Consider the following 288,358-nt stretch of genomic DNA (forward strand, 5'->3'; position numbering starts at 1 on the left):
TTCTTCCTAAATAAGTGTTTCTGCCAAGGCTGCATGACTTCTCCCTATAGAATCACATACTTTGCCTTCATCATGAAGGATACTAGCACATCAAAATGATATATGTAAGACAAGTTGGAGCTATGCCATAACAACCCATCAGTTCATAATGGCAATAAAGGAGTGAATCTCAACACATTATGCATTGACCAGGCCCCCATGTATGAGCAGCCCCTATTCAGAGGCAATAGCACCATTTCTTAATTTGTTAAGTTGGTGATAAAAGGGTCAGCTCAGGTACAATCTCAGGTACAACAGTTACTGAAGGACAGCTGCGATCTGTAATTCCAAATGAATCTTCAACATTCTTCCCATAGCAGAAGTAGAAGATAGTGATAGTGTTTTTAATTTTAAATTTGCTTTGGGAAGGACAGATACTACAGACTGAAACAAAGGACCCAGTGCCAAGCAATGCTCCCAGTAACTCCAGCCATATCAGGGACTAAGGTCAATTCCAAGTAGCCTTTCACAAACAGGAGGTGCTAATGTGAAGAAGCAGTGGCAGTCACAGCATGTGACTTCCATGCATGTTGGAAGCTGCACATTTTATCTTTGAGTCTACAGTTGCTGTTCCACCACAAGGATCTTTGCCTAGAAGAATGGGTTCATAGGGCTAGAGAAAGGTCAGTAAGGAAAATAACTGGAAAGAAAACATCCTTCTTTGTTTTGGCAACCGCTCATAAGCAGAGCTTGAAAGATGACATTCAAGGCAAAGGTTTGAAGCTCCTGAAGCTTCACCTCATGCGTCCCTGTCTTTACTGAAATTTCCAGCTGTCAGGACCAGGCTGGTATGAGACAAATGGACTAAATTTGCCAGCTCACCTAGTTGTCCTTGAGGCTAGAGTCTGGACAGAGGTCACTCAAGCCTGCTGACCATGTGTTCCCTTGTAATCCTGTGGTGAAGGCAGGTAATGGGGCCAGTGGCACAGCTTGCAAAATCCATCACCATCTGTGTTCATTCATCAACAAATGTTTGATGCCCATGATGTACCTGGCACTGGGCTGGGCGGGATCTGAGGCTCCAGAGATGAAAGTCTTGGTTCTTTCTCTCAGAGTTATGGTCAGGTGAGGACACAGACAAGTGGACTTTATAATACGGTGTGACGAAGACTAGGCAGCACCCTGGGGAATAGCAGGGGAAAGGGCTTCTGGCCCAGCTCAGCCAGGAGGCAGTACTTAAGCTGTGGCCTTGAGGATCGTTATAAATTGAATAGTGTCCCCACCAAATAAGATATATGGGAGTACTAACTAACCCGTAGTACCTCAGAACGTGACCTTTTTTAAGTTACATCTTCAGAGAAGTAATCAAGTTAAAATGAGGTCATGAGGGTGGGGCCCTTACCCTAAATGTATCTTTATTAAAAGGGGAAGATTTAGATACAAAGACAGACACACACAGCAGTAACACAAGAATACTGAAATTATATTGCCACAAGCCAAAGAACTACCATCTGGAACAGGTCCTTCCTGGAGCCTCCAGAGAGCACAGCCCTGACAACACCTCGGTTTCACATTTCTGGACACACAGTTGTGGGTAAGTTTCTGCTCAGAACTAGCCAGTTTGTGGTAAATTATTATGATAGACACTATGACACTAATACAAGGACTCAGGAGTTATTCAGGTGGAGAAAGGGAAGGAAGACCCCAAGTCAGGCATGAAGACAGGGCCACAGTGCTCTGTGTTTATTGGTACAATCTGGCCATGGGAATAGCCCAGGTGGGGCTGTGGCAGGAGTTGAGGTGGGAAGGGGGGTGGGCACACTTCCCCTCTTTTTCTTTTTTTTAAAGATTTATTTATTTATTTATACGAGAACTGGGGTACAGTTCAGACGCACAGGAGGGTGAGAGGATTCACCAGAGACAGAGCAGGGAACAGCACAGGCAGACTGATGAAATACACTGCTGAGGGGAGCAGCGGGCACGACAGGAGAGGTCTGCCGTGCCATGTGGGACCCTTGCTGGCCAGCTGGGATCGATCGAACCTGCGCTGCAGAGACTGTGGACAGCTTCACAGCGCAGCGCTCAACCGCCTGCGCCACCAGGGGAGGCCCATACTTCCCCTCTTTTTCCAGCTGATTCATTTCCATGTCCTTATTTAGTCTCCTAGTTTCTGCCATAAAATGACTGGAGAAGAGAGAATTGCTTAAATCATGAAGATACATAAAGAAACGAGGAATTTGGGTTTTATCCTCTAAGCAATGAGGAGCTACAGAGAAACTCCATCACAGCCAACTTGCCTCTTTGGCAGCGTTGCAGAAATTAAGCTGCAAGGAGTAGAGCTCAGAGAGAAAGGCATTGACCTTCTTTAGAGATTACTGCAATGACCCTGACAGGGAGACCCAGAATTGAGGAAATGGCTAAGGAAAGATGGACCAGAAAGGGGCTCTGTGGAGGATATGGTGACCATCTGCCCATGGGGAACAAATAGGGGTGGAAGAGCTGAATGGCCTGGGAAACTATGTAGATGCTGGTGATCTTCATGAAAACAAGGAAGGTGGAAGAGGAGCAGGATAGGATCAGTGTCCAAGTTTCATATGTAGGCCAGGAGGAAGGAGTGAGGAGGAAAGAGCCAATAGCTAACTTGGAAGCCCCTTCCTGGTTATCGTGGTGTTTCTGCAGGGTCATCTCAGTCACTGGTGAAAAGTGTGGAATGGAAGAAAGGGCTAAGGGTGGCCTAGTAGTCCCACCAGCATGGTACTTACCCTCTACTGGGTTCAGAGGGGCTTGAACCTACAACCTGAAGAGGCCCCACTCTTGCCTTCCTCCTCTATCAGGGCCCTGATGGTAATACCGGGATTGCACAGCTGGACCACAGATGGCTGCTCAATTCTGCTGTCCTGGGGTTGGATGTGTTTGGTTATGGACAGCCTCTGGGAAACCCACTTTAGAGATCTGAGCTATTCTGTTTTTCTGAAACTAACAACTCCCAGTTCAAATGCTCTGTTTTTCTGATCTTGCCAATTTATGCTATGTGTCATCACTGCAATTATGTGGTGTCAGTCAGTGTCAGTGGAAATAACCCTGAGTTTTGAATCCAGAATTTTTATGTGGAGTGTGATTCTGTCACAGAAGGATCTTGCAGTGGCTTCATTTTACTTAGTTTCTTGTGCCTCGGTTTCCTTACTTTAGTCCTAGCTATGGTCACCATTAGCTCAGATTGCAGAGGGTTCAAGTGAGATAATATCGGAAAATACGTTGATCGCTTAGAAGGAAAAGTATCTGATAACTGCACATTTTATTATTGGTGTTATTAGTATGTTCCCTGCTGGGAAGACTGTATTTTTTTAGACTCACTGATGGGAGGTCACGCTCAGCATTTGATTTCTCTTCATTCATACCTCATCTTTTCCCAAACTGGCTCTCTTTTAAGGTTCACGTTCAGGTCCAGAGTACCTTAAAATTGGTTTTCCATTAGTGTTTTTCTGTCACCTTCTTTTCAAGTGACTCTTGATATACTTCTATGAAAGAACATACTCAGCCCAAACTGAGGGCTGCACTTCTCTCCCAACAATGCCAGCTACATTCATTTTCTAACAACTGGGTAAATTATACTCTCTTTGCTCAAGACCTGTAAGTCATCCACTCACAGTAAAAAGGCAGAACTGGATTCCTCATTAGAAGATTCTCATAAGGATAAAAGGAAAGGCTTTATGACTATTAACATGACACCATCATTATCCAGAAATTTTAGGCCATTAACTAAATAAGGGGGACTCATGCATTTCAATTATCATCAAACCTTTAATATTGGATACCATGATTTCCTGGCTCTGCATCAGTTCCCTGACCTGGAAGTATGCAGAGCAAGGTCCAGAATCCGCATTTTAAAGAAGTGCCTCAAGAGATTCAAGTACATATTCAAATTTGAGGACTGCTATAATATTCCAAGAGCACTATCATGGTCTGTGACATTAGGGATGGAAGAAATTTGATCTCCTTCACATAGCTTCCTGCATGCTTATGCTTATTCATTCATCCAACAAGTGTTTTATTGAAGGCTTACTCCAGGACAGATGCTGTGCCATGTGCTTGATAAATCCTTGCTGACACAATAATGAGCAAAGGAGACAGTTGAAGTTCCCAGGGACCTAGTATTCTCTGCTGTGACCTCACTGAGGGTTGGCTGAATGAGAGAAGGCAGGTCAGAGACCAGGAACAAAGGAGATTCTTGAAACGGGGGGCGGGGGGACCTGTATAACTCCTCCCTTCTGCCTTTCTTGATTTTTGCCTTTCTGCCACAAATATTTATGGAAGCCATCACTTTAGGATGTGGAACCAGATTGCTTTGGTTCCAAGTGCCAGACACAGAGACTGTTATGCCAGGTCAGTTCCTTCTTTGACATGGAGCCTCCTAGCACTGGGAGGGTGGTATGAAAGTGTGGATATTCAGTGTGAAGTCAGGGCCTGGAAACAGTAGGAACTTGAGGAGGTGACAAGACAAGGCCGCCCCCTCTCCTAGAGCTCATGTTCTGGTGGAAAGAGGCAATACAAACAAGTAAACAATGAAGCAAAGCAAATTCAAATGGTAACATTGCCATGAAAATATGAAACCAGGTGATGAAATCAACAATGATTTTTTTAGGGGTTTGAGATGTTAGGGGGATGCCACTGAGGAAATGCTGGTTTAGCTAAAACCTGACATCTGCCTTGCAGAGATCTTGTGTGATCTTTGTGTGAGGGGGGGCATTCAGATTGAGAAACAGCAGTTTGAGCTCAGCCCTTTTGGTCAGTGAGGGCATGCTGATGGCCTGAGTGTGGTGATGAGCAAGGGGAGAAGGTGGGAGGTCCACTCAGAGAGGAAGACAGGAGCCCAACCCTTGTAGGGTCTGGTGAGAACATGGGGTTTTATTTTAAGTGAAATTGAAAATCATTAGATGGGAGGTATGTGTTTTAATTTTTGTGTAAAAAATACCTCGCTCCCTTTGCACTATTAAAATATTCCCAGTGGGGCCTCCCCGGTGGTGCAGCGGGTTGAGCACAGCACTGTGAAGCTGCCTGCAGCTTCTGCAGCACAGGTTCAATTCCTGGCCCACCAGGGAGATACCCACATGGCACGGCAGACCTCTCCAGTCTCACCCACTGCTCTCCTCAGCAGTGCCTTGGGTCCGTCTGCCTGTTCTGCTCCCTGCTCTGTCTCTGGTGAATCCTCTCACCCTCCTGTGCCTCTGGCCTGTACCCCAGCTCTTGTGTAAACAAATAAATCTTTTTAAAAAATAAACAAAATATTCCCAGTATTCACCCAAATCTGAAGCTGGATTGGTTTCAGACAAAACTCCAGGTTTCGCCATGCATTGGTGACGCTTGGCCTTGAAAAGTCAACAAGATTTAGGGTAGACTCTTCCTTCTCAATCACTCTGAAAATATCGCCTGTTCCCTGTTGTTCACTAGTACAGGGCACCGGGCACACGACTTCTCTATTCTGCCTTGAGGGTTGCCAGTGGCTCTCAGGCAGGCAATGGCTTTATTCACAATCACCCAGGACCTTTTTTCAAGTCTCTACTCACTCCCAGTCATTTGATTCTGTCCTCCTTGTGTGAGTTGTGTTTTTTCATAAGGTTAGGCTTATAAGTTCGTTTCTTCACTGTCTCTGGTTTGTCTGGAGACTTGGGTCCCTGACAGCTGCCAGCTCATTCACAAATTCTTAGGACTCAGATGGGCAGTTTGGTGCATGGCTTTCCTGTGTGACTCACCTGACCCTCAGCAGGGTCTGGCTGGGATGCAGCTCTTCTTTCTGATGCTATGCTTCAGTCTGATGACAGTGCTTCTGTTTGGAAAGGAAGGGCTGCTTTCTCCTTGGCATATTTTCCTCATTTTCCTGGGGTCATTCAAAGTGAACCCCTGTGGAGTATGTTTACTGGTTATTTATGATACTCCAACCTTATTCCAAATAGCCTTAAGATATCCAACAAACTACATAAAGTACAGAAAAACTTGAAAAAGAAAAAAGAAAAACAAGATTGGAGACAAAGTGGTATAGAAATAAGATCAAAATGCAGGCTAATCTATATACTTGCAATTGTTAGCATTTGTTATCAAGGTGGGCATGTTGGTTGACAACTGGCTAAAATTTATTGAAAGACAATTATATGAATATATATGTTGTCTCATTTATCCCCACAACAACCCTGGAAAGAAGGCATTATTATTGTTACTCTTAAGGTATAGAACTGTAGACTTAGAGAAGTTAAGTAATTTGACTAGATTACTAGTTTCCATTTATCTTGCCTTTAAGAGGATAAAAAAAGTGCTCTGAGAAGGAACTTAAATACTATTCCAGGAGTACTAATAGAAATATTAATTGTAAAAGTAAATAACTTTTATTGGATACCTTTTTGTGTTGGACATTGCAGTTAAGCATATTACATGAATTATCTTACTTTAAAACAACGATCTGGCATAGGTATTGTCATAATGCTTGTTTTTCATTTTTGTTTTTTGGGTGATGACAAAGAAGCTTAGATATGTTTGTTGTCTTAGCAAGTTGAGTGTCCAGAATTCCTGAGACAAGGAGGAGACGTGGCTCATTTGTGTGTTCAACAACTAGTCACTACTAACTGACACCTCCCAGTCACTGTGCAAGGCCCTGGGGGTCCATGATATGCAAAGAATTGTTGCCTTCATAGAGCCTGGGAATCTTGAGGTATAGACAGGCAGGATTTGGATGTAAGTCTTTTGCCCCTAATACTGAGATTCCTTCTCCTAAACTACACTGATGGGAGCTACGGGCTACCTCCCAGCCTTCTGGGCTGTAGTCTTAATACAGTCTTATTTTTTTAAATGCTAGGTGGAATTTCATCAGCACTAAAGATCTTATTATCTGGATTGGTGTTTTGTTTTTGCTATAGACCTTTCTTCATACCAAATCTTCCTTGGAACCTAACATTGAAAGAGAACACAGCTGGAACTTTCTGGTTTAAGGTGGGGATGTAAGTGACCCCTCTCATACTCAATGCCGCTGGGAGGCATCTCCCCAAATTCAGGAATATCCACTTTGAAACTGCTCTTCTAGATCATTATACTTGAGGTACAGGAAGGACAAAGAGATGTTTAGGCATTTTCATTCATAGAAATGGTCCACTCGTAGAAAATCTTGTTCTTTTGATTCTCATTATCCCTTTGGTTTCACTCTTTTTTACATTATTATGACTTATTAGCATCTTCACATGAAGGTTGACAGGAAAGGTCAAGGTTGTTTGTTAACAGCTAGAAAAAGACTTATTGGGAAGACTGGAAATGGAAATAATGTTACAGGACAGGGAGAGGGATACCCCAGAAACCCCAAACCTGCCTGCTCTAAATAGGTTCTGCCATCCACCACTTCAAGACAAAACATATAAGACCTTTAGTGGCAAGGAACTCTAATACAATTAGTGTGCAGTACAGAAAAGACAAATATAGTTTCCAAATCAAGCACCTGAAGTTACCCATCCCCTCGTTGGTAAATGTCCAGCCAAACAGAGTTGGCCCAAAGCAGGGCTACAGAGGCCCAAAGGCCTGCCCAAGTCTAAAGCACCTGTGGTAGGGACCCATAAAAACAGGGCAGGCAAAAGCAAAAGCAAAATCAGGATAAAAGCTACCATTGTTAACCTCCCCATGGGTCTCTCATCCACAATGATTTCAACCAGTCTAGGACCAAAATCAAGTGAGCTTCTTCACATCTCTCTTTTCCATGTGCCTCCTCTGGGTCTCCTTGCTCTCCATCCTGCTTCTTTCCTTCTCCAGTCTCCTTTCCAGCTACTTCTTCTCCTTGCTCAGCTCCACCCTCCCTTGGGTGGGGCAGGGAACCTGGAACCTCCCCCTTTCCTGGGGACCACCCTGTTACAATAAGACGAGGATTTTCCATTGGGTCAGCTGATCTGAGCTCTGCCAGTCCAAAAACCAGAGAATCAGGCTGTTCAAAGTTAAGGACATTTTTCTCATTTAGTCATTTGTTGTTGTTGCTTAATTTCTTTATTTCTCTGAGGGAACATGTACAAAGGTATATGTACTCCTTGCGTGTTTGGAAATTGCTAGTGATGCCATAATCAAGGCAATAGGTATGTTGCTGGGGTTAGATGTAAAAGGAATGCAGATGATGACTCTAGAGGGTTCTTTTTTGGCAGGGTAAGGAGGGCTATACAGTACCCCAGGAAGAGTGCAGAGATGGGTTGAAGGAGAGGACACTGTAACAAGGGGCTCATGAGTGAAGTCAAAATGAGTGTGGAATAATATTAATCATGTGGACAGGCTACATTTGGATAGAGGAACATTCACCATCCACCTTGCTGGGCCAAGTGGAAGACAAAGTTAAATGGCCTCTTATAAATAAGTGGGAAAAATAGAGTATGTTCTGAATATCTTCTTTGGCTTCTAACTTTGATTATTATTACATCATATGCATAAACAGGAAGAAATTATACATATGTATTTCCCAGAGGCTACTGCTAAACCTCTGGGAAAAGAACATTTGCATTTCTTAAAGAATTGATTGAGATTCTAAAGCCACACTGGAAAGTTAATGGTAAAAATGCACAGCTTGAAAGACTGCTTTTTGGCATGAAAGAGGAGACCAGATTGACTCTAACTGTGACACAGGTTTTAATTAAGTGTTTATAATGAGACATTTATAGCCACTCAAGAGGCCTTTTTGGTCCTTTGGGGAGGAGACATGAAGGAGGAGATGTCTGTGGATTCTAGCAGAAATTAATATATAAATGAACTTCAACATGCAGTTAGAAAAAATGAAGTAGGAAGATGCACTTTGTGAGGTGAAACTTGTCACACAAATTAAAACTGAATACAATGGGGAAAAACTTGGGAAATATATGTTATCTGTTGTTTCTTACTCCAAAACACGTGTTACTGGAAACCAGTGTTAATACAGATTAGGAAATTATATAACACTTTTAAGTTAATTGATTCACATTTGATTTTGATTTAATAAGCATAATGTTAAGTAAATACCAAATGTTCCCTTAAATCAATAGAACTGGAAATTAACTGCCACAAAATAGATGAATCTCTATTTCTTATGTAGCTACTGAACTCAGTCAGTGGTTTGCTATGAATTCACAATGACAGGCCAGGCCAGCTAGTCAGACAGGGTCTTGGCTAAAACTGTATGTTATTAATAGCAGGGCTGAACTATAAAATAGTAGCTAAATTTCCTCCCAACTTCATACCTTCAAGCACATGGTTTCAAACTTCTCTAACGCTGCAAATTCTAGTTGTATCTCCCCGAAAACAGACTATGTCTTTGAAATAAAAGATTGGCATCTAATATTTGTGCTTTCTTTTTTGTTTGGCATTTACATTTATTTATTTATTTTTAAAGATTTATTTTTATTTCTACAAGTGCTGGGGTACAGGCCAGATGCGTGGGAGGGTGAGAGGATTCACCAGAGACAGAGTGGGGAACAGAACAGTTACACTGACGAAACACACTGCTGAGGGGAGCAGCGGGTGAGACAGGAGAGGTCTGCCGCACCATGTGGGATTCTCGCAGGCCGGCCCGGATCGAACCCGTGTTGCAGAGGCCATGAACAGCTTCACAGTGTGGCACTCAACCACCGGCGCCACCAGGGAGGTCCAGCATTTACATTTAACTGGGAATGTGTGGGATACTTCATATTGTTGGTCAACTCTTTCTAACTAGTATTTGGCTGCCTATATGAAGACCCAGAGTTAAAAACACAAAGGTATTAAGAGAAACTGCTTGAAGTGGGCAGACCAATTGTTGTTTGTACCCGTTTCTCTGGTGACAGAACAAGATAAATACAGTCTTCAAGAACATGCCCTGAACAACAATGCCAGAATGAATCCCCATTTTGTGTGGCAACCCAGCTGTAATGTACTGGGAAACTGGAAAATATCTGTTCTCTTCAAATAGTACAGAATCTGGCTATGGTTCCTTCCTACACTTTTCTTTCCAGAAGCAACCTTGCTACCTTTGGAGGGCTCTCAAAGGCTCAGAGCACTCCTATATGGCCTAATTGCATTTTCTCTGACCCTGGTGCAGGCATAGATTCAGACCTGAGAGTCATTGGGAAATGAACGCTATTTTATTTTGGTTTTAGTTGTTACTTCTCAGAAACAAAAATCAGGTAAACTAAGGATATGCCAGTGTTCTTCCATGCCCAGTGGCTGACTAGAGTTCAACAGTGAAGGAATTCACCTCCTGCCTTGTGCACACAACATTGAAGGGGCAGGTTGGAAGCATGCACATTAAGAAGTGTGAAGAAGTTGCAGTTCTCTCTCCTTTCCATTCTCCTCTGGGTTAACAGATGCCAGTAGACAGCAGGCACCATGCTAAGCTCAGGTGGAGCAGCTTAGGAAAGTGCCCTTAGATCCTTAGAGAAAAGTTGCGTTTAATCACTTCTGCACTAAGAAATTTTTCTGCGGGTATGCTGATCTCTCTGCAGTTCTTAGGTCTGAGTGGGAGCATGTCTTCATGTCTTTGCTTTACTATTATCTTAATGAGGTCTCCTCATCACTCAGTGTAAAATTGCACTTTCCCAGTACTCTTATGCTCCTTTGGCCTATTGGACTTTTCCTTTTCCCATAGTACTGTCACTCTCTAACATATCATATAATTTTTTATTATTTCTTTTCTTAATTATCTGTCTCTCTCCCTAATCCCTGCTGTGTGTATGTATATGAGAGAAATGTCTCCTTTTTCTTCTTCCTTTTCTTCACCTTCTTTGTCTTCTTATCCCCTCACATTCCTTCCCTTTTCTCTTCTTTTGTGTCTGATGTATCTCAAGCACCTAGAACAGACAGGTACTTAATAAGTAGCATATTTATTTTGACAAACTAGACACATTTACTTTCCCCCAGAAAGTTCCCTTATGTGCCTTTCCAGTCAGTTCAGAGGCAATGAATACCACACCAATACCACACCATCTTGATTATAGTATTTTTATAAGTCCAGAAATCGAGTAGTGTAAATTCCCCAATACTGTTCTTTCCCAATATTCTATCAGCTATTCTTCATAATTTTTATTCTCATAGGATCAATTTATTGATTTAAAAAATCCTGTTTTTACTTTAAGCCATGCTCTATTGATTACTGTAACTTTTTAGTTTAGTTTGAAACCAGGGAGTATGACACCTCCATTTTGGTTCTTTTTTCTCATGTTTATCTTGGTTTTTCAAAGTCTTTTGTGATTCCATATAAATTTTAAGATACTTTTGGTTCTCTTTCTGAGAAGAATGTCATTGGGATCTTAATAGGGATTGCATTGAAACTCTATATTGCTGTCGGTAGAATGGTCATTTGGACAATATTGATTTTTCCAGCCCATGGGAGGTTATATGATTTAAGGAATTTATCAGTTTTCTCTAGGTTCTCCAATTTGTTGGAATACAGATCTTCATAGTAGTATCTTATGATCTTATATAGTTCTGTGTTATGTATTACAATGTTTCTTCTTTCATATGTGATTTTATTTATTTGAGTCATGATTTTATTTATTTGAGTCTTTCCTTTTGTTTTTCTCAATGAGTCTGACCCAAGTTTTTCAATTTTATTGATTTAAAAGGAATGTCTTTTCATTCCATTAATCTTGTGCATATTTCATTTATTTCCACTCTGATTTATATTATTTCCCTCCTTCCACTGATTTTTGGCTTCAATTGTTGTTCTTTTTCTAGTTATTTTAGGTGAAAGGTTAGATTGTTTATTCGAGTTTTTCCATAGTTTTTGAGATTAGCCTATATTCCTATACACTTCCCTCTCAGTACTGCTTTTGCTGCATCCGAAGGAGTCTGGCATGTGGCATTTTTATTCTCATTCATCTCTAGACACATTTTGATTTCTCCTATGATATCTTCAGTGACTCAATTCTTTGTAGCATGTTGTTTTTTTCTCTGTAGAGTGGTTATTCTTGCTTCATTGCTGAACTTTCTAACATTTTCCATTCCCCCAACTGCATGTACCGCCACATGACATTTCTTACTTTCTATTTCTACCTTTGGTATGGTGCTTGTAGTTATTTCTTTTAATGACTAATAGTCCTCCTTGAGACAAAATGAAAATTCTACTGCATAATTCTGGAATTTATACTTACTATAAAACAGAGCCTGGGCCTCCCCAGTGGCGCAGCGGTTGAGTGCTGGGTGCAAAGCTGCCCGCAGCCTCTGCAGCACTGGTTCAATCCCCGGGTGAGGGTCCCACATTGTGTGCAGACCTTTCCTGCTGCCCGCTGCTCCCCTCAGCAGTGTACTTCGTCAGTCTGCCTGTTCTGCTCCCTGCTCTTGTTCTGGTGAATTCTCTCACCCTCCCGCGCTTCTGACTGTACTCAGTGCTTGTATAAATAAATAAATAAATCTTTACAAAATAAAAATAAAACAGACCCCAATTATTTATAGAGCCTTCTATAATTTCCCAAAACATAGTTAGAAGCCCTATTTCCTATGTTCACTCACAGTTCTTCACATATTCTTGCTTTATAGCAGCAATCATATTGCATTGTAATTATTTGTTTCTCTGTCTCACCCACTAATAATATCTTTTAATTATTTACCATATTCATCTTTGCATTCCCAAACTGTGCTTAGTGTCCTCTAAATAACCACTGATGAACATATGAAGCATATGGAAATGAAAGTTAAATAGCTGAGCATATTTTCACCTTTATTTTTACACTGGACATTTGTCTCTTCTCCAATAGATGATCTGTGTGTGTGTGTGTGTGTGTATACATCTCTACACCTGGAGATATTTCTTTAAATGTTTTCTTCTTTTATCTTCACATTGGTACCTATGTGAAAATTCCTGAATTATTTGGAAAAAGGGTTCTGTGTAGAAGAGAGTAAAGATTTCTGGCAAGTGATGGCCCTGTAATAGACCCAACTTTGCTATCTGAAATAAAAGAAAAAGTACTTATTCAATTCATTTTGTTTGCTTTGTTTTATTGTTATTGTCATGTCATACATATGTTTACTTTAAAATGAAATGCACTGGAGTATATCCTCCAGAACTAGAATACAAATCATACTTGGATTCGAAGTGACTGGTTAGCTTTTGAAGTTAGAACACTTTTCTTATGAATGTACATATTCTTTTTTCCTTTCCTCTAGTATTCATATCCAAGGTAGTATTAATTTGGAAAAAGTTCTAAGTGAAATATTCAGGCAATTTTGCATAAAAACACTTTTTCTTCCCAAGTAGTATCCTTTACTTTTGTCTTTACCTTGAAGTATTGAGAACATAATTTCTTAAAGATTTCAAATAAAGTGACTTCCTTTTCTAATTTAGACTCTTTATTTCTTCTGGAGAAGGCCTTATCTTTTCTTATGGAAAATTTTCATTATGCCATTTTCTTTTCTCAGATATTAAGAATAGAATTGAGAAAAAAGAACTCAGGAAAGTCAAATACGCCATATTTCTTCCCAACTAGAACAATTATGTGATTTGCATCCTGGTTTTCTTGTAAGATTCATTAAAATGTGAAAGATTTATATGATCTGAAGAGAACACAGATGTTCCTAATAACATCTGTTAACTATATAGTAATTCTGATAATATAAAGAACTAGGGCCTCCCTAGTGGCACAAGGGATTAAGATGCAACCTATGAAGATATCCGTAGCTACTGCAGCACGAGTTTGATCCTCAGTCAGGGAGCTACCCACATGGCACAGCAGACCTCTCCTGAGTCACCCACTGCTCCCCTCAGCAATGTATATCAGTCAATCTGCCTGTTCTGTTCCCCACTCTGTCTCTGGTGAATCCTCACACCCCCCCACACCTCTGGCCTGTACCCCAGTTCTTGTATGCATAAATAAATAAATCTTAAAAAAAAGAACTAAACTAAACTTAATCATATTAAATATAAAAGTTGGTAACCATGTTCATGGCAGACAAGATTTAATTACTTAGGCAAACAATGTAATTATAATTATTTTCTACATTGGTGACATACATTTAATGTTGATGTATGTATAGTTAAATGTAAATCAAAACTAAAATACAAAAATAACCAAGAAAAAGTATTTAAATTATAATTTATTTTTTGGCAAGTTTTTTTTATTTAATAAACTTTAAATTTCAATAAGCCTTTAAAATATAATTTACATTATAAAATGAACAATGATATAAATTGAATTTTAAAAACTCATTGAAATGTAAAGTTTATTAGGGAAATTTTATAATCTAATCCAAGTTCTTGTATCATTTTTATATAAGGAAATGATGATCCAGAGAATTTAATAAGCAGAACTGATATGTTCTAGGATTTTTTATGTTATTGTGTTCCCCCCAAAAGGAAATAAATTTTGATTGTTTGAAATTGTTGTTTATGAAATTATATATTTTTTAAATGAGTACATGTCTACATTCTTTAAAAGATTCAGATAATAAGTAAGGATGTAGAGTGAACTATGTGATTCCCTCCTTTATGATCTCACAATTACCTGTACATGCATAATCATACACAATACCACATTAAATTTTAGTAACATAATTTTTGGCCATTTCACTGTTGAAAGGAACCCTCATATGTAATTTAAGGAGAGAAAATATCCAAATACTTGGACAAGGAAATAGAACCAGAAAATGAAGACAAAATGGTAGTAGCAGATCCTCATATATCAATAATCACCCTAAATGTATATAGACTGTATGCACCAATCAAAAGTCACAGAGTGGCTGATTGGATCAGAAAACAAACTTTCTGTTGTTTCCAGCAGCTCCATTGAGCACCAAAAATAAATATAGGCTCAAAGCAAATAGTTGAAAAACAATTCTACAAGTAAATGTGACCCGAAAAGGGCAGGACAGTCAGATAAAATGACCTCCAGCTAAAAAATGTAACAAGAGACAGGAATGGTCATTAAATAATGATTAAAGGAAGAATATATCAGGAAGACATAACACTTATCAATACATGTGCACTAAAGTGAAGCAGCATAAAAATATATAAAACAACTATTAACAAATCTGAAAACAGACACTGGCACCAAAACAATCATTGTAGGGGACTTCAACATCCAATTCTCAATGGACAGATCAACCAAGCAGAAAATCAATCAGGAAACAATAATTATAAGTGAAGAATTAAACCAAATGATATTAATGATAAATATTTATAGGGCACTACATTCCCCAAAAGTGAGTACACATTCTTCTCAAGGACATGCGGAATATTCTCTGGAAGAGCCCTCATGTTGGGTCATGAAACAAGTATCAATAAATTCATGAAGATTGAAATCATATCAAGTATCTTCCTTGATCACAGTGGTATCAAACTAGAAACCATCACAAAAACAAAGCAGAGAACTTCCTCTAATAAATGGGTATTTAACAACATACTACTGAATGACCATTGGATTAATGAGGCAATCAAAGAAGAATTAAAAAAAAAACCCTGGAGACAAATGAAATTATCAGAGCCTATGTGATGCAGCAAAAGCAGTTCTAAGAGGGAAGTACATGTATAGAAATGCAGGCCACAATAAGAAACAAAAAGAAGTCAAATAAATAATCTAATTATACCCTAAAGAGCCATAAAAAGAAAGAACAAACAAAACCAAAAACAGTAGAAGAAATTACAAAAGTTACGTCAGAAACAAACGGAAATAAAAATGACATTCCAAAAGATCAATGAAACCAAAAGCTGATCTTTGAAAAAAACAAATTAGAAAAACCCTCAGTTCTCAAAGAAAAAGAGGGAGAAAACTCATATAAAATCAGATATGAAAGAGGCAAAGTAACAACAGACATCTCAGAAATATAGAGGAATATAAGAGGCTACTGCAAACAGTTATGCCACTAAATTGAACAAGCTGGAAGAAATGGACAATTTCATAGATGTATGCAAACATCTTGTGCTGAATGAGGATGAGACAGAAAACCTGAACAGATCAATTAGAAGGCAAGAAATTGAAACGGCAATCAAAAGTCTACTAAAATAACTAGCAGGCAAGACAGGAGAGTAGCAGACACCGGGAAGAGGGAACCTAAGGCCGAGCTTTACAGCATCTACCCACCTGCCAGAGTCACCCCTGCCTCTGGTCTGCGAGGTGGCCGATGAACACGCTCAGCTCATTGGCAAAAATGGAGGAAAACCATGGCCCAGAGAGTTTTCAATGTTAGGATGCGAAGGACTGTGCTGAGTCTCAGGCTCCCAACTTTATGTTGTTTATTATGTCAGTTGATAGTGTCGTGTCATTTTGAGATGCATCAGAGTTTAAGGCAGCCACAGTATGGAAAGACCTTTAAAGGCAAAACCTAGGACAGGTTTTCTCACTACAAATGAAATGGGATAAATTTCAATCTCTAGTAATTCCTGTAAACATACCTCTTGGCAGTAGCTTTTTCATTAAGGCTGAAAAACCACTGGGGTTTCCCTCCACCAATGCCTGTGAACTCTGGCTCTGACGCCACAGAGCCACTGTGATGGCACCAGCAGAGCCTACATAAGCCCTGTCCCTAGAAGCCAGGAAGCTTTTGGATATTGACCTGTGGACTCAAATAAAGGTAGCGTGTTTTCGTTTATTTGGTTTTCTTCTGGTTTATTTATTTTTTTACTTATTTAGTTATTTGTTTTAGCTATTTATTTTAGGTATTTTATTTTTATTTGTTTTTTTTCCCTTATTTTCCTTTATTGTTTTTTTATTTTCTTATATTTTTTCTATTTTTCTTTTTTCTTTATTATTTTAATTTTTTATTTCAGTTTTCAGTTTTTTAATTTGTGTGTGTGTGTGTGTGTGTGTGTGTGTGTAATTTTCCCCATTTCCCCTTCTGTTGTTATTTTGCTTTTTGTTCTTTTTTCCCCTTTGTTCTTTGTCTGTTTTTTTTTTTTTCAGTTTTTAGTTTCTAATTATTGTTTGTTCTCTTGTTTGTTTTATTTGTCTTTGTTGTTGTTCTATGTTTTATTCTTAAGTTTAGTGGTTAATTTGTAACTGGTTTGTTTTTATCATATTTTAAAATTTTTACCTCATTTTTAATGTTTTTGGTCGTGTATTTTCATTTATATTTTTGTGTAGTTAGTTATTATTAATATTGCTAGTAAGGTTAGTGAAGTCAGTATTGCTGGTAGAGTTAAGTAGCACTGTTAGTATTTAGTGAGCTTAGTGAGTACTTTTTGAGTACTATTAATACTAGATTAATATTATAATATTATAGGAGAGCTAGTGCTGTCAGCCAAGGTAGATCAGGGCTCTTAGCACAGTCAGGGCTGGTGAGTGTAGTCAGCCCAGTCCACACTCGCTTTGCTTAAGCGCCACCCTCCCAAGGGACCTAAAATAAAAAACCACCGGGTGCTCAGGACGCAGGCGGAGAGCGCCCACGGCAACGTGAAGCTCGCGCTGCCCACGCTCACGTGCAGGAAGGTGGCCGTCAAGATCATCCGGAAGCCCAAGTTGCCCGACCTCCAGTCCCTGCCCCGCGAGGTGGGGTGCATGAAGGCGCTTCACCACGAACAACGCTGTTCCATGTTGTGCACACCAGACCAGCTGCTGCTGGGGGTGGAATACGCAAAGGGGGGCGACCTGCAGAAATACCTGCTTGAGCATGGGCACCTCATGGAGAGCGAGAGCCACGAGGTATTCCAGCAGATCCTCTCAGGCCTCACCTATTGCCACGCCAAAGGCATTGCACACCGGCATCTGAAGCCTGATAACATTCTGATGGATCATCAGAGAAACATGAAGCTGGCAGACTTTGGCCTCAGCGTCCAGTGCTTCAACGAGGCGCTGAGCACGTACTGCTGCAGCCCGCTACACAGGGCCCCCGAGGTCTACCTTCATGAACATTATACCGGCCCCACCGTGGACGTGTGGAGCCCGGGTATCATCGTCTACCAGATGGGACACTGCCCTTCCTGGGGACCAGCCTCGGGGAGATCAGGGAGCGCGTCCTGCGTGGACACTTCTACGTGCCCCAGTACCTCTCGGCCCACTGCCGGGACCTGTTAAATAAAGTAATGGTCCTGGACCCCCAGAGACGCAGCACCCTAGAGAGTATCAAGCAACACCCCTGGGTGCGAAGGAGGAAGGGACTCCTGCCCTTCAGCGAGCCGTCCCATGACCACCAGGACCCGGCCATAACGAAAGCCATGGTCTGCATGGGTTACGAGAGACACCAAATTCGCAGAGCCATTGGGGAAAGCAAATATGATGACATCATGAGAACATAACTGATGCTCCGCTCCAGGAAGCAGGAGGAGGAGGAAGACCACGAGGAGGAGGAGGCGGGGCCGAGCCACGCCTTCTTCTGCGAGCCCTTTCCTCAAGCTGTGCCCCCCTGTGACCCGGCTCCAGAGGGGTGCCACCCTACAGCCTGAGATTTCAGTGAGAGTCCCCCAACTGGAGGACGCCTGGGAGGACAGCACCACCTCCATGCCAGGCCCCCTGCTGGAGATTGTCCAGGAGCACAGCACCACTTCCAGGCCAGGCCCCCTGCTGGAGGATGCCTGGCCTCCCACAGCACCACCTCTGTGCCAGGGCCCCTGCTGGAGGGCCCCCCCCATCCCAGCACCACCCCTTTGCCAGGTCCCCAGCTGAAGGAAGCCCGGGAGCACAGCACCATCTCTATTCCAGGCCCCCTGCTGGAGGATCCCCAGGAGCCCAGTAGCACCTCAGTGCCAGGCACCCAGCTGGAGAGGGACCAGGAACGCAGGACCAAATCCATCAGTCCAGCACCCCCTCCCTCCCCCGCCCTCTAGCACCACTGTAAGACCTCTCCCAAGGAGGCGCTTCCTGTTCTGTAGCAATGTGGTGGTCCCTGAAGAAAGCCTTGGCCATGAAGCAAATGGTTGCACTTTAGACTATATGCTTTATTCCAGCCAAGGTGGGAAGACCAGAGCTCGGAGGATAATAAACACAATATTAACATTTTGCTGCATCTGTCCACCATTCTGACTCCACAATAGAGTGCACGCAGCCAGAGACTGAGACTATCTACTGCCACACCCTGCAAAAGTCCTCCCCAAAGTGCAGCCACCCAGTGGCCATGGTGAGCAGGAGCACACCAGGGGAGGGTGAGGCTCTGGAGAGGGGTCAGGGGTTGGGTCCAGTCAGAGGGGCCAGGAGCATCATGAGACACACAGGACTGAAGCACAGATGTCCAGGGAGCACTGATGTCCAAGGAGCATAGCAGGTCCTGAATGGCACGGGTGGCAGCCGCGATGGACAGATGGGCTCCCCACTGCAGGGGGGACCTCCAGGTGACCAACAGTGCCTGTGGGGTGCTGGTGCGTGGAGGCATCTGAATGCTCTTTTTCTGCCTGATGGAGACAGTCAGAAATGCATAGTTTTGTTAAAATGTCTATCCCATGGCATATTAGATCAGTGTTTGACACTGGAAAAAAAAATCTACTAAAATACAAAAGCCCAGGACCAGATGGCTTGACTACTAATTCTACCAAACCTTCAGTGACAAACTAATGCCTATCTTTCTCAAACTCTTATCCCAAAATTGAAGAATATCGAACACTTCCAAACACGTTTTATAAGGCCAACATTACACTGATACCAAAAGTAGACAAGGACATCATGAAAAGCAAATCCCAGACCAATATTGCTGATGAACACAAATAAAAATCCACAACAAAATCTTAGCAAACTGAATTCAGAAATGCACTCAAAGGATGATACATCATGATACATCATGAGCAAGTGGTAATTATTTCAAGGATGCAAGAATGGTTGAAGATCTGAAAATTGATGATGTAATTCATCACAACAAGAGGAAAGATAAAAGCCATATGATTATTTAAATATGTGTAGAGAAATTGTTTGATTAGATTGAACATACGTCTATGATAAAAACCTTCCTGCCCTCCCTCCCTCCCTATTTCTCTCCTCTTCTTATTGGTCTTATTTTTCTGGAAAACCCTAATGCACATAGAATAGATACTGATTTGTTTTGACACTATACATTTACAGAGGAGTGACAAATTTATTGGAAGTCATGCCTCCTTTGGCTTATTTCATTTTTTCTTTTATCCCTCATTTTGATTTTTTTAGGTTTTTAGGGGACAGAAACTTATGTTTGCAAACTTACATTTGCTCAACGTTTGCTCTCTGTTATAGAGGATCAGTAAAATTCAGAAAACAGTAAATGTTGGATAATTAAGCATTTATAGTGTAGTCACACACATTAATATATTAACCTATAGGATAATTGAAAGTATTCCCGTTTTAGAGATGAAAAAATAAGAATAAAACCAATATTGTGTATTTAATTGAAATTTCTGGGCTAAGCACAGCAGAGAAATGATCTGTAAACCTCACAGGATCCCGTGGCATGGGTGTTCTTACGACTCTTAATTTGCGGATGAGCACACGAGGAACACGTCCAATCAATAATTGGGCTAGAAATGGAACTCTGGTCAACTGATTCCAATGGAGCCTGTGCTTTTTATTCCCAGGGAGAGGGGCTTTTTCATCCCTCAGCCCCCCTCCCCGCCCCCACATGGACAAGGTCTCAGAGCCTTATTTCTGGAACTCAGTTAAAAATCTGGTATTCAATTAGGACACAAATCAAATAATTCTAGGCATAAAACCAGTGTCTTGCTCCTCCTGAGTCAGAGATTCTCATTTATGGCTATTAATATTGAAAGGAATGAGTAAGTCTTTATATCAGTCATCAATTTTATTCTGCCTTCACTGTAGAACTGGAAGCCAAATCTGGGGATACTTCAAGTCACCTGAGGAAGTAAGAGGAAGCAGAAGATAGAGAGTTTAGGAGCAATAGGGATCTTAGTTTCTTATCCTTTTCCTTCCTATGATAAAGAAACTGAGGAAGGGGATTAAGTAAAGGTATATTAGACTAGAGCAGCTAACATTTTAAGTACAGGTTTGGTGGAGTGTGAGTGGAACATATGTATACACAGAACAAATACATGACCCCCCAAATTAGAATAAAAATGTTTAAAGTAAAAATATAATGTATACATGAAATCTTGAATCCTATTAAAATGTAGTTTTGATTGTATAGGATTGGGATGGGGCTCAGGAGTCTGCATTTTCTAACAAGTTTACAAGTGATGTTTCTGCTCCATGGGCTCCATGTGAGTAGGAAGGGAGAGTGAGACATTATGACAGAGAGGATACTAGACATGGAAGGAGGGAACAGGGTTTCAATAGGGCCCATAATGGGCCCATAATTAACCTTTTAGGAATTGGGAGAAGAAACTTGCACAGAGGTTTGCTGCCAGACAGAATGACTGGTCTTTACAGTATTTATTAATACTTATTGATGATGAAATGATTTCAAGTGTTATCAAGGGGGTTAAGAATTTTAATAGACTTGAACAATAGATTTTTAGTATGCTTAAAGTTTGGCAAAATGAATATAATACGAGGAATTCATTATACCAGTACATTGTACCAATGTGAATAAGACCTAGAGGCCATAATTACTTGTAAGTTTACTGAGTCAATAGTATGATGCGGTTGTACTAACAAAAGTACAGTGTGTGAGAGAAGGGAGGTGATGCTTCCTTCCATAATATACAAGTTATAACTTGCCTAGAAGATGTGCTCAGTTCAGTATGTGCCACATTAAAAAGGAAACCAGAAGTGTGTCCAGATGAGGATGTATGGAGACATCTGTGGATGTGTGGATGAGGCATCTAAGGAATAGTTGAAGAAATATTGGGTGTTTAGCCTAAAGATTAAAGTGACATACGCAATATTTAAACTCAAATATTTAAAAGTACACCATGTGTTTGAAAATATTAAGCTTGTTCTGTGGGAACTAAAATCAATAAAAGTAGAAACTAGAGACATTGCAACATAATCAAAGGCAGCTGTGGGAAAACTGAGGAAGAGAACTGGCTTGGAGTTGGATTCCAACTGTGTGGCATTGAGTAAAATCACTTATCTACTGTTTGTTTCAAATTCCCCATTGTTGAAATCGGGGACAATCTTCCTCTCTGGTGGTTATAGAGTCAAACAGATAATATGTGAAAAAAGATGGCCATGCTTGGTAGAATGCTGACTCAATCACTTTTAAAACAATGTCTTAGAAATAGAGCAGAGTAGCCACAAAGTGGAAGCTATAAGTTTCCTGTCACTAAAAGGGTACAAACCGGAGACAATTAACCTCTTAGGAATTGGGAGAAGAAACTGCCAGAGAGGAGGCTGATGTACAATGAGCATGATTTATAGGATCCCTTCCAATTTTAAGAGTCTGTGCAGGCTGGCATCACTACTCTTTCCTTGGCTATTAAAAATACAGGTGGAAAAATCAATAAAATAGACAAACCCCTAGCCAGGCTCACAAAGGAAAAAAGGGAGAAAGCACAAATAAATAGGATCATAAATGAAAGAGGAGAAACCACAACGGACACAGCAGAAATCAAAAGAATAATCAGTAACTACTATGAACAGTTATATGGAAACAAGTTCAACAATCTAGAGGAGATGGACAAATTCCTACAACTCTACGATCACCCAAAGCTAGATAAAGAAGAAGTAGAACACCTAAACAGACCAATTACAAGCAACGAAATTGAAATGGTAATCAAAAACCTCCCCAAAAACAAAAGCCCAGGACCTGATGGATTTACAAATGAATTCTACCAAACATTCAGAGACGAATTAGTGCCTATCCTTCACAAACTCTTCCAAAAAATTGAGAAGGAAGGGACAATACCAAACACGTTCTATGAAGCCAACATTACACTAATACCAAAACCGAACAAGGACAACACAAAAAAGGAAAACTACAGGCCAATCTCCCTAATGAACACTGATGCAAAAATCCTCAATAAAATTTTAGCTACCAGAATCCAACAATGTATCCATAAGATAATTCACCATGACCAAGTAGGATTCATGCCAGGGACACAAGGATGGTTCAACATCCAAAAATCAATCAACGTTATCCAACACATCAACAAAAAGAAATATAAAAACCATATGATAATATCAATAGATGCTGAGAAAGCTTTCGACAAAGTGCAACACCCATTCATGATAAAAGCCCTTGAAATTCTTGGGATACAAGGAACATACCTCAACATCATAAAGGCCATCTATGACAAGCCAACAGCCAGTATCATGCTCAATGGTGAAAAGTTGAAAGCATTTCCATTAAGATCTGGAACAAGACAAGGATGTCCACTCTCACCACTGCTTTTCAATATAATACTGGAAGTCCTAGCCAGAGCAATAAGACAAGAGAAAGACATACAAGGAATCCAAATAGGAAAAGAAGAAGTCAAACTATCACTATTTGCAGATGATATGATAATATACATAGAGAACCCCAAAAACTCCACAGAAAAACTAATTCAACTCATCAGTTCAGTAAAGTGGCAGGATACAAAATCAACACGCAAAAGTCAGTAGCCTTCCTATACACAAACAATAAATTTGATGAAGAAGAAATCAAAAAAACCATCCCTTTATTATCAAAACAAAAAAAATCAAATACTTGGGAATAAATCTAACAAAAGAGGTAAAGGACCTATACAAAGAACACTATAAAACACTGTTAAAAGAAATAGAAGAAGACACAAAGAAATGGAAAGACATCCCCTGCTCATGGATCGGAAGAATAAACATTATCAAAAAGGCCATCCTACCAAAAGCAATATACAGATTCAATGCTATTCCAGTCAAAATTTCAATGTCATTCTTCAAAGAAATAGAACAATTATTGATGAAATTCATATGGAATCACAAAAAACCCTGAATAGCCAAAGCTCTCCTGAAAAAAAAGAAGGGAATGGAGGCATCACACGTCCAGACTTCAAACTATACTACAAAGCCATAATCATCAAAACTGCATGGTATTGGAACCAGAAAAGACACACAGCCCAATGGAATCAAATAGAAAATCCAGAAATAAACCCACAGATTTATGGTCAACTAATCTTTGACAAAGGAGCAAAGACTATGCATTGGAGCAAAGAAAGTTTGTTCAATAAATGGTGCTGGGAAAACTGGGTCGCTACATGCAAAAGAATGAAGCTTGACCACTTCCTCACACCATACACAAAAATCAACTCAAAATGGATTAAAGAACTAGGCATAAGACCTGAAACCATAAAATACATAGAAGGAAATATAGGTGAAACACTACGTGATATGCACATCAAAGACATCTTTACAGACATATCACCCAAAGCAGTGATAGTGAAGGCAAAGATAAACAGCTGGGACTAAATCAAATTAAAGAGCTTCTGCACAGCAAAAAAGACAACAACAAAAACAAAGAGAAACCCCACTGACTGGGAGAACATTTTTGCACCCAACACTAATGATAAAGGACTGATCACAAAAATCTGCAAAGAGCTGATGAGACTCAACAACAACAAAGAAAATAAGCCTGTCAAAAAATGGGCCGAAGAGCTAAAAAGAAACTTCTCTGAAAAGGAACTGCAGATGGCCAAAAGGCATATGAAAAAATGTTCAACATCACTTGTAATCAGGGAAATGCAAATCAAAACTACCATGAGATACCATCTTACATCAGTGAGAATGGCACATATTAAAAAAACTAGCAACAACAAATGTTATCGAGGTTGTGGAGTAAAAGGAACTCTCCTGCACTGTTGGTGGGAGTGCACACTGGTCCAACCACTATGGAGAGCTGTGTGGAGATTCCTCAGTCTGCTAAAGATGGAGCTTCCATATGATCCAGCAATTCCACTCCTAGGTATTTACCCAATGGACACAGAAACATCAATTCCAAAGAGCACCTGCACCCCTATGTTTATAGCAGCACTGTTAACAATAGCTAAGCTTTGGAAACAACCCAAATGCCCAAAAATAGATGACTGGATCAAGAAGATGTGGTACATATACACCATGGAATATTACTCAGCATTCAAAAAAGATAAACACATGTAATTTGTAGCAACATGGATGGCGCTGGAAGGGATCATGCTCAGCAAAATAAGCCAGAAAGAAAAAGAAAAATACCGGATGGTCTCACTCATAGCAGGAATCTAGAAAACCTAAATAAGGGACCAGGAAAAAGAATAACTATAAGAAAGAAAATATCAAAACCAACAAACAACTATGAACAAGAGACACTCAATGGGGTTGGGTGGTGGGGAGGGGAGGGATTGGGGTCAAAATAAGGGGATTGCAATTGTATGGGGTATATAAAAATAAAATTTATTTTAAAAAATACAAAAAAATACAGGTGGAAAATTGCTTCCTTTAATTGTGATACTACTCACCTCACAACCCAAGGAGGCAGAAACAGATTTTATTTTTAGCATTTCATTCTCTACTCCCCAAATGAACCATTTTTTTCCTTTGATTCTAAAATGGTATCATTTCCATTTTATAAAGATATCAAGGGAATATGCATCATACAGAGTAGCTTTCTGTGTCACGTGATTTCAGAAGAGCAAAGGCTCAGTTGCAACGTAAGCATACTCTACGAGCAATATCATCTTTCATGTTCCCCTTCCTTGTCCCTATAACACACACGCTTCTTCTCACCTACATAATCTTTCCTGTCCTACTGGCTTTGAAAGGGTAAAGCACTGCTCCAACTTCAGGCATTGTTATCAGTAAAGAGATTTTGTCTTTTGTGAAGCTGGGCTTGCCAGAAAGGAGGTTTTTTTATATTTTGTTTATGAGGTTTCCTTTTCATTCATCAGTCCACAGTGAAATGAAATAGTTTTAATGAGGCATGGGTTAGGCTGACACCAAAAAGAAAGAAGAGTAAGGGCCAAGAAAGAAGTAAAAAGAATATTCAGATGAGGAACATCTTCCATTGCTTAAGGACAATCCTGAAGATTTCCTACTGGAAGCATTTGCAATTTTGATGGCAGATGAAATATAAGTTCAGTTTACTTTCAGGCAGTGAAGGACATATCTTAAAAAATATTTGATGCATTTTAATATTCTATTCAGATAGATGCAAAATTCATCTATCTATTCAGATAGATGCAAAATTAACAGACAGTGACACCTGAAATATATCAGAGGCCATAACCCAACAAAAGTAAATTTCTGAAGAGCGAGTGGTACTGTATCTCCTCATGCTTCAAAATCAAGTCCAGAAATCCAAGAGGTTATTTTTTTTTTTAATTCTTTGAACAGAACTGAAAGACAAGTCCATTAAGCAAAGGTATATGTATGTGTGTGTGTGTGTGTGTGTGTATATATATATACATTTTATATATATATATATATATATATATATATATATATGAGTTGCACATGCTACATCATAGCATACATGACCTGACATTCTGTATCAAAAATGTTCCATCACCTTGAAGTCTTAAAGTGAATGGTGTTCTTTCAAAAAAAGAGAACCACAAAAACCTCCACTGTATCATATTACTTGATAAAAGCTAAGGCCTCCCAACCCTTTGACCAAATGTTAGAGAATAAAAACTCCAAATTTGCTCATTATCTTACTTTTTGCAATATTGATGGCATTGGTGTCACATTCTTTAGACGGTTGCACATATGAGATTCTTTTGTGACTGAAGGGTTTTATTTATGATGATAGAAATCATACAAGTGTGAGTGGAGGCGGCAAGTTGAGATATTATATCATAAGAATCCAGGTTGGAGCAAGTTCCAAGATGTGTTGTATTTCCAAACTGGTAACGGAGATCAAGACCCTGAGAGAGTGAATTCATGTAGCTGGCAGCCCAGAACTCTGCCTCTCATGGCAGTGGTTACCAACTAGTCAGATTTTCCTATGGTTTAAAAAAAAAAGATTTGAAAAGAAAGGTGACCCAAGGTTGCTGATAGAAGTAAAGAGAAAGTTGAGGTCAAAGACAGTTATAGTTTTTAACTAGAAAACAGAAGTTTGTGGTAAATCAAGCAGCAGAATGAAAGTCAGCAGTGACCCGGTTCTATGAATATAGAATATAGCAATTCACCATATATTCGCCAAAGAAAGGAGAAAAAAGTACTTTGTGGAACAGTTTCAGCTGGTTTCTCAGCTAGTACAAAAATTGCTCATCAAGTAAAAGATAAAATTTTAGTGGAAATTGAAGACAATTTGTAGTATAATGATATGCACAAGAAGACTATCTGTATAGAAAACTCATTTGGATGAAATCCAGAAATTTTTATAATTAAGATCTTGGGAATTTGTGAAAAACTAGATACTTATCTTTCAAATGGCTTAGGAATCTGAAGAAATTTACGTCTATCCATCTACCTACCTATTATCTATCTATCTATCTAGTCATTTTTTTTTAAACCAGTGGTTCTATGTAGCAGGCATTGTGCTAAGAAGAGGGATACAGACATGAAGGGATAAAATCTCCTAAAGGAGGAGGTCTAAGACATAACCACAGAAGAACGTTTATTATGGACTGAGCTGGTATAGGTTTGGAAAGAACATAACTTATGGTTTATGTTTCTTACCCATTCCCACTCACCTTACTTTTCTGCATCAAGTGATTTGATAGGCGGGCAAATCTACTCAGAGGGCTTTTTCTCCTGATTTTTTTCTACCAGATGTTTTTCAAATAATCCTTAATTAATTGGTCCTCCAAAATATGCATCATAAAAAAATGCAGGAATGAAAGCAAGAATTCTCACTTTTGTTTTCTGTGACTTTCTAATGATTTGAGAACAGGCATTAATGATTGCTTTGTTGTTGAAAATGCTTTCCACATGGATGGAGAACCACCACGGGTGCTGACAGTTAATGTGGTTTTAGAGGGAGGGGCCAACTTCTATCTTCCAGTGTCTTAATTACCTCACTTTATTCAACTTCTTTCCCCTCCCTTTCCTACATGAATAACAGTAATAACAAACACATCACATGATGGAACAGTTACTAAAGGATCTTTCCTATATTACAACTACCTTTAAAGGTAGATGCTATTTTTATACACATTTTAAATATGAGAAGGTGCCCAATGATATTTAGTAACTGTTAGAATTCACAATGCTTATAAACTGTGAAGCTGGGACTCAAACCCACACATCTGGCCCAGAAGACTCTGACTACAAAACCTCTTACACCAAAGTTAACCAGATGAGGGAAATGTCCCCCATCCACTGTTTCCTCCCATTTCTTACATGTGACGAGAGACTCAAACAGGTCTTCCATCCAGTGGGCTGTCTCTTGATTATCCATCTCATTTGATTAACTTACATGGAGAAGTATCATTTCTTAATTATATCAACTATCATTAAGAGCTTTAGAGCATATCTTAGTGGGAACTGGGAGAATTATGAAACCATTCCTAAGTGAGTTCTGGTTGTGGTCCTGACTCCACATTCATTGACCAAAACAAAGATAATGGAAGTAATAAAAGGTGCTCAAAAACAAACATTTGGGGCCTCTCTGGTGGCGCAGGGGTTAAGCACAGCGCTATGAAGCTATCCACAGCCACTGCAGCACGAGTTTGATTCCCAGCCGGCCAGGGAGCAACCCACATGGCGCAGCAGACTCTCCTGACTCACCCACTGCTCCCCTCAGCAGTGTATTTCAGTGTACATCTGCTTGTTCTGCTCCCTACTCTGTCTCTGGTGAATCCTCTCACCTCCCAAACCTCTGGCCTGTACCCTGGTTCGTGTATGCATGAATAAATAAATCTTTTTTTAAAAAGCAGACATTATATGTTCTCTTATAACTATAGCTCCCTTGGGCCTCCCTGGTGGCACAAGGGGTTAAGATGCAACCAATGAGCAATCTGCAGCCACTGCGGCAAGAGTTCGATCCCCGGACAGAGAGCCACCCACATGGCGCAGCAGACCTCTCCTGTCTTGCTCGCTGCTCCCCACAGCAGTGTATTTCAGTCATCCTGCCTGTTCTGCTCCCCACTCTGTCTCTGGTGAATCCTCTCACCCCCACCCACACCTCTGGCCTGTACCTCAGTTCTTGTATGCATAAATAAATACATCTTTGAAAATAAATAAATAAATATAGCTTCCTTACTAGGCAACTAGTAGGTATGAGTTTGCTTGATGAGCAGAAGCAAAGAATGCTGTTTGGTTTTTAGGGAATTCCATTTCCCCCATTCTTCTCAGACCATTAGTGGATGCTAGATGTGATGGAGGGTCTGTAGAAGTCCTGGACTGATGCCAGGCTGCTCCTTTCCTGACTGAACTTCTCCAATGGCTTTTCACTCTCTCCTTTTAAAGCAATAATAAAATATATCAAAAATAAAAATCAAAGTTCTCAGCTCAAAAAATGGGTGAGCCAGCTCCATATATTCTTGACCTTTGTCTGTGAAACATTTTTGGAAACTATTTTAAGTTGTTAAAGGAACATTCCACTTGAAGAAAAGGTTAAAGCAGTCGTGACTGGGACAAAAATCCAGTGGAGTGAGCTAAAGTTGCAGGGGCTTTGTTGACCTATTTCTGCCGGTTTTGCAAAGCATTGTAACACCCTCACCCTTTGAATGGTTGCATGAGAGTCTAGGCCTCCACAACAGGCATCCCCTCTGAGTCTGGAATTTGTTTCTCTGACTATCTGCCCAGGTGACCACAGTCCCCATGGTGGCCAGGCTGTCCTGAGCAGTGGGAGAGTAGGAAAATGCCTTCCCCAACGAATATGTCACCTCCTGTTTTCCTTTCCTTTGGGACCTAGAAGAATGTATTGTGATTGAGGGGACAACACCAAAGTGAACTCACAAGATATAGTCCTGAGCGTATTTGTCCCAGTTGTGCTAGATCTGATCAGATCAGATGTCTCAGGACATTGAAAGCATGAGGGGCATTGCCGAGATTCACAGGTCTGGGTCACAGCTGAATTTACACACCATCTTGATTTACTCCACACTTCTATTTTCTGGTTAAAAACTTTATCTTTGGGCCTCCCCAGTGGCGCAGCGGTTGAGTGCTGGGTTGCGAAGCTGCCCGCAGCCTCTGCAGCGCCGCCGGTTTGATCCTCGGCCGCTGGGCGAGGGTCCCACGTGGTGCACAGACCTCTCCTGCCGCCCGCTGCTCCCCTCAGCAGTGTACTTCGTCAGTCTCCCTGTTCTGTTCCCCACTCTGGCTCTGGTAAATCCTCTCACCCTCCTGTACTTTGGACTGTACCCAGAGCTTGTATAAATAAATAAATAAATAAATCTTTAAAAAAAAAAAAGAACTTTATCTTTGCCCTCAACTTTCCCTTTGTTTCTATAAGCAAGAGTGCCACATTATTCAATTTTTCTTGTTTGCTTCATTTTTTCCTCATTTTCCTAATTATAACTTTTTTTAAAAATAATTCAAACTTGATTGAGTTAAAAATTTATCTGTCTCTTTACATTGCTGAATCTTTAAAGTCATTAGCCTGTGCCTTCCCTAAGTGACACAGAACAGAACTCAATAAAAGTCCATTAAGTAAGTAAACATTTGTACCACTGTCTGTTACTGGGGACTAACCACATCACATCCATTCTTTCCAATAACTATAATAAATCTCTTGATTCTTTGTGCCATTTCTGTGTGGGAAGCCCATGCTTTACCACCAATTGACTGTGTATAACTCTCAGTGTCATTTATAAAAAAGGTCCTCAATTGTAAAAATTGTTGAAAATAGGCCCTGATTCATTGGGTTGTTCAGAAGGATTAAATGAGACAATCTTTGTGGTGTCCTTACAGCATTGCCTGGCTTATAGTACCTGTTATACCTGCTTCAATGTCCATGCTTCTCATAGGACATACCACTGAGTTTCTGTTTTCTGCTGACAGATACTTTCAGAGTGGAGATGATTGGTCTGTGGTTTTTTTTTTTTTTTTTTTTTTTTTGTGTGTGTGTGTGTGTAGTAAGATGGGGGTCCTGGGCCTCAGGTTTCCATGTCTGAAACTCTGATGTTTTCTCTATTTTGTAATGCCAGGGTCTTCAGCTGGAAAATCTCAGTTGTCTGGGGCTTTGTCACTTACATATTTGTTACCTGATGTGTTAGTTTTCCAAGGCTGCTGTAATAAAATATTATAGGATGGCTTGCTTAAAATAACAGAACTGTGTTCTCTTATAGTTCTGGAGTCTAAAGATCTAAAATGAAATCTAAAGTCTAAAGGTCTAAAATGAAGGTGTTGGTATGGCCATTCTTCTTCCAAAGCCTGTAGAGGAGAATCCTTCCTTTTTTCTTAAGAGTTCTGGTGGCCCAGGTATTCCTTAGCTTGTGGAAACTTAATTTAATTTCAGTCTCTGTCTCTGTCTTCACATAGTCATCTTCCCTGGTGCCTGTGTGTTCAAGTGATGTTCTCTCTTGACGGACCACTTAAAGACCCACTCTATTGCAATATGAGCTCATCTTAACCAATTACATCTGTGATTACTCTATTTCCAAATAAGGTTATACTCTGAATACTGGGGTTAGATTCAACATATCTTTTTGAGAGGACACAATTCAACCCCACAATGCCTGGGATGACTCCAAGTTGACACTATTGATGAAAACATGTGGTCTCTCCATGTGACTCAGGCATCTCACAGTACAGTGGCTAGATTCTGAGAGGGAGCCACCTGAAAGTAAGCATACCAAGAAAACCAAATGGGAGCTACTTGGTCATTTATGACCTAGCCCTGAAGTCATATAGCATCACGTGCTGTAGTCGGTCAAAGCAGTCTTAATCCACTCATATTCCACCTTTTGCTGAGAAGAATGTCAAAGAATTTTGGGACAACCATTCTACCCTATCCCCTCACACACACAACCTGGGAATATATAAAGCACAAGATATCCTGAAGAAATATGTTGTTGCCGCCCACATTCACACAAAACATTTTTCAGTATCATTTTGCAGGTAGGATACTAGGCTGAACTAGTGCATCTTTATATTTTAATTTAAAAATAACCAAAGAGGGCCTCCCTGGTGGTGCAAGGGGTTGAGTGCCGCGCTATGGGGTGATCTGTAGCCTCTGTAGCACGGGTTCGATCCCCGGCCAGCCAGGGAGCAGCCCACATGGTGCAGCAGACGTCTCCTGGCTTGCCCACTGCTCCCCTCAGCAGTTGTCTTCAGTCAGTCTGCTTGTTCTGTTTCTCACTCTGTCTCTGGTGAATCCTATCACCCCTCATATCTCTGGCCTGTGCCCCAGCTCTTGTATGCATGGATAAATAAATCTTTTAAAAAAAATCACCAAAGATGGTCTCCCTGGTGGTGCAAGGGGTTAAGCACCACACTATTAAGCAATCTGAAGCCTCTGCAGCATGAGTTCAATCCCCGGCCAGCCAGGGAGCTATCCACATGGTACAACAGGCCTCTCCTGTCTCACCTGCTGCTCCCCTCAGCAGTGTATTTCAGTCAGTCTGCCTGCTCTGTTCACCACTCTGTCTCTGGTGAATCCTCTCACCCCCCACATCTCTGGCCTATACCCCAGCTCTTGTATGCATAAATAAATAAATCTTTTAAAAAAAATCACCAAAGAATTTTAAAGAGGAAACATGAGTCTGAAGAAAATTATTTTTGAAAAAACAATTTCATATGAGCTGAAAATAAAAGACATGACTGAAATGAGTATAAGTTGTTGCCAGGAGGCAGGAAGAGTCTGTCAGGTGAAAATGCCGTGGTTGGTATTAAGAATTAAGGCCTCAGCATAAGCTTAGTTGTTGCTGCTTGATTTTAGAGAACAATCTGCCAAAATATTGTGGACAGATGATCTGAATGTCAAATCATTCTATGTTTTTTTCTAACATAGTCCTAAATATACTCAGCATATACTTACTGAACCTTCTAAAGTAGGACCCAGAAAATCAGATACACACACACACACACACACACACACACACACACATGACTATCTACCCTTGGGGCCAGATAGTATCCAAAAAAAAAAAAAAAAAGTGTTGCCATATGTTTACCAAAAGCACTTATCAAGATGGGGCACTATTTGAAATGGTCCCCAACTAGAAGTTACCAAAATGCCCATCACAACAGAATGGATAACATTGTGGCATATTCAGAGTAGGATATTCTGCTTGTAGTAATCTACTACTACAACAATGTGGATGACTCTCATCATGTATCTGCATAATTTATACAAAAATGAACATGCCATATGGTCTCAGTGTTATGAAGTACAGATCCAGCAAAACTAATCTTTGCTTTTGCAAGTCCAGATGATAGTTTCTCTTGGATGAAAAGTGACTGGAAGGAGTGAGGGGAAGGGTTTCTGGTAATTTTCTGTTTCCTGACAGGTGCTGGTTGCATAGTACATTCAATTTGTGAGATTGTGTGTGTACTTTCCTGGATATAAGTTTTGCCGCAGTAAAAAATTAAAAATCAAGTATTTATCCTTAAATAACCACTAGTCTATAACAGAAGAGTGAGTATCATTAGAGAATATATAAGAATGAGTGTTGACACCTACAGTGCTCATACCCAAGTAACTAACTTTCTTCGTCTTTCTGGTGATATGTTTTAATTCAGCAAGGTATTTTCCCTTTTATTATAGTAAAATGGATACTGTCACTTAAATCTCAAAAAAAAAATGTCTTTTAACTTAGGTCCTTGCTTAAAGGGAAATTCAAAGAATATAGGGGTCATTGATGGCAGAAAATTTCTTATTCATCCCTTTGAAGGGACCCAACACTACAGAACAGAATAATTGATTGCATCAGCTCTGGAAGAGAGGGAATAGGGAGAGGACAAAAATACATAGATAAAATATGAACTTTTCTAGGTTCTATATTAATTCTCTTCCCTTTAGAATTGAGGGTCTCTCTGTCTGGGATCTATCTGGATTCCAGTTTTCACTCTATCTCCCATCTCTCACTTCCATTTACCCACGTTCTCTAACCCCAGAATATTCACGTGCAGTTATATGGAAACTCCTTCTCCCTTGGGTGTTTTCCTTCTTCACTGGAACTACTGGTCACCTCTGGGAGATCTTTTGAGGATGCAGACTAAACTTCTAGACTCTCTTATGCAATAAACCAGGTTCAGATTAGGATGAGTATGGTACACAGCATGTTTCCAATGCAATTACAGGGAAGAAATGGAGTTCACTGGGGTTTTTTTTTTTGTAAAGTTGGCAGCAGTTCCCTGGGAGAAAACTCTCTGCTGATTCAAGAATGCCTGATGAAGGGAAAATGTAGTCACCAGCCAAGGCTTGAGCCAAGCAATTTCTTAAATGCAGCCACGAAAAATGTTCTTGCAGGCAATACATACACATTAATGATCAGGAAGAGGTCCCTTTACTTTGAACTGCACTCCGCTCCCCCTGTGATGGTGAGATGAACAGCATATTTAATTTCCGCTGCTGGGGCTTTCTATAAGCCACCAGCTCAACCCCATTCTTCAGCTGTGCTTGCTCCCCTGTTCTCAGAGGGCAGCATTTTCACTTGGTACACACTGTGAGGCACCGTCTGAGTAAGCAGATTGGTTACTAATAAGGAAACTGGCACTGACAGCTTTTTAGGCTCTGATGAGAGAAAAGAGATGTCTTCACATCAAAATGGTTTAACTCTCAATGTAGCATATCCATGGGTTGAAATTGAGAGAGAGAAAGAGAGAGTAATTTAATTGTCAGGCTGTGGTACAGAGTGTCAAGTTTACTTAGATTATGAACAATACATTTTTTCAACAGCGTAAAGGCCACAGCTCTCATCTTTTTTTTCTGGTATGGTCAGCTCAGATGGGACCCCAAATCCCCGCCTGTAAGTCAGAGTTCTGTCCAACACTCAGCAGAGGAAACAAGTATTTGACTGTAGTATTAGCTAATACATGTTGCCTATTAATCATATGATCCTAAATACATGTTGCCTATTAATTATATGATCCTATTAGCTCCTCTCATTCCTGTCAGATTTATAGATGTTTATCAGAGATATCTAGAATGAGAAGGGTCCCGAGAGACATTTCAGTCTCATATGCTCATTTTTTTCCTATTCAAAAAGGCAGTTTTATTATAAAAAAGGAAGGGATGCTTGCACAGACACAAACGAGCAAAAAGAGCTGCCCTAGAAAGGGTCAGGTGTGTTAAAAGAGAGGTCTGCATAGTCACAGATGGCAGTCTTGGCGGGGGGATCTGCCTCTGTTGCTTTGTAAAGTGAGAAGGTTGGTGAAGAGAAGCTCCTCATAGTCACAGGTGGGCAAGAGAGCTGCTGCCTCCTTAAAACTTTTTTTAAATTAAAAAACAAACAAAGGTAGACTCAGAGAGATTAAGTAACATCACTGGAGTATTCTGTTAACAACAAAGCTCATTGTAGGGTAAGTAAATGATATCAGGCTTTTCTGCCCTCCCTCCATTAGGATTGATGAGGGATCCCTGTGGTCCTGAATGTATGCCTGATGGCGGGCACCTGGAATAGGGTGTGGGCATGTGTAAGTGGGGACACCTGGGTTGAGAGATTGAGCTTATAAGGGCGGTGTCATGGGGACACCAGCAGAACAAATGGAAGAGCAGGGAGCAGAGACAACCAGAGAACGCCGGAGAGCCCAGATAGAGTGAAGGCTTGCTGGGGGCTGCACCACAGCACCCCTGCCTCCTGAATACCTAGTAAAATCCTAATAAGAGCCTGAAAACCACAGGGCTCCAGGATTCTTCCATCCGTCTGCTGGAATCATAGAAAGCCTGCACTGTGCCCATTCCTGCCACTATACTCATGTCCTCCTTTCTCCATGAATCCAGAATGTCAAGCCATTTTCAGTATCAGTTGAGGGCCTGGGACTGAACACCAAGGACTTCTAAGGAGTCTGCTTCAATCTAAATGGTTGTGTCCTGAGCCACTCTAGGAATATGGGGCCCCGGAGGGGGAGCATTTGGGAGCATGTGTAGATGGAGGTTGCTCTGATTTAAGGTTAGGTATTTGGTTCTTTGTGAGACCCTGTAGGGTAAACAAATTAATCGGGAATTTTGTGCCACTAACCTCTGCAGCTATCACCTGCAGCCTTGATTGTGTTAATGCAGAAGGTGCTTCTTGGGAGTGTGGGCTTGGAACATGAATGCCTGATGGTGGACACCTGGAGCATGGGTGTAGGCATGTGTAAGTGGGCACACCTGAGCCTGGAGGCTGAGGCTATAAGGGTAGCCTCACTCAGAGCAGTGGCTACAAGAGGGGGACAGCTATGAGAGGACAGGTGACTATAGAAGAAGCGAGACCATGAAAGAATGCCAGAGCCCAGTGAGACAGTAAAGATTCCCAGGGGCTGGGAGGCTCTGATACAGTCTGAGCCCCCGGGCCCCCTTCTTTGCCAGCCTGCAGGCTTGCCACAACAGACTCTCATTGCTACACCAAGCCTGAACCATGATTTCCAAATACCCAAGGTAATAAAAATGTCTCCCTTTTCCTCAGAAGTCTTTCTGACATTGGAAGTCCTAAGAGAGAAGCCAAATTTTCAGAGAATTTCTGCTGAGGTTTAAATTTACCTGTAGGGCTTTCCTGGTGATGCAGGTGTTAGTCTTAGCACTATCAATCTATTGCCAGCCACTGAGGTATGAGTTCAAACCCTGGCCAGGGAGCCAACGCCCATGGTGCAGCAGACATCTTCTGTCTCTACCACTGACCCCCTCAGCAGTGTATTACAGTAGATCTGCCTGTTCTGCTCCCTACTCTGTATCTGGTGAATCCTCTCACTCCCTGCACCAAACATTAGAGACTGCAGTATTTCCTTAACTCAGTTGCTTTTCCCATGGCATTGTTTATCCTTAGCAGACAACCACAGTGAATCCAAAAGAAAATTCTGCTATTTTCTGCACTACAGATGTTCAAAGTTTTTCCAGGCAGAATTTACAACTAATATCAATGAAGCACATCACAGGCAACACTGTGTGCCACAAACATTGCAGGTCATGGCACAGTTAAATGAACTGACAATTCTCAGTTCTCGGCTCATCTCCATGACCAGTGCAGCTGTCAGAACTAGAGAGGGCAATGCTGGGAATTCTAGGGATGCCTTAGATGTGAGCCTTTCATTTATCCAAATTCTTCTATTTGCTTATATATCTCTTGGAATATATATATATATATATATATATATATATATATATTTGCTTATCATCTTTTGGAAGATGATGAAAAACAAGCTTTTATTAAGATCCCACTTTGTGCTAAGCACTAACCCATATTTGTCTCAGTTGTATTCAAAATACTGTTGTATGTTAGGACCTCTTACTTGCAGAGACTGAAATTGTGATACAGAAAGTATAGGCAAATTATTCAAAATATATAGAGACACAGAGTTCTGATTTAACCTGGGTCATCTGATTTTGTTTTCTGGGTAGTTTCTTTATCTGCCTTCTTTGGTAGTATACCCTTAACTTCTGAAATTGTTGGTAGGAAATAATGTGTGGTTATTTCACAAAAAAAAAAAAAAAAAAGAGAACCCAACAAACTAAAAATCTTCAGTTTGGTCAGCAATCTAACTATATTTAATATGCAAATAATAGTGATTTGCTATAATGGATGATAAACGTAGTGTCATTTATAATCTATCTAGAAATGTATTATATATGTCCTATTGACAATAGATTTAACTTCACTATTTGGCTCATCTTGATTTAAAAATCATATTCTGATTTATTTGACTCATAACAATTTAAAAGTAATCTGGAGAGCAGACAAAAGTCAGGCTAAAACCACTGTGTGTCGTAACTCTAAGGATCCAAATGTAGGCTACAATAAACAAATAGAGCAATACCAGTCACTAAATCTGCAACTGAACAAAAATATAGATAATAGCACATCCAATACCTGCAGAAACAATTAAGTCCTTTAAAGATCATACAGTCCTAAATCTGAGAATGATCTTAGCCAAGAGGATAAATTTTGGAATCTGAGAAATCAGGTTCAAAACTAGGCTTTGCCAAACTAAACTTCAACTTCCTTCTCTGCACAGTGGTGTGTGTGAGGGTGAAGGAGGGTGTATGTAGTGCAGTGTAAAATACCTCCATCCTAGCATTCTTGGGAGGCATAAATGCCTCTTAACACAGGATAGAGCACATGGGAAGTATACCATACTAACAGCTATTGTTATTATCATAAAATATATTTGTCGATAAGCAAAATAAAAACATAGCTTTCCTCATTTTTACTCAATGAATTAAATTTTTTCAGGCAAGCTAAGGTGTTTCCTGGATTAAACATCTGATGAGAGGTAAGACAGATTGACCTTTCCATTCATTACAATGCTGTAGGTATTGATTTTATAGTAAACCCCTTTTAGGGGCTGAGTGTTAATTCTAAGCAAGATTCTGATGTTATGAAATTTTCAATTAGGCACAATATTAGGGAATAGAGAAAATAAAATATCACCAAGAAAGAAAACCACAGAATGAACACGTGCATTCATTTCTACTCTTGTGTAAAACCTCACAGTGCAGGAATTTAAAATGCATGCACCTATAAGTGCAAGAGAAAGGGAGATTTATTAAAAAAGAATAAGTTTTGGGATCTGGAAAGTAAAATGGAAGGGCAGTGACATGCTTAGTACACTAGGGACAATTGAAAGCTGTCTATGTGTGGAAGGGAGAAGCCAAAGGAATGAATGAGAGAAAGGCAAGTCAATTTTGATGTGAAACCTAGGAAAAACATAGAAAAAGAAACATCTGGAGCCATGAAGCAAGAGTGCTGAGCAGGGCTGAAAGTAGGTTGAGGGTTTGTAAAAGGAACACTGGTACCCCAGATCTCTTCCTTGTCACTTAGCCAAGTGGTTACCCAAGTTCCAGCTCTCATCCAGCTTTTCCATGATCACCTCTGGCCATCTCATAAGAACCTCAAAGCATGGAGACAGAATCTCTATTTATTCTCTAATACTTACTAACATAATATGAATTAATGATTTAAACAAAACTGATTTCAGAGAAAAGGAAAACAAAACAAGCTGCATATATCACTATTCCTAGATTCTGTCATCACATCCCTTTGAGGACAATCTTCTACTGGTCTTCTCTTTCCTCTGGTCCTAGCCTGCTGCTCCGGAAATAAGGGTCTACTCTTCTCCATAATTAGGCACCTCCTTCATTTCGTCCTCCCTAGACCTATAGTCATAATAAGGAAATTTATTGACAGTATAATAGTTGACTATATAATATATAATATAATATATTATAATAGTTGACTATATAGTTGATGTATCTAATTGTTGACTATATAACTGATGTATAATAGTTGACTATATAATTGATGTATCTTTCATAGCTTAAAGATAGACTAAAAGTGTCTCACCAAAATGAATCACCAAGTACAAGAGGACCTACCTCTCAAGTTTATATTCTAAATTCTACCCCCCAAAAAGAAGATGCTTCTAACAACTCTCTAGAGCCAGCCCCCCACCCCCCCCCCCCGCCACTGCCCTGGCCCCAAGTCCCAGCTATATTAAGATTAAGACATAATCTCTTTGAAATCTATTTCAAAAATGTCATTGGGTTTTTTATTTACATTTCCCTTCTGATTTCCTGGACAATATTTCTTGCTCCCTTATTGGTATTCTTGTATGTTTATACAAACATTAGAATATAGCTCTACTGTGTATATTGCTATTTATTGGTGGGTCTGTATATCCTGGTAAGTCCTGAGCTATTTGAAAGTAAAGAGTATTTTATTCATCTTTGTATTCCTGGCACATAGTAGGCACTCAGTAATGCTGCTGCTGAATTGAATTGGCTGTGGTAAGAGAACAAATGCTTCTTTCTCCGTCAGCATTTGTTTCCTAGGATACATTCCAATATACTTCCAACTCAAAATGTGATTTAAGAAATAGGGAGAAAGTGAATTGAACTGAATGTTTTTGCAAAAACACCTTGCCTTTAAAGGTGGCGGGGGGAGTCAGCCACCCTCTCAAGATAGATATTTTGTCCCACATCTTGAAGTAATGAAATGGGAAGTACTGTGATCAGAAAGGACCCTCGAAAAATAAATAAAAATCCAACTCTAGTAATACATCCATAAGCTATGAGGGAATGACGAAGGATATCATTATTATTCTGATATTTTTAGAAGTTCTTTGGTGACAGGTCAGATTTTTGAGAATTGGAAAGTGATAAAAATAATCTTGTTATTCCACAAAGGAGGCTCTATATATATCAGGCCGGTTTTGAGCACTGCTTGAGAATGTTGAGAAAATAATTTTAAGTGTTAGTGAAATGATAGGCTTTGGAAGCAGACCCAGCCTTGCTTTATAGAAGATTTATCTTGGGGGGTTGGGAGAATTTGAGAGATTTTAGTGATTTTGGCATCATAAAAAATCAGCAATGGATGTAGATTTTTATTTTTCAAATTTCCAGGAGAAGGGTCTTCATAGAAAAGTTTCTTGAGCTTTGTAGAAAACTGAAAGTTGCATTTGAAGTTGTAAGGTGTCTGGGGAGTCATCCTTGCACCTTTACCAGATGCCTGTCTAGTTCGTAAGGCACCTTTGTTTTGCATCATTTTCAGACTTTAGAATTCTGTAGGATTCCTTTTGCAGCTTGCATTTGTAGCTATTGCTAAATGGCCCCATAGCCATGCAGCTAAAGGGATTTGGGGCTCTGGTTGCAGGTAGAAATGACTGTTTATTTGGGGTGTTTGTTTCTTTAAATACTCAGCCATCTGACTTGCTAATTGTTTAGGATTAGTCATAAGTTAAGTAGGACAGAGAAGATGTTATAAATAGTTTATTGCATATCCATTCAAGAAATTCAGGCTGTTTCTATTATTCTAGCCACTAAAGGAGAGAACCTATGTGTTTATTTAAAACATTTTGGTTGTTGTTTCATTTAGAATATATGAGTCTAATATGCAATTGATTCTGCAAGATTTATATGTAAGTTGTTCTTTTTCTCATACTTATTTTGCAATCTTTTTTTCTTGTTTTTCTTAAGTCTGAATTTGAGCCTTTGAAAATATTCCTTTTATGTCTTTTTAAAATATTTTTTAAAACATGAGTTAAAAATATAAGTCCAAGGAAACAAATATAAGTTCAAGTCCAGGATACATTGTACACTTATTATTATTATTATTATTATTATTATTTTGGAGTGGGGAGGTGATCTCCATCAATACTGAGTTTATTTTACTAAATAGTGTAATTTTGATAAATTGATACTTACTATGGCCTATGCATGAAACCTGATCATGAATCTGAAATAATATAAAATATAATATCGAGAACTATTCAGGGACCAAAAGAGAAATACCCTGTATTATTACCTAAAGCACAGTTGACAATAGATTTCTTTTTTTTTTTTTTTTTTAAGATTTATTTATTTATTTATTTATACAAGCACTGGGTACAGTCAGAAGCGCGGGAGGGTGAGAGAATTCACCAGAGCCAGAGCGGGGAGCAGAGCAGGCAGAAGGACCGAAGTACACTGCTGAGGGGAGCAGCGGGCGGCAGGAGAGGTCTGCGCGCCTTGTGGGACCCTCCTCCTTTGGCCCGGGAGCAGCCGGGGATCAAACTGGCGCTGAAGAGGCTGTGGGTAGCTTCGCAAACCAGCGCTCAACCGCTGCGCCACCGGGGAAGCCCAACAATAGATTTCTTAGTGGCCTATGTCATTCATTATGTGCCCTGGTCAGGTCTGACATGGGGCTTAAATGTCATAATGTGTTACTTTTTGGGGATGTAACTCAGAAGTTCTGACTTATTTTATCTTATAGGTGATAACCTTCCATCTTTTCAAATCTGAATTCTGGAGACGTGTTCTCACCTTGGTATTTCATATACCCTTAAGGTCCTGTATTTCCATGTGTTATATTTTTTGTCTACCCATTTTGCTACTTGATGTCTAGGGGGACCTCAATTATTTTTAATATCTTTAACAATTTTATTTATCTATTTCAACCTTTCTACCTTCTGTATGTGCTCAGATCTCTTTTGTAGTTGCTGAGTCAGCAGGGTGGGGAGGGACTTAGAATGATCTAGATGCTGGTGTGGATGTGTTAGGGAGACGCTTGCTCATGTCTGTGCACTGCTGATATCCCTCCTCTCTGGGACTTGGGATGAGAGACTCAGTAGCCCCTATGCTCCTAGTATGCCTTACAAAGTGAGTACAAATTCCAGGGAAGTTAAAAGGAGAAATGCACGTCAGGATGCCTGATCTGCTATTACCTTTCCTGGGGACTCAGTCTGTGTGGAGTACCCCAGCACCTCCACTTGCCTATTTTAAGGGAGTGTGCTTTGGACTCTCTACTGTCAAAAGGATAATCAATTCCATTCTTTTCTGTGGGATTGCTTCTCTGAAAAGTGTCCCTCTAGCTCAGTTCTCCAAGATTAGCAGTCAGAAGGGACCCTTGATAGGGCCTGCTCAACTGCTTGCCAGGGTCTGCCATATTTGGGCTGCTTCCACGTTCAGACTTGACAGGGTCTGCCAGACCTACTGCATCATCATCACTTGTAAATTTTGCCAGGGCTCACCTCACTCACCCAAGCTCCCCACTTGGCCCATTTTGCTGCTCACTGGGTCCTCCCTCCTCCGTATATTGCTCCTAGTGTGTGCTGTGAAAACCTGAAGCCTTCACTCAATCTTGTGGTTGCTTCCTCTATATATGTTTATGCCTTTCTAAAAAGACTTTTCCCACTAACTTTTGATTGTTGGGATGAGTATGGAACTAAAAGTTGACAATTATTTCAACTCAGAAATTTGAAGGTCATTATGCCACTGTGTGGTTGATGATGAGGGATCTGATGCTGGTTAGAGTTCTTGTTTTTTATAGGTATTTTGTAAATTTTATTTTTTCCCAATGAAGCTTCTCAGTATCTTCTCTTTGTTATTGATTTAATATAATCTGTGCCTAGTTATGTATTTGTGCCTATGTATGTATGTGTATTTGACATAGGTAACCTTCTGCCTTCGGTACTTGAAATGGCATCCTTATTTGGATACTCATGTCTTTTTTACTCTGAAGAAATCTTTGGTGATATTTCCTTGATGATCCTCTTCTCTGGCATTGTTGTAAACAGAGTTAAAACAATACTAGGCACAAAGTGGTCACTCAAGTATTTGAATACATTACTGAATGAATTCCTCATGTAAGTATTATTGAAACAGAGAATAGGATATGCATATCAATCAACCATGATTCAGAAACTAAAGGGGATATTGGAAAAGAATATAGAGGAGTCCCTTCTATCATAAAATTTATGTTGAAGAAATGAAATAAATTATTCACATGGTAAGAAAAGAATGCTCTCCTTCCAGGCTGTGCTTTCCCCTGCAGACTGGTCTCCAAGCATCTCTTCCTTCCTTGGATCCCAGAGGAATTACAGTCCAAAGCATCCTTTCTGTTATCCAGCCTAAGTTTCAGTGTCTTCAACTGGTCAAGGTCATGGGCCACATGGGCCAAGGTCTTGGCCCCTCCTGGAGTGGAATTAGAGGGCCCGGGCACATCAGTGCAACTCTCTTGTACATGACGCATGTGTGTGTTTTGAAAGCCTCATCAAAGTGATGACTTTGATGGGCAGCAGGAGCCCTCCAGGCTGCAGACTGCCAGTATTGTCAGCCCAAACGGGGTGGGGGTTCTTGGGGTCAAATCACCATCTGTCAAGGTGTTAAAAGAGACCTCAGAGTTTGTGTGGACACAAAGGATGGAGATCAGCAAAACTGAATCACCGTGTGTAATCTTTAAGGAAGCACTGGGTAATAGTGCTGTCCTCTGAACTATTCCTGTAAAATTCTATTTATTCCTTGTTGTGAAAGCCCAAATTTAGTGCACCCAATACACATGCACATGCCCATTGATCATGCAGAATACATAGGTATCTCACAAATAACACAGATGTAGGTAGTTATGTGAGTGCTCGTGCACACACACACATACACACACACACACCAGTGCAAGGCTTGTTGTCCTTAGCCTTAGTTCAGGGAAATAAGTAAAAGAATGAATGAATGAATGAAACTGCAATTTTACACTACATAAAATATAATATTAAAATTGCATATTAATGGGGGAGGGGCATAGTTACCATCTAGTCTCAATCCTCTCAAAATAGACAAAAATCCCTAACTTTATGAAGACAACAATAAGCCCCCAAATTAATAAGATAAATGTGAGTACCAAGGAGGGATTGTAGAAAAGAGGTTTTCAAGTGTGTGGAGAGAAAAGGTTAAAATTTAGATAGGGAAGTTCTGAGAAGATCTGCGTGAAGACCAGAAAGATTACCTCAGCTAAGTAATGTTCCAGTGTGTAAATATACCACAACTTTTTGATCCATTGGTTTATTTTGGGGCATTTGGGTTGTTTCTGTATCTTGGCTATTGTAAGTAGTGCTGCAATAAACACAGCCATTTGCAGCTACATGGATGCAGCTGGAAGGGATTGTGCTAGCTGAATTAAGTCAAAAGGAAAAAGATAAATATTGGATGGTCTCAATTATATGTGGCATATGTAGAGAGGAAACCAAACAAAAGGCCATGAAAAAGTCAAAACTAGCAAGGTGATCATAAATCTGAGGCAAACAGCAAAGGAGAGGGAGGGAGGGGGGTCAGTACAGGGGAGAGCAGAGGGGAATATGTTGAAGGCTCACAGGTGATATGGTGGTAGGAGAACTATGGGGACTACAATGATCTAAGAAAAAATTAATATTAAAAAAAAATTACCTTAGCTAAATGGTGAAAGGTACTTTTGTTTGAATCACTTTGTACTAGATTCACCAAGTGGATATTTTTTGATTGTTCAGAGGAACTGATGTCTCTTGTTTTTGTCTCAGCCAATCCCTTTACCTATGCCTGGGTTCCATTTTTCTCATCACCAAGAGGACACTTCACTTATCAATATGTAACTCTTGCTTTTTTTCAGGCTCTAGTTGATATTTGCTTTAAGGTTTTCCTTCTTAATAAATAATCACTCTTCCTGAATGCTGAGTCTACCTCCTTCTACTACTACATTCTCTTTTCTCTTTTACAGCAAAATGTCTTTTTTTAAAAAGATCCCTATTAACTGTCTTGACTTCTGCTTCTCAACCCATTGCTAGGTGACTTTCCTCTGAGCCACTGAGATTCCCACATGGTGTGGCAGACCTCTCAGGTCGTGCCCGCTGCACCCCTCAGCAGTGTTTTCGGTCTGCCTGCCCGTTCTGTTCCCCACTCTGTCTCTGGTGAATCCTCTCACCCTCCCATGCCTCTGGCCTGTACCCCAGCTATTATATAAATAAAAAATAAATCTTTAAAAAAATTATACATGTGAAGTCACTGTGCCAATTATAATGCCTGTGCCTAGCCTTAAACCACCTTTCTAGACTCTGCTAGAAGTCAGGGGCCAGGAATCTACAAACTGTGTTTCTCCTCTGACATCTGGTTTCCACTGGGTCTTGCTGAAATGGAGTAGTTAAAGGAGATTAGAAGGCAGGAGGAGATGACAAGGATTTGTTATTTTCTGTTGCCTATTACTTTGGTCAGCATTTCCTCAGCAGTAGCCCCACACTCCAAATGCAGTAGTTGGTTCCAGTCTCCTGCTTCTGCCAGCCCCCTCAGAACCACCCTCATACCCTCCAGCTCAGATGAACCAGCTTCTGCTGTGCCTGCCTTCTAAGGCACCAACTTCAGCTGAGCCCCTCTTCCTTAAGGCTCAGCTCCCTGAGGCCCTTCTTTAAGCTCCAGAATATCAACACCAGCTGGGCAGTGCCCCCTTCCCCCTAGAGGCCAGAGCCTAGCTCCATGGATCCTCTCTTCTAAGAGTGTGAGTTCCAGTGGTCTCTCACCTGTCTTTCAGAGTTCTCTCTCTTGTCTCCTTGCTCCCTCTTTTCTGTTCCCCTGGGGAGGAACAGAGGTAGTTGCTTGCTGCAATTAAAATTTAAGTGCTTCCTCAACATTTCCTTTTGCTTTTTCAGTTCTCCAACTTCTTTACCCAATTGTTATATTAAATTTTGTCTGTTGAAATAATAAGTGTGGTTTCTCTTTTGCTAACTGGACCCTAACTGACACAGTTACTAGAAGCCTCCATGTTGCCAAATCCAATGCCTCTCTCTCAATCTTAATATCATGGTACTTCTGTGTTGCATTTCACATTGCTAATACTCTCCCTCTCAGCAACACTCCTGTCCCTGCTGCCTCATGGTACCATTCTTTCTTGACTCTCCTTCTACTCTCGAACTACACTTTCTCAGTCTTCCCCATTATCTTCAGCTACTTTTTAAATCTTGACTTTCTTTAACTCGCACCTGGTCCTCTTCTTTTCCCTATGCCCTCTTCGGGCATGCAAAGCCATGCTGGGATTTCTGTTCTCTAACCCTGCCTAAACGCTCCAGAACTCATATGCCTATTTACAACTGCTGGTTATATATTTCTACCTCAATATTCTCAACTAGCAAGTCACAGATATGGGCTTTGAATTGTGGAGCCTGACTCTCAACCACACCGTTTGGCAGCCTCTCAAGCAGCTGGGGCTGATCTTAGCTTGTCCGCATCAGTTTGGTTTTCTGACTGGTGGCTCTGCTCTTTTTTTTTTTTTTTTTTTAAGATTTATTTATTTATACAAGAACCATGGTACAGGCCAGATGCAAGGGAGAGTGAGAGGATTCACTGGAGATAGAGCAGGGAACAGAACAGGCAGACTGATGAAATACACTGCTGAGGGGAGCAGCGGGCGAGACAGGAGAGGTCTGCTGCACCATGTGGGATTCTCTCTGGCCAGCTGGGATCAAACCAGCGCTGCAGAGGCTGTGGACAGCTTCACAGTGTGGCACTCAACCTCCTGCGCCACCAGGAAGGCCCTCTGCTCTTGTTCTTGCTCATAATTGTGCCTGGCATACAGTAGGCATCTAAAAGTGTTCATCATCATCATTTTGCTTATTTTCCGTCTTGTTGAAATAGCCTGAGTACATTTTGTAAAATACAAATCTCGTCATCTCCTCCTTAAAGCTTTCACTGACTCCCCGGCAACATGAATGGAGCTAGAAGGGATTATGCTAGCCAAATTAAGTCAGAAGGAAAAAGATAAATATTGGATGGTCTTACTTGTATGTAGAATATATAAAAAGAAACCAAACAAAAGGTCAAACCCAGGACCATGTTTCAGGGTAGGGTCCTCCAGGAGCTGGCACTCACTGTCCTCTCTAACTTTACCTTCAATCACTTCCTCACAAACTACAGGAAATCACTTGAGTTCCTGGAACAGTGTGAGCTTCCCCACATCTTCTCATCTGAGTCTGGGCTGACCAAAGTGATCACCCTTTCTCTGCCTGTTGACATTCCTGGTCTTCCTACTAGTCTCATATTTGCTATTTCCCTTACTGTGGACCTTTTCACAAACCCTTTCTTCAACTTCCATCAGAATAGTCTCCTTATTTGTACCCACAGAGCATTCACAATAAATGGTATTAACATATCTTCCTTGGTGGATAATGAATACCTCAAAGGCAGTAGGGATATTGTTCATTTTCATTTCCAGCATCTATCACAGGGAAGTAGTAGGTGTTGAGTAAATGTTTTGGGATCTAATGAGATTTATTTTCATTACTCACTGGACAGTAGAGTTCGATGGTTAGAACCTGAATTAGAACCCTACTCTGGGCACAGTTGCATTGACTGACGTATCCCCAGGGGCAATCACAAAAACAGAAGTCACCTGTGTTAGGTTAAATTGGCAGCGTGATCTTGGCTACACTGACAATCCCTGGGATAATATAAGGAAAATTTGACAAAATTTTGACAAAATTTTGTGTGCTCTTGCCTTTGAGAGTCTTATAAAATGGTGGGGAAATAAGAAACAAGATACACAGTAAAGGAGCATACTAATCAACTCCTTGTGTCTTGTCTCATGCTATAAGAAAAAAGAATCATGCAACTGTTGTATAATTGTTTGTCTTCATTATGTGAGCTTTTTCCTCACTTCATTATGCATAGAATTTGCAAGTTGCTTTCTACTTTCCTCTCATTTCAAATAGCTGATTTGAAATTTCAGGAAAGGCACATATTAATTAGTAGGCTCTCATATAGCAAATATTAATTTAGAAACTGGTGTGAAGCATAAACATCAAACTATAACAACCATTCTAGAATGGGAAACTGTGCAAATGTTTTCAAGGCCCAGAGAGGTGAGAAGGTTGGAATCTATTTTTAGGATCTGGATAAGCACATTTGTTAGTAGATTGTTTTCCCTGTTGCTCCTGGGGTTGTCAGCAAAGGATGGATGGAATGGGATGTCAACATGACCTATAGAAAAAGGTGTGAGGATTAAACATAGAAAGGAAAAAACAATAGCAAACAGAAGAATGTATAGATCATGCTTAAGTTTCCAGAGATGTTTCCACTGAGGCCAAGTGTTTTAATTATTGTTCTCTTGAGTGACATGAACATAAACAGTGTGAAATTCCTTATATACGTTGTGGTTAGTCCTGCAAAAAGAGACAAACAAGAAACATGGAGTAAATATGAGTCTGTTCCTTCTCAACCATGAGATGTTGTCCTGCCTCCTCAGAGTTTCTGGGAGGCCTGAGGATGCAAAGAAGGATAAAAGGAAAAGTTCTTTGTAGATCTCAGTGGCCCTCCACATATCAACTAGGAGACAGCAGCCAAGTTACTTGCCAATTTGGAACCTCCATTTCTTTAACTATGGAAAGTGAATAATAATATCTACTTCTTAACATGGATCTCGTGAGTATTACAAACAAGGAAAACAAAGCATCTGGAAGAAATTTGGACAATGGGAGCCATTATTATACTTTTCTTGTTCAAAAGGGAGGGAGCTGCAGTCCCAAAGTTCCCAAAGGAAAAAATCCCAGTTTCTAGTTCCTAAGAAAATACTCAGCCCTAGTCAGTGCCCCACAAAAGATTTTTGATAAAATTCTAGCAGATGCAAACATGGGATAGCAATTATGTATTTCATCAAAACTCGAAAGCCCCAATTTTTAGTCACTATGTTTATTTTTGCCTTATTCTTGGTTCTTTGTCCAGTACTTTGCCAAAAGAAGCAATTCAGTGTTGGAGAGAGTTGACATGCTGTTGCTTTGGGGATGTGATTGAGAATTAGATAGATACAGGGGCCCCGCTTAGAGCCATATCCTCTTTTTTTTTTTAAGAGTTTATCTATCTATCTATCTATCTATCTATCTATCTATCTATCTATCTATCTATCTATCTATCTATCTATCTATACAAGCACTGGGTACAGTCAGAAGCGCAGGAGTGTGAGAGAATTCACCAGAGCCAGAGCGGGGAACAGAACAGGCAGAATGATGAAATACACTGCTGAGGGGAGCAGTGGGTGCGGCAGGAGAGGTCTGTTGCGCCATGTGGGACCCTCCCTGGGGACCGGGGATCAAACAGGTGCTGCAGAGGCTGTGGGCAGCTTCGCAACCCAGTGCTCAACTGCTGCGCCACCAGGGGAGGCCCGAGCCATATCCTCTTGATGCTCCCAATCACATCCCAACCAGTCTCACCATCCCGGCCCTGCACTAGGGAGTCAAACCATGAGAACCAGAATTGAGGTACCGATGGTACCAAAGCTCTGTGATTACAAGTCTCACGATTAGACACTGAAATTATAGCAGGAGGAAAATAACAACTCTGCTAGAGAAATCTAATCACACAGCTTCAGAAGCCTGATGAAGAAATTACTCATTCCTCATCTCCCCCCTCAAAGAGCTCCGTGGTAAGTTCAAGCACCCAGGAAGATGTCTTTCAAGAAGGCACTGGAGGAATCAAATAAATATATCTATGCATTTTCTAAGTGGAGAAACATACTGTTTATGAATGCTTGAAAAAGGCATAAACATTAAGATGGTAGAAGCTGAAGTGCTGCAGAAGAAACTACATTTTACAAAAGAAAGAGAAAGAAAAGGAAAGAAGGGAGGAAGAAAGAAAGGGAGGGAGGCAGGAAGGAGGGAGAAGGGAAGGAAAGAACTACATCTTGAAATTGTCATGGATATGAAGTCTGGAAGACCTGCTCATCTAGGGCTGGCCTCCTGGGAAGGCAGAAGGCAGCTGTACTTGTGCCCTCCCCACCTCTTCTTTCTCCAGCTAGATTAAGGGGGATGCTCCAGAGACTGATTCAGGGAGAAAGATCAGAAAAGGGCGTTTTTAAATTTTATCATGAATGATTGTTTTCTTTTGCCTTACCTTAGAGCAGCAACTAAGAATGTAATGATAGTATGGTTGTATAGGAGCATGTTTTGGCAAAATAATGAATTCTCAGTCAACTTGATGTGACTGACTATCCAGGTCAAATTTGGAGAATTTCACAGGCCCATAGCAGTCTGTGGGGCAACTAGAGACCCACTAGGAAGGGGGAGAAGTACTGATCTTGGACTGGAAATGTTAAATACGTATTCTTGAGTTTGGTTTTCGATTATCAATTTAATTCTAATTGTCAATTGTTAAGTTAATTTGCACCTCTTAATGTGCAAAATTCCCTTTGAATGGGCCTCCTTTCAGTTAATAAACATTAACTTGAGAATAGAAGTTTCAATGTGGAAATAATCTTTAAGTGAGCAGACATTTACTGAGTAGAGAGAACCAGCCAGATATTTCCCAAGTCAAAAAGATGCTATTTTTAAGTAAAAATATCTTTGTTTTAAAAAGATTTGGAGGAATCTAAAATGCATATCTCTAGGTAAAAGAAGCTCATTAAGGGCCTCCCGGGTGGCGCAGCGGTTGAGCGCTGGGTTGCGAAGCTGCCCGCGGCCTCTGCGGCGCCGGTTCGATCCCCAGCTGCTCCCCGGCCACCGGAGGAGGGTCCCACATGGCGCGCAGACCTCTCCTGCCGCCCGCTGCTCCCCTCAGCAGTGTACTTCAGTCCTTCTGCCTGCTCTGCTCCCCGCTCTGGCTCTGGTGAATTCTCTCACCCTCCCGCGCTTCTGACTGTACCCGGTGCATGTATAAACAAAACAAACAAACAAACCAGCAAACAAATAAATAAAGCATGCCTCTATAAAAAAAAAAAAAAAAAAAAAAAAAAAAAAAAAAAAAAAGAAAAAAAAGAAGCTCATTAAAAAGACTATGTATTGTATGATTCCAACTATTCTGGAAAAGACAAAACTATAGGGACAGTAAAGGGCTCAGTGGTTGCCAGAGATGGGGGTGGTAGCGGTGGAGGAAGGGATGAATAGTTGAAGCACAGGGGATTTTTAGAGCTATGAAATGATTCTGTGTAATAATGTCATGGTAGGTACATGACATTATCATGCATTTATCCAAACACAGAAATATAACACAAGAGTGAACCCTAATGTAAACTTTAGACTTTAGTTAATAATAATGTGAACCCTAATGTAAACTTTAGACTTTAGTTAATAATAATGTGTCGACATTGTTTCACCAACTGTAACATGTACCACACCAATGCAAGATGATGATGATGATTATGATGATGAAGATAATGGAAAACTAAGTGAAAGGTGATGAATATAAAAGGAATATATGTGAACTCCTTGTAATTTTTGTTAAATTTTCTGTAAACCTGAAGTTGCTCTTTAAAAAAAAAGTCTATTACAAGGACATCACACAAAAAAAATATAGACCAATTTCCCTAATGAACATAGATGCAAAAATATTCAAAAAAATCTTAGCAAATGGAATTCAAGGACACATTAAAGGGACCATGTGGTATTTAGTCCTGGCACACAAGAATGATAAACATCTAAAACTCAATAGATGTAACTCACCACGTCAACCAAAGGAGAGATGATTATATTAGTAGATATAGAGAAGGTATTTGATAAATTTCAACATTCATTTATGATAAAAATACTGAAAATGGGGCCTCCGCTGGTGGCGCAGCGATTGAGTGCTGGGCTGCGAGGCTGCCCACAGCCTCTGCAGTGCCGGTTCGTTCCCTGGCCGCTGGCGAGGTTCCCACAAAAAAAAATACTGAAAATGGGGGTACATGGAACATACCTCAACATAATAAATGCCATATATGACAAACACACAATAAAACACTCAATGGTGAAAAGCTGATAGCTTTTCATCTAAGATCAGGTACAAGATAATGATGTCCACTTTTACCACTGCTATTTAACATAGTATCGGGAGCTCTAGCTAGAGTAATTAGGCAGTAGATTAATATAAAATAATGCAAATTGAGAAAGAAGAGGAAAAACTATCATAATTTGCATATGACGTGATAATATATACGGAAAACCCAAAGGACTCCACTAAAACTGTTCAAAACAATAAATTAGCAAAGAAGTAGATTACAAAATCAATTTACAAAAATCAATTGCATTACTATATGCAAATAATGAACTAGAAGATAAAGAAAGAAAAAAAACGGTGAATTTATGTTTGACTCAAAAATAATTAAATACCTAGGAGTAAACTTAACAAAAAGAGATGAAGGACCTGTACAATGAAAACTGTAACACATTGTTGAAAGAAATAGAAGACACAAATCAAAAGATGTAACTTGCTCATCAATTGGAAGAATTAACATAGTTAAGATGGCCATCTTACCCAAAGCAATATACAGATTCAGTGCAATCCCTATCAAAGATTCAATGGCATTCATCAAGGAAATAGAACAAACACTACTGAAATTTATTTGAAATAACAGAAGATCCTAGATAGCCAAACAAGAAGAGGAATGTAGATATCACATTCCCAGACTACAAACTATACTCTAAAGTTATAGTAATAAAAACAATGTGATATTAGAATAAAGATAGACACAAATAGAATAAAAACAGACAAATGAAATAGAATTGAGGTCCCAGAAATAAACCTATACTTATATGGACAGTTAAACTCTGTTAGAGGAGTCGAGAGTATACATTGGTGAAAGGAAAATCTCTTCAACAAATGGTGCTGGGAAAATTTGACAGCCATGTAAAAGGATGAAACTAGGTCACTATCTCATACTATTTTCAAAATTTAACTAAAAATGGATTAAATACTTGGATGTAAGGCCAGAAACCATAAAGTACGTAGAAGAAAACATAAGCAAAACACTCCATGACACTGCCATCAGGGATGTCTTTGGGGACTTCAATCCAGTAACAAGGGAAACAAAAGCAAAAATAAACATATGGGACTATAGTAAACAAAGTTTCTTCACAATCAAAGAAACTATCATTAAAATAAAAGACATTGTACTGAAAGAGAAAAAATATTTGCTCATCATACATCTGACGGGGAACTAATATCCAAAATCTACAAAGAATTCATACAACTCAATAAAAGTAAAACAACCCAATCAGAAAACAAGCAGAATACCTAAAGAGACACTTCTACAAAGAAGACATAAAGATGGCCAACAGGCACATGAAAAAATGCTCTTCATCTTTGATCGTCAGGGAAATGCAAACAAAACCTCACACCTATGAGAATGGGCATATCACAAAGTCCAGAAATAGTAAGTGTTGGCAAGGATGTAGAGATAAAAGAACCTCAATAAACTGTTGTTGGTAGTTTAGACTACCTATAGAAAACAGTGTGGAGTTTACTCAAAATATTAATAATAGATCTACCAAATGACCCAGACTCTCCACTCCTAGGTATCTACCTTAAGAATGCAAAAATATTAATTTGAAGGGAGATATGCACTTATATGTTCACTGAAGTACTACTTACAATTATCAAGCTATGGAAACAATCTAAATGTCTTCGGATAGTGGATTATAAAGATGTGAGATGTACACACACACACACACACACACACACACACTCACACATACATATGCACACATGTGATGGAATACTAGTCAGCAATAAAAAGTGATAAACTTGCCATTTTCTATAATGTGGATGGAACTGGAGGGGAATATGCTAAATGAAAGGGCTCAGAAGTAGGAAGACAAATACCAGATGGTTTCACCTATATGTGGAATATAGAGAAACAAAAGGAGACATCAGATAAACCATACCAAAAATATACCCTAGAAATATGACTAGAATTGAGGCTACCAGAGGGGCAATGAGTGGGTATAAACCAGAGACACACTATGGGGGGAGGGAGGAAGGAGTAGGATCAAAACAAGAGGGGTGGGAATTGTATGGGGACTATAACCAAGGTGAAAATGCATACATTGTGCAAAAATTAAAAATGATATAAAAATATATAAAATAAAAAATGAAAAAAGAAAACAAAACAAAAATATACCCTAGAAATATGACTAGAATTGAGGCTATCAGAGGGCAAGGAGTGGGTAGATAGCTTGCTGGGGAAAGGGTCCAATGGACAATGGTGGAGGACTTGGTGGTGGGTGTGATATGGTAACATACTCTTGAAGAGGTATGATCCTACACCTCTGAATTATATACAATATTGTAAACCAATGTTACCTCAATAAAGTAGTCCATTAATTGAAAAAAATATTTAAGCAGATTAGTATCTGAAAAACCTCTGGTATTAGGAGAAAAAATTGAGTGATCATATTTATTATTTCATTAATAAGCATGTATAAAGCCTAATAAATATTGGGCCTGATGCTAGGCTCTAAGGAACTAGGGTTAGATAGAATTACTACCTTCAATGGTAACAAGTACATTATTAGACCACCCACAACAGTTACTAATGTCTAGTGAATGTTTCTTATATTCCAACCCTTGAATAAATATCATTTAATCCCATAACCCTAAGAGGAACAAATAAGAAAACACACATTTTATATTCCACAAAAATGGAAATAAAACTGGAAAATTTAAATAACTTTTCCTTGATCAGCCAGCTAGGAAATAATAGAGTCAAAATTGTATTAAGCTTATCTGACAATTCACATCCACGAAGCCTTGATAAAGTTATAAAAACTTATAAACTCTTGCCATTTTCTATAGTATGGATGTGTGTCCCAATAGAAACGTGGAGTAAGGTAACATTCTTTATTTTATTAGCAAGATTGCTTTAAAGAGGTTTTTTTCTGAGTGTAATTTTCAAGTAAAAATATTAAGCTAAATTCTATTATAAAGAAGGCTCAGATATGGTATTTTTCCTCAAAAAGACAAATAACTTTTCAGAAGAAATTTATCAAATTACATAATTGTATTTCTCTATTAAAATAAAAAAAATTCCTTTATTGCAATTACTGTTGTTTCTGGGAAGATAAAAGTACATTAATACAAGGCAGAACTTTACAGCTATAAAGAGGTACAAAGAAAACAAGTTGGAAAATGAGGTGAGGCTCAAATATGTATCTATATTTAACTTTATATGAATAGGAACATAAAACTTCACTGCTGCTTGAGGCTGTTAAATCTTTGCCATTATCCTGGGAATGTTGTTGCCTAGATCACTTATAAAAATTTATGCAAAAGAGAACAGTGAATGTGGCAAATCAGCTAGGTCTTTTTTTCCCCTACACATGGGTTTCACCTAGCTGTCCTTTCCAGGCTTTGTTGACTCATAGTTATGAGACCACCTTGAAGTGACGTAGCATTTTTTCTTAAATTGGACATACATAGTCAATTTCTAACAATCAACAAAAACTTGCCATGTGTAAGCAGTGTACTAGAAGCTACAGACTACAAAGAAGGGGGAAGTAAATTCACAGTTAAGCTGTGAGACAAACAACCACACACACACAAAAAAAAAAACTAAATCTCATAATGGAAGCTAACATCGTGTTTTCCACAGATGGGTAACAGAAGCTTGCAGATATGAAAAGAGCTTGCAGCAAGGTTCACAAAAGATTTGAACCTGAAACCATTAATATGTTTGAAATCCTGAATTGTCTCTGAACTTGAAATCCACAATTGTCTCTGTGTTCTGCAGTCCATGTTGCCAATTCCCTCTTGACTAAGTCAATTAATTTTTTTTGCGAAAAACCCAAAGTTACTTACAGCAATCAGTTTTTTGTTTTTTTTTTTTTTTCTGGAGCACTTATGCCTTTTCACACCCAAAGTAGGTCCTTCTTTGCAAGTAAGGCCCACCAATTCCTACTGGGCTAAATTACTGTAGGGAACCACTCCTTCCCCTGATCATGAGTACTGAGTGAGGGATCAACAACCCTTTGCTGTTAGGTGATGCTTCCCAGGGCAGGTAATCTCAGAAAAAGTGGAAATAGACATCTTCCCATACTCTGTTCAAAGGTAAAAAGTGTCATTTTGAGGTTTTCTCCCAAGAATGGTAAAAAATAACTCAGTAGTCTAATCATGCACTTAAATATGAATGGCAAAGAAAGAAAATATAACTGGACTCCTCATAAAATACCTTAGCATATTGTAGTTCCTAACTAGTCCTACAATGAACAGGAACTGTGATTAAATAAATCTGAAATGTTGTAGGCTTGGGGAATTACACTAAGGAATAAAAATGTAAAAAGCATTATAAGATGTGTTTAGCCTTTTTTTCAACAGCCTACTTCCCTCCCTACCCTCCTACCCTGCCTTTGTAACACCAGTAGCATTCTTAGGAGTCTCTTTGGGAAATCTTTCTTTGGAGTCAAGAAATGTTCATGAATATAAATACCTATTCAGGATGCTTGGTTGATGGATTTCTTTCTTATGACCAACTGTTGTTAAGATGATTAGTTCTTGCACACTGCCCTTCTTGACAGAAAGTTCACACACATCCTCTCACTGCCCTCTATCCATTATCTGGAGCCTAAAACAGAAAATTCAATGTATTATGATGTAAATAGAAAGGTCAGTCATGTCTATCAAGACAAGGGCTTGTTAGAGAAGCAGAAACGTGCTCCTTTTCTGGTGCTCTGAGTCATCTCCCTGAGGGATGATTTGCTAACTTTTGGAAAATCAAAAGAACAGGTAACAAAGTTTTTGCTATTTTCTGAAGAAAAGGACGTCAGACACCCAATGATGCTTTCTTGATGCTGAAATAGTTATTGTCTGATGGGGAATTGAAAGGCATGCCTCCACCAACCTCTAAAAAAGGAGGTGGCTACCCACAGGTAGTATCTTGTGCTCCTGAAGCAACCCACAGGAGACCTTGCCATTGTTTGTTAACTCTGCCATCACTGGCATGAAATGCTCATTTACTGGAGACCCAGAGGTTATGAACAAATGCCATAATTCATTTGTCTGCCTCCTTGTCTCAAAGAATTGTTGATCTCTCACTCACTACTCATGAAATGATTGTTTGTTTTCATAATTCCTGATCAGGGGAAGGAGTTGGCCCTACAGTAATTTAACCCAGTAAGAATCTGTGGACCTTCCTTGCAAAGGAGGACCTTCTCTTCATCTCCTATCTCTTGATCTCCTATCCCCACTGTATTGAAAATGCAGGCGGTTTTCAGGGCTTGGCAACTCCAAGTATCACCAAAGACAGACATGAGAAAAGGAATCAAAATAGGGAGGTTACTTTAAAGTATCTCTATATGGGCCTCCCCTGGTGGCACAGCGGTTGAGCGCTGGGCTGCGAAGCTGCCGGCAGCCTCTGCAGTGCCCTTTCTATCCCCGGCTGCCGGCCGGCGAGGGTCCCACATGGAGCAACAGACCTTTCCTGTCTCGCCTGCTGCTCCCCTCAGCAGTGTATTTCCTCGATCTGTCTGTTCTGCTCCCTGCTCTGGCTCTGGTGAATTTTCTCACCCTCCCGTGCTTCTGACTGTACCCAGTGCTTGTATAAATAAATAAATAAATCTTAAAAAAAGGCATCTCTATATAGAAAATCAACTCCTCTACCAACCTCACTCATCTCATGTGAAGAATGATGAATCTGTAAATATCTGTTAAATGAAAATCAAATATAAAAAATATGCAAAATTTATTGGTATTCTGTGGATTGAATTGTGCACCTTCCCACACTCATATGTTGAAGTTCTTAATCCTAGTACCTCACACTATATTTGGATATAGGATCTTCAAAGAGATAATTGAGGTAAAATAAGGGCATATGTGTGTGCCCTAATCCTATATGACTGCTGTCTTTATAAGAACAGATTAAGGCACTGACAGGCTCAGGGAAAATTGACTATGCGAAGACATAGGGAAAAGATCTTCATCTGCAAACCAAGGAATCAGTTCTGGCAACACCTTGGTTGTAGGCTTCCAACCTCCAGAACTGTGAGAAATTTGTTTTGTTTTGTTTCTTAAGCCACCTATTCTATCTGTGGTACTTTTCTCTGGCAGCTCTAGAAAACTAATACATGTATATTCAATGAAATTGAAAAACTCCAGAGAAAAGTTCTCTGTAATTGGCATTTACAGGTATCCTTTCACTATCTGATTGCCCTACAAGAAGCTACTTGGTAACAAGCACAATGTGCTCATCATCAGCTTTGTATTTGCCTAATTCTCAAATTGAGTGTAACCATTTATACATAGTATCCAACATACAGAAACCAAGATAAATACATTTAAAAAAATGACTATGGATGGAATAGATAACTCGGAAAGGAAACTTTGAAACTTTCTACTTACTATTCTTAAACATGAGAAAATGTTATACTATGAAGCAAAAATCAGAACTATAAAAAGGGATAAAGAAAGAAAAAAAAAGGTTGGAAGTTGAATATATGGTTGTAATTTAAACTAAAGGAAGAGCTGGAGCATATTAAGATCCCTTCCAGAAAATGAATCCCAAACAAAGAGTCCTAAGAGGAGTGAAAATAGATAACATAAAGAGCCAATCAAAGGAAAGCATCTTATAATAGAAGTCCCAGAAAGCAAGAATAGAGAAAATGGAGGAATTATTATAGAACCAATGCAAGAGATTTCCTCACACTTGAAGAACTAGAATCTCCCAATTAGAATGAATAAATGAAAAAAGACCCAACACAAATGTAAATTTCAGAATATTAACAAAGATAAGATACTAAAATTGTGTAGGTAGAATAAGGGGATAAAAACAGGTGCTATAAAGAAATAAGAAATAGAATGACATTGGATTTCTTATCAGTAGCTCTGGATGATAAAAAACAAAGGAACACTACATTGGAAGTTGAGGTTAAAGATTATGTTCAACCTGGAATTGTATACCTTGTTAATGTATCACTCAATTATCTGAATTAAAAATAAAATCATTTACAGAAGTTCATGAACTTGCAAAATATATCTATTGTACATCTTTTCTCAGAAATTTGTCTTTGGATGTGCTCTAGCAAAGGAATAAACTCTGTGATTATAGACAGTGAATTCAATTCAGAAAAGCAGAAAAAAGAAGTCTCAGGAAGAGAACTATGCATCAGATTCAGAAAGTGGCCAGTCTAAAAGCAAAAATTAGAGTGCTCAAGGAGAGAGGTCTTTACACGAGGGGGAGGGCTTGATGGATTACACATCATGATTGAAACTCTGGAAAAAAAATAGGGAATAAAATTAAGGCAGTAATTCTAGGATAAACCAAACTGGGACTATAAAAAAAAAAAAAAAACTATTAGTAACTACAGGAGAACAAAAACAGAATCTATGACTTTGTGCAGCGGAAAACAACTTTTAAGTAGTCAGTAATTTAAAACTATCTTGCTTTTTAACTTTTAGATCAATCTATAGTCAAAGCAAAAAAAAAACTTAATTAGAGTTATAAGAAGATTAAGACTGACAATCTCAATGTAAAAGTACAGATGAGAGAACATGGAAGTTCATAGGGCAGGAGATTGTGTGAAAAGTCAAAGGTACACTAATATTCTCATTGTACAATCTGGGGTTGAGTTACTGTTTATATTGAAAAGATCAGGAATGATTCTGTGGGTATATTACTTAAATGCAAAATGTACAAAGGTAAAATAAAGAAGAAGAAAAAACATGTTAGTTATTAACCATGCAGTTAATAAAATAGATATCTCTTGATATAGAAAAATGTTTTAGGTATTATTTTAAGTGAAGAAAAGTAGTTTATAAAATTTTGGTTTGTTATCTTTTTAAATATGGATGATAAGTTTATAGGTGATTTTTCTATACTTCAATACATTTTCTATAGTTCAATTATTCAAAAGATTTCATGGATATCTATCATGTTGTAGCACTGTGCTAGGAACTGGAATAATGAATATAGCAGTTTATAAAGACAATCAAGTTTCTGTCATGCTGTTTACAATAAAGCAAGGAAGATACATGTTATACTGGTAACTATTATGTAAAATGTGAAGTTTATGATAGAAGGGATTCATGATGTTGGGAGAACATAAGGCATAGACCCTAAATCTAATCTAGGAATCTGGGAAAGATTCGTCCACTGAGGACTTTTCAGTTTTAAATAAGAGGTTTCTTAAAGCAGATTTTTACAATTAGTGACACAGTGTTACCCCAATTATGTAAAATTAATTGTGAAAAACTCTCTAAGGAAACAAAATATTAACAGGAATTATTTTTAAATTCTGGAATCTGAGGAATTTTTATAGTTTTCTGATTTTCCCAAGTTTTCTAGGAGGATAAATAATCCTCCTTTGATAATCAGGAGAGATTAATAAAATTACTCTTACTGGTGAAGTAGTTTGATATTTGTGCTCTTTGAGATCCTTTCCCTCACTGTATCTATAGAAATAGTAGTTACTAATTTAGCTGAAGCACATTTACAATTTCCAAACTACTTGTTCACCCTAGGCATTTTTGTTTTTAGTGGAGATTCATAAACTTGAATTTATTCAATATAAAACCTCATCGTTTTTCATTAAAATCAGATAACATATTAATGAAGAATTTAAAATTTGAATTTATTAAATTTTCTTATCTGCAAAAAGGTTTATTTTTCAGTATTTTACATCAATTAAACAAACTATTTTGAATTATTTTAAACATCTTTTTCATTCAATTACTATTATTTTATAGCATGGTATTTGATATGGAGGTATAGGATAACACACTTCAAGCATATGTTACCACACTACACCCACCACCAAGGCACCCATAGACCTTTACTGTACTCCTCTACCATAGCCCATGTCAATCCTCCATACGTTGTTCATCCCTTTCTCACTCAAGTAGCCTCGGTTCTCAGTGAGATTGCTAATTTGAGATTGGTTTGGTTTTATCCGACCCTTTATATTGTTTCTCTATATTCCACATATAAGTAACACCATCCAGTATTTGTCTTTCTACCTCTTACTAATTTTTCCAGTGTAACCCCTTGCAGTTCATATGTATAGTTACAAATAGCAAGAGTTCATCTTTCTTTCATAATTGAGCAATATTCCATTGTGTATATATGTCAAATCTTCTTATATTCACCGACCTATCTTTGGGCACTAAGATTGTTTCCACAAATTAGTTATTGTAAATAGTGCTTAAATTAACATAGGAGTGCATATGTCCTATGAATTGAATTATTGGGTTTATTTTTTATTCACGTTGAAGTTCATAGGTTTGTTTCAACAAATGTTTCAGTTAGCAAACTTGGAGACTATCTTTGTGATGACCTTAGCTAATAGAAGCACCTGAAGATACAAAAGCACAAGAAGATATAGGTGATGAGAATAAAACCATCAGTTATCTATTACGATATTTCTTTATTCATTAGACTGCTGTGCCATGTCTACTTTAACTTAACCATACCCTATATTATATTGTTATTGCAAATATGGTTTAAAACATGAAGTAACCCCTAATCCCTCTTTTTGTTCCCATGTTTCTTGGATTGTATTTCTCTGTTCTAAAAGAATTTAAATTGACTCTTCAATAAAAGTTATTCTTATATTTAAGATCCAATCTGGTGATTTTTATGGATTTGTATATTTAGTTTACTACACATATAAGTAGTATATTACTTTTCCAATTACATAGTAGTATCCTTATATTGAGATCTCTATCACTCTATAATATTTTATCCAAAGATTTCTTTTTCCCCAAGGTAGGCTAAGGTGGAAAATCATATTAAGGCATATTAAGTTAGCAATGCATTTTACAACCTCATGTTATAGTTATGAGTCAGCCAAAAGGTAAATTGCAGTGTGTGTACTCAGCGACTAAAAATAAGCATTCACAGAAAACCTTAGGAAATTTATCGATATAAGGAACAAAGAAAAGGTACCTCCGGAGTGATAGGTGAATATGTTGATTTACCTAAATTAATCTTCTCAATTTAGCTTATTTGTGTGTGTCTGATAAAAAAAGGAAGTTCAAAATTATATGACAGAATATAGACTGATAGTCGAAATAATTGGGTTCTAATTCTTACTTATCACTAACTAGGTGAGTGACTTTATTTTATTTTTTTAAAAAGATTTATTTTTACTTATGCATACAAGAGCTGGGGTATAGGCCAGAGGTGTGTGCGTGGGGGGGGGGGGTGAGAGGATTCACCAGAGACAGAGTGGGGAACAGAACAGGCAGTACACTGCTGAGGGGAGCAGCAGGCAAGACAGGAGAGGTCTGCTGTGCCATGTGGGTAGCTCCCTGGCCAGCCAGGGGTCGAACTCATGCTGCAGAGACTGTGGACAGCTTCATAGTGCAGTGCTTAATTCCTTGTGCCACCAGGGAGGCCCTGATGAGTGACTTTAGATAAAACACTTAAACTCTCTGGTTCTCATTTGAACCAAATGATAATTTCTAACGTGAATATCCAGTAATTTGGTGAGATCTACCTTTGGATAATCTGTGGTAAGTAGGTGCTTTCTGCACAGTCCACCCTTGTCTGGAACCCAGGCTTTTGTTCCTCACCCCTAATCAGAGCCACTTTGTCCTCCACCAACTATCTATTTCAGGAAAGCCTCAGAGCTGGGATTCAGCAGTGAGGAGGGGGTTATATAAAACATCATATCCATTGATCCAATAAGGTAGAGACCTGAAGGGGTATGGGATTAGTCAGAGCCCAAAACATGTTATGGAGGACTCCCAGGCCTACTCTGCTAAACTCATCCTCTTATGCCTTTCCTAGTTCTCTGTATCCATTTACCTGAGCTTCCCCCGTATGAATCTGCTTCCATATAAAGATTAACATCCAAGTTGAAATCTGCCAATGAAGACAGAGAAGCAGTCATAACGGAAAGTAAGCAAAGAAAGTTGAGAACCATTCCAACTGAAAGGGAAAAAAAACCCCACAATAACAAAAACTATGGTTCTGTATGCCCCCTATTAACATAGAAAACATCTTTCCTCAGGAGCTCAACTATTTTCCATAATCATGATCTTTTATTAACAATTCACATCTTCCCAGAAGACACATTTATTTTTCTGTTCTCTTATGTCAAAATTATCTTCTGGGGGCCTCCCTGGTGGAGCAGGTGGTTGAGCGCGGTGCTGTGAAGCTGTTTGCAGCCTCTGCAGTGCCGGTTTGATCCCCACCGGCCTCGGAGCAACCCAGATGGTGCAGCAGAACTCTCCTGTCGTGTCCACTGCTCCCCTCAGCAGTGTACCTCTGTCCTTCTGCCTGTTCTGTTCCCCGCTCTGTCTCTGGTGAATCCTCTCACCCTCCCGCGCATCTGGCCTGTACCCCCGTTCTTGTATAAATAAAATAAATCTTAAAAAAAAACTTCTGATGTGAAATAATACAGATATGGGCTGACTTTTATGGAGACTGCCAGAATTTCTCTTTCTACCTTTGCTTTGTTTCTCAGAGCAGTTGGTTAGTATAGATCCAAAATAGGAGTTGAAATATGCAATGTTAGCTACAGAGGAAGCAGCAGGGGTAACAAGAAATGAGAAACAGGAAATGTCTGGTAAACAGCTCTGATAGTTATCTAAAAGTTAAATTGAATCACAGACACTAGAAATTAGAATTGGATCTAGAATTGCAGACTTAAGGATAACTAACTGCCTCCAATCTATATCACAGTGTCAACTTAATTTGTAATTTTTATATGATGTTATTGGCATTCTATTCTGTGGTAGCACTGGAGAGCATTTATTTATTTATCATTCTCCCAGTGAGCACATTAAATTTGGAAAGAGAAATGATTAAGGCAAAAAGCCTATGTGCCCCTAGTATGTTTATTATCATGAACATTGATTGCATTTGGAATTAAAATGAATGAAGTTACCTTTTTATAGTCTTCATATTTATAAGTGAAAATGTGTAACTGATGAATTTTGCCCTATTATTGGGCAATTTAAACCTTTTCCAATATAGGATAGGAAATTAGAATGAATGTTTCTTTCATAGCATTTACATTATGTAGGCTAAATAAATTGATTAACTAACATACCTCTCACTGGCTCTTTGTCTAATTTGGGAATAGTAAAGTCCATAGTTAATTTCAGATTCTGAGAGGAGAGACAAAGGAGGAGCCGGTACAATTTAAGTTGTTCTGCAACAATTAAAAATCTTTGCCACCTTCCTGTGAAACTCTGGTTTGTGCCCCTTTATCATGGGAGTAACTCTTGCCATCATTAAAAAACCTTGAGCCACATTTCAGGATACTTATTAGTGAGGCCTCTGCAGACTTCTGATCTCTTTATTCTTGGGGGGAAAACAAATAGAAACTTAAAAACTGGGTTCCTTGCACTCCCATCCCCTTGTTCTTCATTCATATCCAGAAAGGTGATGGGACACTATTTCTCTAGCAAAGGAATGTTTTCACATACTAGCGTGTTGTCAGAAACAACTGGTTAAAGAAGTTAAGGGGGGGGGGAAAGGGAAGAGAGGAATCCAGATCTACCTCCTATAGCTGGTTGTTGCTTTCCCCACAGGCCTCTGCATTGATAGACACCCCCCTACACACGCATTTCCCCTTCCTCTCTCCTCACATCTGCTCTCTTTTCTGACTCCCTGCCCCCTAGTTTGGCCTCTCATAGTAAGAGGTCAATATGTGTTCACACTCGGGAAATCTCATTGAAGAATTTTTGTCAATGGACAAGTCATAAGAAGCCCTTCCATTTTAGGGCTTGTTGACGTCACCAAGGAGGCGATAAATATCTGTTGATATAATTGGATGTGAGATTCAGTGTTGAGATAGCAAAACTCTGCCCCTCGCTCCCTGGCAGGGCCCTATGATTTATGCAGGAGCAGAGGCAGCACGCAATCGAGCTGTCAAGAGAGCGTCAGCTTATTAGGCAAATGCTGCGTGGTTTCTGAAGAGGGTCGACGCTATAAAATCCCACTCCAGGCTCTGGTGTGGAGAAACTCAGAGCCCAAGTGAAGAGGAGAAGAAAAAGAGAGTAGAAGCAGAAAAGAGAAGGAAAGAAAAACCCTGAAAAAGCCCCGGGGACGTCCCTCTGCAGAGAGGCAGAAGTGCCCGCTCACCTGCAGAAGAGCCTCAGAAGGTAGGGAGCTCTTAGACGGAAACATGCCTCCAACTTTGCACTGCTGAGCAGCCGCGGAGCCGGCTGTTCTTGTGCAACTGTGTGTGTGTGTGCGTGTGTGTGTGTGTGTGTGTAGATTCCGATAGTAGCTGGGATGTGACAGAAGTAAACTTAGACGGCTGCTCATTGTCATCTGAACTGCCAGTGCCAGTTACTCCTCGCCAGTTGAGTATATGAGCCCCCCCCCAAAATTCCCCAACTGTCCGGACCCCCGAGAGAAGGTCGCAAGGACAGGGATGGAAAAGGAGGAGGCGAGAGCAGCTCTCAGGAGGAAATTGCTGAAATATCGGGAAAGGGGTGGAGGGGCGGTTAAAGCGACTGAGATCTTAAATTTGTAATTCTCTAGAGCTCGGGGAATCGGTTTGAGGAATCATTAGCAAGGGGACTCAGGGACCGTCCCTTCGAGGGCCTCGTAAAGAAAAGGTCCACTCCAGCCTGGCGAGGGAGACAGCTTTGGCGCCGAACCCTACAGGCGACCCTTTTTCGACTCTCCCTCTCTCTCCAACTCTAAAAGTCCGCGTACAGGGAGTTCAGCACCGCGGACAGCGACCACCCCACCTCAGAGCCTCGTCCGTGTCCTGTGGGTAGACCCCATCCTACACCTCCCTGCAGAGCTAAATTCTCACCAATTCTTTCTTTCTCTCTCCTCTCGTTCCGCCCTCTGTTCACCTCTGTGCGGCAGCTAGAGTCCCTAACATGCGCTTGCCGCTGCTCGTGTCCGCGGGTGTCCTGCTGGTGGCTCTCCTGTCCTGCCCGCCATGCAGGGCCCTCCTCAACAGGGGGCCCGTCCAGGGAGCCCGTCAGGCCCCACAGCCCCTGGATTTCTTCCAGTCGCCGCCGCAGCCCCAGCAACCCCAGCAGCCGCAAGCTCGTCCCGTCCTGCTCCGCATGGGGGAGGAATACTTCCTTCGCCTGGGTAACCTGAACAAAAGCCCTGCTACTCCCTTCTCGCCGGTGTCTTCTCCTCTTGCCAGTGGTAGCGGTAGCGGCAGCAGCACCGGCAGCCGCCTCTCTACCGACGAGGCTGCCGCCAACTTTTTCCGCGCTTTGCTGCAGCAGCAGCAGCAGCAGCAGCAGCTGCTGCTGCCTCGGCGCCCGCTCGACAGCCCAACTGGTCCCACAGGGCGCGGAGCCGAGAACGCCCTCGGCGGCCGCCAGGAGGCACTGGAGAGGGAGAGGCGATCCGAGGAGCCGCCCATTTCGCTGGATCTCACCTTCCACCTCCTCCGAGAGGTCTTGGAAATGGCTAGGGCGGAGCAGTTAGCGCAGCAAGCTCACAGCAACAGAAAACTGATGGAGATTATTGGGAAATGAAACGGTTCGTTTGGCCCAAAAGATTCTGTATTTAGCGCACACACACACAAATAAAAAATATTACAGCATTCTGTACCATAGCGTTGCGCCTATACCATTTGTTTATTTTTATATAGCTTGAAGCGTAGGGGATGTACAGCAAGAGAAACTATACTCCTTAACTAGCATGCACAGAGTGTATTCACGTGCAGAAAAACAACAAAATGTTATTTGTATTGTCTACTTTTAGTTTCCATTTCCAGGTGTCTTTATTGGTGTTTTCAAGAGAGTATGGACCCGGGAGGAAATGTTGTGAAGAAACGGACAGAAGTCATACAATTGATTTTGTTGTGGTCTGAGCCAAAGAAAATGTCATTCTCTTGGGTGGGTGAGACAAAAATCTGTAAGCTCTTTGAATCAAGTTTTCTTGTAAACATGTCAGTAATAAAACATCTTTCCAATCCTTGGTCAATTTGGTTGTGCAACAGAATGTTGAATATTTATATTTTTAATAAAAGCTGCAAAGTTAATTATGATTTTATTTTCCTTTTTAATACTAGTAGGGGAAATACTCTTGGCTCCTGGATTCTTCTTGACTTCAGTAGACAAAACTCCTTGCATTTTATTTTCTATTAATAATACAAACACATGTCACTGGCCCACACAAGCCCTGCAATAGCCTGGGGCTTACCTCTGTACCTCTGATTAGTCTGAGGTTGAGTGAAATAATTTGAAAATAGTTGCTTGCAGCTGCAAGATCATAATTCTACAAATGAAAGATTGATTCATGTGGAAATGACATCTAACTCTAAGATGTAAAATAATAGAGAGGAATAGAGAAGGAGGAAAGGAAAAGAGAAGCTTTTGGCAGGGCATTCCTCTAAGCACACAGGGCCAAAATGCTGCATATTTTTTTTCTGTGAGAAAGGACTGCTTTATGAAGTCACTACTTTGGTACTATAAAATATTTTTTCTAAATTACTTTCCAGTGCCTACTTTTAAAAGGAGAAGTGTAATAGCACCTCCACTTTAAACAACCAAATTTAGTTGCTATAATATGGCATGTGGGAAAATATTTCTTATAAAGAATACTTTGACTTTAATAATTTCACAAATACCCTCCTGATTTAAATCTATGCCAACACTAGTCACTTTCATTCTTAGCAATATAAATTACCTCTATTCACTTCTAAAATAAAAAACACATCTTATTAGTTTGCAATGCATTCACCTTTGGTAGTTTGGTTAGAACTTAAGCACTTCAATCAAATATTTAACATTTCTCCTGGGACCCTTTAAATACAGTTGACTATTAGATTAATAAGATAATATGAAAACATTGAATAAATCATTATAAGACTGAATTGTTAAAAACAGTCTTTATTTAAGAGTTTATACAGAGAAGTTATACTTATATTCTGAAGAAGATATTATGGTGTGACAAATAAAGTATTATTTAAATATTCATATATATTAATATATATGTTGCGTGTGTGTGTGTGTGTGTGTGTGTAAGAACAACATGGAGTTGTCCTTACTGGGTTGGTACCTCAGTATACACAATGAGAAAATAGATAGTTTCTGTCGGAAAATCTTTTTCAATGACAGTGACTGATATATGCATATCTAAAACGAGGATTAGAAAATATGTCACAAGAATGTCCCAAATCTGCAGTTTTCTGGACTGTGAAAGTGTCACCAGAGTCAAAACATTTCTAGTATGCCTTCAGCAACATCTATTATGGAAAAGGGAAAACCTTTATGAAACATTTCATACCTTTGGTCAATGATTTACCTTTTGTCCATATATTAAGAAATTAGTCACTTCTGAATAACAATGAATTTCACTGACCATCTGCACTGTTAATGAAGAAAGAAAACAAAAACTACTATGCTAGAATAATTAAAACAAGCGCCTATCTGAGGATAGCATAGTGCCCACTTTTTTCAACACTTGCCACTTGTCATTGACACATTCACACACATACCACACCTACACACCCTTCCTAATATTTTCCACACAATAAAAGATAAGCTCAAGTTTCTTTTTTTCCAATGCCTTTTGCAACTATTTTCTCAAAGTATTATTTTCCCTCTTAATGTTAGATAAATCATCTGGAATTAGAAGTTTCTTTGTCTGCTTTGAATAAATCCTGTTCAGCTGTCCCTTTTATCATCTGTATCATATTGATTTTATTTAGACTCCCTGTTGCCTGTGTACATTTCAGCCAGGCAGACAGAGGGGCAACTGTTGGAATGAATGTCATTCACTCGGGGAGTTCAACCAGGAAAAGGAGAAGACGTGGCGACCTGGCTCAGAATCATCTCCATTCCCACTCCCTGAAGCTGCAGTCTGTCCCTGCAGGGGCGGGTCCTCAAATCCAATCTGCAACAGAAGAAAATTGATATCAGAGAAAGAAGAGACTTTTTCTTTGTGGCTAGGCTCAGTCACTTTTCTAGTGAGGAGAAAGGATAATAATAGTTATTATTCTAGAGGACATAATTAATAGTAGGGATAGAAAGCAAGCTCCAGTTATCTTGCCTATGGCTAAGAGCCATGATAGTAATTCACACTCATGATCCAAAAGGGGAATAGTAATACATGCGGTGAAGGGAAGCTCTTGGGAAAAGTCCCGGGCTATTCTAATTTTTTGAGTCTACTTGTACATGATTTACTGAGATGAAAATTGCATTGATGTTAACATGAATTTGGGTTTAGAAAAGACTGCACAATAAATAAAATCTTAATTTAAGTGATATTTCTACGTCACATGTCATTCATGTTATGTCATTTCTTAACCACGAGAATAAGAATTTCCATCAGAATATGTATATGTGCGTATATGTATATATATATTTATACGTATATGTGTGTATATATATATATACATATATATATTTTTTAAAACTGCTGGCTTAGTTTTGAGCAAATCATGATTGAGAGGACTTTTTTCTGTAAGTAATGAAATCTAATAAACATCAATACACTTTTCTAGAGAATTATCTATCCTTTGCATAGCTATCTCTATAAAATATATTTATAAATAACTGACAGATATAACTTGTCCTTTTGAAGCAAGTGATTAATGTAACCTCACAAGTAAAATTTATATTGTTTTGAAATAAAAAATAATAGTGGAATGAGGGAGAATCATAAAGAAGCCTCGCTGAAATGCAATTGACAGATAAACTCCTTACATTTAAAGGACCATGACAAACACAGTTCTTCCTAAGAGGACTTCCAGAACATCATATTCTGATGACGCTCCTGATAAAATCATCCCACCAAATTAGAATATTATTGATTTCAAAGCAATGAGGTAGGCACATGCATTCAACTCAGAAGCCCCAGGTGATGAAGCTGCTATCTGGATGGACAATTTCAGCACAGGCAAAGCAGAACTTTGGTAAGCATGTTGTTGCTGCTCAAAAAATTGTTTATCGAAAATAAGTGACTGTCCTATGCTGCCAAATTTTATCCTAAATATGTGTTTAGGGGTTATGTTCCAGGTTCTCAAGTACTTGTGGGTTTGGACTTACCCTTCCCACTGCCATGTTGTTTCCTGATAGAAAGTTTTAAAAAGCCATGAAATCACATTTTGGTCATAGTAAAATAAAACCAAATGTGATGTTTTCTATGAAAGAATAGTTGAGATATCAAGTGAAATTGGACATTTTTTAAAGACTGCATTTAGATTCTGTTGGTAATGGGTTAGATGCCCTAGTGTCCTTGAAGATGGGGTAGAAAAAACATCCTGACAGAATTCCTGTCTCTGTACACAACAAACTCTTTTCTTCCCCATCATGATCACTTTACTCTCAAGAATCCTAAAAAAATAAATAAATAAAATAAAATAAAATAAACCCCACAACAACAAACAAACAAACAAAAACAAGTTACCTGGGCTTATCGTTGATATGTAAAAAACTTTTTCATTCTTTTTTTTAATTGAGGTAATGTTGGCTTATGTTGCTGTTTTTATTTTGGAAGTATAGGACCCCCTCCCTTCTGGTTATTTTACCACAATGCTACCACCACCAAAGCACCCTCAGTCTCACCACCACAGTCGATTTTGTGCTCACCCTCTTCTTTTCCCCCTCTGAATGCTTCAGTTCTAAAGTCTGCTTTCAAGAACTAACTTTTGAGTTTGGTTGTAAAAGTGTTTTTTCTAACCATTCTATAAGAGTGAATTCTTACTGGATGAATAGACCCTCAGGATCTGTAACTCATCTTCCTTGAAGGTAACTCCTAATCTAGAGGCAACTTCCATGAAAACTGTTCTGAAATAGTTAAGGATAAAACTAGTTGAGTAAGAAATTTTTAAAATTTATTTATGCATACAAGAACTGGGGTACAGGCCAGAGGTGTGGGGGTGAGAAGATTCACCAGAGACAGAGTGGGGAGCAGAACAGGTGGACTGACTGAAATACACTGCTGAGGGGAGCAGCGGGCAAGAGGTCTACTGCACCATGTGGGTAGCTCCCTGCCCAGGGATTGAACTCGTGCTGCAGTGGCTGCCAATAGTTTCATATGTTGCGTCTTAATCCCTTGCACCACCAGGGAGGCCCTGAGTAAGGTATTTTCTGTAAAAGATAAAATCTCGGTGAATCTGCTGGTGTCTAACAAACCATTGGAGATTACATTTAGAACAAGTGTATATTTTTGTGCTTTTCTGTACTTGAGATTAAAAATCTATCTTCTATTTAAAATATTTCAGCTGTTAGTACTGTACAGTCTTCAAAACTTGGTATTATACAGTTTGAGTTTGTTTCTTTTATATAACCCTGTTTTCAGGCAATTATTAGATTTTTCCTCCAAACAATATAGACCAATGCAGTCCTTCAGAGAAGAAAGGTCATTTCCACCAGCTACCAAGAACAGAGATTATCCTTTATATCTTTAGATAACATACACCATCTCCTTGATCATGCTTATGTAAACTTTAAAATCACCAATTATCTTAGCAAGGAAGTACTGTGTAAAGAGGCTTAGCCTGGTTTTGAAGCCCAGACTATTTATTAGCTTATTATAAGACTTGGCCAAGTCACATAACCTCTCTGAATATTGGTTATCTATTTTGTAAAAAGGAGATTATTTCAAGGACTGAATAAATAAAGATACCTAAAATATTTTGCACATGAATCACTTATATTAAGTATTTTATAAGCTTCCTTCCTTCCTTCCTTCCTTCCTTCCTTCCTTCCTTCCTTCCTTCCTTCCTTCCTTCCTTTCATCTTACGTTAGTGAAGATGTTCCTCGGCCATGCAGAATCACATGAGAACTGTTATGAAGAACTACAGACAATAGCAATGACCTCCAGAAAGAAATATTGCATATGCAATGTTCATCTTTCCAGAACTGAACAGCACTTATTTGATATAATCATAATTATCCATGACCCTTGTCAGTATACCTCCAACTTTTTTTGTGCCTCCTCATAAAGGAAGAATGAGTTAAAAATTTAGAAACCTCCTTTCAATGAGCACAACCCATTAAATCATAAACAGACATTTTTCTTATAGCCTTCCCTAAATGGAACTGTATATATGTATTCTTTAAATAGTTTTCCAAATGCTGGCTGTCCTCACAGGAAGTGCTGAACAAAGGACAGAATAATAAGCACTGCCCTCTTGCACTTGCTTTTGAGTTTGTCTTACATTCCAGTTTAGTTGATGGTGTATTAAACATGAAAAAAAGATTTTTTTTTTTTTACTTAAACAGCAGATTTATTTCTCACAGTTCTGGAGGTTGGGATGTCCACGACCAAAATGGAAGGATTTTTATTCCAATATTATTTCTGAACTTCATATATTTTCCTCAGGAGTCAAAATAAACTAACAACCATTTAATACTGTGCTGTATCATAGTGGAGCTTCAGATAATATGAGAAATAAAAAGTTGTGTCAAAAATAAAACCAGGAAATAGAATAGATAACTGTGAGACCCAAGTCAGTTAAGATCCACAAAGACTAGCAGACAAGAGTGATATACTTTTGCTTGGAGGAAGGACTTTTTCTCCAAGATGAATTTGATAAGGATATCTGGATATTCACAAAACAGACGCACTTGGAAACATAAAATCTTTTGATTTCTGTCCTTTTGCTATCAAATTTGTTTTGCAAAGGGAAAAATTATCAGATTATGAAACTCGTTATTGTTTGATTCCACAGAAGAGCAAGGTGATGAGTGACCCTTCCACCCAGAGCTGTGTGAAGTACAAACATCATCCTTGACAGGTTACAGTATCCAGAATCATTTTTTGTTGATGGAGACTAAGGAGCTTATGGACTCTGGTTCTGGGAGCTCTCAGGACAGGTCTAGTATAGGCCGTCTTGGCTGACTTAAACTGTGTACATGGTATTTTGAAAAAAAAAAAATCTTGAATTAGTTGCAAACATTAAAATATCAGGAGCAAGAATGTAGAGAAATATTGTCCACTGTTGGTGAGAATACAAAATGGTGTAACCAATGAGGAAAATGTGGAGATTCTTCAAAAAATTAAACCCAGGATGACCATATGATTCAGCAATTCAACTTTTGGGTATATGCCAAATGCATTGAAAGCAGAGACACACAGGCAGTTGCACAGCCATGTTAATGGCAGCACTGGTTGAATAACCAAGACGCAGAAGCAACTTGTGTGCTCAATAATGGATGAATGGATAAGCAAAACGTGGTATGTACATATAATGGAATATATTCAACCCAGGAAGGAAATTCTGAGACATGCTATAACCTTGGTGAATCTTTGGCTTAGTGACTTAGCTGGTCACCAAAAAACAAAGACTTGTAGACTTGTAGGAGGTAGCTACAGTAGTCAAATTCATAGGAACAGAAAATGGAATGGTAGTTTTCAGTGACAGGGTGGAGGTAGGGGAGAGGAAAATGGCAAGTACAGGGTTTCATTTTAACAAGATGAAAAATTCTGGAGATTGCACAGAATAATGAATACAATTAATACTACTAAACAACTTAGAAATGGTTAGGATGGTAATTTTTTATGTTATGTATTTTTTAACCACAATTAAAAATTTAATTAGCAGATTTCACACTAAAATCTGAATTTGCAGCTTCCCTTGACAAAATAGACTTTAGCAACCCAGAGCTTGTATGGACAATTGAGCAGCAGAGCTCCTTTTTCCTCTTCTGCGGCGGGATTCAAAGGCCACATGTCATTGTGCTTGTAGAGCTGTTATGCTCACAATAAAGAAGCAGCAAATGTTATCTTGTATTTATGCTTCTATCAACATTTTTCTTTTTACTTGGCCTGCCTTTTTATTAATGTTACATTCTTGGTGTCTAAAGGCATATAAATTCGTTGCTTTTAACAGAAGGTTAGCTTTTATATAGGAAGGTGTGAAAAAAGAGTAAAATGTCCAGTGCAGACTTTGGTTGGATTTATGCTAAATGTGATGATTTCTTCAAAAAGTCAACATGCTTCTGTGGCAAGATATTTGACCAAAGTATGAAACTGCTTTCAATGTTCAGTTGAAGTCAGATGTTTCTCTGGGTACTTGGTATAGGAAATATAGCTGGGGGTAATCTGGTGAACATGCTTTGGTTTGGGCTTGGGGAAATACCATAACCCCTTTTCCTAAGTGCATCTTGCCCCATGTGATTCCCTGACTGAGCAAAACCAAACAGATTCTTTTCTGATATTTACTCTGGCACAAATCTGGATAGTCATTTATGAGGGAAATTATTTTTCAGCTAGTCCAAAATAATTGAATGAGATCTGCATCTATGCTTTCAGGGCCTCTTTAAGGCCCCAGCCACAATCCTTCCCCAAATGATCTCTCTCTATGCCCAGAATTCTGATCCATTAAAATTTACCAGCATCATGCTCCAATCCCTCAGTTTTATCCAAATGATAGTGATAGATTTGATTGGCCGAATTGCAACTAAGAAACTAGTGGAGGATGATGGCTTAATGGACATCCCTGAAAGATAAGATTTTACCTAGAATGACCATGCCTTATCCTGAAGGATGACTGCTTTGAATATGTTACCTACTGTGCCAGACACTTTAGGGGACTTGGGGGGCAGTGAGAAAATTTGTATCCAGGTCCCATACTTGAGCCTACACCTCTCTCTGCTGTAGTGAATGCCGATTACAAATTCATTCTGACAGAAGACTCTAATTACCACTGCATGTTAAATACCAGTCCTTCTAGACCAATTGAGAAGAACTCTTGCCCATTATAATAAAATCCATTTGCGTTAAAGGAATGTGGGTAGGAGGGGTAAGGCTAGACTTGAAGCTGCTGAGTGGGCAAACACCCAACAGCTATCTTGCACCTGCTAGGCTGGGTCATAGAATCAAAGCCAGATGCTGGAAACAGGTGTGAGTAGGAATGCTGAGATCAAGTTTAGAATGTTTATTCAGAAAGACTAAATCCAAGCATTGGCTTATGTACCTACTTCGCATTCCTGAACCTCAGACTCTTAAATGGTTTAAGCACTATGGAATCCAGGCCAGAAAGGAGAGTAAGTGAAGAACATGAGCCAATCATCAATGACTGAAAAAGTAACTGAGGCATGATCTGTGACTCCCAGCAAGGGTATAAGCCTTAGAAACCTGTTGGGCAGGTCTGTCTTCATGGGATTTGTTTCACAGAAATGAGGACATTTCTGCTTGGGGTAGAGCACAAAGATATGTTGGGAATGAAGCACAGAGCTATGAAAATACACCACATTCTCCATGAATGTTAGCGAGAAAAGAAAATAGTTGCCTTGCCTCCCTCAAAGAAAAAAAAAAAGACCCTTAGAAAGAAAACTTTCACTAGAATCATTTTTTCCTTGGGAGGAGTTACAGATGCACACAGTAAGTGATTGTAAGAGATGGGTAAAGGACGTTGATTTGGGGACTCACTGCCATTAACTACTTTCTTTGTGCCAAGAGAAGATCAGAAGCCAGAATAATTTCTTCAGACTTTTGGAAAGAGAAAAAAATTAAGCTCACTTTTCCTTAACCTGGAGGAAGAGAAATGGTATATATTTTTTGGTTTGTCTTAAAAATTGGTGTCTAGGTATTGATAGGGTCAGGTTGGAGAACAGGAAAGAGAAACTAAAACATCGCTATCACTGCCTGGCAAAAACAAAGCCAGCCTGGTTCTCAGAAATGGGCATAATGATTGTGTGTCCAGTATAGAGTGTGTGTGTTCTCAGCCTTTCTGAAAGGAGAGCTGAATTACAAAGAAGTGCTAATTAGATCATTGATTGCTCCTTGACAGCAGCATCCTGTCTTTGCCTGTTGTTAAGCAAAAAGGACTAAGATTCTCCTCAGGAGCCAGGGGAAGTCAATAGTATTATTATGCCTAATTTATGGACAAGAAAACGCAGGCTCAGGAAGGTTGAGGAACTTGCTCAAAGTAACTGTAAGTACAAAGTGCTGAGAGTGTGTTAAAAGTGACCACAAGTCCAAAGAGGAAAGAGTAGCTAGTGCTTCTGAAATTATGAGGTGCAGGCAACAGGGCTGACTCCACCACTGATAGTCAGGGAGAGGTAAGTTGGTCAGCAGCAAGGGGTCCGACTAAAGGATTGGTGTGCTGTCATTGGCAATGAGCATACACATCCCTGCAAGGACTGGAGGCCTAGAAACAATCTCTCTGTGCTCTGCCAGGCTGTGCCAATGTGTCATGAGCTGTGAGTCAAAGCAGGGAGGCCTTGATCTCACTGTTTTTTCATTGGTCACATCGGCCAAATAAAGTGGGGATTCACTCACTTCCTCCATGGTGTGACCTGAACACACACACTCTGTGGTGGAGGACAAGGACTCACTAGACACCAAGTTCCCAGCTGCTCTGTGACTTTCAGCAAGTCATACATCCTCTAGGATCCTCCACTACAACATGGAAAAGTTTCATAACTCCTCCTGTACACGGTTACTGTGAGATTTCAATGAAAGAATCTCTATGAAAGAATGTGTAGTGATAGATCAATGCATGTACATTAGTTGCAGTCAGTGCCATGTGGTTTTTTAGATGCACTACATGATGGTGGATTACTTCTTTGCCTTGTGGGCTCTAGTGGAGAAAAGGCATTTTGTGGAAATCACTGAGATACATAAAGACAGAAAAAAAATACTCAGAATGTACACCACTACCAAGGGTCTTAGGTTAAATCAGTAAAATAAACAATTTGATAACATAGGAAGCAAAACTCAACAAGTTAGGTCAACTCAACCAGAAAGCTTTCTCCAGTTCCCGCATTGCTGTTTTCAAGGAATCGTGGGCCCAGGTTGCCAGGCAAAATGAATTCATTGCACTGCTCACACATGATTTACATTATATTTGTCTCTTTAAAATGCGTACAGCCATTTTTGCTTCCATTAAAGTGATATCTACCAAGGATGCTATTATATCCTAAGACATATAGTTTACAATTTTAGTATAGATTTTTTTTACCTTTTAGAAAAGCCCCCAAATTGACAATTATTGGGATATCATTTTCCTAGCAGGAAAAAAATCCCCCAAAAAGAAAACTGCAATTGTAGGATACAAATGAAAAAACATCAATAATGTTAATGTAATGGCCTCATTAAGACTTGTTAAAGAAAAACCTTGCTCTCCTATAATTTTTAAATATAAAAATGCCTGCATTTCATTATCACATAATTTCCAAAATTATTAAGCCCTGGAAAGTGTTATGCAGTAAATATAGGCCAGCTCTGAACATTGATCAGTTTTCCTTTTTTTTTTTATCAACTTGAAATTCCAGCAGAGTCAGGGCTCCTGGCATATCAGCGATTTGTAAACTTGAATCTCCTAATTTGTAACATAAGCAATCACTCTCAGTAGGGATTTCTGTTTGAAAATAATTTGATACCCTGAATCCCTCAATTAAATTTAGAGAACATAGTTAAGTTTTCATTCATTTTAGTTTGTTTTGGAAAATTAAATAGACCATTTCAAAGAACACAGGACTTATAGTCACACTCATGGGAAATCATGTTCTTGGTCTCCTGCTTTATTTTTTAAAAAAATGTTCTGTAATACCTTGTGAAATTAATCTCACAAAGAAAAGAAGCTTTCTTGCTCTCTAGCCTCTAGGATCTCTCACTGCTTAGTATCTAAGGGCAGATAGAGTTGATATTTGCCCTTGAAATCAGAATGAATGGTTAGGTCTGAAAGGTCATCTGTATGAGAATAATTTTATCTTTTTGTCTGTGATACTTTATTGAAACCCAGGGATCCTTGTGGCTGCTTCTACATAGAACTTTGGTTTATTGTTCAGCTAGCTTTGGGGGAAATATGAATTATCAAGGGGACTTAATCTGGGGATGCAAAATTTGATAAGGTCTCAGATCTGGGGGCACATGTATTGGTTTCTGTGAGCCTAGGAAATAACTCCTGGCATTCCAGGGAAGACTCTTTGCTAGCTCTCATTTATCTTTTTAACCACTTAAATCATCAATTTGACCTCCTTCCTTTCTTCCATTGTTTTTATTTATTCATTTTTTTATTTTTTACTTAGGTAACATTGTTTCACAACATCCTATGTGACTCAGGGACATAAGATCACACCTTCTCAAATGGATATCCTCATACTCTTTCATTATTTTATGAAATGTTTTTTATTTTTCTCTGGAGACATCTTTTTAACTTCACATAACAACATATAGAGCCAAAGCTTGGTACTAAGAACTGGCCATGAACTGGTTTCCTTTAGTCATAGTTTCCCCATTAGCTTTGACCTGTGTATATCCCTTATGATATTTTAGGTTATGAGTTGAAAGTTGTGGGTTTTCCTGAGGTTCTGTCTCTAAGCTTATGATATGCTAGACAGGGAGGATCTGGGATCACTTGGAATAGGAGAAGGGACCATCTTCAACGTCTCATCAACAACTGCGTTGACAACCTCATATCTTTTCAGGCAAGGGAATAAGACTAGTGCTGGAAGTCCTACCCATTACGGGGTGACCTCTACTGTTCTGTAGCAAGTGGTTAGACAGAACAGGAGTGTGTCATGAAAATGTACAGAAATATTGACTCATAAAGTAATTCATATCAAAACTAAAATTAGGGCCCCACACATCACTGACAACTAATAGGTTATAAAATTTAATCTAGTCACTTAAAAATACCAGACACGTCATTGATTCTGGTCTTTGCATACTTGGCTCTGTGTGTGGCTAGGGGAGGAAGGGGAACCAAGCTTCTTGGACTTAGGCCATGAGGCCTTGCCCATGCCAGCCATTTGGAATGCCTTAAAGACTGTCAGCACCTTCTTCCCCACTTGCCCCCTAACTTTTCAAAACTACTTTAAAGATACTATATGTGAAATAGAGCCCTCTCTGTACCCATTTAGACAGGCAGAAACAAAAAGATAAACAGAAAATAGCTTTTTTGTTTTAACAGGTATCTTGAGATATATGATTCAAGAAAATATAATAATGTTCAAATGTGATTACATCTACACAGGGTTTCAAAATACATGAGGCCAAAACTGATAGAACTGCAGGGTAAATGTTAAAATCCACATTTACAGTCAGATATCTCAAAATTCCTCTCTCAGAAGTTAATGAAGCAAGTAAACAGAAAATCAACTGACCTAATTATCACTTATAGAACACTCCACCCAAAAACAACCGAAAAACAAAGTTTTCCATTGCACATGGAACATATTCCAAGTTAGATCATATTTTGGCCATAAAAATCTTAATATTTTTGAAAGGATTAGAAGAAACATGTAAAAAATGTTCTCTCTTCTCAGTAGTCTCAAACCAGAAATCAATATGAAAATTACCTGAAAAGTATCCAAATATCTGAAAGTTAGGCGCCACTCATGTAAATAATCCATGGGACAAAGAATGAATCACAAAGTAAACTCAAAAATAATTTGAATTAAATTAAAACAAAAATATGTCAGTAGTATTTCAAATCTTGTAGGATGCAGCTAAAGCAGTGAATAGAAGAAAAATTATAACATTGAATGCTTATATTAGAAAATAAGAAATATTTTAAATCAACAATCCCAGTTTTTACCCTAAGAAGCTAGAAAGAGAAAAGAAAATTAAACTCAAAATAAGTATAAGGATGAAAATAATAAAGAGCAGAAATTAATAAAATAGAAAGTAGACAAAAATAGAGAGGGCAGTGGGTAAAATAGAGAAAACAAATAAAACCAATAAAGTCAAGGTTTTACATTACGTGACTTAGAAACTTCTATAAAAATCAAGGCAGTGTGGTATTGACAATATATACCATATATAAAGATATAGATATACACAAACATCCTATCAATAGAGTCCAGGCATAGCCCCATACATGCATGGTCATCTGAATTTCTACAAAGGCATCAAGATAATTCTCTGAGGTAAAGGTTAGTTTTTTCAACAAATAGTACTGGAACAACTGAATATCTACGTGGGGGAAAAAAAAAAACATAAAACAAAACCTTGGGCCTTACCTCATATATACAAAAGTTAACTTAAAATGACCTTAGATATTTTAAGAGTTAAAACTATAAAAATACGGAAGAAAACATGGGAGAGAATTTTTGTGATTTTGAGTTAAGCAAAGATGTCTTAAATAGAACATAAGAAAACAAATCATAAAGGAAAAATTGACAAATTGAACTTTTACAAAACTAAAAAGTTTGCTTTTCATAACACACAGTTAAGAAAATGAAAAGGCAAACAAAACACATGGGCAAAATATTTGCAAAAAACATCAGATAAGGGAGTATTATCAAAATACATGAAGACTCTCTAAGAAGATAAACAACCCAACAAAAAAAGTGAGCAAAGTGTGTGAACAGATACTTTATCAAATAAAATATAATGACTGATAAACACTTAAAATATGCTAAATATCATTAGTCATCTGGAAAATGTAAATTAAAACAACAAAATATACCATGTACACCCATTAGAAAGATTAAATATGAAAAAATGACCTAATACCAAGGGCCAGTTAGGATGTGGAATAACTAGAACACGCTAATATTTTTGGTGGAAACACAAAAAGAATAGACACTATGGAAATCTTTGACAGTTTCTTATGAAGTATATCACGAACTTAGCATACAATTCAACAATTCTACACCTAGGTATTTACTCAAGACAAATAAAAACATGCATTCACTTCTAGAAGACATATGTGGATGTTCGCAGCAGCTTTATTTATAATAGCAGTAATTACTAACATAAGCATACAGCAAGTGATGAATAGATAAACTGTGATATAGACATGCAATGGCATACTACTTGGGAATAAAAAGAAAGGGGGCTACTGATAGATACAACAAAATGTATCCATCAAAAAAAGCATTATTCTAAGTTAAGAAGGACAATCACAAAAATCTTACTACATCTTATCATTTATGAGACCTTCTAAAATTGGTAAAACTACAATGATAAGCAAACATCAGCTGGGATAGAGGGAAAAATTAACTGCAAAGGTACATGACAGAATTTTTTGGAGAGATGGAAATATTTGAAGTCTTAATTGTAGTAGTGGCTATATAATGCTACATATTTGTCAAAACTTACTGAATTGATGAAACAGGTAAATTCACAAAATCACAAATCTTTCATCTCTCTTCATTATTCTAATATTCTGTGGCTGCCCCTGATGTGTACATTCTAAGTCTTTGTTCTATTGGGCAACAAGGTCTTTAGAAGGTCTGAGTACCTTTGAGAAGGACTTCAGAATTGAGCCAACATGGATTTTATGGAGTTTATTGCACTTAAAGTGATAATGGCAGCTGTGTAAACATTCAGCTAAATGAGTGCCCAGGAAGAGATTTGGAATACAGTTTGGGATGTGGAGATTTATGTAAGAACTTCTTGGCAAGACATATTTTGAGAAACGCAATGGATTATCTATTTCAATGAGAATCTATTATTTTTGTCACTCAGAATGATTTATGTCAGGCCTCAGTCCATAACCCTCCTAATGAAAGCATCCTGAAACAAATTATAAAGTTCTTTGTACTAGATTTTTTTTACTCTCTATTTTTGTGTAAATAAACGAATCTTTCATATTTGATTCATTTGATCAATGCGAAAACTGAGGCTCAAATAAATTAAGCATCCAGAGTTAGATGTACAAGTGACAGGACCAGAACAAAGTCCTTTCATTTAATTACATCAAATCTTTCCAGTGTCCTAAGCCTTAGCAGAACTTCTACTCAACTTGTCTGTTTTCAGATTTGAAGACTGGAATGTGAAAAGTAGGTAGTCTCGTCTTGAAACAATAAATAGTTATTATATGGTAAAGCTTTTAGGGACTTTTACAACTACATGCTCTAGTGAAATAATTTGAATTGTGGTTTTTCATAGAGGCAGAAATTACAAATATTTTAATGTCCAAGTTCCCTCTTCCAAAACAATTGGTTCTCATTAGTTGGGAAATAATAAAAGTAGGGGAGAGGGGGCCCTCTGACCTCGAAGCAGCTGCCATGGTCCAGCTCAAATATCAGCCAGAGCAGCTGCCACATTAGTCCCCCAACAGGGAGACTTTTCTCTAGAAATCCCTGTTCCCTAAACAGCACCCATGAAATGGTTTGGACAAATTCTTCCACACAAGGCCATCAAGTCTCATTTGGAAAAGGAGAAGGAAAAACGAAGGGACTTTTATTATTGCTGTTTATACCGGGAAAATCTGATTACCACATATATTCCCAATAAAATACCAGTTGTCCATGGGGCTAGGGGTGGGGATGATTCGTGCATAATTAATCCCCAAATATAATTTGCTTACAAGTATTACAGGAAAAGAAGGGATGGACGGAAACAAATTAGACAGGGGAATGACACAGGAGGACTCCCCAGGAGATGATGCTCAGAGATAGCTTTCTAAAGGCTGCTATTCTAGGTCCTTTTCTTCACTTTATTTTAGCCCTGTCATCTGAGATTGACTAGGGTATAATGTAACTTTGTCAAAATAAATTTAAAAATTGCCACATGAAGTTGACCAAATTTTGTTTCCATCAAACTCTTTTTGCATTAACTGAGCATACAGCAGGCATGGCCTAGCAGGGTGGAAACTTAGAGGGTGATTTTGTGTTAAAGACCAGGGATGCATAGGGGTTTTGCTCAGTGTGATTTATGATGTCTTTCACAATGTTTTCTGGGAAGGATGATATATGATTGGATTCAAAATACATCCTACAGAAATGAGTGGGAGCCAGGAGGTGAAATTTGATGTAGGACTGAGTTCAAATCTTTTTTTTTTTAAAGATTTATTTATTTATTTATACAAGCACTGGGTACAGTCAGAAGTGCGGGAGGGTGAGAGAATTCACCAGAGCCAGAGCGGGGAATAGAACAGGCAGACTGACGAAATACACTGCTGAGGGGAGCAGCAGGCATGGCAGGAGAGATCTGTGGTGCCATGTGGGACTCTCGCTGGTGGCCTGGGATAGAACCAGCGCTGCAGAAGCTGCGGGCAGCTTCGCAGCCCAGCGCTCAACCGCTGTGCCACCAGGGGAGGCCCCTGAGTTCAAATCTTATTGGGAAATTATTTTCTCTTTGACAAGGAGGCTGGGGATGCAGCAATGATACTCTGATCTAATAAAAAGCCAGAATCTCCATTGACCACTGGTGGAGAGAGGTGATGTCTGATTTTTGCTATGACCAGTTAATAAAAAAGAATCTGCCTATGTGACTAAGTGAACAGAGAAGAAAAATAATAAAACAGAGATTAGATAGCATCAAAAATCACAGTCATCAAAAGAAAGGGCAGGTTTCACTATATGAATAGCTACAAGGAAAGCATCCTGAAATAGAACATTTATCTTAAAAGATTTGTGTTTCCAAAACCAACACGCAACTATAAACCAGAGACACACTACAGTGGGGTGGGAGGGAGAAGGGAGTAGGATCAAAACAATGGTGGTGGGAATTGTGTGGGGACTATAACCAAGATGAAAATGCATACATTGTGCAAAAATGAAAAATGATGTGAAAATATGTAAAATTAAAAAATAAAAAATGAAAAAAAAAGACTACAAAAAAAATAAAAGATTTGTGTTTCCACTTATGGTGGCCCAAGTGGGTTTACAGTTCAGCAAGTGAGCCTCAGATGTTTATGAGCTTTTAAGGCAATCTTATTCCCTGCCATGGGACCACAGTTAATGAATCAAGGAGAACTTCTGTGTTACATCCTAAATATTCAGAGAAAGACTAAGGATGAAGTGTGAAATTCCAACAAGGTAACCTTGTATTTGACACATATTAGATTAGTGCATTGGATTCTTAGATGATAAAGGGGAATCAGGCCTGTAAAAAGAATCACAGAGGCCAGGAATTTTATACTGAGTAGGTCTCTATAGATCTATCCATGTCCCCTCTCAGGGATCAAAAATTGGTACTCTGTCATGAATGGATTTATTTCTCTATGTGAAAGTCCCTTTCTCAAACACTGAGAACTATACCAGCAAGTTTCTTTGAATATTGAAGATCCATTCATCCTACCCCACCACAATTGTCTCAGCCTTATCTTACCAGGTTGCCAGATGAATGTGAGTGCACATTACATGGGCTCAGTAAATGACAGACAAGAAACATGACTCCCCTTGCAGCCTCAGAGAAGCATTGCAAGGACATGTGGTGACAAAGCCCCAAACCTAAATTTTCCAAATGTAAACTGAACTCTTCAAACAATTATTCATATCCACAATTAGGATATTCCACTAAAGCATGGAGTTTGCTATCTTCCCACTTGCCCCACCAAATTCATAGCCAGTACATCCTTCCACTGCTCTTCATCACAAATAATGATAGGAGGAGGAGTTATGCACCTGAGCAGACTATAAGGACCCTCAAAAACTCTAGGATACACAGGTTATTGGCTGACTATTAGACACTGGGGGCAGGTCTCACTCCCCTAAAATTACAGACATGACAAGGACCTGTGGAGGTCCCACCACCATCACTGAACAGTTAATGAGGCAGAAAGGAACTATATGTCCAGTCAAAAAAATGGGCACAAGAACTTAAAAGACACTTCTCCAAAGAGGGAATGCAAATGGCCAGCAGTCTTTTGAAAAAATGTTCAACATCCCTGCTCTGTCTCTGGTGAATCCTCTCACCCTCCTGTATATCTGGTCTGTACCCTGGTTCTTGTATAAATAAATAAATAAATCTTAAAAAAAAAAAACCCACAACAAGACACCACTTTACACCAGGAAGATTGGCACATATTTAAAAACTAGCAACAAGAAATGTTAGTGAGGATGTGGTGAAAAAGAACTCTCCTACACTGCTGTTGGGAATGCAAACTGGTCCAACCACTATGGAAAGCGGTGTGGAGGTTCCTTAGACTACTAAAAATGAAACTACCATATGACCCAGCAATTCCACTCATAGGGATCTACCCAAAGGACACAAAAACATTAATTCAGAAGACTGTTTGCACCCCTATGTTTATTGCAGCACTATTTATAATAGGTAAGATTTGGAAACAAACAAAATGCCCCAAAATAGATGACTGAATCAAGAAGATGTGATATATATACAAAATGGAATACTATTCAGCAATCAAAAAAGATAAACTAATGCCATTCTCAGGAATATGGGTTGATCTAGAAGGGATTATGTTCAGTGAGATACGTCAGAAGGAAAAAGAAAAATATCAGATGGTTTCACTTATAGGAGGAATATAGGGGAACCAAATAAGATCAGGGAGAAAAATAATAACAATAAAAACCACAACAAAACAAAACAAAAATAAACAGACACTATAAATCAGAGACATTCTGCAGGGGAGAGGGAGGGAGAAGGATCAAAATAAAGGCAGAAAGAGCACAAGGGACTATGGTGATGGAGCATGGGTGAACTGGTGGTGGAAATTCTATGGGGACTACAGCTGAGAAAAGAAAGCAAACACCAAACAAATATGAGCAATAATGTAAAATATATATAAATAGATTTTAAAAAAATGAAAGGAACTGTATGGTGCAAGCTTCAAGAAAAGTCAATGTCAATCCAGAGAAAAATCAATGAGCCAGAAATAGCCGAAGCCTTTCAGCATCAGTCACTCTGAATTGCTTCTCAACTACAGGCACAGGGAGCTGGATCTCAAGTCCAGCAGGGTCTTTTACTCAAATGTACATGGGGCTTGAATTTTTTAAAAACTATTAATTAAACTGATAATATAACACTAAACAAGAAAAGGCTTGACTATGATAAATGTGACTCAAAAATAATACGCAGGGGTTGTTTGTTGACTTTGTAACCTTGCTTTGCTTTGACTTTCTTAAGGCTCCTAGATGAACCCTGATCTTTTGACTGTTAATTCATTCAGAGTTCAACTGACTACAACTGCCCTGATGTTTCTGTACACAGGCACCTTCCTCCTTTCTCAAGAGAGACTCTGAGGGTCTTGAGGGCTGAAAAAGAATTTACCAACCTACCAATGCAAAAACCGCCTACAACAGTATCCTTGAATGGGATCATCAGACCACTCCCTAGGAAATTCTGGAGTGAGCAGATGAAATGCTGCTACCAAATCTACAGAAATCCTACATATTCCTGAGTGAGTCCTTTGCTGCTCCTCCGTATACATTAAGAGTAGGAAACCTCACACTATATGAACACCTTTACAAACTGGCATGCCCTTATCACCATTATAATGAGTTTCCTCCAACTGGATTGCTGAATAATTGCCCACTGAGTCACTGTTGTGAGTCAGGAGTCCCCTCCATGCAGGATTAGATAATTGAGCAAGTCTCCTCCAGGAAGGTGTCTTGAGGCAATTGCATTGTCAGGGGCTTGAGGCCATGAGATTTGTCTAGGATCTTGGTTCATTTTAGATGGCTGAGGCTCAAGGTTGGGGAGAAATTCATCTCTGGGCCTACAGAAGAGGAACATTATGGAAGAAACTACATGAAATGTTAGTCAATGGAAAAGAAAATATTTCCTACCCATTAAAGTAAAAATCAAGCACTGAATCTGACGCCAGATGTGAAGTATAAGAAAAGCCAAAAGCGCTAGGCAGATTGCTAACTCCTGTGAGAAAACAAGAAGAAAACTTCACTGATATTATCACAAATAATTTTTCCAACATCATTAGATGGACTTTGTATTTTGACTCAGAGCCTTATTACATGTTCCTCTGTGTTCAACTTTCATCAGCTATGTGGTCTTTTTAGAAATAACCTGTCTACTCCATTTTTCTAACCTAAAATATTTCTTCAAATCTTTCTTCAAATGTTTCCTCACACCATTTATTTTCAACTAGTTAGCACAAAAACCTATTACTTTTAATTTTCCAAAAGCCATTTCCTTTTATTACCTCAAGAAATTGAAATTCACTTGAGTAATTATCCGATTTCTGAAAAAAAAGTTTGTTGTTCATAATCACCTGATGACCCAGGAGTAGGGAATTAGAATATTTCTTTGACAGCACCTTGTTTGGGCAACACTCACACACACACGGCATTTAAGAATGCTCATGGGTATGGAGTGACCATGAACATTTTCCCTTGTGAAGAAGTCATAGATTTCTGCTATGGGATCTTCAAGTCATGCAAATATCTGCCCAGTGTTAGGAAGAAGACATTGACTTCAAACGTTCGTTATAAGAAGGAAAAATAAAAAGGTATTGAGTTTCCCTTCAAAAAAGTGAAGAAAACCTGTGCTTTTCTCAGCTTTTCCCAGGAACACATGCTTAGGAAGCATCAGTTTAATCAAGCCCAAACTGCCTTTGCCTAGCTACAGCCAGCACACTCCCCAGATCCATGAATCAGAGGTTATTTTCCAGAGCAGACTTAAAATTCAATTCAAACGTGCTCCTTGGGGGTTGCTGGGAATGACACAAAAGCAGGTGATTAGTCTTTGAAGCCCAAGGAGGAGCAAGGGCAAGTAGCCATTGCAAAGGACAACCCGAGACAGCAGCCAATCGCCACACACAAACCAGATTTCAGTTGCATGCCTCAGGGCCAGGCTTGCTTGCACCCACTCCGCAGAAGTCAGGTGTGAGGTCACCACACATGGGCACAGTGAATTTAAATTTGGTTTTCAATTTTTCTTTTATATATGGCTTAAACAACAAGCCAGCCTGAGGTGAGGAGGGATTTGAGTTGTTTCTGTGTTTTTCCCAAGGATATGGTTCCTCTCTGCCCCTCTGAGAGCCCTTCTTTCTTGCTGTGATTCCAACAGGACCCTAGGCAGCATGGGGAAGCATCCAGACACAAGAGCATCAACACTAACCTGAGAAGTAGCTGCAGGTGAACTAGTTTCCTTACCACTCACTGCTGCCCTCTCACTGGCTGCGGCTTCTGCCACTTCTGCCTTCTGCACATTCGACTCCTCAGCGTCTGGAGGCCCTATTTGCCCCAGACCTTGGCTCCCTGGGGTGGTAGGTGGGTTGGTAGTGGCTTTCCGAGTTTGGCCTTTATACCAACTAGGGTAAAATAAGGGATCCGCAGTGTCCGTTGCTGCAGGGACTGGAGTTTCAGACTCTGTGGTCTGCTGAGAGTCAGTGGGCACAACCTCCCCCTTAATCAGGACAGATAAATTCAAAAGTAAAAAAAAAAGGAAGAAGAAAAGCAATCGATTTTAGTTTCCTTCAGGTTTGAAAACTGTGAGCTCTCTGTCTGCAGTGCCTAATGTAGTGTATGTTTTAGCTCATCCCACCCTGGCCAGTGCTGCAGGAAGCGATGCTGACCCAGCTCTCTCCCCAATCCCCCCACCCCGGGGGCAGCCCCATGTGCCCCTCTTCTTTTCTGGGCTTGTCTTTTACTACCTGGTAGCCCAAGAAGTCAGAGCAGAAGCCCAAAATGAAAGTTGCTAATCAAATATCAGCTATAGAAGGTCAAACTATTGGCCTGAATTAATTTTTGACATTATTTGTGGACCCCCTAAGCCTCTTTTCTGAAGCCCCAGATTGATCTTATTCACCAAATCCAACTCTCATTTGCTAACCACGCCTTTTTCAGTTTAAGAGCAATTGATTATTCCCAGAATTTCAAGATCCTAACAATTGCAGATAGTATTTTAACCTGGTTTCTTATAGAAAAAAGACTATAATTCCATAGTCTTCTCAGAGGAAGTCTCCCTCTGAGCCTTGTTTCTATAAATCATTTCAGTCCTCTCTCAAGGTAGGGGCAAAACCAGGTCTTCTTTTGATAAGTCTGTAATGCACATAAAATCAACAGGTTAGGACCTGTCTGCTGTAGGTATCACGGAGTCAACACAAAGGCTTGAAAACTGGACTGTGACATCTTAGAAGACAAGGTCAATCAGTCAGGTACAGCATCTGGGATGAACTAATTTCCTAGAAATTTTTGAAACAATTCTGTCAACATAATTTCATCAAGTGACAGTCCCATGCTAGGCTTCATTTGTTTTTCCAATGAGTGAAACATATAATTATATTTCAGGGTAAGTAAGAAGGACATAAACTATTGCCACTTCCTTATTTATGTCCTTTATTAGCTACAGAAAATTCAAAATTCTTAAAGTATAATCATTTTTATTTTTTACTCAATACCTTATATCCATTTTCAGCTCATACCTAATCCACATACAACTTCACACACACACACTTTCCAGACAAAGATTGCTTCAGATTGCTGGGCACGTTATCTTAAACTAAGTTCTTGCCAGTCAGTTACATAACAACAAACTTGTTGAATTATCTAAAAGACTTTTCTCCCTGACCCAGCACTGCTCTGAAATCTTTTGTCTTCCACATATGAAAGTCTGGCATATAGTTATCTTTTTCTTAAGGTAGAATAAATTGTTTAGGCTATTCAGCCAAGAAGCACATCTGCATCTCTTACAGGTAGGAACTCACAAATGGTTACCTGTGCCACTAGGGCATCTGCAGCAGGAGGCTCCGGAGAGGAAACCGGCTGTGCCCCCGAGGCAGCCTGGAGCTCGGTGGCCAGCTGCGAGGGCTCCAAGCCTTCCTCTGGATGCTCATCTTCTCCTGATGACTCTGTTCGAATATTTTCTACCTCTTCTGTTTCTATGACTTCTCCTTCTTCTATTTCTCCTCCTTCACCATCTTGTTCTCCTTCTCCTTCTTCTTCTTCATCTTCATCTTCTGGTAAGGTAATGTGTTTTTCAAATTATTATAATTACTACTGCAGCCATAGAAACAATTAATGGCCAGTGCTTATAACCCAGATTAAAGTCAAGGCTAGAAAAATCCTCTCCAGCAAATGCTGGACCCACGTTGGGACTTTGTGCTTCTAGTTAAATGTGGACAGCACAGTGTGAAGGTGAACACAATCATCACCACCCTCTGCTCCCCTTCTCAGTGCAATGTGCGGTCTCCCCACTGCTGGGACCACCTCCCCACCCCCATACACATTTTAAAATGCTCTGTCACTTCTGCAAGCTTCTAGAGGGCTGGGATTGTCATTTAATTATCTCTGTCAAATTAAACGGAAATACAATCCTTTACTTCTCAGAAAACATCCAAAAGGCTCGTCTTATTTTAATTTATCACCTTTGTTCAGTGAATGCTCAATTTTGACACTATTAATGCCATGCCTCTTTTCCTGACCCATCAGTCTCAATATTTACACAGGCAATTATGAACAGACAACATTATATAATTTTTTTTTCAAAAAGATCCATCCTGAAGGTCCCCTTCTATAATTACATCTGTGGACATTGATGCAGCTTCCTGCCACTGCGAGCGGCCTGGCTGAGGAGTTGTGTCACATCGATCAGATGGGTTAGGGTGAATCAGGAGATCAAAGTTTTGATTAGTTCCAAGGTTACTTTTCTCTTTTCAATTATTTCATCAGGTTAAATGTCCAGGAGTGGGACTTCTGGGCCAAATGGCAGAGGGATGTTTATAACTTCTGGAGTATATCTGGTTACATAGAACTGGCTTTATTTCCAATTTGTGACTTTTTTCTGACTCATTACTCTTCTTGCCCTCTAAAATTTAAGCAGGTATCTACAATATTTACCCAAGTGGCTTTTATGTTTTATTTTTAGTGCATCCTTAACTTTGCATCTGATGATACTTTACATCGTTATGGCTAACCCCTTGCGTAGGGTTGAAGCTGAGATAGCTCTTCATCACCGTCAGTTATTATTTCACTACCCAGAGTCAAATGCTCCAAATGATGGCAGTAGAATAGACACTATGATATGAAAAGCTAAATAAACACAGCCAACAAACTTATGATTCTGTAATGAAATAGAGCTTCACATTGGATTATTTTCCTTGTAAAATTGTCGACATCCATTCTGGAGGTGATTCTGAATCCCCCTTTCCTCCCACTGAATCCTTCTGCAGCTTTCACACACCTGCAATTTTTGCCCAATGGTCATAAGAATAACAAACCTCTGTAAAAATCAATTTCACGTATTATTTTTTCTTCTCTATTGAGGTTGACTGTGAAGTGGTTCATGTTCTCATAACCATGTTCTATTTTCTCCATCTGAAATGCCTTTGATGCTTCAGAAATTCTGCAACAAAGACAAGTTGCAACTTTCTGTCACTGTTTAAAGTTTGATAACCTCAGATAAAAATGAAAAGTATGCAATTTTTATGAAATGAAAATTACTTACTTTTGTAACAGGGTTTTGGCATTCTGTGAAAGTAAACAAAAGACAGGCCTACTTAAATTCTTTTCATCAAAGACGGTATTGAGACTTAATTCTTTGCTGACTCTGAAAATCTCATAGCTTAGTTTTTAAATGCCATAAATAACTGCTGTTTTATGCCAGAACTCTCTTATACTTAAGTGATGTCATAGTCCCTTAAATATATGCTTATGGAATTGTTTAAACAGATGGAGATAAAAACTCATAACACATTTATATTTAAGTTAGTAAAATAGATCAAAATAAGATAAGCAAAATAATAAAAATATAATGACAATGACTTCTCCAGCACCCACCTTCTTGGCTAGTTCCCTCTGGTGCCAAAAGGAGGCTTACCTGCAAAAACACTGCCATTTCTGGCTCATCCATGAACTGGATTCCTGATTCTACCAACTTTGATACATTCTCCAAATGATCAGAATACTTTTTGATCAGAGCACGGACATGATCCAGTTTCTCCTCTTGGGTTCGAGTAATGACTTGGGCCATTTCATTCTTCCTCTCCTCCAGAATGCCATACAGGTAGTCAAACTTCTCACAAAGCTCCTGCTTCTGTTTTCTGCAACATTCCTGTTAGTTGGGTTACCACTGTTAGAAAGTGTTTGAAAGGACTTAGAAAAATCACTGGAACATTTTGGGGGACAATAAAATTAACTTATTATAGGATTCCTTCCCCTTTAGGACATACAATGTGTTGATGCTTTGAAAAATCCCATTTTTATCAAACTTGTTAATTGACAAGCCAGAAATCAATCAAATTTGCTAAATGCATCAGTAACTTTTCAATCTTCTATTCACTATAATTGAAGACTTTCAGAAGAATAAGAAAGGGTTTGTGTTAAGTTACATATAGATTTTATAGCTTATAGGTTTATATATTTTTTAGGAGTGTGTGTGTGTGTGTGTGTGTGTGTGTGAGTGTAAGGAAAACACTATGGTACTTCTTGTTTGCCTAGTCTCTCTGCTCCACCGTTACTGCCACTGACCTAGTTTCATCCACCAATGTAGAGTATGAAACTTCCCAATAAACGCTTCTCTGGGGTTACCCCCTTCAAGGCAACTCACATATTGCAGCCAAATTCACTTACTTGAAGTACAATACTTTTTCTCTTCTATGACTCCCTGTTGTCCCATTTTTCCTTTCAAGCCCCTTCATGATCTGGTTCCATCTTTCCTTCATGTTATTCTACTATTCTCCATCACATAACTTGTGTCTACCAAAAACAACCAATTACTTTCTTTGCTCATGCTCTCCCTCCTCTTTAGATTGTTCTTCACCAGTGCACATTGCAAACTCTAAGCTACCTAAGACATTGTTGAAATATCACTTGTATAATGCTTTTCTTGATCTCTGGCTGAATGTCATCTTTCAATCTTTTGAAATCCCATAATATTGATAGTTACCATATATAATAAATACCTGGAACGACCCTGCTCTCTATTTATTCAGTACTGCCTTAAAGGGGAAATCTGGATCTAGACTTTGATTCCTGAAGAGAAAGGCAGTGTGGAAAGTCAGGCCTCTGTATTTGCATTGTGCGACTAAAGCATCTCCAGTAGCATCCAGTTCTGTTTCCTCTGTGTCCGTGTCTAAATCATAATTAAAGGGTTTTCAAGATCTAATAAGTTTGGTGTATGATATGCTAGTGTCCTTGGACATGACCATGTCTAGGTCTAGGACCTTATAGATGAGAGCAGGTTTTAAGCTATGATGATCCAATCTAGCTCTCCTGCCTGGTGGGGACTTCTTGGGAATTCTGGCCAACTTAGCCTCTGATCTTTGTATTATTCTTATTACATGTTCTTTCAGGTAAACATTGATCTTGGGTGTCAGGTATTGCTTTTTTCTCTTATGAATGCTTCTTAAATATCTTAACTACAGTGTTTTTGATAATAAATGCTCCATCTGTCTAGGATTCATAGCACTATGGACAATAAATGTTTAGTAATGATATTGATATGTTGAATGGATTTTTAAGAATTATGTTTCATTTTCCCCCAATTTCTCCACTATTCTCAGGGAAGGGGGAATAAAGAATGACAAACCAAATTGTTGATTTTAAAGATACTCCACAGATGTGCAAGAGCTTCATCCCTCATTTCACTGCCCTGTTTGGAACATAGTCAATTTTCGCCACATTTTCTAACCAAACTATAATGCAGGGAGGAGATCCAATGATTCAAACTATTTTAATAGCAAATGCCAGTTATTGCTGTAATCTACCCATCTAGACATTCAACAAAAACATCTTATGCATGTTATTTGTGTCAGGCACTCTGGGAACCCATCAATGAACTAAACATAGTTCCTCTTCTCAAACTGCTCACAGTTCACTGAATGAAAAAGACTATGGGCCAATAATGTAATGCAACCTAGTAGGCTGGATAATACAAATAATGTTTGAAATTTGCACAAGATATACATATTGTATGGGGAGAGAACATTTGTGGGTGTGGGAGGAGGTGGGTGTGTGTTGACTCGGGGAAATCTTCTTAGAGGAAGTGGTACCCAAGTTTGGCCATAAAGAATGAGTAGAGGACATCCCCTGGTGGCACAGCGGTTGAGCGCTGGGCTGCGAAGCTGCCCGCAGCCTCTGCAGCGCCAGTTAGATCCCGGCGAATGGCGAGGGTCCCACATGGTGACAGACCTCTCCTGCCACGCCCACTGCTCCCCTCAGCAATGTATTTCATCAGTCTGCCTGTTCTGTTCCCCACTCTGGCTCTGGTGAATCCTCTCACCCTCCCACGCTTCTGATTATACCCAGCGCTTGTATAAATAAATAAATCTTTTAAAAAATTAATTAATTAATTAAAAAAAAAAGAATGAGTAGAAGCAGAGAAGATGCAGGGAGGGGATGAAAATATGTGGAGCCTCTGCAGTTGTCAATATAATAAGACAAGGATTCACACACTATGTCCAGACATGGAATTCACTGAACTTGCCAAATTTCTGTCCATTTTTATCTTTCTAGCTTGAGATTTTGACTATTATAAGGCCTAGAAATTGAAGCCTCTTAGTATCTTCCCAATCAAATTTCCTTCTCCTTTGACTGTATTACTTTCTGTTCTAGGCATACAGGCAAATATGTGCCCACTGCTTTACCGTTTACTGTGGAATGCACAATGGTTTTTAGCTTATTTTTCTAAAATGAATTGTGCACTGGAAACATTTATAATGAATTTTATATTAAGATGTGATACCGACTTGTTTCACAAGTTTTCTTCTACATGATTTAATAAGTGTGAGGACATTCAAATTTATGAAAAACAAATTACATACAATGATACACTGATGTGAAGTCATGTGTCGTGGTTGGTATATTCTCTCAAGTCAGATAAAGATAAGATCACATATATCAGCCATGTCATTTTTATTTAGTATTTTAAATGAAATGAATACTTTATTCTTATGTTATTTTCAATTCCAAGTATTATTTTATTTCTATTCTTTTTTAATGATTTGTATTATGTTGAATTTTAATAAAATTACTATCATTTTAATAGTAATATCATTTACTTATAATTTACAGTATAGGAAAATTAATTATGCATGCATAGTTAATGCTTAATTATTATTATTGCATGATCACATATCATGTAAAGCACCTATAAAATTACCTGGCACACAACAGGTACTATATCAGTGCTTATTAAATTTAGATCCAATTTTCCTTAATTTGAATTATTCAGATGTGGAATTTTGAAGCTGCTGGGAATATTAGAATTAACCTGCTCCAAATCAATCACTCCACCTATAAAGACTCTGAAACTCAGCAGAGTTAAGTCAAGTTTTTCACGCTATTCTGCTATTTATTTATTGTTGGTGCCCTGCCTTGAAACAAGGTCTTTGAACTTTTGGGTCATTGCTACTCTTACTATACTCAACTCTGACATACTTTTAAATATATGACCTTTAACAAACTAGTATCCTGTGAGTCAACTTTAAGAGGTAAGAAACTTCAAGTGGTTTCAGTATTATATTCATTAGTTCTTTCCTCCAACAAAATTCACTAAGTGCATACTATGTACTAGGCATTATAAGGTTTTAAAACTTGCCATGATTTTCCACTGTTCAGGGGAATGGTACAGAAATTATTTTATTTTCTAATTTCTAAAAAAAACCAAAAACCTCATTTCTTTTTTTTCTCTGCTTAATGTGGCTTTAATATAATTCTATGCATAATGTAAGAGTTAGACAAATCTGTTCCTGAAATATGAAAAAAGCACATGCCTTTTGCTGGGAATTTTGCAATTAGTCCTTACAAACTTAAAAAATGAACTTAAGATAATCAGGTGAACTTACCAGCAGATTTTAGATTCAAACAAGAAATAATCCATGGAAATGAAATTTTTCCATTTTTTTTATATTCTCTGAAGTAGAAGCAACACATCAGAGATGAATGTATGTAACCTTTAATCTTTCTTGGCTATAAGACCTTCAAAGTGCTGTAAACTCAATGTACAATGAACACCTCAGTTGATCAACTCATCCTCTGAGGTAATCGCCAAAAGGTATATGCCATCAAAGAAAAAAAAACAAAACTCTCAGAGGCCACCTCACTAGTGATTGTGATTATTTTAAACTTTGGTATCTACTGTGCCTTTGCAAATGTGGGCCTGAAATGTTTCAACATTGAGTTTCTGAAAAATGGAATGGGAAAAAAGTCAATGGCATTATCAAAACAGCTGCAGATAACATGCTGTAAAGGATAATTGTTACCTGCAAAAAAAGCATGGTAGTAACCATGTTTATCGCCATGCCACAAAAACTTGCTCACCTCAGAGATTTCTCCTTGCTTTTAATATGCAATCTTTGGAAACCATTTAGTCTCAGGGCAGTTTTCTTAACCTGTACAATAAGGGATGCGATTGGATGATTGCTAAGGCCCCTTTTGACTCCACAATGCCAAGACTCTATTTCAGGTAAATGTGGCGATATTTCCATCTTCAGCCTATAAAATGCCTCTCCATTCTTGGAAAGTTCAGAATGGTCATCTGCAGTAGTAAGACATAAATTAGATGCTCTCCCCTGCAATGTCAGGCCAGCTTGGAAATGTGCCAAGATCATGACAGGAAAAACCTAACACGATTGGGCCATTGTTCTTACCATCTAAGGAGCACGGCTGTGTAACTGAAATAGAGCCAAAGATAAGCTCTCAGCCCCGCGCTTGTCGCTGAGCAACTGCGGCTCTACCGGCACATTCATATCTCCACTGCATTCCTCCAACGTTCATCAAGACTCCCTTGTTCCAAGCTGTCTGGAAGTGCCCACTCAGCTTCCTTTGAAATACAGACCTTCAGATTCTCCTTCATAAAGTCAAACAGGATGTCCTTTGCCCACCACCAATCTCCTCCATCCCACAAAAGAAAAAGAAAAAGCAGACAGTAGATTAACTATGCTAAAGAAAAACTAAATCAAGGTAGGAAGGCTATCTTGAGAAAATCAAGCTAACTCTTCACTCAAAAAGCTCCAGTTCCTTGGAAGAAATCTCATGTGGGCAGATTAGGATGAGAACCTAGGTTTCTGCTGGCCTAGATCAGAACAGGAACAGAAATATTAGAAACACACTGTAGCTCCCTGCACCCCTGCTGGAGTCCAGCCCTAACCCCAGACCCCAGCAAGGCCCTTCGTGTGGTGCTCAGCGAAGCAACTCTTCACTGGCTCTGGTCTCAGGACACCCATCTTATGCTCTTTTCTCCCAGCTCAGGTTGCTACCCGCTTCATAGTTGAAGAATAATGATGTTATAATTTACGGGATTTCTAATGCTAATTCCTGGGAGTTTTGGCAAAATGGGTTTTCTGTATTAGTGCAGAACATTTACAAGCTCCTTGAGTAAATCCCCCCAAGACCAAGAGTCAAACAAGTCATCTTGCCTTGAGCCCAGTACAGTGGCAGCGACAAGGCTGTGCAGGCTGAGCAGCTGTGAATTCATTGCTGTCTGCTGTGATGGTTGGCATGTTTATCAGAAGAGGCTTAGCCTCCCTTGGTTGCCAATATTTCCAGTTATCACAAAGCCTCTTAAGATAAAGAATAGAGCTAATAATATCCACTCCCATTCATTTTCATTTTTTCCCTCTGCAGGCATCATATTTGTACAAGAAACGGATATGTCTTATTCTGACACCATTTTAAAGATGCTTTAGTTCAAATGATTATCAGCACCATTAGAGTAAGTGTTGCTCTTCCCAAGCTGGCTCTGAGAATGATACAAGGTGTCGCTTATGACTTAGTCTGCACACTGACAACATGAAGGGGTATTACTATCCCCATTGTACCACTGAGGAAGCTGAGGGACAGAGAACTTAAGGGACTTCCCCAAAGTCAAACAATTAAGTGGCAGTACTAAAACTCAAAACTCTGAAACCTGTTCTTTTAAGTATATGTAAATTGCCTTAAAAATATTGCCTTGAAAGTCCTTGCATGTCCATTGAAATGATTCTTATATTCATACTTCATATTTGTAAATGCATGGACAATATCTCAGAGCTACTTGGTAAATTCACTATTTTGGAAATACATTATTTGTTTTCATTGCAAAATCACTGGGAAACTTTATGAAAGTTGTCATTTTTCAGATACTGGAAATGTTCAAGAGCAAATATTTATTATTCAAGTGGTAGCTGTTCCCCATGTAAAATAGAATTATTTCTACTCCTCCCTAACTTGGCTCAGCAGACCCCTCCTGACTTGCCTGCTGCTCCCCTCAGCAGTGTATTTTAGTAGATCCCCTTGTTCAGTAGATCCCACTCTGTCTCTGGTGAATCCTCTCACCCCCGCCCCCATCACACACACACACACACACACACACCTCTGGCCCAAAATATGTCTTTAAAAATAAACAAAAACAAACCCAAAAAAACTACAAGAGGGAGGTTATTTTTTTTTTAAGATTTATTTATTTATTTTGTGCATCAAAGAACTGGGGTATAGACCAGAGTCGGGGGAGGTGAGAGGATTCACCAGACATAGAGTGGGTTGCAGAACAGGTGGATTTACTGAAATACACTGCTGAGGGAAGCAGCGGGTGAGACAGGAGAGGTCTGCAACACCATAAGTGTATTATGCTCCCCGGCTGGGGATCAAACTAAGGTCATAGCAGTGATAGCACTAAGACTTAACCCTGAGGCCCCAAGAGGTTATGTTTTCTAGGAATTAAAGTCAATCACATTTTTCTGGAAGCGGAGAGCTCCAGAGTAGTGCACTTCTCCATTCCTAAAGTTCCCTACTCAGTCTCAACCTGCTCCAGAACTAGAAAGGTATAGGCAGCTCCAGGCCATACTGGGGTCACCTTGAACAGCCTGCAATCCAGAGCTCTGGAAACTTCTCAGGCTGTCACTCTCAGCCAACTCTCAGCCAGCTAAAGAGTCTGAAGGTTTCTTTACTTACCATTTACCCACAGTGAAAAGGGAGAATGCCACTTTCCCCTTCAACACATTTACCCTGCTCTTTCGTGACTGGTGTACCTCTCAAAGCAGCCCTCATTATCACTGTGAATTCACATCAACGACATGCTTTATTTATTTATTTTTTTTTTTATAGAGGCATGTTTTCTTTGTTTTTTTTTTTGTTTTTTGTTTGTGTTTTTTGTTTATACAAGCACTGGGTACAGTCAGAAGCACGGGAGGGTGAGAGAATTCACCAGAGCCAGAGCAGGGAGCAGAGCAGGCAGAAGGACCGAAGCGCACTGCTGAGGGGAGCAGCGGGCGGCAGGAGAGGTCTGCGCGCCATGTGGGACCCTCCTCGGGTGGCCGGGGAGCAGCCGGGGATCGAACCAGCGCCGCAGAGTCCGCGGGCAGCTTCGCAACCCAGCGCTCAACCGCTGCGCCACCGGGGAGGCCTGACATGCTTTATTTTTAAAGGACAACAAGGAGTCACAGTGTGATGCACCCTAAGCTCAGCAGCTCTCGAAGGCTGATCCTGGGCCAGACCTGCCAAGATCTGCCCACACTACATGATTAGTGACAAAATTAGAAACATGCAAGGATGGCTACTACATCAGCACAGGCCAGGTGTCAGGCCCCAAGTGGGGAAGGCAAGGTAATTAGGAAGGATAGTGCTCACCCCAGGGACTACTCCATTTCCCATCCCTTGGGGGCACATCACCAATCAGAAAAGAGAATTCTATAACAGCAACTCTCCACCTCTTGGCCCAGAGCCTTCAAAGACTTCTCAAAAACAAAACAACCACCCCAGCAGAACAGAAGTTCCAGGAGCTCTGTAATCCAGACCCTGGTACCACATTCACCTGCTCGGCAAGGCAGGGCCACTTCACCAAGACAAGGACCTGCTGTGTGCTCCCCTGCAGGCTGGTGCAACGGGGACAGCTGCTGTTTCACCCACTGACATAGTCCTGGCTGTTCAGAAGATCACCTTAGTAATTACAGGCGAAAGGTATGGCCACTTGTGGCAGTGTCTGTCCTCAGGCCTTGTCAAGTGGAGGATATTTGAACTAAGCAGGATTCATAAAATAAGAGATCCCTTTGGGGCCCTGAGCTAATAATTCCTACATTTCCAGATGAGCCGACTAAATTAGTTCGAAAGAACTGTGCTTATCAGCCATATTCGTTCAGTCATTTATTACTTATTTTATTGGTTATTAAAAATGCCATGCTTTGCTTTTGAAAAATGGGAAATACAGGAATTTATAAGGAAGGTATTAAAAGTCACCTGTAGCTCCACTATATACTGTTCTAAACCTTTTGATTTGGAGTTTTTTTCTCCTTATAAATGTAGTTGGGAGTTATTTATGAATATATGCATTCCATATTTTTTTGGTATACTTACTTTTCATCTTACTTCCTTAAAGTAAAATCCCAGAAGTGAAATAAACAGGTAAGTGTTGATGCTTGTAAGACTCCTGCCCATGTGCAATCTTTTCTAAAAAATTCAATCTTTTTAATTTTAATTTTATTTTTTAAATACTTTTTCAAATTCTTTTTTTAATTTAATATTTTAAATTGGGGTAATATTAGGATACTCCTGTCAGGTATTGCCACCAAATCACCCACTGTCCTCTACCATAGTCCACTGTGCATCCTTGCCTCTTTGTTCTTACCCTCTGCCCACCCACCCCCCTCTCCGGATGCTCAGTTTTGTAGTTGCCTCTCAAGGGTTGAATTTTAAGCTCTGCAGGAAACGATTATATACCCTATTCTAGTGACCTGTCGGAATACGTATTAAAGTATGTCATTTCAACAGATGATTTGGTCAATAATAGTAGTGGTAATAATCCTGACCTTGACTGTGAGTAAGTTCTTCCTAATATCTGCATTAGAAAGTTCTTCCTAATCCCTTTGGCTGGACTTAGCTTCAAAACTGTTCCTCCTTGTCTTGTTCTCTGAAAGAATAAACAGCTGCTTCCTATCACTCCCCTGACCCACCTCCGGGAAGAAACCCAACTGTCAAGTCTCTCGTTACCTACTCAGTGTCCTCTGATGCTGATGCTGGCAAATGGAGCCCAAGATATTTGCATTTGCTCAAGTCAAACATAACCTCCAGGACTTTTTGTCTGTGTGTTCTCTAGCCTTCCTGTCCCCACAGAAAGTCTGTTCACCTAACAGGTCTCTGATGAAACCAGACCAGAGACCAAGATAGAGATTACCTCACTTGCCCACAAACAACACACTCCTATTAATACTCTGAGGACTCAGTGTGGCAGAGCACTGGCGTGTTGATTCATGACTTAATGAATAAGTTACATTTCCCCTTTAGTGTAAATAAGTCAACAGGAAAAATTTATATTGTCTATTCCAGGATCTCTTTGGGCTCTTCACCAAGAGAAAACTTTCCTCTAGAAGTGGATCCCAGATTTATCATGGGTCTTTGGGGACTATGAATATGGAGAAGAAAGGAGATTTATTTTAATGAATATAAATCTTAAATGAGATGATGATGGTCAGTGTCTTCATGTCATTATGTAAGACTGGCCTTTGACTTTTTACAGAATTTGCCTTTCCAGTCATAAAATAATAAGACTAGTGCATTTATTGGTGGTACTCACCATATGCCAAGCAGTGTGATCAGCATTTTGCTTATCTTTATTTATTTAATTCCTCATAGTAACTCTAGAAGGTGGGTATTCTGCCCCATCCTTATAGAAGAAGAAAATTGATGGATTGAATGTACATGTGAATGGATCTTAAAAACATAATGTTTTGTTAAAAAAAAGGTACAAAGCAAAAAGAGAAGCACAAGAATCCCTTGAAAGATGTGCATATAAAAATACATATTTTGTAAGAATACAGGTTAATGGAGCATCAAACAACTAGAATGGTTACCTATGGCGAGGAGAACAGGAGTAGGAAGTAGGGAATAAAGTGCAAAAATACATAACAAGAGTGGCCTCGCACACGGCGAAGAGGACAATACGCCATGAACTGAGCAGTATAGTGCCTCAACTCTCTGTACTTGAACTCCAAACAAAAACAAAAGGCAACCCTAATGCTTACAGCAGAGAGGTAGGAATAAACTGCCCCAAGTTAGAGAACTGGACTCAAATTCAGATGTCTGGCATGTGCGCCCCTGCAGCATGGCTTAACTAGCATGGGAATCTTCAATTCTTGAGCAGATATCCACTACATAGCTAAACCACTTTAGGTTTCAGTGTTTCGTCTTCAGCAATTGCATAGTTCTATATTTCAACTTGAGAAAAAAGGATTCATAGTGTTTCATACATGCCAAACCTAAGTATGAGTTAAAGATCCAGTTAGCAATCCACCATTTATTTATCAGATTTTTATTGAGTGTTTATTATGTGTCAGTCACTAGGCCAAGCAGAAGGCAGAGATGAAGGAGCCAGAGGTCTGACCTGCCTGAGCTCCCAGCTATTGAATGATTCTCTGACCACAGGCAGGTCTTTCTCTTCCTGCTGGCCTTTTTTGCAGCACTGCTCTAGAGCTCAGCTGTACAGCCAAACCTGACTCCATAGCACTAACTAGCACTTGTTAAGACCTGGTGGATTTCCTCAAAGGAATTGGGTTATCATGGTGGACAACAATCATTTTCATTACTGGAAATTGATTTTTCTTGTAGCTTATCTCACAGGATGGGTTGACCAAGAAAGAACACAGGTAACAGCAACTCTAGTAAATGTGGTGAAATCTGCCTCATTGACTCACGTGGTAACATTTCTTTCTGTGCCAAGAGGTGAATATTTTAGAAACATGTGAGGATGGAAGTCATTCTATAAGAAAGATCAAGATGCTGGATTGGTAGTGAGAGAAGCTCAAAGCCCATTTGGAGTCTCTTTGACATACCTCGATTGTTTTACAGGTGTCTTCCAGCTGGGTGATCACTCCCTGGACTCGATCGTTGCTCCCCACGAGGACGGCAATGCCATCACTGAGTTCAGACTAATGAAGACAGAAGGGCACAAGCTCTTATGGGCTTTCTAGACAGCATTGAATGTGGATTAATTGTGGTATTGTCCTCATGGGTACTTAATCTAAGGTCCATGGAACTCCAAAAGGCTAACAGTGAAGCTGGGAAATATCAAGATCTTGTAAATAATTTTCTGTATGAATATGTACATAAATGCATTTGTCTTGGAAGAGCCTCATAATTTTCATCAAATTCTTAATGGAGACTGTGTCCCTATTAAAAACATTAAGAACACTGAATTATTGGCTATAAAGAACAGTCTAAAGAATGCCTTTTTATAAATTGAACAGTGTCTAATATGTGACTTCAGGGACCCAGAATGAGTTATTTTCCTAATGTAACTAAGGGTTTGTTTTACTAAGAAAATTTGCATAGTAAATATTTACTTATTCAACATGTTATTCAGTTTTGATGTGATAGACACGCAAAAACTCACATACTAGACTAAGTCATTGCAAATTTGAAACTTACATTTGGTTCTTTCTAAGGGAGAAATTTCAATTTGACCCAAATAAATCTCATTGTTTGTATTTACCCCCTCCCCAGGGTGGCCCACAGAGCACCAGGGACCACAGAATGGGACTTAGGAGCCATTAGTGTTTGCACCAATTCTGCCTTTAACTTCTCTATGATGTTGGATAAACATGAAATTAATTGGGACCTTCACTGGATTAAACTAGTGGTTGTAAACATTCTAAAGCTGCAGAACACTTTCTTCAAATGAAAGCACATATGGAATCCCAACAGGTAAAAGTGAAGCTGCTTTGGTCAAACAGAAATGGGATGGAAGTCCTGCCAGTCTGTCCTTCTGTCCATCCTACATGACTCCCCTGGGCTCTGAAGGGATGTGTGAAACAGGTACTAATCAATTCTAACTGATTAGTTAGAGGGGTGGAAGAAAAATGGAATATAAATCATAAGTGGATTAAAAAATAAATAGTATGGTTTTCTTATGAAATCCATATTTAGTGGTTAGAAATCACTGGTTGTTGCCCAAAAGTTTGGTTTCCAAATTTGATTCCAACTCTGATTGCATGTTCAAACACTGACCAAATGTGAAACTATGATTCTTTCAGAAAGAAACTGAGATGTGGAGCTGCTCAAATTCTAGGTGCCTGGAAGTACTGCACCTGAACTCTGCATTTATCCTCATTAAATGGATAATTTCCCACTTGTGGGGTGACACCAAGTTGTCAGGGTAGTGGTAAGCTGGGGGACCACTGTATTTGGTCAAAATGAAGGGGCTAAGGCTGAGGTCCTAGGGTGAGGGGCAGGTGCACACTCATAGGAGGCGTAGGTTGAAAGACTAGGAGCCCAGTTTAACCTAACCTTCAGGAATAACCACAAGTAATGTCTGAAAGTTGTTTCTTAACTAAATCCCATTCACAATAACTCTCACCTACTAGGGGAGCCATCCACTCTGAGGGGGAGAGATTAAGCCTTAAGGAAGGAATGGGGGGGCATTGGCAAAGTATTCTGTGACTGGAGTAAAAAGTTACCCTTTTCTTATCTATAGTCTGAACTTCAGTAATGCTTGAGCTCAGATAATGTCCCCAAACACTGATCCCCTTGAGCATCCTCTACAGGGTACAAAAACAGTGACCCTTCCCTTCTGCACCCCTTTCTGACCCTCAGCAACCCTCTCCTGCCCTCTTTCAGGGAAACTGCATGAGGACAGCCATGAACCCACCACCAGCATCCCTTCTGGTTCCACCCTCCATGTCCAGGCCCTACATGCTTAGCTGGCCCTCCTTGCAGGTAGGATCCAATCACCAATCTTTCCAACTTGTGCAAACAACTGAGGAGGAGGGACCAGAGGGGAGCTTACCTTCTGTCTCTGAAACACATGAGTGAGGGGGGCCACCTGGCAATCCTTGTGTGCCCCAAAGACTTTGCACAGAGAGCAGGTGGGCACTTCACAGTTCAGACAGTAGATGTTGATTCGCTCTTCTTCATGCTCCTCACACATGGGCTGGTCTGACTTCTTTTCTGGCCTGGGAGGAGGTGGGCAGATAAATGTGTCAGTTCCCAGTGGGCACAGTGTGTAGAGCAGAGAGGGATGATCAGCATCACAAACCCTAGCTTCCCCGTATCCCCCCAGCAACCCTGTTCCAAAAAACTCCCAAAGTACTTCTCATGTGCTCAGAGCCCTCCACATTCAGATTCCCAGGTTTAGCAGTGGTTTGTTTCCAAATCTCCAACAACCAGCCTAGGGTGGAGCTGGGACGTGGAGACTCTGATCTGTAGTATTTGCTCACTTCCATGGTGTGAGTATTCCTAACACAACGAGTTTCAAATTATTGAAGGTTTAAAATTGAGCTAGTGCAACTCCTGAAAGTTGAACCCTGATCCTTTTGGAAGGAGGATGCTTAGCTCTGTCTCCACATGCCCACAAGTTTCTCAAGAGATACTTTCCAATTAAAATGGAAAGCAAATCAAAGGTGAAGAAAGGGAAGCTGATGATAAACTAAATCTTGAGTTTGCACCAGCATTAAGAAGGCACTAGATCCCATCCCCAGCAAACACATTTCCCACCAAAGGAAATGATGATGAGGGTGGGATTGGGCAAGCCCAAATCTCTGATTACTCATCTAGACACTGGTTGGAAGTAACTCTGTATAAGAGAGAAAATATCAGCATATGCTTTATTAACTTCTTTGGGTCTCCTGCTGTCATTGATACAGAAAATCCAATGTAATAACTTCCTGAAAACTTAGCTATGATTAAGAATGGTCAGTATACTCTCAGTGAGTGTGAATAGTGTGAATAATTATATTAAGTACTTTAGGCAAGAAGAAAAATGCAGAATGCTATTCTCAGACATGGTGGTAGTTGGGAGGTGTGAGTATCACAGATAACATGCAAGTTCCTGTTTTCTCAATGGGTTGGCACCAACCAAAACTTTTCAGAACTGCAGCAGGTAATAATGGACTATAGGATTTGCATGTGCTAGTGAGATATGATCAAGCAACGAAGGATCAAAAACATAAGGGAGAGAGTGGCAAGTCATTGCTACTGAAAAATAATTTGTTAACCATGTAATCACCTGGAGAACCCCGAGTTTTCAACCCATGGTATATTCCCATGGCTTTGGGGTAAGAATCAAAGCAAAATTATGCCAAATTGTGGTACTTCAGATTCCCCTGGAGAACATACTGGGAGATGTGGGTATATCCTACTTAAACAAAACCCTGGAATTTGATGTAGCCTATCTCTAAAGACTGAGGCTCTTAACAATTTTCAGAAGTATTTGAAAAATTTAAATCATACCCAAAATCTGTCCGCATGTTCTCAAACATATGGTTATTTAGATTATCTCAGATTTGGCACTGCATATTTTTAGTTATTTTCCGGATCCACTTTTAAAAACTGCAGGATTTTATGGACCATGAACAAAAAATTATCTATCTATCTATCTATCTATCTATCTCCATACTTCCATGTTTGAAAATCATTAATACTGATGTATGGTATCATATAGCTGCAGCCCCCAGAACTGAAGAGCAAGAGAGAGAGGCAGGAAATGTGCTGTTTTAGATCTCTAAGTCACTAGGTGGAAATCAAATGGTTGGGCTAACTGTTGAGAAAATTCTTGAACCTGGTGAGAAAACTGTATGAACTTTCAGCTGAAAGATTTTGGAATCTAAGTTCTGCAAAAGAAATTTTTGCCTGGACTATGATTTCCATAAAGTCTATGTTCTCCTGACTTGATTTCTGCCATATGCTTGGAAAGTGAACTCTTCATCTGAGAAAATGATCCCGCCTCCCATTATCTGTCTGTTTCTTTCCCCAGAAAGAAGCTTCAAGAAGGTAAGGCCATGCTCTGTCTTCATTTTCACTGGCTTCTCAGTGTCCAGAACAATGCCTAGCCCACAGTGGGAGCTCAGCAAATGTGTGTTGAATAAATAAGTGAGAAATAAAAGGGAATTTGCCAGATTAAGGAAGAGTATTTCCTGGGCACTAACATAAAACCACTCGTCTGAAGGAGGCATGGAACTATGGGAAAAGCCTCAGGTTACTTGGCACTCTAAGTGGAAAGGAGAAGACTAGTCAGCAGCCTGAGGATTCCATTTACAACTGACAAAGCCCTCTGGGGCTTAGTTAGTGATTAGAAATGGTGATTTGGTCTTCGTTTGATCAAAAGCTTCTCCACCTCTAAACTCCTCCTTCCCTTGTATCTCTGCCTTGTAATAAAGGTCAAGCAGGAGACTGGAGCACCTTTATTGGAAAATGGCCCAAGTGGCACTACTGCAATGCCTCTGCCTTCGCACTTCCTGAGGGCTGCCTGCATTCTGGTGCTGCTGTGTTCAAATCTCTGAGCTCTGTACCAGGCCCTGGTATAGAGCTCAGGCAGGCAGAGTTTGCAAACTGTGGCAATATGAAAACAGCCATAAGTCTCTTCACTTCATTTTTGACTGATTATTTACATTTTCATAATATAGACTGAACTACTTGCCAGTATCCTTATTAGCTGTTTCTTATTTGGGTGGCAACACAGGTCTACAAGTACTCCCCCTCCCCCACTTATAAATGGGTGTAAGTTTAAAGAAAGCTCTCAGACAAGTTAAAACATAACAGACCAGGGGCCAACATGGTGTGTAGAATGATGTGCGTCCATTTTTGTGAGGCGAGAGTGGCCAAACTCTCAGTTATGGTTCAGGGCTGTGTCAAATGCTGACGGTGGCTCCCAAGCCATTCAGGGCCGGTTGGGAGCAAGGAGTCTGTGTCTGTTCTCTCTGGCCTCTGATGTTGCTGGGATTACCCTAGCGTTTCCTGAAGGGCAGGCAATTTTTCTTGGTGAGGCATTTTGGCAATACTTTTATAATCAAACTGATTTTAAAGCTTGACTCTAGCTGGGCTTCTCTGCCCCATGACTGTGTGGCCTTAGCAAGTTCACTTCTGTCGGACTCAGCACTTACTTATAGCTAAAATTCGGACTAAGTCTTTTTGTTAAACATGGCAGAATGAACACATGCACCTACCTATTTGTTTCTTCCTGATATTCCAATAAAACGAGAGTAAGGAAATAAAAAGGTATAAGCCATGATGGACAAAAATTGAGCAGGATACAGAGGGTAAGAGATGTGAATGTATTGGAAAGGGGGAACATGTGGATGAAAGGTGACTTATTTGAGGTGCATCTTAGTTCTGCTATGTGCCTGCAGGGGAGAAGCCCACAAGAAACAAGCTGACTTGAACTATGGAAGCCTGGGAAGGCTCTGGAACTGCAGAAGCTGTGAAGGCTGGAGTGTGGGGCAGGCTGAGAAGAGGAGAACTTTTTCATACATCTTAGGAACTGCATGAGAATGTGCTCCACAAAGACAGTAGAGTAAACCAATAAAGAGGAAGATGTGGGATCCAGGAAGCAAAGTGTTCAACTTGGGACAATAAAGGTCAAGCAGAAGAAACCTAACCTCATGAGGGCACAGTCCTACTCATCCATAGTGAAGTCAGTGACATCTAAAATTGAGAAATCAAAAAGCAGAATCATGCTGGTAGCATACACATGTCCCTGGGTGACAAACAGCAGAAAAACAGCTGAAAGAATTAGGAGTGGTTGACTGTGAGCCTCCCTGGTAGCGTAGGGGTTAAGTCACAGCGGTATCATGTTATCACGCAATAACCCATGGCTGAGGTCTGAGTTTGATCCCCGGCCAGGGAGCTAATCCACATAGAGCATCAGACCTTTCCTGTCTTGCCTGCTGCTCCCCTCAGCAGTGTATTTCAGTAGATCCACCTGTTCTGCTCCCTGCTCTGTCACTGGCAAATCCTCTCACCCCTCCACCCCACTTCTGGCCTATACCCCACTTCTTGTATCCATAAATAAATGAAAAAAAAAAAAAAAGAAGTGGTTGATTGATTCTGGGAAGTGAGACTTAGAGGTAAAGAGGGAGAAGGTGGAAAATTCCACTCTCATTAGCGAGCTTACAGTAGCATTTGATGCTTAGAATTACGTATTTGAGTTACTTTGAGTAAAATATGAAAAGTTTTAATATAGTAATCATAAATGCCACCTCAGGATTGTTGTAAGAATTAAAGAATTACACACAATTCATATAAGGCACCCTGAACAGTGAACTCAATACATACTAGTGTTACTATATTTTAAAGTTTATGATGTTCATTATTAATGTTAGGAAAACTAGTTTCTTCTCTTGTCATTTCTGCCCAGCTATGGCTAGTTCAGCACCATGCAGAATTCCAGAAAAGTAGCCCGGGTTTTCTGGAGACTACAATCTCAAGTCTTTGTGTGGGAGATCAGGGTTAACCAGCCCCTCCTCCCTCTGGTCCCTAGACCAATTGCTGCGGGACCGAGCTAGAGTCATCTCACTCAGTATATCCAAGATTATTTCAAGGCTGTCTAATACCCCGAGGCTTAGGGTTTGGCCTGGTAGGATTGCCTGTCTCCAGGGAAGAACTGGGTTTATGTTCAAACACATATCCAAGCTCTCTGAGCAATTTGTGGTCTTGCCATCAAGTAAAAATGTCCCAAAGGAAAGTCACAAGTTTAACAACTTGAGCTTAACAACAGCATAAGAATTTGATGATCAGAAAAACACCACTAGTTCATTCAGCTATGAGCTTCGATGCTGGAAATTTGATTCATTGCCTTTATGCAATTTGCTCACTTGGGCAGATGCACCAGACAGACTTTACAAAGTCAGGTGTGTCTTATAGTTTTACTAACACTATAATTTTTAGCATCTCCTCTTTCTGGATTTCATAGACATTATTATTTCATATGTTTCAAGCTATGTCTATGGCAAATAGTAAAACTGAAAATTATTGCAATAAATAGAGCATAAAATGTTTATTCAGCTGATTCATATGGGCAACTATTCTGTGTAAGGCACTGTACTAGGCACTGAATCAGTTTTTATATAAACTTCCTTAATAATTGATCAGTTATTAGTTGGTTTTTTTTTTTAGAGTCAATGTGTTACTTGCATTTTAATGTAATGTGATATAATGAGAGCAGCTCTGTGAAGCAATAACTTTACAGCTTTACTTCTCAAAGACCTTGAAAGTGAGGAAAATTGCCAACTCCATATGTCTGTCATATGCCATCAGCAAGTTTTTTTCTTCCCCAAATCTATCTATATTCTGGCACTAATTTAGTTTTGAATCTTAGGCAAAATACTAATAGCCACAATGATTATAATGATTATTTGTTAGATTTGTAGGAAGCTTTCCTTCTAAGAATGCAAGGCTCTTAAAGCCCTATATATGTTCTATAAATACATGTCTCCTCGTGAGAATCACAATGAGGTCATTTCTAGTTGGTCTCAATAATGCTGTCAAGCTTTGTGGACTAGACTGACCTGTGCACAATTGAAAAAGGGCTGTTCACACCATGCCTTCTAGGAATGAACTCCCCTAGTGTTTCAGGAAAGCAACTCCATAGCCAATGTGATTTGAAGAGTAAGAAGCCTTTTTCTTTTAATGAATGGATGTTTATAATAACAAATGGATGGAACAATCAATCAAGAGGTGAATGCTAAGATTATGCAGTAAACATGATCTAGGAAATAAAACCTGACCTCTATCTTTTTTCCCTCCTATGTCTCTTAATTTTAAGTTGCTAAAGGCTAAGACCAAGCCTTGCTTTGTAACTCCCCAGAGTTAATATCACAGCTCCCCAGAGTTAATATCACAACTAAGTACATTAGAGGATTTTAGGTTTTTTTTAATCATCATTCAGATCATTTTAAGGTAAGACTGTTTGAACTAGGAACTGGACTATTGTGGGAGATGCCATTTCTGTTAATTTTTCTATAAAGTGTTATACTATAATTTTCTAGCTCTGTGGAATATGAAACTACAAAGGATCTGTGAAGTATAGAAATATCTAAAACATATCTAATGCAAGACCTAAAGGGGTAGGCCTCTTCCATCATCACCATCTGAAATAGTGTCCATGAGTTACTTCATTCTTAAGTTAGTAATAATAATTTTTAAATAGCGTGGACACTTACTCCTTTTTCTCCTCCCATGAGTACCTCATACTCCCATTGGGAAGGACTGACTGAGCTGGAAAAATATTTTCTATGTAACAATTTGCTCATGGTTTGTAAATAAGCGTTCCGTGTTACAATACATTAGAACAGATAGAAACAGCTTCAAATGAGTTTGACACATGAAGACCAATACCTGGTGGACTCCTGCTTGTATATGTCAATGATATTTTCCACCAGCAGGTTTCTCTGAAGTCCATATATCCCGTGTCTGTCCAAAACCACTTCATGTCTACAGGAAGGGCAGCGAAATCGGCCTCCCGACGCCACTGTGGTGCCGCCTCTTGTGGGCAAATATGGGTTAGAGGCCTGTTCTTGCCAAGTAAGAAAAGAGAAATTGAAAAATGCCTCAGGTAGCTTTTTTGAGACATCACTTCACTCTCTGTTAGTACAAATAATATCAACTTCTACGCTAAGCTGGCCTTAAAATAATCCCTTCAAGCTTTATCAGCAGTGTCCAAAACCACAGTCCGGCCCTTAATCTACAGTGAACTGCAACATATCAGTGTCGGCAGGAGGCACTTCTCCAACCTGGGGTTTCATAACCAAAAGTTCCAGCCAGAAACTCCCAACGTTAATGTCTTGGGCAGTGATTCATTTACAATTTTGAAATGGATTCAGTGTTTTTTTTTTTTAAATAAATGTGATTCCTAGTATTGAAATACAACTAGATTTAGGAGTAAGGAGGCTGACAGTAAAATACAAAGCAAATCATTTAAAATTTTTCTTTTTCTTGATAATGAAGGCAGCCTTTAAAAGTTATGTAAAGGAATTTATCTCTAAGTTAAGAACTTGACCAGAGAAGAGGGAATCTTTTCCACCCCTAATTTCCAAACACACCTACCTGGAAAATATCACTGGCACATTTCCTACACAGGTTATGCTGACAGGGGAGAATGACCACAGGTTTCGTGAACATCTCTAAGCAGATAGGACAGATGAGTTGCTTCTCCAAGTTATCCATGGTCTGCTGCTCTTTGGAAAAAGACTTGTAATTCAAGGATGCGCTCATCTCCTGGCCGTCCCTGTGAGCACTGCCAGGGGAAGGGTCCTCCAAATGGTTTCTGCAAGTGTTTCCTGGAAATAATTCCAAGGATTGTGTGATCAAGTGTCCTTTATGTTTCTGTCGGTGGAGGACATTGTTTCAGGACCAGGTTCAGAGCGGGTGCCAGGGCTGTTTTTAGCAGCAGGGTCACGTGACAGCTGGCTGACTTGTCCATATAAGCCTGTGACAGGAAGATGGATTCCGACAGGTGACAGAGAACAGGAGCCAACATTCCTGCCCCAGGGAGTGAAGACAGTGGGTGGGAAGGAGGTTTATAAACCCCATTTAGACTGGGTTGTGGGGAGGAGGTCAAAGTTCACAGTTGTCAACAACAAATGCAAATGTGGGTGCCTAGTCTCCGAGACATGCCCTCTGTGAGAACTCAATAAAAACTTGCTGATGGGTTTCTCCAAGACTGGGGTGTATTGGCCTGAGTCTCACTGTATAACGGATGTCATTTCTAACTTGAGACTGTAAGAAGTGAGTCACCAAAGGTAGCGTGAACATAGATGAAAATAAACAAAACATGCTTTGAAAATCATTACCCTGGCTTGCTTGACATGAAATATTTCATCTTGTGAAGGGTGTGGTTTAGAAAAAAAATCCAACTTAAAAACGTATTTCAAATCTTTTCACTATAGGAGGATACAGACACACACACACACACCCCCAAATGCCAGTTGATGACCCAGTTACATTTTTTAAGTTGTATAATACAACAAAACACATACATAGCCCAAAACACAATTTGACTATCTTTTAAAATTTTAATTTAGGTTGCAATAATATCAGTAATGACTTAGTAACTGGCATGTGGGGAGACAGGCCCATTACTTCATTTTGCCATTGAGCAGGGGACAGATATCAGTGCCACTGCCAACTGGAGTGAAAACGGAGTCCTGCTTCCATACCTGTGTTTCATCTGCTCTAAAATACCCACACCCTTCCAAAACATCGATTTTTTAAATGATAGTTTTCCTGGTCATTTCTGATATATTTGGTCTGTTTTTGAGTCATAAATATTAATTCTGATATTTGATGGGATTTTGTGAAACCAATATTTTATCAATATATGTTGCACTTAAAATTTTTAATCAGATAAAATGAGAAAGAAATACGTGTCTGATTTTTGTGATGAATTAGCAGCTTCATTTCTCTTGATTTAAAAAAAAAATAACTTAAACAATGAACACATTTTGTGGATGTCGCTGGTGTGCACTTAATTATCAAGAGTAGGTCCGTGTGACTGGTTAAGCGCAGTGTTATGTGCTGTATGCCCTGAGAGTTTATTGAGAATCTAATAAAATCCATTAACTAATAGTAAGGTATATGTATTCAGAAACATTTTTGGGATCTTTTGAGAATTTTAAAATTCCTTTCAATATCTATTTAGCAACAGCAGTGAAGAAAGGAATTGGTGAACCTTTTTTAATGAGTTAATTCAGTTCACCTAGTTACAGAATTATGGAAATCTGAGAGCAATATGTGATTTATTTTCTAAGAAAGAACATTTCTACTATAAAAGATCTTGCAAACTAAGGAAAAGCTCTTAAATAATTAATATACATTGTAGCTGAGTTTATTCTTATAAGAGGAATTCATTCTTCCAAAATACATTATCCAGTGCTTATCACGTGTCTCCATTGTGCTTGCTTGGGGGGGGATTGGAAAACAAGACAGGTCATTGTCCTCAAGGTGCTCAATCTAATGGTAGAGATAAGATATGCACATACAGTACCACAGTACAAAGCAAAATGTGGCAAAGAGCTTCAGAATTTCAATTAGAGGAATCAGAGGGCTTCATGGGTGGAGTAGCATTTGAATTGACCCACTGAGGAATGTGGACAGATGGCCCTGTCAGTTGGGATATAGGCGGGGCTGCCCACGAAAAGGCACAGAAGCAAATACAGTGAGCCTCAGGAGTGCAGAGAATGCTCAGAGCTAGCGTGCTTTGGGCTGGAGCGCAGAGCATGCTGCTGGCATCCTGGCAGGCCATGAACATTGGGCTTGAGAGTTTTTAACACTTAATAAATTAGGCAACAGGAAGTTGTTAAAAGTTCCTCACAGTGACTTTTCAGCGAGAGCTGTGCGTTGATTAGATTAGTGTCTCCATGGTGGTTGGGCTAGATTAGAGTGAAAGAAGCCTGGCTAAGGACCAGAGAGAGGGTTGTTGCCAAGATCCTAGGTGAGAGGTCACTATGCCTTGGCCCAGGGCAGTGGCAGTGGGGAAGGAAAGGAGGAAATGGACTCTGGGGCGGCTACGGCTATGAAATTAGAATTTGCAGAGGTGACTCTGATGCTCTGAGTCTGAGGAACTGCCGGTGACATGTGAGAGGCTATACAGTGGGTCAGGAGACAGGCCTGCTGGTTTTGATGTCCACTTCATGTCATGGTTGTGGGAACTGATCTCACCTCACTAGACTTCAGTTCTTTTATCTGCAAGTGAGTGGTATGTGTAACCTATTTTATTTGTATGTATAGGGGGAAAATTCCCAAACCTTTGAAAGATCATCAATTTGTCATTGAAAATGCCCAGTTTGATTGTTTGGTATTTCCCTCTGTTCCTTCTTGCTCTCTGCCTTGCATTTTTTTCTTAGAACGCACCCTGAAGGCTGCATGGGAAATTAGCAAGAATTCAAGAGTAAGCCAAGTTGATGGATAACAGTCACTTTTCCCTCTTCATCCTCTTTTCACCATTTCTTGCTCCTCCCACTCTCAGAGAACAGCAATCTACAGGTTGAGTATGTGACCAGGAGAGGGATGTGTGAGTAGCACTCAGCTCCAGGGGGAACCAAATAAGTAAAATAACTTAAAAAGTACTTAACAGATGCTAACACCGTGGCATTTCTTTCATTAGTTTGCAAACTTCTTGCTGAATGCTTTTTTTTTCAACTTGATAATTACTCCTCCAGATCCGTTGTTTATAAATTTTACTTCATCATAAATATTTCTGAGAAAATGTTAGAAAACTAACATATTGGGCTATCCCTGAACATTTCTTGGCACATATCACATGCTAGAAATGAACAGTGACAGTCCCAACTAGGAGCAAATACTTTAGCTTAAGGCCTTCCTGCTGGCCTTGTCTGAACCTTACCTTAGGTCAAGGCCCTCATTAACTCCGCCCTCATCACACACAAGTCCCTCCCCCATTTCTCCTACACCCTAGTCCCCCAATTGATTTATGTGAATTTGCTCTTGCCTTCTGTTAGTCTGTTTCTCATGGTTTCACTGCCAATTTAAATGCCATTAATATTCATATTACCCTCAGAAAAAACACTAATTCTTACGGTGCGCTCTGTTGCCTGACATGATTTGGCCCCTGCCAACCTCTCTGATCTGCCTTGTCCAATAGAAATAAGACGTAGGTGGCAAATATGTCATACATATTATTTAAAACTTTTAGTAGCACACTGAAAAGCAGAAATATTAATTGAATGAAATTAATTTTAATATATTTTAACCTCAAACATATAAACTATTACAATTTCAGCATGTAATTAATATTTTTAAAAAGCTCCTGTAAATAGAAATAGTTTTACAATGTCTTTTCTATTCTGAAGTTCTTTTTTTTTCCCCTTGCTTTATTGCACTCTGAAGTTACCATCCTCGCTTTGTTCCTCATGTTGAGAGGAAAGTGTTTTGTCTTTTACTGTTGAGAATATTGTTAACGGCATGTTTTTCATTGATTCTCTTTATTAGGTCAAGTGAGTTTCCCTCCCTTCCAAGTTTGTTGACATTTTTTAAAAAATCAGAAATAGATGTTGAATTTGTTCAAGTGCTTTTTCTGCATTCACTGAAATGATCATGTGGATTTTTTCTTTAGTTTACATACTACGATGAATTATGTTGATTTTTGACAGTTGAACCATCTTGTATTTTTGGAATAAATCCCACTTGGTAATGATGTATTTTTCTTTTTATATATTATTGGATTTAATTGACTAAAATTTTGTTAATATTCTTTGTATCTGTTTTCATGAAGGATATTGGTCTGTATTATTCTTTTCTTCTGATGTTCCTTGCCTGGTTTTGGGTTCAGGGTAATATTGGCTTCATAGATAGGATAGACAATAACTACCTCTTCAGTTTTTTTGACATTTATGTATTATTGGTACTATTTTTTCCTCATATCTTTGGTAGAAGTTACTCATTGAAGCCATTTGGGCCTAGTGTTTTCTTTACCAGAGAACAAATGAAATACATATGATATAATTAGAATTGTGTTCCTCTCATAGGAAATGCTGAATAACAGTTGTTAATCACTTTAATTAACAATGTAATATTAAATTAATATTTTCAGTTAAAAGTAGTGTTTACTGAAGAAAACATTAAAAATATTTTCAAATTTTAAGGAGGAAAAAATTCATAGTAATCTTACTCTCCAGAGGTGACTACTAGAATTATAATGCACATTTTAGTTTTTTCTGTTGATAATTTGTGCTTGTGAATATTGTTATTGTTTGTTGTATTTCTGTGTCTACCTTGTTTTATTACAAATAAATCATTTTGAACAATAATATTTAATTACAATAGTGATTCAAAGTCATATATTCAAATTTTCTCTGTACCCTCTTTATTCATTTAACATTTGATTATTAACATTTCCCATATCAACAGAAGTCTTAATAAAAATAAATTCAATGGCTAAACATATTACATTAAATATTTATACCATAATTTATTTAACTGTCCTTTTGTGGTTTTAGAATTATTCTACTTTCCCTGCACGGTAAATCTACTTCCATAATTATTGGTCGAAACATATATTCAGGGGCCTCCCTGTTGGCACAGGGGTTGGAGTCTCAGGCTGTCAAGCTACTGCCAGCCAGAGCAGTGTGGGTTGCTTCCCCACCAGGGAGCTGCCCACATGGCGCAGCAGACCTCTCCTGTCTTGTCTGCTGCTCCCCTCAGCAGTGTGTTTCAGTGGATCTGCCTGTTCTGCTCCCCACTCTGTCACTGGTGGATCCTTTCATCCCCTCACCTCTTCCTCTGGCCTATACCCCAGTTCTTGTATGCATAAATAAATAAAAATAAATCTTAAAAAAATAAAAAAAAAATATATACAAACCCTCAAAATATTCTTTCTAGGCCTTCCCTTTGTGGTATGCTGATAACATACAGTAACATACTAAAGTTTATTATATATTTACTTTGTACCAGATACTGTAATAAGGGCTTTACATGTTATACCTTAAGTAGATACCATTATCATTCCTGTTTTACAAATGAGGCAAACAAAATACCAAGATGTCAAATAACTTGCCCAAGGCCACCCAGGAAGGGAATAAAAAAGCCAAGGAAGGCCATCAGGTTTCCTAACACTATCTGCTAAGCTATAAGTTTCTGGATTTACACCTTTAGACATTTTATGTAAATTCCATTCCACCTCTGAGTTGCTGAGACCTTGAGATCTTGCTCACCTCACCTGCCACAAACAAGAGTTGTCCACCTGGGTTTTGAGTGTATTTCTTTCTGTTCCTTTGATTATTACTGATTTCTTGTTCTTCTGGCCATTGATAGTTTTACTGCCAACTCCTTTCAACTAGTTAAAAGACCCATAATTCCAACAGGAAATTGAGACCTATTATCTGATAAAAAGATTCTTTTTCGAACTTTGTAAATTTGTTTTTACAAAAATGATATATTTTAAGTGAAGCACAATACATTCAATTAAAAGACATATTTGAAAAGAATAAAATGAAGATAAAAGCTGGCATAGAAAATGAAAGACATACCAACAAAACATAGTCGTTCGTTCATTTTGGTAATGAAAACTGTACAGGTAGCCTAGAACCCTAATAGTGGACATGGGATACAAGAATCATTTAGTAGTTGTAAGTTTAAAAAAAAACATCATATCACTTTCTTTGGCTGGAAGATTAATACATCCCGCTGAGAAACGCATGTGCCATTCCAACTGCTGTTCGGTTTTGTTTTTGTGGTTGTATTCTAGAAACTTAGGATAGGGGGAATTTAGTACAGAAAAGCCTTTGTGTGTCCTGCTCAATCGCTGAACCTTTTAGTGTGTTTGGTTTTCTCTTGACAAAATAAACTACACTCCTGAGCAGTCCTAGGTGGAACTTTTGTCCAGTTTTGTCCTTAGTGCTAAACAATTCACTGCTCCTTCCCTGGAAGAAAATGTCTTTAGAACCCTGCTCCAACAGCAAGCCCCTGGGTCCAGGGCCTTTCTCCACCTCCTCACCTCTCCTCAGGTGCCCTTGCCTTATCCCACCCTTTTCAGATAGGCCCAGAGCCCCGCACTGAACGCAGCTGAGATGGAGCAGAACGTTCAGCCCTTGCTTCCTCGGTGCAACATAAGTTTAAAGTAATCACTAGCGTCCACTTCCAAGTTTTCTGTTTTTTTTTGTTTGTTTGTTTTCCCGTCTGTCAGTTCACCGACTACGTGTCTCTGGAAGTGACACTTAGTGATAATCACAAAATACAAAGGAATCAGTGACAACAGCAGCGACTGCACTCTCGCCAATTTTTTAAGAGGGGAAAAAAAGCCAATTTTGTGTATTTCTCAAAGTAAACGGCTCTAAAATATTACAATTAGAAAATTAAACTGCCCCAGCACGATATGCCTTGTCTGGGAAGTTATGCATATAATTAAGCCTCCCCGCCTCTGATTTTCAGCTCTAATTTCACTTGAGAAAAATGAAAGAAAAAAATGGACACAACACAGCCGCCGAGGGGGAAAAAAACTGGAGGATGCGGGCATCGATCCCGCTACCTCTCGCATGCTAAGCGAGCGCTCTACCATTTGAGCTAATCCCCCACCGCTGGGCACGGCTGGTTATCTCTTCCCCTAGAGAAGGGTCAGAGCGTTTAGAAAGACGATAAATTTTCTCAATCTTGTCCCGCAGCTGAAACCAAAGTAATGAAACCAAAATGTGCGTCCTTCGAGCCGGAGTCGAACCAGCGACCTAAGGATGCCCTCAGACTTATGCCTACAGTCCTCCGCTCTACCAGCTGAGCTATCGAAGGGCACGAAGGGGCTTTGTGTCTACTTGTCATCATAACTTGTAGTCATTGCGCTTCAGGTACTTTGTTTTCTTCCTGATGCTCCGACCCCTTGATCCTTCTCACAAACTTCCCACCAGTCCGCGGCAGCGGGAGCGGAGCACTCGCCTCGCCGAACCGGGCCGTGGCTCGGAGGGGAAGGGCGGAGACCCGGCCGCGGAGGGCGGGCGGCCGGCCCAGGACGCGGTGTGGCGGCGCGGGGGTCTGAGGGCCTCGGGGGCTCCGAAACGCCGCCGACGCTGGAAAGCGGCAGACGCCGCGACTCGGCAGCCGTCCGGCCTGGCGCGGCCTCCCCGCCTACCGCGCGCTCGGGCCGCGCGTACGCACCGGCTTCCGAAATTCGCAAAAGATTTCTCGCGGGGAGGTCGCCCCAGGCCCGGCCTGGAGCACGGAACAAGGATTTTCAACAACACGCGGCGGTGTGTGTGGGAAGAGCCATAAATCATAGGAAGTTGGGGGGGGGAAAAAAAAAAATGCGACAGTCTCCTTCGAGCCGGAATCGAACCAGCGACCTAAGGATCCCTTTATAGTTGGGAACTAACTACAGTCCTCCGCTCTACCAGCTGAGCTATCGAAGGGACGGGCAGGCCGCTCTCCCTCTAGAGAGTCAATTCCTAAGAGCCAGAGCGTGCCCGGCCGTTAGCCGGGGATCCCATTGAGCATGCGCAATCCCAGAGGCCCAGAGAGGGGGCGCTAGCTGCCTGCGAGTTGTTTTACGCACGCGCAGAAAATACAAACAAACGGGGCTCTGACTCCCGGGAATCTCACCCGGGAAAAGAATCTCACCCCCAACTTTTACCTCAACTGCTGTGTCCAGGGCGCCTAGTGCCAAAATTTAGGATTCGCACACTCTCCTCATGCTGGTAGCACTTTTCCTTTACTCCCTCGTGTTGGGGTGACATCAGGTGTGGCCTAACCCTCTATAATTCTTATTTCGCCTCAGTTAGCGCCCCGAGTAAGGGGCCAGTGGCGCAATGGATAACGCGTCTGACTACGGATCAGAAGATTGTAGGTTCGACTCCTGCCTGGCTCGGGCTTTTGACACCCCCCCCCACCCCCGCTTAGGTTTTAGAGCTCTGCTTCTTCCGAGTTCTCCAAACTATTAATGTAGTCTTCGCTTCATGGCAAGTTTCCAGTGAAAGGTTGGGGAGGACTAACCAGAGATCCAGGTCCCCGGGGCGCCCGCCCACCCCGGAGTACGAGGGGGCAGAGGGCGGAGCGGCTGGAACCGAGACTGCGAGCGTTTCTCGGGTGGCGGCTGGATGAGATGCCCCTGCGCTCACAGCGCACCTCATCGGACCTTGTAAGACATTTCACTAGCGAAAGCGTCCCCCACACAATGTAGAGAGGGGAAAAAAGTGATGCTTATTTACAATCTTTTTTTTTCTTTTCTTTTTTTCTTTTTTTTTATATATTTTTTTACATCATTTTTCATTTTTGCACAATGTATACATTTTCATCTTGGTTATAGTCCCCATAGAACACCCCCCTCCCGCCCCTTCTGTGTGTCTCTGGTTTATAGTTGCTTGTGGATTTTGATTTTTACTTTATTAGAATTAGGGTTTTTCCTGGTCCCTAATTTAGGTTTTCTAAATTCCTGCTATTGTTAGGGGGAAAAGGATGTCCTAAAGCTAATTCCATACAGATTTTGTGGACACCACCCCCACCCCAGGGCAAAGCCAAAGACACTGGGAACTCCAAATCCCATTACCACCAAAGGGAAGGTGGCTGGGACCTGAGGGTGGGGTTAAGCAGCCAGGTTGGTATAAAGCCAGACATGTGGGCTTTGGAGGCCCCCCCACACACACCATTTTGACTCTCCACCAGCTCCCAGCACCAGGCCAGCTCTCGGAGAGTGCTTTTTGGGTTTCCAGGTCAGCGGATCGGGTAGGATGCATTAAAGACTTTATTTTTCCCTATTTTCTCCCTGAGTTGTACATTTTCCTTATTTCCTTTTCCCTTGTAAATAAACCTTTTATTAACCTTTTGTGTGTGCCTGTAGTGAAGTATTAATAAGTCCCTTGTAAGTGCGCGGGTGAGGACCAACAGCCAGGCAACCCGTTCAATATAGGGGCTGCACTATAACAACTGGCGCCCAACGTGGTTGACCAGCCCAAAGTAATTTTTCTTGTGTTGATCACCATAAAGCACACTAGGTCTGCAGGACTCGCAATGAGTGAGACCATCGGTGTTTTTCTTTTTCTTTCTGGCTTATTTCGCTGAGCATGATCCCTTCCAGCGCCATCCATGTTGCTGCAAATTGCACGAGTTTATCTTTTTTGATTCCATTCTGTATATGTACCACATCTTCTTGATCCAGTCATCTATTTTTGGGCAGTTGGGTTGTTTCCATAGCTTAGCTATTGTAATTATTTACAGTCTCTTTTTGATCATTTTTCTGTTTAACATTTACACGTTTAACAAAGGTATTGAGCCTGTCCTCAGTTGTAAGCAGGGTAAAAACCATCAGTTGTAAGCAGGGTAAAAACCATCTAATGAAAAAAAAGCATCTAACGACTTGGCTTTTGCCCTCAGGTGTCTGTTAATCAAGAAAGTATAATGTTGGTTTCTGCAAACTGAGTTTTTATTTTAAAGTTATTAATTTTGGGGGCCTCCCCGGTGAGCACAGCGCTGTGAAGCTGTCCTTACCCTCTACAGTGTGGATTTGATTCTTGGCCCTCCAGGGAGATCCCCACATGGTGCGGCAGACCTCTCCTGTCTCCCTCACTGCTCCCCTCAGCAGTGCTTTTTGTCTGCCTGCCTGCTCTGCTCCCCACTCTGTCTCTGGTGATCCTCTCACCTCCTACACCTCTGGCCTGTACCCTAGTTCTTGTATAAAAATAAATAAATCTTAAAAAAAAAGTTATTAATTTTATTTGTGGAGTAGTGTTTGGAATTATTTCTTAACTCTTCCCCAAAAAGAGGCCAGCTCCCCAAAGTAAAAGCTTTAATAAAATGTGAAGTTCAGGAAGAGATAAGTCTGGGGAAAGAAAATGTGAAATTAGGAAAAGGGGCTAGTTTTTAAGTGGAAAACTGCTTTCCCAAAGGCTACATAAACGTGGTTAAAAGAAAAAAAATTTCCGGGCGTGGGTTTTTTGGTTCCTAATGAACATTTTGCCTTTTTCGCATGTAACAAGCTGACATAGCGTTAAAATTAGTTTCTGAGAGTTAAAAAAAAATAGTATGTCCGTGGGATGTTAAGGAGACATATTACACCCTTCCCAGCAAGTTTATGGTCAGAACCTTGAAACAGGGCACGCTTCCAACTTTATTCGTACCTTATTCTCATTTTACACGGGTGGCAAATAAAGTGTTTATTGTCTGCAGAAGTCACGGTCTTGGCTATCCCTACACTGTGGCAGAAATTCTGGTCCTTTGGTGTTGCACCTTCTAGATGCACCCTTTAACAGCCACCAGACCAGAGTAACACAATCCAGAAGGCCAGATGGTGTATGATGCCTGAGTCTCTTGTGACAGAAATTCATCCAGAGCTAGTGTAAGAAAGACAGCATTTATGTAATGGTATAGGATCTCCCAAGAATGAAATGTAACTGGACTTTCTTAGGGTTTTTCTCACCATGCCCCTCAGGCGCTCTCTATGCTGCTCTAAGGCACACAGTTGGAAACATGGTGCTAGTTCCTCCCCCACCCCCAATGTTCCTCATCGTGATCTTCCCGCCACCTTATTACTGTAGTTTGAATGTTTGTTCCCCTTCCCACCCAATTCTTACGCTGAAAATCCCCAACGTGAAGATATTAGGAGGAGGGGTCTGTGGGAGGTGCTTAGGTCTTGACAGTGGAGCCCTCAGGAATTTTGTGAGACAGACACCCCAGAGCAGAGACCTCTCATGCTGTGTGAGTTCAGCACTCTGCAGATAGGAATAGGAACTTGGTCAGTACCTCCTGGTTCTGATCTTGGACTTCAGTCTCCAGAACTGCGAGAAATAAACTTATGTTAATAAGCCAGCCAGTCTGTGGTATTTTGTTACAGCAACCTGAATGTACTAAGAAATCTATCAACCAGAGACTCATTTTCTTTACCTTTGCTGACTGCAAGCTTCATGGTTCTGGCCTCTTACAAAGGATCAGATTACATGCAGCTGTCAGTCAGATTGGTTCACCTCTAGCAGATGGATAGGCGCATAAATTTGTAGTCCCTTCTTCCCAGGACCCCAATGAAAAGAGAATAAAGATATACAAAAGAAAAAAGTATTGCAGCATGGGGGAAAAAAAAGGCAGGTACAATCAACTCACCTGAGATTTGGAATTTGGAATGTGGAAAGTAAATCAGATTGTATTGATGCATAGCTTAGAGCTGGGAAAACCACAACTCAGAATACACATTCTAGGAACTAACAGAGGCAGAATTATTCTCTCCAAGAGGCACAGAACAGGGTGTGAAAGTCCCCAATACTCTGTAGCTCCAGCTGCTTATGTCCCCAGCTGGAAATGGCTGAAGAACTACTTAAGTAAAGTATTTTGCTTTTACAATTCAGGGATATAATGGGCTGGAGAGAGAAAGGCCGAGTAAAATCTAATAATAAACATGGAGAGAAAGAAAGGCCACTCAGTTCCTCTCTCTGAGGGAGTCACTCCTCATGAGTTTCTCTTTCAATCTTCCCATCCTAACCTCCCTCTCTCCTTCCTCCTCTTTCCCCCATCCCTTGTAAAGAAACCTTTAAAAAAAAATTTCTGTGCACCTGCCTTGGATTTTGTCCCTTGTTCTACAGCACAGGGGTAAGGACTGACAACTAGGGTCACCTTCATTACTCTCTGCATTGCCCTTTAACAAGATTTTCTTCAGAGATTCTTATTTATTCCTTTCACAAACACTTACTTAGTTTCTACTCGGAACAGTGCTAGGAACTGTTCAAGCACAGTAAGAGCAGTAAGCAAAACAAGAAAATCTCTGATAGAGCACATACTGCGAAGGAGCAGAGAGGTAATAAATTGACAATGTATATAACGGTTCAGTAGTGACGAGTGCCCAAGGGAAAAATAAAATGCAGTATCCAGAATGTGAAGGGTACTGTGCTTCTCACAATGGCAAATTGACAGAGACCCAAAGGAAAGAAATTGCTACTGAATATATACATATATTTGTATACATACGCACACCCTCCCATATACTTGTATACATACACACACCCCAGATTCACATTTATTTTAAGTGGTGGCAGATATTAAACTCCCTTAGAAAAGTTAGTCTGTAAAACAGGGGCTATTAAAGCTGCTATTACTTGTACTATATGTGGTTATAACAAAGGAATGTATAAATATAAAATATATTAACTCTTAGGGCAGTGTCAGATACTAAGCACTGTGGCTATTGGTTATTATAGTTCATTGGACATATTTATTTTTATGAAAGAATAAATTGCTTTTTTAAAATAGAAATTTGTGATGCTAAAAGCCAATACTGCCTGCCTCTCAAATCCTTTAGTTTGGGGTATGGAAGGTGCTGGAAAGAGTTAAGAGAGAGCTATGAAAAAAGAGACAAGCCGGGAAATGAATCATTTTTATTTTGTATTAAAATTTCATCCTCTTACTCAAGATAACATAGATCTTTTGGGTTTGGTTAACTGAAAATTTAAATTTTTAGTATGCCCTATATTGAGTTAAAAATAAACCCCACACTAAATAATAGCTTTTGAAATGAACTATATAAAACTTTTACGCTACAAATATATATATTAACTTGTTATTTTTTTATTGTCTGGTGGCTTTCATTCATTAGTTTTAAACCTAGGATAGCTCTAAAATATTGCTTTCTGCAATTATAATCCTGAAAAGTCCCAGTTTAGTAAATAGTTAATATATACTTGCCCAAATAGACCATTTTGAATGTTTACATGTCCAAGTGGGTCATTCGAAACAATTTAAGAAAATGCTAGCATTTCATTCTGTAGGGTAAAGAAAATGTCAGGCTTTTCTGCCCTCCCGCCATCAGGATAGATGATGGATCCTTGAGGTCCTGAATGCATGCCTGATGGCGGGCACCTGGAGTAGGGTGTGGGCATAGGTAGATGGGATTCACCTGGGCTAAGACTGGGCTTTTAAGGGCGGCGTCACGGGGACTCCAGCAGCAGCAGCAGAAGCCAAAAGAGCAGAAGTAGAAGCCAAGAAGCCGAGCAAAAGCCGAAAGAGAAGCCGAGAGAGAAGCAAAGAAGCAGAAGCAGAGATCACCAGAGAGACCAGATAGAGTGAAGATTTGCTGGGGGCTGGGAGGCCTGCCAGCCTCCCGGCCCCCCAGCACCCTTGCCTGCCATATGCCTGGTGAACCCCAATAAAAGACCTGCAAAAAACCACTGAGGACTCTGACTCCTCCTTTACCCGGTCTGCATGGGATCAGAAAACCTGCACTTTGGTCCGTTCCTGACCCTACACATTCCTAAAGTGAAAATCTGCACTAAAAAATTTCCCCCAATTGTTTTCCACCAGCAAAGAAAGTATATTGCAGACAAAACTTCATCTGAGGAGAGGAATCTGAACAGCATTCCAGATGGATGGAGATAGCTGGGTACATAAGCAAAAGCCAAAGCCCAGGCTAGATAGGATTCCTTCTTGCTGATCTTTGTAGAAGGATGACCTGAGGCGTCTCAAGTATTGGGGAGGCTAAAATCAGATTTGCAACACAGAAAACTCAGTTGGTAGGCCAGCAGAGAGCAGAGAGCCAGAGAGCCCTAGCTGTTCTAGGAATTTGATTCTGCTGGTTTGATTCTAGGAATTTAGTTTTACTTCTTGGGGATGGCCCTGGAACAGCATGAAAGTACCAGAAAGTTGTATCACACTTATCTATTCATTGGCACTGAGTTAAAGTTTAGATCTCCTTTTGGAGAAATGTTTTCTCAGAAATAGTGTAGATTATGAGAATTAATCAACAGTATTTCTGGCCTTTTGTGGTCTAGAACTGCACATGAATGACATAAAAATGAATATTACATAGGTGCTTAAGAGGACTACAGGCTGTAAAAAGGTGTTTTGGAAAGGAAGATTGTTCTTGAAAGGTTTTTCTCTGCACGGAGAAGGACTAGTGCCCTGAAAATGCACATTTGCCTTCATACCGATGAGGAGTAAGGGAAGGCAGGCTGCTGGGATGTTTAAAGAAGATAACTCTGTGTCAGAGACTTGATTGAGAGCCAAAGTAACATATTTTCATTATGTCAATTAATTAATTTGGCGAACTGATATGCAATAAATTAATGTGCTGAGCCTCACCCAAAACTAAGGACCGTGGCTGGCAGCTTTTGCATTTTCAGCAGGTAGGCATTTCTCTAGTCTAAATATTTATTAATTTAACAAATATCATCCCCTCCCCAGTTCACCATGTCAGGCACTGTTTCAAGCACTGGAAATTCAGCAGGACACAAAACAAAAAATTTTTTTCCTGTGTATTATGGGAGACACACTAATCAAGATTAAAAAGCATGCTGGTGAAAGGTACTAAAGAGAAAAGGGAGAAAGATGTTGTGTGCAGGGTGGTCTGAGGACGCCTACACACATTTGAAAAAAAAAAACTGGGGAGTCTCTTCATACTCTATATAGTGTATGTTCAAAAATCAACCTAAATCTGACTCAGAGCTGCAGCTTCACAGAGTAGGAAGCAACTACATTTCAGCCAGGTTTTGAGAGTCTCTCCTCTTCTGAGGGCCATAAGGGTCTGCCGGTGTTTATGTTTTGGTCTTTGTAGGGTAAATGATTGTCAGGCTTTTCTGCCCTCCTGCCATTAGGATTGATGATGGATCCTTGCGGCCCTGAATGCATGCCTGATGGTGGGCACCTGGAGTGGGATGTGGGCATGCGTAGGTGGGGTCACCTGGGCTGAGAGACTGGACTCAAAAGGGTGGCGTCACTGGATGCCAGAGCAGCAGAAACACCAGAAGAGAATGACAGCCCAGAAAGAGCGAAGACTTGTTGGGGGCTGGGAGGCCTGTCAGCCTCCCGGCCCCCCAGCACCCCTGCCTGCCGTGTACCTGGTAAACTCAATAAAAGCCTGAAAATCACCAAGGGCTACAGGATTCCTCCACCCATCTGCTCGAATCGTAGGGATCCTGAACTGTGCTCTTTCTTGTACTACTGTCTTCCAAGTAAGTTTCCAACCCCTTATCTTGCTCCAGCCTTCTTTGAGGTCTCACTGTCCAGCCCATCAGTCCTTGAGGTCCCAATGTGAGCACAAAATTCTTTTTATTATGACTGTGAAGCCATGACTTAATTTTGTCATCCATCAGGCAAGTGCTATCTCAGCACAGAGACTCTGCCCCTGGGGACAGAGTCTACTCTGGGAACTCCCAAACCCATCTTTAGTCTAGGGGCCCCTCAGGATGGGGCTACTTCTCTTTCTCAAAATTTAGCATGCACTTTTCTGACAGTCCCTCTGGAGGGGCAGGACAGGCCACTGAGCAGGTTTTCTATGATCCCATGCAGACCAGGTAAAGGAGGAGTCAGAGTCCTCAGTGGCTTTTGCGGGTCTTTTATTTAGATTTACCAGGTATATGGCAGGCAGGGGTGCTGGGGGGCCGGGAGGCTGGCAGTCCTCCCAGCCCCCAGCAAATCCTCACTCTATCTGGGCTCTCTCCAGCCTTCTCTCTGCTTCTCTTCTTCTCTCGGCTTCCACTCGTTCTTGGCTTCTGCTGGTGTCCCCGTGACGCCGCCCCTAAAGGCCCAGTCTTAGCCCAGGTGAATCCCATCTACCTATGCCCACACCCTATTCCAGGTGCCCGCCATCAGGCATGCATTCAGGACCGCAAGGATCCATCATCTATCCTGATGGCGGGAGGGCAGAAAAGCCTGATACTTTCACCTTACCCTACACCCTCTAACAGCCTAAGCTCTCAAACCCAATCTGCCAAAATTGGATTTGTCGGTTTCTTTTCCCTCTAGTTGTTTAATTATCTTTGTTTTTAACCTCTTTGGTTATAGTAGCAAGGGAAAGACCTTTCTAAGATGAAACTCAGGTGAGCCTCATTCCCTGGAGTCACCTAAAGTGATAAAGTAAACTTACTGTCTCAATAAATTACCTTATCATACATTTAAATAATATTATGGTCTTTATAAATTGTTAGTCAATACAATCAGAATTGTCTAAAAAATACTTTTCTTTCCCCTCTGTCTACTAACATTGTGATCGTTTGTGCTTAAAGTTAGGGGTAAAAGACATTCCTTTAAGAGTATTCTGTTTACTCAAACTATTTCCCTCCCTTACCAGTTGGAATAAATTCATAATACTGCAGTTTACCTAAAAGTCTAGAAAATGGGGTCTCCCTGGTGGTTCAGGGGTTAAAGACTAGAAAATGGGGTCTCCCTGGTGGTGCAGGGATTAAAGTCTCAGCACTATCAAGCTATCACCAGCCACTGCAGCATGAGTTCCAGTTCCATCTGGGCCAGGAGCTAACCCACTTGGCACAGCAGACCTCTCCTGTCTGGTGACTGCTCCCCTCAGCAGTGCTTTTCAGGAGATCCGCCTGTTCTGTTCCCCGCTCTGTCTTAAGTGAATCCTCTCACTCCCTGCACCTCTGGCCTACACCTCAGTTCTTGTATGCATAAATAAATACAAATAAGAAGACTAGTAAATGTAATGTATAGAGTTTTCGGGTGGGGTGGGAGTGGAGGTGAGGGGTAGGATAGAGGAGAGTTTAGGGCATTAAAACAGAAATGAATATCAAATGAAAGAAAAGGAGAAGTGGGAGAAGACTAGGGAAGAAGATGGAGTACTGAGAAACAGGGAGGAGAAGGGACAAAGAAGAAAGTTAAAGATGTCACTGGGCTGAAATCAAGGTGTTGCAAGTGCTATTTTTTTCTGGAGTCTCTCTAGGAGAATCCATTTCTTTGAGTTTTGCAGCTTTTAGAAGCTACCTGCAATATATGGTGATTTGTACCCTCCTTCTTCATCTTCAAATCATTCTTTGATTTGCAGTTGTCTCTCTCTGACAATTCTTCTGTAGCCCACCTCCCTCCCTCCCCATCCCCCAATAACCAGGAAAGTTTCTCATTTATAACTTCCCATGTGATTATATTGGGTCTACTTGAGAATCCAGGATAATTTCCCTATCCCAAGGTCCTTAACACTCACACCTACAAAATACCTTTTGCCATGAAAGGTAATATATTCATGGGTTCTTAGAAATAGGATGGCAGAGTCTGTTGACTCCCACATGATGCTTAAGTAGCCTCTTCTCATGAAGTGTTGATTCTGTTTCTTTGTAGCTAAGAAGAATTCTGTAGAATGTGTTCCCTCATAGATGTTCATGTCCTTGTATTTATCACACATCATTGTAACTGGAAACGACCCTTTTGTGGGGAACATTGGCTAGGACCCCTTCAGGAACTTAATCCCACTGTCTAATTCTTAGTCAAGCCCTGTTCTCATCTTAACCACTCTTTTACCAGCTCTGTGGACAGTTTGGGAGTGGAAGTAAAAAAAAATAAACTCGAGAAAGAAAAATGAGGTCTGGAGAGAAAATGAGGATGAGTTATGTGATTTGCTATACAAAAGTATGCCTGACCTTTTGCTTAAAGAAACCTCAGGAAGGAAATTATACATGGGTGAGGGTGGGGCTGTTCATCTATTGTTCCCTTCAAATGGAAAGTAGCATTTGTTTGTTGAGTACAGTTCTGAGTACTTGTTGGCATCTGGGGCTGTTAGTGCTGGGCACCTTCATGGGTCTTAATGGGTGAGAGAGTTTATATACCCAAGTAATCACATTACCTTGGCTATGTATCAACATATGCATATACATTGGCTATGTGTATCAACATGTACATATAAATTCATGTGAAACCATCTTACATTTGCTAAACACTCGACTTCATAATTCTTTCACCTCAGCTACTTTATCTGGTCTCACAGCAATGCAGAAAGAAGACAGAGTGAAAACAAAGAGATTAGCCATACTGTTGTCATCTCACCTGGTCACAAGGCTAGTTAGTGAGAGCTTAGTTTAGAAGCAGGTTTCATAACTTTCAAACCAGAGTGCTTCCTAGTGATTATGTTGATTAAAAAGAAATTCCAGTAACTCAACAGTTTTAATGTAGAGTTTTAATGATATCAGACCTGTCAGAGCAATAACACCAATTCTCGTTTACAAGGTATATTTAGCCTCAATTGACTATAATTTGGTGTTGGTGGGAATAAGTAACAAAGAAAAAGAAAATGGCATTTCATAGAATATTATATAAAAACATAACAAGATCTTGAAAATGCAATATTATATAAAGAACTAAGAAAAACCTAGGAAAAAACAAGCACTTGCTGTTGTACTATTTTAGAAATTGTACATGGTTTTGAACACATGGTGAATATAAGGATCAGACAAGTAAATGCAGAGACCACTGATTTAAATATTCAACATGCAATGTAATTAATCCCACAAAATGGGTAAGAGCTAGGTCTTTACATTTAAACCATAGAATTTAGAATTCTGCCCTTTACTTGTTTTCTTTCCTTTGTCTAATTTAGGTCAGTTGTATAAAATTTTTTTTAACTTAAAAATGATCAACACATTGTTGGGGGCTGGTTTGGGCACAGAATGATTTTCTTGACCATGTTTAACATTTAAATAGGCTAAAGTTTTGTTTTTGTTTTTAATTACAGCCTGAAGTACACACAGCACATGTTTCTTCCTGGTTTTACTTGTCAATTTTCAGTAATGCCATTTATAATCTTTCAAAAATATATTTTAAAATAATGTGATCTTCTTAACCTAATAATTTCTTCCTGCTTCCTGAAAAATTTTTGTAATCATACTGAATATTGACAGTTACAAATCTCCACATAATCACAATTCCTCAGAAATTCTCTTGTCTATTTTGTTGATGTTATTTGTGGTAGATGTGAATATTGCATTAGTTAAATAAATGAACAGTAGCTTCCATATGGGAATACTACTTCAGTCTGTAAGTTATGAGGTCCAGCTCACATAAAAGGCAAGTTCACAAAGCCTGTCCAGTGCCACTGTCTCTCCTCAGGCAAGGAGCAGGAATCAATTTTTTAGGTCTTTATTCATCAAAATGGAATATTTCATTAGGAGTTTTACTCAAAGAGTGAATCTGCATCCTAAGAAAATTATGTAGCAAACATCTTTCCCTAACCTAAAAATAAAATACAAATGTGGAAAATTTCACAGCAGTCCAGCCCCTTCCCACTCCCCCATGACCACGTGGTCACATGACTGAACAAAGAGGAGGTACTGTGGACTCTTAATGGATTCAATATTAAGAGTCTGTGCAATAACTTCGAGGTCCTTCTCTAATTAGCTGTGTTTTCTCATTTGCATTTGTAGGTTGGAGAAGAACTGGAAAATCCACATCTAAAAATAAACAAAGCAAAGCAATAAACATTCTCTTATCATGTTACATTTCCTTTAATAGAGTGAGTGGTAGATATTTTTCTTGACATAATGATTGGCAAACTAGTTGAATTCATAAAATACTAAGGATACTTACCCTTTATAAAACTGCAAGAAAGAGGAGACAATGTATTTACTCTTCATTTATGTTCTATCAGTTATAGAATTATAAAACCAAGCACAGAACACAGCTTTTGCCTTGAGGCAATTTCTAAAATTAGTGAATTTGAGCTTTAGTTTTCATTATCTGGTGGAGTTCACTACGTATGTCCTATAGACTGTCATGTTTATCTATCTGAAAAATACCCTGTAGAGGTGTGCATATATGGCCTTGGTTGGGAGAGAGGGCGAAACCCAGAGCTTGTTTATGTGAAGAGTCTAGCAGGGAGCGCTCCACATAAAGCTAGTACCTCAAATGGTTATGCACTCCTTATCACCATCCACCTAAATCTGCAAGGAAATTTGTTATTCTTCAGATTTGGTACTGAGGAGGGAGAAAAAAACTCTGCTAAAAAATGTCTAGTGGTAAGTCAATAAATACACAAGTTGCCAGACCAAATTTATGCCTGTGTTCTAAGAAACCGGAAGCTTTTTGGTTTAATTTAAAATAGTCCAGTGTAAGATGTGCTCCCAAACACTTTGCAGAAGCGGGTGGCCTCACCTTCAACCCAGGCCCCAAGGAATCACTAAGAAATTGCAAGAAACATGACTCATGGTAAAAATAATAGAGAGATATGGGGGCGGAGGGATGAGAGAGAGAGAGAGAGAGAAGGAAGGGAAAGATTACACATAAAAAGAATGTACACTCAGTGCTAATAGAAACAGCAGAAGCCTAAATCACACTCAGAAAGACTTCAAACCTACACTTACCGGACAGAATAAAAATGAATTAGATTTGTTTTTTTAATGATCAAATGGATTTTGAAATTAAAGAATTCATGGAGATTTGTACAATTATGTATTAGCTCTGAACATTCTACAAAATCTAATAGAAAGAAATCCAGTAATATACAAATTCTTGAAGAAAAGTTTAAAAAGAAATATTTCTACATTTATTTCATGGGGTATAATCTTCACTTAGTAAAGAAAGTTTGGGAAAGGGAAATTATAGGCCAATCCAACTTATTAACATAGATATTAATGTCTAACTCAAAATATTAGAAAATCTATTTCTTAAAAAAATAAAAGTTAAAGTGCCTCCCTGGTGTTGCAGTGGGTTAAGTCTCAGCACTATGAAGATATCGACAAACACACCACTGCACTGCAGCACATTCTATCCCTGGCCAGGGAGCTAACTCACAAGGCACAGCAGACCTCTCCTGTCTGGGTCACTGCTCCCCTCAGCAGTGTATTTCAGTCAGTCTGCCTGTTCTGCTCCCCACTCTCTCTCTGGTGAATCCTCTTAACCCCCCCCACTGCACCTCTGGCCTATAACCCAGCTCTTGTATTCATAAACACAATAAATCTTTAAAAAATTTTTATTTAAAAATTAAAGTCAATACATCATGTCTGCCCTAACTACATCTTATTAATAAGATGACTTTAACATTGGAAAACTAATTCACATAATTCATTTCATTAGCAGATTAAAGAACAAGGATCACAAACATCTCAACTGATGAAGAAAAAGGTATGTGATAAAATTTCACACCCATGATAAAGTTCTAACAAAATAGAAATAGAAGATGGTTTTCTTAACCTTATCAAAACCCATAGCCAACTTCATAATTATGAGGCAATCTTGAAAGCAGCCTTTCTTCAACATTTTATTGGTAGTCTCAGGAAACACAGAAAGGCAAGAAAAAAAAATTTGAAAAGGAATGGGAGGGAAGAATTGAAACTGTCATGATTTAGAAATGATATAAACATTTATATAGAAACCCTAAATAATTTGTAGGCCGAAAATTAGAAATAATTTAGTTGGTTTCTTGAATTCAAAAGCAGTATTAAAAAAGGTATAAATCTATATGCCAAAAACCAAGCAGAAATATATATATATTTACAATTTAGAATTGTGTTAAAGTAGATTAAGCATCCAGCAGTAAGTGTAACCAAGAATATATGATATACCTTTAGTGAAAACTAATAAAGAAGATTAAATCAAAGGAGAGACATAGCATATCATATATTAGAAGACACATTCTTAAACATGTTAGTTCTATTTAATTGATTTACAGAGTTGCTATAATTCTGAAATTCCAAAGGTTTTGTTTAAGGAAATTTTGTTAAAGAACTTGACAAAGCTAATTCTAAATTTATGTGGAAAAGCAAATGACCAAGGATATGAGAGACTGTCCTGAAGAATACTTAGGAAGATTTGCCTAAACAATTTTAGGAATTATTAAAAATGGGTCTGGTATTGCATACAAATAGGCAAAATGACCAGTGGGCCAGAACAGAAAGCCCAGAAACTGCTCCATTTATTTATTGAAACTTTATACCAAAACCAAGATGAGAAATGAGTGTGCTTGGACAATTTGTTTTCTATATGGAAAAAGAAAGAAATTGGAACCTTACATCATACCAAATACAAAAAATCAGTCCTACGTGGTTAAACATATACATGTGAAAAGCAAAACAATACAACTTTGAGAAGAACATATAGGAAACATCTTTATATTCTTGGGATAAGGAGAGATTTCTTAATTAAAATAAAAATCACTAAAGGCAAAGAGTGACTTTTTGGCTACATTAAAATTAACTTTGGGTTCTCAAAATAACACCATCATAGGGCCTCCCCTGGTGGTGCAGTGGTCGAGCGCTGGGCTGTGAAGCTACCCGCAGCCTCAGCAGCGCTGGTTCCATCCCTGGCTGCCAGCGAGGGTCCCACATGGCGCAACAGACCTCTCCTGCCACCCGCTGCTCCCCTCGGCAGTGTACTTTGTCAGTCTGCCTGTTCTGCTCTCCACTCTGGCTCTGGTGAATTCTCTCACCCTCCCACACTTCTGACTGTACCCAGTGCTTGTATAAATAAATAAATAAATCTTTTAAAAAAAAGGATCATAAAGAGTGAAACACGAAATCAAACTGGGAGAATAGATCTTAAGCAAACACAGTCAACAAAGATTGAATACCAAGTACTTAAAAATTATTAAGAAAAAGGCAGCTGATATATTAAAAAAAAAAATTGCAAAAGATCTTGGGCATTTTATAGGAGAGTCCTGATTGACCAGTTAGCCTAAGAAGAGATGCTTTATTGGTAATCAAGGAGATGAAAACTAGAACCACAATAGTAAATCATTTCCCACGCACATGGGTGTACATTTAAGTCCGGTGATATCAAATGTTGGGCAAGGACTTGGAGCAATAACTATTAGTGAGATTGGAAATTGAGCCACTATTTTGCAGAACAACTTGGTTATCTAATAAGTTGTAGACATATTAAATAAAAGTTGTAGACATATTGAATAAAAGTATTCCATTCCTGTGCATACACCTAGAAAACTTGAGCACTCACGCACCAGGAGACATGTACAAAACACTTACAACAGTATTGATAGTAATGGCAAAAAAAAAAAAAAGGGAAACTATCCAGATATCCCTCAGATATAGAAAGAATGAATAAATTATGAGATGTCCCCACAGAGGAATACAATGGAATACAATGATGAAAATGAATGACAGTCTTAAAGTGAGTAAATCTTAGAAATATGATGTAGAATAAAAACTTGGAGTATAGTTGCTGAATACAAACCCATTTTATGACATTCAAAATATGCAAAACCAAGTAATATTTGAATGATTATTATATGTGATATATTTGAAAATTGTCAAGAGAGATCATCTTTATAAGGAAAAAACACTGATTTCTTTTACTTAGATGACAGATGCTAATCATTTCACAAAATATTTAAGTCAACTCATTATACTGTAAAACATCAACTTACATAGTGCTGTATGTCAATTAAATGTCTCTATAAAACTCAGTGAAAAAAGTGATTACAAATGATTTCAGAGAGCAGTTACTGCTGATGAGGGGAACTTAAAAGGTCATGGCAGTTTTTTTTTTGAAAGGTAGAAAATCTGGTGATATTGTCTGCATTTATTTAACATTTAATAAAAATAACAGATCAAGGAGTTAATCTTTATCTTCCTGATTACTCATAATGAGGCAGTAATTAATAGAACTGGGGTTCGAAATGAGACTGTCTGACTCCAATGCCCTCTGTCTTAGCCCTGGCTTAGTACTACTGCTCTTAAGGTAGCTGGCATAAAAGACCAAGGAGGGCCTCCTGGTGGCACATGCGGTTGAGCACCACACTGTGAAGCTGTCCGCAGCCTCTGCAGAGCCGGTTCAATCATGGCTGGCGAGGGTCCCACATGGTGTGGCAGACCTCTCCTGTCTCGCCCCCAGCTCCCCTCAGCAGTGTATTTCAGTCAGTCTGCCTGTTCTGTTCCCCACTCTGTCTCTGGTGAATCCTCTCACCCTCCCACGCATCTGGCCTGTATCCCGGTTTTTGTATAAAAATAAATAAATCTTCTAAAAAATAAAAGACCAACAATCAACTGTATCATCTCCTGATACTTGTGCATATTGATGCCTTAACTTAGGTCTGTGGTATCCTCTACTCCCTACTATAAGTGAATTTTCAGAGGACAAAGAACCCTCTCCTTTTCTGAATGAAGTGTGTTTAGCATCTTTCTGTAGTCAAATTTCTGCCTACCTGTCTCCTCCACCACACCTCCCCACACAATTTACATATATGTATAGATGTATATAATTGAGGCAAGAGTCACATAGTTTACCATTTTAAAGTGAACTGCCAATTTAGTAGTATTTAGTACATTCATAATGTTCTAAATGTGTGGTTTATCACCTCTATCTCATTGCCAGAAGCACAGTGTCCAGCTGCTCCCTCTCCCTCCCTCCCCGCCAGGCTATAGCAATCACCATTTTGCTTTCTGCTTCTGTGGATTTACCTAGTTTAGAATCATACAATATTTTGCCTTGTGTTTGGCTTATTTCACTCACTTAATATATGTTTCCAGGTTTATCACATTACAGCCTGTATCAATACTTCATTCTTTATTATGGCTATATAATATTTCATCTCTACTTTTCTGCACTTTCTTCCTTAGAACCTTGTGGGTTTCTCTCAACTCCTTTTTCTCTCTTCCTAGTAAAACCCTACTGCTCTTCTCTAACACACCGTCTATATTCCAGGTGCTTTTCACCTACTGCATTTCACTTTGATAGTTTGAGCCCTTACCTGAGTATATCCCAGATTGGCATTACTCACAACTATGATCCATGTCCAACTTCTGCATCATTCAGTTTCTTTAACAAATGATTCAATAGAACAGCACAATTTGACTATACCTTCTTTGTGTGGCATCCAGAGCACCGCTTAGGATTTTAGCCAAGGATATAAGGTGATACCATGCAAAAAGCTTTGGTGGTACCAAGAGTCATTCCTTCTATGGTTCTCCATTCCCAAAACCTCCTGCATTTTAACTTTCTTGTTCTTTGAGTTTTCAGCTTTTTTTTTTTTTTGCATTATACTTTTTATTTTGTATTGGTTTTTTTTCATTTTATATATTTTTAATATCATTTTTCATTTTTGCACAATGTGTGCCTTTTCATCTTGGTTATAGTCCGCATACAATTCCTACCCCCCTTGTTTTGATCCTACTTCCTCCTACCCCCCAACCCCCATGGTGTGTCTCTGGTTTATAGTTGTTTGTTGATTTTGATTTTTACTTTATTATAATTAGTCTTTTCCCAGGTCCCTTATTTATGTTTTCTAAATTCCTGCTGTGAGTGAGAACATCTGGTATTTTTCTTTTTCTTTCTGGCTTGTTTTGCTGAGCATGATCCCTTTCAGCTCCATCCATGTTGCTGAAAATTGCATGAGTTTATCTTTTTTTATTGCTGAGTAATATTCCATGGTGTATATGTACCACACCTTCTGGATCCAGTCCTCTATTTTGGGGCATTTGGGTTGTTTCCATAGCTTAGCTATTGTAAATAGTGCTGCTATAAACATAGGGGAGGTGCCCTTTTGAATTAATGTTTCTGTGTGCTTTGGGTAAGTACCTAGGGAGTGGAATTGCTGGATCATATGGAAGCTCCATCTTTAGCAGGTTGAGGAATCTCCACACAGCTTTCCACAGTGGCTGGACCAGTTTTCAGCTTTAAATGCCACTTCCTTGGGGAAGCTGCCCTTACTTACATTCAGGTCAGATCCTATAGTGTTCTCTATCAAAGCCTCTATGCTTTGGTCAGTTTATTAAACCTGTAAATATATAGCAATTTTGTGTCTCCCCATCTTCTCTGCTATATTGTAAGGCCAGGCCCGCAGGAGCCATGTCTTTCTTTTCTCTAGTCCCTAACATAGTGTGGGGCAAATATTATATGCTCAATAGATGTTTTTCTCCTGAATGATTATCTTGATAAACCTGACTAGTAAATTTTCTCATTAAACCGTGATGCACAAAAAATCAAAGAAACCAGAGAGAAAAAAAATCAAAGAAACCGAGGGTCCACTTTGAGCAAACTACTGTCACTCTTACTAGTCCTGTTTCCCCGGCCCAGGGCCTTAATGATATTTATTTATATGCTTATATAATGTACAAGCAAAGGGCTTTGGACTAGTAGCAAGAACTGGTTTCCAAGAATTCTAAAATTCAGTTTTTTTTGACTTGAAGGGATAGAAAGATTATTTAGAATTTAATCTCTTCCTTGGTGCCCTTTTTCTGGGCCATAAAGTAATGAATTTTAAACAGCAAATGTAATAAATGTCTCAATATCTTGGCCTACAGCAAGAGTCTAATTACAAGCCATATGGCCTCTTCAGCTCAGTGGTTGTGAATTTTTTTGAGTTTCATCCAGGTGAGTGGCAAGAACAGTTAAGCAATCAACAGATATTTCTGTGTTCTAAATTTCACATTTTTAGATCCAAGGTCAACACCATAAAATTGTCTCATTTAGATAATTCATTTCCTGACCTTAAAAAAAATGGAGAAATCATGACTCGACAAGAAATGTTTAGGGTTTAACTTGGAGTTTTCAGTCTACTGCTTTCAACTTGGAAAAAACAAACTGAATTTAGCTCTTGTATTTTCTGTTTGCTTTGCCAGGCTGTTAAGAGACAACTTGTTCCCATTTATGTCCCTGTTTCTGTATCTTAGTGTTCTCTGCCCTCTCCCCTCCCCCCCACCCCCAACTCCCTCACAAACTCCCAGGGAATGGGGTTCTATCTCAAGGTAGTCTATAAAATCCTCTTAGCTGGTAAAATTCTGATTTCATTGTGGTCTTCAACTAACAGAGGAGTACAGGGTGTAAATGAATTTGTTTTAAATATGCCATTCAAAATGTCACAAATAACTTGGCTTCTATTACCTTTGCCTTTCAAGTTTCAAATATTCCAAGAAAAGAAAAAGGAGCATTGCTGCCCTCCCCCTCCCCGTGGCCCCAGCCACTATCTCTGGTTCATTTGATCCTGACTGCTTCATAAAAATAATAGAATTATCCTGGGTTCCCAGGATCCCACTGGAAATAAATTTTTATTTTGAAGAAGAAATGGGAATTAGTTTATAAATTCTATAGTTTCCAAAGAATATTGAACATGCCAGTGCTCTGAACTTCCCTGCTTTATCTCTGAAGGGTGGAAGCTGGATTATACCCTTTTACATAATTGAAAGAGATAGGATGATAAAAAAAATTCCTTCTCTTCCAGACCCCACTCTGTACCACTACACTTGAAGCTACTGATACCTTGTTATAACATCAAAAGGTATCTTAGTTTTTAGTTAATGTCAAGGAGTAGGCATGTTTGAAAAAATAAAAAATGTACAAGAAAAATCACAAGCATTATATATAAAACTAAAATTATTAAATGATCTCAAGACAGGTGAAAAACATGTCTAATGTTTTTTTAATAAGTCAATCAGTCAAAAAAGGATTTAATATTTCAAATTTTGCTTTTCATAAATTAAATATCAAAAAACCAAAAAGAAATATCTACAGTGCCCTATAATATGTTCCTAAAAGTGAAATTTGAGGTGTTTACTGAGTTTAAATCAGAAATGTATTTATCTAGTTAGCTCCTGTTCTTTCCTCTTCTGTATTAGGCATAAGGAGACAATAAAGTATTAAGCAACTACAACTGTTATTCTAGAGAGAGGATTATCTCATATTGATTTTATGATACTATGTATCTTGGCTTTTCTGGAAAGTCTAAGAGAATAATATAAGAAATGCTAACCACAATTCTTTAGAAGTTAATATCCATATATGAAAAATTCCCAGTTATATTCTTCATATACTGGTCAAATCTCCAAGTACAGTATAATCTGTAGCATAGTATTTTGATGGGTAGTTAATTAAAAACCCTTCTCAACCTATTCCCCGCCCCATCATATTAATTCAACTGTGACCTTTTCACTAAGAGTATTATACTCTGGAGACATTTTATCCTATTTATTGCCAGTGATTATTAAACTTGAAATCCAGATTTATTGTTTTCCAAGGAAATATTCTGGTAGTACTGTTTATATAAATTGCAAAACCCATTACACAATTAAAATGTGATATATCTGATTCAAATGTTAAGAGTTTCAAGATGGTGATGACAGAGCAATAAACCAAGTGATAGAAATCATAGATAGCACAATAGGTTTAGAAAAAGAAATGATCACACTGAAAAAAACGTAAGATATTCTCTACTTGCAAATGAAATGATTGCCTATATAGAACATTTGAAGGAATTCACACAGACACACAAACACAAATTAGTAAATAAACTTGATAAGGGCACAGAATGCATAATTAACACGAAGATAATTGTAAATACTTGCAATGGACAACTGGAAATCAAAATAAAAACCAGTGTCATTTACAATGAAATGTAAATGAAATACTTAGGCATCTAAAGTATTAGATACCTAATGAAATACTAAATGAAATACTTAAATGAAATACCTAAATGAAATACCTAAATGAAATACTTAGGTATCTACGTACCAAATCTGTATGCCATAAACTACAAAACCCTCATAAAAGAAATCAAATGCATCCTAAATGGAGACACGTATGTGTTGATGGATTGGAAGTTTCAACATAGTAGAGATGTCAATTCTCCCTAATCTGATCTACAGATTTAATGCAATTCCAATAAAAAAATATCAGCAGTATTTTTTTCTGTAGATTTAGATAAACTGACACTGAAATTTATATAGAAGACAAAGAAACTAGAATAGCTGAAACTATACTGAAAAAAGAATAAAACTAAAGGAATCATACTGGCTGATTTTAAGACTTACTTTAAAGCTGCAGAAACATGACTGCTGTAAGTAAAGGAATAAACATATAGATCAATGGAACAGAATACAGAGTCCAGAAACAAACCCATATATATACATATATATGTTCAATGTTATACATATGGTCAATTTTTTTTGAAAGAGATGCAATGAAAATTCAACAGAGAGAAAAATCTTTTCAATAAATAGCTTTGGAATAATTAAACATCATGTGCAAAAATTCCCAAACAACCCTAAAACTTCACATCTTATACAAAGATTCACTCAAAATAGATTACAGATCTAAATATTAAATATAAAACTATCAAAATAATTAAGACAATCTTCATCATAAAGGCTTAGGCTTAAGAGTTAGGACTACGTTAAGAGTCCTTAGACACTGATAGCAAAAATCCATTTTTTTAAATTGATAAATTTTTCATCAAAATTTTTGCCCTGCAAAAAAATAGCAATCTGTAGATATGACATAACATTTTTGCAAAAGAGACAAAAAACCATAAATATTTGTACATTTGTTTTCAGAAGTACAGTGAGTACATGTCATTTATGGGACCATAGTCCAGAAAACAGTTTTCAGATAGAATCTGCTTTTTTCATCCTGGCAAGTTTTAACTTGCATTAAGTTTACCTGCAAACTACACTGTCTTTGAATTAGTGGAATAAAAATCTAAATGTAACTAATACATTAAGTAACTACAAATAAGGCATACATTCTAACAATAAAATGTTTGACCCAAGAGCAGTGTGAATTTGCTGCACAGTTTATGAAATTTAAGCTTCCAGAACCTGAAGGTAACTGAGCAGACCCATTGCAGTAGATCTTAGCAATGTGCTCACTATTGGGTAGATCTACAAATGTCAGTATTTTAACTCTAACAGGCAAAAACACTCTCTTTCCACTTTAACGTTTTCTCCATCACACTTTTTCTTCCTGAGTGGTGACAAGGGGCTATGGATTTTAGGAATTTGACTAAGGGGAAGTAGAGTTGCAAATAAGTTTCATTTGTGTTTAGTAGGATATGTTTTTGTGATTTGCATGAATTCTAATGTAGTTCATTATCGCTAGCCACAGCTATAATGGCATAGGAATGGCTTTAGGAATAATCCTAGACCTCACTTTAGGGGTAATCCTAGACCTCAATTTGCTTGTTCAGCAAATGAAGATCCATGCTTGTGGTATTTCACCTTTGTGTCCAAAGTGCTCTGGTCCTGAGAGGATTGGGTGATGTAGGAACAATGAGGTTTGAAATAGGTGGTCACAAGGTGATCTGTGGAAATTCTTCCAAATTTTATGTCTTATATATGAAATAAACCATGAAAGTTTTCCCAAAATTGACAATTCCTAAAGATTTTGAAAACATGAGCTGTAATACCATGAAAAAAATGTTCTGATCCACCAATAATAAAACATTTCTAATCAAATACATTAGCAGAAACATAGAATTACTTTTCTATTCTCCCAGAAAGCATGAAAGAATGTTTTATAGAGTTTTGCCAGACAGTTAATTAAACTATTGCTATTTTTCTAGATTTTGTGGTACTTGTGGTATTTGTCAGCTTTTAAACTTTGCAATTTTGTAACTTCTTTTTCTTACTCAAAATAATCACTTTCAGACCTAACTCTCTAATTTTGTGTTTTTTCTATAACAGGTCTTACAAAACCTGCATCAACTCTACATAGAATCTTTTAAATATTTAGGAATATGATAAAGCTTTTCCTTTTGGTTAAGGATTCTTAGTAACAGTCAAATAGAATCATGATTTACTTAGTCTAGAATCTGACCTCTGCAATAGAATTGATAGTTCTGGGTGTCAGAACTGAAAACAGTGAGACACATAGATTTATCATCAGTCACCCTGCAGAAAGGGAACCTGGGTGGAATTTGGCACAAAGTATGAATTTCTGTTCCAGAAAAGAAATCTGCTGAAATGACCTGGTAGAGCTTTTATTTAATTTAAAAGAGGAAACTTTTCAGAGAAGCGTGAAATACCACATTTGGAATATCTAATTTCAAGTCACCTAGTTTTGGTTTCTGCACTACAAAAAAAAAAAAAAAAAAAAAGTTAAGGTTGACACAGTGGGTTATAATGGCAATATCTCCTATCTCACTTCCTATCCACTATCAGTGACCAAGTACTGTACTGAATTGAAGGATGTTATAGACTATTCTATGGACAACAAGGCCAGCAACCTCTGAAATTATCTTATAACAGTTTATCCTCTCAAAGGACAGATAGAATTAATGGACCAGGATCATCATTCTTAAGCAAGCCCCACCCTGAAGAGGAATTTACATAGAAATACACAGAGGTAGAGATATAGAGATAGAGTTGACCTATTTGTTAATAATCCTGTGCCCTTGCTCTCTTTGGTATGGATGACCCCATTAACTTGTGTTAATGTTAACTTGTGCTTTTATATCCCAAGTAAGGAAAAAGAAAATTGTAATTGTATTTCACCACGCACCCATAATTTAGCTCCAGGGGCAATAATATAAAATCATTACTGCCACTATGCTATTTGCTGAATTTGCAACCCAGTGGTTCCCATAGGGAGGAATCACAGGCTGCAGAAAGATTTTGCATTCTCCCGACCTCCCAGTCCTAAGATGGGGGTTCACATGATGGAGGACTCCTTCTGTCAAGCTGGAGTCAAGGTTAGTAATAAGTGAATACTACTTAGCATCACATTTGATAGGGAGGAAAAGGTATGTGGAAATCTTTAAACAGTCTCTACTGTTTGATATCATGGGAATTCTGTTTCAATGTGATCAAAAGGATGAGAGTCCAGACAAGTATATCATGCCTAATATCTGCGGTTCTGACCACAGTGGGTCACTGCCTGAATGATCAAGTAATTGTATCTTATTTAATCTGGTTCCCCAGGTTCATGATAATACAGTCTATAGTAGAAAATTATAATAGAATTGTAGCAATAAAAATAGAGGGGTTAATGGAAAGTTTGGCTTCAGCTAATTTAAACAAAGGCATTTCCCAAAGAACCTGAAGTATTTCTAATGCTGTGAAGTTTGTGAGATTTTTTATTTTATTTTTTTTTACATTTTTTTCTTTGTAATTTTTGAATAGAATGAACTTGAAGAATCAGGTAATAGATCATGACCCTACATATACATATATAGGACATGGGAACTGGTTTAGCAAAGTAAATAGCCCCAATGACATAGGGCAATATTCTTGATTATGATTTGAGGCTCCCCTGAATGTGTGCATTTGGAAGGAAAATACATTTCTGGGGAAGAAAGACCCATCCTCTTCCAGTTCTACACATACTCATGATCAAGTAGTCAAAGAGAAGAAAAGTCAAAGATTTTTGACTTTTCTTGATATCTATCCATTTGAATGGGTCCCTAAAGTAACAGGCTGTAATGCTTTTCCTGGGAGAAATTTTTATCTTATTTATCCTATCCTGTATCCTCCCCACCCAAATCTCAATAATGTATCATGGCCAGAGCTCACGCTCTTGTAATGAGATTGTGAACTGTACTAGCTTTGCTTTGCCATCAGCAAATTTCATGACTTCTTTCTAATGACGTCAGGTTCTGCTTTTCTCTGTGCTGCCAGTCTGGGATTCCTCCCGCCACCCCCCCACCCGAATCTGGTTGTTGGATCTCTCTCACTTTTATGAGAATCATCACATGGGACCTGGTGCTGGCCTCGGGGCTATGGTAAGAGACACCCACTCCCTCTGCTCTCATATTACTCCACCTTTTTCCATGTCTGTTTTGATCTGCTCCTCAAGATCCTCTGCAGACACATAGAAGTCCTCTTCTGGTATTGATGCTTTTGGCCGGCAACGTCCACAGCAGCAGTTACAACAGCAGCACAGACAGCAGCAAAAATAGCAGCCAGTCAAGAGGCCAATGATGACAAACAGAGTCTAGGGAAACAGAGGCAAAGCAAAACAGGGGTGAGGAGTGGTGAGTGAAGGGGAGCCCTAGAAATCAAGCACACACCCATGTGCTCCTGGAGACCTGAAGACGTCATAATTCAACCCACAGAATGTCCTTATATCTTTTTTAATTTCCTTGGAAACAAATTCCTCATGAAGTTTGCCTAACATGTTAAATCCCGAACAAATGACTTGTAGCCAAAGTAATCAAGTAGGATACTTTACTCGTAAGCTGTAGTGATCATTATTGAGAGAGGAGCAAACCAAACAACAAACAAGTGAACAAGCAAAACTTCTACAGGTCAAATGAGCAGCTAATAGGGGAGATTGAATCATTCTCCCCAAAGAAGAGCTATTGACAGCTCCCCCTCTTAACCCAACATTCCTCTTAGTTACCAAGTCCCACAGAAAATTTTCTCTTCAAGATCTCTTTCATCTTCCTCCCTTGTCTCTGTCCTCCCTAGTAAGGCTTTGGGATAGATCCTATTATCTCTTCCCTAGACACTTCAGCAGCTTCTCAACTGGTCTCCCTGCTCTACTCTTTATTTTATTTATTAATTTTTTAAAAAGATTTATTTATTTATTTATACAAGCACTGGGTACAGTCAGAAGCGCGGGAGGGTGAGAGAATTCACCAGAGCAAGAGTGGGGAACAGAACAGCCAGAGTGACAAAATACACTGCTGAGGGGAGCAGCGGGCGCAGCAGGAGAGGTCTGTCACGCCATGTGGGACCCTCGCTGGCAGCCAGGGATCTAATCAGCACTGCAGAGGCTGCAGGCAGCTTCGGTAGCCTAGCGCTCAAGCACTGAGCCACCAGGAGAGGCCCTTTATTTTATTTTTTAAAGATTTATTTACTTATGCATACAAGAGCTGGGTACAGGCCAGAGATGTGGGGGTGGGGATGGGTGGGTGAGAGGATTCACCAGAGACAGAATGAGGAATGGAACAGGTGGATTTACTGAAATACACTGCTGAGGGGAGCAGTGGGCGAGACAGGAGAGTCTGCTGTGCCATGTAGGTTAGCTCCCTGGCCCGGGATCAAATTCAGGCCAACACGGTGATAAACTTAGCTGAGACTTAACCCCTATGCCACCAGGGAGGCCCTTGTAGCCTTATTATTAGAAAGCTACATCAGGAATTACTTAATATATCCTTACACTACTGGATAGCTTCTGCATATGTACTTAAATTAACAATTTTGTCAATGTCCTGGTTAAGGAAACCTATTCTCAGTGATATGGAGGCAGTCCCCAATATGTACTCAGGTGTCAGTGAGTAAGTTATTGAGAACTCCAGATATACCTTCCCATGGAAAGTGTATCCTGCCTGGAGGTTAGGTTCCCAGCCAAAGTCCATGAAAGCCCACATTGTTAAATAAGTTTCCATCTACTATTATAAGTGACATTGTCAGTATCTACATTCTCATTCCAGTTTCAACTCTGCTTTGCAGGAATTTGTTTTCCTCTCTAGTCTTCAATAATAGAGAAAGAGGATTTCAGATGATTTCCAAGAAAAAGAATTCTGGGGATTGCAGAAGACAAATGAGGCTTTAGAGTGCGGATTATCTCTTCAGGCTTATATACAAAAACATTCTCTTTCTTCCTGTATGTACAAAACTCTTCAATTACCAAGATTTAGTGGAAGAAAACAGAAATAAGAACACTACTGATCATGAAACCTACCTTTCTGGAGACTTGCAGTTTTTAAAAATTATTAATTACAACTCATGAAGCTGAGTTAATATAATTTCACAAAATGTATGAACAGTGAACTGTTTACATGTGTGAACAGTCTGAAAACTATGTCGGTGGACTCTGTGTGGTTCATATGCAAATACACTTCTATCACAAGGATATTAAACTCATAAACAAATATAAAACCATTACCAAACATACACACATACTAGAACTTACTATGAAAACAACACAAATTTACTGTCAAAAGTCAATCTTGCTTGCACTAAGTCCTTAAATATATTGTATTTTTCTTGATCAGATACATTTTCTCTCTCTTATTTCCTCCCTTTCTGTCACTCCAACTCCCTATTCCCCATTCCTTAATTCTCACCTTTCCCCCTTCATTTCCCTCTCCACTACCTCACAGCAGGCTTCATGTGAGCCTCTGACATAATTACCACACAGTCTCTTAAGTATTGTGGTTGCTGATGTAACCTGTGCTATAGATAGTAAAGTACATGGCTAAATCTGTCCTATAATAATTTATTAAACAGTTGTCACACTAATAAATTATTTTTGGTTTTGAGCAATGAGTCAGTTCTTAATTAGTCATTATCAGGAGAGGGAGGGCAGGCAGAATTAACCTGAAGCTTCAATTTCAAATATAATTAATGTCTAGAAGTATTTTAAGTCATGCTGTATTTTATAATCATCTGATGAGCTAAAGCAGAAATGATCTTCAAATAATAGCTTTCAATTGAATCACTATGTCCTTTTATTTACAAAAGTTTAATAATATGGGAAGGTTATACTTTCTTTGAGATGGAGCCTAATAGACTGAATAATACATTGGTCTTTCAGGAAATCTTTTTTTAATGAAGTACCATTATTTTACATCCTTGTTAATATTTTGACAGTGTAGGATTTCTATTCTCAGGCGGGGTCTTGTAACTTTCCCACCACCAAAGCACTATAGTCTGCTTTGAAAGAAAAAAATCTGACTCACCTTTGCCCACCAGCTTGATAGCATGAAGTAGGTATTAACATTTTCGTCTCCAAATTGCTCAGCCACATAGAGTCCCAGTGATCCGTATTTGTCATATATGTTTCTCTTTGACCGGTCGGTAAGTATTGTGTGAGCATTGTTGATTTCTTTAAACTTCTCAGCAGCAGATGGATCATCTGGATTCTTGTCAGGATGGTATTTCAGGGCCAATTTTCTTTCAAAATAAAAAAATGAACAAAAGTTACTTGACCAGAATAACAATGACATTTTAGAAAGTGATATTCATTTGTGCACACTTTATACAAGCAAGTGCTATGAGTTTTACACTAATGATTACGTGAGTTTTCACTAAATATTGTCTCTTGCATCTAATATACAGGCACAATAGTATTATTCCTCCCCTCACGTGCTCAAAGGAATTCTCAGTAACTGCAGAGCTGTTGAGTTGGAGACATTTTGTTATTGGCAAATAGGTGAAGTTTGTTTTTACCTGCAAGCTGATTAGTAACTCACCCCAACATGTGGAGGCCTCTAAGAGTTCCAGCAATGGGACAACTTATACCAAAATCCCAATTAGAAGGGGAAGAATTTTCCAGAATCAGGAAACTTCACACTACAAATTTCTTAAACTCAACTATCAAAAAAAAAAAAAAAAAAGAAATTCTTATTTCTATGCCCCTTGAAAAACTATTATGACCGCCTTATAATCCATGAATCCCAGCTTCCTTTTATTTTTCTGCATACCGTGACTCTTACCTTGTATTCAAATATATATATTTGACCTCATTTCACATAGTTTTTTTCATTTTATGTAATCTGTAGAGATTTTCATGTAAGTCCAAAGTCCCCTCCCCTCTGTGGATATGTGTTGTGTTGTGGTGTGGGGTAGGGTAGGGTAGTGTTGTGCGCGTGTTTTGAGGGGGATGGCTTTAGAGGTATTCTTTATTCTTCGGTTATAGTCAAGCATAAATGGAAAAAAATGGATACAAAAGCTGAGCTATGATAATCAGGCTCTGGACCAGTGGTCATTTCCCTATACAGGTGATATAACTAGTGATTAGTCATTTGGGCTTGTGATGGAACTTGAGGTCTTATGCTAAGTGAATTAAGTCAGAAGGAGAAAGACAAATACCGAATGATTTCAGTCATATGTGGAATGTAAAGAAACAAAGCAAGCAAACAGACAAAATGAAAACAAATCCTTGAATCCTGAGAGCAGAATTGAAGTTGAGAGGTGGTAAGAGCAAAGGGTAGATGAACTCCAGTGGCCTGTGTGGAGGGTTATTAATGCTTGGTGGTGGGCTGGGTGTGATAACCTGCATGAGAAGAAGTGTGACTTTGCACTCCTCAAACATATATAGTGTTGTAAACTAATGTTATCCCCCCAAAATAAATAAATAAAATAAAACTATCATTTTTCCCCTAAAATTACATTTGTGGTATGTTTTCCTCTACAAAGTCAATTTTATGATTCTTTATTGGAAGGTCTACAAAACTTATTTTCTCTACTGTGACCATCAGAGTTTCACCTTAAGCTTGTTTATAGAATTATTTCATTTTAATAAATGAAAGTAATAAAAGACCAAAATAGAGCATAAATACAAAGTATACCTTGTAAATCAATCTTCATGATAAATTGGAAAATATCACCCCTATTTCAGGAATTAAAGTATTGTTGATGAGAAAGCAGTGAATAATTAAGTCCCACAGCATCACGATGCTTAAAAACACCAAAATATTTGAAATCGTGTGTCATGGTGTATAATCCACTCTAATTTTATACTCAGAATAAAAATAGTAAAAAAAATTAAGTTTCATTTTAAATTTGACTGAAAAAATTTTCACCCTTATTTTGAGAGTTGTTGGGATATCTATAAATTCTTAGAGTTGGGACCTTTGGAGACATGCTTTTCTTGTTTGTGTGCAGAATTTATGGTGAAATCTTGTGCTAATAACACACAAAATCTTTTTGTCATTAAAAAACTTTCATGACAGTATGGGATAACTATTATATAGGATCTGACTGTAGTTTTTGAAGTATCAATCAGTCTTGGAGAAAACAAAGGCAAAAGCAGGAAGACTCTTAGGAATAAGAACTGATAGTTTGGACCAGTATGGAAGTGGGGCATACTGTGAGAAGTGGTTAGATTCTGGATATATTTGAGGGTTAGGTGATGGATTTGATGTACAGTATAAGAGAAAAAGAAGGACCAGAGATAGCACCAACGTTTTGTTAAGTATCTAGAAGTTTGGCGTTACTATCTAATGAGCTAGCAAGCAACTTTGTTTTTAGGGAAAGGTTGACTAGGACTCACAGTTCTATTTTGGACAACTTTGAAATGCCTATTAAGCTGCTAAATGGATGGAGGTAGAATGATATAGGAGCCTGGAGTTCAGGTGAGAATTATTATTTTTTTTTTAAATAATATTTGCTTCCCCCCACCCCCTTAGGTGTAGTCCCCATAGAATTTCCTTCACCAATGCACCTGTGCACCATCACTACAGTCCCCTGTGCTCCTCTCCCACTCCCTCTGATCCCTCTCCCTCCTCCTCCTCAGGTGAGAATTATTGTAGAAGACATGCATTGAGGAATTCTAAGCAGACAGATGTATTTAGAGCCATAGAAGTGGGAAAGATTCCCAAGTGTAGATCCAAAAAAATCTCTTAAGCCTGGGATTTGGGAAAGAAGAACCAACAAAGGAGATAAAGACCAAGGAAAAGTCTTAGAATCCATGCAAACAAGGTATTTCAAGTGAGAGAGTGATCACCTGTATCAAATGCCACTGTCAGATCATGTAGAAAAGGACTAAGAACTGATCACTGGGTTTAGTATATAGAAATCTCTCATGACCTTGATACACATGTGCACAAACACCTACACACATTCACACACACACACACACACACACACACACAATTGTATATTTGTCTTTATGTAGGGAAAAATAAAACAGAAAATAAGTAGAAAATAAATAAGGAAATGGAAGGCTATAGCTACAATTAACAGTGCTTACAAGTGGCATATTGGGGTTATAGGTGATTCTTTGTTTCATTTTTGCTTATTAAAGAAAATACACATATTATTTGTGTGGTTTCTTTCATCATTTTCAAGTTCAGTTACAAATTTTGTTCTCTTTTTAATAGCTGAAAATTTAGAGTTTGTTCCCTTAAATGACCCACTAGAACCAGATTAAAAAAAGTGGAAGGCAGGGAAGAAAGGAAGTCCTCAAACTTCAATGACACCATCATCATAAAGACTCAAGTAGATTCTTTAAGCATATTAATTTTAATGATACAATGTTCCTGGAATTCTCACTCTGTGCACTGGAATATGAATTGCAGCATTTTCCCTTGGTGCTTCCACAAGTCATGTCCAGGCCTATGAAATGTAAGTGCTATTACTTCTGCCTTCTGCCTTGATACCTGAAAAATGCCTTTTTTACAAACATTTCCTTGTTTCTAGGTTTCAGCTGTAGACTGATAACACTGCCCAAGACTTAGCCAGAGAAAAACCTGGCTTCCTGACATATTTTAAGTTGCTTGTATTTTTGTCAGCTCACAGGGTAGATGGCACTCAATCATTTATCACTCCACTCTAACAATGGAGTTGGCAAATTCTGAGGGTTGGCACACCTTCATCTGTAACAAATTCAATTCCAGGTCATCAGCAACATTTTGAATCCTCTTGGCAGAGGCTCTTGGCTCTGAGAAATCCTGGGGAAATATGGCTAGCAGAGGCAGCTGCCAAAATTACACAATTGCTAAGGAGGTGCCCTTGGGAATTGTCTATAGAGCCAGAAACCAGAATTAAGGAATTGGAGTACATTTAAGGAGAATATTCACATATGCATTTTTAAGCTTTTTCTTAAAACTTCTAATTTTATACTTAAAAGTGGTAATATTCTAACATGATGTGAACCTCTATATACTTAGTCATCTGTTAATCTCTATGGTTATAACTAATATTAGAGATAGCATCCTATCACCAATTTCCACTTCAAAATCCAATGACAGCTGTCAACTGAAATGCATAATGAATCAGTGATAGGCAAATTCGATAAATATGGGGTTCACAGTTGCAATTATCTAGTTGCGATTATCTAGTTGCAATTAGCTCTTAAAAGCTACCTATTTTCAGGGAAAATTGTAATAATATTCTGCCCAGTTCTCCTCCTCACCTCTCTAACACTCAAGTGGGATCTACCTACTACTTTGTACCCATCTGAGTCACCTCAGACCTGGTTCTGATCATACTGCCCCAGTTCTATATCAAAAGTGTCTCTGTGGGGTTGGAAGTCAGAGCCCTTATTTGGGAGAGCTGGCTTCTGAGACTCAGGAAACCAAATTCACCCTGGCATGGCTGTCTATACCTGCCTTTCCCCACTCCACACATTTGCAGCTGCTTTCTCCAATTACTTTCTGTTGCTTCTTGCAAGTATTTCTACATTGTTGTGTGACTTTCTGTTAATCCACATCAGTCAGAAAGTTTAGCAACCCTGCAATATCCCAGGAAAAAAGTCACCTATTGCCAAAGATGAAAAAGTGGAAGAAGGAAGGGGAGGTATTGATTTCTTCCTATATTCTAGAAACTATTAAACTACCCTCATGGCAAAGCCAGAATCTACTGCAAAGGTAACAAATGAAAGTAAAATTTGTTCTGAAAATGTGCACTGATAAAAGCAAAGAAAATCTGATTATCAGTTTAGTTATAAGCCAATAGATAAAATTGGCTATGCTGAGAGGGAAAACTGCCATAAACCAGGGCCTCTCTGGTGGCGCAGGGGTTAAAGATACAGTGCTATCAAGCTATTGCCAGCCACTGCAGCACAAGTTTGATGCAGTACAAGTTTGAAGCAGCACAAGTTCCATCCTGGCCAGGGAGCTAACCCACATGGCTCAGCAGACCTCTCCTGTCTCTCTCTTGTCTTGCCCACTATTCCCTTCAGCACCCCCGCACCTCTGGCCTATACCCCAGTTCTTGTATGCATAAATAAATAAATCTTAAAAAAAAACTGCCATAAACCAGAGTTTGCAAGTGAAAACTAAGCCTAGACTAGAAATCCCTAGGTGTGTAACAAGTTTTAAGACTATGGAACTTGAGAGTATGTCACAATATTGGAATTTCATTCGAACTCCTATGCCCTCCTGGGCTCAGACAACAGTCAAGTGAAAATATAAGAAACCAAAATATGAATTCCAATACACAGCTCCCTGACATTTGCTGTTGACAGACATTTTAATGTTTGGCACTCATGATTATATACACACATATATACCTGTATATACATATTATATCTTATATACATATTATATCTTATATACATTATATATATACACACATATGGTTTAATTTACATAGTTCTAACTACTACTGAGTGTGATATATACATCAATCATTTGGATGCCCTCTATTTCAGTTCATGCTCGTCTTTCACAAATTTTTAGTTTGATACTTAAATATATATAACTTTTAAAAATAACATTCTATAAATGATTATTCTGACAGTTAAATGTATTGCATATACATGAAAGTTCCCTTTCTGGGAACTTTTTGTTGTTTTTGTTAAAATTGTTGTTAGTTTCTGTAAGGAAGCTTTCGGTGAACAGAGAGTCTTAATTTTAATTTAGTTAAATTAATCTAGGGCCTCCCTCTAGCACAAGGGATTAAGTCTCAGCACTATGAGGCAATCTGCAGCCTCTGCAGCATGAGTTCTATCCCCAGTCAGGGAGCTAACCCATATGGCACAGCAGACCTCTCCTGTCTCTCCCGCTGCTCCCCTCAGTGCCAACGACCAGCCTTGGCAAAATGTCGTGTCAGGAGTCCCTGAAAGGATGAGACGGCCTAGGCGAAACTTTAAGGCCTGAAGGGAAGGGGATGTGGTAGTGAGGAGACACTGACACTGGATGAGGTGCAAGTATCTTCTACTGAGGGACTCAGCAGGTCTTTATTTATTCATTTTTTTCAAGCAGTGAGATGACATCATCATATGCATGGAAGCAAAGCAGAAACAATCAGTACTTTTTTTTCCCATAGTCTTTTGGCTGCTACATGCTCTCAGCAAGAAGGCAACCTTCAAGGTTAATAGATTAAAAAAACTAAGCCTTACACTAAAACTTATTATTTCAGTTTAGATAATTACCTAAGACAGCCGATAGCCGCTAGTACACTTCTATCAGCTAAAGACTAAGCATCAAAAGACTCTTCTATTCTAATGGCCTTCAGCTGGAGACCAGCTGCTTTCTGGTTATCAGCTAGCAGGGTTTTCTACCAAGAAACTTCTTAACACGATTAACTTCATTTAAAAACTTTCCTAAGAAACTTCTAAAAACATAAGAAGGACTTACTATAATTGTTGTCCTGGGTTGCTTTTCAGGCATGTACAATAAATTGTCTCCCATGTCAAGTGGGCCAAATTGTTTAATAACTAATTTTTAAATAGATAATTTTCCATGCCATTTACTTATAGTATGCTGCTACATATAATTTATTGCCTAATGTACTTTCTGAGAAATTTTTTCTCTTTTTATGACCAAGAACAAAAAACAAAGGGATGTTAAATCTTCAGCCCCACCGTGTGAGGCACAAGGAATCTTCAGCTCCATGGTGTGAGGCTCTTTGAGCTTCGGCCCCACGGTGTGAGGCCCTTTTCTTAGCTGCTTGCCAGTGTCTTATCTGGCTGGGGCATCAAGGCCCTCTGCACCTCAGCAGTGTATTTCAGACAATCTGCCTGTTCTGCTCCCCACTCTGTCTCTGGTGAATCTTCTCACCCCTGACATCTCTGGCCTGTACCCCAGTTTTTGTATGCATAAATAAATACATCTTTAAAAAAAGTTAATCTTTTCCTGAATTCAGAAAGATGCTGTGTTGTAAAACTATAAATTCTGTATAGATTTGACTTTCACTTGGAAGTCAATGTCTTGTCTGTAGCTCATATTTTAATGGTGCATAAGTCCCCCTTTTCCAGCTCCCACTACCCGGGAGGTTCTTTGGCCTCCTCCTCCCTTTCTGAGGATAGCTCCCATGTCATAGCCTCTGGATGGCCTCAAGCTGTGAGGGACTCCCTTCTCGTGCAGTCTTGTTTACGCATCTTCCAATAAAATCTGTTGTCTGTTATGCTTCTCATGGTCATATCGTCCCCTTGTTAAGTACCAAAGTATCTCAAAATGCTTACAACTATTTCATACTTTTGTTCTCCACAAGAAACTCTTATACTGCTAAGAGAAAGACAGAATAGAGTGTTCCTGGAGTGCAAGGAAGCAGGAACCACTGACAAAAATGAATGCAGCGTCCTTCATGAGAAGCAGAATAGCTAGTTCAGGTATCATATGGCTTCATGTTAAAGTAATGATGCCAACACTACCCCTGCTATGTGATCATTTCTGAAGCACCTGCCACATAGTGTGTGACTGAAACATTTTCATCACCAAGGCTCCACTCAGGGCATTCCGAAGGCCGCGTGACAAAGCTCCATAATTTCTGCACATTTGTAGATGGATGTGAGCTCACCCCAGAAATTGTGAGGGTGATCTTTCATCTTCTGGGATCCATAGTCACACCCATGATTCAAAACAGATGGTAGGTGATTGCACTAGGAACCATTAACTATCTTTTTCAGAGAATCCTTCTTTTCCCTCATGTAATAATCACATTGAGAGTCAAGTGCTGACCTCTAGCGGCAGTTCAGACAGTGAGCTCCTTGCACTTCAATGATTTCCTGGCGGATGATAGTCCCAAATTTTAACTGAAATGAGCAATAAACATGATGAGGCATTATACTTTCACTTTTTTAAATATGAGAGTGAAAATACAACAGTAGTTAAACTTTTGGAAATGTCAAATCAACATAACTTTGTTTTAAATATTTTCTGTTCACTACATTTCTTTTCTTTGTCTAATGAAGAACCAGCTCTTGGCAATGGCAAGGTGAGCACAGAGTGAATAGGAGGGGGGTCGCCTCCTTCATATACTAACAACTGAAATTCCTCAGACCGAAATCAGTAACCCCGAAGGAAAAGCAGACAACTGCAGTACATAGCAGAAGCAATGGTCTGGCAGAAAATAATAGGACAACCTACTGTGGTTATAGTGATAGTAGGGCAGTGCAACCCTTGAGATGGAGGGGTACCCTACAGCTGTTGAGTCAGGGGCACACTTACATTGTGGACTTATATTGGGGACTTTTGAGACCCACCACAGCACTACAAAAGGGGTATGCAGTATTGGCATCCAGGACAGAGGGTGCACTAATGGAGAACTGTAGGAGCAGGGGAGCGGAGGGATTATTGGCTTGATCTGAAGTTCCCAACATCTGGACAGGTGGGGAGAACCTGATTAGGTCAACTATGTCTCCTCAAAGAACAGGCTTCTACTTGCACCTCAATACTGGGATAATCAAAATACCTGCCCTCCTTTCCCTGGGCAAAAACTTTGACAAAAATTGTGCACTCACTGGCAGAGTTTTGGCTCTGTTTGGGAAAAAAAAGAACAACTCCCATTTTGTGACCCTGTCTCAACTATAATTTGTGCCCCATGCTCAAACCTAGCCTACTGGTAGAGGCTGACACAGGACACTTAGACAGAGGAGCTGGCCTAAAGGGGGTCACTGTGGATCCCACCACACAACTCTGGTACCACAGAACCATAGGGATGCTGTGATCCCTGACTCTCACTGGAGCTGACTTTTGGTGGTCTAGGTATTCAGTTCCTTTTTACTTATAACTTATTGCCTGTACCAGTTATATGATTACTTTAATAGGTACAAAGGCAACACTCAAAGTCTTTCCCTATTACAATCCATAAAAACTAAAAATGAAGAGATAGGAATACTGCTCAAATGCTGAAGCAAAACTGAATCTTAAAATTGCAACCCCTTATTTTGACCCCAATCCCTCCTCTCCCGCCCCCCCCCAAAAAAAAAGTGTCTCTGGTTCATAGTTTTTTGTTGATTTTGATTTTCACTTTCTTATAGTTATTCATTTTCCTGGTCCCTTATTTAAGTTTTCTAGATTCCTGCTATGAGTGAGACCATCCGGTATTTTTCTTTTTCTTTCTGGCTTATTTCGCTGAGCATGATCCCTTCCAGCGCCATCCATGTTGCTGCAAATTGCATGTGTTTATCTTTTTTGAATGCTGAGTAATATTCCATGGTGAATATGTACCACATCTTCTTGATCCAGTCATCTATTTTTGGGCATTTGAGTTGTTTCCAAAGCTTAGCTATTATAAATAGTGCTGCTATGAACATAGGGGTGCAGGTGCTCTTTGGAATTGATGTTTCTGTGTCCTTTGGGTAAATGCCTAGGAGTGGAATTGCTGGATCATATGGAAGCTCTATATGTAGTACGTCCAGAAATCTCCACACAGCTCTCCATAGTGTTGGACCAGTTTGCACTCCCACCAACAGTGCAGGAGAGTTCCTTTTTCTCCACATCCTCGCCAACATTAGTTGTTGCTAGTTTTTTTAATATGTGCCATTCTCACTGGTGTGAGATGGTATCTCATGGTAGTTTTGATTTGCATTTCCCTGATGACAAGTGATGTTGAACATTTTTTCATATGCCTGTTGGCCATTTGCATTTCCTCTTCAGAGAAGTTTCTTTTTAGCTCTTTTGCCTATTTTTTTGACAGGATTATTTTCTTTGTTGTTGAGTTTCATCAGCTCTTTGCAGATTTTTGTGATCAATCCTTTATCATTAGTGTTGTGTGCAAAAATGTTCTCCCAGTTGGTGGGTTTCTCTTTGTTTTTGTTATTGTCTCTTTTGCTGTGCAGAAGCTCTTTAATTTGATGTAGTCCCAGCTGTTTATCTTTGCCTTCGCTATCACTGCTTTGGGTGATGTGTCTGTAAAGATGTCTTTAATGTGCATATCATGTAGTGTTTCGCCTATATTTCCTTCTATGTATTTTATGGTTTCAGGTCTTATGTCTAGTTCTTTAATCCATTTTGAGTTGTTTTTTGTGCATCGTGTGAGATAGTAGTCAAGCTTCATTCTTTTGCATGTAGCGTCCCAGTTTTCCCAGCACCATTTATTGAACAAACTTTCTTTGCTCCAATGCATAGTCTTTGCTCCTTTGTCAAAGATTAGTTGACCATAAATCTGTGGGTTGATTTCTGGATTTTCTATTCAATTCCATTGGTCTGTGTGTCTGTTCTTGTGGAACATTTATTCTTAAAGAGGAGTTCAAGGTGCCACAACCTACAGGCATTTCTCTGCACCCACCTCTGGCTTAATGAAACATGCGGCTCTTCTGTGTTCCTTCTGATGCAGTCAGTGATGATGAAATATCCAAGAGCTGTTCTTGTTTTGCCACGGTCCCTTTCAGGTGCAGTGAGGGTGTGGGCAAACTTTCAGATTATTCTCCAGGAGCAAAGCAAGAAATGTAGTCTCCTGACATCTTTGATTTACTTTATCATATTTTTTAAGAAGGGAAGTGATTTTTTTTCTGTCCAGACTGCCCTTCAATAATGATCTCTTTCCCTTCACCATAACACTTTTCAAATCATAGTTTACATAAAAACGTTGCAAATTCAGATTCGCTAATGAATTTGCTCTTCACTGTAAGACAGACTAAGTGTAATCTAATGATTTATTGTCAGCTCTCATTCTTCTTGACCTTTCTGCAAGATTTTTTTTTGGCAATTCCTTCTTTGCCCTTGGCTTCCTAAATGTCTTCCTGATACTTCCTCTGGACATTAGATGGTTTCCCCTTTTTGAGTATTATGAAGAATGTTGCTATGAATATTCACATACAAGTTTTTGTGGGAATATATGTTTTCAGCTATGTTGGGAATATATCAAGGCAAAGAATTGTTAGGTCATATGTTAACTGTATCTTTAACATTTTGAGAAACTGCTAGACTATTTCTCACAGTGGATGCACAATTTTATATTCTGACCAGAAATGGATGAGTCTGATTTTTCCAATCCTTATCAATATTTGTTATATACATATATGTATATGTGTGTACACATATATAATGATAGGCAAACTTTGCATGCCTCTTAATTTTTTTTTGAAACCTGACATTGTGAGTATTACAATTTGCAATTTTATAAATCAGATTCTCCATTTACTGATGGTTTTGTTACTTGTTGTAGCTGTTTCTTTAGTGACTCTTGTTAACCAAAATTTTCTAAAATTTGTATACTTATTCATGCGTGACCACTGAAGTCTCAGTTCCACTAACTTAAAGGTCAGCTAAGGCTTAGATGAAGACTATCTTATACATCTGGAACCAAAACTCCCAGTCTTTGCAGATGGGCTCTGTGTTGCTGTGTTAGAGCGTGCTGCAGCACTCTCAGCCAGGTGGTTTATAACTCTGTCCTTCTCTTCTTGGTTGCACAGTTATTAAAGGTCAGAAAGAAGTGAGAAGTTAGGGTTTTATTTGTTCTTTGCTGAGCATACATGAAGCTCTGGGCATGTGAGTAGTTCTAGATTCCCAGGAACATGTCAGAGCTTTTCATAGTCTCTCTTTCCCAAAGCATCTTATTTTCTCCCAATTTTTTTTTTTTTTAGCAAGTCTAATCTTTGCAACTGTTATACATTGTCTCAGATTTAAAAGAACACCTACAAATGTTCTCAATAGATGCCCTCCCCCACTGTGCATGTGCGTGCGTGCGTGCACACACACACAAACACACTCTTTCATTGCATGTTTAGGACTGGATAAGTTTTGATTTAGGTGAGTTAAAGCAGTCCTTTGAACAGCTCTCCTAGGGAGCCGCTGGGCAGATCATCCAAGGACAACTATTTGCAAATGAGATCTTTTCTGCTTCCTCTGGTACTGGTACTGGCATTGGGGATGTGGGCAGTTATTTTCAAGGTTACCATTGAGCTGAGGAAGTATCATGAAGTTCAACATTTTTACTAAGATTTAACTTAAAAAAATAAGTGCACCTCACTTGCCACAAAAATCTGGTTAGCTTTCACTCTATAAAAGTAGATTCTGACAGTTTTTTAAATCAGATTTTTAGTTGCCCTTCTAGAGGAGCAGACTTTGAGTTCCTTTATTATTTTTTTACTGACACTGACATCACTTATCAATAGTTTTAATATTTATACTAATTTCAGTAAAATACATAAAAATGTGTAAAAATTCTCCTTTGAAAGTATACTTTTTAAATATACCCTTTTGTTTCAAGAGTATTGATAAACATAAAGCAGATTTAATGAATTTTAATGAATATTGTGGTATTAAGGTAACAATTTTCAATAAGGTCAAACAGTATTATTTTTGTTATTTATACACTTGTTTCTACCACATAATTTCTTTTTTTTTTTTTTTTTTTTTTAAATATTAAATTTTATTTTTATATTCCCCCATACAATTGCAAACGCCCCATTCTGACCCCAATCCTTCCCCTCCCGCCCCCCACCCCCCAAAAAGTGTCTCTGGTTCATAGTTTTTTGTTGATTTTGATTTTCACTTTCTTATATTCATTTTCCTGGTCCCTTATTTAAGTTTTCTAGATTCCTGCTATGAGTGAGACCATCCGGTATTTTTCTTTTTCTTTTTGGCTTATTTCGCTGAGCATGATCCCTTCCAGTGCCATCCATGTTGCTGCAAATTGCATGTGTTTATCTTTTTTGAATGCTGAGTAATATTCCATGGTATATATGTACCACATCTTCTTGATCCAGTCATCTATTTTTGGGCATTTGGGTTGTTTCCAAAGCTTAGTTATTGTAAACAGTGCTGCTATAAACATAGGAGTGCAGGTGCTCTTTGGAATTGATGTTTCTGTGTCCTTTGGGTAAATACCTAGGAGTGGAATTGCTGGATCATATGGAAGCTCTATGTTTAGTAGGTCCAGAAATCTCCACACAGCTCTCCATAGTGGTTGGACCAGTTTGCACTCCCACCAACAGTGCACAAGAGTTCCTTTTTCTCCACATCCTCGCCAACATTTGTTGTTGCTAGTTTTTTTAATATGTGCCATTCTCACTGGTGTGAGATGGTATCTCATGGTAGTTTTGATTTGCATTTCCCTGATTACAAGTGATGTTGAACATTTTTTCATATGTCTCTTGGCCATTTGCATTTCCTCTTCAGAGAAGTTTCTTTTTAGCTCTTCTGCCCATTTTTTGACTGGATTATTTTCTTTGTTGTTGCTGAGTCTCATCAGCTCTTTGCAGATTTTTGTGATCAGTCCTTTATCATTAGTGTTCGGTGCAAAAATGTTCTCCCAGTTGGTGGGGTTTCTCTTTGTTTTTGTTATTGTCTCTTTTGCTGTGCAGAAGCTCTTTAATTTGATGTAGTCCCAGCTGTTTATCTTTCTCTTCACTATCACTGCTTTGGGTGATGTGTCTGTAAAGATGTCTTTGATGTGCAAATCCCGTAGTGTTTCGCCTATATTTCCTTCTATGTATTTTATGGTTTCAGGTCTTATGTCTAGTTCTTTAATCCATTTTGAGTTGATTTTTGTGTATGGTGTGAGGTAGTGGTCAAGCTTCATTCTTTTGCATGTAGCGACCCAGTTTTCCCAGCACCATTTATTGAACAAACTTTCTTTGCTCCAATGCATAGTCTTCGCTCCTTTGTCAAAGATTAGTTGACCATAAATCTGTGGGTTTATTTCTGGATTTTCTATTCGATTCCATTGGTCTGTATGTCTGTTCTTGTTCCAATACCATGCAGTTTTGATGATTATGGCTTTGTAGTAGAGTTTGAAGTCTGGGAGTGTGATGCCTCCATTTCCTTCTTTTTTTTTCAGTAGAGCTTTGGCTATTCGGGGTTTTTGGTGATTCCATATGAAATTCATCAATAATTGTTCTATTTCTTTGAAGAATGCCATTGAGATTTTGATTGGAATAGCATTGAATCTGTATATTGCTTTTGGTAGGATGGCCATTTTAATAATGTTTATTCTTCCAATCCATGAGCAGGGGATGTCTTTCCATTTCTTTGTGTCTTCTTCTATTTCTTTTAACAGTGTTTTATAGTTTTCTTTGTATAGGTCCTTTACCTCTTTTGTTAGATTTATTCCCAAATATTTGATTTTTTTTGTTTCGATAATAAAAGGGGTGGTTTTTTTGATTTCTTCTTCTTCAGATTTATTGTTTGTGTATAGGAAGGCTACTGACTTTTGCGTGTTGATTTTGTATCCTGCCACTTTACTGAATTGATTGATGAGTTGAATTAGTTTTTCTGTGGAGATTTTGGGGTTCTCTATGTATATTATCATATCATCTGCAAATAGTGATAGTTTGACTTCTTCTTTTCCTATTTGGATTCCTTGGATGTCTTTCTCTTGTCTTATTGCTCTGGCTAGGACTTCCAGTATTATATTGAAAAGCAGTGGTGAGAGTGGACATCCTTGTCTTGTTCCAGATCTTAATGGAATTGCTTTCAGCTTTTCACCATTGAGAATGATACTGGCTGTTGGCTTGTCATAGATGGCCTTTATGATGTTGAGGTATGTTCCTTGTATCCCAAGAATTTCAAGGGCTTTTATCATGAATGGGTGTTGCACTTTGTCGAAAGCTTTCTCAGCATCTATTGATATTATCATATGGTTTTTATATTTCTTTTTGTTGATGTGTTGGATAACGTTGATTGATTTTCGGATGTTAAACCATCCTTGTGCCCCTGGAATGAATCCAACTTGGTCGTGGTGAATTATCTTATGGATACATTGTTGGATTCTGATAGCTAAAATTTATGAGGATTTTTGCATCAGTGTTCATTAGGGAGATTGGCCTATAGTTTTCCTTTTTTGTGTTGTCCTTATTCGGTTTTGGTATTAGTGTAATATTGGCTTCATAGAACGTGTTTGGTATTGTCCCTTCCTTCTCAATTTTTTGGAAGAGTTTGTGAAGGATAGGCACTAATTCGTCTCTGAATGTTTGGTAGAATTCATTTGTAAATCCATCAGGTCCTGGGCTTTGTTTTTGGGGAGGTTTTTAATTACCATTCAATTTCGCTGCTTGTAATTGGTCTGTTTAGGTGTTCTATTTCTTCTTTATCTAGCTTTGGGTGATTGTAGAGTTGTAGGAATTTGTCCATCTCCTCTAGATTGTTGAACTTGTTTCCATATAACTGTTCATAGTAGTTACTGATTATTCTTTTGATTTCTGCTGTGTCCGTTGTGATTTCTCCTCTTTCATTTATGATTCTGTGTATTTGTGCTTTCTCCCTTTTTTCCTTTGTGAGCCTGGCTAGGGGTTTGTCTATTTTATTTATTTTTTCAAAGAACCAGCTCTTGGTTTCATTGATCTTTTGGATTGTTTTTTAGTTTCAATTTCATTTATTTCTGCTTTGGTTTTTATTATTTCTTTTCTTCTACTGGTTCTGGGGTTTTTTTGTTGTTCTTTTTCTAGATCTTTGAGCTTCGAGATTAGGTTGTTTCTTTGAGTTCTTTCTTGTTTTTTGATGTGAGCTTCTATTGCTATATATTTTCCTCTTATTACTGCTTTTGCTGCATCCCATACATTTAGGATATTGGTGTCCTCCTTGTCATTCAATTCAAAGAATTTTTTAATTTCTTCTTTGATCTCCTCGTTAGTCCAGTGGTCTTCCAGTAGTGTGGCTTTTAATCTCCATGAGGTAGGATAGTTCCTTGCCTTCTTTTTATGATTTATTTCTAGTTTGATGCCTTCGTGGTCAGAAAAGATGGTTGGTATGATTTCAATCTTGGTGTATCTGTTGATGTTTGTCTTGTGCCCCAGTATGTGATCGATCCTGGAGAATGATCCGTGTGCGCTTGAGAAAAATGTGTACTCCGTTTTTTTTGGGTTTAGTGTTCTATAGATGTCTGTTAAGCCCAAATGCTCTAGGTCCTTATTTAGAGCTTTAGTTTCTTTACTTATTTTTTGTCTTGTTGATCTATCCATTGTTGATAGTGGTGTGTTGAAGTCTCCCACTACATATGTGTTTTCTCTGATGTCTGTTTTCAGAGAGGACAACAGTTGTCTGATATATTTTGGTGCTCTTTCGTTTGGTGAGTATATGTTAATGAGTGTTATTTCTTCTTGAAGTATTGTCCCCTTAATCATAATGTAGTGACCATTGGGGTCTCTTTTTATTTTTTTGAGTTTGAAGTCTGTTTTATCTGATATAAGTATAGCTGTTCCTGCTTTCTTTTTTGGCCCATTTGCTTGTAGGATTGTTTTCCATCCTTTGACTTTGAGCCTATTTTTATCTTTTGTAGCTAAATGTGTTTCCTGGAGACAGCAAAAGGTTGGGTTTTGTTTCTTAATCCAGGCTGCAACTCTGTGTCTTTTTATTGAAGAGTTTAGTCCATTTACATTTAGAGTTAATATTGATATGTTAGCATCTGTATTTGCCATTATGTTTGTCTTTCCTTTGATTTTATTTATTTATTCTTTTAATAACTTTTTTTTTTTTTTTTGGTCTTCTTTCGTTGTTATTCGTCCCTCTGAGGTTCTGGCTTTAGGATTCCTTGTAGTATTTTTTGGAGTGGGGGTTTAGTCGCAATGAAATTCCGGAGTTTCTCTTTGTCTGGGAAGGTCCATATTCTTTCTTCATGGAGGAAAGAGAGCTTTGCGGGATAGAGTATTCTTGGTTGGCATCTGTTTTCTTGGAGTCTGTTGACTATGTCCCTCCACTCTCTCCTTGCCCGTAGTGTTTCTTCAGAGAAGTCTGATGTCAGCCTGATTGGTTTTCCTTTGAATGTTATCTGTTTCTTCCCTCTTGTCAGCTTCATTATTTTTTCCTTGTCCTGGATTCTTGGGAGCTTTACTATTATGTGTCTTGCTGTGTTTTTCCTTTCGTCGTGGAAGTTTGGTGTTCTTCTTGCTTCTTGTATATCAATTTTCAGCTCCTTCTTCTCATTTGGGAAGTTCTCTTCAATTATATCCATGAATATTTTCTCTGTTCCTACATCTCTCTCCTCTCCTTCTGGAATTCCTATAACTCTTATATTTCCTTTCTCATGGAGTCAGATAGTTCCCGAAGTCTTTCTTCATTCTTTTTCCTTCGTACTTCTCTTTCCTTTTCTGTTTTGGTTCTTTTTATTTCTGTGTCTTCAAGATTACTTATTCGTTCTTCCATTTCATCTATTCTGCTTTCATTGCTTTTCCCAGAGTTCTTTAGTTCCTCCATTAATTCTTTGATCTCCTGCATTTCTCTTACTTCCCTCTTTAGGGACTCAATTTCCTTCTTCTGATCTATCACTTTTTTAATCATGGCAATTTTAAATTCTCTTTCTGGAAGGCTCAGAAGTTCTTCCAAGTTGCTGTCGTTGCAATCTGGGGAGTGGTTTTCTTTTTGTGGTGTGCTTCTTTCCTGAGGAGTTGTTAGGTTGCGTGTGGTTCTTCTACTCCCTACTGTCTGTTTTCTAATTTGTCGTATGCGTTGGGACACTGTGTTGCTCGGACTGACTGACATCTTGGGTGAACTTCTCCGCTCCCCTCTGGCTCTTCCAGGAGCCATCTCTGTCTTCTGGGGGAGCTTTCTGCTGGTTTTAGGCAGTTTTTACTGAAGAAATGTCCCTGTTCTCAAATGGCGAAGCGGGATGCAGTCCCTGCGCCTCCGGTTTCAGGCACACTCTTCTGCGCCCCCGGTCTGCCCCGGACGTGGGTGCCTGCTCCCTCTGTGGGCTCAGACTGCTGGTCGGAAGGGGCCTGGCGTGGAATAACTTCCCGGCTGGCCACTGGGTCCTCCAGAAACCTTCTGCCCTTTTCAAGCAGTCTTAAGAAATGTCCTGTTTTATAGGGTGTTAGTGACTTTTTTTTTCCTGGTCGCTAGGTGGCGCCAGAGATCTCTCCTATTGTCCTTGGGGGCTGTTTTTCGCCTCCCCCCACCCCGTGGGACAGAGAACAGAGCGGGAATGGTAGGGTACACCTCAACAGCTTTGGGGTGCTGTGTCTGCCTTGTGCCCCACCGTCGTGGAGAAACCACGCCCCGAATTTTCGTGCCCCGGGTCTCAGTTCAAAGCCCTCAGTTCCAGGACGCGGGCTGTAGCCCAGTTCAGTGGCGCGGGAATGGCGCCTTTTGAATCCCGCTCCCCTGCCTGGGCGCCTGGTTCCTGCTCACTCAGGGAGGGACCTTCACCTCAGTGAGGACCTCCGTGCGTCTCCCCTCAAGCCTAGGTCGCAGGCGCGGGGACCTGGGCAGCCGAGATCCAGGTCTGCACTTGCTTTTCAAGCTCCCCGAGAGCGCCGCGTTTCCGCGCCAGCTTACCGGCAGCCCGGGCTGTGTGCGCGTCTCCCGGAGTCTTTGTTTCTTCTCTAATGGCGCCAGGAGCCGTTCGCTCACCGCGGCGGCGGATCCTGCAGGGTTCGCCTCAGCTCCCGTTCACGGGGTGTGGTGGCTGCAATAGTTCCTTTCCACTCACAGTCCCGCTTGCTGTGTCGTTTGTTCTTGTGGGCCGTTTTGGTTTGTTGTTTCCTCCTCTCTGCCGGTCGGAGAGTGCCGCCTCTGTGGGCGGGGGAGGGGAGCAGGGTTCTGCGCTTCCCTCCCTTCTAGTCCTCTTTTATGGCCACTTTCTTCTTCGGGCAGTTCGCTGGCGTCACCCGTTTATCTTCCGTGTCCCAGTTCTCACTGGGACCTGCCGCTTTTCCTCCCTATTCACTTTTTTTAATGGGATATCTTACTCGCAGCGTCTCCTCGCCGCCATGTTGCTCCGCCCCCTTAGACTTAATCTCTACCACATAATTTCTTTCAGTTACTATATTAGAGTAGGTGACTGGACACCAAACAAATTGGAGCTAAAGCACGTAGGAAGAATAGTGATGCTTTCTCTCATTCATTTATATTTTATGCATGCATTTTTTACAAATTATTAAACACCTAGTCCATCAGGATAGCTATCAGTACAGAGTATATAGCAGGAACATATGGTGAATGAGATTTTATTTTATTGACAGTTGTCTTAAGAAGCAGTTGGACTTAACAGTATTGCTGAAAAGAACCATATTACATTACCTTAGAACTAGAACTGTAAGGACTGGCTTGCAGATCTTACTCTTTTAACCATCATATGTATAGAGTCTCAACAATGAATATGAAAAGATATTTTTACCCAGTGCAAGGACAGATGTCACATTAGCTGCAATGTAGTCATCCCTGGGATATTCCAATAGTGAACCCTCTTATCCACACTGTCTGGAACTTAATTAAAGCTCTTCGTTGCTTTCAAAATGTTCATTCTGGATCCTTCTCCCCACCTTGGCCTTTAAACCCAATCTGGGACTAAGAAAACTGAATTTTATACCCAGCCTTCCTTCTTAGAAAAAAAACTCCCCTCTATCTGCCAATATGGGCCATCACTTGGATTCTGACTTTTGAATCCTTTGCATTCGTGGTAGTTATGATAAAGTCAGTGATTCAGAGGAGTAGAATCTGGAGTAAGACAACCCACATGACAATCTCAACTCCAGCACTGCTGTGTGAATGTAGATAGCTACATAATCTACCTTTTTAAGTCTCAAATTCCTCAAGTATAAAAGGAAGTTAATAATAGTACCTATAATACAAAGATGTGAGAACTAAATAGAAAAATGAATATAAATCACCGAGCATAGTGGCACATATTCAGTGTTCCATAGATGCTGGGTATTTTTTAAATTATTCTTGTATTTAATGACTCATTGTGACTTGGGTTTTTCCTTCTGTGTTTGGGTTTTTTCTCCCTTTGGTTACATTCAATATAAATAAGAATTATTTGTACTAAAATTAAGACTACATTTGCTTTCTGAAACCTCTAATCCCTAGTCCAGATCAGTTATCTATGTTATATACTCCCATGGAACAATGCTCTTTCTTCCAAAACACTATCTCATTGGTAATTGGATGCTCATTTTTATCATCATAGAATTATTTTCTGTATCTTCCACTAGACCTCAAGTTACAACAGATCAGTGGCCATAGTTTGTTTATAATTGTATCCCCTATAACTTAGCATGTTATTTAGGGCAGAATGAAAAATGGAAGCATTTGCTTTCATTTAAATGATTAATATGAATATTACGCTGAAGTTAATCTAGCTTACTCAAGATGGTCTCCCTTGCTTGAGTTCGTATCTTTTAAACCTCAGTAAGTCTAACTCTTTATAAAGTAAGCTCTTTAAGTGGTACTAACTCTGCTTACATATGGACATAGATACAGATCACTATAGATAGATATGTAGAATTATCTCTCATAGTATAATATAAATAAGTAGTCAATACTAAATAGCCAATGAGTAAATGAGTGAGCAGGAAAAAAAAGTCATTGATCACATTAATTCTAGTACCCAGGAATCATTAAATTTCAAGCCGCATGAAGAACTAAGAGGGTCAAGTGGAAGCTTTACTATGGGATGAGGAAGGATATGCAACTGACCTGGAAGATAACTCTGACATTACCTTACATACTCTTCTTTTAGTGGAAGGTTTTAGAATTCAGCAAACAAATTAGTTCTTGATGGAAATTAATTTCAATTTATCTTGTGAGGTTGAATCATCACTTTGCCTTGTAAATATTTACAATTCTCCTATTAAATATGCATCCCCCTGACATTTACACTTTATTCATAAGCAGCCTCTGTTATGGCCTGTAATTGCTAATAAAAATGGGTAAAAGCACCACAGATTGGGGTCACCACATCACTATGTAAATGACACTTTTTTCTGCCCCTTGTGAAAATAGCATTTGTCTCACTTTGGTCTACTCTGAGGCAACTTACCTCTTCAGAGATGGAAGGTGATTTCCAGAAAGTTCCATGTGAAACTGAATGGGATACAAGAATCAACTGAGTGCCCTGCTGCTCTGTGAACCAGAATATTTGATACCGTGTCAACAAGGAGAAATTACGCTTATCCATGAGGCACAGAGACTCAGGTGCTGATATGCAAAACTAGCTCACTCTGATTTTGTGGTTCTCTGAGGACATAAAGAAGAATTAGATCTTTTGTCTGAATTCCCATCCAGTAAGTTAGCATTTTCTTAGCACCTTGCCCCAAGAACATTAGGGAATCCAACTGACTTCCCTTTGGGGCATGTTAATCTAGTTTCTATATAATTTCCAAAATGTGCACATCAGTGTAAAAAAAAAAGTTACATAAGATATTTTGAATATTCGTGATTCATTCTGTAAGCTGGTTCTCATTTATATAGTTTCCCTTCCTTATCCTAATTTTCTTTTCTGACTTAAAAGTCTCAGGTCACACAAAATGCATCCTGTTCCAAACTGAAACTGTTGTCTTTTCAATTTCACGCTGATCTGTCTCTATTTACTGGGTCAGTAAATGACTCCTTGTCCAGCTAGGTGATCAAACATTTGAGAAATGTGCCTGAAAAAGTTAAGAATATAATCAAGATAAAGCAGACATACATCCATTGACAAAGTCTATTTGCTGATTAATTCATTCTTATATTTGATAAATATTAGCATGGTGATGGGGCTGGAAGTATGGAAGACAAAGCATAGAGCCTGTTCTCAGGGAATTGATGAAGGGGAAAAGCAGAAAAGTAGGAATGACTGCCTGTGAGGATTTCAAGCTCCAAGGGACAGTACAATGGGCCATGGAGCATACAGAGGGTGTCAAGGAACCCTCCAGACCTCCCTCCCCAAACCCATCTATCAAAAAATGGATCTTTGTAATCATTCTGCATTTGAAGTTTGGGTTTCTTCTCTCCTTTCCTCATCTCTTGTTCTCGCTCTAGATTCTATTCTAACATTCCCACTAAATTTTTTTTGAGTTGTTCTGTCAACATTTTAAAATTGGTCTAATTTTTTAAATAAAATTAAACAGATCCAAAAGGTGTGATTGTCAGCACAATACAAACACAGGCATGTTAGACCAAAACAGTTGTAGTACTTTTAAGTGTTTTTAAAGTATTCAGTGGAACTTAAATGTCACAGAATATAAATTCCTTCCTCCCCTTTAATACCCAAACACCCCATCCTGCTGCGTTCTCCACAATGATCCAGACAAGTTTGAAGAATGCTGTCCTATAAAGCTATTTCTCTGACTCATTATGTATCCTCTGTGGTGCCCAGCACCTATGTACTAGACTTTGTCTAAACACTTTGTATGTATCATCTTTAGTCTTCAGCAACCCTCTGAGGTAGGTGACATTATCTGCATGTTACTAAAAGAAAATGAGATGGGCTTTGAGTCCAAGTCTTTCTGATTTCATACGCTATACTCTTTAACTGCTACTTTATCCTTAGAATTCACTGCAACCAAGGGACTTTAGTCTTAAAATTTATGTGTGACATCTCAAGGAAAATGTGTAACTTTCCACACCACTCCTATTGCCCCCTATTCTCCTACATACTTTGCTTTTCTCTATAACACTTACCAGCATCTGATACACTATAAGTTTTACTTATTATAAGTCTCCCCAATAGCCAGCCCAGAATATACGCCTCAAGAGTGTAGGGATTTTTGTCTCTTTTGTTAATTGTTCTTTTCTTAGTGCCTGAAAGAGTGCCTTACACATAGCAAGTACTCAATAAATATTCATTAAATAAGGAAGGAGACTTCCTGCTATAAAGCATTTAGGATTGCCAGGTTTTCCAGGCATACTAGTGTTGATAAGTGCTCCAGTCAGCCTTTCTGGCTTCTGCTGTAATCAGGTAGCATTACAAAGTACAGGTCCAGAGTCTACTGCCTTTGGAATGAAGGATTTTTACATGGCAGCAAGAGCAAGAAAAAAAGGACCTAATCATATACCTAAAGGGCATGCTGTGCAACAGTATAATGGCGAACTATTTACCTCATTCACTAAGAAGACAGAGTCAGGTAGCTTTGTTGTAGGACTGTGGTGGGGATGCATCTTTGAGCCCTAATAGCCTACTGTTAATGGAGGCTGAACACATCAGGATGTGCTTGGATGCCCAGCTGGGAGCCTCCCAGAAGTCCCCGGTAACTGCAGCTGGATAAGTGTGATCAGAGTGGCACAGAGTGAAAGAAGCTTCTCTGGGGGTGGAAGGAGAAGTGAGAGTAGAATGAAAACTGTAGAGTTTCTGGGGGGAAAGTGCATCTTAGAGAAGAAAGAGCCAGGCATGATGAGCTTGTCCTGGCAACAAGTTTTGTCTGTAGGAGAGATGGGTAGTCTTTTCTCATTTGAATTGCGACTTTCTTGCTTTTTTGTACAATGAGTGATTTATTACTTTTTATTTTTTTGAAAGATTTTTTAATTTTTATTTTAATTTAATTTTTATTTTTTAAAGATTTATTTATTTATGTATACAAGAGCTGGGGTGTAGGCCAGAGATGTGGGGGGTGAGAGGATTCACCAGAAACAGGGCAGGAGCAGAACAGGCAGGTGTACTAAAATACACTGCTGAGGGGAGCAGCGGGAAAGACAGGAGAGGTCTGCTGCGCCATGTGGGTAGCTCCCTGGCTGGCCAGGGAATCGAACTCATGCTGCAGTGACTGTGGACAGCTTCATAGTGCCATGTCTTAACCCCTTGCACCACCAGGAAGGCCCCCAATGATTTATCTTAATCTGGACATTTTAGTTATTATGTTAGGAAACCCTGGGTCGTTTTTAAAATTATTTTAATAGGCAGTCACGTTTAGGTTTAGCATGCAGGTCATACTCTACACATTATGTGGGATGTAGTTGCAATGACAGTTATTTTCAGAGCCTCTCTGGTGCTACTCTGTTCTTCTTGATTTGTTTTCTGTCTCTGTAGTCCCACTAGTTGGAAGAAGTGAAAAGAGCTTTCCCAGGCAGGGTTGCCTTGTGTCTTTAGGTGGGGGAATCTCCAGGCTGCATGGTACAAAGTGCTCCCTGGTCAAGGTGCTTGTTGAGACAGAATCTACCTTGCTAATGTCTCCTGTCAAGTGGGAGCTCTGGACAGGGGAGAAAAGAGGAGTCACAGACTGGTAGGAAAGGAATCTGGATGGTTATTGTTAGGGAGACATTTAATTAGTCACCCTTGTTATTTCTGCTGGACGTGCCTAAAATTGTTGCAGAACTCAAGCTCAATTTGGAGGAAGAAAAGAGTATCTGACTACCTTCAATTGCTCCAGCGGATATCAGGTAAGGCAAGGCCTCGATTACCTTCTGTTGGGTGGGGAGTCATAAGATGCCCTGCCATTGTTTTTCCTTTGGTTCTGTGGTCCCTAACCAATTCAGCTCCCCTTTCTACCTTCCATGGTTCTCTTTTAGCTGTCTCTTGCTTTATTTCCAAGTCTTGTAGCCATGCTTACCAGAGAGGATAGGGAAATATAAGCCTACCCATCTTGTCCAGAATAGGTCTCTATACATGTGATATAGGCATAAGAGTTCTCTAAAAGGCACAAAAATAATTGCATTCCCTGGGAAGGGAGCCTGGGAGATATAAAGTATGAGAGAGATTTTTCTGTATACTTGCTGGTATGTTCTCATTTTAATCAGGCGAATATATTATCTATTTAAAAATAAAATGTAAAATCAGAAAGAATTCTCCTATCAACCTTGTTTTCAAGAGCACGACCCAGGATTACATAAGGTATAATTATATAAATCATAAATCTATTAGGGAACTAGGGCTAGATGATAGAATAAATAATAAAGACTCTGTGCTCACCTCCTGCCCACATATCCATTTAAACGCACATGGATTCAACAGTTGGTAATTTTATTAAATTTCACTGATTTTTAATTCACTATATTGTGAGTGATTTGATTTAGATCCCTGCATATAAGAATAATATTCTCAATGGATTTTAAATCTGCTCATACATTTTGAATAACTCGAAGAATACAAATGTGCAATTTAGGTAGAAGTAGATGCTTATGACAGCATACGAGTATCCTAATAAGCTGAAAAAATAATATTTGTATGACATTAAAACAAAATTAATAGCAAGATGCTGATTACATGAGAAGACTTTGGGTTATAATTATTGAATTTGCAAATAACTCAGTATAATTTGTGCTTTAATTAGGATATGACCTGAAATTTTAGTTTAAAAAGTTAATAAAGGCAATTAGAAGTTATATTTGTGAAGTAAAGTGGTTTCAAAACTTAAAAGGTAGTTAAATTCCCCCCCCCCCATTTTTGGGAGGATCTTTGTAAGTATTTTTTTTCTTTTTTTTTTAATTTATACAAGCACTGGGTACAGTCAGAAGCACGGGAGGGTGAGAGAATTCACCAGAGTCAGAGTGGGGAGCAGAACAGACAGACTGACGAAATACACTGCTGAGGGGAGCAGCGGGTGAGGCAGGAGAGGTCTGCAGCACCATGTAGGAATCTCCCCAGCCAGCCAGGATGGAACCCGTGCTGCAGAGTCTGCAGACAGCTTCACAGCACTGCGCTCAACCCGCTGCACCACCGGGGAGGCCCTTCATGTTTCTTGAAGGCATTTCAGTTTGCAAAATCTACTACATGTTGAGGATTTATTCCAAAGCCAAGGAATTTCACATCAATAAAAATGGAATATTCAATACATTTTGGTGGGCAGGTGATTTGGAAAAAGCTAAATCTGGAATTCTACTTTCATTCTTCATGTTGAACTCCAAATAAAGATTTAATATAAAAAGGAATGTCATAAATCTATTAGGGAATTCTGGCTAGCTAACAGAAGATTTGACTCTGTGCTTACCTCCTCTCCAAATATACAATAAAGCATCATAAAAACATATCAAAACAAGACTGGATGACTGAAGGATCAGCATTTTAACAAGGAAAAGTACCAGAAAATGTCAGAGAAGGTAGGAAAAATTGTACCATAATTTTGCTTGGAATGTCACTGAGACACAGTGACCCAAGAGGGGAGGGGCAGTTGCTGGATGGAGACTTTTTGATGACTGAGGGCTCATACCTCTCTCAGGGACGCTGGTACCTGGGGACTGTATTATAGAAGGGAGCATACACAACCAGATGTGGAAAATGGAGAGTTCCTTCTGAGAGTGATAGGATACAGGGGAGCAGACATCTGTGGGCAAGTACTTGGGGAGCAGATAGACACCAGCAAGGGGAGATGCCACACTACTAGAAATCAACCAATGACCCAGGCATGGGGGATAAAACACCCTGAAATTAGTGAGCTTAGAGGCCATTAGGCAATCTTTTTGATTACTGGTGCAGAACTGCTTCAAGGTAATAAATGTCAGCTTGAGCCTGTAAACCCTGATTTAGACAGCTAAAGTCTGAGTTTTTGGGGAAGGCCTAATTAGTGGAAATTTTGGGGAGCAGAATGAGTTTTGCCTGTGACTCCCTCATGAGAGGCTTCTTTTTTTTACAACTGGCTTCTGTGTTGTGAAAAATACCTATCCCAGTTCACTGCTGAGGAAATCTTTGGGATTATATTTACCTGTGGTACTTGCTGCCTTTAGTCAGAATTTATAACATTTAGGCCCTGGCAGGAGGAGTTTGTGCCTCCAGGAAAGCTCAGTTCATGGAAGTTGCTAGAAACAGACTCTAGATCATACCTTCCTCCCAAATGCAGCTCCCTTCCAGGGGAATCTCTAAGAGGGGAGGTTAAGAAAGGACAGCAAGGGAAGCAAACTTTTATGGATGGTGCCCATAGGTGCTGAAAAATACCCATCCCTTATCACCTGTGACCATTATTGGGGCTAAGGCCTGTCTGCAGTCTGAACCTGCAGCTCCCAGATCACTCTGCACCTGCCCACACTGCAGAGTTTACATGCCAGTGCTGGACCAAACTGAAGGGTCTGTGTAAGCCTGCATTTAATGGAAAGCTCTGTCTAAGAAACCAACCTAGAGGAGAGGGTAATTGTAGCTCTCCTCCTTAGCTTGGTATCACAGACAGCAGGAAGGCTTAAACTCTTGTTATGGTCTAGCAGCAACCTCTTTGCTTTCCACTGCCCCAGAAGCGCCTACCTTGTGCCAGCACTAGCACTCCAGGCATCAAAACTGGCACAGAGGCATCAGCTATAAAATAAAAGAGCTGCCAGTATCCTGGGCAAACAACCTAGGACTATTTCTGCAACCTGTAATCTTAATAGAAGGTCAACACATCAACTTAAGGGAAGAAAGTTGTTTATCTTAACCAGTAGAAATTAACTTACAGTTTAAAGCAAGATGAAGAAATAGCAGAATATACCACAAATGTTGGAGCAAAGCAAAACCCTGAGGGGGTGGGGAAGTAAAATACAACAGAACTATGTAACTTATCTGAACAAGTTCAAAGTAGCAGTCCTAACTATGTTTATTGAAATAAGAACAATCAATGAACAAAACAAGAACTACAAGGATAAAGAAAATAAGAGAAATATTCAAACAAATAATACCTGAACTTAAAAATACAATAGAAGAACTCAACAGTAGACAAGAAGATGCAAATAAAATCAGTGAGCTGGAACAGAGGGTAATGGAAGCAACCAAACAGACAAGCAAAAGGCAAAATAATCAAAAATTCAAAAATAACATGAGAGATTTATGGAATAACATCTAGAGGAACAATATATAACAGGGACCCCAGAGAATTAAATATACAAGTCCACGAAGCATAAAGAATAACCAGTAACCTAAAGACAGCAAAACCTACATGAAAACACGTGGTAGTAAATCTAGCAAGTGTTCAAAAAAAAAAAGGAAAGAATATCGAAGTCTTCAAGGGGGAAAAAGCAGGTAACTTATAAAGATACTCCCATCAGAGTGCAGACTTCTCTGCAGAAATTGCACAGGCAAGGGAAGACTGGAATGATGTATTCAAAATACTCAAAGATAAAAACAGTCTGCCAAGAATACTATCTGTTGGTAGGAATAGAAATTGATGCAACCATTTTTGGAAAACAGTATGGAACACCTACAAAAAACTAAAAATAGAACTAACATATGATCTAGCAATCCCACTTCAGCTTGTCTATCTGAAGAATATGAAATAATTATTGTAGAATCATTATTATTTTTAATTTTTATTTATTTATGCATTCAAGAACTGGGGTGTAGGCCAGAGGTGCGAGGAGCGAGAGGATTCACCAGATACAGAGTGGGGAGTGGAACAGGTGGATCTACCCAAATATACTGCTGAGGGGAGCAGCAGTCTAGACAGCAGAGGTCTGCTGCGCCATATGTGGGTTAGCTCCCTCATGGAGGATTGAATTTGCTGCAGTGCCTGGTGATCACCACAGTGGCTGGTGATAGCTTTATAGCATTGAAACTTTAACCCCTATTGTAGCATTATTTATAATGGCTAAGATATGGAAACAACCCAAGTGTCCACGGATAGTTGATTAAATAAAGAAGATATCCCATATATTCATAATAGAATACTATTCTGATAAAGTTTTCCCATCTGCATCAAAACAGAAGGCCCTTGAAGGAATTATGGGAAGCAAAATAAGTCGGGAGAAAGAAAATATTGATTGATATCACTTAAATATATAGTAAAAGTTTTAAAAAACAGATAAATGGACAAAACCAAATAAAAACTGCTGAATAGCAACAATAGAACTGAGGTTACCAGAGAAGAAATTAAGTGTGGGATCAAGGAAGAAGGGGGTCTAGTGGATGGTAGCAGGTGTTTTATTTTAAATAAATTGATATATTCCTCCAAAAATAAAAAAGGAAAGAATAAATGTATTAAATGAATGTATAGGTTAATATTTCATATTTTCATTGGGAAAGATGTTTTTTAACTCCAACAGATGAAACTTATAAAGGAAGTGACTAACAAATTTGCCTATTTAAAATTCCACACTTCTATATATTGAAAAAACTAAGTTTTAAAAACCTAAATCAAGGTCAAATCAAGAATTAATTGATCAAAATCTGAAAAATTCATTTATACTTTAATTCATTATTTTCTCTAAAGACACAGCTTTATTTCTCAATCAGTAAGAAAATAATTGGTAATATGCATCATGGCTTTATACAAGCAAGATATTAAATATAGGAAAATATTAAAAGAACTGACATGTGAGGGCCTCCCCGGTGGCGCAGCGGTTGAGAGCTGGGTTGCGAAACTGCCCGCGGCCTCTACGGCGCTGGTTCGATCCCCGACTGCTCCCGGCCACCAGAGGAGGGTCCCACATGGCGCGCAGACCTCTCCTGCCGCCCGCTGCTCCCCTCAACAGTGTACTCCGGTCCTTCTGCCTGCTCTGCTCCCCGCTCTGGCTCTGGTGAATTCTCTCACCCTCCCGTGCTTCTGGCTGTACCCAGTGCATGTATAAACAAAACAAACAAAATAAATAAATAAATAAATAAACATGCCTCTATAAAAAAAAAAAAAAACTGACATGTGAAACAATTACCTCACAAAGAAATGAAGCTACAGAATAGTCATAGGCTAGTGATTAAAAATCAGAATATTTAATAATATGAAGATATTTTCATGATAGGACCTTGTTAAAAAGAGATGGATGAATCCAATTTAATTTTAAAATGTCTTATCTAGAAGGAAACCAAAATTTTTTTAAGATTTATTTATTTATTTATGCATATAAGAGCTGGGGTGTAGGCCAGAGATGGAGAAGGGAGTTAAGAACATTCACCAGGAACAGAGTGGGGAACTGAACAGTTGGATTTACTGAAATACACTGCTGAGGGGATCAGGGGCTGAGACAGGAGAGGTCTGCTGCGCCATGTGGGTCACTTCCCTGGCCCGGGATTGAATTCATGCTGCAGTAACTGCGGATTGCTTCATAATGCCGATGCTTAACCCCTTGTACCACCAGGGAGGCCCCAGGAAACCAAATACTAATAAATATCACTAGACAGAATTGTTGATAAATGATATTTCCAATTTCCTACAACAAACAAATTATTTTTGTATACTCAATACTTTATTCCATTCCTTTGAGTCTTAAAGATAAAGGTATTTCAATTGTTCCCAAAAACAGCTAATTTGGAACTATATCAGATATGAAAGGCCAACTTTAAATTCTTGAAAAGTATATAACATGTAATGCAACAACTATGACAAGTCCCCATTTATTTATTTATTTTTTTCGTTCTTCTTTAAGATTCAATGGTGTTATAGCATATGGATCAAATCACAAGTGCTGGTCATTCGTTCATAGTAATTCAGATTCTCTCTTCCTCCCTCTCTCCCTCTGGTCTTGAACACAGGCTGCCCTTTCTTGAGGATTGACATTAGGAGAAAATTATGTTATAAGACTGATGTCATGCCTATTTATTCTTAAATGTCTTTGTAGTAAAAGAGAGAACAAATCTCGCATAACTTGGTTTGGCAAGAAGCTTATATCTTTGATTGGAGGCACTGGCCAATTACAAAATAGCTATCACTGCTAGTGCTGGAAATGTCATCATTGCACTTCCCCTGTACCTGTAGGTTTTTTTAATTTCTTCATTTGATGCTCCCTTATGTAGACCAAGAATTTCATATAGAGCTTCTCCAGATGTCGACAAAGTCCGCTGTCTTTGGTTAAGCATGTTACTTGCCATTTTCTCAGGCTGCAAAACCAAAGGAAGAAATTAGCCAGGAAGGTTATACATACTGGATCCCACTCTCTAAAAGGGAAGAGAGTTCATTTTAGCCATTTGTTGGAGGATAATCTGAAGTACATTTTTGTGCCAGGTGCAAAAAGGGGGAGAAAGGAGTTAGGAGAGCCAAAGATATAGCTTGAGGCTAAAGTGTTAAAGGCTACAGGCAAGAAACATGGTTAAGTACAAGCAAAATATTATTTAAATACCCAGCTAATACAGAATTATTGGGAATCAATCCTCACAGGTCAGGTATATATATGTGTTTTGTTTTGTTTTGTTTTTGCCATAATTTGTATAACTCCTTTTTTATGTTTTCCAAAATTTAGCCAACAATGGAAATAATCATCCATTTTTCTTTGAATCTATTGGAATAATCATCATTACAGCAAGAATTTAAAGAAAAACAAAGACAAAATTGACGCTTCACAGGGTGCTGGTGTTGGAAGCAGCACAGGATAAGGGCAAGATTACTCAAAGTCCAGCCGGAGCAGTGAGAAGCCAGGAGTAGTGTGCACCCCCATGCAAAGACAGTCTTGTATTAGCATTAAGTTCAAAGGTGGGGCAAGTCCATAGGGAATGTACGTGGGGGAGGAGGAGGAGGAGGAAGCGGTTATTGGGAATGTAAGCTAAGGTGGAGTGACCAGGGGCTATAGCCAGGGCGGGGGTTGGGGGGCTCCATTGTTCCTGTTGGTCAAAGCATAATATTTCTATTATCTGCCTGCAATTTTCAACAGATACTGGTTTTCCAGTATGTTCCTCATACCAGGACTTTTGCCCTTGGTGAGAGGCCCCTGCATGACCCTACACCAGCTTACAAGCAGGAACTCTGGGCACCAAAACAATATCCCTAAGAACAAGGGGGGCTGGGGATCCCACATAAAACCAGCTTTTGTAAAGATCGGAGGAAAAAAAATCCTGATCTCATCTGGGAACGGGGTTAGAACTTCTCTTAGGTGTGGAATAGAGGAGTCCTGGAAACACCCTGAGATTACTCCTACCGTGGCTCATGAGTATCCCTCACATACTCCTCTTCCTATTGGGGAAAAAAGAGGGGAGATTCCATTTCTCAGGTAGCTCATACATAGAGACTTACACCCAGAAAGATATGGTAACTGGTAACTGGCTATTTTCTTGGTTTATCTCTATTGTCAAATCATCTCTTCATTTAGAAATCCCATCACACTGTGACTTATTCTTGTGAAATGAGACCCAGTCACTGATTTGCTTTATGATTTTAGTTGAACAATATCCAGGATTTTTTTTTTAAGATTCATTTTTATTTATTTAAGCATACAAGAAGTGAGGTCTAGGCCAGAGGTTCAGGGGGTGAGAGGATTTACCAGAGACAGAGTGGGGAGCAGAGCAGGTGAATCCACTGAAATACACCGCTGAGGGGAGGAGCCGGTGAGACAGGAGAGGTCTGCTGTGCCATGTGGATTAGCTCCCTGGCTGGGGATCAGTGACTGGCTATAGCTTGATAGTGCTGAGTCTTAAACCCCTGCACACCAGGGAGGCACCAGAATGTGTTTTGCAGAGAGTTTGGAAATTGTTTACTTTCTGTTTCACCTTCTTTGCTTTATTCCCAACTGATGTTCCTTCAGACAGATAACGTCTCTTAATTAAGGTGTTTAAAAAAAAACAACAACAACAAAAACCCTTTTACATCAGTATTAGAACACAAGATAAAAATAGTTGGCTGAGAGTTTGTCAATGCTGTATCTATAAACTGGGAAAAAAAAGAAAGAAACCAAAAGGCAACAAGATTGCTTTCTATGCATTAAGCAGCAACAACACACTAGTTTTTCTCTCCTTGTTGAACTAGAAACCATACTCTTCATATATTATTGATATAGATGGCATTTAGTTTCAAATTCAATAGTACACATTGAAATCCTTAGTTGCTTTAATGTGTGAAACTAAAGTTGTGTCCTGGTGTCCTGAGAACATATTAATTACAGAGAAATAGACAAAACATCCCTAAAAACTCTCCTTAAATAAATATAAACAAAGTAATAGAGCCATACCTTCATTTAATTCCTTATATAAAATAACATTTTATGAATTCTCTTCTTTAAACTTTTGAATCCTAATATTTCCATGCAAGATTTAAGTCTTTATAATCTCTCATGTATAAGTCATTCAATGGAGGAAAAAAATGTTGTCATGCAAAGTTATTTACTAATTTAATTTTGATCATCCAGTTCATAATCTTCTGATCTTAAATTACCTTCTAGCTGCATTACAATGCCAATAACATAATTTCTTAAAGCTTTTGCCACTATACAGTCCTGTCATATCACATACAGCTCACCTATCTTTTAATAGATATAATGGATAGAAGTTTCATCTCTCCAGTGATGATGGATATATGATTCATAATAAAAATTTATTTTATAGATTATAATCCCAGGAGTTCTACAACTCTGATCTAAATATTCTTTTCCAAGCCATAAAAAAAAAGCCTCACATATCTGTTACGTGAATTCTGAAAAACGGGGAAAAAAATCAAACTATGTCTCTCTTGGCAGGGTCCATTTTCAGCTGAGAAAACAAATGTGGGCAGGGAAACCAAATCATTAAACACAGCAAAAACACTTTCAAAGCCTGTTATTGGGGAAAAAACATGCTTTATATTTTGCTTATTCTGTGATTTCTCCATCAAAATCCATTTATTGGATCAAAATCTCCTTCTTCAAAGAGCATTATATCTTAAAGCAAAACACATGTTCAAGATGCTTATCCTAAATTTACAAGGAATAATTCTTCCTTAGTCTGATGACTTATTTGCTATTAATGAATTATCTCTTAATTGCACTGGTCCTTATATAAACAGAAACCTGAAGACACGGACACCTTAGAAATGTTACAAAATAACCCACAATACCTGTTCTTGTAACTCCAATTCTGTGTTCTCAAACAGGAACAACTTGCTGTTTTGTAATGAAATGAAGGAAGGCAATAATGAAAGATGTTCCATACCTGTTCCACTGTTTCAAAGAAAACGGCTGCTCCTTTCCATAGTTCCCATGTAAGGTTAAGCAGGTCAATGGAGTCAGGTTACTTTTCATTGGTTACTGTATCAGCCAATTGGTTATCCCTCTGGAAAACATAACTAAGAGAGAATAAAACATGCATGACCATAAAGGTTGCCATTACAAGGCATCCAGTGATAACAAAATAGATGCTTTATCTATTTTTCCAAATTCTATGAAACCACCTACAGATTTCCACCAGAACATTCAATTAAGAAAATATGCTAAAAATTCATATTGACTTGCAATGTGGGATCTTTAAACTTTTATTTTCTTTCTGATCTAAGGCTAGTATAATCAATTGCTTTCAGGTTACCAGAATGACAATGGAACATAAATATGGGCAAAACTATCAGTTGCTCACTAGATTAATCCAAGTATTTTTATATCTGAACATTTTACCCTAATCTTAGTCGAGACACTGAGTCACAGTGGTGACTGAAGTGGTTAAATGATCTCTTGTTAAAACAATGCCAAAACCCTCACACAATCAAAGGTCACACAAGAGAACAGTTCCTAGGATTTCCAGTGGGCTCCTACAGTGGGCTCCTACTTTTCTCCTACTGAGAAAGTTGTTGCTTGTGAATTTGGCACAAATTCAGGGGTTGGGTTCCTGAGGCTGAAGGCAGTTTAACCATGCTGCTTAGCAACACAGGTAGCAAAGCCTGGGGTTATTTTGTGTGAACTTTTCAGTGTACTCTCACCTCTAGAGGGCATTGGGTTTTTTAGACAAAAAAGAATAAAAGTTTATTTCCTATAGATTCTTATTTCCAGTGAGAGTTGGGGAAGAAGCCTATCATCATGCAGAGAAATGGGGTTCCCAGAGGAGGAAGACCATAGACATTTAGAAATATCCAAGTTCCAGCAGCACATCTGTTTAAGGATAGTGTCTTGATAAAATGAAAATAGTTGCTATATTAATGTTTGCTATATTAATTTGCTATATTAATAGTTGCTATTATATATGGTGAGATTATGGGATGATTTTTAAAAATATCTGAGTTCATGTTTTAAATTAAATAAATATTTTTTGTAAAATTCATTGTTTTTACACTTTTTGTAAAATTCATTATTTTTACACATTTTTTGTTTTACTTTTAATGCAAATCATTACTTTTCATTGTTTTAAAGTGTTGTATACAAAATGAATTCAAAAAATTTATAGCAAAACTCTTGGGTGAGGCAGAACTACAACTGTGTTTCAAAGCAAAAACACAGCTTCCTATTCATTTAGTCATTCAAAAATCAGTCCTCTACTAGATCCAGCCACTGAATTAAATGCTATAAATGCACTAATAAACAAAACTAAACACAGCCTTTAGGTTTGTGGGTCATAGAGTTACAGCCTATGAAGAAAGACAGATATTAATCAAATTATCAGTCATATAGGGGCCTCCCTGGTAGCACAGGGGTTAAGTCTCATCACCACAAAGGCCTGAGTTCAATCCCCGGCCAGGGAGCTAACCCACATATGGCACAGCAGACCTCTTCTGTCTCCCTGGCTGCTCCCCTCAGCAGTGTATTTCAGTAGATCCGCCTGTTCTGTTCCCCACTCTGGTCTCTGGTGAATCCTCTCATCCCCTGCACCTCTGGCCTATACCTCAGTTCTTCCATATGTAGATAGATGAATCTTTCAAAAAATTATCAGTCATATAAATAGAAAATGGAGAGATGTTACAAAACCATGTACATTGGCAGAATAGAGGGAGAGCTGAAAAAGTTTTCCTGAACAAAAATAACCAAGCGGAGATTTGAAAACTAGATGAAGGGGTTTCTGTAGAAGCAAATACATTCTGGGCAGGTAGAAGAACTCATTCACTGGCCCTGAGAGTTTAATTTGGAGAAATAAGAGACATGTGCTTTATGCCTCATGCATAGGACGTCAGCATATGCCCACACTGATACGGCTTCTGATACATCATCTAACGGTACAGTCAGAGATTAATGGCTTCATATTCTACTTAAATGGGTGAAACTTTCTAGAAGTGCAGGTTCAACTGTTATTTGCAAAAGGAAATAACTCATGGTAAGCACAAAATGTACTAGAAGTACTATAAAAGTACTGACAATTAAATCATGCAATTTTGAAGAGGACAATTTAGATACTATTCCAGGATTGATCCAAAATCATATGACGTAGAAAACTGGAGAACCCTGCCTGCTTTTTTTTTGGGGGGGGGGGTGAGTGGGAATGTTATGTGCTAATTTTTCCTGTGTATTCTATTTTTGGGGGGTTTTGCTATTGCCTTAAGTGCTCCTGGAAATCTTTTATACACCCCTCTCAATAAGTGAGTAGTGTTAGAGTCACTATTAGAAATGACTAACACATTACCTCAGAATCTGCAGCAGGTACCAGGTGAATTTGATTATATTAAAAAATAATCTTAACAATTACAAACAGTAGGGTGCATAGTCATTCAGTCAAATTTCATGTCTCAGCACAGACAAAGGAATTATTTTTGCTATCATTGTTATCATTTGCTATCACTGTTACCATTTGCTATCATTGTTACCCCTCTACATTGTTTAAGTCTTTATTATTACAATCTATGGAAACCAAGTCATCATTTTGTAAATTTCAAAGGGAAATTGTCTGGGCATGGTTCATTCTGTTGAATTTAGAAAGGAAAAAGGTGATTACTCTTTTTGAAATGAATAGGCTGTTGGCTGCTATGCCAATGGTAATGCAGTTTAACTCCCAGAACAATAGTGGCAATTCTGTAAAATCAACTGTTTATGTTTCAAAAGAGCAAATTGGTCATTCCTGTTATGTTTCATAATTTTCTGAATTTAAAAAGTGTCCCTTTGAATTAGAGGTTCTAGAAGAGATGGAATTTTAATATGCCTAAATCTTTAATTTTTTTTTTTTTTAGATAATAAATTTTATTGTTATATTCCCCATACCATTGCAGCGCCCCCATTCTGACCCCAATCCCTCCCCTCCCGCCCCTGCCCCCCTAAAAGTGTCTCTGGTTCATAGTTTTTTGTTGATTTTGATTTTCACTTTCTTATAGTTATTCATTTTCCTGGTCCCTTATTTAAGTTTTCTAGATTCCTGCTATGAGTGAGACCATCCGGTATTTTTCTTTTTCTTTTTGGCTTATTTCGCTGAGCACGATCCCTTCCAGCGACATCCATGTTGCTGCAAATTGCATGTGTTTATCTTTTTTGAATGCTGAGTAATATTCCATGGTATATATGTACCACATCTTCTTGATCCAGTCATCTATTTTTGGGCATTTGGGTTGTTTCCAAAGCTTAGCTATTGTAAATAGTGCTGCTATAAACATAGGGGTGCAGGTGTTCTTTGGAATTGATGTTTCTGTGTCCTTTGGGTAAATACCTAGGAGTGGAATTGCTGGATCATATGGAAGCTCTATGTTTAGTAGGTCCAGAAATCTCCACACAGCTTTCCACAGTGGTTGGACCAGTTTGCACTCCCACCAACAGTGCACAAGAGTTCCTTTTTCTCCACACCCTCGCCAACATTTGTTGTTGCTAGTTTTTTTAATATGTGCCATTCTCACTGGTGTAAGATGGTATCTCATGGTAGTTTTCATTTGCATTTCCCTGATGACAAGTGATGTTGAACATTTTTTCATATGCCTGTTGGCCATTTGCATTTCCTCTTCAGAGAAGTTTCTTTTTAGCTCTTCTGCCCATTTTTTGACTGGATTATTTTCTTTGTTGTTGTTGAGTCTCATCAGCTCTTTGCAGATTTTTGTGATCAGTCCTTTATCATTAGTGTTCGGTGCAAAAATGTTCTCCCAGTTGGTGGGGTTTCTCTTTGTTTTTGTTATTGTCTCTTTTGCTGTGCAGAAGCTCTTTAATTTGATGTAGTCCCAGCTGTTTATCTTCGCCTTCACTATCACTGCTTTGGGTGATGTGTCTGTAAAGATGTCTTTGATGTGCAAATCACGTAGTGTTTCGCCTATATTTCCTTCTATGTATTTTATGGTTTCAGGTCTTATGTCTAATTCTTTAATCCATTTTGAGTTGATTTTTGTGTATGGTGTGAAGTAGTGGTCAAGCTTCATTCTTTTGCATGTAGTGACCCAGTTTTCCCAGCACCATTTATTGAACAAACTTTCTTTGCTCCAATGCATAGTCTTTGCTCCTTTGTCAAAGATTAGTTGACCATAAATCTGTGGGTTTATTTCTGGATTTTCTATTCGATTCCATTGGTCTGTATGTCTGTTCTTGTTCCAATACCATGCAGTTTTGATGATTATGGCTTTGTAGTATAGTTTGAAGTCTGGGAGTGTGATGCCTCCATTCCCTTTTTTTTTCAGGAGAGCTTTGGCTATTCGGGGTTTTTTGTGATTCCATATGAATTTCATCAATAATTGTTCTATTTCTTTGAAGAATGACATTGAAATTTTGATTGGAATAGCATTGAATCTGTATATTGCTTTTGGAAGGATGGCCATTTTAATAATGTTTATTCTTCCAATCCATGAGCAGGGGATGTCTCTCCATTTCTTTGTGTCTTCTTCTATTTCTTTTAACAGTGTTTTATAGTTTTCTTTGTATAGGTCCTTTACCTCTTTTGTTAGATTTATTCCCAAATATTTGATTTTTTTTGTTTCAATAACGAAAGGGATGGTTTTTTTGATTTCTTCTTCTTCAGATTTATTGTTTGTGTATAGGAAGGCTACTGACTTTTGCGTGTTGATTTTGTAACCTGCCACTTTACTGAACTGATTGATGAGTTGAATTAGCTTTTCTGTGGAGTTTTTGGGGTTCTCTATGTATAATATCATATCGTCTGCAAATAGTGATAGTTTGACTTCTTCTTTTCCTATTTGGATTCCTTGTATGTCTTTCTCTTGTCTTATTGCCCTGGCTAGGACTTCCAGTATTATATTGAAAAGCAGTGGTGAGAGTGGACATCCTTGTCTTCTTCCAGATCTTAATGGAATTGCTTTCAGCTTTTCACCATTGAGAATGATACTGGCTGTTGGCTTGTCATAGATGGCCTTTATGATGTTAAGGTATGTTCCTTGTATCCCAAGAATTTCAAGGGCTTTTATCATGAATGGGTGTTGCACTTTGTCGAAAGCTTTCTCAGCATCTATTGATATTATCATATGGTTTTTATATTTCTTTTTGTTGATGTGTTGGATAACGTTGATTGACTTTCGGATGTTAAACCATCCTTGTGTCCCTGGAATGAATCCTACTTGGTCGTGGTGAATTATCTTATGGATACATTGTTGGATTCTGATGGCTAAAATTTTATTGAGGATTTTTGCATCAGTGTTCATTAGGGAGATTGGCCTGTAGTTTTCCTTTTTTGTGTTGTCCTTGTTCGGTTTTGGTATTAGTGTAATGTTGGCTTCATAGAACGTGTTTGGTATTGTCCCTTCCTTCTCAATTTTTTGGAAGAGTTTGTGAAGGATAGGCACTAATTCGTCTCTGAATGTTTGGTAGAATTCATTTGTAAATCCATCAGGTCCTGGGCTTTTGTTTTTGGGGAGGTTTTTGATTACCATTTCAATTTCGCTAATTGTAATTGGTCTGTTTAGGTGTTCTATTTCTTCTTTATCTAGCTTTGGGTGATTGTAGAGTTGTAGGAATTTGTCCATCTCCTCTAGATTGTTAAACTTGTTTCCATATAACTGTTCATAGTAGTTACTGATTATTCTTTTTTTTTTTTTTTTTTTAATAGAGGCATGTTTTTATTTATTTATTTGTTTGTTTGTTTGATACATGCACTGGGTACAGTCAGAAGCACGGGAGGGTGAGAGAATTCACCAGAGCCAGAGTGGGGAGCAGAGCAGGCAGAAGGACTGAAGTACACTGCTGAGGGGAGCAGCGAGCGGCAGGAGAGGTCTGCGCGCCATGTGGGACCCTCCTCTGGTGGCCGGGGAGCAGCCGGGGATCGAACCGGCGCCGCAGAGGTCGCCGGCAGCTTCGCAACCCAGCGCTCAACCGCTGCGCCACCGGGGAGGCCCTGATTATTCTTTTGATTTCTGCTGTGTCTGTTGTGATTTCTCCTCTTTCATTGATGATCCTGTTTATTTGTGCTTTCTCCCTTTTTTCCTTTGTGAGCCTGGCTAGGGGTTTGTCTATTTTATTGATTTTTTCAAAGAACCAGCTCTTGGTTTCATTGATCTTTTGGATTATTTTTTTAGTTTCAATTTCATTTATTTCTGCTTTGGTTTTTATTATTTCTTTTCTTCTACTGGTTTTGGGGTTTTTTTGTTGTTCTTTTTCTAGATCTTTGAGCTTCGAGATTAGGTTGTTTCTTTGAGTTCTTTCTTGTTTCTTGATGTGAGCTTCTATTGCTATATATTTTCCTCTTATTACTGCTTTTGCTGCATCCCATACATTTAGGATATTGGTGTCCTCCTTGTCGTTCAATTCAAAAAATTTTTTAATTTCTTCTTTGATCTCCTCATTAGTCCAGTGGTCTTCCAGTAGTGTGGTTTTTAATCTCCATGAGGTAGGAAAGTTCCTTGCCTTCTTTTTATGGTTTATTTCTAGTTTGATGCCTTCATGGTCAGAAAAGATGGTTGATATGATTTCAATCTTGGTGTATCTGTTGATATTTGTCTTGTGCCCCAGTATGTGATGGATCCTGGAGAATGATCCGTGTGCGCTTGAGAAAAATGTGTACTCCGTTTTTTTGGGGTTTAGTGTTCTATAGATGTCTGTTAAGCCCAATTGCTCTAGGTCCTTATTTAGAGCTTTGGTTTCTTTACTTATTTTTTGTCTTGTTGATCTATCCATTGTTGATAGTGGTGTGTTGAAGTCTCCCACTACGTATGTGTTTTCTCTGATGTCTGTTTTCAGAGAGGATAACAGTTGTCTGATATATTTTGGTGCTCCTTCGTTTGGTGAGTATATGTTAATGAGTGTTATTTCTTCTTGAAGTATTGTCCCCTTGATCATAATGTAGTGACCATTGGGTCTCTTTTTATCTTTTTGAGTTTGAAATCTGTTTTATCTGATATAAGTATAGCTGTTCCTGCTTTCTTTTTTGGTCCATTTGCTTGTAGGATTGTTTTCCATCCTTTAACTTTGAGCCTATTTTTATCTTTTGTAGCTAAATGTGTTTCCTGGAGACAGCAAAAGGTTGGGTTTTGTTTCTTAATCTAGGCTGCAACTCTGTGTCTTTTTATTGAAGAGTTTAGTCCATTTACATTTAGAGTTAATATTGATATGTTAACATCTGTATTTGCTATTGTGTTTGTCTTTCCTTTGATTTTATTTATTCTTTTAATAACTTTTTTTTTTTTTTGGCCTTCTTTCATTGTTATTCGTCCCTCTGAGGTTCTGGCTTTAGGACTCCTTGTAGTATTTTTTGGAGTGGGGGTTTAGTTGCAATGAAATTCCGGAGTTTCTGTTTGTCTGGGAAAGTCCATATTCTTTCTTCAAAGAGGAAGGAGAGCTTTGCGGGATAGAGTATTCTTGGTTGACATCTGTTTTCTTGGAGTCTATTGACTATGTCCCTCCACTCTCTCCTTGCCCGTAGTGTTTCTTCGGAGAAGTCTGATGTCAGCCTGATTGGCTTTCCTTTGAATGTTATCTGTTTCTTCCCTCTTGCCAGCTTCATTATTTTTTCCTTGTCCTGGATTCTTGGGAGCTTTACTATTATGTGTCTTGCTGTATTTTTCCTTTCGTCGTGGAAGTTTGGTGTTCTTCTTGCTTCTTGTATATCAATTTTCAGCTCCTCCTTCACATTTGGGAAGTTCTCTTCAATTATCTCTTTGAATATTTTCTCTGTTCCTACTTCTCTCTCCTCTCCTTCTGGTATTCCTATAACTCTTATATTTCCTTTCCTCATGGAGTCAGATAGTTCCCGAAGTCTTTCTTCATTCTTTTTCCTTCGTACTTCTCTTTCCTTTTCTGTTTTGGTTCTTTTTATTTCTGTGTCTTCAAGAGTACTTATTCGTTCTTCCATTTCATCAATTCTGCTTTCATTGCTTTTCCCAGAATTCTTTAGTTCTTCCATTAATTCTTTGATCTCCTGCATTTCCTTTACTTCCCTCTTTAGGGACTCAATTTCATTCTTCTGATCGTTGATTATTTTTCCCTTATCATTGTTTTCCTTTATGACTTCTGTCAGTTTTTTAATCACGGCAATTTTAAATTCTCTTTCTGGAAGGCTCAGAAGTTCTTCCAAGTTACTGTCGTTGCCATCTGGGGGCTGGTTTTCTTTTTGTGGTGTGCTTTTTCTCTGGAGAGTTGCTAGGTTGCGTGTGGTTCTTCTCCTCCCTACTGTCTGTTTTCTAATTTGCCGTATGCGTTGGGACACTGTGTAGTTGGGACTGGCCGGCATCTTGGGTGGGCTTCTCTGCTCCCCCCTGGTTCCTCCAGGAGTCATCTGTCAGTTTCAAGCAGTCTTTACTGGAGAAAGGTCCCTGTTCTAAAATGCCGATGTGGGGACACACTCCCCTGTGCGCCTGGTCTGCCCCGGCGGTGGGTTCCTGCTCCCCCTCTGGGCTTGGACTGCAGGCCAGAGGGGGTCTGGCGTGGGCGAACTTCCCCCGCTCACCTCTGGCTCCTGAGGAAGCCTTCTGCAGGTAGTCTTTACTGAAGAAATGTCCCTATTCTATAATGGTGATGTGGGACACACTCCTTGCGCGTCCGGTCTCAGGCACACTCTTCTGCGCACTTGGTCTGCCCGGGCTGTGGGTGCTCGCTCTCCCTGTGGGCTCAGACCACTTGTTCGGAAGGGGCCCGGCGTGGGCTAACACCCCAGCTGGCCACTAGCTCCTTCAGGAGCCTGTGCTGGCTTCAAGTCGCTAGGTGGCGCCAGAGATCTCTCCTGGAGCCCTTGGGGAGCTGATTTTCCACCCAGTGGGACAGGGAGCAGAGCAGGGATGGTAGGGTACACCTCAACGGCTTTGGGGTGCTGTGTCTGCCTTGTGCCCCACCGTCGTGGGCAACCCACGCCCCTAATTTCGTGCCCCGTGTCTCAGTTCCAAAGCCCTCAGTTCCAGGACGCGGGCTGTAGCCCAGATCAGTGGCGCGGGAATGGCGCCTTTTGAATCCCGCTCCCCTGCCTGGGCGCCTGGTTCCTGCTCACTCCGGGAGGGCCTCCGCGCGTCTCCCCGCAAGCCTAGGTGGTCTCCCCGCAAGCCTAGGTCGCAGGTGCGGGGACCTGGGCAGCTGCGATCCGATCCGCGCAATCCGCGCCGCTTTCCCCGCGCAATCCCGCTCCGCGTCTGTTTTTCCGGGGCGCCGCTTTCCGCGCAGGCTTACCGGGCGGCCGGGGCTGTGTGCTGGTCCTGGCCTCCTCCTGGGCGGGGCTCTCTTCAATGGCGCCCGGAGCTCACCTCCGCAGCGGATCCTGCAGGGTTCTCCACAGCTCCCGTTCACGGGGTGTGGTGGCTGAAATAGTTCCTTTCCACTCACAGTCCCGCTTGCTGCGTCCTTTGTTCTTGTGGGTCATTTTAGTTTGTTGTTTTCCTCCTCTCTGCCGGTTGGAGAGTGCCGCCTCTGTGGGCGGGGGAGGGGAGCAGGGTTCTGCGCTTCCCTCCCTTCTGGTCCTCTTTTATGGCCACTTTCTTCTTCGGGCAGTTTGCTGGAGTCGTCCGTTTATCTTCCGTGTCCCGGTTCTTACTGGGACCTGCCGCTTTTCCTCCCTATTAACTTTTTTTAATGGGAGATCTTACTCGCAGCGTCTCCTCGCCGCCATGTTGCTCCGCCCCCCCAGTCTTTCATTTTAAAGAAAAGCACACTGGGGCAGAGAGGGGATCTGATTTCTGCAAGCTGGCACACAGAGGTACAATGAAGACCCTAACTAAAATCCAGATCTCCTTGTCCTCCAACTTCCAGCTCAGCCAGTCCTTCATTACACTAGTCTATTTAACCAAGAACCCTTTCATCAGCCCTTTTAGCTCTATGCATGCCAGGTCACTTCAACACTTTGTTTACATCTGCAAAAAATCTAAATCTTTAAATATGTAGAGAACATAGAATCATAGATGCCTAAGAGAGAACGCACTAGATAGGAACTCTCTCTAGAGTCACTTGGAAAGATTTTAAGAATTCTGAAAGCTAGTCCCCACTCAGGTTATCCCAAAGCAGAAGCTCCCAGAGTGGACCACGCATAAGCACTTCCTTTTTTTTTTTTAAGATTTATTTTATTTATACAAGAGCTGCAATACAGGTCAGAGATGCAGGGGGTGAGAAGATTTACCAGAAACAGAGTGGGAAACAGAACAGGCAGACTGATTGAAACACACTGCTGAGGGGAGCAGCGGGCGAGACAGGAGAGGTCTGCTGCGCCGTGTGGTTTGGTCCCTAGCTGGCTGGGCATCAAACCGACACTGCAGAGGTTGTGGACAGTTTCACAGCGCGGCGCTCAACCACCTGCGCCACCAGAGAGGCCCTAAGCATTTTCAAAGCTCTGGGTGGCTCTGAAGAGCTTCCCAAGTTTGAGCCACTGTTCATCATTTCCCTCCTTCACAGCTCTGACAGGCAGAGAACCCCCTCAGTTAAGTAAAATGGAAAACACCTGCCAACCAAGCAGCTCTCTGGAGGAATTTCCCGCTGCCTGTGTTTCCTCAGAAAACATTTACTGAAGATAATGGCATCCATGTGATTAAACATAAAATAAAATTTGGCTTCTGTGAACATATTTTAAAATGTTCTGGGGATCCCCCTGTCTGCTTTAGCAGAAAAAAAGAGAAAAGCCATCCGCACAGATTTGAAGTCTGAACAGTTGTGCAAAAAAACTACCACCTGCGGGTAAAGTCAACGTTTCAATTCCCACTAATGACCAGAGTTGCCTGATAAAGAAGTTTTAGGGCCTCTCTGGTAGTGCAAGCCGTTAAGCATAGCACTGTGAAGCTATCCACAGCCTCTGCAGCACAAGCTCAATCCCAGTTGGCCAGGGAGCTACCCACATGGTACAACAGACCTCTCCTGTCTCACCTGCTGCTCTCCTCCAATGTATTTCAGTGGGTCTGCCTGTTCTGCTCCCCACTATGTCTCTGGTGAATCCTCTCACCCTTCCTACACCTCTGGCCTGTACCCCAGGTCTTGTATGCATAAGTAAATAAATCTTTAAAAAAAAAAGTTTTAAACAATGATCACCAACCTTTGCATCTCCACTGTGTGTTCTTCAGAAAGGAAGACATTAACCCCCAGCATCTGCCTCATCTGTACATAAATAGCATCAATTTATCTTTAGATGAAGCACCGCCACCCCACAGTTAAATTTCTTATGTCAACTACTCACTGTTCCTATCTACATAAACTAAACTCAAACTTGTGATTGTTGGGACAGTTCTTAATACTAAAATCTGCTAGACTGCTCCCCAGTTTCAGTCTTCATTTCGATTATCTAATAAACCCTTTGTCTAACTATCATTAACACTTAAAGAAGTGTTTACCTGAACAAGGAGTACCCAAAAATAGCAGACCTATTTCTTAGACTTTGAGAAATTACTTTAAACCTGTATCTTCTCGGGGCCTCCCTGGTGGTGCAGGCGGTTGAGCACTGCACTGTGAAGCTGTCCACAGCCTCTGCAGCGTGGGTTCAATCCCAGCCGGCTGGCGAGAATCCCACATGGCAAAGCAGACCTCGTCTGTCTCGCCCTCTTCTCCCCTCAGCAGTGTATTTCGTCAGTCTGCCTGTTCTGCTCCCCACTCTGTCTCTGGTGAATCCTCTCACCCTCCTGCACATCTGGCCTGTACCCCGGTTCTTGTATAAATAAATCTTTAAAAAAAAAATGTGTCTTCTCTATAAAACAGTAATAACATGTGAGCATTTTTTATTTCTCAGATCTTTTCTACGTGTCTAGTACAGCGTGCCAAGAATAGCACAGGAACTTTTTAAACACAGTTTTAACAATTAGTTTCAAGGTTGAGGTTTGCCCTTAACCTTTTCTCCCCCCCCAATGAGAACTAAATACACTGGAATTTGTGCATTCAAATTAAGAATTTGAAAATGCAACCCTGGTAAACATCACCCCATATCTATAATTCATCAGTAGGTAGAATGAGTTCTACAATGAATGGAAAGTGTTCTCCTACTTGATCTAGTGCAAGGCACATGTGAGAATATTGTGAGGGTCTCAGAGGTGGTGATGATGGTGATGGTAACTAACACATAAACTAGATGATTGCAATGAAATTCTACAAAAGTAAAAGTTGCTCTCATATCCTTATTTTACAGAAGAGGAATATAAGATTGGAAAGGTTTAATGACTTGCCCAAGATCATCAGCCAATAAGCAATGAACAGACTTTGAACACAAGCTGGCTGACTCCATTGTCCAAGCTCTAACTCACTAGAGAGCTTTGCTTCAGGAATTTACAGTCTAATTCCAGGGATCTGCTGCTGCTATATTTTCTTGCATATCAGTCTGTGAGTGAGCCAGATGGTAAACGTGTTAAAGCTCAAGGGAAAAAAGGAATAATGGCTTTAAACAAGGAAATACCAATAAGGACAATCATTAATGAGGACCAAATTGTTGTTTGGTGTCATGGACGATATCTATTTGGACAATATCCATTTGGCTGAAACTCTAAATATGAGACCTATGTTACTGAATATTTTGACTGAGTCCAATCCCTGCTAGGAAACATGTATTTCACAGGTGTTTATTTGACAAAATGTCTGTACACAGAAACTTGATCCTTGATTTAAGTCAATAATTCTTCCCTGTTCACATCAGCACAAGATGTCTCAAGTTAGTTAGCTAAAAAAAAAAAAAGGACAAAACTTTTTTTCAAGGCAAAAACACTTTTCAATAGGGTTTCCAATACAAACAGTATTATTCTACAAATTATCATCTAAATGTGGCTAACTAAAAAAAAAGTGGCTAACTAGCCTACAAAACCAGTGAATACACAGAAACCAAAATAGTTTTCATTCCTATTTATTTGGCATTTAACTGGTGGTTTAAAAGGACTGGCTTAAAGATAATTCCATCTCTAAGCCCCCTTTCAAATGAAGCCTCACCTAGCCCAGGTAAAATGGAATCAAGATAGGGAAATCCTATGAATTTCCTCTTGAGATTAATAACTGTGCTTCTATCACAGTAACAATTTCCTAAGTGTTTTCACTTGCCATATATATTATACTTAGTGCTTGTTTTAAGAAAGTTAACTGGGTAAAGATGGTGATATAAATCTCCACAACATGAAAATCAATAATAAGGGGCAAAAGCTAGAACTAGGTTCTCTATTTCCAAATTCTGTTCTTTTATATCCTTATTAAATTAAAAGGCTGGATTGAGCAATGGAAATGTGAATGACATCTTAAGTGCACATGGCAGGATAGACCCCACAATTGTTACAGGCCTCAGAAGCCGGGAAGTCCTCTGTCTGCCTCCTGGGTCTACCAAGCCCCAGGTATCAAGACCTTGCACCAATTTCTTGTCTCCACAGTAGATCTTTCAGTAATACTTTTCAACTTACTCATCAGGATAATGGCAGTGAACGTGTGTCTTCTTTTATACACACTCTCCCCTCATTCTGTCAGTTTCCTTTATCAGATAAACAGCCAGGGTCCACTGAATTGCAACTAATCCATTTGCATAGATTTTGGCCTGCAAGGCTTTCTCTGTCCTGACAGGCTTTTTCTGTCCTGCAAGGCTTTCTCTGTCCTGCAATTTGCTGTTGACATGTTTGTGCTAAGAACAACACTCTTGTCCTCTGCTAAAAGTGCCCAGAACAGTATAACTAAAGCTGAGTTCTGTCTCTCAGGGCACAAAAGTGGACAGGCCTCTTTCTGAACAACTTATATAACCTAGTGCAGATTCTTCTATAAATACACATACATATCCATTACTTGCAGGCATGCAAGGTTAGATGGGCTCTGTGATACTGGTGGTATCTCCTCTCTGCCACCCACCTAGGCAGGGCAGCTGTCCAATTTGGGCTCTTCTCAGACTTCAGAGCTCCAAAGCCACATCTTCCCGTGGATGTCAGTCCAACTGAACTTCCAAGGGCCCTTACTACTATTGTCAAGCTTCCCCATAGTCATCCTCAGTGGCTCTACTTCTGCTCTTTATAGACTCTTCCATGAGCCATACTAAGTATCTGCATTGCTTCAGAAATCATTGAACATTCTACAGACCATCCTTACTACGAGAAGTTGTAGGTGGAGCTGATCCAAGACCACAGACACACAAACTGGTCATCTGGTTGTTGTCACCAGAGCCTTGGGGTAATTATTAGGACTTTTGCAACCCCTGTTGGGGTCTCTACTCTCGGGCCTTTTGAATCTCTCAGGACCAAGCCTCACCTCCAGGTAGTAAGTGGAATAACCTCATGAAACCAAGTTAAAAGAGGTTCTGGAAGTAACAATCTGGGCCCTTCACACAAGGTAACTCTAACCTAGGCACAGTCCAAACTTTCCCACCGAGCTTACCAGAACTGACAGTCTCAGGATGGAGTGGGAGGGAAAGTGACAAGTGCATCCCCACAGAGGAAACTGCCACAGTGGCTACCTGTGGTCTCCCTGCCCCAGGCCCCAGAGCTGGGGCATTCAGCAAGCAGTCTCAAAAGCCTTCTCTAACATTCTTAAGAGACCTGAGCCTATAGTCAAATGACCAAAGAGTCCACTCAGCATTTGTTCTCATGTTAAAATGAAAATCGTTGATTCCCAGGATTTCAGTTAAAGCCAGGAAGGCGAGCTATTCAAATGACTGTATCGCCCTCTGGTGTTCAAAAAGAAATGAACTGTAAACAGGAGCTTCAGCAAGAAAGTATTCCTCTCCCCAAATCACCCTTGATTTGCAGTAACCCACTTTCCCCTGCCACCTGAGAGTCTGAGAAGTGCCAAGAAAAACACTCACAAAAATAATCAGGGTGGTGGAGAGCCATGTGGAGGAGAGACACCGCCCTTTGCTGCATTCTTCTGCAGCTCAAATTTTGCAACAGTGTCGAGAAGCTGGTCAGTTGGGGGATTTAAATTATAACCTTATGAAATCTGCTTTAGAAGTTTCTGTCTGAAAGGAGAAACTTTGGGGCCATGATTGAACTTCTGAGGTCTCAGAGCCATCCACACACTGATGGGCCAGGACCCAGCCACGGATCCAGCCAGCAAACTGTGAAACTGAATAAAAACCTGCTGACTGCTTTTGGGGGAGGAAAAGACCAAGAGACACCCCCCTCTCTCCGGCACACTGTGGAGATCCCCAAATGACAGGTCTTAGTCATGTTTTTCTTGGCCTGCTGGGTGGGGTAAGTTTTATTTAAAGGCAGACACACATTCCAGTCTGAAGTTCTTCCCCCTGTGTCTCTCTCAACAACTCTGACCCAGGAGGTATCTGAGTTTACAACCTCTGGCTGCCACCTAGAAGAGGAGGCAAAGGAGCTACACTTAAAGCACAGCACCCAACAGCATAAGGCAGCTAACAAGGAACACCAGATGGTGGTTCGTAAAATATGTGCTGGAGAAGGGTAGTCTCTAGGTGAGCCAGAGCGCAGGGGGCAGGGGACTGTGACGTTCCCTTTGTGGGTCACATCGGAGAATTTCCACTTGCCTAGTGCCCGAACTTAACAGCATTACAGGCACATCAGTTTCCTAAGGCTGCTGTAACGACGCAGCACACTCCGGGTACCTTTAAACAACAGGAGTGCATTTTCTCATAATTCTGAAGGTTAGAAGTCTAAAATCAAGGTGTCTGGCAGCTCTGAGGAACAGTGTTTCACCAATCAAGAACCTGAGGATCGACAGTTTCATGTAAACATTATATAGTTATTAACAGAGCCTGGGTAGACACAGATCTCCCAATTCCAAGAATTCCAGGACAAGGAATAAAGGGTGACTTGTCCAGAGATGCCACCAAGTCCTTGGCAGCCAGGGAGAGCAACTGAGTCTCCCGGCACCTTCCAAATTCCTTCTCCACCTCTAGAGTGTGCTGCCTTCTCAACAATGGCCCTACTGCTCTCAAAGAATCTGAAGTTCATTTACCCTTTAGGTTTAAAAAATATTAAAAAGTAAAGTGGTTTTAAAATCAATCTGCAGTTTTATGTTCCTTTCTTTTGAGAGTTTTTACCGCCAACGATTATTTCCATGTGCAAACGTTTTTGGGCAGTGTTTTCAGAGTCTTGGCTGAAACGACCCTGCTTGCCCTCAGCTCCTGTCCTGTGGGCCACAGGCTCTGGAAACAATGCCAGTGAGGAACTGGAGGGGGCTGGACCAAGGATCTGGTCTGGAAACATCATCCCACAGAACCCAATTGCTAAAAAGGCACCAAGGAGAATCCACTGGGTGAATCCATGTGGACTTATAGACAAACTGATTTTCTGTAAACACATGATTCAAGCCAAAGCCACTTCCTTTGGGAATGGGGGTCATGGTGAGTCATTCACTACAATTCCAGACAGATAGAAGCTTGACTCTTTCCTGACCTTCCAATGAAGCATGCAGGCCAAAGAGAATTCACTGTTAATGCAAAAAAAAAAAAAAAAAAAAAAAAAAAAAAGACCACCCTACCCCAGTGCTGTGCATTTTTGCACATGGAAGGGCATGTGTGAAAGAGAGGCTGACCTCTCATTTTGTCTGGTACATTTGCCCCACAAGCTCTGCTTCTGAGATGTGCTGCTCGTGGACCTGTCCCCACTGGGTCAGATTGCGGGGCTCTCCCACCTCATCCCATTAAAAGTGATATCTCTACCATACACCAGAAGCACTGAACTGGGAGACAAGTGACTTGGCGTGTAATTGTGTGAACTTGGCAAGACACACACCCTCCTGAGTCTCAGATTCCTCCTCTCCAAGTCCAGAGGCTTGCTGTGACTGACGCTAACTCAGCGAGACTGCTCATGTTGCTATGTCAGAGGTCACTCCTGGAGAGCAACCCAGAGAAAGCCGCAGGGAGAGGGGACAGGGCATCTGCTTTAAACAAGATTGGTGTAGGGGATTAAGTTTACTACTGGGCAGTCACTACTGAAGTCAGAAATGAGAAGCGGAACATGTCAGGCCATGAGTAGCAAATCAAACCAGAGGGAAAGCCCAGGCCTGTTCCATGGGTGAATCAGCAGACAGTGCACACCTGCAAAACTATTGATTCATGCAGTGTTACGCCGACTTTATGGGCAGATTTAGGGGAGGGGTGGAACAGGATTGGACTGGCCCACAGGGACATTTTGGGAAATGTAGGGCACTCTTGTTGGCTCTTAGGATGGTGCTTTAAGAAGGATGTCTCAGTCCCTGCCCTTGGCTGTCCCTTTAACCCTGTCATCTCCCATGGCAGAATGGGTTTATGAGAAATGGGTTGGTTTTTTTTTTTTTTTTTGCAAAGATTGAGTGACATTTCCCATGCAAATCACAACACAGCTTTCGGTAAAATGCAGCAATCATTAATGTTCTGTGGGTGACCTCAAAGGCAAAGGAAAGCCGAGCCCACACAGTGGTTCCAAGTTACACTCAAATCCAAATGTGAAAGCAGGAATGAGCCCACCTCCCCACAGCTACTCCTGCACTGTGACCGGTAGATAATGACTTTAAGACCTGTCCCACCCAAGTCGGGGAGCCCCAGTACCTGTGGGGAATGCAGCAACAATGCTGGGAGTCACAGACCACAAGATTAAAAAGTATCCAGTCAAAGTCATTTAGATCAAGGTTAGACTGCCATTTACAAGCTTCATGCCTCTGACTAGTGACTTCAATTCTCTGAACCTCAGTGTCATCATCTCTAAAATATACAAACATTTGTTGAATAAACATCTATTGAACAAATGGGAATAAAACAATTTCCACATGGGTCTTTGTGTTGATTAAATGAGATAATTACTGAGCTTACTTATAGGCTATGTGTGACAATTTGACCAAGCCATGCGGTACCTAGATAGTTAGTATATGTTATTCTGGAGTATCTTATAAGTGTGTTTCTGGATAAGATTAACATTTGAACCTATAGAACTAGTAAAACAGATTGCCCTTCCCAATTTGGGTGGAAACTGTCCATTTAGTTGAGGGCCTGAATAAAACAAAAAGACTGACCCCTTCTGAAAGTAAGAAAATTTCCTCTTAACAGACTGCCTTGAGTTAGGATATCAATTTCTTCCCCCTGTTTTTGGGCAATAACTGAAATATTAGCCCTTCCAAGGTTTTAAATCTTCTGGCATTTGAAGTGGAACTGTATCATCAGCTGTCCTCAGTATACCGTTCACAAATTGCAGATCTTGGGACTTGCTCACCACCATCATTGCATGAGCCAGTTCCTCATAACAAATGTTGTGTGTTTGTCACATAGCTCTCCTATTGACAGTTTCTCTAGAGAACATTGGCTAATAGTGTAGGTGCCAAACAGCTTAAAATTTGTTTTTATTATTGCTACTTTATTTCAGAACTAAGCAAGAAATATCGATTGAAATTATGTTTAAGAGGCAAGGGGAAGTTCAGATAACAGCCTAAATAGCTGTTCATAAGCTATTTAGAAGATGCTTGATCTTTTAAAACCAGCATTTATAATATGTGTCTGTTGAGATACATATTAAACATTATAATTATATACATAATTTTGACAATATCATCTTAAAACACTGAGAAAGGCAATTTACATTTGCATTTATAATTATCTTCTATTTGTATGGTTCTCTAAAATTTAAGAATTATATTATTTGAACTGTGCTTTTACCACTTCTGAGCTATGAGGAAGTCACTGAAATGCAAACCCAACTCTCATCTAAAGAGGATAAAGAAACTTTCAATGACTCTTTTTCTGCAGTTTGCAGTGGTGGTGAGGGGCTCCCACGCAAGAACAGCATGTACTCAGGGAAAGTCATCAGGCCAAGATCCCAGGTGCAGGAAAGGAAGGGCGGTGGTGACAGGGGCGAGACAGAGCTTATCCACCTGGGTGGGACAGTCTGGAGACATGCTGCTTCCTGATTTGAGGGACCTTCAAATGATTAATAGGGACAGGAAACATGAAGTCAGAAGAAACTAGGTTCAGTGACTTTGTTCCAGGTAGAAACAAAAGATACAGATTCCCGGGAGTTTTCCCTAATCTCTTGTTATGGACACCATCACTTTAAAAGACACAGAAAAATGTAGAAATCAGATAGCTGGCCTGGGATGATGTCAAAGGACATGATTTGATATTCTGGCGATGACCTTGGCTACCATACAGTAGACACTCAGGAAGGAATGTCATGAAACTTATGAGGGCCATTAATGACGTGACTGGCAGAAGACTTATCTTCTAATCAAGGATTTTAACTGAAGCCTGAGTTGGAAAGGAAGAAAGGGTTCAATTACAATTTATACTATGAAGGGCAATGGATGATAAGATGCCCCACAATTCTCAGTAAAAGAGTAGGAACACCACAGAAACAATATTTATAGGCACAGACGTCTAGTCACCAAGGTTTATTGAATATCTAGGTGCCCATGGAACTATAAAAAATGGGGTCAAGGGCCCATATCAATGTAAGTGTCCTCTAGTAACAAAGTGTCTGAGGAACGCTTGACCAACCTTGTTGAAGGTTCCATCTCTGAGAAGGAAGAAAAATCCCTGGCTACTCTGAGCCAATTCTCTCAGATGTTAACTGCATGAGTAAAGACCATAGAGGCAAGAAAGAGCTGGGCAGACTGGAGAGTAGAGATCCCTGTCTGGTGCAAAAGGGAAGAAGGAATGGGTGACAGAGAGGGAGGGATGGCTAGACAAAGCTCGAAGAGGTGAAGGGTCTTGAGAGTCCCTTATTTTTCAAACAATGGGAAAATTTTGAACCCCTCTTAAACTGGTGAATTTACGAAATTTATGACAAATAGAGTACAGAGGAATGAAGTTGGGGAGCTGAGTGATTTTAGAAAAAGATGATGAGAGACTCTGAACAAGATAGCATGAGAGTGTTTCTTGCTTCACTCCAAAGATGATCCCCGAACAGCTAACCAGAGGGATGTACATCCAGACTCCTGTCAGTTGGTGTGAAACTGGAGCACTTCTTGGATGTCAGCGACCAGAACATTCTGCACCAGGAGGGACACAGAGTAGATTCATGCTTCATTTATCAAGAGATGGGTGAAGGTCATCCCTGGTGGCACAAGGGGTCAAGACGCAACCTATGAAGCTCTCTGTAGGCATGGCAGCACGAGTTCAATCCCCGGTCAGGGAGCTACCAACGTGGCGCAGCAGACCTCTCCTGACTCACCAGCTGCTCCCCTCAGCAGTGTACTTCAGTCATTCCGCCTGTTCTGTTCCCCCCTCTGTCTCTGGTGAATCCTTTCACCCCCACACCTCTGGCTTGCACCCCAGTTCTTGTATGCATAAATAAGTAAATCTTTTAAAAAAAAAAAAAAGAGGTGGGTAGAAAGAAACTCCTGAAGGTTGTGGTCCAGGGTGTGTGTCCATGGCTGCCACTCAGCTCGGGGCCCTGAGGAAAGGAAGAACTGAACAGTATGGAGACATAGACCCTTGACTGAGGAAAAACATGTGCAGAGGATCTGGGACCTCCCTGCAGACCAGGTCATTCCTTGACAAAAAGAACAAAGACCGTTGCTGGAATGTACTCCCCTCCCTCTGCAGATTGAAACTGACCTCGTGAAGTGAACTAAGAAGGCACAGACTGCCATCTCACAACTGGAACCCCATAGAGGAGAGATATCAGTAATGCCACAAACATAAGCCACCAACACATTCACACCAACAGCTAGACCCCTGCAAGTCACTCAGTCACCCTCTGACTCAGCAACTGCAAATATGGGTTAGAGTAGCTATGAACACCAGCAAAGGTCAAAAAACTACAATAAAATCATATCACCACCAGCTTGGAAAAGTAGGCATAGTTCCAAATTTCTATATTACTGTTACTGATACATTTTTAAAAATAGGGACAACTAAAGCAGCAAAATGGGCAAACAAAAATAAATATAGCTGGCACCTGGGAGCCTCAATGAAATATTTCACAAGGAGAGAACAATTACCCAGAATCCAATGACAACAACATGGAAGATTATAAATACTGTATCTTCTTAAATCACTCATCTGTCCTTGGACACTTAGCTTGCTTCCACAACTTGATTTATTGAAAATAGTGCTTCAAAGAACATGCAAGTGCACATATACCTTCAAATTAGTGTTTTTGCATTCTTGCAGTAGATACCCAAGAGTGGAATTGCTGGATCATATGGTAGATATATTTTTAGTATTTTGAGACACCTCAGTACTGCTTTTCATAGAGAATGACCAGTCTGCATTTCTCACAAGCAGTGTGGAAGGGTTCCTTTTTGTTTTTTTTTTTAATATGGGCCATTCTCACAGGTATAAGGTGATATCTCATTGTGATCTTGATTTGCATTTCTCTAAGAAGTTATTGTGAACATTTTTTCATGTGCCTGTTTGCAGTCTGTATGTCTTCTTTGAAGAAGTGCCTTTTTAGTTCTGCCCAATTTTTATTGGGTTATTGTTTTGTTTTGTAGAGTTTCATGAGTTCATTGTATATCTCTGATACCAATCCTTGTCAGATGTATGGTGTGCAAATATTTTCTCCCATTCAATAGTGTCTTCGTTTTAGTTGCGGTTTCTTTTGCTGTGTGGATGCTTTTTAGTTTGATGTAGTTCCAGTTTATGTTCTTTTATTTTTTTGCTGTTGAGGATGAATTCCTAAAGGAGTCACTAAAGCTTATGTCATGAAAATTTTTGGCTATGTTTTCTCCTATGTATTTTATGGTTTCAGGGCTTACATCCAAGTCTTTTATTCATTTTTTAAAAAAATATTTATTTTATTTAAGCATACAAGGACCAGGGTACAGACCAGATGTGCGGGAGGGTGAGAGGATTCACCAGAGACAGAGTGGGGAACAGAACAGGCAGATCTACTGAAATACACTGCTCAGGGGAGCAGTGGGCAAGACAGGAGAGGTCTGCTGCACCATGTGGGTATCTCTCTGGCTGGCTGGGATCGAATCCGCCCTTCAGAGGCTGCGGACAGCATCACAGCACTGCGCTCAACCACCTATGCCACCAGGGAGGTCCCTGTTATTCATTTTTTAATTGATTTGTGTGTATGGTGTGAAATAGTGGTCTAGTTTGAGTCTTTTGCATATAGCTGTCCAGTTTTCCCAACACAATTTATTGAAGAGGGTATCCTTGTTTCAGTGTAGGTTCTTGACTTTGTCATGGAATAATTGTACATATATGTGTGGATTTATTTCAGGGCTCTCAATTCTAGTCCATTGGTCTGTGTGTCTGTTTTTATTCCAGTATCAGGCTGTTTTAATTGTTATGGCTTTATAATTTGAGGTCATGAAGTGTGAAATTTCTATTCTTTTTCTATTTTTTCAGGATAGATTTTTGCTACTCAGGGTCTTTTGTGAATCTGTATGAATTTCAGTAGTGTATGTGCCAATTCCTTGAAAAATGTCATTGCTTTCTTTATTGGGATTGCATTGAATCCGTGTATTGCTTTGGGTAGGGTGGCCATTTTGATGATGTTGATTCTTCCAATCCATGAGCAGGGAATATTTTTACATTTCTTTACATCTTCTATTTCTTTCAACAATGTCTTATAGTTTTCTTTCTATAGATATTTTACCTCATTTGTTGGGTTTGCTCCTAGGTGTTTTTTGTTTTGTTTTGTTTTGTTTTTGGTGTAATTGTTAATCATGTTCTTAATTTTTTCCTCTTCTATCTCAATGCTTGTGTATTGGAAGGGCAGTGATTTTTGTGTGTTGATTTTATACCCTGCTGCTTTGCTAAACTGATTGTTTCAATTACTTTTTTCTGTGAAATATTGAGAGTTCTCTATGTATATTATCATACTGTCTGCAAATAATGATAATCTTTACTTTTTCTTTCCCAATTTGGATTCTTTTATATCTTTCACTTGTCTAGTTGCTGTAGCTGGAACTTCCAATGCAATGTTGAATAGTAGTGGTGAGAGTGAATATCTTTGTCTTATATAAGATCTTAATGAAAAACTTTTCGTTTTTCACCATGAATGAAATTAGCTGTGGGTTTGTTGTACGTGGCTTTTACTATGTTATGGTATATTCCCTTTATCCCTGGTTTTTGGAGAGTTTTCATCATTAATGGATGTTGGATCTTACAAATGCTCTCTCAGCATCTATTGATATGACCGTATGATTTTTATCTTTCTCTCTGTTGATGTGGTGAATTACATTGATTGATTTTCAGATGTTGAATCATCCTTGTGATGCTGGTATGAATCCCACTTGGCCATGGTATATCACCCTCTTAATGAATTGTTGGATTCATTTTGTTAGAATTTTATTAAGGATTTTTGCATCTGTTCTCATTAGGGAGATTGATACATAATTTTCTTTTTTTGTGTTGTCTTTGTTTGGTTTTGGTAAGTAATGTTGCCTCATTGAAAGTATTTAAAATTATTCTTTTTTTCTTCAGTTTTTGGAAGAATTTGAGCAAAATAGGTATTAGTTCACCTTTGAAAGTTTGGTAGAATTCTCTTGTGAAGCCATCTAGTCCTGGACTTTTTGGTTTTTGGAGAAAGTTTTTTTTATTTTATTTTTATATTCCACATACAATTGCAACCCCCTTATTTTGACCCCAATCCCGCCTTTTCCCGCCCCCCAACCCCCACAGAGTGTCTCTGGTTCATAGTTGTTTGCTGATTTTGATTTTTTCTTTCTTATAGTTATTCTTTTTCCTGGTCCCTTATTTAGGTTTTCTAGATTCCTGCTATGAGTGAGACCATCCAGTATTTTTCTTTTTCTTTCTGGCTTATTTCGCTGAGCATGATCCCTTCCAGCGCCATCCATGTTGCTACAAATTGCATGTGTTTATCTTTTTTGAATGCTGAGTAATATTCCATGGTGTATATGTACCACATCTTCTTGATCCAGTCATCTATTTTTGGGCATTTGGGTTGTTTCCAAAGCTTAGCTATTGTAAATAGTGCTGCTATAAACATAGGGGTGCAGGCGCTCTTTGGAGTTGATGTTTCTGTGTCCTTTGGGTAAATACCTAGGAGTGGAATTGCTGGATCATATGGGAGCTCTGTATTTAGTAGGTTGAGGAATCTCCACACAGTTTTCCATAGTGGTTGGACCAGTTTGCACTCCCACCAGCGCAGGAGAGTTCCTTTTTCTCCACATCCTCGCCAACATTTGTTGTTGCTAGTTTTTTTAATATGTGCCATTCTCACTGGTGTGAGATGGTATCTCATTGTAGTTTTGATTTGCATTTCCCTGATTGCAAGTGATGTTGAACATTTTTTCATATGCCTGGTTGGCCATTTGTTATTTCCTCTTCAGAGAAGTTTGTTTTTAGCTCTTCTGCCCATTTCTTGACTGGATTATTTTCTTTGTTGTTGTTGAGTCTCATCAGCTCTTTGTAGATTTTTGTGATCAGTCCTTTATCATTAGTGTTGGGTGCAAAAATTTTCTTGGAGAAAGTTTTGATTACTGTTTCAGTTTCCTTGTTGTGATTCATTTGTGCAGGATTTCTGTTTCTTCCCTATTCAGTCTCAGATGATTTTATAATTCTGAAAATTTGTCCATCTCTTCTAGGTTATTGAATTTGTTCATGTATAGATGTTCATAATAGTATCTAATTATCCTCTGAATTTCTGAAGTATCTGTTGTGATTTCTACTGTTTCATTTTTGAGCCCATTTAGTTGAGATTTCTCCCTAATTTTCTCGGTTAGACTTGTTAGAGATTTGTATATTTTATGTTTTCAAAGAACCAGCTTTTGGTTTCACTGATCTTTTGGATTGTCTTTTAAATTTTATTTCATTTACTTCTGCTTTGATTTCTTTTTCAAAATATTTTATTAATTGCGATCCATTTTTTTAAAAAGATTTTTCTATTCATACAAGCACTGGGGTACAGGCCAGAGGCATGGGAGGGTGAGAGAATCCTTTAGAGACAGAGTGGGGAGCAGAACAGGCAGAAGGACCAAAATACACTGCTGAGGGGATCAGCGGGTGAGCCAGGAGAGGTCTGCGTGTGCCATGTGGGAATCTCCCTGGGCGGGAATTGAACCGGAGCCGTGGAGGCTGCAAACAGCTTCACAGCACTGTGCTCAACCTGCTGCGCCACCGGGGAGGCCCTGCTTTGATTCTTTTATTATTTATGTTCTACTGGCTTTGGAATTTTTGCTTTTCCCCCCCTAATTCCTTGAGTTGAGTGAGATGATTACTTATTTGAGCTCTTTCTTGTTTCTTGATGTGAGTCTGTATTGCTGTGTATTTCCCTCTTAGTACTGTTTTTTTCTGTTTTCCATAATTTTTCTATAGTTTTGTGCTCATTTTCAATTTGTTTTTAGGTACTTTTTAATTTCTTTGATTTCCTCATTAATCCAGTATTTTTCAATAGTGTGTTCAGTCTTCATGTATTAAAGGATTTCCCTGTTTTCTTTTGATAGTTGATTTCTAATTTGATATCTTTATGCTCTGAGAAGATGCTAGGTATTATTTCAATCTTCATGAATTTGCTGATATTTGTTTTTTGTCCCAGAATGTGATCCATTCTGTAAAAGGTCCCATGTGCACTTGAGAAAAATATGTATTCAGCTTTTTAATTTTTTTTTCTGGGGGGTATAGTGCCCTGTAAATGTCTACAGGTCTAGTTCTCTACTTAAGGCTATTGTATCTCTGTTTATGTTCTGTCTAGTTGATCTGTCTGTTGGTGATTGTGGGGTGTTGAAGTCTTCTACCACAAATGTGTTTTTTTCCAATATTTGTTCTCAGAATTGATAGGAGTTGCCTAAAGTAGTTTGTTGTTCCTTAACTTGGTGTATACACATTGATGAGTGTTATAGCCATACAACTTTTGTGCCTAACAGCAGAAGAGTAAATTAAGATGATGTGGTGTATATACACAATGGAATACTACTCAGCTGTAGAATATAATAAAATCTTGCCTTTTGCAACAACATGGGTAGAATTAGAGGGGATGTTGCTTAGCAAATAAGTCAGGAGGAAACAAATACTGGATGATTTCACTCACATGTGGGACATAATGAAACAACACTAAGGAACAGACAAAAATAAACCAAAATGAACCATTGAAATCTGATTGCAGAACCGAGGATACCAGAGGGAGGAGAGAGGCATGGAGCAAAGCAATGGCGGGCTCAATAGGCGATGGTGGATGATTATTCATGCTTTGTATGGGTATGGGGTGGTAGCATACATTTAAAGAGTTATGAACATATATCCCTAAAACATAGACAGTATTGAAAATCAACTTAACTCAATAAACAGAACTATAAAAAATGAAAGAAAGATGATGAGATAAGAGCCAAGCCCAGAGGATTTAGAATGACAGGAAGCAATGAGATCAAAAGAGACATGGTGCTCTAACTACTTGGATTTGATGACCAAACATAGGGGAAGAAAGACCAGGAGATAGATAGAACTCCTCATTCTACCCAGAGTAATTGGGAATATGACCAGGTCATTGACTGAGATAGGAATCACAAAAGGGAGCAGGTTTGGGAAAGGATAATGATTAAGATTTGAAACACATTGGTTTTAATGTGTGTGGTCAGGAAGCCCATATGCATAATTAAAATCAGATAAGACATTGGTTACAGCATACATGGCCTTGCACACTAATCACCTGTTAGATTTGGTTTCATCTTTCCTGATTTTGGCATATCTCCATAACTTCAGTTTCTATAACCCCCAAATCTACATGAATGCTTTGCTTTGCTTGCAAAGAAGGAGTTGCAAAAGTACAGGAGGAGTAGAGATAAGTTCTGTGAGGGGTCTTACAAATCTTAGGAGAACTGTGCCAGGATCAATATTTGCACTAGAAAATGTTTTTACCCCAAGTTTGTGACAGTCACTATTCTGTTTCACTAACTTTCAAAATCCTCTCAAGTCCCAACTCTGCCATGATGGGCAACCTGAACACTTGAGGCAAGTTTACCTTCCCTCTGCACTGTGCCCTGGGATACTTTGAAGCCAATATGCAAACATTTTCCATTATTATGCAGTTCCTCTTTTGCTTCTGAACTCTTTACAGTTGTTTCTATTGCCTTCCCAACTAAATTCATAATTCTTAAAGAGCCCAATTCATGCCAAATATTTCGATTTCTTATTGCCACAGCACTAAGTGTTAAGAAATACAAATTGGGGCCTCTCTGGTGGCACAAGGGGTTAAGACGCAGCAGTATGAAGCTATCCACAGCTTCTGTAGCAAGAGTTCGATCCCCAGCAGGTCAGGAAAGTGACCCACATGGCTCAGCAAACCTCTCCTACCTCACCTCCTTCTACCCTCAGCAGTGTATTTCAGTCAGTCTGCCTGTTCTGTTCCCCACTCTGTCTCTGGTGAAACCTCTCACCCTCCCACTTCTGGTCTGTACCCCAGTTCTTGTATGCATAAATAAATAAATCTTTAAAAAAGAAAGAAAGAAAGAAATTGGATTAAACAGACACTGACCTCATTTAGGGTAAGAAAGGAGAACAAAAGCAATTTGAAAGGACAGAGCACAACAAGCAATAATATGTTGATAAGAGGAATGAGATGGTCAGTTCCTAACAAACAAGGTACATATTCTAACACAGAATGTGTCCCCCTTTTCTAATAATAAAAACCCTGCCTACTAAATGTGTTTGACAGGAGGAAAAGAATGCTGGTGTTTTGATTATCAATTAAGTTGTCATCTCTGGCTAAAATATCTGTTTTTCTGGGACCAGCTTTTGTTTATAAGCAACATTGGTAGAATAAAATACAGAAGTTGCCATTTACTGTTAATTGTACTAGTGTACTAAACAGTGTTCAAAAGACAAGACTCAGGGGTTTACTTTCACTTCCTTTTAATTCTACCTTTTGATTCTTCCTTGTAGGTAGAGGTCCACTCACATGGCCATCATGATGTTTGGGTAACTTAAAAGAAGGGTCTTCATGACTTAGCTCAGAACATAATTCCTTCTGCAGAAGAGGTAGGACAACCCTAAGTATTGCCAGTGGCCAGATGGTGTGTTTGTCACAATCGAGGAAAATGTCTGAAGCGAGGTAGAAAGAGGTAGGAAGCTGGTTATGTGTTATCAGGTGCTGAATGCAGATTGGCCTCTTGATCACAAAGGTCTTCCCAGTTTCCTGCCATCAGCACTTGCCACTCTACTACCAACATCATTATTTAATATGGAATTCCGGTTAAGTTCATACTTTACCCTGTACAGGGCACTGCAAGAATGGGGCCACGGCTCATGTTTTTCAGTAAGGGGACACAACTAGGAGTAGGAAAGTTGAAAGTTGGTGGCTCAAAAGCGTATCTGCTTCTACCCTCCGGAGCAACATGAAGCATGCCTCTGGAGCTTGGTAAAGGTACAGGAGTGCTTACTTCAAAATCCTTCCCAGGGTCTGATTCCCTGCTCATTTTTAAGCATACCTTTCCCCCTCTGAGATTCCCAAGAGACATAGGGTAAACAGCAGGAGAGCTCCTTCTGGGTCCTAGTGGCACCAACGTCTGTTGGCACCGGGTCACATTCCTTTCTAGACTTCACAGGACTCAGGTTACAAAGGCCTCATTGCACAATTCTTAGGAGAGCAGCATGGGGGCTGGGCTGGGATGAGGGGGAGTGCCCTGCATGTGTCAGAGACCTAGGTATGGCCAGAAGCCAAAGCACCCTGAGTGGTGGCTGCAAAAAAGAGAGCCAAATATCTCAGGATGTCTGGTGAGGGAGCTTTCTGTTCTTTTCTTTCTTTTCTTCTCAAGGCTGTTAAATAAGGCGTGTCAGGCTGCATCTTCTCAGGTAATTCGAGGGAAAACATTTCAAAAGTTCACTTGGCATACCTGTGTTTCAGTTTACTGGAGAGATTTGAGACCTCAAAATCCACAACAGAGTACCTGAAACTAAATTCCTTTTATCCCTCTATTTTTCACAAGCTGCATTTTTTCTCCTGCAGTTTTACGCTATAGTATGTGCAAAATTACTCAACATATTGCACAACTTTTGAAATTAATATGGAAGCTGAAAGATTTTACCACAGACTTCTTTAAATCCTATGTAATGAGGGAATGTTCTTTCCTGTTGGTAATCATTTCATAATGATCTTTTATTAAAGGTAATATATGTGGAAAACCAGAAACATCCGGATTATGTTTACAAGGTACGCACTTTTCAGTTGGTTAGCACAATCTAATGCCTAGAAAATATTCATCAGAAATTTGGAACTGATGTCTATGAAAATGAGGACTATATATTCAGGAATTCTTTTTTTCAACATTTTTCTTTCAGATGTTCAGCATTAGGCTGATACATTTTCAATGAATTCTATCATAAAAATTTCCAAGGATCTGCACTTAGGAAGTGACTGGGCTCAAACTTACAAATTAATTGGCAATACAAGACATATATAAAGCAAACCCTGGACAAGTCCAAGACAATTCCTAAATTGTCAAGACAATTCCAACTTAATTATTAGTCCTTAGAATAAGTCAGGAAAGACTCATATAGGAGATATATTAGATAATTATAGAACAATTACAACAGATGTTATAATAACCTTACACCTACCACATGAAATATCTACCCATATATAAATTTGCAGGCTACTCGCGCACACACACACACACACACATCACAGAACACAAAAATACAAAGTGATCTACCTAAAATGGAAAAAGCAAGGCCATAAGAATTCTGTATATTTATTATAAAGCAAAAAGTTTGTTAACTGTGGAAATGTTTTTCTAAAAAATGGATTATTAATCAAGGTTCCAGGCAGAATAGCCTGCCAATTTCCCTGGATTTATTTTCATTGTTATTATATAAGCCATGTGGATTGGGGTTTGGGTGCCTTTTCTTGACTTTGACCAAAGTTTGTCTTGTTTGGAGCTGCAGAGGCTAGGGAAGCTTTGGTGAATAGTGTCACCAATATAGAATATTTGAGTTTACCAAAAAACACATCAAGGTAATAAAATGAGATAGCCTCATCTCAGAATATTTTAACTTAGAAACTAAAATAGCTCAAATATGAACCTAATAAATTCCTTTAGTGTGAATGAGGGGCAGGAAATGTTAAGAGAGACCACCATTCTAAGAGTGAGAAGAAAGGCTTACGTTCTCAACCTAGCTCTGGCTCTATTCAATGACTTAAGTTGAAAACTTGAACTTGAAATGCTGGTTTCCTCTTCTGGAAATGAGGATATTGGAATGTATGATCTCCAGCTCTGAAATTCTGTGGTTTGTGACTAACACAATGGTCAGAGAACATTATAGTCAATAAATGTAAATGTAGATGAGTTAGGACATTCTGTATTTTGTAGATGTTATTTTAGGTTAAATCTAAACTTTGTTTTCAATGACTATAAAATGAACATGCTCTAAAAATGGCAGCAATGAGGTTTAAATATTCAAGGATTTAAGAGGTATCATAAATTTAACTGTGAAAACCATAGTGGCTTCTTTAGATGGAAGTTGAATATGAACTAGAATTAATGTGCAAGTCCATTTTGCTTTTCTGTGATTTAGATGCATTCTTTGGGTCATTGCTACTATTATAATGTGGAAGTACTGATGTTACTGCTGAAATTTGTGACATGTTCAAGGCTAAAGAGGATTGAAATTGCAGGCTGTGGATAGAGTCTTTCTCCTCCCGCTGTTTATTGTCATTGGGTCCCTGGTGGGTAACTAATCTACCTGTGAGAACACTGGGTGCTGCTGCTACTGAGGGAAAACTGCAATAAACTGGGATCTTGCAGGCGAATTCCAGTATGTCTGCCTGGGCAATCTCTGCTCTGGGGTCGCAGTGTACTGAGTCAGGACCTGGCACCCACCCAGCACCCCACCCTGCTGGTAAACAGAACAGCTGTTTGCCGTCACTCAGGGCCCCAGGACTCCAGGAAGAAACAAATACTTTAGAAGCCAAACCCCAAGGCAAGGTAAAGAAAACAACTGTCCACATCACATCCCCAATGATTATTTCACTGGCAGGAATTCTGTGGAGGGGGAGAAGCTGTAGATGGTTCCGGCTGAACTGTTTTACTTATTCCCTAAGCATAAAGCCTTCCTCTCTCACTGTTTACAGGGGGTGACCTTTTGCCTTTTAAGCTTTGGAATTTCAAAACCAGGGTTTAGAATCCACCTCAGTGGCTAACCCATAATACATCTTTTCCTCCTCCTCCCTTTATTACTTTTGATTGTAGTTTTTGTGCTTTTATTAAAATACTTCTTTCAGTAAGCTTATTTTTTGCTTAGTTTACTCTTCCCGATCATTCTGAGCAGAAGCTATTAAAATATCTAGATGAAAGCATAAACATCACCAGAGAGCCAATGTAGACTACTTTAGAAAGTAATGTATACACTGACCTCCTGAAGTACTTGTGCCTTCTTCATTTTTACCAGTGGTTAGGGAGAGATTAGGGAGAGGACAATCTTGGAAATGTCTTTGTGGTTTGACTTCATATTATTAACTCAGGCTACTTCTGGTGGGACCCTCTTTGACCTTTCTTCTGCTTATTTGGAACCTTTACATAACCCCCAAAGTATCTGGTGCATAGACTCTGTGCTTATACTATTATTCTTAAGCCTGGTGACACACTCATCTTGTGGTCCTCTCCTTCTGTTCCTTTAGACACCAGCAATTTCTATTCTGGGCTTAGCAAATGGCACGCACCTGAACAGGAAGCATAGCTGGCTGATTCCTTCTAGCTCTGTCAGGTAGCTTCCCACCTCTAATATATCAAAAGTTGAACCTCCTGTTATCTTCTCCTGAGTAGCCAAGGGTGAGACTGGTTGGATATTGTGATGTCACAAAGTAGAATCCTTGCTCCGCCCAGAGGCCTAGCTGAAACCCTGGTATCCACATTTCCTCTCCTGCCCATGAAGGAAAAGTAGAAGGACGTCCCCTAATTTCTATTTACTCTGCCATTCAAAATCTCTTGTAAGGAAAGAACTTGAAGAACTTCTAGTGGCTACATTCTAGTCTAACTCCCTTATTTTACAGATGAGGAAATTGAGACTTTTGTGGTTAAGTGGCTGAGCTAAATCTAGTACCCATATGTCCTCACTGTTAGTTACCCCCAAAGCTCCCATTACCACACTGCTCTGCTCTCTGGATTTTGTCAACATTTTTTGGTAGGCAAGTAATCAGATGTTTCTCTAACCTGGATCTATTCATGACATCCTTGTATCAATTGCATTATGGGAAGATAACAGTTTCAGCGAAGATCACTTTTCCAACAACTATAGGTGTCAGAAATAGCTCTGATCCTAGCCTGAACTCAGAAATCCCAGACCTCCAGATTAGTCCTATTTTAACAAGTAATGTGATTTAGAAATAATTCATATTTTCATTGAGATTTGACAGTAAGCAAAAACACCTCGAAAGTCCAGAATTAGTCTTGACTACAATGCCGCACCATGTTCTAGTGTTTGTTTAGGAAGGAACAATCAGTGAAGGAATAAATTCTCACAGAAATTTAGTTCTTCTGACGAGTCTCAACAAAAACAAAATAAACAATTCAGTCAAAAAATGGGCAGAAGAACTAAAAAGACACTTCCCCAAAGAGGAAATGAAAATGATCAACAGGCATATGAAAAAATTTTCAACATCTCTTGTAATCAGGGAAATGCAAATCAAAACCACACTGAGATACCACCTTACACCAGTGAGGATGGCACATATTAAAAAACTAGCAACAACAAATATTGGTGAGGATGTGGAGGAAGAAAGAACCCTTCTACACTGCTGGTGGGAATGCAAACTGGTCTAACCACTATGGAAAGCTGCATGGAGATTCCTCAAACTGCTAAAAATGGAGCTTCCATGCAATTCAGCAATTCCATTCCTGGGAATCTACCCAAAGGACACAAAAACATTAATTCAAAAAGACACCTGCACCCCTATGTTTATTGCAGCACTTTTTACAATAGGTAAGCTATGGAAACAACCCAAATGCCCCAAAATAGATGACTGGATCAAAAAGATAGAATATATATACAAAATGGAATATTACTCTGAAATCAAAAAAGATAAACTCATGCCATTCACAGCAACATGGGTGGAGCTGGAAAGGATTAAGCTCGGTGAAATAAGCCAGAAAGAAAAAGAAATATATCAGATGGTTTCACTTATAGGAGGAATGTAGAGGAAACAAATAAGGGATCAGAAAAAAAGTAATTATAATAAATTAAAAAATCAAAATCAACAGGCAACTATAAATCAGAGACATTCTGCAGGGGAGGAGGAGGGAGAAGGATCAAAACAGGGAGGGGAAGAGCGCAAGGGACTATGGTGATGGGAAATGGGTGAATTGGTGGTGGGAATTCTACAGGTACTATACCTGAGAGGAGAAATCACATATTGTACAAAAATGAAGAATGATGTAAAATATATATAAAATAAAAAAGAGAGAAAAAAAGAAATTTAGTTCTTTTCTCTTTCACATTCTTCACTTTTTCTAGACATTGTCCCTATATGGTATTAAAAAAATTATCTGCATTGCATGAGACAACTTGTGTCTGTATGTCAAAGAATTGTGCATTTGGAATCTTTCAAGAGGGAAACATATATTGCGCTTTTATAACACCAACAACTAACATTTTATATCATGCTTTAGCATTTACAAGCCATTTTCACATATATCATTCATTTAATCTTCACAACTCAGTGAGGTAAACAGTGTATTATTTTTAGTACAATTTTATGGGTGAGAAAATTATAGCTTTGAGAGGTTGTGACTTGCACAAGATCACAAAGCTAATTAAGTGGAAAGGGTAACATTAACTACAAACCAGATCTTCCAACCAAGCATTTTCCCCACCACAGGGCTTCCCACAGGGTGGGAGAAATTGTTATTTGGTCCTAGAACACACTTGAAGGCAATTGATTAAGCAATCCCTGAGTAACACAGAAAGGTTATAAATACTTATAAATATCTTCATAAAAACCTAAAGAAATGGCTAAAGAATGCTAATTTTAAGCTTTAAAACAATATAATTATTTTCCACCCAGCAATCCTGCACCTTTGAATTCTCCTCAGGGAATCATCTTGGATTTGAATAATATTTAGCTACAAGAGGTCTTTGAAGTATTGTTTATAATAGAGAAGAAATTAAAAGTTAAATATTCGAAAAGTGATAAAATGAGGCATGCTTAACTCATGAAAATAATGTTGTGAGGTTTTCCCAAATTTTAATCATTTCTGTGCCATGTTTGGAATATTGCCATCTGTACTAATATCCACTTACCATTTTCTTTTAAATTAACTCATACATTTTACTGAAACAAGAGTAGTTAAAGGCAATATTTTATTGTTACACAAGTAGAAATACAGTTTCAATTACCTAAAATGTCACATAACCCTAAAGATAAGTAAAATGAAAACAGTTAAGCAATTAATGTATTAATAATTAACTAGCTCTTCATATCTAGTGGAAAGCATATGATCTATTTAAATTGAATCACAATACTCTTTATTTCTATCACAAACTTCACCTTTCTTCAATAAATTTTTTTTTTCCAGCACTAATCTACAACGGGTTAATAGGGAATGATGTCCATGTCTGATTCCAAATCACAGTTTTACAATTATACTAAATTAGTATTAGTAAGTAAAACTGTCATATTAAACAACTGTCAATGTCCGAATGCAACCCTTTGATGTACCTTAGAAAAGAACATGGATGGTCAGTATATAACAAACCAAACTAGTCCCCATCTGCAATTTTCACAAATAGTTCTCAGGAACCTAGGAAGATTTTAGAAAGTTGTGGGTGATTTTGGCTGTTGCCATAACTAGGGGTTGGAAGGACCATGGGTTTTGTTGGGCCTGGGCCAGAGATGTTTGACAGCTGGTCATACCAGGCGTGGTACCATGTGACCTGTAATTGATAATTGATCCATTGTTCCAAGTGACTAAATGTTCTACAGAAAATCTGTCAGCAAAAAATCTGTTGAGCCAAATTTAAACATTATTTTTAATGTATAATTATCTGCACCAGACTTAAATTCATTTAACATGTAAAGGCGAAAGTTTTGCACCACTTTAATATATGACTGTTTTCACAGAACTGCAACTGCTGTGTACAACAAGGTAAAACCATACTTTATCTTGTGCAGAACTTCACCAAAAAGTGCTTGCAATTTTGTAAAGTCAACATCACCAAGGCCCTGCTGCTGATAGTAGCTGAGTAACCATAAAGCTCACCTCTCTCTGTACTTGCAGCTTGACAGTCTCCGTGAGTCTCTTGTGACTCCATAGTAGATAAGCCCAACTGTGAGAGAGCAGTGGGTCTGGCAGCTTCACCCCCTGACTTCCCTAATAGGGTTACTGGGACTGAAGAGAGGAATAGGGCCAGTTGTTGAACATTAAAAGATCGAACTAGCTGCCCAAATAGGGGCTTTTTCGGCCAGCTCCTGCCTGAGATGGGGGCTGTCTTGACTGGCTTCAGGCCCGTTGCTTCCAGCACTATTTTGGCTGACTCCCACCAGCCACTTAAGAGGGCTATCTTGGCTGGCTATCCTCCTGCAGCTACTGCCTGGAACCAGATTTCAGCTGGAGGCTGTCTGGGGTGGGAAATATGGCACCTGGCCACATTCCAGCCAATAAATTTTCTTTTCCTACAATCTCTCCCTATTCTCCCTCTTTCTTTGTCTCTATGTAAATATACCCTTTTTGTTTCTTCCGTGTCTCCGGGTCGTGACCTGCATTCTGAAGCATGTGGATAAGGGCATACCAACCAGGTCATTCTCTTTCCCCCAGTTTTGTCCCATTTCACAGGCACTTAATTCATTGATTTTTATATCCTTTTATGCAAGTTATTTGGTTTCATTTTACTCCAGTTAGGGCATTCTATTGATTTGAATTAATGGGGTGCCTAGGTAGGAAATCTATGGCTGTGATTATGGGATCAAACAAGCAGAGTTAAAATTTTGCCAATAAAAGGGTACATTAGGTCTAATAGGGTTGGATGGCACCCATCAATTCCCAGCATCTATCAGACACATTCATTGGCACAACTGAGGTCAAGCTGTAATTCACTCATTCTTCATAAAGTCCATTATCACAGTGCTACCTTCTTTTTAGCTTTGTTCCAAGCAACAGTAACTGCAAAATTACAGTTTCAATGTATTAGTTATATTTTTTCAATTACAAACAAAAAAATCATAAAAAATGTTTAAAATGTATACATGTACAGGCACATCTTGAAGATACTGAGAATTCTCTCCCAAGCCACTACAATAAAGCAAATATGGCAATAAAACAAATACATTAATTTTTGGTTTCTCAGTACATTTAAAAGTTATTTTTACATTATACTGAAGTCTGTTAAGTACATAGTAGCATTATTTCTAGAAAAAAAAAGTACCTATCTTAAAAGTATTTTATTGCTAAAAAATGCTAGCCATCATCTGAGCCTTCAGCAAATCATACTCTTTGTGCTGTTGGAGGGTTTTGCTTAAATGTTGATAATTCCTGGCTAATGAGACTGCTGGTTGCTGAATTTTGGGGTTGCTGTGACAAATTCTTGAAATAAGACAACAATGAAATTTGTCACATTGATTGACTCTTCACGGATGATACCTGTGTAGCATAGATGTTGTTTGACTGCAATTTAAACACAGAACTTTTAAAACTGGAGTTAGTCCTCTCAACCATTGCTGCTGCTTTAGCAAATAAGTTTATGTAATGTTTTAGATGCCATGTTATCATTTCAACAGTGCTCATAGAATCTTCATCAGGAGTGAATTCAAAACCATTGTCTTTGTTCATTCATAAGAAACGACTAATCTGTTTTATCATAGGAAATAGGCAATTCAGTCACATATTCAAGGTTCAACTTCTAATTCTAGTTCTCTTGCTATTTTTACTACTTCCACAGTTAGATCTTCCACTGAAATCTTGAACCATCTATGAGGCTGGAACCTAACTCCCCATTTCCTGTTAATGTTGATATTTTGACCTCTTCCTGTGACTCATGAATGTTCTCAATGTCACTTTAAATGGTGAATCCTTCCCAAAACATTTTCAATTGATTTTGCCCACCTCCATCAGAAAAATAACTATGGCAGCTGAAATGACTTGAAAGTCAAAATTACTCCTTGATCCATGGGCTGAAGAATGGATTTGTGTTGACAGCAATAAAAACATTAATCTCCATCTCCTTGTACATCTTCATCAAAATTCTTGGGTGATCAGGTGCATTGTCAATGAGAAATAATATTTTGAAGGGAATCTTTTTTTTTTCTCCTCAACAATAGTTCTCCACAGTGGGCTTAATATAGTAAGCCATGTTGTAAACAGATGTACTATCATCTGGAACTTTATTGTTCAATTTATAGAACACAAGCAGATTAGATTTAGCATAATTCTTAAAGGTCCTAGAATTTTTGGAATGGTAAATGAGTATTGGCTTCAACTTAAAGTCACCAGTTGCATTAGCCCTTAATAAGAGCGTCAACCTGATCTCTGAAGCTCTAAAAATAGGCATCTGCTTCTCTTTGTGAAAGTCCTACATGACATCTTACAAAATGAGGCTGTTTCATCTACACTGACTATCTGCTGTTTGGTGTAGCCACCTTCATTAATCACCTGGATATCTTCTGGATAACTTCCTGCAGCTTCTACGTCTGCACTTGTCGCTTCACCTTCTGCTTTGATGGTATGGAGGTGGCTTCTTTCCCTAAACCTCATGAAGCAAACCCTGCTAGCTCCAGCTTTTTTTCCTGCAGTTTTCCTCATTTCTCTCAGTCTTCGGAGAATTGAAGAAAGTTACGGCCTTGCTCTGGATTAAGCTTTGGTTTAAGGGAATTTTGTGACTGGCTTGATCTTCCATTCAGACCACTCTCATTCCTCCCATATCAGCAAAGTCTTGTTTCACTTTTTTAACATTTCTGTGTTTACTGGGTAGTACTTTAATTTCCTTCAAGAACTTTTCCTTTGCCTTCACAACTTGAGGGTTTGGCATGAAAGGCCTAACTTCTCAGCTTTTGATATTCATACCTCACTAGCTTAATCATTTCTAGCTTTTGATTTTAAGTGAGAGACATGTGACCCTTCATTTCATTGGAACACTTAGAGGCCACTTTAGGCTTATTAATACTATAACTTCAGTATTATTTGTCTCAGGGAATAAGGAGGTTCAAGGAGAGGAAGAAAGTTGGGGAACAGCAAGTCAATGGGGCACTCAGAACACACACAATATTTGTCAATTAAGTTTGCTGTCTTATTTGGATGTAGTTTATGACACCCCAAAACAATGATAGTAGTAACCTCAGAGATGACTGATCACGTGAGAATTACCAGATGCATAAATCATCTCATGCATCAACTGTGGCACATAGTATAAATTAAGCTTTAGCAAATACAAGATTTTCCATGTTAATGATATAGAAAGTTGCCAACTATCAGAAGATATTAGTAAGCAAAAACATAGTAAAAATTTTTGATAACTACACACATGGAAAAAACTTGAAAGATGTAATACACCAACATATTAACAGTGGTTACATCAGAATACAAGATTGTGTGATTCATTTCATTGGCTTGTATACATTTTCTAAATGTTTCAGAGTGGCCACGCATTATTCTAAAATTAAGGGGAAAAGGCTATTGAAATATATATTTAGAAGATAAAACTGGAAGGAGATATACATATTCATATGTATATAAAAAGTCTATTTGACTTTTTAAATAAAAATTATTGTTTTTGCTATCAAAAAAGCTAAATAGGAAATAAAGCAAAAATGTTCAAAGGAATATAGTTATAAATATAATGAGTATCAATTCTTCTCAGTTGATCCATAAATATTATTATAGATATATCATAACTAATTATAGATATTTATATCATAACTAACTAAATAAACAATATGATATTTATATCATAACTAAACAACACAGTATGAAACCAGCACATAGCATATATGTTTCTTCTTATTTATTTGGTTTCCAAAAAATACTTGCTAACATGTTCTTCCTACCATCCTAATTGAAAATATCTATAGGGCATGAGGAAATTCACTAGAAAAAAAACCAACATTTTTTTTCTACTTTCATTATTATTATAGTAGTGTTTGTGGGTTAAATAAATAAGTCCCAAAACTTCCTTTAAAGGTCACCGTACTTAGAATAGAGTATCTTCATGTGAGAGTATATAAGGACTGAGCCACCTTTGTCCAAAGTGGTCTTTCTTCAGCTATCATCTAAGGGAAAAATAAATAGAACCTTATTTGTATTTTATCTTGACAGAGCATGTGCTTAATGCAATTGACCCTTGAACAACATAAGCATGAGCAATGCATACAACTTACACAACCACAAATCCCTGTATTATTTATCGTCTCCCTTCAGTATATGTGAGTTTCACATCAGGAACAGTTGGTTGAACAGATTCAACAGTTGGTCGAATACAAAACCTCAGATGGAAAAAAATCCACATATAAGTGGACCCACCCAGTTCAAACCCATGTTTTTCAAGGGTCAACTGTACTTTTAATTGCATGAAAATATAGAGAGATCACTTTCCCTTTAGCATGGCTTCTGCAATGAAACACAGGTAACACCTGACGAGGAGGTGAGCAGAGAATTGCAGTTAGAGACCATGGAGGTTTCCAGGCCCTTGGAATGAGGGAAGTGTGCATTGAAGGCATATATCCACACTTATGATGTTCTAAATGAAATTATAATATTTGGAAGTCAGAGTTTAAGGGATCTTTGTGCAGAAATATAGGGGAATTTTGTGGAGGAAATTACTAATTTTGTCAACACTTAAATTTTTTTCCAAGTGTTTTATTTTTTTAAATTTTTTTATTGAAATATTTTATTTTATGTAATTCTTACATATTTTTTCATCTTTGCACAATGTATGCATTTTCATTTTGGTTATATTCCCCATACAATTGCACCCCCCCCTTATTTTGACTCTAGACCTTCCTTTCCCCGCCCCTCCCCCCCCCCAGTGTGTCTCTGGTTTATAGTTGCTTTCAACACTTAAATTTTACTTCAAGTCGGAATTTCTCAAATCATGATCTATAGACCACCTAGACAAGAATCACCTATTTTAAAAAGGGTTGTACAGATTTCCCCTCACTCCCCAGCTCTCTGGGTTCACTGCTTCTGAATCTCAGAGCCTGGGGTGGGACCCATGTGTAGGTGAGCCCTCCAAGGGAGCCTGCTTCTCAGACAGTTTAAGAACAGTACTGAGGACCCATGTTTCTGTAACTAGAGTAAAACAAGAGAGTATCTGGAGGGCTTGTTAGGCCCTCCAGATTGCAACCCCCTCCACAAATTTCTGGTTCTGGAGGACTGGAGGGAGGTCCAAGTTTCGGTATTTTCAACAAATCCTAAGATGGTGACGGGGTTGATTGTTGGGACCACACTGCAAGGTGTTCCTTCCAAGAAACTAAGGAATTCTAAAGGTATTTCCCAGGACCTAGGAAATGCAATTTGGGATCCTAAATCTTAACCTATTAAAGATTCAGAAAGGAGTTTGTGCACAAGGAATTTTGTTCTTATTTTGTTTCTGTTTTCCTTTAATAAAGATTGTTCCCCATAAATAATTTTTATTTTTTATTTTTTACACTAAATGTTTGCTGTCTATGTCCATTCAGGATTTTCTAAGCTTAAATAGAATCACTTTTCCTTTATTTTGTACCCTTTATACGTGAGAATATTGAAGTATAAACACAATGGCTGTTCTGACATTTCAGATGCCTGCATTAATTTGATTTCATGACCCACTGACCACCAGCTTTAGCATAACAATAGTTACCAGAAGCCAAAACTACAAAATAGGTAAGTAATATGAGCAGACTATGGTGCTAAGAGATTTTAATTAAGCCTTAGCAACTCTGAATTAGATTCCTTTACAGGATGTTATGAGAATTCACCATAATCCTGAAAATGCAAATTGAAATCCAGGCTTTTCCCAAGCCACACTACATTTACTTAATAGAAATGTAAGCATACCTAGAGAATCAGAAAGATACATATTTCTAGTATTTGTTCCCATGAGACTCACCTCCTGTTCTCATAAAATCATATTTTCTCAAAACATACACACCAACATAATTCATTTTAAGTGGTGCTAATGACATTGCTAAAAGAAAATGTCAACCAAACTGCAATAAAACATTTCCAACCCAATGAAAGTAGCTTTAGTTGAAGGCTTTAAAATTATTGGCTTTGAAAGGTTAAAATAATAGGTGATAACAGATCCAAGAAATACAATGCTGAAGTCATTAGCAGAGACATATTTTTTAAAGATTTATTTGTTTATTTTAAGTATTTATTTTATTTATTTATACAAGCACTGGGAACAGTCAGAAGCGCGGGAGGGCGAGAGAATTCACCAGAGCCAGAGCGGGGAGCAGAGCAGGCAGAAGGACCCAAGTACACTGCTGAGGGGAGCAGCGGGCAGCGGGAGAGGTCTGCGCGCCATGTGGGACCCTCCTCCGGTGGCCGGGGAGCAGCCGGGGATCTAGCCGGCACTACAGAGGCTGTGGACAGCTTCACAACCCAGCGCTCAACCGCTGCACCACTGGGGTGGCCCTGAGACTTTTTTTTTAAAGATTGTTTATTTATACAAGCACTGGGTACAGTCAGAAGCACAGGAGGGTGAGAGAATTCACCAGAGCCAGAGCGGGAAACAGAACAGGCAGACTGACGAAATACACTGCTGAGGGGAGCAGAGGGTGGCAGGAGAGGTCTGCACGCCATGTGGGACCCTCGCCAGGGGCCGTGGAAGAAACCCGTGCTGTAGAGGCTGCGGACAGCTTCGCAGCCCAGAGCTCAACCGCTGCGCCACCAGGGGAGGCCCAGCAGAGACATTTTTATGCTGGATCGTTATTAAAATCTCAGGGACTTCTCAGTTTAGATCCTGAAATGTGATCTCTGCAGGACAGCTTTTACTGTGTGACTTTACTCAGAGCAGAAAGTTATATGAAGTACCAATAATACAAACATTTTAATTTTGTTAGGGTAGTACTGCTTGGTCTTCTAGAAGTACTTGAAACCAAGCACTGTGAAGAACTCCATTCCTGGGGCCTCCCTGGTGGAGTAAGGATTAAGATGCAACCTATGAAGCAATCTGCAACCACTGCAGTACGAGTTCGATTCCTGGCCAGCCAGGGAGCAACCCACATGGCGCAGCAGACCTCTCCTGACTCACCTGCTGCTCCCCTCAGCAGTGTACTTCGGTCTATCTGCCTGCTCTGTTCACCACTCTGTCTCTGGTGAATCCTGTCACCCCTCATGTCCCTGGCCTGTATCCCATATTTACCCCATATTTATTTATGTCCACATAAATAAATAAATCTTTAAAAAAGAAAAAAGAACTCCATTCCTAAAGATGAGCTGATATTGATCTATCTTTCCCACCAAGCCATATTCTTAGAAAATGTTTCCACTTCTTGCACCCGTGGCAGGTCAGACACAATCACATCTCAGGAATAAGGGAATATACATCATATAATGTACTTTGTGATTAAGTATTTATAAACATGCATCTTTTGTCACCACTCTCTTGTGAGATAGGTATAATATTATCACACACGTATCAGGAAATAGTTCTGGTAGAACTATGGAAGAAAAATTTGCCTTGAGCTCCTTAGCAATGAGTGGTGGAGACAACACTAAATCTAAGGAATGGGGACTCCAGAAGTTGTGCATTCTATTCTCCAGACTGAAGGGAAATTAATTAAATATAGAAGGAATTATATTATTACACCTTCCCCCACATCAAAGACAGTAAGTATAGAGTTTCTGAGAGGAGTACAAATAAAAATGTGAACAAAAGGCTTTGGAATCAACTCTTTTCTATCAATACAATGGTGAAAGCAAGACTTGTTTCAAGTAATCCAAAGTAAGTGGTTACACACGTACTTTATTTTTCACAAAGGAAGTTTTCCTACTTCAATTTGAAACTTTTCCTACTTCAAAATTTGGAACGTATCTGCTTTTAGTTGAGTTGAAATTTTGTAAATTATATGTGATATACATGTAGGGAACTCACTAACAAAAATACAGTCAGTTCTTGATTGAAAGAAAGAATTTTTATTGAAGCATTCTCTTTTTTTCTTTTATTGAGGTAACATTGATTTATAAAACTATGTGATTCAAAGGAGAGGATCACAGCTCTTCACGTTCATGTCACCCAATCACACCCACCAGCAAAGCATCCTCAGTTCTCCGACATAGCCCGTTGAATTACCTCGCCCTCTTTCTTTTTCCTCCTCTATCTTCATCTGTATCCTCAATTCCACAGTCAGAAATTTAGGATTTGTGTTGGTTTTGTTTTGTCTGATCCTTTATTTTGTTTCTTTTTATTCCACATTTAGGCAAAACCATCCAGTATTTGTCTTAGCATTATACCCTCCAGTATCATCTGTGTTGCCACAAATGGCAAGAGCTCATCCTTTTTTTTTTTTTAAAATAGCTGAGCAGTATTTCATTGTGTATATACACCACATTATTCTAAACCACTTCTTGGTCCTTGGGTACTTAGGATTTCTCCATAACTTGACTATTGTGGAAGTGCTGCAATGAATGCAAGGAGCATATATCCCTTCAAATTAGTGTTTTTGCATTCTTCAGGTAGGTATGTAGAAGTGGAATTGCTGGATCATTTGGTAGATCTTTTTTTTTTTTTAAGATTTATTTATTATTACAAGAACTGAGGTATAGGCCAGAGGTGTGGGAGGTGAAAGGATCCACCAGAGACAGAGTGGGGAACAGAACAGGCAGACAGGCCGAAGTACACTGCTGAGGGGAGCAGCGGGTGAGATAGGAGAGGTCTGCCGTGCCATGTGGACATCTCCCTGGCCCGCCGGAAATCGAACTGACGCTGCAGAGGCTGCAGACAGTTTCACAGTGCAGCGCTCAATCCCCTGCACCACCAGGGAAGCCCTTGGTAGATCTATTTTTAGTACTTTGAGAAACCTCCATACTGTTTTCCATATGGACTGGACCAGTCTACATCTCTACCAATAGTGTACCACTGCATTTTTCTCCACATGCTTGCAAATATTTGTTATTTCTGGTCTTTTTGATGTGGGCCATTTTCACAGGTATGAGATGTTATCGCACTGTGGTTTTGCTTTGCATTTCCCTCATAGAAGTTCTGAAAAGCATTTTTTCATGTGCCTATTTACCATCTGAGTGTCTTTGGAGAAGAGTCTATTTAGTTCTGCCAGTTATTTGATTGGGTTATTTGTTTTCTTTTTACTGAGCTGCATGAATTCCTTATATGTCTTGGATATCAGTCCTTTGTCAGGTGTAAGATGTGCAAATATTTTTTCCCAAGTGTCTTTTTATTTTAATGATAGTTTCTTTTGCTGTGCAGAGGCTTTTTGTTGATATTGACCATTTGTTTATTTTTGCTTTTGTTTCTCTTGCTGTTGGAGAATTCACAAATACATCATTAAAATATATGTCATGGAATATTTTGTCTATTTTTTAAATTTTTTTAAGATTTATTTATTTATTTATACAAGCACTGGGTACAGTCAGAAGCACAGGAGTGTAAGAGAATTCACCAGAGCCAGAGTGGGGAGCAGAACAGGCAGACTGATGAAATACACTGCTGAGGGGAGCAGCAGGCGCAGCAGGAGAGGTCTGTGTGCCATGTGGGACCCTCACTGGCCAGCTGGGGATTGAACCAGCGCTGCAGAGGCTGCAAACAGCTTCACAGCCCAGCACTCAACCGCTGCACCACCAGGGAGGCCCTTTTTCAATGTATTTTAAAACTTCATGTCTTAGATCCAGGTCTTTAATCCACTTTGAGTTAATTATTGTGTAAGGTGTGAGATGGTGAACTACTTACATTCTTTTGCTTTTGGCTGTCCAATGTATATGCTCAGCTCCATTGTCATAGATTAACTATCCACATAGGTTTGGGCTTATTTCTGGGCTCTCAATTCTATCCCATTGGTCTGTGTCTATTTTTGTTCCAGTACCATACCATTTTGATTACCATAGTTTTGCAGTATAGTTTGAGGTCTGGGCATGTGGTATTATGATTCTTCATCATCCTCAGGATTGTTGTGACTATTATGGTCTTTTGTGGTTCCATACAAATTTAACTAATGTTTGCTTTATTTTCTTGAAGAATGTCACTGGAAACTTAATAGGGATTGCACTGAATTTGTATATTGCCTTGGGTAAGATGGCTATCTTGACAATGTTAATTCTTCTAATCTGTGAGAAAGGAATAGATTTCCATTGCTTATGTCTTCTATTTTTTCTTTTATTTTAAGATTTATTTATTTATTTATTTCATATAAGAACTAGGGTGTAGGCCAGAGGTGTGGGGGGTGTGAGAGGATTCACCAGAGTGGGGAGCAGAATGGGCAGATTTACTGAAATGCACTGCTAATAGGAGCAGTGGGCAAGACTGGAGAGGTCTGCTGTGCCATATGTGGATTAGCTCCCTGGCCAGGAATCAGACTCAGGCCAACGCGGTGATAGACTTAGCTGAGACTTAACCCCTATGCCACCAGGGAGGCCCGTGTCTTCCATTTCTTTTGACAATATCTTATAACTTTCATTGTATAGGTCACTAATTTGGTCATTCATTTGGTCTTCTCAGCTTCCATAGCATTTCTGCAGAATTTTAAAATTCTTCTATTGATCTTTTTGCATCTTGCAACTCCTGATGTTCTTGTTTAAATCTTCAGTGTTTAATTTCAATTCATTAATTGTTTTTCTCATAGCATTCCTTTATCACCCATTTTTTTTTTTTTAAATATTAAATTTTATTTTTATATTCCCCCATACAATTGCAAACGCCCCATTCTGACCCCAATCCTTCCCTCCGCCCCCACCCCCCAAAAAGTGTCTCTGGTTCATAGTTTTTTGTTGATTTTGATTTTCACTTTCTTATATTCATTTTCCTGGTCCCTTATTTAAGTTTTCTAGATTCCTGCTATGAGTGAGACCATCCGGTATTTTTCTTTTTCTTTTTGGCTTATTTCGCTGAGCATGATCCCTTCCAGTGCCATCCATGTTGCTGCAAATTGCATGTGTTTATCTTTTTTGAATGCTGAGTAATATTCCATGGTATATATGTACCACATCTTCTTGATCCAGTCATCTATTTTTGGGCATTTGGGTTGTTTCCAAAGCTTAGCTATTGTAAACAGTGCTGCTATAAAGATAGGAGTGCAGGTGCTCTTTGGAATTGATGTTTCTGTGTCCTTTGGGTAAATCCCTAGGAGTGGAATTGCTGGATCATATGGAAGCTCTATGTTTAGTAGGTCCAGAAATCTCCACACAGCTCTCCATAGTGGTTGGACCAGTTTGCACTCCCACCAACAGTGCACAAGAGTTCCTTTTTCTCCACATCCTCGCCAACATTTGTTGTTGCTAGTTTTTTTAATATGTGCCATTCTCACTGGTGTGAGATGGTATCTCATGGTAGTTTTGATTTGCATTTCCCTGATGACAAGTGATGTTGAACATTTTTTCATATGTCTGTTGGCCATTTGCATTTCCTCTTCAGAGAAGTTTCTTTTTAGCTCTTCTGCCCATTTTTTGACTGGATTATTTTCTTTGTTGTTGCTGAGTCTCATCAGCTCTTTGCAGATTTTTGTGATCAGTCCTTTATCATTAGTGTTGGGTGCAAAAATGTTCTCCCAGTTGGTGGGGTTTCTCTTTGTTTTTGTTATTGTCTCTTTTGCTGTGCAGAAGCTCTTTAATTTGATGTAGTCCCAGCTGTTTATCTTTCTCTTCACTATCACTGCTTTGGGTGATGTGTCTTTAAAGATGTCTTTGATGTGCAAATCCCGTAGTGTTTCGCCTATATTTCCTTCTATGTATTTTATGGTTTCAGGTCTTATGTCTAGTTCTTTAATCCATTTTGAGTTGATTTTTGTGTATGGTGTGAGGTAGTGGTCAAGCTTCATTCTTTTGCATGTAGCGACCCAGTTTTCCCAGCACCATTTATTGAACAAACTTTCTTTGCTCCAATGCATAGTCTTTGCTCCTTTGTCAAAGATTAGTTGACCATAAATCTGTGGGTTTATTTCTGGATTTTCTATTCGATTCCATTGGTCTGTATGTCTGTTCTTGTTCCAATACCATGCAGTTTTGATGATTATGGCTTTGTAGTATAGTTTGAAGTCTGGGAGTGTGATGCCTCCATTTCCTTCTTTTTTTTTCAGTAGAGCTTTGGCTATTCGGGGTTTTTGGTGATTCCATATGAATTTCATCAATAATTGTTCTATTTCTTTGAAGAATGCCATTGAGATTTTGATTGGAATAGCATTGAATCTGTATATTGCTTTTGGTAGGATGGCCATTTTAATAATGTTTATTCTTCCAATCCATGAGCAGGGGATGTCTTTCCATTTCTTTGTGTCTTCTTCTATTTCTTTTAACAGTGTTTTATAGTTTTCTTTGTATAGGTCCTTTACCTCTTTTGTTAGATTTATTCCCAAATATTTGATTTTTTTTGTTTCGATAATAAAAGGGGTGGTTTTTTTGATTTCTTCTTCTTCAGATTTATTGTTTGTGTATAGGAAGGCTACTGACTTTTGCGTGTTGATTTTGTATCCTGCCACTTTACTGAATTGATTGATGAGTTGAATTAGTTTTTCTGTGGAGATTTTGGGGTTCTCTATGTATATTATCATATCATCTGCAAATAGTGATAGTTTGACTTCTTCTTTTCCTATTTGGATTCCTTGGATGTCTTTCTCTTGTCTTATTGCTCTGGCTAGGACTTCCAGTATTATATTGAAAAGCAGTGGTGAGAGTGGACATCCTTGTCTTGTTCCAGATCTTAATGGAATTGCTTTCAGCTTTTCACCATTGAGAATGATACTGGCTGTTGGCTTGTCATAGATGGCCTTTATGATGTTGAGGTATGTTCCTTGTATCCCAAGAATTCAAGGGCTTTTATCATGAATGGGTGTTGCACTTTGTCGAAAGCTTTCTCAGCATCTATTGATATTATCATATGGTTTTTATATTTCTTTTTGTTGATGTGTTGGATAACGTTGATTGATTTTCGGATGTTAAACCATCCTTGTATCACCCATTTTTTTGAATTTCTTTATCATGGAAATTTTGAACTCTCCATTTGATAAGAAGTTATCTTCCGTTCTTTGCAATTGGGTTCTGAATTATTCTGTCCTTTTGGTGACACTGTCCCTTGAGGTCTCAAGTTGCCATGTGTTTTAATATTTTTGGTTTCCCATTTCTGCTTTTTCATATATTCTCCATAGGAGTTCTGCGTCTCCAGTAGTAGCAATTTGTGAGCGTCAATAGAAACCCAAGAGAGAATCCCGGGGGTAGATAAGTATCACTCCTAGTTCCCACACTGGCTGCCAACAACCAGGTTACTCTGTATTCCAGGATGCATTCACTGTGTTCACTCATAGTTTCTGATACACACACTGGATACACACCCAGAGATCACATAGAAGTTAGTGGTGGGGACTTCCCTGGCTTTCCAGTGCCTATCTAGCCAACCCCTGTAGATAGGGCTACGAACGATAAGCCCGGAGGACCTGCATTCTCCCACTGTGCAGGGAAACAAATCCCAGAAATCACAACATTCCATGCCTGTGCTTTCACTGACTCTCCAAAAAAAAAAAAAAAAAAAAAACCCAAACCACTAGGCTAACTGAGTTCACTGTGGCTATTTAGAGAACTTTCTATGTACTCTAGGCAGGGGCCAAAGATCAAATAGGGAGAGGGGCAATGGTTTCCTTGATTCTCCAGGGAAGATACAGACAATCTGATAAAATATAGATAGAGCCCAGAGATTGCATAGTGCAGAGAAAAGTGGTCCTCCCCACTATTGAAATTAGACCACCTGAGTGCCCTTTGTTGAACACTTGAGCAGACCATACTCTCATTGACAGAATGCATTCTTAGTTCCAGGCTGGGACCACAGGAGAGCCCAGGAGACTGGTGGGGGTAGGAAAGGTATCCCTCTCAGCTAACAGGTACCATTTATGACTTGCTGTTTTTCATTCTTTCCTACCACTCTGGTGGTTTCTTTCTGTTCTCCTTGCTAGAACACTGGTCCTCACACCCTCAGCCACATTTTAGATGTGACTATTCCCTCTAGATGCCTTTTCTCGACTAATGACTCAAGGATCCTGTTCATCCACCCCCTTCCTCCTACTCCAGGTTATTTACATTCTAACTTAACTGCTTCAGATGTTGGGATTTCCACTTCATAATTCACTAAGTCAACAAGTGCTAATTGGAAACTTACCATGTGCATTGCACTATGCCAGCTGCTAAGGGTATGAGTTGAACAAAGTCATTGTCCTCATAGAGCTTAGAGCCTAATGGTGCATAAGCCAAATTCCAAAAACATTCTACCAGAATTCAGTGCATAAGTATCTTAAAAGAATTCTCATTAAAGTTCTATGATATCATTAAAGAAAACAGAAATAATATCTAGGTATGGCAAACAGGGAAAGGTTCAGGAAGTGAAGGCATATTAAATCAGTAGATGGATGGATACTTTTTTGACAAATGAAATTGAAAATGAGAAATGAAAAGGAATATCTGGGCATATCTGATTTATATTTTATCTATAATCAGTAATCCTAATCAAGTCAAAGTCTCACTGTTAGTTCTACAAAATGCAATCAAGAAATAAATTTATTAGTAATCTACTCTAGAAAGAACAATTAACTAAACAACACACACAACAAGATAGTTAAAAATAAAGGTTATATGGTACTTTCTGTATTTTCTGCAGTTTGTCTATAAATCTAAAACTGATCTAAAAATCGATACACTATTAGTCAAAAAAAAGGCAACTATGTTATACTTCAATTAAACATTTAAAAAAAAAATTTAGGATTTATTTATTTATTTATACAAGCACTGGGTACAGTCAGAAGTGCAGGAGGGTGAGAGAATTCACCAGAGCCAGAGCGGGGAGCAGAACAGGCAGACTGACAAAATACACTGCTGAGGGGAGCAGCAGGTGCGGCAGGAGAGGTCTGCACGACGTGTGGGACTCTCGCCGGTGGCCTGGGATCGAATCAGTGCTGCAGAGGCTTTGGGCAGCTTCACAGCCCAGCACTTAGCTGCTGCGCCACCAGCAGCAGTTTTTTAAAATGTTTTTTAATTAAGGTAAAGTTATCCTCAACATAATGCCAGTGTTCAAGCTAGGCAAAAAGCACACAAAAGTGCTCAGTCTTGGTAATTACTTTAACCTTAATAATTCCCTTCATGAAATTACTTCCAAACTCTCCCAGGATGTCCTTCAAGCTACAGCTAGTAGACAGACTATCCAAGTCCCTGCTTTAAAAACTGTTCATAGAACTTTCATTTGACTTTTCTCATTCTAATGCAATTGCCAGAATGTCTGGGAGTGGAGAATGTACAGTTCAGGATCAGACACTCCTGGAATTCTGGTTACCCACACACTGTGTTTCTGGCTTACCTTGGTTTGCTATCTCAAAAATGTAAGCCTCCAATAGTTTCTCTCTTTTCATAAAACCTTTGTGCAATCTGCATATTCTCTTGAAACCAATGAACACACAATTTTTTATTTTTACTCAGGTCCCACTGATTACTTTCTCTTTAAATTTCAGTTGCATTCCCCTCTGAAATCTCTTCTGCTTAATATGTAACTTTCAGATATCTAAAGGAATCTACCTCTATAGTGGTATAATCTTTCCTCTGTGTGGTTTGAACTCTATCTAAATTTACTTCCATAACTACCCTTTGATCCTAAGGTTGCATTGAAAGGAGGCATCAGCCATTAACAGCTTTTTAGGGAAAAAAAAAGAAGAAGGAAAGGACTACTATGTAAATCAAAATATCTGTACTTATGTTCCAATTTAAGATACACTTAAGTGTGGAAAAAGAAACTGCTTTTGGGGACATGGGAAAAACAGTATTTATTGATTACTCTCTATGCAAGACACTGTGTTGGAATACAAAAGGATATAGTGATGGTCACATGGTATCTTCCTAAAGGAATACCCCTACTGAGGTGGAGATAGAAATCACACATAATTCAAAAGCAAAGCAAGTGTCCTAGTAGAGTTGTTATAACTACATTTTTTTAGATTTAAATCCTGGGTTCAAATTCTTGCCCAGTTTCTTCACTGAGAAAGCAAAACTAATGATGCCTACCTTGGCAAGAGTGCTAAAAAAAAGAATTAAATGCACAATGTAGAGTTTAGCATGGTTGAAGCGTATTGGATGTTCTCAGTGATTCATGAGATTTTTTACTATTACTATCTCTATTGTTATTATAGAAAAACAAACTAGATAGCCAAGAAGATCACATCTTCTTGGGAGACTCAAGCTCAGTGAAATAAGTCAGAAGGAAAAAGAAAAATATCAGATGGTTTCACTTATAGAAGGAATATAAGGGAACCAAATAAGACATTAGGGGAAAGAATAATAACAATACAAAACACAACACAACACAACAAAAACAAACAGACAATTACAAACCAGAAACATCTGGCAGGGGAGGAGGAGGGAGAGGGATCAGAGGGAGGAAGGGAGGAACACAGGGGACTGTGGTGATGGTGCACAGGTGATTGGTGAGGAAATTCTGTGGGGACTATACCTGAGGGGGGGCAGAGAAAGCAAACATTCTTTAGAAATGAACAATATTGTAAAAAATATATATAAAAAAAACATAATTAAAAAAAAAGACTTTCATTTAGTAGGTAGCTTTTGTAATAAACCCTGAAAGGTGAAGTATATTTCTTTAGGCAGAACAGAGGAGCTACATCTCTCTCTATCAAATCCTGCCATAGAGACCCTGTGTCTGCCAATGTAACCATTTTGAAGATCATGGGCAGAGGTAAAACTGTACATGTCAAAATTTACAATACTTAATTATGATTGCACCTGGTAGATTCATTTATTCAATAACTTCTTTTTTATATCTTTGATTTGAAACAGGCAATACTTGTTGAGGTACTATAATATTCAAAATAGTCAAAGATTAGGAAAGGATATTTTGATTAAGTGTTATTGTGAAATAACTTCAAAAGAGCATAACCTGTTATCAATGACAGGCAGTGTATTATGTACTTCTTTGATTGTCATCCTGTCTATGGAGCACATGTGGTAAAGGAAGAAAAGTGGTTAATTATATTTCACCTGAATATCAAATTGGGTGCTCTTTCCTTGTAGTTTTGTAAAGTACACCTTTACATATTTTGTCATGTTAGTATTTTACTGTAGCAAATATTGTTTATCATACAATTACATGTAAAATCAAAATTATTATTAATTAACAGGCGGTTGAGCGCCGCGCTGTGAAGTTGTCCACAGCCTCTGCAGAGCCAGTCCGATCCTGGCTGGCCAGCGAGGGTCCCACATGGCGTGGCAGACCTCTCCTGCCACACCCTCTGCTCCCCTCAGCAGTGTATTTCATCAGTCTGCCTGTTCTGCTCCCCACTCTGTCTCAGGTGAATCCTTTCAACCTCCTGCACTTCTGGCCTCTACCCCTGTTCTTGTATAAATAAATAAATAAATAGATAGATAAATAAATAAATCTTTTTAAAAAATTTTATTATTAATTAAGTCACAGTGACAGACTCAATAATTTTGATATAAAATGAATTTTAATTCTTTATTTAGTTGTTTTAACAGTTGCGAATTTATGGCTCAAAGAGTGGAACAAGTGACTTCAATCACATTCTATAAATATAGAAGTTACTTTTTGTCCCAGCTATCTGTTTTAGTAATTGTCTTTAAGATATTTAACAGAAAACAAAGTTAAGAACGTATCATTAAGATATGTGTATTCTGCATTAAAATGATCTAAGGAGTCTCAGCATATATTAGTATTCCATACCTCTATTTATTACCAAGGTGTTTCTTTATTATAGGACTTGTTTGGGACTGTAATTATATCTGGGATCTAATAGTATCACTATTAAAGTTGACATAAAATTCCGGACTCTAGCTACTTGAGAACATTTCTAATATCTTTTGTTTGGAATGATGTTTGGAATACACTAACCCTATTTTGGAAATAGAACTGGCCATTATTTGGACAGCTCTCCACCCACTCCTTCAGTTTTATTAGGATCAAATTCCATCTAGAGCCATTCCTAAGTTCCTTGGTAACCTCTGCCAGATGTATTTATTAGCTTTTGCTGTGTATCAAAAATTCTCAGTGGTTTGAAATTACAAAATATTTACAATTTGCCTGTAGGTTCATTGGTCAGCAGGGGCGGCCCTGCTGGCTTCTGGGCAAACTCTTCTTAATTTCTTATAGGTGTGGAGGGAAAAGGGTGCTAGGCAGGGGGAACACAAAAGGCTGAGAGGGGAAGTCAAGTGGTGCAAGCACATTCAAAGTCTCTGCTCATACCTACTGGCCAAAACATCTCACATGACCAGTCCCAACACCAGTAGACAGACATGGTTCACATGGCTGAGGAAGGGGAGACACAAGTGAGTATTTGCTTAATGGGACCCCACTCCACTTTACCCAGGGGGAAAGAGACAGGATAACAAAAATAAGCGCCCCATTGCAGAGAGGGAAGAAATCACCAGTTTGCAGTGATGCTGAAATCTCAACTAATTGCCAGTCCCCAGTCGGAGAGTAGAGAATGTTCCTTGATAAGGCTTCAATTCCCTTCCCTGGGAATAGCTCTTCTCTGTACTGTTCTTATGGCACTTGGCTCCACCTCCTGGGAGGTAATTTTCCATTGTCCCTCTTGGCCCCATCTTGTCCTCACAGGCAGTTGAGCAGCTTCCTCATTCTACTCCCTGACAGCAGAAAGTTGTGGGCTCTAAGGTCCTTTTTGTTTTTAATTAAAATTTTCATTGAAAATGGTTTTACACTTATATAAAAATGCTAAGACAGCACATTGAGTTCCCTTATGCCCTCCTAACGGCTCCTGTTGCTAACACTTTACATTAGTATAGCACGCTTGCACAATTAATGAACCAATATTGCTATATTACAGGCAGTCCCTAACTTACACTGGTTCCACTTACAGCCTTTCAACTTCTTTTTTTTTTTTAATTTTTTTTTTAAAAATTTATTTATTTATACAAGCACTGGGCACAGTCAGAAGCACAGGAGGGTGAGAGAATTCACCAGAGCCAGAGCGGGGAGCAGAGCAGGCAGAAGGACCGAAGTACACTGCTGAGGGGAGCAGCGGGCGGCAGGAGAGGTCTGCAAGCCATGAGGGACCCTCCTCCGGTGGCCGGGGAGCAGCCGGGGATAGAGCGGGCGCTGCAGAGGCTGCGAGCAGCTTCGCAACCCAGCGCTCAACCGCTGAGCCACCGGGTAGGCCCCAGCCTTTCAACTTCTAACAGTGTAGAAGTGATGGCATTCAGTAGAAAATGTACTTTGAATTTTATTTTTGAATTTTTCTGGGTGAGCGATAAGCGGTGTGATACTCTTGTGATGCTGAGTGACTCCCAGCCAGCCATGCCATCAGGAGGACAAATGGCCAGCACTCTAACGTGCGTCAGCACTGTGAAGCTGTCTGCAACCACTGCAGCACAAGTTCGATCCCCAGCCAGGGAGGTGATCCACATGTTTCCATAGCTTTTGACTTACTATATTTTTAACTTACTGTGATTATTGGGTCAGAACAGCATCTTGTAAATGGAGAAAGATCTGTATTATTATTCTAAGACTGTTTTTTAATGACTCAAAGAGTCAGTCTTATTTAGGAAAAAAAAAGTAACAATCTCTTTTCATGCAGGCAATGGTGCTTTGGGACTGAAATTTCTCTCAAAAATATTATTATTTTTTAAAATGTTGTAATTCAAGTTAGTTTCATGAGACAACAGCCATGTCTACAATAGTTTTCAAGTCATTCCTCCCTCTCTTTAGACTACCTTTAATTAGGTAGTTGGAGTTTATCAGGCTTCTGGAACCTAGGCCATATCTCATCTATGAGCCATTTTGTCAAAATGAAAGGATTTACTGGGTGCCACCTTAATCCACTCAAAGGTTTAACAAAGGATATGAAGGTGGTTTTTATTTTATCTTTATCCTGAGTTGAGATTTAATTAGCATTTTAAGCAGGGTTTGTGACCTTAAGCATTTCTCAATTTTTCTAGTTAAAGGTAAAGATCAGTTCTATTTTTCAAATTTGCAAGTTCCAGATTTTTCCAGTCACTCTTTACTCTCTCATCCCTCCTTGTGAGCAGACAAATCTTTTCTTGAAAGACCCTATCCAATACAGCAACCAACTCATGCCAAAAACAGTCTGTCTTGAAATCTCTTCACCCCAAACCACACCTTCGTAAGGTACATTTTCTTCAAGTTATCATAGGTGACAGTTTTAACAAGTAGTTACTACTACAAAATATGGGCTATCATTTTTCCAGTCTTTAAAACTTTTCTTGCTGACTGATGTTCAGTCCTAAGGCCAAGAGTACATGTGCTAAGCTTTTATTACAGTAACTCCAGATTTTTAGACACTAATTTCTCTATTAGTCAGCTTTTGCTGTACAATAAACACCCCTCAGATCTCCATGACTTGTAAGACAAAGATATTTTTCTCATGGTTCTGAAGCTGCCTGCAATAGCTCTGTTCCAACCTGCAAGTGGTTCAAATCTGCTTCTCTGTTTCACTCCAAGATCCAGGCAGAAGGAGGGGGCTCATTTTATACAGAGGGCAGGAATGCAAAAGGCCAAGCCAAATCACATAAGCACATTTTAAGCTTCTACTTACATTATATTTGGCCAAAGTAAGCCACACGTCAGAAGTAACGTCAGTGGAGGGAAGAAGAGAGCAAATACACAATAACACAATCTACTTCACCAGACAAAGGTCTGACCTCTGCTATTATTGATTACATTGCTTTTCCTTCCCTTATATCTGCCTTCCTATAGTAACACAAGGTGAACTCTTGAGGGCAGTGATTGTCATTCAGGTGAATGGCATTTGCAAAAATGTAAGGGGAGCAGGGAAAGGGGAGAAATGAAAATGAGGTTAGGGAAAAAAAGTTTTTTTAATATGCAGCCACTCAAAATTTAATTTTTTTTTTCATCCTTCTTAAATAGCTCTTTTCCCTAAAAGACCAGCTGGGGCTGGACTTTGTCAATATTTAATTTCTGAGGAGTGCAATGACTTTTTATCTCTTTGAATCGAGCTGAACATTCCTCAGTGCTCCCAAGAGCTTTCTGTCTTGCCCTTCACCACTTGTGTCCAACTCCAAGTGATTTCTCCTTCCAGACCTGCTTCCTCTGCTGCTTCCTCTCTTTAAAGTGGGATGATCCTTTTTGCTTTTTTAGGGAGTTTAATATGTCTTGATAATTATCCTAATCTTCAACAGAGAACTGAAGGCAAAGTGGCTCAGACAGCCGCATGGACAGATCATTCCATCCCACTCCTCAATGTCAAAGTTAAGGATCCTAACAACACAGAGGTCATTTGCACCTACTCCTCCTGGCATTTTGGACAGCAGGTCACAGCCATGCATATGATTCCCTACATTTTCTCAGGGCCCTCCTCACCTCACCCCACTTACTCTCTGCCCGAGTTAACTCAGGCCATCATCACCTCTAATCTATCTTCCTGCACAGCCTTTGCATCCAGCTCTACCTCCATTCTGCTTACCTCAAACCATTCTCCATTTAGTCATCTATCTAGGATGAAAATTTGATCTTGTTGCTCTCCTGGGTCAAAATTTTCAATGTTTTTATAATTTGTCTTTAGAAAATAAAAAGTGGCTTTCCATGTCTACCCTGCTTGCCACAAAATAGTCAGCCATGGTAAAAGATAGAGTTTCTCCCACCCACTTAGACTCTCACACATCCAGGCTCCTGAACACAAGTGAAATGACACTGGTTGTTCTGCTGGATGGAACTCTTGGCAGCCTTGAAAACCCAGTGTTCCACAAACTCGCCCTCACTCCAATCCAGCACCTCTATACACCACCCAAAGGAGGAAATGACTACTGACAGATTGTAATCAGACTGCCGGATGCAGGCTATCAGCTCCACAAATTGTGACATTTATTGAAGTACTGTGCCCACTTGGTCCTCTCTCTGTGGTATCAGGAAGTGAGTAGAGAAAAACCTGTCAGTGAAGCAGGGAAAAAAATGAACATTTCAAACAATTTAAAATAATTCTCTTCTTTAGGGTGCCAGAACTAAAAGAAAATAATCCCTCTCTGAGGTAGGAGAAGAAAACCTCATAAGACACCTTCTTAAGATACTTTTTGTGGCTGGAAGGCTTCCCTCTTGATTCCTTCCATTTCACATGTTATACATGAAGAGGTGAAGGGGCCCCAGCATAGTGGCAAAGTTGAGGGTACTGTCAATGATAATCTGTAAAGGTCAATGTTTACACATAAACGGATTCCTCTTTCCTGGATAAAATGACTATTCTCTTTTGAACTATTGTCTTTTGAAACTACTATTATCAAGGGTTTTTTTTGTTTGCCAGTAACAAATATCTATCAAATCAACTCAAGCTAAACAATGTGGTTATTGTAAAGACTCTGGGGCATTTCACAAAACTCAAAGTCAAGATATTGACTCATGTAACTGAGATGAGGAATTGTCTATTATAGTAAAAACTGAGATGAGGAATTGTCTATTATAGTAAAAACTGAAGCCAAATCTGAGCAGTATGTATTAGAATAGATGTCTTCAGATAATGATTAATGCCACTAGCCCAGCAGACCAAATGCTAGACTTATCAAATGCCAGATGTTTCTAGCCTCTTTCCTCACTGAAAGTGACTTTCCTATCATTTACTATAAAGAGAACTACCATGTAATTGTTCCCTACACATAGCAGCTACTGGTGAAAGCAGATGAGGACATATCACCCAAAGGTAGCTTATCCATTGCTGGCCAAAAATCTGTGAGGTGGGTTAATCCAAAGATCTCATCCCAATACTATCAGTGGTAGTTAGCCAAGAAAATCATTTAGTTTCCTTTGGCCTGGGAAATATAGGGTTGGTAAGTGAGTAATAAAGGTAAATGAAACCAAATTACAGAGACACACACATATTATAGCTAAGAGACCATGCTGGCTCAGAGAGTAGTTGGCCTCTGAAAGTGTTTTACCTACTTCTAGTTAATAGTTGCCTAGATTAGATTGCTAAAGCCGCTATAACAAAGTACGAAGACTGGGTGGATTAAATAAACAATGGAAATTTATTTTCTTACAATCCTGAAGGTTAGAAGTCTAGCATAGTGTCGGCAGGCTTGCTTTCTCCTTGACTCATAGCTAGCCATCTTCTCCCTTTATCTCCAGTGTCTTCTTTCTGCACATGTCTATTTTATTCTCCTCTTTTTTTATAAGAGGAGTCACATTGGATTAGGGCCCAGGCTAATGACCTCATTTTAGCTAAATTACCCCTTAATAGACACGATCACATTCTAAGGTACTGGAGGTTGGGACTTCAACATAAGAATTTCAGAGGGCTCAATTCAGTTAATAACAATGGGGCCTCCCTGGTGGCATGGGGGTTAAAGACAGCACTGTCAAGGCTATTGCCAGGCACTGCAGCAGGAGGTCGATCCCCTGCCAACCAGGGAGCTAACCCACAGGCGCAGTAGACCTCTCCTGCCTCACCTGCTGCTCCCCTCAGCAGTATATTTCAGTAGATCCACCTGTTTTACTCCCCACTTTATTTCTGGTGAATCCTCTCACCCCCCACCTCTGTCTTGCACCCCAGTTCTTGTATGCATAAATAACTAAATCTTTTTAAAAAAAACAGTGTCTCTTCCATTTTTTTAAGCATTTTGTGTGTTTGTGCAATCAAAAGAATGTAACAAGCTCTCTGGTGCAAAAGGTAGAAAAAAAACAATGCAAACAGCCTTTAGGAAAAAAGGGTATTTACTGACTCAAGTAAATAAAATGAAAAGTACAGGAGTATCACGATCTTTAGGTATACCTAGATACAGAACTCAAATAACTTCATTTTATCTGTTGGGGTCCTGGCAGGAAATATTTGGTTCCCTCCAATAGGGTTTTAAAAAGAGGGCTACTTACTGAAGATGAGCGCAGGTTTAGGAAAGTTACAAAGGATATTGAAATACCAGATCAAGGATTAGAGGGACATTGTTACCATCGCTAGGCCTAAAGGAAAAAAGCAAGAGTAGTTACTGCAGCTAAAGACAAAGAATGGTGTGGAGATGTCTCCCTGACAACGGCTAGGAGACAGTCAGCTTGAGGAGACCCCACAGAAAGAGATAAGGGATGTAATGTCTCTGGTCTTCTGACCACAATCTCACATGGAAGCCAGAGGGTAGAAGAGTTTGATAGAGTCTATTTAGAGGAGGAGAGAGAAGCTGCAGGGGCAAGTGCAAAATTCCCAGCACTATCATTTAGACTCAGTCTCACTTTCCATCTTCAAGATTGATGTCTTTCTAACAGAATCTAAGGTCATTGCCCCCACAGTTTGTAATTTGTGGGAAACAAATGCTTTTTGCCCAAGTTTTTCCAACAAAAACCCAGAAATTAGTTTGACTGACTTGGATTCTTTCACTAAAGTCATCTGTATTTCAACCTGTATTTATGCCCATCTTTAAATCAATCACTGTGGCCAATGGATGACTTGATCAGGTCATGATCACCTGAATATGGTTGGAGCTAGGAGGGTGGGATCAATACTATGGAAACATGTGGCATGGAATGGGGGAGAGTGGCTCCCCAAAGGAAAATTCAGGTATTGCTAATAGAAGAAAGGGGGACACATAGAAACCAGACAGGCAAAAACAGCATATGTACACCACATTACCCAGATGACTCATTAGTCCTGTCCTTGGTAAATAAGTAATGACTGCCTGCATTGATTGGATGTAGTATGTTTTGAGAATCATTCATTGTACACAGTTGGTGTTCAATAAAGATCTGCAAAACTTTGTCATAAAATAAATGTTAATAACCCTTGAATAGATTATTTTGCAATAAGTAGAAGTCTTTCCCCAAATACAGAAGATACTTTTTCCTCTTTCAATCTTTATAGTGATCCTTATGAATGTTGACTTATGATTATTAACTTCTTGTTTGGAGAAATCTATATTTGCTCCCCAAACACTGCCTCTTTCAATGTTCTGAATTATTTTGTAAACCTTGTTTATTTGCTTTCATTAGACCACAGTCTTGAGAATTTTTGGCTTGTTTACACACATCACCAAGTATTTTTTTTTAGACTCAGCAAAAGATCATCATGAAAGAGGCAATAAACTGAATGAAGATAAGTGGACAATTTAAATTTAGCTGTTAATAAGGCTTCTTTGTTTCTGTTCATTAAAGATGACTATCAATGTTGCTAAGAGCTATTTATTAAGCTGATAAAAATGAATATTGTCTTTAAAAAGTCAAGTTGCTTTTATCTGATCTCAAAGGTGAGCTTGTAAAATTAATCCTTCTGGTGTTTGCTTGTCATTCAAGCATAACTTTTCTTCTACCAACGCCCACTGTTTTTTTTGTTCAGCTCCAGCAAGTTTTTGGCAATGGTTCTGTCAATGGCTCTTTGGATAAGAAACCCTGCCAGTAGGACTTAAGCAACATTTTGCAAAGAAGCCGGAAGTCAGATTGGACTGACATTCAAAAAATCCAGAATCTCCAAAGTATAAGAATGATCATTTTTAGGGTTTTAATGCCATTGACAGTTTCAGATAGGGAACTTCATTATGTTACCACATTTTGGAGATCAATGTTTTGACTGATTTATCCATAAATAGACAACAGACATGGACCCCACCTTAATGGAACTCAGTCTCCTATGAGAAGGAAACCCAAATGCATGAATGATGGTGCTGTCGTAGTGCTTGCAGGGATCCAAGTGTAAATGCACGTGCAATAGTGTACCTACTGTCCACGCTTCCTTGCACAGAATGCACAAGAGAGAATAGGAGAGAAAGCCGGTATCTTCCGCTTTTCCTTCATCTGTGTCAACAAAGACAAGCAGCAATGTAAAGAGCTTCCCAAATCTCACCCATTCATTTTTGGAATACATTAAGAGCAGATTTAACTTCTTTCTCATCTCTAAGTCCATGCCTCTTTTATTAAACTTTTCTGAACATTCCAGCTCAGAATGATCTTATTGTCTTCTTTCTTTCAACTCCTGTAGTGCTTAGACTTAATTACATACTCCCTCATAGTAGTAAATGGTTTTCAGATGTCTCCCTATGCTCCTTGAGGGCAGGGGCCAGATATAATGCTTTTTTATATGCCCCCGGCCTGTAGTCTGGGGAAGCATAGAAGCTCTCTATGACCACGGACTAAATTAACATGAATGCTTTGCTCAGGTTAATATTAAACTTAGTTTGTATTCTTGGGCCATAAAATACTCAGTAATTAGAGGGTCATTTATGTAGGCGCAGCCTTGAATATGCCAGTAATGGAGCAGATCTTGTCTGGTGGCTGCAGGAAGTAAACCAGGCCTAATAAAATTCTAATAAATAGTCAAAAATGACCCAGAGTACATTGAAGCTGGAAGAGTTTTTTTAAAAAATCATGTGGTGCACAGGCATTCATTTTATAGAAATGAAACTGTGGCCTTTAGTGGCTATGGCTTAGTTCAAGGTCACATGGAATTAGTGATAGAACGCAAACCAGTAACTACAGTTTTTGATCAAGTTGTTGGATAAAGATTCAGGTTGAGAGTCAATTAGATGTAGACTCTATTTTGTGTTTGCCAAGTCCTTATAATAATAACTACCATTTTCCAGACCGTTTTTAGTGTTCCTGGCACAGTATCAGGTGTTTCCCATACAGTAACACATGGTTTCATTTAATCTTCACAACACATTCAAGGGAGGTATTGTATCAGTCAGGGCTCTACTTGAGAAGCAGAGCTGGTAGGAGCTACACACAGTTGAAAATTGGACAGCACAGGGGTTAGGGGTGTCAGACCCCTGTACAGTGGAAAATCCACATGTAACTTTTGACTTTGCAGAAACTTAGCTAATAGCCTGCTATTGACCAGAACCTTGCCGATAACATCAAGAGTTCATTAACACTTATTTTGTATAGTGTATGCATTACAATTATATCCTTATAATCAAGTCAGCAGGAGAAAACATTAAGAAAATCACAAGAGAAAATATACTATGTATTAAAAAAAATTCTGCATAGGTGACCCTGTACAGTTCAAATTTGTATTGTTCAAGGTCAACTATATTAAGAGACTTGCCGCAATTTCGCTTATATGATTGTGAGGATTAGCTAGGAAATTCTGAAATCTATAAGGAAGTGCAGGCCAGGATTTGGGGCACAAAGTGAAGCTGTGGTCTACTGGTAGAATTTCTTCTTCCAAGAAACCTCAGACATATTTTTCAAGTTCTTTCAACTGACACACTCAGACTCAGGATAATCTCCCTTACTAAAGGTCACATCTGCAAAACACCTTCACAACGACACTTATGATACTTACTGATTGAATGATTGGTGAGTGTAGCCTAAAGAAGCTTATAAATAAAGTCACAGAACTGGGTAGTGGCAGAATGAAGACCCCAGGTTTGTGCCTGTCTTCACAATCCCTGTCTGGGTCACACAGTGTGCAATCTCTGTGTACAACTTAAGCAAGTTTTCACATTCCTTTGAGTCCCAGATTATTTCTTCTATGAAATGAAGAAAATCTCATTGGTAGCACAGAATTGATAGAAGAACTAAATGAGAAAAATGAGTTGGTAGAACATAGCAAAAATTCAACAAACATTCTTTTTTTTCCCCTTCTCTCTCTCTCTCTCTCGCTCGCTCTCTCTCTCTCTCTCTCTCTCTCTCTCTCTCTCTCTCACACACACACACACACACACACGGCCTGTGTTCACAGTTTATACCAAAATTAACACTACAGGATGGATCTTATTCAAGTATGGGTTTCATTCTGAAATATTATACTAATGTTGCAGTTTCAAGGACTAGCATAACTGTGCTCTTTCTCCATCCTTGGTTATGCTCTCATTTTTCCCATTTCCCTTTTCTGCTTTGACTCCTATTGTTGAAAGATTGGTTTGTTTTCTTAGCCAATCAAAAGAGGGCAGATTTGTTGATTCTGGTTCTTGCTCTTTTGTCTTTGTTTCTTTGTTATCTGAATTCAGATCTCTTTTGGAAGACAGAACTATTTCTGCCTTCATGCAATAATTATCAGAAATGATCTCATATGTGGACACTATGTGACCATGTTCCCAAAAATTCACCGTCCTATTAGTTCCTGGAATATTGAAGATTGTCTGCAAGGGCAAGAAGTTTGGATGTTAAAATGCTTTGTCTCCCATGACTTGGGCAGGGCAACAAAGAGGAGTTGATTACTCCAGTTGTGTTCTCAAGATAAGGGCAATCACAACCCCAGGGTCCAATAACCAAATAGCACCACTAGATACTTTACAGTTTATCTGCCCAAACTCAAAACTAACAATTTTAGAACTTTGTATCTTGACTTTCACTTCATAATGAAAACATTTCTTTCTGCTGGAAAGTCACAAATGCATGTCTTTCTACACTACCAACCTATACTTCCACCAGTGGGGGAGCTGATATTTTTTGGATGCTTCCCCTGACTTAAGCTGCTATCCCCATATACATCTCATGATAGCAGCTCTGTGATAACATCATGATAGCATCTTCGAGTTCAGCTGGGGAAAGTATACTGTGAGTCTCAAACATACCAGGTGCCCCCAAATGTGCTCCCACACACGTGAGGCCTCTGTGCCATCTAACTTGTCGTCCTCTCCCATTCTCTACTGTTGCAGTTCCAAATCTCTCCCAGTGTCCTCCTACTCAACTCCTGCCTCTTTATCTTACTCTCAGCAGATGATCTTGCCAACTCCCTTACAGGGAACTCAAAAACCAGCAGAGAGAAAATCCCTCAGTTTCCTGATTCATCACCTCCAGCTTTCCCACTACAACTTGCTTATATTAGCCACTTACTTTAATTCTTTCTCTCCACTCACACAAGAAGATGTATTCCCTCTTCTCTTACCCAAGGCAAATCTCTTCATCTAGCCCCCACCCCTCACTTCCACCCCTGACACACACATTATCATTTTCTTTCTGGATTTTTAGACTCTTTTCCATAAGACCGTGCCCAACAGCCTTTAAAAGAGGTTCAAATCTTTTTATCTATTTATTTATGCATACAAGAGCTGAGGTACAGGCCAGAAGTGTGGGGCTTGAGAGGATTCACCAGAGACAGAGTGGGGAGCACAACAGGCAGACTGATATTCACTGCCGAGGGGAGCAGCAGGCGAGACAGGAGAGGTCTGCTATGCCATGTGGGTCACCTCCTTGGCTGGGGATCGAACTCATGCTGCAGTGGCTGTGGTTAAGTGCAGAGACTTAACCCCTTGTGCCACCAATGAGGCCAAAGAGGTTCAAATCTTACCCAAAAAAAGAAGGAAGGAAAGGAAGTTGAGGGAGAGAGGGAATATACTTGTCTCCTATCCTCAGTCTTCTCAGAAATGTTGTCTTCCTATCTCTGATTTTTCATCTTTCACTATGGACATACAGCAATTTGGTTTTTTTTTTTTTCTCCCCTCCGTTGTCTCACTAAAGATGCTTTTGCTAAGGTTACAAGTGATCTCCTAATTGTCAAATTCATTGGATACCTTCCGTTCCTTTTCAAAATTGATGCCTATGGAACATAAGACCTTTTGTCTCCTTCAAAAATGCTTCCTGATAAGAACAGATACTATACTTGATCTCAGCCAAAAGGCCGAAAATGCTTCCTTATTTCCATGTTCTCCTCTATCTGCAGAAAGCATCTCATCAGAATCCTTCATTGACTTTCTTTTCCAAACTGCTCCCTAAACTTAAATCCTGAGTTCTCTTCTCACTCTATGCCTTCTTCCAATGATGCCCAAGCCTTAACTTGGATCTGAAATGGTGGCTTCCTTCCCAGAGATCTCTAGAACCGATCCAGGTTGCTTGTAGCCATTGTCTAGTGCTCAGGAAATTTTTCTAGGCAACATCTTTCACTCATGGTTTAGAATTATCTTCTCTTTTTTGGTTTCCATCACACTCACTGGAACAACAATTGTGCTCTCTGCTAAACCTCTTTGCATGCATGACTTATTTAGATGATCAGCCTGGCTTTTAAGTTTATTGTAACAAGAACAAAATTATTAATGCATGAGTCCTTCCAATCTTTCTTTTCCTTCTAGCCTCTAAAATGATCCTGACTTTGCAAGTTTCATTTCTTCTTCTTTCCCATCCTCCACAGAAGCCTCTTCCTGCCTTACTAAATTGACTTTGGCTGGATTTTGTGATGTAGAGTAAGGAAGAAGTGGGAGAAATATTGAAACAGGAGATGTGGGGGGCTAGGAGTGATGAGAGGGAAGCAAATGGGAAAGAGACAGCATTAATACTTGAAGTATTGCTATGATGTGTGTATTTGTTCAAAATAGTAAAGAATGAAAGCAAATGGTATAATTTGAATTGACAGTACTTTTTGGTTGACAGCAGATTCTCTTTGATGGCAATTCTGTTCTAAGGGTGGATCATAAGGTTTTCCAGTGATACTACTCCTCTCTGCAAGGCACAACCAAATCACAAATTCCCCCTTGGACACCACTCCCACAGTCCATGCTTCCTCGCTTGCCATGAGTTCAGGCAGTACAGAAGGAAATGTCCAAGTGCTTATCTGGTCTCGTATGAAGCTCAAGCTTCCAAATCTGAATCTCTTATATCAGTTCTCTTTCATGGGCTCCAGTGTAGTACATTAAACTGCTTATTTGGTTTCCATCCTACATTTTATGTAGACTTGTCACAGAATCCTCACATTCAACTTGTTTCAATGTTGCCTGTTTATCTCCATTATCCTTCTTAACGTCCCTCCTCTTATGTCCCTCCGGAAAGGACATCAGCCTCAACTGAGTCAATACAGAAACCTGGGTGTTATCCTTCCCCTTGCTAAATCTTCTCATCCACATGGTTACAAATTTTCTCCCACTCCTTAAATACGTCAGTGTGCTAGGCCACTTGGTGTTTCCTTATCTCTTAAGATTCTAGCTTTTGTAAATCATGCCACTGAGTATTCTGTTGTTCATCTGTATTTCTGTGTGTTTGCTTTGAGTCAGATGTTTAAACTTCATCTTATTTTCGAAACCATCATTGGGGCCTCCCTGGTGGCGCAAGGGGTTAAGCACCGCACTATGAAGCAATTCACAGCCTCTGCAGCACGAATTTTATCCCCTGCGGCCAGGGAGCAACCCACGTGGCACAGCAGACCTCTCCTGACTTGGCCCCTGCTCCCCTCAGCAGTGTATTTCAGTCAGTCTGCCTGTTCTGCTCCCCACTCTGTCTCTGGTGAATCCTCTCACCCCCACTCCCCCACATCTCTGGCCTGTACTCCAGCTCTTGTATGCATAAATCAATAAATCTTTAAAAAAAAAAACCATCATTGATTGTCACAAGTGGACCTGATCACTTTCTTCTCTTTATTACCTTTAACTTACTAGTATAAAGGCAGTTATCACAACACACTGAAATTATTTTTTTCATTCAGTTGTCTCAACTCTTAAACAATGAAATCCTTAAAAACATGATCATATTATTGAATCTTTAGCACCCAATGTGGTGTTTAGTTTCTAATAATTATTCAATAAATACTTATTAATTACTTGAATGAATGAACAATAAATTTATGTATTCATTAGGAATTCAAATTAGAGATAAGAAAGGTAAGATTCATGAAGTTATTTGCCCAAAGTTACACAGCTACTAAGTGAAGAAATAAGTTTTGAAACTTGTCTGTTGCTAATAAGCCCCTACCTTTTTTTACAATTGTACCACCTCCTAGCTCAATAAAACTCTTCTTATACTGTAGAAGTTTATGTATAAATTTTTTTGCTGATTATAAAGACATCTTTAGGGCATTTTTCTTGGAGAAGTCTCTGGGGTACAAGAAATATTTCAACAATTCTGTTTTCATTGTGTATGTTAATGCTCATCTTTGAAGTTTTATCCAGTAAACTCAAGCATATAAAGTGTTTGCTTCAATATTTCCTTTACAAATCTGACATGATGATATTGCTTTGCAGAATTTAGAGTTGGATTCCCACAGCTCTACTGTAACTTTAGGGCCAGTCATCAATGCCCTGAAATACAGGTAAGTTGAAGTTTATTTTGATGAAAATGAAGGCACTACTGAGCTACTTGTTTGAAGGGAAATGTTTTGTATTTACACAAAAACATACTTACTGTTATTACTCAGCAAAAGCCTCCCCTTGGATTTCAGAAACCAAGTAAAACAACCCACCAATGCTCAAAGAAGATTCTATTTTTTTCTTTATATCTGTATCTGTGTCCTACTCATCTTTTGTAATTGCTGCTTGTGATAATGAGGCGTGTCTGAACATATTATCTTGGGAAAGAATAAAGAAATACTTGGCAGTCCACACACTTTTTTTCTTTTTAACCAGGTGGGTCTCCCCTATTGGAGAGGAGAATGAATCAAATCAATGGGTTTTGTTTGCTCATTCAGAATATCTCTTAGTTTTCATCTGATAAGAATGTGGGATAATATAAGATTGTTTTAAGTCATTTAATATTGTACCTCTTTTCCTAAGTAGTACAGAGCACTTACATTCTCTGAACATAGCAAAAGGAAAGATGTGGTAATAACCTTGGATCAGAATCATTAATGTCTTTTTAAAATATGCATGACCTGTTTTCTCCAAGCAGTTTAAGGCCCCTTATTAAATTTTCATTGCCAAATAAGGATTAACCTAACACCCAATGAGACAGGTGAAAAGTATACACTTCTTCAGCACTATTTTATTGAATTTTGGAGAGCAGTCAGCTGCTCACTTGCAGATGGAGTATGTAGAGAGGAAAATAAAGAAGATTCTTGATAATTTCTAATCAATATTTACTAAGTATCAGGCACAGTGAGTACTTAGTGTATGTTAGTGAAAAGTTTCCTGAGCCCATTTCCTCTGTGTGTGTGTGTGCTTTGTATGTGAGTGTGTGTATGCGTTGTGTGTATGTGTGTGTGTGCACAAGAAGGGTGATGGGTGGTTTCCCAAACCAAAAAACAATTCTTAAACTCAAGTAGGGTATCTGCTCAACTTAATTATGACACTATCTACCACAACAATCAGTAGTTTGACTAGTGAAGGATTCTACTAGTAAAGGATTCGGTCCCACAAGCTCACCCTCTATTTCAGATGCCAGTCACAAGCTCAGGTTGTTAACTGGGATTCTGACTAATCAATTACAAATTGGAGTCTCCAATAACCCCCTCCAACTCAGCTTGCCAGTCATGAGACCAGATTATTACCTGTACTTGACCAACTTGCTATAAATCAGAGAGGTTCCTACAACTCCCTCTTTGGATTCTATTGATTTGCTAGAATAGCTCACAGTACTCATGAAACCCATTTACTCGCTAGATTATAGATGTATTATAATTGACAGTCCAATGAAGAGATACATAAAGATCCCAAACAAAGGAGCGGCTCTCCTCTAGGAACTTGGGTCTTAGCAAGACAGTACCTGGAAGTATTCTGATTCCCCAACCTGGAAACACTCAAGACTTCCTTTCTTGGGATTTATGGAGGCTTCAATGCATAAGAGTGATTGATTAACTCATTCTCCATTGATGATTGATTCAACCTCCAGCCCTTCTCCCTTTTCTGAAAATTACTGGGTGGGGCTAAAAGTCCCAATTTTCTATTTTTGGTAGGTGCCCCTGACAACCAACCCTCACCCTTAAGAGATTTCCAAAAGTCACCTCATTAATATAAACCCAGTTGTGGTCTAAAGGGACTGTCATGAATAGCAAGATACCCATTTCATTTCCATGGGTCTGAAGCATTTTCAGGAACTGAGGATAGAGACCAAACATTGGACAAAAGATGCTCTTGGTCTTATTGCACAGGAAATTCTAAGGGCTGTGGGAAATAAATCACAATATCACAGTTAGGTTCACAAAGATTAAACAGATAAATCTGGTCTCTACTCTCAAGACATAGGCATGCTGGAGGTTTTAGCAGATACCAACAGATGAGGACCGGGACATCCACAAGAACTGAGTCCTCCAGAATGCACTGAGGAGAACCTTGTTGTAGGATGGTACCTGGGCTGGGTCTTAGGACAAACAGGAGTTAGACCAAGAAAATTCAAGGCAGCTCTTCCTTCAATAAATGAAGGAGCGAAGACAAGTCTCCTTCAGGAAATGATAGGATTTCAGTATGACCGAAGCTGAAACTTGGAACCTGGGAGAGGCCATCCAATGAGGCTATGATAAACACATAGGCAAGGACAAAGGATGCGCAAGGAAAGAGCAGAAGAAACTTCCATGTAGCAGCTTCTGCAACTCCCCCATTTAGATGAGCCAAACATCTGGTGGAATACAATATTTTTCTAGATATGCCCATTTCTCAAAAGCAGCCCTGAGAGAATCATTTGCCCCAGGGTTCACAGAGCATGTTTCCCTGAGGATCTAGGAGTCTAGCAGGGGAAAGGACACTCCCCATCCCCCACCCCAGGGAGCACTTACCCAAGAGTGTCTGTTCCCAAGTAGCTCTCTTGTTTCCAGATGGGAATTGGTTTCTTTTTTTTTTTTTTTTAAAGATTTATTTATTTATGCATACAAAAGCTGGGGTACAGGCCAGAGGTGTCGGGGGGTGAGAGGATTCACCAGAGACAGAGTGGGGAATAGAACAGGCTGATTGACTGAAATACACTGTGAGGGGAGCAGCGGGTGAGCAAGGAGAGGTCTGCTGTGCCATATGGGTAGCTCCCTGGCTGGCCGGGGATTGAACTCGTGCAGTAGAGGCTGCAGACAGCTTCATAGATTGCGTCTAAGCCCCTTGTGCCACCAGGGAGGGCTGGGAATTGGTTTCTTAAGAATACAAACAATGCAGATCTCTGTTCTCTAAAGCCAGTCACCAAAAACAATTCAAGGGCAACAGTTGTCCCAAGCTATGGAATAATAACACAAATTGCATTCCTGTGTGACTATACACTCTGGGCTGGGAACAAGTGTACAGCCTCTCCAGCCTGCTGCTCTGATATTTGCTTAGTAAATCCTCACATACATATTGACTCTTCTGAACTATTTAATGGTTTTTGATTGATATTCAATGAACAGTTACAAATTATAATTGCAGTTGGGCTCTGTGGTAAGGGAAAAGCCAGGGAAAGAGAAACAGCAGAGAGAAAAAGTAAGGGTGCTGAAAGAATGTAGAAGTAAGTGATCAGTGACATTAATTTCTTGTATGGTTACGAAATCTTAAGTTCTGTACTTAGCACTTAAGTATGTTATCTTGTCTGATATGTAAAATCACCTATGATCTGCCTTATAATTATCTCGAACAGGTGAGGAGACTGAGATTCAAGGAAGACTGAGATTCAAGGCCTTTCTAATGGCCCTAGGATTTGTTTTCTGATTCCAAATCAGGGTCCATTCTTGTGACACTTAGCATCTAGTAAAAGAGGGAGAGGCCTGGGGTTTTCTCTAAAGTTCTAATAATAGTTCTTAACTGAGGAAGAACAGCAAGAGATTATGATTTATGTTTCAATAACTAAAAAATAAAGTTTAGAGTTTGCTGGGGAGGCTTGAAAAATATTTATGGGCCCAGCCATAAATATTATTATTTATTCAATAAACCACAAAATTGTTGTCTGGACATTCTGGTTCATGACTGTCACCTCCTTGGCTCTGCCCCCCTACAATTACACTGATCTTTGTTTATAACCCTTTTATATCCATATTGATGATCAACCTTCTCGGAGTAGCAAGGGTATATACACTTCTCTTGGGATTCTGGTTTAGCAGGGATGCTAAAGATTAGGATCTCGTGTCTAACTTATGACATCATGAAAAATGTCCACATTTGATGTATGCTTTCTCACAATATTGGTTTGGGTCTTCCCATTAGATACAATTTTTTTTCCAATGAAATTATCCATGAAGGAGAAGTAGATTACTTTAAAAGCATTGATTCTTAAATGCACTTTGGCAGATTATCAAAAGTCCAACTATAAAATCCATTTACATATTGAATGAATGGATTTGAAGAGGTCTGTTTTTGCTATACCTAACCAGTGTCTGCACTTTCATTTTACTCACATATACATATCTAGGAGGAAGAAGTTCTGTCTTATTTCTTATTTCTTATTTCAAAAAATATTGCTGAATAAACAGCACATTCTAGGACAGGGTAATGGTAAATTAAAATGAGGAAAATATATCCCCGTGCCACAATGTCTCTAAACATAAGCTTTGTCTAGGCACATGCAACAAAATTAAACACAATATGCTACTTTTTAAAAATAGTTTCTTAAGCAGTCCAACAATTGTAGTTAGTTGAACTGAAGTACTGTTTACAGGGCAGGGTGAGGGGCACCCCAGAACTCCTAAACCTGCCTGCTATAGATAGGTTCTGCCATTCACCACATCAAGACAAAATATGCTCTAGTGCATAAGACCTTTAATGGAAGGTAACTTTAATACAACTCCTGGGCAATACAGAAAAGGGAAAGAATAAAGTTTCCAAATTAAGCACCTAAAGTTACCCATTCCCTCATAGGCAAATGTCCAGCCAAATAAGGTTGGCCCAAAGCACGGCCACTGAAGCCCAAAAGCCTGCCCCAAGTCTAAAGCATCTTCTGGTGAGGACCCAGAGGAAAGGGTAGAAGGGCGCAGCATGCCTGGGACTGAAGGAGCAAAATGAAAATCAAGATAAAAGCTGCCTTTGTTAACTTCCCTGAGGGTCTCTCACCCACAACTTTTTTCAGCCAATCCAGGACCAAGAAGCAAGCACAGCTTCTTGACATGTCTCTCTGCTCCATGTGCCTCCTCCAGGTCTCCTTTCTGCTCTCCATCTTTCTTCTTTCTTCTCCCAATGTCCTCTCCAGCTTCTTTTTCCTCCCTCCTCAACTCCACCCTCCCTTGAGTGGAGCAGGGAATCTGGGACCTCCCCTTTACCTGGGGACCATCCTGTTATAGTACAGATTAAGAATGCAGTTGTAAGCATCAATATTAAAAGTACATATCTAAGCTTCTACCTTCAGTTATCTGTTCATTGAAATAGTTACTGAGCATGGGCTTATACCTGGCACCATTCTGTTGCAGGGAAAGGATGCCTGGGCAAACTCCACAAACAGGTTTTACGGACCCCACCCCCACCACAGATCAAAGAGATCCAAGACTCCAAAGACTACAAATCCCATAATGTCATCACCACTGAAGGAAGGATTGCTGGGAACTAAGGTTGGAGTTAAGCAGCCAGGCTTGGTATAGAACCAGACATGTGGGCCTTGAGGGTTGGTTTTTCACCGGCTTTCAGCAGGTTCTTGGGGTCCCATCTCAGCAGAACTGGTAGGACACATTCACCAATTTATCTCTCCCTCTCTGTCCCTGAGTTATTCCTTTTTTCATTTCCCTCTTTTTGAAAATAAACCCCTTATTAACCTTTTTGTGTGTGCCTGCAGTTGAGTCTCATTATAAGTCCCTTTTAAGTGTGTGGGTGAGGACCCACAGTTGGCCAACCCATTTCACGTTGTGGTTGCCTTATAACAATTCCAGGGAGTGAAGATAGAGTAGTGAAGAAAACAAAGGTGTTCCCACCTGAAACCTATAGATTCCAGTGGGAGGAGACAGAAATGGAGCCATAAATACATGCTGTGTCAGGTGGAGAGAAAATGATGAGAGGCAAAAGCTCTTGAGAATGATGGGATGGTGTTATTTTAAATGGGGAGTCAGAGAAAAGCATTTGAGCTTATACCTGGAGAAAGTGAACACATGAGCCATGCATTGAACTGAGAAAAGAACGTTCTAGAGCACAATGCAGTAACTGAGGGAAGAACTTTCTGGACAGAGGGGATTAATTGATGCAAGCACCTAGAAGTTTGAGGAACACTGAGAAGGCAACCAGGGTGAAATTCCTAGGATTTAGTCTCAATTAACTACAAATATATAGATGTCTTCATTTTTTTAATTTTATAATTGGTGGTTAAGCAGAAACATCTTTTTGTTTCAATTCATTTAAAAAATCTTTCTAAGTTTCCTACTTGGGGTACATAATAGTTTTGAAACTTATTTTGTTTTTTTCCCTTCATTCATGCCTCTTCTGTACCAGGCTTATGTGGGTGCAGTTAGGTGCTGGGCAGGCAGCATGAACATCACAGACATATTCCAGGCTTGATGAAGCAGGTAGTTGAAGAACTTATGTTCCCTGAGATCTTTGTTTTCATAATATAATGTGGATAAACTTAGGAGTCGGAACTGGAAATTCAACTGGGATGATAGCAGAGCACTGAGAGAGAGGGCAAAGTCAGAAAGTGGAGAAGATCAGGAAGGTCTTGTAGGCAGATAGGTTCCAGACTCTGTGAGGAGGGAAAAGAGGATGAGTCAGGTGAGGAAGCCAGGGAATCAGTGACCCACCCAAACAAAGGGTACCTGGAGGCAGGGTTGTGAGGAAAAGATCAAGGTGAGGCCAGTGGCTCAAGAGTGAAGAAATTCACCAGAGAATAGAAAAAGGGGATTTATTGAAATACATTGCTAAGAGAAACAAGGGTGAGACAGGAGAGGTCTGTGTTTAAAGGACTTGGGGTTCCCTTCTATAACTTGTTTTTGTGGGGTTTTCATGACTGGGGAGTCAGTTTGGGCTGGTTAGTGCTGGAATATCTGGTCCTACGCATTGACCTTCGACACAGAATGTGTCCTAGCCCTGCTTCTGCATTCAGGATCAAAGTGATCAACCTTATTGCCTAGTTGCCACAACAACTTTATCAATTCCTTTACTCAAGCCTCTCAAACCTTCCTTCTGGGCAAGGAGTGGGGGGCTTAGATTTTAATCTCATTAAATGATACCCCCACCATAGGAGCCAAGCACCTCAGTCAACTACAAGAGTTATGTGTAAATGACAACAGGTGCCCACAGCAAGACAGGAGCTGAAATAACCAATCGGTCTCCAAGTTTGGCAAGGAGCATTTTCAAGCATTTTTGTCAGGGCAAAGAACAACATGTCATTTTTCCTTTTGTGCTTAGGGGACAAGTTGAAAACACAAAGGTAGAATTTTGGTTGATATACTTTGAGATATTGTTACCTGCTTCTCATGGAATGGCCACTTCTTCTTTGGGGGTAGCTATTACTAATTTCAGAAAGTTTCAGGCTTCACTTCTACCAAGTATAGGCTATCTGTATAAAATTATTTGCATCTCTCTGGATCATTCTATAAACTCTCCTCTAGGAAACACCATCACATTTCTTGCACCAAATATATCCTGGGAACAGCACCAAAGGGGGCATTATTCTTAATGCCCAATGCCTTGTGGGCTATGTTTTATCTTACGTTATGCTTCCACTGCTTGTCCTATTGCCTACCTCAAATTCAACATATAAAATGGAACTAAACAGCTTCTTCCTAAAACCAACTCCTTCATGATTTCTTACTTCTGTTACATGTTTTCTCAGTTGCCTAGGCTTAAAGCTGCAGTCACCTTTGCAGTTCTCTTCTTAGTTTTCTACTAATCACTAAACACTGACCATTTATACTTTACAATTTCTTCTACTTTTAATTCTGTGTCATTATCACCATTCCAATTCATGTCCTATTACTTCATGAAGGAGACATTACAGTGGTGCACTTACCCTTATAAGGCTCACCCTCCTTCAATACATTCTTTTTTTTTTTTTTAAGGTTTATTTATTTATTTATTTATACAAGCACTGGGTACAGTCAGAAGCGCGGGAGGGTGAGAGAATTCACCAGAGCCAGAGCGGGGAGCAGAGCAGGCAGAAGGACCAAAGTACACTGCTGAGGGGAGCAGCGGGCAGCAGGAGAGGTCTGCGCACCATGTGGGACCCTCCTCCAGTGGCCAGGGAGCAGCCGGGGATCGAACCGGTGCTGCAGAGGCTGAGGGCAGCTTCGCAACCCAGCGCTCAACCGCTGCGCCACCGGGGAGGCCCTCCTTCAATACATTCTATACTCTGGTCAGATTATTGTCCCTAAACACTGCTTTAATCGTGTCTCTCTTCTACTCAAAAATTTCGAATGCATACCATTGAGAGAAGGATACATTCCCAACTCCTTCATTGAGCAGCTAAAGTCCTGGTGCCTAGCCATCTCCCTAATCTCACCTGCCCTTGCTCCAGTGAGATATCATCTACTTGCTGTTTCTTCAACATACCTTGTACATTCCACCCCCTCATCCATGCCCAAGCCATTCTTTCACCTGGTTGCTAACCCAGGTGTCATTCATAAACTTTCTTTTTTTCTTTGCCATACACCTTACAATAGAAGCTGGAAATGCTAAATATCCAACCTCTCTTGTAGCTTAGGTCAATTACAAGTCCCAATTTAACACTGTGAATGTCATTGTATCTATTGTGCTTTGTTTAACTTCCAGAAAAATTATAATAATTAGTGTAGAAATGTAGCTTCAATAATTTGGCACATGGGGACTTACAACAAAAAGAGGAATAGTGTGAGTTTCTGGTTTACTCAACTGGATTAAAGATTTTCATCTAAGAAACAAACACATATTCTTGTGAAAATTTTAAATTTTTCTTATTTAATTATTGAATATATTTAGATTTGTTTTTCCTTCTCTTCTCCTTCTCTTCCTTTCTTCTTCTTTAGTTTGATCGAGAAAAGGGGAGAGATGTAGGGCTACTTTTTTTATGCCCTTAAAGTAATGTTAAGGTTCAAGTCCTTTCCTTTATCTCTCCTGATAAACTTTTTTAGCGGTGACTGTTTAACCAGAGGCTACATTTTAGTTAATTACTATGACTTGGCACAAATATTCTACGAACTAGTAGTCATAAAACTCAAGTCTTGTCTACTTGGATTACGGCAGATTTCTTTATAGGGTGTTAAATCTTTTTTTTAGAATGTATTTAGGGGGTTACCAAGTCAAATTGTCCAACCCACAAACTATTGAACTTAAGTCCACAGAGCAGTAACTATAGAAACTGAAAGGGTCATTTAGAAAGGCCATGTAGAGTTAAAGAAACTTGTGGTTAACACCAAAAAAAGAAAGAAGGAAAGCACATCAATCCTCAATTCACTTTATGAACAGTTTTACTTCTGTTTCTTAACAGTCAACTATAAACTGATTTCGAAGTAAAATGTCACTGAACAAAAATGTTTTAATGTAGCAGCAGCTGTGGAGTTCCCACCAAACTCTCCCTTTAGACAGGCAAATGATGTTGATGTCCTTGCACATTTGATTGATTTTGCTTAATAATCAATACTTTTCTAAAAGTTCTTAATATCATTCCCTAAAAGACTTTAATCCTGGCGCTTATGACGCAAATCAGTTTCTAAGAGGAACAGTCAGTTTATGACATTCTACGTATTTAACCGTGCTAGAGAGGAACTCAGGGTTTTAGATGCATGCTTTTAAAAGCCAACTCTAATCTTAGATACACCCCAACATGGATGAGAAGAGTGGCCAAATTTACCACCAACAAATGAAGAACCAAGAACAGAAAGGTGGAATGGGTAGGAGGAGAAGAAATGAACTGGGGGCATATAAAGTGGGGAAGAAGGGCACAAAACAGGGGTTCAATCCCCACCCCGTCCCATTGCTCCCAGGATTCTTTCAACAGTTCAGCAATACAGAAGCCTGGGAGGGAATCATGGACTCCTTGAGTCATGGACTCTGGTGAGGGAGGACACATGTACAAAGAAGTCTGATGGAAAGGTGGCGTGGATAAAAATTTAGATATCTCACTGACTATAACAGAACAGGGGACAGAAAACTTCCTTTTCACAAGGAAGACCAGGGAAGTTGTAACAGAAATAATGAGATGTGAGTAGGGTCTTGAAGGAAGAGTAGGATTGTGACAGACGGACAGGCATGAAAAGAAGTCAGCCCATTGTGTGGCTTAGGTTAACCCTGAGGAAGCACAAAACGAATGGACTTATCTCAATCATAATTGTATGGAAGACAAGTCAGACTCCCATTGAATCAGAGGGCAAGTTAGGGATAATTAGGCAGCCTCAAGGGCAGTGCAGGGACTTCAGGAGAGTTAAGGAAGGCTCCAAAGATAGGACTTACTTTATGACCTTAGGATCAACAAGACATTCCAAATAGAGGGCAATGAAGAAAGAAAGATAAGGGTTGGGATGCAGAGATTGTTCTGCGCACAGAGGCATTTAGGCAGTGAGTGAGACCACCGAGAACTGACCAATCACAAAGAGACTGGTGGAGCTTTAGCATAATGAGGGAAAGAAGGTCTATATTCCCTGAGGCACGACTCCACTTTGGCTTCCTTGCCCCTCACTGGCCTGGTTCCCTGTCCTGGGAGTCCCACTTTATTTCTTTCCCTTTTCTCCTCAATATACTTTTTCTTTCTCTAAACAAACCTGCCTCTTCTCGCTTGCTTGCCTGAGCGTCTGCGAAGTTCCTGCTGCAGCTTCGTGAGACACCAACCCATGGTGGGCTAGTGGCCGGAACTCAGCGCTGCCCCTGCAGCCTGGGATCCATTTCTGGCTGGGAGACTAGGCCTGAAAACCTACAATTTTAGTATCACCAACATCTCCAGGCTAAGGATTTCACCTTCTGTCTGCCTGAAAGGTAGTTAATGAGGTGCTCACCATAGCAGTGGAAGGATAATAACTTGAACCAAGGTCAGAGCTTCTGGATAAAACTGAACCTGCCCTTTCACCACAGTTCTCAGCCTGAGTCCTAATATGGCAAATTGCACTGAATGTCCCGCCAACTCTTCAATTTCCCCATCTCACCCCTACTTCCGTATTCCTTTTTTTCTATTTATTTTTGGTGTTTTTTTTTTAAGATTTATTTATTTATGAATGCATACAAGAGCTGGGGTACAGGCCAGGGAGGGTGAGAGGATTCACCAGAGACAGAGTGGGGAACAGAACAGGCAGACCAACCAAGCACACTGCTGAGGGGAGCAGCGGGCGAGTCAGGAGAGGTCTGCTGTGCCACGTGGGCTGCCCCCCAGCTGGCCAGGGGATCGAATTCGTGCTGCAGAGGCTGCTGACAGTTTCATAGGTTGTGTCACTTTCATAGGTTGTGTCTTAACCCTTTGAGCCACCAGGGAGGCCCTCTATTTATTTTTGAATCAACATGGTTTTATAACATTATATAGGTTTCAGGTGTGCCACATTATAACCCTGCAGTGGACACTTAATCTCTTTTTCTTCCCAGCATCCTTCCCATTTTCTGGGATTGGCACCCTTTCTTTGAAGAGTTCTTCTTTTCCCCTTAGCAAGTAACTGTAGTGGAGCCAGCCATTCCCAGTATCCTGAAACCCTGAGCACAGCTTGTTAGAAGTCAGCAGATATGAGGCTCAAGTTTGTTCTGAGTTTTTCACACCAGACATAGGCAAAGGGATTTGGTTTCTTCAGTGTTGTGAAGGCACAGAGGTAGAAACTGCTGATGAGTGAAATTGATGTAAGAGAATAAAACTGAGACACAGAAAAATACAGAAATGAGAATTCAAGATAACAATGTTTAAGGCTCTGTTAAGATTTCCTGAGGTTCAAATGAACTTGTACTTTCCACTCAGATTTTCAATAAGTATATTTTTTGGATCTCTGATAAGGATGTTTCATTCATTTGCAATAAGAAGAGTCCTGACTAAAATATGTCTGTGCCGGGTACCACCTATTTGCTCAACACTCCCTATATCCTTGTTCTCTCTCTGCTCTGTGTCCCCAAAAGCTGACTGTGTGGATTGCATCCTCAGGCTTCCCTACCAAACCCTTTCCGGCGGGAGTCACTAGTAAGAACTGGAGGGAGGGAAAATGAGGCCAGGTGTGTATTCACCTGGTTCTGCTCTGCCCACGCCAGGCTCCTAGATGCATAGCTGTTATCAGGAACCTTGTCCACGCAGCAATCTCTCAGCTTTAGCAATGATTCCCTTCCTGCCAATGTGTGGAGTTGACTCCCAGCTCTGACCAGCCTGAAGAACACCATGTCTTTGGTTGTTCTGCAAATTTACTAATATCACCTCAATTACTCAGGCTTTCTCCCAGGACTCTTACTGCTGCATGCTACCAAGTGACTGTAAGAGTTATGAATCTTTCCTTGGCCAGGACTTGAGGTAGCTAAATCATAAACTGCTAAATATTCTGGATTGTTCAGCTTTCAAATAGCAATTCTCAATCTTATATCATCAACACTTGTAGCCTGTAGGCCTGCTTTTGCCCAGATTCAGCTGATCCACAGTCAAAGCTCTGCATTCCTCAACCTATCCCCTGTATGATTTCACCAAGAGCCTGTCAATCACAGCTCTGTCCTCTGGATCCAAGCATAGCTCCTCAGCACAACTCAGCTCTTGGCATCATGAGAACTTACTTGGTGTCCCAGCACTAACCCCAGTGCAGACCCAATCTTTCAGTTCTGTGCTTTATTCTAATATCCACCATTCCAGGACACATCAAGGGATGACCAAGAATCCCAAGGCCACACCGGGGTCTCACATTCAACTGAAAATCCTTTAACTAGAGCTAAGGCAAGGGTCCTTTACCCTACAAGGGCCCAATCTTGATTTTCTGGGAGCAATTTTTGGAGGCAAACTCCTGACTCAGGTCCATGGTTCCTGCCTGGTGATTTATGCTATTGCAAATAACCTTATCAAGATATGGACTACATGGATGACCTACAGGCACATTCAGTGAACATGGTGATAAACTATTCAGATATTTAAAGTTCACATTCAGCAGCACCAGCTTATAAAAAAATAGGTTTTTTTCTTTATCTCCATTTTCTTTCTGCAGAAACAGTACCTGAAAGACACCTCCATAGGTTAACTAGTCTCATAGGTTATCATAACAAAGTGCAACAAATTGGATTGGTTAAAAACAACAAAAATTAATTGTTTCACAGCTTTGATGGTTAGAAGATGAAATCAAATTTACCTGGGAACCCAACAAATGTTTATAACTGTTGCTTATATAGTCAATTCTTAACTTATGTAACTTAATATTAATGACTTAGGTGAAGGCATTAAAAAACTTTCATTTTCATAGAGCATACTGCATATAAGTTCAGTCACTTTAGAGATTCTGCTATTTAGTTCTACTTCAGTAAGTGTCTACCACTTCAACCTTTATCCCCCTATTTTCCATTTCTCTTAGTTGCTGCCGTAATTCTAAATAATCTGTTTTGTCACTAAATATCAAATTTAGGTACTATCAACTTTTTTACTTGAAAAAATTACTGCATTTAAAACTTAGTCAAGGGCCTCCCCGGTGGCGCAGCGGTTGAGCTCTGGGTTGCGAAGCTGCCTGCAGCCTCTGCAGTGCCGGTTCGATCCCCACCTGCTCCCCGGCCACTGGAGGAGGGTCCCGCATGGCGCGCAGACCTCTCCTGCGCAGACCTCTCCTGCCGCCCGCTGCTCCCCTCAGCAGTGTACTTCGGTCCTTCTGCCTGCTCTGCTCCCCGCTCTGGCTCTGGTGAATTCTCTCACCCTCCCGCGCTTCTGACTGTACCCAGTGCTTGTATAAATAAATAAATAAATAAATAAATAAATAAAATCTTTTTAAAAAATAAATAAATAAAACTTAGTCAACTTTTTGTTCATTGGCTAAGAAAATAAAACCATCCTCAAAACAAGCAAAAACTAAAAAGAAGTTGAAATCATTGTGTCAAGCCTCTAAGGGGGAGTCCTTCCTCATTTCTTCCTTGCATCTGTAGCCCTGAGCATTTGTTGGCTTAAGGCAATATAACTCTAATCTCTGCCTCTGGTTTTATCCATTGTTCTTTTTTGTGTCTCTGTCTCTTCACATGGTGTTCTTTTTTATAAGGACACTAGTTGTTTTGAATTAGGGGCCCATCCTACTCATATATGACCTCATCTTAACTAATTACACCTGCAAGAACTATTTCCAAATAAGGTCACTTCTGTGATGATGGGGGTTAGAACTTCGCTAGATCTTTTGTGGGGACACAATTCAATCCACAGCAATAGGTGTGTCTGAAGTTGGCCACAACTCCTCAAAATATTAAGGCCTAAAACTTTATTTCTGATTTAAGAAGGTGGCACAGAATTCAAGTGAGGTTTACCTAAGTATAGAGATCATCTTGTGTCGGTTGTAACTTTTTTTAGTGTTCAGTTGTTGTTGCGGGTTTAGCCTTGGATGGGGAATGGCACATGTTCTGAATATCCCAGCCTCAGGTTCTTCCAGTCTCTTCAGGCCCCAGAGGTTCCATATTGGGAGCTCCAAGCGCAAGGCAGTAATCACTTTCTGTGCCCCTGCTCCTCCAGTTCTCCAACAGTGCAGCCTCTTTACTGGATGCCAACTCCGCACATCCCTTTACCCAGCAAGCACCAGTCTCCGTCTCATGAATCGTACTGTCCCCTTGTATCACTAAGCACAGTTCAAGTCAAGTTTTTCCTACCCCTTTCCATGAGACCATGGGCCCTGATGTGAACTGCATTCACCCATTTGTCTTTCAAGGGCTATTGACTTTGCTGTGCTATAATTTTGTTGTGAGTACATAGAGGAAGCAAGTCTAGCAACTTCACACTGCTGTCACCTTGGTGGACTCAATTTTGCCTATCTGTACCAATCTTTTAAAAGAAAATATCATAACTACTATTAACTCACAACTGGCAGACACAATGTTTTATGACAGAAGAAGATATGCCCCAGAGATCTGTTTTTATGGCCTAACTTCCCTACTCCCAGAAGTTGACTTTTATTTGTTATTATTAATAATACCTTTATTTATTATTTTTAATTTTAAAAATACTCCATTATACAAAACTGAAGTCAACATGGCATTCTCTTTACCTCATAGTTGATTTGCAAAGGTATTTTCAAAACTCTGTCTAAAAAAACCTGAATTAAAGAGGTGGGACTTTTAGATCTCTAATAAAAAGAATGAGAAAAGCTATTCTCTATTTCTTTTCTGAGTACTATCCTTTGGAGTGTTTCTTTAGGAGATTCAATGGAATAATATAGCCAAGGGAAAAAGACAAAATGCTGAAATTCCTTTGTTAATCTTATGATTATTTTTTGGGAATTTTGAGGAAATAAGACATGAGGATCGATACTGGTCCCTTTAAATGTTTAGAGAAGCAGGCCCTTCAAAAAAGCTTAGATATGCTCTTTGTTTTCATGAAACATTCTTTAAGGAGGACAAATCTCAGGTCTGTCATAAAGGACAATTTTCCCCCAAAGAATGAATGACAACCCAACGAACATACAGGCAACCTGTCATGAGGCCTGCTTTCCGTATTGTAGATAGTGCCTGGCTAATATCTCTAAGGATACAAAAAGAAAGAAATGACCTCCTTTAATGATTATAGCAAAGCTTTCTGTGATGTGTTTTATTTATTTTTTTTAAAGAATTCTTTTTTTTTTTAATTTATGCATACAAGAGCTGGGGTACAGGCCAGAGGTGGGGGGGTGAGAGGATTCATCAGAGACAGACTGGGAACAAAACAAGCGGATTGACTGAAATACACTGCTGGGGGAGCCCCAGGGGAGGTAGGAGAGGTCTGCTGCGCCATGTGGGTAGCTCCCTGGCTGAATGGGATTGAACTTGTGCTGCAGTGAGTGCAGGTAGAGCTGCGACTTAACCCCTTGCGCCACCAGGGAGGCCCTGTGATGTGTTTTAATCCATACCTGGAAGGTGTGAAACCAGAAGACATTAAGTGTATCCAATAGCTCTAATTGATGCCAACCTGATTCCCCCTTCCTTCTTGCTGAATGGATAAACTATTACCAGTAGACCATTGTACCTCTCTGCCCTTGCCTTTGATATGATCTCTAGTGACCATGAGGATAACCATTGCTGGCTTGTTTGCACTTGTCTTAGGGGCTCGGTGGAGGAAATTAGACACAATAATTAATTCAGATTCAATGCCCGGGGTGCGTCAAGAAACTTGAACTTGAATCTCAGGTTGCAAAAACACAGTTCAAGAGAACATGATATCCTTCTCCCCTGGCGTTTGGCTGATAAAATTGTAAAGCTAAATGGATGATTACTCCCTATTGTATTACATTCACGTTAAATATCCTCCTCTTAAAAGCAACAAAACTACACGTAAAATGATACCACCAATGTACTTCCGTGACTTAAAAATACTACCAGCAGAAATCCAATTTAAACTTTTAAAATGATCTTTGAAAAACAAGAATGGATCCTTCTAATGAAAACACACTGTATGATAGGAGCACAGTGGGTTTTTTTTTCCCCCAAAAGCAATTTTATAATGGAAAATCACTGTGACCTTAAATTACGAAAAGTTGAAAAACAGACACACTTTATATTGAACATAAACAAAAATACCTAACTATCAGGTTCATTTCCTGACTAGTAAGCATTTGATGTGTTTACCAAGCCTTGTAAAGTATTACAGCAGCTATAACTATATGGACAGTCTCCTTGGGCAGGTCGGTACATGACCTTCATCTTTTTAGAGCTGTCATCAGCATCTACTGAATTTTTACAGTGGTCTATGATCCATTTATGCTTTCTAACTTGCAGTGACCAACATCTGTGTGATTGTGATTGTTTCATGGACTTTGAATAATGCTGATAGAAGAGTCAGAAAAGAAACATTTTTTTAACTTTTTTTTTATATTCCCCATACAATTGCAACCCTCCTTTCCCTGCCCCCCACCCCTCATAGTGTGTCTCTGGTTCATAGTTGTTTGCTGATTTTGATATTTTAGAAAGGAAACATTTTTAATTTGACTACAATCACCAGAACATTATCTCTCCTTTCTTCTTAAAAGGCAATGTATTTTCTTTTTAACTGAGATATCACTGACATATAACATTGCATTAGTTTTAGGTGTATAATATAATGATTTATCGACGTATATATTGCAAAATAATCATCCCAATAACTTTAGTTAACATCCATCACTGTACAGTTACAATTTTTTTCTTGTAATAAGACATTTTAAGATTTAGCAATTTTCAAATATATAAATATATTGTTGTTAAGCATAGTCACCATGCTGTACTTTAAATACCCAGGATTTATTATATCAATGAAAGTTTGTACATTTTGAAGTTTGTTGTCTCTTTATTTGTAAAACAGAAAATTTTTAAAAGACTTACCACCTCATCACTTCTTATATTCACTTAACAGTATCTTGATATATAGTCTCACCACATATTTGTATGCTTTAGGTTTTATGTGACAAATTTGAGTAATTATACTCTGTATACAATTTTGTTTTCTACTTCTAAAAGAGCACTATATCAGGCCTCCTTGGTGGCTCAAGGAGTTAAATCTCAGCACTATGAAACTATTGGCAATCACTGCAGCATGAGTTTTATCCCCAGCCAGGAAGCTAATTCCGTGCAGAGACCTCTCCTGTCTCACCTGCTGCTCCCCTCACCAGTGTACTTTGGTTAATCTGCCTGTTCTGCTCCCCACTCTGTCTCTGGTGAACCCTCTCTCTCCACACCTCTGGCCTACCCCCCAGTTCTTGTATGCATAAATAAATAAATCTTTAAAAAGAAAAGCACTATATCATCACTCATTCATTTCTAGAGTTATTTTAATGACTAAATACTGTTACATATGTAAAAAGCATTGTATTTGCTTAGCTATTGTTAGCTATTTTTATACCCCCTACACACACACACTCCAACATAACATTTTCATCTGCTAGTATAATTTGTAATGACCACCTCTGTGCAAAAACAAAGAATATGTAGAATGCTAAAAATATAATGGGCCAAAAAGTATTGAAAGTACATGGCTATGATAGCTCATAGTTATAATTTTCATTTCACTTATTTGTAATAAAACTATTATTTTCTTTATTGAGATAATTTTGGTGTATGCCATTATATATGATTTAGGATAATAGATTCACACATACTCAGATGTATGTTACCACACCACACCTACCATCAAAGCAACCACAATCCCTTACCCTAGGCCATTGGGACCCCTGGCCCCTTTTATAGCCTCAATAATTCAATCATATTTTTATGGGTTGTTTTGGTTTAGTTTTGTCAGTTCCTTTGTTATTTTTTCATCTATATTCCAATGAGTGAAATCATCTGCTATTTGTCTTTCTTCTTGAGATGTATTTCACTTAGCATAATCCCTCTAGTTCCATCCATGTTATCCCAAATGGCATTTTTAAAGTTGAGTAGTATTCTATTCTATTGTGTATATATAACACATTTATTTCTTTTTTTAAAAAAAAAGATTTATTTATTTATGCATACAAGAGCTGGGGTACAGGCCAGAGACGCAGGTGGTGAGAGGATATATCAGAGACAGAGTGGGGAACAGAACAGGCAGACTGACTGAAATACACTGCTGAGGGGAGCAGCAGGCAAGACAAGAGAGGTCTGCTGTGCCATGTGGGTTGCTCTCTGGCCCGAGATCAAACTCATGCTGCAGAGGCTGCGAGTTGCTTCATAATGAGGGGCTTAACCCCTTGTGCCACCAGGGAGGCCCATAACACATTTCTTTTTTTTTTTTTTTTTTGTGAGATGCACTTTGGCATTGAATTTTATTTATTTATTTTTATAATAAATTTTATTGTTATATTCCCCATACAATTGCAGTGCCCCCATTCTGACCCCAATCCCTCCCCTCCCGCCCCTGCCCCCCTAAAAGTGTCTCTGGTTCATAGTTTTTTGTTGATTTTGATTTTCACTTTCTTATAGTTATTCATTTTCCTGGTCCCTTATTTAAGTTTTCTAGATTCCTGCTATGAGTGAGACCATCCGGTATTTTTCTTTTTCTTTTTGGCTTATTTCGCTGAGCATGATCCCTTCCAGCGCCATCCATGTTGCTGCAAATTGCATGTGTTTATCTTTTTTGAATGCTGAGTAATATTCCATGGTATATATGTACCACATCTTCTTGATCCAGTCATCTATTTTTGGGCATTTGGGTTGTTTCCAAAGCTTAGCTATTGTAAACAGTGCTGCTATAAACATAGGGGTGCAGGTGCTCTTTGGGATTGATGTTTCTGTGTCCTTTGGGTAAATACCTAGGAGTGGAATTGCTGGATCATATGGAAGCTCTATGTTTAGTAGGTCCAGAAATCTCCACACAGCTTTCCACAGTGGTTGGACCAGTTTGCACTCCCACCAACCTTCCAAAAGCAATATACAGATTCAATGCTATTCCAATCAAAATTTCAATGTCATTCTTCAAAGAAATAGAACAATTATTGATGAAATTCATATGGAATCACAAAAAACCCCGAATAGCCAAAGCTCTCCTGAAAAAAAAAGAAGGGAATGGAGGCATCACACTCCCAGACTTCAAACTCTACTACAAAGCCATAATCATCAAAACTGCATGGTATTGGAACAAGAACAGACATACAGACCAATGGAATCGAATAGAAAATCCAGAAATAAACCCACAGATTTATGGTCAACTAATCTTTGACAAAGGAGCAAAGACTATGCATTGGAGCAAAGAAAGTTTGTTCAATAAATGGTGCTGGGAAAACTGGGTCGCTACATGCAAAAGAATGAAGCTTGACCACTACCTCACACCATACACAAAAATCAACTCAAAATGGATTAAAGAATTAGACATAAGACCTGAAACCATAAAATATATAGAAGGAAATATAGGCGAAACACTACGTGATTTGCACATCAAAGACATCTTTACAGACACATCACCCAAAGCAGTGATAGTGAAGGCGAAGATAAACAGCTGGGACTACATCAAATTAAAGAGCTTCTGCACAGCAAAAGAGACAATAACAAAAACAAAGAGAAACCCCACCAACTGGGAGAACATTTTTGCACCCAACACTAATGATAAAGGACTGATCACAAAAATCTGCAAAGAGCTGATGAGACTCAACAACAACAAAGAAAATAATCCAGTCAAAAAATGGGCAGAAGAGCTAAAAAGAAACTTCTCTGAAGAGGAAATGCAAATGGCCAACAGGCATATGAAAAAATGTTCAACATCACTTGTCATCAGGGAAATGCAAATCAAAACTACCATGAGATACCATCTTACACCAGTGAGAATGGCACATATTAAAAAAACTAGCAACAACAAATGTTGGCGAGGGTGTGGAGAAAAAGGAACTCTTCTGCACCATAACACATTTCTTAATCAACTCCTCTGTTGGGGATTTAGATTGTTTCCATGACTTGGCTACTGTAAATAGGATTGCAATGAACATAGGAGTACACTTATTTATGTTTAGAATTGCTGGATCATATGGTACTTCTATTTTTAATATTGTGAGAACTCTCCTATACTGTTTTCCATAAGAACTGGACCAGTCTACATTCCCATAGATAGCATATGAGGGTTTCTTTTTTCTACCTGCTTGCAAATATTAGTTGTTTGTTGATATGGGTTATTCTCACTGGAGTGAGGTGGTATCTCATTGTGGTTTTGTTTTACATTTCCTTAATGATAAGCGATGTTGAATATTTTTTCATGTACCTATTAGCTATCTGTATGATTTTGTTGGAGAAATGTCTAGCTCTTCTGCCTGTTTTTTGATTGGGTTCTTTGTTTTCTTATTGTTGAGTTGTATGAGCTGTGTGTAGGTCTTGGATATTAACCCCTTACCAGATGTATGATGTGCAAATATTCTCTCCCCTTAAGGGGTGTTGTTTTGTTTTACTGACAATTTCTTACACTGTGCTGAAGCTTTTTTGTTTGATATAATCCCACTTGTTTATTTTCATTTTTTTCCCTTACTGTTGGAGTCAAGTTCTCAAAGACATTCCTGAAACTAATGTTGTAGAGAAGTTTGCCTATGTTTTCTTCTATGTATTTTATGGTTGGAGGTCTTACATACAAATCTTTAATCTATTTTTTTTTTTTTGTGGGACCCTCGCCTGCGGCTGGGGAATGAACCGGGGCTGCAGAGGCTGCGGGCAGCCTCACAGCCCAGCGCTCAACCACTGCGCCACCAGGGGAGGCCCAAATCTTTAATCTATTTTGAATTGACTTTTGAATATGGTGTGAGAGAGTAGCCTAGTTTCACTCTATGGCATATGGTTGTCTAGTTTACCTAGCACCATTTGTTGAAAAGAGTTTCCTTTCTCCACTGTATATTCTTGACCCCTTTGTTGTAGTTTAACTAGACGTATAAAAGTGGGTTTATCGCTGGGCTCTCAATTCTATCCCATTGGTCTCTGTATCTATTTTTATTCCAACACCATACTGTTTTAAATACTATAGCCTTGTAGTATAGCCTGAATCTAGGAATGTAAAACCACCATTCCTCTTCTTTTTTGTATTTGCTTTGGCTATTTGGGGGTCTACTATGGCTCCATATGTTTCAATAATGTTTGCTCTATTTCTTTAAAGAATTCCATTGAAATTTGATAGGGATGGCATTGAACTCACATATTACTTTGACTTGCTATTCTAAGTACCAAAATCTGGGAGACTACATACTGCAACTGCCTCTGCCAGGGGCCTATCACATCTGCTCCCTTGGCAGGGACTGCTCCACTGCTTGCCAGGACCTACTGACTCTGAATTGCTTCTAAGACCCTCCCCAGGGCTGACTGAAGTCAGTGGCAGCCTACTGCAGTGGGCCTGCTTCCCTTTCCTGTTCCAGAGCTCTCTGTGGTCTGCCAGGGCTTGCCATAGTGAAGGCTGCTTCCCAGACCCTCCTGGGGCTCACTGAGACAAGCAATGGTCTACTGTGGTAGGTCTGCTTCCAGGACCCTCCCTGGAGCTTCCTGAGATCTGGCAAGGGTGGGGGGAATGGATTCTCTTTGGCAGGCGTAGGGTAAACAAAAATTGTTCAGGCTCTTGCACCTGTGGCCTTGAATGCAGGAGGTGCTTGGGAGCATTGGCTGGGGGTACACATGCCTGATGCTGGAAACCTGGAGTGTGGTGTGGGCATGCACAAGCAGGCACACCTGAGCTGAAAGACTGCGCATATATATAGGGGGGCAGCACAGGATGGTGAGACAGAGTGCCATGGAGAGCAGTGGAGAGACCATGAGAGAATGTCAGAAGGAGCCCAAAGAGTAAAGATTCTCTGGGGACTAGGAGGCCTGTCAGCCTCCTGACCACCAGGCCCCCCTGCCTGCCCTGTGCCTGGTTGCCACACTACAGTGGCATAGAAATATCATCAAAAGCCTGAAAAAGCCACTGAGAGTTCCAGGACTCTCCTTTACCTGTCTGCCTGGATCCAACAGAGAACCTACCTGTGCCTTGCTGGAGCTATAGCAGGTATGCTTCCAAGTCCCATCCTGGGCCTCACTGAGGTCTGTTGAGGACTACTACCAGTGGGGTTGCTTCTAGGGACTGTCCTTGAGCTCTCTGAGGTAGGTGAGGAGATCTGTGGTGGGTCTGCTTCCCCATCTCATCCTGGGGCTTGCTGAGGTATGCTGAGGGTTGCCATGTTACATGTAAGGGCCTTGCCAGTGTAATCTGCTATGTGCAGGGCCCACTGGGCTCACCTCACCTGCCAGGCAAGGCCACCCATTGGCCAGTTGCCCTGTTCAGTGGGGTCTCCCTCCTCTGGATGTTACTCCTAGTATGTGCTGTAGTTGTCTGTTTTTCCTTCAGGAGTTATTGGTTTTGTTCTGCTGCAATCTAGCTGTGAGTATGCAGAGCAGGTGAACCTAGCATCCTGCCCCATCCCCACGAATGTTATTTCCCCTCTAATTTCGTTCACTATTTGTATTTCTTCTCTTATGTGTTGTCTTTTTGAACTCTTTCCCACAAATCTATCAATGCCTTCATGCTTTTCTTATGGATTTGTGAGAGTTTTTGCTATTTAATACTTTGCTTTCTATTTGTTTTACTTTTAAGCTCATACACACAAAATTTTACAGTTTCACTGTCATCACATCCATGTGGCCTCCTTTATTGACTTCATCTGCTTTTAACTTGGGAAATTCTTTTTCAGGCATAAAATGGACAAATTCAATTCCATTTTCTTCTAGAATTTCTATTTATACTGCTTAACTCTTTAGTTATCTGGAATTAGTGTTCATAATGATGTATCCGTCTAAACTATTTACTCAACATCTTGGCAGTCATTTCAGTCACCTGCTGAATACTTACATTATGTGGTGTAGATGTAATGTTTACATTTGAGGGTCAATCTATTCTATTTTACTGAGCTAAGTGTTTAAGACTTACAGCTTTTAAGCTGTTTATATAATTGTAACATTATACTCATTCTCCACAGGTAGCATTTTTTCATTATACTTCTTGGATTATGCTACACAAACATCATTGAACATATTTATTTTTCAGTATAATATTTTTTAGCCATTATCTAGGTAGGAAAATTTTACACTTTTCCCTAAAACTGAATACCACATTTTGACAAAACTATGGCTTTAATAAGCCTTTAGTTAATAAAAAAAAATAATTAAAATGTCGAGTCAAAATTGTAGACTATCATAATCATATCAGTATTATAAAATATATAATGACCATTTTTGAGAAGCACACTGAGTAAAAGCAAAGAGGATTATATATACATTGTTGCATAGAAAACAAGAGTTTGCTAACTGCTTAGTGAATAGAAAGTAATATTTTAAATGTTACATATAAACATATTACTGATACGTACTTATTTTATTGTGCTTTGGTTCCATGTTAAAGAAATTAGTTGTGTGTTTGGGGTTGGTGTGTCAACAATATATTTTCTTATTTAAAATAATGGGAAATAGGCTTTCAGCACTTTGGGGGAAGTAAATTTGATTATCAAAAAATTTTATTTACTTAAGTGGAAGGTACCTGTATTTTATCATCTTGTAGGACCAGACCTGCCCTCAATATTCTATATTTCTTTTCTAACTTTGAAAAACTGAACCAGTGAGAGTGACTTGTCTACATGATGCCCCTAAACCTCAGTTACTTTAATATATAGTTCCAATAAACAAAGGCATTTCCTACATCACCACTATACAACCATCAAATTAACACTGATAAATTAATACCAATCCACTGCTATCATTTAATTCATGCATTCCACCCAAATTTTGCCCTTCTGCTGCAAGGATCCAGTCCAGAATTATGTGTTGCATTTTGTTGGCTCCTTCAAACCAATACAATTTGTCAGTGTTTCCTCATCTTTCATGACTTTGACACTTTTGAAGAATGTCCATGTATTTGGGTTTAGATGATGTTTCTTTTTTTTTTTTTTTTTTTAGAATTTTTTTTTTTTTAAAGATTCATTTATTTATTTATTTATTTATTTATTTATTTATTTATTTATTTATATAAGCGCTGGGTACAGTCAGAAGCGCGGGAGGGTGAGAGAATTCACCAGAGTCAGAGCGGGGAGCAGAGCAGGCAGACGGATGAAATACACTGCTGAGGGGAGCAGCGGGCGGCAGGAGAGGTCTGCGCGCCATGTGGGACCCTCCTCTGGTGGCTGGGGAGCAGCCGGGGATCGAACTGGTGCTGCAGAGGCTGCAGGCAGTTTCGCAACCCAGTGCTCAACCGCTGCGCCACCGGGGAGGCCCCTAGATGATGTTTCTTATTATTAGACTAAGGTTTTGAATTTGGGGCAGAATGTCACAGTGTTGCTGTGGTCTCATTGTATCCTGCCACAGACAAATACTGAAACTTAGTTTATTTAATTTCCTTCTCAAATTTATGGAAAAAAAAAAGTAGACAAGTTACCTAAAACTGGACAGAACAACCAATACTTTTGCACTTTGTTACTGGTTGACATTAAATCAGATCAAAGGTGGTTGTACTGGTTAGTTATTGTTATTTAACAAACCACTTCTAAACTTAGAACTTAAATACAACAGCCATTTCTTATTCGGGGTTTTTTGAGTTGACAATTTAGGCTGGATCTAAATGGACCAGTTCATCTGGTCTGTCTGGGTTCACCTGATCTCAGCGGGCTTGCTCATAAATCTATGACCCCAACTGGGAGGGTGGGAGGATCGGTCATGCAGATTGAGGGGGTCAGCTGGAATGATTCATGTCTTCAGGCTCCAAAAATTCCAAGAGAAGGAATAAAAGCACACAAAGCTCTTGAGGCCCAGATTCAGAACTGAGACATTATCACTTCTGTTGCATCTATTTTGGCCCAGAATCATAAGATCAAAGAGATTCAAATTTTGTATAGCTGACAATTTCTATGAATGGGAAGAACAAGTGTTTTTAATTCAATAGTGAATTCAAAGTGGAAGTTGTTCTGTTTACCTATGGCTGTGAAATAAGCTACCCTAAACATAGTGACTTAAACAACCAATTTATTTTGCTCATGATTTTATGCATCATGAGCAGATGTTTTTGATTCATGAGGCATCAGTTATGGTAGCTAGAACAGGGTGACCTACCTCTAAGATATCTCTTCCATTCATTCATTTGTGGTATATCAGCTCTCTCTAGTCAGTCTCTCTCTCTCTCTCCCTCCCCCAGGTCTTTTCTATGTAGTTGGGCTTCTCACAGCATGATGGTTTAAGGATATTCAAACTTCTCAAGTGGTGGCTTACTTCCAAGAAATAGGAAGTAAAATTTTCCAATCTCCTAAAATCTGGATTTAGAAACTGGTGCAATCTCACTTTGGCCATATACAATGGAGCAAAATAGTCATAGAATCTAATCAGACTTAATAAAAGGGACAGAATACCCATTTATCAATGCAAGGAGTGTCAAAGAATTTGTGACCATCTTTAATCTACCACAGATGTGGTGACAAATGCAAAATGTGGTGACCCCCTTTCACAGTCCTGGAAAGTCTCATGCCATTATGTCATGAGCTTGAGTTTAAGGTTGCAGATATCAGTTCCAGGGGCAGATAAGCCTCTTTAGGTTTGGTTCCTCAGGTATATGACCTTTTAAGACGAAGTCTTATGAATAAAAATATAAGTTACCCCCCCCCACACACACACACACACAAGCACACAATGCTAGTCAGACATGTATAGACAGGCCCTTTCAATAGGTGGGAAAACAGGAGGCACAGCTCAGTCATGTCCCATAAAATACTGACATCCCTCTCGCCATATGTTGTCAGTTCTTGATTAAACATTGGTCCTGCCCCCTTAGTATTATTCTCTGTGGTCTTTGGTACTCACCTGTGGGGTTTTGTTCTATTCTGTAAGTCACTCTTCATTTTCCATAAAAAAAAAATAGCCTGTGTTTTCAGGCTTCCCCTGGTGGCACAGTGGTTGAGCGCTGAACTGCGAAGCTGCCGGCAGCCACCACAGTGCCGGTTCAATTTCAATCCTCCGCCACCAGCGAGGGTTCCACATGGTGCGACAGACCTCTCCTGCCTTGTCCACTGCTCCCCTCAGCAGTGTGTTTCATCAGTCAGCCTGTTCTGCTTCCGGCTCTGGCTCTGGTGAATTCTCTCACCCTCCTGCACTTCTGACTGTACCCAGTGCTTCTATAAATAAATAAATAAATGATAAATCTTTAAAAAAGAAAATAGCCTGTGTTTTCTACTGACCAAGTTTCTCAGCCTGAATCCTTCCTAAATTGGCTTAGGAATCTAAAGGCTTCTTTTAAATTTTTCTATTTTTTTATTGATTTAGAGGTATAAATTTTTATTTTTTATTGATTTAAAAGTATAAATTCATTCCTCTTCAGATGTATGTTGTATGACACCCACACCAAAGCACTCATCCTCCTCAACCACAGTCCACTGGGTCCTTTCCATACCCTGGTTCCTGCCTTTTCTCTTCCCCCTCTGATAGCCTCAATTCTGCTGTCATATTTCTATGGCTTGTTTTGGTTTAATTTTTGTCTCTTCCTTTGTTGTTTTTCCTTTATATTCTTGTGTGAGTGAAATCATCTGGTACTTGTATTTCTCCTCTGAATTATTTCACTTAGTATAATACCCTCCAGTTCCATCCATGTTGTCACAATTGGCAAGATTTCATCTTTTTTTTTATAGTTGGTTAGTATTCTACTGTGTATATATAACACACACTCTTAATCCATGTAAATTTATATACCCCCTCTGAGAGAAAGTATGGAGATTTCTCAAAATATTAAAAAATAGATCTACCCTATGGTTCAGCAATTCCACTCCTAGGTATGTACCCAAAGAATGCAAAGTACTCATTCAAAAGGATACACGCACTCCTATTTTTATTGTAGCACTGTTGACAATAGTCAGATTGTAAGAGTCCAATAACAGATGAGTAAATTAATGCCTTTCTTGATACTAACTTTGAGTCTAAGGTGATATGATTCCTTTAAACACATCTGGGATTTCTGCATATTAAACTATAATCTTTTCTGTTGGATGAAAGTCACATCCACAACTCTTTTTGAGATAGGCTCTTCCCTGACTGTGGCCCTCTGAAAAACTGCTTAAGGATGGGACAATATCCTTAAGAATGTAAGACTCTCTATTGTTTAACATATAAGCCACCCTTTTGAAATCTTTGTCTAGCTGATGAGGGTTCATGGAGTGTAAAATTTTTCTAAGATCTTAAGAAAGGGATTTATGCTTGCTACTTTGAGTTTTCTTTACCTTAGGTCTTTGTTTTATAACTCCAGTTTTGATCTTTACCTAGATGGTATTTTTGCTTTAAAAATATTTTTTTTCACCATAGCCCATTATGCTCTCCCTCCTATTCTCTAATAATGTGACAGGAATGAGGATACCATCAAATTCAATATTCCACTTGTTAATTTTAAAGACATGATGGAGTATCTATTTTTCTACTCTGTTTTGGGATTCCCAAAGATCTCTACATGAATTATTGTGAATGACAAAAGCCTACTACAATGGTAATATCTATTTCACAGAGTTGCTAAAATAATAATTGGGATAATGGATATGAAAGTAATTAATTGAATTAAAACACTAATATGCTTCACTAAAATGTGGGTTCTTGAGGATGAGGAATGTAATATGTTTGCCTTTGTGTCATAGAACATAGCACAGTGCCCACGGGGCACACATTAATTTAAATTTCTCTGTTGTGATGGAAAGACATTTGATTTAAATAAGCATAAATAAAAATGGGAATTTGTTGCTTCACTATATCTAAGAAAGTGTAGTAAAACTGGGAAAATTGTACTAAAAGAGTAATTAGAAGTATTTCTCAAATCTACCAGGAGGTATATCTTTCATTCCTTTTCTCTTTGTAAGTTGGTTATAGCCATCTTATAAGTCTTGTATTTTACAACTTGCAACATTTCTTTTACCAAAGCCAGCCATTTGGGATTTTGTCAGTTTTGAATCAGGTGACAATCTCTGTAATAAGAAAATTTGAAGAGTTTATGACTTGTCTTGCTGGGTTTGTATATCCACTCATAAAGCAATCCACACGGGCCAGGGTTCATGTGAAAGCACAGTAGGGTCCCAGATAATCACAAAGAAGAGACAGTGTAGGTTACAAGAGGAGAAGAAGGTGTGGAAGTGCTTCCCTGGGCAGACAGTACCACACATTTATCATTATCTTGGCATAGAATAAGAAATTTCTTAACAAGTATCTGTTATTTCATAGGAGAGACCAAAAATATACTCTAGGTGTCATAGCTGCATTGAGGGCCATTAAGGCCTGAGCCATGAGTGCACATTCACAGAAGACATATCACAATTACCTCACAACTAACTCCCTCTACCACAGGAACCACTATCTTGGTTTCTGGTATCTCTGTCTCACAGCTCTGTTTCAGGTTAGGAAGTTGGCCGTGATAAAAGATCAGGCATTTGAGAATCTTTGTTGACATGCTAGCAAGGAAAAACTGTCTAGTTTATATTCCGTGATAAATAAGAAGTTCTGGAAGTTTTAACCCACTATTAGCATGGAAATACTACTTCCATTCAGGTAAGGACCGTGTTCTACAGTCAGAATCTGTTATCTTTGCAACAAACTGTTCAACTGCCATTTATTCAAGAAACATTTATTAAATCTCCTCTAACCCTGCTGTCTGGGAAGTGCTCCTTCATCAATTCTCCTCTGTAGTCACTAGGCTCTGTCTTCAAGAAGCATCTATTCAAGGAACACTTATTGAAGATCTACTGAAGCCCTAAGAACAAACTACTTTTTTAAAAAAGTCAGATTTACGAAATGTTTTTCCACTATATAGAATGAATTCTATCTTTCTAGTTGTTAGAAGTTGCTAACCAACCTTTCCTTGCTACCTGTTACTTGGACCCTGAACTAACATCACCTATTCCAGGGCTTCATACTTTATACCAATTTTTATGTCCATCAGAATAAGCTAACTTATGCTGCAGCAATAGACAACCCTGAAGTTTCAGTATCTGAAAACAACAAAGGCTAGTTAGAAGAGAGACTTTGTCCCTGTGATTCCATGATGGCTGAGGTCTGTGTTATCCAGCATGGTGTATCACTGCCATTTCCAACTTGAAGTGTGGCTAGTCTAAATTGAGATTAAGCATGAATTACACACCAGATTGCAAAGATTTAATATGAAAAAAGAAAGGAAAATATCCCATGAATAATTTTTATGTTGACTACCAGTGGAAATGATATTTTTCACATATTGGATTAAATTAAATATATATTTTTTGCCTTTTAAATGTGATTACTACGAAAATTAAACTTACATGTATGGTTTGCATTCTATTTCTATTGGATGGCACTAGTCTTAGCAGATGAAAGGAAATATGCCAAAGTGCACACTGGTACTTGATTTCCACCTGGAAACAATATATACAATTTCTGCTTATGTTTCTGTGTTTTTCAAACGAGTCACATGGCCATGCCTAATTTTTTAAGGGAAAAGGACGTATAACCAAACCATATGTACTCAGGATGTCCAGAACAATTTATTCTGCAGCATTAATGAGAACCATACATCCTTTCCTTGAACAATGTCACTAAACACACCCAAGGGAGACTTAGTATTAAATATCAGTAAAAGCTGGTAGCCCTTCAGCTGATCCTTTCATTTCTTACCAAACTCTGTACAGACAGGTTTCCCAAAAAGATCTAAATGTTGCAGTAACATAAAGTGGACATTCTTAGGACAGGTAGAAGAAACACCTTTACAAATCAACTACACCCCAGGGAGAAGCTATAGGAGCAATCAGAGAAAAAGTAGTTATTGGCGAACCAAAATGTCACAAATACATAACCGAGGATATGCAACCACAGTGTCCAGATATTTAAAGCTACCCTAAAACAAAGCAACCTCTGTGTGGCATTACATGTCAGCAAAGAAACTGTGGGGGTGGTGGCTTAGCATCAAGATAGGCAGGAAGCTGGGGCTGAGAGCAAACAACATGCAGAAGTTGTGGATCTGGGTTATGCAGCAGGTCTGCAACCTGATAAGAAGTCAGGGACCCAGAGGCATTTACTAATCAAGCATTAGGGCAAAATTGTGGGTCAGACCACCTGTCTGAACAGCATCACAAAGACTGGCCAGGGAAAAGAGTAGAGTAAGAACCTGCCAGGGAGATAAGAAACAAGTGACCTTAAGTGCTGCAGAGAAAGACCAGAAAAGAGGCCTGACACTGCACCGGAAGGAAAGGGGCAGGGCAAACAAAAGCAGAGGTGCAAAACACCAAAAGGAAACCTCAATATTGCGGGTAATTGACAGCCACCATGAGGACACTTCCTGTTTGCTTCTTTCTGGCACAGGCATTAGTTCCTAGCTTAGCCTGGGAGCTGCTGGTGGGAGAAAGTAAGATCTCCCAGGAATAGGGTGTATTCATAAATGAGAAAAAATCCCTAGCATTTCATATAAAAAGAATTGATAATACACAATGGGGTCTTTCAAGTTCACATAGGACACTGAAAGCTAGCAATATCTTTACAGGTGCACATAACTTCATGACCCACTTTTGATGGAGCCTAGGCTCATGTAGGAGTGGCACTGGCTGGCCCAGAACCAGTCACATTAGCTTGTCCAGCCTTCTATGAGATATGTGCTCCACGCTGAAAAACTGACCTCCATGTCAAAGCAGAGCAGTCTGGAAGCACTATTCATAACAAAGTCAACTGCAAATTATCCCCCAAGACTTGGCCATTGGAGTACTTTCCTTTGTGAGAGCTTAAACTGTAGTTTTCTTGGTTGGTTTTGTTGCTGGGGTACTGAAGGTAGAGTTGTTTGATTTTCTTCCTTCCTTCCTTCCTTTATTTTTTTTAATAATAAGTTTTATTTTTATGTTCCCCATACAATTGCAACCCCTTATTTTGACCCCAATCCCTCCCCTCCCCGCCCCCCACCCCCCATAGAGTGTCTCTGGTTCATAGTTGTTTGTTGATTTTGATTTCCACTTTCTTATAGTTATTCATTTTCCTGGTCCCTTATTTAAGTTTTCTAGATTCCTGCTATGAGTGAGACCATCCGGTATTTTTCTTTTTCTTTCTGGCTTATTTCGCTGAGCATGATCCCTTCCAGCGCCATCCATGTTGCTGCAAATTGCATGTTTATCTTTTTTGAATGCTGAGTAATATTCCATGGTGTATATGTATCACATCTTCTTGGTCCAGTCATCTATTTTTGGCCATTTGGGTTGTTTCCAAAGCTTAGATATTGTAAATAGTGCTGCTATAAACATAGGGGTGCAGGTGCTCTTTGGAATTGATGTTTCTGTGTCCTTTGGGTAAATACCTAGGAGTGGAATTGCTGGATCATATGGAAGCTCTATGTGTAGTAGGTCCAGAAATCTCCACACAGCTCTCCATAGTGGTTGGACCAGTTTGCACTCCCACCAACAGTGCAGGAGAGTTCCTTTTTCTCCACATCCTCGCCAACATTTGTGGTTGCTAGTTTTTTTAATATGTGCCATTCTCACTGGTGTAAGATGGTATCTCATGGTAGTTTTGATTAGCATTTTCCTGATTACAAGTGATGTTGAACATTTTTTCATATGCCTGTTGGCCATTTGCATTTCCTCTTCAGAGAAGTTTCTTTTTAGCTCTTCTGCCCATTTTTTGACTGGATTATTTTCTTTGTTGTTGTTGAGTCTCATCAGCTCTTTGGAGATTTTTGTGATCAGTCCTTTATCATTAGTGTTGTGTGCAAAAATGTTCTCCCAGTTGGTGGGGTTTCTCTTTGTTTTTGTTATTGTCTCTTTTGCTGTGCTCCTTAATTTGATGTAGGAGGAAATATAGGCGAAACACTATGTGATATGCACATCAAAGACATCTTTACAGACACATCACCCAAAGCAGTGATAGTGAAGGCAAAGATAAACAGCTGGGACTACATCAAATTAAAGACCTTCCTTCCTTTAGCATGAAGATCATTTGTTCATCTTGGGAGATGAGAGAGGAAGCTCATCTAAAAGCAGTAGAGGGCCTCCCCTGGTGGCGCAGGCGGTTGAGTGCCATGCTGTGAAGCTGTCCGCAGCCTGGAGCGCTGGTTCTATCCCGGCCGGCTGGCGAGGGTCCTACATGGTGCGGCAGACCACTCCTGTCTCACCCGCTGCTTCCCTCAGCAGTGTATTTTCGTCAGTCTGCCTGTTCTGTTCCCCGCTCTGTCTCTGGTGAATCCTCTCACCCTCCCGCACATCTGGCCTGTACCCCAGTTCTTGTGTAAAATAAATAAATACAATAGAGCTTTAAAAAAAGAAAAAGAGACTTATAAAAAAAAAAAAAGGCAGTAGAAATAGGTACCAGACCTCAAATCTCATCTTGTACCTTTTCCTCCTTTGCTCGCTACCTGTCAGCTGCATTGATTTTTTTGGGTTTTCTAAGATGATGACCTGTTTCTGCATTGGGTTTTCTAAGATGATGACCAAGAGATGGCTCACTTATTCAAAGACCACAGGATATTTAATGAAAGGAAAGAAGGTAGCTCTATTTTTTGTTTGCTTGCTTGTTTGTTTATGAAGCTTAAAGAAGGAAGGACCAGGACATTTGAAGAAGACTTTAAGAGCAGGACAAAACAAAGTGCCTCTGTCCTCCTATTTTGCTACCACCTACTCTCCCAGGAACCTTAACCACTCCCACCGCTTTATATGCTACCCAGCCTTAAGTTGACTATCCCAAAGTCCCTGCCTCCACATCAGACCCAACACCTTCCAGGATCCAGGTAAATATTTCAGCTTCTCAGTGTGTTGTCCCATTAGTGTGTTTCATAAATGGCTGAAAGTGTACCAAATTGGAACAGATTCCCATTCACTCTCATAAATACATTCCCCCTCAGATTTTCCCAACTAGGTTAATGACACCATCATAGACCAATCATTCTCTGAAGTGAGAAGTCAAACAGTCATACATGCTTCCTCTTTTTATCACCTCTTACATGGATTCTAGTAGGAAGTCATGTTATTCCACCACCCAGTAGATAGAGAAACCTTCCATTCCTCTCCAAGGCTGTTGTGCTCAAGAGCAGTCTCCTGCTGGTTCTCCTGCTTTCTCTTCAGGCTCCTACAATCTATTCTCCACATAGTTTGAAGCAAGAGTATACCTTGGAATTTCAATTATTTCATATTATTCCAATTCAGTGGCTTCCTTTTTCACATAGCATTATACCCTGAAGCTCTCACAGTTCTTCCATCCAGCCTCTGACCAGGCCTCAAATCTCATCTTGTAGCTTTCCCTCCTTTGCTCTCTACCTGTCAGCTGCATTGATTTTTCTTTCCACTCATGTGACATCCCTACCTAGGCAATTTACTTATGATCTTTCTGACTTTAACACTCCCCCTTTAACTGCTTGTATGATCATTGCCTTCTCATTCCTTTTGTACCAGGTGTGGAGTGTTCAGTAAACCAATCCTCGTCTCCACCGAGTGACTCATTTAAGTTTATCCCACAACACTGTAATGGAAAGGTATAGTGACCAGACAGTTCTAGGGAGCTCAATATGGTATTACAATGTATAGCCCATGTTTTCGTATGAATGCCCAGAAAACTAGGGTTTATAAAGAGAATCATGGACGGTTAGTTACAGGAACAGAAAAGCAGTTTTATTAATACAGAAAACTGAAATGTTTGAGGGTAGAAAACTTCAGGCATGAATGAATTCAGTAATTAAAACCTCCCCTCCAAAAGTTAGGCTTTTCTCTCATCCTTGGGTCTGGTTTCATTCTCAACTGACTGCAAGTCCAGACTTAAATTCTTCCTCTTTCTAAGAGGAGAAAGAGCTTTTTATTTCTGAGTAATTTGAACAAATACCTCAGGATTGCCTCTGTTTGGACTGACTTAGTCATATACATATCTGCAAACCAATTACTATGATGAGGGATATGGAATACACTAGTTGGCCAAGACCTATCCAGTGTGGAAGGAAGTCCAGTTCTATCTGAACCATAATGGACTAAGAGTAAGAGGAGATAATTTCCAAAAGGAAGAGAAAAATATTGTTAACTGTAATAAGAAGGGGACTGGAGACTGAAAAAGACACAAAATAGCAAGGTGTCTGTGATAAACCAAGATGGGTGTGGGCACACCAAGTCAAAGCAGAAATATAATTCCAAGCTGAGTGAACTTGGATTAAATGAAAGAGATGCAAGAGGACCCCATGACACAATAAGTAGAAGGTTGAGAAGTGGGATTATTGAAGGCACATGTCTATGAACAAGGCTTAGCCCAAGTCCCTCAGCAAACCGTCTAAGGAAACAATTGCTAATGCTTCATTGGAAGGTGTGATTCCAGGCAGCAAAAGTGAGGGAGAAAGGAAATAAGACTAGAAGTGAACACAGATGGTGTCACGGCTTTGTGAAGAGACAAAATGGCCCCTTCTATAAAGAGGTCATCTCTTTTATTCTGTACTAGAACACCACAACAAAGAACAGTGCATGGTAGGAAGGATACAGAAGATATTTATCTTCCATCCCCATTGATCAAGATATTCCCCTACAAAAACTTCCCCAAATTTCTGTGATTGTGCCTGTCCCCTTCAGCATGTGAAGCCAGATTTATCTAACTTATGTAAAGGTGGGGTTTCATCCAAGTGCAAGTGAGGAAGTAGTGGAGGCTCCAAAGACTCTGCACATTGACCTCAGACAGGAGAACTGTGTAGAAGTGAGTAGAAAAATTCAGAGAGGGAATTAATCACTGTAGAAACCCTGAGGAAAAACTGGCAGCTGAGCGCCCAGGAGGTGGGTGGGGCAATTTCAAGAGAAATCTGATATTGGTCTCTCAGACCCAAGTCTTCAGTTTGACTCAAAATAACCTCTTTAATAAATTTCCTTTACTTAACCTTAAAATCATCTTACAATGGTGATTATTTCAATTGACACACATATATGCTATATATTGATCTGATATTACAGATGACATATCACTCGTAATTTTTCAGATATAAGTGTTAAAGTGCTTATAACCACTCATGTCTGCAACAATTATAACTAATACTCATATTGCACTTACATGTTCTGAGATCTTTGCTGATATGACCTCATTTCATTCTCACCCCAGTTCTGAAACAGTGCATAGCTCACCAGGATATCTTGGTCTCAACCAAACACTAAGACAAACCAAATGACCATAGACGGTCAGTTCATTCAGACGCACATAGCAGGGGGCCCGCTGCTCACCAACAGGCAGCTTCAGCCATTTCTCTTCCATGAAAATTCCTGAACAGCCCAACAGCTGAGGATAGGAAATAATAACTACATGGAGTAAGGGCATGGTCTGGATTAAAGCTTCATTCTAAGAGCCAATACCCCCTGTAAGATTTCTTTCCCTTTAATTAATAGATGTTATATTTTAAAGCAGCTTTAGGTTTCAGAAAAATTGAGGAGAAAGTATAGTGAATTCCCATACACCCCCTAAGTCCTCTATACACATGCAGAGTTCACCCTATTAACATCTTGTATCAGTGTGATACATTTGTTACTCTTGATGAACTATGCTGATACATTAATAACCAAAATCCATAGTTTGTATTCGGATTCTCTCTTGGTGTTTTATATTCTATGGATTTTGACAAATGCATAATGTCACATATCCACCATTACATCATCACACAAAATAGTCCCACTGTCTTATTTTTTTCTTTATTTATGCATACAAGAGCTGGGGTACAGGCCAGAGGTGTGTGGGGAGGTGAGCGGATTCACCAGAGACAGAGTGGGGAATAGAACATGCTGATTGACTGAAATACACTGTGAGGGGAGCAGCGGGTGAGTCAGGAGAGGTCTGCTGCGCCATGTGGTTTGCTCCCTGGCCGGGGATTGAGCTCATGCTGCAGTGGCTGTGGATAGCTTCATAGGTTGCATCTTAAACCCTTGCGCCACAAGAGAGGCCCTAGTCCCACTGTCTTATAAACTCCATGTATTTCCCAGTTCATGTCCCTCCCTCCCCCAAGCCTCTGGTAATCACTGATCTTTTCAGTGTCTGCAGGGTTTTACCTTTCCCAGAATGTCATAGTTGCAATCATATAGTATGTAACCTTTTCAGACTGGCTTCTTTCACTTAGTAATATGCTTTTAATATTCTTCCTTGTCTTTTCCTGGTTTGATTGTTTTTTTTAAAAAAAATATGAATAATGTCCCATGGTATAGATGTACCAGTTTATCCATTTAACTATTCAGGAACTTCCAAGAATGGACAATTATGAATAAAGCTACTATAAACATTATTGTAGAGATTTTTGTGTGAACTTTAGAACTCAGGTAAATAGCAACAAACTTCCTTGTGGAATTATATGCTAATATCTCCTATAGGATTTTTATAGGCATAGTTACAAAGATCCTGCAAAGTACAAAACTAGTTATAAGGGTCATTATACCAAGGGAAGTCTGCCACATCCCATTCCCATCTTGTATTTATAATTCATTTCTAATTCCTCCCAGTCCAGATGCAATTTACCACTCAAAGTTCTTTTTTAATCATCTGCATAGTTAACATTTCTACTTTATCCAGGTTACCAAGAGAATAGAGCTACATAGCAAACCAATGTTAAAAATCCCACAGAGGAATAAAAGGCTTTGTTAAATGCTTTGCTCATAGATAGGTACTTTTATTTTTCCCATCTTTCAAATAAAGAAACTGAGATACAGAGAGTCAAATAACTTATCCAAGATCACATAACTAGTAAAAAGAGCCAAGAATCTGACTCAAGAGTCTATGCTTATAAATTCTATATTAAACTGCCTCAAGCTTGATAAGCTTTTCTTACAAATGGAGATAGTGTTTATGTAAATTAGTATGGCTTAATATCCCTGTAATATTAGATTTTAAGTCCGTGACCACTAAACTTGCTGCAAAGCTGATTTTATCTAAGGGCTTCTCTATTTTGTGCTTTGGGGAATTTTTTTAAAGCACCTAATTTCTAGGGAGTGGGGAAGTCCCCAAGATTTCAGGGTACTCTCACCAGCTTAAGACTTCCAGATCTCCTCTGACTCAGGTCCTGCACCAGAATTTTTTTTTTTTTTTTTTTTTTTTGCTCTCTTTACTTTCCCACAAAACCCTGGTGTAGAACTTGGTCACATGACTGGTTTTCACAAGAAAATCCAGTTGCTTCAAGCTTGTGATTTTGTAAAATTTCCTGATTCTGCAGGAGGCCACACAGAGGAATCACTTTGCTCAGTTCGTTGTATTCCACCAGACACGGCATTGGCTCATTTGTGTTATTCTCCTTTTTCTATCCTCTCTCCCTCCACCCCTTCCAATTTCAAATAAATTCCTCTTTTTGTCTCCCTTCCTTATTCAGAAGACTTTAAACCATCTGACACCTCTACTCTGCAGGGAAGCATTCATTCTTTCTTCACAGGCTTTTCAAGTTTCTATCCACAAGAAGAATTCTACTAAGAGAACCAAAGTACCATTTTGTTATATAATATATTTTTTATCTCATTACTGTGATGGAGTTAATTGATCAGCAGTCCATCCAAAGAAGTCTTCAGGGACATATCTGATAACAATGATATAATGACCAAAACATCACCAGAAATATGTACAACCAAAGATAATGTACTTAATCTATTGCATTCTAGCTTTCTATTTTTATTTTTTATTTCTAAAAAGCCAGCCAAATGGTAGAGAGAGATGTAGCAATTTCTTAGTTCTTATATAGCTGGGATAGTAGTTCTTTCATAAACCTCAAACTCCACAACCCAGGAATCATTTTATTTAGTTGTTCTACCCTGTGTCATCAAATGTCCATTAAGTTTTTACTTAAAGTGGATTTTATTTACAATGCCTATCTTCATTTATGTTTAGTGAAAGCTGTGGTTTGCAAATTAACAATAGATTCAATATTTTATCTCTTGTTCTTGAACTATTATTTTTCAGATTTGCCATGTGATATAATTGAGGTCACTGCTATCAATTTCCTGCATGGTCTTATATTCACTAGGATTTAGTTCAACCCAATACTATAAATATTTTGAATGCTTGTTATTTGCAAAACACCAGATAATGGGAGAGATACCAAGATGAATATAGTTCATCTGACCTGGAGAAAGATAAGACATGAACCAATAACTGTAACACATGACAGACTTTAAGTGCCATAAGAAAGAATAACTATGGGATTTTATTTATTTTTTAAAGATTTATTATGCATACAAGAACTGGGGTACAAACCAGAGGTGTGGGGGTGAGAGGATCCACCAAAGACAGAGTGGGGAGCAGAACAGGCAGATTGACTGAAATACACTACTGAGGGGAGCAGCAGGTGAGTCAGGAGAGGTCCACTGTGCCATGTGTGTAGCTCCCTGTTTGGACATTGAACTCATGCTGAAGTGGCTGCAGATAGATTCATAAGTTGCGTCTTAACCCCTTGCACCACCAGGGAGGCCCAACTATGGGTTTTAAGAGGAAAGCCTGATCACAGCTAGTTGGGAAGATCTGTAGTTGGAATTGGACTGGATCTTAGAAACCTAACCAGAATTTTGAAGGAGAGAGATGATGGACAGAGTATTCAAGATGAGTGATCCACAGCAGTAGTATCAGGAAATGAGACAGTGAGGGGCAGAATCAGAGTTCACCAAAGTCCTCTTTTCTAGCAGGAACAAAGGACATTAAGAAAGGACTTTAGGTGACAAGACTGGAAATGTAGGACATTATCTGTAGAAATTTTAACATACTAAAAACAAATGAAGCTAGATAACTTTTCAGGCTTGAAGTTATAAGTAGTTTCACCTTCTGAGTGAAAGTGACTGGAATTTACGATTGGAATCAAATCACTAAGTCAGTTTTTGTAAATAACACTTCATTGGGTCTTTTAATTATGTATCTGTAAGGTCAAGTAAGTACTCATTAGTTTTCTTAAAGGAGGCCAAAATGCAATGAAGTAACCCAAATGCAAATGCTTTGAATAGTCTATTCAGTAATTTAAATTGAGTGTATCTTAAGCTTAATTATGCTCCTGCAGAGTTATAATTTTTTCTTCAGTCTAGATTTAGAATTTCTTATGTCTGAAAATTGCTGGTTGTTCTTAGGAGACGTGTTGATGGATTCTTGCCCAAACACTTGTTTTCTGGAGATCAGGAAAGAAAATCAGGCTGTAGTAAGGTGTGTGAAGGCCTATTCTACTTTTCACCACATACTGAAGAAAAGGCTATAAAGAAATTACACCGTATTTGGTTTGTGGTAGTGCTTGATGTCCCACATGGGGTATTACACAAGACTAGATATTCTGACTTTAGTCAAAATCCTCTGGAGGGATTGAAAGTGTTGAGCCATGGGAATCTGATTAATATTTAAAGGTGAATCTGATTAATATTCCAGGTAAGTGCAAAAATGTCCTTAATATCAGTCATTCTCGGAAGATAATCCTAATTTAGAAAAAGAGGGTATTAAGGATGATGTTTTTCTCTCACTAGGTCTGGGTATCCTGCTGGGTCTGGACTTCCTAGCATTATATTAGAGGAGCAATTATGGTAGAGTGAGCTGACTTTCCCATATGGAAGCAAGAATCACTGTATTAAAAAACTTCAATATCTTTTTTTAGCCTTTGGATACTAAGAGTAGCTGCCTTTAATAACAGGTACCCATTATTCTGTTATGCTTTTGTTGTCCTCAAGCATTGAATGAAGTTTGGTTAAAAAGCTGCAGACGAGCCTAGGTTTGCTGTAGGGGATTAAAGAACACCCATCAGGGTGTAGAGCCAGTGCATGGGGCTGTAGCACACCTTCTTGGAAGCCCAAGAGGATCAGAGCAGAAGTCAGCAGAGGAGACAGCAGGGTCTTCTCCAGATGCAACAGTGGGAGCCATGTGGATGGCAGTGACGACAGCCAAGTGGACTGACTCCAGATTACACATCAGGCACTGAACACTGAAAAATGACCTGAAATAATGAGACAAAACCAACTGAAGGACACTGTACAAATAAGTCCATGTTTTTCATCAAGAAGACCAGAAACAAGTGTTGGTGAGGATGTGAAAACAGGGCACCCTCCTACGCTACCGGTGGAAATGCAGACTGGTCCAGCCCTGGGGGAAGCAGTATGGAGCTGTCTTAAAACATTAAACATGGATCTGCCATTGACCCACTAATTTCACTCCTAAGCATCTACCCCCAAAATTTCAAAACAATAATTTGAAAGGAAATGTGTACTACCATGTTTATTGCAATGCTATTTACTATAGCTAAATTGTGGAAAGAGCTTAAGTGTCCCAAAACACATGAGTGGATCAAGAAGATGTGGTATACATACATGATGGACTACTACTCAGTGATCTAAAAAATAAAATAAACTCGTACTATTTGTGGTGATGTGAATGGAGCTGAATGGGTTAATGTTAAATAAAGTCAGAAGGAAAAGGAAATATACCGGATGATATCACTAATAAGTGGAATGTAAAGTAACTAAGATTCAGGTAAAGACAAGCTTAGAAACTAGTCCTTTCTATCTGACTACAGAACTAAAGCACCAAGTGGGGGAAGGAGAGTGAAGAACAAAGAGGGAAGGAGGCACAATGCACTGTAGTGGTGGGTGACGGGCAGTTTGGTGGTGGGTACACTATCGTGGTAATACCAATGGGGCTATCCAAATATTACTTCAATGAAAAATAAGTGAATAAGTTTAAATGGAAAACTTTCCTGAATTTGATTATTGAATTGCTGTTAAGTGAACGTTCTTGTCCTTAGGAGGAATTTGGGAGAAATGATCAGGTGTTTGGAAGTGAAAAGTTATGACATCTGCAATTTATTCTTAAATGGTGTAACCAAACAATTAATAATAATGTGTGCGCATGTGTGCATATGTATATAAAGAAAGGGAGAGAGAAGAAAATATACCACTGAAGAACAGTCATTTTATGCATGAATTTTATTAGGCAATAGATTTCATTTAGATGTGTCAAATATTACATCTTGGTAATACCTGGTACATACAGGTGACTCTTTGGTAATCATATCTTAGTAAGACTTGCAATACACATATCAAAAGTTTACAATATTTAATGGTACACTCATAGGCACTTTGATAGGCGTACTTACCATGTAATAATGTATCCTCTTTTGTATAGCCTATAATGGTGCTTTAGTGATAGAGTTTTCTAATTGCCTCTTTTTATGATGGAGAACAGGTATGCTGATTGGCATGAACTGGTTCACTTGTTAGCCTAAAAAATACTGACAACTCAGTTTTGCAACTCTAACATCTAGTAATGCCCTAATGATGGTGGCTAATGAATGAATTAAGTAAATTAACTGAATAGCTATATAAATAACACTTAAAGGAGGCAATGAATGTCTACTACTTTATACAGCATGGACCAAAAAAAAAAGATAAAAAATGGATAAACCTTCCAGATGAGACAGGTGGGCAAATCCCATCCCATTGTCTTTTTTCCATTTTTGAGCCATGGTATCCTTTTTAACCAAGATTCACGACTGGCTTTAAGCTGGTTCCTCTAAGACTTCTAGATACTTCAGACTTACTCCTTCCTAGTTGAGGATGTCAACAATGACTCTCCTTCCTTCTGGTCCTTCCTAAGTCTATCTGTTTGATGCATTTAATCCTTGAGTAGGTGACAACCTTGATTTATGCCATTCTGTTCTCTCTTGGGAACTACATAAATAAGTTAGGAAGCATATGCAGTTGAATGTCAAGTCAATTATTGACCAAAAACAGAATTCTTGGTTGGGAAGAGATAACCATCAAACTAGCTGAACAGGTACTCAAGTGGTATGTGTGTGTGTCAGGAAGGCATGAATTGGCAGATGTTAACCAAAGTCAGAATAGAATAACTGGCCATTTTAAGAACTTAAAATTCATTTTTGCTTTTTTCTTATATTTGAGGTTGCCATGTATACACACATAATTCAAAATTCCTGAAGTATTAAGGAAAATTTTAATAACTTTGTCTTCTCCCAGTATTCTAACATTACTAAAATTATATTTGAAATTTAATTTCATCAATAAATACAGAACAAGACTTTAAAACTAGAAGTGTTCAGTTTCAAG

General features: G+C 39.4%; 3 protein-coding genes and 4 non-coding genes across 9 annotated transcripts; 2 read left to right on the forward strand and 5 right to left on the reverse strand.

Annotated features, from left to right (window-relative positions):
* The first annotated feature begins 65,454 nt into the window (after positions 1-65,454).
* CRH (corticotropin releasing hormone) lies at positions 65,455-66,072 on the forward strand. The gene has a single exon (XM_037506750.1). It carries the CDS (start codon positions 65,455-65,457, stop codon positions 66,070-66,072), a length of 618 nt encoding a protein of 205 aa, XP_037362647.1.
* Positions 66,073-67,839: 1,767 nt separating this feature from the next.
* Positions 67,840-111,197, reverse strand: TRIM55 (tripartite motif containing 55). Its single transcript, XM_037506855.2, has 9 exons — positions 110,816-111,197; positions 110,108-110,280; positions 103,785-103,950; positions 101,833-101,928; positions 90,912-91,145; positions 90,540-90,562; positions 90,313-90,437; positions 88,811-89,052; positions 67,840-68,437 (listed from the first exon to the last, which is right to left on the reverse strand). The coding sequence occupies exons 1-9, from the start codon at positions 110,981-110,983 to the stop codon at positions 68,315-68,317; spliced, it is 1,350 nt and encodes a 449-aa protein (XP_037362752.1). The 5' UTR covers positions 110,984-111,197; the 3' UTR covers positions 67,840-68,314.
* A 6,527-nt stretch (positions 111,198-117,724) lies between these two features.
* On the reverse strand, positions 117,725-117,797 carry TRNAA-AGC (transfer RNA alanine (anticodon AGC)). Its single transcript has one exon. It is a non-coding gene; the product is annotated as a tRNA-Ala (tRNA).
* Positions 117,798-117,917: 120 nt separating this feature from the next.
* On the reverse strand, positions 117,918-118,006 carry TRNAY-GUA (transfer RNA tyrosine (anticodon GUA)). Its single transcript is given in 2 exon segments — positions 117,918-117,953; positions 117,970-118,006. It is a non-coding gene; the product is annotated as a tRNA-Tyr (tRNA).
* A 520-nt stretch (positions 118,007-118,526) lies between these two features.
* On the reverse strand, positions 118,527-118,620 carry TRNAY-GUA (transfer RNA tyrosine (anticodon GUA)). Its single transcript has 2 exons — positions 118,584-118,620; positions 118,527-118,562 (listed from the first exon to the last, which is right to left on the reverse strand). It is a non-coding gene; the product is annotated as a tRNA-Tyr (tRNA).
* Positions 118,621-119,002: 382 nt separating this feature from the next.
* TRNAR-ACG (transfer RNA arginine (anticodon ACG)) lies at positions 119,003-119,075 on the forward strand. The gene has a single exon. It is a non-coding gene; the product is annotated as a tRNA-Arg (tRNA).
* Positions 119,076-129,041: 9,966 nt separating this feature from the next.
* DNAJC5B (DnaJ heat shock protein family (Hsp40) member C5 beta) lies at positions 129,042-211,161 on the reverse strand. 3 transcript variants are annotated; one of them, XM_054692221.1, is made up of 6 exons: positions 211,046-211,161; positions 179,524-179,643; positions 176,384-176,511; positions 146,244-146,457; positions 143,377-143,548; positions 129,042-130,347 (listed from the first exon to the last, which is right to left on the reverse strand). In XM_054692221.1, exons 3-6 carry the CDS (start codon positions 176,500-176,502, stop codon positions 130,253-130,255), a joined length of 600 nt encoding a protein of 199 aa, XP_054548196.1. In that variant the 5' UTR covers positions 176,503-176,511; positions 179,524-179,643; positions 211,046-211,161; the 3' UTR covers positions 129,042-130,252. The 3 variants fall into 3 exon arrangements, with proteins under 3 accessions (XP_054548196.1, XP_037361859.1, XP_054548195.1); XM_037505962.2 differs by having other exon boundaries at positions 179,524-179,656; XM_054692220.1 differs by lacking the exon at positions 211,046-211,161 and adding an exon at positions 190,633-190,675 and having other exon boundaries at positions 179,524-179,656.
* Between the last annotated feature and the right edge of the window lie 77,197 nt (positions 211,162-288,358).

The sequence above is a fragment of the Talpa occidentalis genome, unplaced genomic scaffold (assembly GCF_014898055.3).
Source record: "Talpa occidentalis isolate TD23 unplaced genomic scaffold, MPIMG_talOcc4v2.1, whole genome shotgun sequence".
NCBI lineage: Eukaryota > Metazoa > Chordata > Mammalia > Eulipotyphla > Talpidae > Talpa > Talpa occidentalis.

Bases quoted from the DNA above. Each gene is read 5' to 3' on its own strand.
- CRH (XM_037506750.1), top strand. From the start codon at position 65,455: ATGCGCTTGCCGCTGCTCGTGTCCGCGGGTGTCCTGCTGGTGGCTCTC.
- TRIM55 (XM_037506855.2), bottom strand. From the start codon at position 110,983: ATGAGCGCATCCTTGAATTACAAGTCTTTTTCCAAAGAGCAGCAGACC. The intron at 103,951-110,107 runs GTATTGGTCTTC...ACCTCCTCCCAG, and splicing joins TACAAGCAGGAGTCCACCAG to GCCAGAAAAGAAGTCAGACC. The intron at 90,563-90,911 runs GTAAGCCTCCTT...TTACTTTCACAG, and splicing joins AAATGGCAGTGTTTTTGCAG to AATGCCAAAACCCTGTTACA.
- DNAJC5B (XM_054692221.1), bottom strand. From the start codon at position 176,502: ATGGCAAGTAACATGCTTAACCAAAGACAGCGGACTTTGTCGACATCT. The intron at 146,458-176,383 runs GTACAGGGGAAG...TTATTTTGAAAG, and splicing joins GAAATTAAAAAAACCTACAG to AAAATTGGCCCTGAAATACC. The intron at 130,348-143,376 runs GTGGAGTAATAT...GTTTATTTTTAG, and splicing joins CAAAACAGACATGGAAAAAG to ATGTGGATTTTCCAGTTCTT.